This window comes from Coregonus clupeaformis, chromosome 24, assembly GCF_020615455.1.
Source record: "Coregonus clupeaformis isolate EN_2021a chromosome 24, ASM2061545v1, whole genome shotgun sequence".
Lineage (NCBI taxonomy): Eukaryota > Metazoa > Chordata > Actinopteri > Salmoniformes > Salmonidae > Coregonus > Coregonus clupeaformis.
The window spans coordinates 2,930,861-3,219,218 of record NC_059215.1 but is presented as its reverse complement, the minus strand read 5'-3'; the positions used below and the strand labels follow the sequence as shown (position 1 = coordinate 3,219,218).

Here is a 288,358-nt window from a genome sequence, read left to right as displayed (position 1 = left end):
GAGCCACTCCTTAGTTGCCCTGGCTGTGTGTTTCGGGTCGTTGTCATGCTGGAAGACCCAGCCACGACCCATCTTCAATGCTCTTACTGAGGGAAGGAGGTTGTTGGCCAAGATCTTGCGATACATGGCCCCATCCATCCTCCCCTCAATACGGTGCAGTCGTCCTGTCCCCTTTGCAGAAAAGCATCCCCAAAGAATGATGTTTCCACCTCCATGCTTCACGGTTGGGATGGTGTTCTTGGGGTTGTACTCATCCTTTTTCTTCCTCCAAACACAGCGAGTGGAGTTTAGACCAAAAAGCTCTATTTTTGCCTCATCAGACCACATGACCTTCTCCCATTCCTCCTCTGGATCATCCAGATGGTCATTGGCAAACTTCAGACGGGCCTGGACATGCGCTGGCTTGAGCAGGGGGACCTTGCGTGCGCTGCAGGATTTTAATCCATGACGGCGTAGTGTGTTACTAATGGTTTTCTTTGAGACTGTGGTCCCAGCTCTCTTCAGGTCATTGACCAGGTCCTGCCGTGTAGTTCTGGGCTGATCCCTCACCTTCCTCATGATCATTGATGCCCCATGAGGTGAGATCTTGCATGGAGCCCCAGACCGAGGGTGATTGACCGTCATCTTGAACTTCTTCCATTTTCTTATAATTGCGCCAACAGTTGTTGCCTTCTCACCAAGCTGCTTGCCTATTGTCCTGTAGCCCATCCCAGCCTTGTGCAGGTCTACAATTCTATCCCTGATGTCCTTACACAGCTCTCTGGTCTTGGCCATTGTGGAGAGGTTGGCGTCTGTTTGATTGAGTGCGTGGACAGGTGTCTTTTATACAGGTAAAGAGTTCAAACAGGTGCAGTTAATACAGGTAATGAGTAGAGAACAGGAGGGCTTCTTAAAGAAAAACTAACAGGTCTGTGAGAGACGGAATTCTTACTGGTTGGTTGGTGATCAAATACTTATGTCATGCAATAAAATGCAAATTAATTACTTAAAAATCATACAATATGATTTTCTGGATTTTTGTTTTAGATTCCGTCTCTCACAGTTGAAGTGTACCTATGATACAAATTACAGACCTCTACATGCTTTGTAAGTAGGAAAACCTGCAAAATCGGCAGTGTATCAAATACTTGTTCTCCCCACTGTATCTGTATTCCCAGTCATGTGAAATCCATAGATTAGGGCCTAATGAATCTATTTCCTTATATGAACTGTAACTCAGTAAAATTTGTGAAATTGTTGCATGTTGCATTTATATTTTTGTTTAGTGTATTATGGAGAACCAATGTGTAAATAAATAAATAAACTTTTTGTATTTGTTTAATCTTCTACTGGACATTTGATCTCTATTAGAGGAGAGAGAGCCCACTACTGAAGTCGAGCCCCTCTGTAGTGCACTTCACATCTCACTTTGTAATGACATCTCAAGCTGCTCAGCTCTACTTGTATTATTGTATTTTAGATAAATGTCAAGTCAACTAATAAAAGTCTTCAACCTTAACATGCCAACATTATTGTAGTGGGTACGACGTATCATTTCTGTTTTGAATACAATTTGGAAATGAGTTGAATTTGGAAGTAATCCAGACTAGAGACATTAATCACCAGAGCGGAATGGAAAGTACTTGTTTCCCTTCAGACATTGTGCGCTGCAGGACAAAACAAAATTCTCACATGTTTAGCTATCAAACCAAACTGATTAGGTCAAGTTTTGAAGTGGAGGGAGTACAGGGCTTATCATTTCCCTTGAGGAGGCTAAAAAGAGATTTCGACTTGGAAAAGTTAAATATTTTCAGCAGTCAGGTAATTGGTTAAGGGAAGAGGATTGGGAAAGAGAGGAGGTTGAAAAGACTGAGGGAGGCAGGGGATGGGTTTGTATCTGTTGAAGCTACCAATAACAAGGGAGAGAGTATGTTGAGGAAGATTGGTGACAAGTTCAAACCGAGTGAGCCGGACGCCAGTTAGAGGTCTGGAAGTGAAATGGAAGGGGTAGAAGGTGTTGTGAGGATATCGGAGCCCGAGCCTTGCATTGATGGACATGGTTATGATAAAGATATGTTTGGTCCAGTGGGAGTGAGATATTTGAAGAGGGTGGAACCAGGCCTTTTGGCTGATCCATGGGTGGTTTCAGGTTGGGTGGAAAGGATGGCGGGTGCTGTTGAGTCTGTGAAGCTAACCCGAAGTGGACTTCTGATGTTGGTATGTGTTTCTTCAGATCAGAGGGAGCAGGCGCTCCATGCGACGCAACTTGGGGAAAGACTTGTACCTTGCTTTGCGCTTAGGTACATGGCACCATTGAAGGGAGTGATTTCTGGGGTAGCGTTAAGTGTGGAGGTGGAGCAATTTTAAGTTGAAGATTCCTGGTGTTTGTGACGCCCGCCGTTTGGTGCGACGCAGACCCGGTGGGGAGCATGGTGAAACAGAGCTTTGATTCAGAGTCTTTACCTGACAAAGTAATGTTGGGAGATATGAGTTATGCTGTTAGAGCTTTTGTGTGAAAAGACTACAGTATAGGTATCACCTTTATGGGCATGTTGCAGCAGTGTGTAGGAGGGAGAATCCAAGATGTGGGAAGTGTGCAGGAGGACATGGGAAAGAGGAATGTGTAGTTTTGGTGGAAAAATGTGTGTGTGTGTCAACTGTAAGGGTGCTCATGTTGCTGGTGATCGGTGGTGTCCTGTGTGAGAGAGGCAGGTTGAGGTGGCCAGGGTCAGAGTAGTGCAGAAGATGTCTTCTCTATGCTGAGGCAGTGAAGAAAGTAGAGGAGGGTGGATCAAGGGTGAGGGATTCTGAGACGATCCCTGTGAATAGTAGATCTGTGCCAGAACAGAGGGCTAGGACAATGAGTGAAATATGTTTCAGTAAGGTTGGCTTCTTAGCGTTCATAGCAATGGTTATCAACTGTACCGCAGATATGGAACGTAAGTCATAGAAAATAGATGTTGTGGTGGCAGCTGCAGAGAAGTACTTGGGGGTACGAGATTTGGGGGGGGTAATACTTAAATATAATAATTATATTGAACAAAAATATAAACGCAACATGCAACAATTTCAATGATTTTATTGAGTTACAGTTCATATAAGGAAATCGGTCAATTGAAATAAATTAATTAGGCCCTAATCTATGGATTTCACATGACTGGGCAGGGGCACAGCCATGGGTGGGCCTGGGAGGGCATAGGCCCACCCACTTGGGAGCCAGGCCCACCCACTGGGTAGCCAGGCCCAGCAAATCAGTATTTGTCTTTCCCCACAAAAGGGCTTTATTACAGACAAAAATACTCCTGTTTCATCAGCTGTCCCAGTGGCTGGTGTCAGACGATCCCAGGACTACCCTTGTTATCTGATATATTTTGCACACACAATATTTTACAGTACATTTTTCCAAATGAACATGGCATCCAATGTACCTTGAATAATAAAAAGCAATAAATATAGAAAAAAATGACAAAACCAAGCAGCAACACCAACATTAACGTTACAGTTTGCATACGCTATTCCAACTGAAGAACTTTCCCACGGGCACTGCAGGATGTACATATCAAAATAGATTTAATTAAATAACAATCCAAAATGGAACATCAAAAACTGATCAAATAGTTAGCTAGCTAAAGATGCCCAAGAACGGAAGATGAGCAACAGCCAGAGATGACGAGGTCTCTCCCAAACAGGAAAATAGACTCCAATGCTGGTGTCCCTCTCCTTTCTGCTTCGACACCTCAGACACTGTCTTTCAGAGCCTTTTACAGTTAAATTACAAGCCTCAATAGAACCGCTAAAGCAGTCATTTGGACTGCTCATTAATTAAAACAATTTATTACTGGGCCTCCCGAGACCGTTGGGGAGTTGCAGCGTTGAGACAAGATCGAAATTGGGTGTAAAAAAAAATCATAATATTAATTTAAATAAAATAACAATAATCTGCCCTTTTTAAAGTCATGCCCCCTTCGTCCTTGACTTTTCCTAAATCAGTCTATAATACACACTGTCGTTGTTAGAATCTTAATATCACAAACAGAACTGGTGTTATATACAGTTTTACGAGGGCATGTCATTCTTTATATGGTTTTCCCCGTTGACCCTCCTCTCGACAGTAGGGCCTGCTTCCCTCTTTCTCCCGATAGTTGAAAATGCTGTGCCCAGTTGAAAATCACCCTGATAATTACCTCGAAAGTTAACCTAAACTATACCAAAACTAATTTCACACATATAATACAAATGAAATAAATGAAGTAGGCTAGAGTATGATGGGGGAGAATGGATGAGTTGATGAGCGAGGGGAAGCGAACAAGTCAGAATTATTTAATCACTAATTGTGAATGAAGAACAGGGCGGGCCATTCTATTGTTTTGATCTATTCTAATTATAATCTCAAAATGTTATGTACTCTATCAGTCTACTCTGGCCAACTTGGAGTACACATTGAGAGCGTGCTTAATTTACAATGGCAAGAAGACCAAGACGAATGGATGCACTCATTAGCGTTGCTACAAAATCTGAATGAAAACAACTCCGAATGTGGGGAAGAAATGAATCATTGTTGAAATCTCTGAGTATTCTTCTGATTCTGAGCCTCAACCTGAACCTACACCTCCGAGGCCTAAGTGCAAAAAAGCCAGAACTGTGCACACTGTGCCCATGAAATGGTGAGACAGGAGAGAGGATTGCACCCTTTGGAATAGAACAAGCCGGTGAGAATTATTCTGGCTTTTATCAGTACAAAATGTCATCCATGAGGATGCAGGCCCTACATCTCAAGCAAGAAATAAAATATGCAATGCACTCAACAGCTTTCGTTGTTTAGGCTATGTGACATGGACATGCTCCAACTGATAATTAACTTTTTGACTGCTGTCATATCAACACATATTCATAATGCCATTATTACTTTTGTGATGATTTTCACTATTATCAAGCACATTTATGTGTTTAGGCTACGAATGTTTTCGTCATTTGACCATGCATCTTGCTGACCGTGCCTCTTGGAGGTTGGGGTATTTATTTTTCTTTTGTATTTTATATTTGAGATTCTTCAAATAGCCACCCTTTGCCTTGATGACAGCTTTGCGCGCTCTTGGCATTCTCTCAACCAGCTTTATCTGGAATGCTTTTCCAACAGTTCCCACATATGATGAGCACTTGTTGGCTGCTTTTCCTTCACTCTGCGGTCCGACTCATCCCACACCATCTCAATTGGGTTGAGGTCGGGTGATTGTGGAGGCCAGGTCATCTGATGCAGCACTCCATCACTCTCCTTCTTGGTAAAATAGCCCTTACACAGCCTGGAGGTGTGTTGGGTCATTGTCCTGTTGAAAAACAAATGATAGTCCCACTATCCCAAACCAGATGGGATGGCGTATCGCTGCAGAATGCTATGGTAGCCATGCTGGTTAAGTGTGCCGTGAATTCTTAATAAATCACAGAGAGTGTCACCAGCAAAGCACCCCTACACCATAACACCTCCTCCTCCATGCGGAGATCATCTGTTCACCCACACTGCGTCTCACAAAGACACGGGGGTTGGAATCAAAAATCTCCAATTTGGACTCCAGACCAAAGGACAAATTTCCACCGGTCTAATGTCCATTGCTCGTGTTTCTTGGCTCAAGCAAGTCTCTTCTTCTTATTGGTGTCCTTTAGTAGTGGTTTCTTTGCAGCAATTCGACCATGAAGGCCTGATTCACACAGTCTCCTCTGAATAGTTGATGTTGAGATGTGTCTGTTACTTGAACTCGTGAATCATTTATTTGGGCTGCAATCTGAGGTGCCGTTACCTCTAATGAACTTATCCTCTGCAGCAGAGGTAACTCTGGGCCTTCCATGCCTGTGGCGGTCCTCATGAGAGCCAGTTTAATCATAGTTTTTGCAGCTGCAATTGAAGAAACTTAAAAAATTATTGACATTTTCCGTATTGTCATGTGTTAAAGTAATGATGGACTGTCGTTTCTCTTTGCTTATTTGAGCTGTTTTTCCATAACATGGACTTGGTCTTTTACCAAATAGGGCTACAGTGGGGGAAAAAAGTATTTAGTCAGCCACCAATTGTGCAAGTTCTCCCACTTAAAAAGATGAGGGAGGCCTGTAATTTTAATCATAGGTACACGTCAACTATGACAGACAAATTGAGGAAAAAAATCCAGAAAATCACATTGTAGGATTTTTAATGAATTTATTTGCAAATTATGGTGGAAAATAAGTATTTGGTCACCTACAAACAAGCACGATTTCTGGCTCTCACAGACCTGTAACTTCTTCTTTAAGAGGCTCCTCTGTCCTCCACTCGTTACCTGTATTAATGGCACCTGTTTGAACTTGTTATCAGTATAAAAGACACCTGTCCACAACCTCAAACAGTCACACTCCAAACTCCACTATGGCCAAGACCAAAGAGCTGTCAAAGGACACCAGAAACAAAATTGTAGACCTGCACCAGGCTGGAAAGACTGAATCTGCAATAGGTAAGCAGCTTGGTTTGAAGAAATGAACTGTGGGAGCATTTATTAGGAAATGGAAGACTTACAAGACCACTGATAATCTCCCTAGATCTGGGGCTCCACGCAAGATCTCACCCCGTGGGGTCAAAATGATCACAAGAACGGTGAGCAAAAATCCCAGAACCACACGGGGGGACCTAGTGAATGACCTGCAGAGAGCTGGGACCAAAGTAACAAAGCCTACCATCAGTAACACACTACGCCGCCAGGGACTCAAATCCTGCAGTGCCAGACGTGTCCCCCTGCTTAAGCCAGTACATGTCCAGGCCCGTCTGAAGTTTGCTAGAGTGCATTTGGATGATCCAGAAGAGGATTGGGAGAATGTCATATGGTCAGATGAAACCAAAATAGAACTTTTTGGTAAAAACTCAACTCGTCGTGTTTGGAGGACAAATAATGCTGAGTTGCATCCAAAGAACACCATACCTACTGTGAAGCATGGGGGTGGAAACATCATGCTTTGGGGCTGTTTTTCTGCAAAGGGACCAGGACGACTGATCCGTGTAAAGGAAAGAATGAATGGGGCCATGTATCGTGAGATTTTGAGTGAAAACCTCCTTCCATCAGCAAGGGCATTGAAGATGAAACGTGGCTGGGTCTTTCAGCATGACAATGATCCCAAACACACCGCCCGGGCAACGAAGGAGTGGCTTCGCAAGAAGCATTTCAAGGTCCTGGAGTGGCCTAGCCAGTCTCCAGATCTCAACCCCATAGAACATCTTTGGAGGGAGTTGAAAGTCCGTGTTGCCCAGCGACAGCCCCAAAACATCACTGCTCTAGAGGAGATTTGCATGGAGGAATGGGCCAAAATACCAGCAACAGTGTGTGAAAACCTTGTGAAGACTTACAGAAAACGTTTGACCTGTGTCATTGCCAACAAAGGGTATATAACAAAGTATTGAGGAACTTTTGTTATTGACCAAATACTTATTTTCCACCATAATTTGCAAATAAATTCATTAAAAATCCTACAATGTGATTTTCTAGATTTTTTTTTTTCTCATTTTGTCTGTCATAGTTGACTCGTACCTATGATGAAAATTACAGGCCTCTCTCATCTTTTTAAGTGGGAGAACTTGCACAATTGGTGGCTGACTAAATACTTTTTTCCCCCACTGTATCTTCTGTATACCTCATCAATCTACACACAATACCCCCTAATGACAAAGCAAAAATTATAAATATATATATATATATATATATATCATATTTACATAAGTATTCAGACCCTTTATATATATAGATACTTCTTACGGATGTCCTGGGTTCGGGCGGCTCGCCATCCTTGGTGGAACTGAATCCTACTCAAAAAACCTGACCTGTTTTACAAACAGGATCACACAATATATATACCATGAGTACCTTTCATATAAACATTAATATAGCTCTTAGCTTTAATCTCTTACAGGAATAAGAAATAAAACTTTGTCAAAATGCTTTACACTTTAACTACAGCACCAGGCTCACGTGGACTGAACAATAGACTAGCCTGGGCAAACGGAAAGTACTAGTGCTTACACCTATACACCATTTCTTATAAAGGAATCTAAAACATAAATGTTAACGGCTTGTGCATATGCTTGGTTCAGTATGAACACGCACAAAATGCTAGCAATAGCTTACTAGCCTAATCGCTAGCAGCTCGTTCTCTTTATGGAAACTCACCAAATCCTGGCGTCAATCTTTCCCTCAACCCCTTCACAGCACGTTCGGATAGATAAGTGAGTGTTAATATCCGGTTTTCTCTTTTTAGTTCAGTTTTATACAACTTCTCACGACGATTTGAAACTTAGTTTTTCTTTCATAGAATGGCGGTAGCTCTTCACATTCCGTTCTAGCTCCTTTTCCACATGTTGGCACACACTGGAGTAGAACGTGAAGTTAGGAGAGGGACTAAGATAGAATATTGAGCTTCTGACAGCTGATTTGTAATATCTGTCAACTTTTAAACATATCACAATATAATATAATATGATTGGTTACTGGAATCTCACTAGTAACGATAAGTATTCAACATTAGTTGACCTGCGTTACACTTAGTGTCGTTGTCCTGTTGGAAGGTGAACCTTCGCCACAGTCTGAGGTCCTGAGTGCTGTGGAGCAGGTTTTCACAAGGATCTCTCTGTACTTTGCTCCGTTCATCTTTCTCTCGATCCTGACTAGTCTTCCAGTCCCTGCCGCTGAAAAACATCCCCACAGCATGATGCTGCCACCACCATGCTTCACCGTAGGGATGGTGCCAGGTTTCCTCCAGACGTGACGCTTGGCATTCAGGTCAAAGAGTTCAATCTTGGTTTCATCAGACCAGAGAATCTTGTTTCTTATGGTCTGAGAGTCCTTTAGGTGCGTTCTGGCAAACTCCATGCGGGCTGTCATGTGCCTTTTACTGAGCAGTAGCTTCCGTCTGGCCACTCTACCATAAAGGCCTGATTGGTGGATTCCTGCAGAGATGGTTGTCCTTCTGGAAGGTACTCCCATATCCACAGAGGAACTCTGGAGCTCTGTCAGAGTGACCATCGGGTTCTTGGTCACCTCCCTGACCAAGGCCCTTCTCCCCCGATTGCTCAGTTTGACCGGGCGGCCAGCTCTAGCAAGAGTCTTGGTGGTTCCAAACTTCTTCCATTTAAGAATGATGGAGGCCACTGTGTTCTTGGGGACCTTCAATGCTGCAGACATTTTTTGGTACCCTTCCCCAGATCTGTGCCTCGTCACAATCCTGTCTCGGAGCTCTACGGACAATTCCTTCGACCCCATGGCTTGGTTTTTGCTCTGACATGCACTGTCAACTTTGGGACCTTATATAGACAGGTGTGTGCCTTTCCAAATCATGTCCAATCATTTGAATTTACCACATGTGGACTCCAATCAAGTTGTAGAAACATCTCAAGGATGATCAATGGAAACAGGATGCACCTGAGCTCAATTTTGAGTCTCATACCAAAGGGTCTGAATGCTTATGTAAATAAGGTATTTCTGTTTAATACATTTTATAAGAAGGCTGTAACGTAACAAAAATGAGGAAAAAGTCAAGGGGTCTGAATACTTTCTGAAGGCACATCTCCTTCGCATTTTCAGCTTCCAGGAATCCTTGCGACATGGGGCCGTGCATTATCATGCTGAAACATAAGGTGATGGCGCGGATGAATGGCGCGGATGAATGGAACGACAATGGGCCTCAGGATCTCGTCACAGTATGTCTGTGCATTCAAATTGCTATCAATAAAATGAAATTGCATTCATTGTCCTTAGCTTATGCCTGCCCATACCATAACCCCACAGCCACCATGGGCAATCTGTTCACAACTTTGACATCAGCTAACCATGTCTCCTGAGTGGCGCAGTGGTCTAAGGCACTGCATCGCAGTGCTAACTGTGCCACTAGAGATCCTGGTTCGAATCCAGGCTCTGTCGCAGCCGGCCGCGACCGGGAGACTCATGGGCGGCGCACAATTGGCCCAGCGTCGTCCAGGGTAGGGGAGGGAATGGCCGGCAGGGATGTAGCTCAGTTGATAGAGCATGGCGTTTGCAATGCCAGGGTTGTGGGTTCAATTCCCACGGGGGGCCAGTATAAAAAAAATATGTATTCACTAACTGTAAGTCGCTCTGGATAAGAGCGTCTGCTAAATGACTAAAAATGTAAATGTAAAAATGTCTAACCGCTCGACCACACGACGCCATTCATGCTGTCTGCCATCTGCCTGGTACAGTTGAAATCGCGATTCATCCGTGAAGAGCACACTTCTCCACTGTGCCAGTGGCCATCGAAGGTGAGCATTTGCCCACTGAAGTCATTTATGAAGCCGAACTGCAGTCAGCACGCAGATGAGCTCCCCTGAGACTGTTTCTGACAGTTTGTGCAGAAATTCTTCAGTGGTGTAAACCCACAGTTTCATCAGCTGTCCGGGTGGCTGGTCTCCGACGATCCCGCAGGTGAAGAAGCCGGAGGTGGAGGTCCTGGGCTGGCGTGGTTACATGTGGTCTGCTGTTGTGAAATCGGTTGGACGTACAGCCAAATTCTCTAAATTACGTTGGAGGCGGTAGAGAAATTAACATTCAATTCTCTGGCAACAGCTCTGGTGGACATTCCTGCAATCAGCATGCCAATTGCACGCTCCCTCAAAACTTGAGATATCTGTGGCATTGTGTTGTGTGACAAAACTGCACATTTTAGAGCTGCCTTTTGTTGTCCCCAGTAAAAGTTGCACCTGTGTAATGATCATGCTATTTAATCAGCTTCTTGATATGCCACACCTGTCAGGTGGATGGATTATTTTGGCAAAGGAGAAATGCTCACTAACAGGGATGTAAAGAAATTTGTGCACAAAATGTTTGAGAAATAAGATTTTTTAAATATTTTATTTCAACTCATGAAACATGAGACCAACACTTTACATTTTTGTTCAGTTTAGATACATGGGCTCCGATACGATGCATAGTTTGAAGCGATTCGGTTTGATTAGAGAATGAATCAATGCAGTTCGGTGCGATACGATACGGTTCGATGCACTAAAATGTGCTGCATAATCACATTCATTTTCCATTCTAAATTAAAATTGCTGCTGATGGAGTGTAACAGAGTTAAAAATGTTGTCTTAGTTATATGTGATTTTCACCAAAATCAAGTAGTCTTCCAGTGTTGATGGAGCCTCCTAGTGGTTAATGGCGTCACTGCAGATCTGGTATAACTTGTGTTGCTGTATTCCTAAACTGGAGGTACGTATTCTGAAACATGATGTCTGCAATATTTACGTTTTACAAGAAATAATGTGTTCTAAGTTGAAAACACTAATGCATTATAATTATTATCCATGTTGGCATGTTATGTGATGGTTGATGTACAGTTTAGCTTTCTAACGATAATTTTATGGACTTTCTGCTATGCACCACGTTGTTGTAAGCTAGATAGCAAGCTAGATAGCAAGCTAGCTAGCGAGTGTTCGACCTCGTCACATTTCTGATGCTAGCTGCATATGTATGATGATTGTGTATTAAGTGATTTATGAAAAGTGAAGGTTTTATTTTATTTTACAAATCCAGATCCTGTCATGTTTGCAGTGACCTTTGTGCATGTGTGAAGACATTCATACGTTGTGTCTGTCTTCCAGGTATGTTTTTAATATGTGTTATTCAGTGTGTTGTGCATGCTTGTTGGTTCTCCTGCAGAACTCACGATGACTTGCTCGCTCCCAATGCAAAGCAATGCAGTCATTCTGATTTGGAATTCTGGTTGAATGTAATTGAATTGTTTATAATGAGAAAATGTAGAAAATGCTTTTGACTTGAATTGGATTGAATTTAATTGGATTTAGATTGTACTAAAACTATACGATCACTTGTTTACATTTGTGAATTGTGCTTATAATTGTATATTGAAAAGAAAGAGGGGGGAAAAAAAGTAGACGAGGCTATTCCTATGCTGGAGATCCTGTCATGTTTGCAGTGACCCTTGTGCATGTGTGAAGACATTCATACGTTGTGGCTGTCTTCCAGGAATAAATAAGACCCAAAAGCAGGTCCTGTGTCTGTCATCCATCTGGCAAGCCAAGAGCTAGGCCTCTCTGAGCTAGATTTGTCTGAGCTAACTGTGTGTGTGTGTAAATGATTTACAGTTGAAGTCGGAGGTTTACATACACCTTAGTCAAATACATTTAAACTCAGTTTTTCATCATTCCTGACATTTAATCCTTGTAAAAATTCCCTGTCTTAGGTCAGTTAAGATCACCACTTTTTTTTAAGAATGTGAAATGTCAGAGTAATAGTAGAGAGAATGATTTATTTCAGCTTTTATTTCTTTCATCACATTCCCAGTGGGTCAGAAGTTTACATACACTCAATTAGTATTTGGTAGCATTGCATTTAAATTGTTTAATTTGGGTCAAACATTTCGGGTAGCCTTCCACAAGCTTCCCACAATAAATTGGGTGAATTTTGGCCCATTCCTCCTGACAGAGCTGGTGTAACTGAGTCAGGTTGTAGGCCTCCTTGCTCGCACACGTTTTTTCAGTTCTGCCCACAAATGTTCTATAGGATTGAGGTCAGGGCTTTGTGATGGCCACTCCAATACCTTGACTTTGTTATCCTTAAGCCATTTTCCACGACTTTGGAAGTATGCTTGGAGTCATTGTCCATTTGGAAGACCCATTTGCGACCAAGCTTTAACTTCCTGACTGATGTATTGAGATGTTGCTTCAATATATCCACATAATTTTCCTTCCTCATGATGCCATCTATTTTGTGAAGTGCACCAGTCCCTCCTGCAGCAAATGTACCCCCACAGCATGATGCTGCCACCCATGTGTTTCACGGTTGGGACGGTGTTCTTCGGCTTGGAAGCCGCCCCCCTTTTTCCTCCAAACATAACGATGGTCATTATGGCCAAACAGTTCTATTTTTGTTTCATCAGACCAGAGGACATTTCTCCAAAAAGGATGATCTTTGTCCCCATGTGCAGTTGCAAACCGTAGTTTGGCTTTTCTATTGCGGTTTTGGAGCAGTGGAAAACTTACTTGTGTCATGGACAAAGTAGATGTCCTAACTGACTTGCCAAAACTATAGTTTGTTAACAAGAAATTTGTGGAGTGGTTGAAAAAAGTTTTAATGACTCCAACCTAAGTGTATGTAAACTTCCGACTTCAACTGTAGATTGTCACTCAACTAATAAAGCCTAATATCACGCAAGCCATTTTAGCATTTGAATGATGAAGGTGCTGCGCAGATGTGCAAGAACAGGCCGCCTACCTCACGTTGGTCAGTGCGCGAAGCTGGGCACAGCGTGCAGAACAGTGATCACTAACCTCAATTTGGATGAGGATTTCTACTTCAATGATTTGGAGGTGAATGACACACTGCTCATCCCGAACGAGTGGATAAACCGTCTATACCCGACGTTCTATTGGCGAACATGCAATCAATGGAGAATAAACTGGATGAGCTCTGTTCGAGACTGTCCTATCAAAGTGATCTGAAGAACTGTAATATCCTGTGAGTCATGGCTGAACAAGGACATGGAAAATATGAATCTATGTTATTGTTATTGAAATACAAATAGTTTGTATTGAAACGGTTCACAGGGTGAATATTTGTATTAGGTAGAGAGGATGTTATAGTTTTGATTTCTCTTAGAAAAGGGGAGAGGTAGTGATGTCTGATAGATATCGCCGTAATTTATTGGTTATGCTTGTCATCGTCATAACCGGATATGACTAACCTAGCAATGAGGACTAGCAGATAGTAGCTCGGTGGACTGCATGTTCATTGTCTGATTTAAGAGTTATTAAAAATAACTAAACCGGATAATTCACTGCCTGGTCTCCATCATGACAGTAGGCTTATGCCATTGCAAAATGGAATGCTTCTAACCAAAAGAGTAAACTATAGGCCTACTGGCATTAATGTTGGATGGCTTGGTTGTGCATTGGTGTCTAGCTGTAGGCTAGTTGATATTATGATATTGGCGACCATCATCAGCTGATCAAGGAAAGAAAACAAATATTGATAGAAAATAATAAAGCTAAATAAATCAAATAAAAAATAAAAAAGTATTTGTCACATGCACCGAATACAACAGGTGTAGACCTTAAAGTGAAATGCTTACTTATAAGTCCTTACCAACAATGCAGTTTTAAGAAAAATAAGTGTTAAGTAAAAAATAGATAACTAAAAAATAAAATTAAAAAATAATTAAAGAGCAGCAGTAAAATAACATTAGCGAGGCTATGTACAGGGGGTACCGGTACAGAGTCAATGTGCGGGGGCACAGGTTAGTCGAGGTAATTGAGGTAATATGTACATGTAGGTAGAGTTAAAGTGACTATGGATAGATAATAAACAGAGAGTCGCAGCAGCATAAAAGAGGGGGTGGGGGGGGGGGGGAACAATGCAAATAGTCTGGGTAGCCATTTGATTAGCTGTTCAGGAGTCTTATGGCTTGGACATAGACTTGGCACTCAGGTACCGCTTGCCGTGCGGTAGCAGAGAGAACAGTCTATGACTAGTGTGGCTGGAGTCTTTGACAATTTTTTGGGCCTTCCTCTGACACCGCCTGATATAGAGGTCCTGGATGGCAGGAAGCTTGGCCCCAGTGATGTACTGGGCCGTACACACTATCCTCTGTAGTGCCTTGCGGTCGGAGGCTGAGCAGTTGCAATATCAGGCATTGATGCAACCAGTCAGGATGCTCTCGATGGTGCAGCTGTAGAACTCTTTGAGGATCTGAGGACCCATGCCAAATCCTTTCAGTCTCCTGAGGGGGAATAGGCTTTGTTGTGCCCTCTTTACGACTGTCTTAGTGTGTTTGGACCATGATAGTTTGTTGGTGATGTGGACACCAAGGAACTGGGCGGTATACAAATTGGAGTGGGTCTAGTGTTTCTGGGATAATGATGTTGATGTGAGCCATGACCAGCCTTTCAAAGCACTCCATGGCTACACACGTGAGTGCTACGGGTCTGTAGTCATTTAGGCAGGTTACCTTTGTGTTTTTGGGCACAGGGACTATGGTGGTCTGCTTGAAACATGTTGGTATTACAGACTCAGTCAGGGACAGGTTGAAAATGTCAGTGAATACACTTGCCAGTTGGTCAGCGCGTGCTCCGAGTACACGCCCTGGTAATCCGTCTGGCCCTGCGGCCTTGTGAATGTTGACCTGTTCAAAGGTCTTACTCACATCGGCTACGGAGAGCGTGATCACACAGTTGTCTGGAACAGCTGATGCTCTCATGCATGCTTCTGTTGAATGTTGACCTGTTCAAAGGTCTTACTCACATCGGCTACGGAGAGCGTGATCACACAGTTGTCTGGAACAGCTGATGCTCTCATGCATGCTTCTGTGTTGCTTGCCTCGAAGCGAGCATAGAAGGGATTTAGCTCATCTGTGTGTCGGAGCCGGTGTCGGAGCCGGTGTAGTACGATTAAATCTTAGTCCTGTATTGATGCTTTGCCTGTTTGATGGTTCGAAGGAGGGCATAACTTCAGTCTAGAGAATATAAAACAATTCCAAATATATCATAAAGAGTAAGATAAACCCCATTTTACTTGAATGGGATTTTCACAAGTAAAGTAAGCAAAACAATGTCAGTATTTTTAAGCTTGTCTGGTATAAGCGTCCGGGTTGGAGTCCCGCTCCTAAAAGCGGCAGCTCTACCCTTTAGCTCAGTGCAGATGTTGCTTGTAATCCATGGCTTCTGATTGGGATATGTATGTATTGTCACGCTCTGGCTCCGGGACTCTGTATATTGAGCCAGGGTGTGTTCTTTCATTGGGTGTATTTCTATGTTGGTATTTCTGTTGGGTTCATTTCTATGTTTGAGATAATGACTCCCAATCAGGGGCAACGAGTGTCAGCTGTGGGCTGGTTGTCTCTGATTGGGAGCCATATTTAATCTGTATGTTTTCCTTTGGGTGTTGTGGGTTTTTGTTCCTTGTCAGTCATTGTTACTGTGGACTTTACGAACCGTCTATTGTTTTGGTTTTGGCACTTTATTAATAAAGTCAATCATGTTCGCTCAACACGCTGCGTATTGGTCTACTCCTTTGGAAGACGATCGTGACAGAAAAACCCACCATACAACGACCAAGCAGCGTGTCCAGGAACACACGCAGGAGGTGACTCTGGTGGATGTCCTCCTCGGTTGGGGGCAGATCACCGAGGAGGAGGCCGTCCGGTACCGGAGGGCTATGAAGGGGGAGACCCAGGCAGGAGAGGAGCAGCGGCGTCAGCAGTGCCATCGTCGGACGGACGAGAGGCACCCCCAAGGATTTTTTAGGGGGGGGGCACACGGCATGGGCGACTGGGCAGCAGGAGGCTGCCACAGGGCGTAATAGGAGAAGAGGAGAGAAGGCCACCGGGGTTTGGGGGCCAGAAGGCAGGTTGGCGGAGCCTGGATGGAGAGCAGAGCCAACTCCCCGTACTCAGGCATGGCAGCATGAGACTGGGCAGGTTCCGCGGAGTGCGGAGATAAGCACTGTGCCGCGAGTGGTCCGGCATAGTCCGGTACGTCCTGTGCGAGCACCCCGCACGTGTTGTGCGAAGGTGGGCATGCAGCCAGGACGGAGTGTGCCGGCTCAGCGCTCGCGGCCTCCAGTGCCTCTTCTCGGTCCCGGATATCCTGCGCCAGTGTCACGTGCTGTTATGCCAGTACGGGTACACAGCCCTGTACGTCCTGTGCTGATGCCTCACACAGAGTGTGTGAAGGTAGGTATTCAGCCAGGACGGGTTGTGGCAGCTCTTCACTCCAGGTCTCCTATCCGTCTCCATAGCCCAGTCCGGCCTGTCCCTGCTCCACGCACCAAGCCTACGGTGTGCGTCGCCAGCCCTGCCCGGCCTGTTCCTGCTCCTCGCACTAAGCCTACGGTGTGCGTCGCCAGCCCAGCCCGGCCTGTCCCTGCTCCACGCACCAAGTCGACGGTGTGCGTCGACAGCCCTGCCCGGCCTGTTCCTGCTCCACGCACCAAGTCTACGGTGTGCGTCGACAGCCCTGCCCGGCCTGTTCCGGCTCCACGCACCAAGTCGACGGTGTGCGTCGACAGCCCTGTCCGGCCTGTTCCTGCTCCACGTACCAAGTCTACGGTGTGCGTCGACAGCCCTGCTCGGCCTGTTCCTGCTCCACGCACCAAGTCTACGGTGTGCGTCGACAGCCCAGTCCGGCCCAGTCCCGCTCCCCGCACCAAGTCTGTGGTGCGTTTCGTCAGCCCTGTCCGGCCCAGGCCTGCTCCCCGCACCAAGTCTGTGGTGCGTTTCGTCAGCCCTGTCCGGCCCGTTCCTGCTCTCCGCACCAAGTCTGTGGTGCGCGTCGCCAGCCCAGTCCGGCCCATCCAAGCTTCCCGCACCAAGCCAGTGGTGTGCGTCGTCAGCCCTGTCCGGCCCGTTCCTGCTCTCCGCACCAAGTCAGGGGTGCGCTTCGTCAGCCCGGTCCGGCCTGTCCCTGCTCCACGCGCCAGGCCTACGGTGTGCGTCGTCAGCCTGGTAAGGCCTGTTCGTCCTCCATGCACCAAGCCAGGGGCGCGTGTCGTCAGTCCGGCTCCGGCCAACGGGGCTAGACAGGACCAGGGGTACTTTGGGGGGTTGGAAAGGAGGTGGGGATCAAGGCCGGAGCCAGAGCCACCGCCGAGGAGGTATGCCCACCCAGCCCTCCCTTGTTTGGCCCTTATTGAGGCGCGGTCGCAGTCCGCGCCTTTAGGGGGGGGTACTGTCACGCTCTGGCTCCGGGACTCTGTATATTGAGCCAGGGTGTGTTCTTTCATTGGGTGTATTTCTATGTTGGTATTTCTGTTTGGTTCATTTCTATGTTTGAGATAATGACTCCCAATCAGGGGCAACGAGTGTCAGCTGTGGGCTGGTTGTCTCTGATTGGGAGCCATATTTAATCTGTATGTTTTCCTTTGGGTGTTGTGGGTTTTTGTTCCTTGTCAGTCATTGTTACTGTGGACTTTACGAACCGTCTATTGTTTTGGTTTTGGCACTTTATTAATAAAGTCAATCATGTTCGCTCAACACGCTGCGTATTGGTCTACTCCTTTGGAAGACGATCGTGACATGTATGGTCACTGTGGGGACGCCGTTATCGATGCACTTATTGATGAAGCCAGTGACTGATGTGGTGTACTCCTCAATGCCATCGTAAAAATCCAGGGAACATATTCCAGTCTGTGCTAGCAAAACAGTCCTGTAGCTTAGCATCTGCGTCATCTGACCACTTCCTTTTTAACCGAGTCACTGATGCTTCCTGCTTTAGTTTTTGCTTATAAGCAGGAATCAGAAGGATAGAGTTATGGTCAGATTTGCCAAATGGAGGGCGAGGGAGAGCTTTGTACGCGTCTCTGTGTGTGGAGTAAAGGTGGTCTAGAGTTTTTTTCCCTCTTGTTGCACATTTAACATGCTGGTAGAAATGAGGTAGAACGGATTTAAGTTTCCCTGCATTAAAGTCCCCGGCCACTAGGAGCGCTGCCTCTGGATGAGCATTTTCCTGTTTACTTATGGTCTTAAACAGCTCATTGAGTGCAATCTTAGTGCCTGCATCGGTTTGTGGTGGTAAATAGACAGCTACGAAAAATATAGATGAAAACTCTCTTGGTAAATAGTGTGGTCTACAGCTTATCATGAGGTACTATTCCTCAGGTGAGCAAAACCTAGACTTCCTTAGTATTAGATTTACTTCTTCTGGCCACAGACGGCACAGAGAACACCTATACCCTCGCACACCTGAAAAACAAAGCAATGAGTGCTCTAAACCGCTGACTGACAAAAGCAAACAATGATAAATCAATGCATTGGAATAAAGGCATAGTCTATTTTTATCAAGGGTGCATGGCAAACAAATGACGAAAATTAGGTAGAACAAAGGAAAATCTATGCATTTAAAAGAGCTCAGCTGAGTCCGAAATTCAGCACTACTGAGTGTACAGGGTGACAGCTTGTGCAGCCACCTAGAAATTAATGATTTAAACCATAACAGAGAGGTGGGTGTGTGTGTTTCATTTGGAAGCTTTTATTTTAATATTTAATAATAATATAATATTAACATTTACCACTGTAAAACATATTTACCACTGCATTTTAAACAAATAGGAGAATTGTTTTTATTAGCATTATTTAGAGACCCCCCCCACCCAAAGTTAGATTTGTTTTGCATTTAAGGGAGCTAATTTCTCCTTCAGGGGAGCTGAGCCCCCCCTGGCTGCCCCGTAATTCACACTCTGAGTTACAGTGAATAACAAAAACGTGTCCGTTCTCAAACCCCCAAAAAGCAGACCTCACACATACAGTTGAGATGAGCACAGGTTCAAGCTGCAGTGCAGTGCCCCTGGATGGAGAGCATGTTGTGGGGTTAAGTGCCTTGCTCAAGGGCCCAACGGTAGGGGAATGTTTTGAGGATATGAACCCAGCTGCCCTCCAGTTGTCAGATCAATTCCGCCCGTTTTTTTCCAGTGCCCAGCCCAGGTTTCAAAACCGGCCTCCATTCGGCCACAGGTCCATCTCCAGCTACAGGTCCAACTCCTTAACCGCTGGTCTACCTACCACCAGTACAGTATGGATTGTTGCCTGTGGTTCCAGAGAAGCAGAAAAAATTAGCAAAAACATGAGGTGGCCCTTTCCTGCAGTCAATGACCAAAATCGCCCTCTTTGGCCTCATGGGTGGAATGTTATTAATATTTTTCATAGTTTCATCATTAAACAAAACGACAATCTGGTGTTTCTATGTCAAACAGTTGTATTATATTTCAGTCTTCTGTAATATATAGAAAGTGTAATGTTGGGATGCAAACTCAAAATTGAATAAATTTAAACTCTATATCTGACATGGTACTAGTGTCTTCTTCTTTTTAAGCCCATAACTGTGTGTGTGATGTGTATCCTTTTATTTCAAAGTTGATTTGTTTAAGACTACCATGAATCACTCAGTGTGACCCTGATTTAGCCCACTGCAGTAAAATGATAATCTTCAGAAATAAGTATGAGTTAATCTGCCAGGGTGCAACTCAATATTAGGAAGGTGTGCTTCATTTTTTGTATACTCAGTGTATATAGTGCATATAAACTCAGCAAAAAAAGAAACGTCCTCTCACTGTCAACTGCGTTTATTTTCAGCAAACTTAACATGTGTAAATATTTGTATGAACATAACAAGATTCAACAACTGAGACATAAACTGAACAAGTTCCACAGACATGTGACTAACAGAAATTGAATAATGTGTCCCTGAACAAAGGGGGGGTCAAAATCAAAAGTAACAGTCAGTATCTGGTGTGGCCACCAGCTGCATGAAGTACTGCAGTGCATCTCCTCCTCATGGACTGCACCAGATTTGCCTGTTCTTGCTGTGAGATGTTACCCCACTCTTTCACCAAGGCACCTGCAAGTTCCCAGACATTTCTGGGGGGAATGGCCCTAGCCCTCACCCTCCGATCCAACAGGTCCCAGACGTGCTCAATGGGATTGAGATCCAGGCTCTTCGCTGGCCATGGCAGAACACTGACATTCCTGTCTTGTAGGAAATCATGCACAGAACTTGCAGTATGGCGGGTGGCATTGTCATGCTGGAGGGTCATGTCAGGATGAGCCTGCAGGAAGGGTACCACATGAGGGAGGAGGATGTCGTCCCTGTAACGCATAGCGTTGAGATTGCCTGCAATGACAACAAGCTCAGTCCGATGATGCTGTGACACACTGCCCCAGACCATGACGGACCCTCCACCTCCAAATCGATCCCGCTCCAGAGTACAGGCCTCAGTGTAACGCTCATTCCTTCGACGATAAATGCGAATCCGACCATTACCCCTGGTGAGACAAAACTACGACTCGTCAGTGTAGAGCACTTTTTGCCAGTCCTGTCTGGTCCAGCGACGGTGGGTTTGTGCCCATAGGCGACGTTGTTGCCGGTGATGTCTGGTGAGGACCTGCCTTACAACAGGCCTACAAGCCCTCAGTCCAGCGTCTCTCAGTCTATTGCGGACAGTCTGAGCACTGATGTAATTTGGGCAGTTGTTGTTGCCATCCTGTACCTGTCCCGCAGGTGTGATGTTCGGATGTACCGATCCTGTGCAGGTGTTGTTACACATGGTCTGCCACTGCGAGGACAATCAGCTGTCCATCCTGTCTCCCTGTAGCGCTGTCTTAGGCGTCTCACAGTACAGACATTGCAATTTATTGCCCTGACCACATCTGCAGTCCTCATGCCTCCTTGCAGCATGCCTAAGGCACGTTCACGCAGATGAGCAGGGACCCTGGGCATCTTTCTTTTGGTGTTTTTCAGAGTCAGTAGAAAGGCCTCTTTAGTGTCCTACGTTTTCATAACTGCAACCTTAATTGCCTACCCTCTGTAAGCTGTTAGTGTCTTAACGACCGTTCCACAGGTGCATGTTCATTAATTGTTTATGGTTCATTGAACAAGCATGGGAAACAGTGTTTAAACCCTTTACAATGAAGATCTGTGAAGTTATTTTGATTTTTACAAATTATCTTTGGAAAGTTAACTGCTTATTCTTTGAAAGGACAAACATACAAAGCAATGAACTCAATATTAGGAAGGTGTTCCTAATGTTTGGTATACTCAGTGTATAATTATTATGATGTAGAATAACAACGCTGGACAATTGAGGAGTAGAAAAACATCACCTGGTCCGACGAATCCCGGTTCCTGTTGCGTCATGCTGATGGCAGAGTCAGGATTTGGCGTAATCAGCATGAGTCCATAGTCCCATCCTGCCTGGTGTCAACTGTACAGGCTGGTGGCGGTGGTGTAATGGTGTGGATGTTTTCCTGGCACACGTTACGTTCCTTGATACTAATTGAGGAATGTTAGGTCCGACCTGGTACTAGATGGGTGTACCTCATAAACTGGCCCTGAATGTATATATAACCTTTTTTAGTAAAGCGTTCTTTGATCTCGTACAAAGAACCAAAAGGAACCAAACATTTTTCTAAGAGTATAGACCTATACATTTATATATACAAATATGATTCATATTTTCTTCAACATACAAATGTACTATTGACAAAAGGTAGGATCTCATAAGATTCTTATAATACTTTTCCATATGGGTAAGCAATGCAGGCACTTGTAGCCTGGCATTTTATATAAAAGTGTACAGTACATCCAAACAATTCTGTGAGATGCTAGGCCGATGCCCTCTCACATTGAAGAGACAGAGATGGTGATCTTGCAATAAATAGCTTATTTTTATTAGCAACTTACAGACATCTCAGCCGCACCTTCCACACACTCTACAGAATCCTCAATTTAAACAAACTGAGCCCTTGAGGCAGGAGGCCACGAGTGTGAGCAATCGACTAATTAACAGTCAGTGCAAGCGATCAGTTTACAATTAAAGGGACATTCCACTCATTCTACATTCAAACACACAGGTAAAGGTTGAGCTGGTCAATAAAGATAAATTAACTAGATTTAGATTTGATGATGAATAGGCATTTTAGGATCCTTTAATATAAACACAATAGAATACATTCACACAAATGACAGTGAAGGCTACTCCTTCACAAATTCATAGGCAAGCTAATGTCTTAAAATGAAACTGTAATATCGACAAAGGCTTTTACCAAACAGAAATTATTTCTGATGTTAAATTCTAATGAAAAAGGTTCTATGTAGAACCTCCCACTGGGCAAAAACTGGTTGAATCAACGTTGTTTCCACTTCATTTCAACCAGAAAAATCTATGTGATGACGTTGAATCAACATGGAAAACTGATTGGATTTGCAAAGTCATCAACTTAAGGGCATTTCATCTTTTTTTTTACCCAACTTTTTACCTAAATGCAATGACATGGTGACATTTGTTATTGATTTCACGTTGAATTCACGTTAGTTGACGGTCCCATAATCACGAAAACCAATATGACCGAACAGCCATCCTGTTGAAAGTAAAATCAAAGATACTGAATTAAGAGCCATGAGAATAAACCATCATAGAGCACTGAGTCTATAACAGCAGTACAGGTAGATAGCAGTACAACCATAATTTTTCATGAGGCTTGTGGTTCCTCACCAGTAGATGTCATCCTGTAGGTCAGTCCAGCTGCTACAAAGACCACTCCCAGCAGCAGCCCACAGGCCCCGATCACTATCTTATTCTTCTCAGACTTAGGCAAGGAGGGGTCTGCAATTATACATTTAACAAAGATCATGGCCTCCAAACCACATGCAAAGAAAAATAGTATTTTAATCTCCCTATTCAACAGAGATATTGGGCTATACGACACAAACTGGTGAACATTTCAGAGACGAGTTGTGACTGTTCTACTCTTCAGCTGATGAGTTAAGAGTTGACTTTCCTTGTCCCCATGTTTATATTAGTGAGCCCTAAGATGAAATAGCCACTGTTCTGCAGTCCTGTTGGGGAGTCGGGTGAAGCCGTTCTCACTTATACAATTACTCCACTCACACACTCTTACTCCACACATACCCTTACCCCAGTCATAAAATTTGGGCTCAGTCTGGCTGATGTGCTCCACCATACAGGTGATTCTCTCTCCAATTGTGGGTGTGTACTTCAAATAGGACTGTATCTGGTAGCTCCAGTGTCCATTGGCCATTACGTCAGTGGAGGTCACATCTGAGGTCACTTCCTGGCCGTTCCTCAGCCACGTCACTCTGATGTGTTTGGGGTAGAAGAAGTGGACGCTACACACAAGGCTGGAGTCGCTGGACGGCCCCTCTAGCCTCAGTGTGACGTTGGGCTCCACTAGAGAAGGAGGTCAGTGAATCAATGATGATACGTTATAACTGGAAAAATAAGGTTTCGAGCAGAAATGTTGAGTGCTTGCTACAGAAATCTGTAGCCTAAAATGGTGGAAAAAACTAAGTTAATGTGCCTGACCAGCACTCCAATGTTGAATTTCCGAATTTGTTCAAATTAGGTTAAGGGTTTGGTTGGTAAAGGGTAAGTTTAACATTTTGGCTAGTCGGGCTGTCAATGGGATGCAAGTCAGAAAAGTCCCCTTAGTCTGTCCCTTCTGAGCACTAGCAGTTAAAGCCACAGTCAGTAAGATTTCCAGTTGTTCATTGTTCATTCCAACAACTCCTCTATTTAGAAGAATATGGCTTTGAAATACTATACCTTACTAGATTATTACAACTGACCTATTACTCCATGGTCTACGTTTTGTTGTAATACAATATCATTGAGAAAATAATGTGACATGTTATCAAGTCCTACAGAGCATATGCTATAGACATAAAACAAATCAAGTGAGGGATAACTTCCAGTTGTTAGTGAATTGTTATAATCACCCATATACATATCTGTTGTGTTGTAGATCCGATTAGCATATGGCTTGCATAACACCTCCATATCTGTTCTCCTCCTGGGGATCTCATCTGGGTCCTCATTCCACTTTTCTGCAGATATCACTCCCCATGCTGTGTATCCTGTCCACCTCTCTGTGGTGCTGTTGTACTGAGCCACCATGATCTTGTTAAAATGATGCTCTATAATATACTCCATATCATGTAAGTCTCTGGATCTAAACCCACACCAAGCATCATCGTGTGCAAAATCTTCATCTGAGGAATCAACTATAATAACAGAAAAGGGACATGTAAAAGTGATGTTTGGATTTGAAGAGTTCTGCACACTTCAGAAATATAATTGTATGGATATATCTGGTCCGCCAGCCCATTAAAAAAGAAGGATATAGCAATGACAATGGAAATAACTGACCCTTTTTTTGGCTGCAAATTGATATAAACGAACAAATCGTTCAAAAAAATAATTTGTGCTGCCCTCCATTGAATTTCAAAATCCCTATGTGGCTTTCGAGACAGAATTATTGCCTATCCTTGTCTTATACTGTGTAAATTACTAGTTTATAACTTGCCATACAAATCTGTATTTCATTGCAAGAATATGGGACAATTGTAAAACACTTAGGTCTAGATTCAGTCAGATCATTGTCAAGAAGGCACACCTGCCCCACTCGCGTTAGAAGTTCAGAACGAGAAAGCTATCGAAATAATTACGCTCAAAGTGAAAAATCATTAAACGAAATAATGAGGATTTCTATCATCCTAATCGAGCTGTAGATTACATCTCACATTCCAGTGTTCGAATTTGTAAACAAGCCTGCATGGGATTTCTGTTAATGCGACTCAGTGCAGCCAATCGCAATGTCCACTTTCTTTCACTGTTAAAAAGCAATAAAATCTCATTTGGATTATGATTGTTTGTACTCACCCACTTCAGATAGAGAGGAGAAGAGGAGCAGCAGGTGGATGGAGAAGCAATTCAGCACATACATGATCAAGTCTCAGAGTTAGAACATTTCAACTGTGAAACAACACTGAGGAAACTAAAGCTATGTTTCAAGAACCACCCTCTTAAACAGCTGGGAAAGTTCAGCTTTGAACTCAGGAGGACCGTTACCAACCTGGACTCAGGGGTAGATGTAACATAGTAAAAGTAAATCCATAGTGAATGTATATCCAGGACACTCCAATTAATATGATATGTATGGTATGTATTAATTTGTGGATGTCCATCATCCATTTCGTATGATATTTTATGGATTACAATTCCTTTGATATGTTACTAATTGCAATTCGTACAATATGTTATGAATTGCAATTCATACAATATGTTACAGATTAGCAAAACCTGTTATATGTTACCAATTCCAATTAGTTGTGGCTAACGTTTGCTATGTGGCTAGGTGACTAACGCTAACGTTAGCTAGGTGGCTAACATTAGCTAGGCTAAGGGTTAAGGTTAGGGTTAAGGTTAGCGTTAGGAGTTAGGTTAAAGGGTTAATGTTAGTGTTAGGGCAGTGTTTCCCAAACTAGGGGTCAAGCATAGCCGCAGGAAGTAAGGGTGCTGAGTGTGCTTCAGCACCCCCTGAAAAATCGGAATAAAAAAGAAATATTTACAGTGAGGGAAAAAAGTATTTGATCCCCTGCTGATTTTGTATGTTTGCCCACTGACAAAGAAATGATCAGTCTATAATTTTAATGGTAGGCTTATTTGAACAGTGAGAGACAGAATAACAATTAAAGAATCCAGAAAAACGCATGTCAAAAATGTTATAAATTGATTTGCATTTTAATGAGGGAAATAAGTATTTGACCCCTCTGCAAAACATGATTTAGTACTTGGTGGCAAAACCCTTGTTGGCAATCACAGAGGTCAGACATTTTCTTGTAGTTGGCTACTAGGTTTGCACACATCACAGGAGGGATTTTGTCGCACTCCTCTTTGCAGATCTTCTCCGAGTCATTAAGGTTTCGAGGATGACGTTTGGCAACTCGAACATTCAGCTCCCTCCACAGATTTTCTATGGGATTAAGGTCTGGAGACTGGCTAGGCCACTCCAGGACCTTAATGTGCTTCTTCTTGAGACACTCCTTTGTTGCCTTGGCCATGTGTTTTGGGTCATTGTCATGCTGGAATACCCATCCACGACCCATTTTCAATGCCCTGGCTGAGGGAAGGAGGTTCTCACCCAAGATTTGATGGTACATGGCCCCGTCCATCATCCCTTTGATGCAGTGAAGTTGTCCTGTCCCCTTAGCAGAAAAACACCCCCAAAGCATAATGTTTCCACCTCCATGTTTGACGGTGGGGATGGTGTTCTTGGGGTCATAGGCAGCATTCCTCCTCCTCCAAACACGGTGAGTTGAGTTGATGCCAAAGAGCTCCATTTTGGTCACATCTGACCACAACACTTTCACCCAGTTCTCCTCTGAATCATTCAGATGTTCATTGGCAAACTTCAGACGGGCATGTATATGTGCTTTCTTGAGCAGGGGGACCTTGCGGGCGCTGCAGGATTTCCATCCTTCACAGCGTTGTGTGTTACCAATTGTTTTCTTGGTGACTATGGTCCCAGCTGCCTTGAGATCATTGACAAGATCCTCCCGTTTAGTCCTGGGCTGATTCCTCACCGTTCTCATGATCATTGCAACTCCACGAGGTGAGATCTTGCATGGAGCCCCAGGACAAGGGAGATTGACAGTTATTTTGTGTTTCTTCCATTTGCGAATAATCGCACCAACTGTTGTCACCTTCTCACCAAGCTGCTTGGCGATGGTCTTGTAGCCCATTCCAGCCTTGTGTAGGTCTACAATCTTGTCCCTGACATCCTTGTAGAGCTCTTTGGTCTTGACCATGATGGAGAGTTTGGAATCTGATTGATTGATTGCTTCTGTGGACAGGTGTCTTTTATACAGGTAACAAACTGAGATTAGGAGCACTCCCTTTAAGAGTGTGCTCCTAATCTCAGCTCGTTACCTGTATAAAAGACACCTGGGAGCCAGAAATATTTCTGATTGAGAAGGGGTCAAATACTTATTTCCCTCATTAAAATGCAAATCAATTTATAACATTTTTGACATGTGTTTTTCTGGATTTTTTTGTTGTTATTCTGTCTCTCACTGTTCAGATAAACCTACCATAAAAATTATAGACTGATCATTTCTTTGTCAGTGGGCAAACGTAGAAATAAGAAATAAAATAATAAGTAGTGCGCTGGGCCTTTGCTAGTATTAGCGGACAGATATAGACTTCTGTAGCGTGCAAAAAAAGGTAGTTACAGTGGGGAAAAAAAGTATTTAGTCAGCCACCAATTGTGCAAGTTCTCCCACTTAAAAAGATGAGAGAGGCCTGTAATTTTCATCATAGGTACACGTCAACTATGACAGACAAATTGAGAAAAGAAAATCCAGAAAATCACATTGTAGGATTTTTAATGAATTTATTTGCAAATTATGGTGGAAAATAAGTATTTGGTCACCTACAAACAAGCAAGATTTCTGGCTCTCACAGACCTGTAACTTCTTCTTTAAGAGGCTCCTCTGTCCTCCACTCGTTACCTGTATTAATGGCACCTGTTTGAACTTGTTATCAGTATAAAAGACACCTGTCCACAACCTCAAACAGTCACACTCCAAACTCCACTATGGCCAAGACCAAAGAGCTGTCAAAGGACACCAGAAACAAAATTGTAGACCTGCGCCAGGCTGGGAAGACTGAATCTGCAATAGGTAAGCAGCTTGGTTTGAAGAAATCAACTGTGGGAGCAATTATTAGGAAATGGAAGACATACAAGACCACTGATAATCTCCCTCGATCTGGGGCTCCACGCAAGATCTCACCCCGTGGGGTCAAAATGATCACAAGAACGGTGAGCAAAAATCCCAGAACCCCTCGGGGGGACCTAGTGAATGACCTGCAGAGAGCTGGGACCAAAGTAACAAAGCCTACCATCAGTAACACACTACGCCGCCAGGGACTCAAATCCTGCAGTGCTAGAGCGTGTCCCCCAGCTTAAGCCAGTACATGTCCAGGCCCGTCTGAAGTTTGCTAGAGTGCATCCAGAAGAGGATTGGGAGAATGTCATATGGTCAGATGAAACCAAATATAACTTTTTGGTAAAAACTCAACTCGTCGTGTTTGGAGGACAAAGAATGCTGAGTTGCATCCAAAGAACACCATACCTACTGTGAAGCATGGGAGTGAAAACATCATACTTTGGGGCTGTTTTTCTGCAAAGGGACCAGGACGACTGATCCGTGTAAAGGAAAGAATGAATGGGGCCATGTATCGTGAGATTTTGAGTGAAAACCTCCTTCCATCAGCAAGGGCATTGAAGATGAAACGTGGCTGGGTCTTTCAGCATGACAATGATCCCAAACACACCGCCCGGGCAACGAAGGAGTGGCTTCGTAAGAAGCATTTCAAGGTCCTGGAGTCTCCAGATCTCAACCCCATAGAAAATCTTTGGAGGGAGTTGAAAGTCCGTATTGCCCAGCGACAGCCCCAAAACATCACTGCTCTAGAGGAGATCTTTATGGAGGAATGGGCCAAAATACCAGCAACAGTGTGTGAAAACATTGTGAAGACTTACAGAAAACGTTTGACCTGTGTCATTGCCAACAAAGGGTATTTAACAAAGTATTGAGAAACTTTTGTTATTGACCAAATACTTATTTTCCACCATAATTTGCAAATAAATTCATAAAAAATCCTACAATGTGATTTTCTGGATTTTTTTCCCTCATTTTGTCTGTCATAGTTGACGTGTACCTATGATGGAAATTACAGGCCTCTCTCATCTTTTTAAGTGGGAGAACTTGCACAATTGGTGGCTGACTAAATACTTTTTTCCCCCACTGTATATAGTAGTATTGCCGCAGGATTCAATAGTTGGAATTGTAAGTTTTTGCCCTGTCCCTTTCTCTTACATTTGTATTTACATTTACGTCATTTAGCAGATGCTCTTATCCAGAGCGACTTACAAATTGGTGCATTCACCTTATGATAGCCAGTGGGACAATCACTTTACAATTTTTTTGGGACATATTTTTCTAATTTGGTAATTTTTAGAGTATATTTAAAATGTTCATTTGTTATACAGTGGGGAGAACAAGTATTTGATACACTGCCGATTTTGCAGGTTTTCCTACTTACAAAGCATGTAGAGGTCTGTAATTTTTATCATAGGTACACTTCAACTGTGAGAGACGGAATCTAAAACAAAAATCCAGAAAATCACGTTGTATGATTTTTAAGTAATTAATTTGCATTTTATTGCATGACATAAGTATTTGATACATCAGAAAAGCAGAACTTAATATTTGGTACAGAAACCTTTGTTTGCAATTACAGAGATCATACGTTTCCTGTAGGTCTTGACCAGGTTTGCACACACTGCAGCAGGAATTTTGGCCCACTCCTCCATACAGACCTCCAGATCCTTCAGGTTTCGGGGCTGTCGTTGGGCAATATGGACTTTCAGCTCCCTCCAAAGATTTTCTATTGGGTTCAGGTCTGGAGACTGGCTAGGCCACTCCAGGACCTTGAGATGCTTCTTACGGAGCCACTCCTTAGTTGCCCTGGCTGTGTGTTTCAGGTCGTTGTCATGCTGGAAGACCCAGCCACGACCCATCTTCAATGCTCTTACTGAGGAAGGAGGTTGTTGGCCAAGATCTCGCGATACATGGCCCCATCCATCCTCCCCTCAATACGGTACAGTCGTCCTGTCCCCTTTGCAGAAAAGCATCCCCAAAGAATGATGTTTCCACCTCCATGCTTCACGGTTGGGATGGTATTCTTGGGGTTGTACTCATCCTTCTTCTTCCTCCATACACGGCGAGTGTAGTTTAGACCAAAAATCTCTATTTTTGTCTCATCAGACCACATGACCTTCTCCCATTCCTCCTCTGGATCATCCAGATGGTCATTGGCAAACTTCAGACGGGCCTGGACATGCGCTGGCTTGAGCAGGGGGACCTTGCGTGCGCTGCAGGATTTTAATCCATGACGGCGTAGTGTGTTACTAATGGTTTTCTTTGAGACTGTGGTCCCAGCTCTCTTCAGGTCATTGACCAGGTCCTGCCGTGTAGTTCTGGGCTGATCCCTCACCTTCCTCATGATCATTGATGCCCCACGAGATGAGATCTTGCATGGAGCCCCAGACCGAGGGTGATTGACCGTCATCTTGAACTTCTTCCATTTTCTAATAATTGCGCCAACAGTTGTTGCCTTCTCACCAAGCTGCTTGCCTATTGTCCTGTAGCCCATCCCAGCCTTTTGCAGGTCTACAATTTTATCCCTGATGTCCTTACACAGCTCTCTGGTCTTGGCCATTGTGGAGAGGTTGGAGTCTGTTTGATTGAGTGTGTGGACAGGTGTCTTTTATACAGGTAACGAGTTCAAACAGGTGCAGTTAATACAAGTAATGAGTGGAGAACAGGAGGGCTTCTTAAAGAAAAACTAACAGGTCTGTGAGAGCCGGAATTCGTACTGGTTGGTAATTGATCAAATACTTATGTCATGCAATAAAATGCAAAATAATTACTTAAAAATCATTCAATGTGATTTTCAGGATTTTTGTTTTAGATTCCGTCTCTCACAGTTGAAGTGTACCTATGATAAAAATTACAGACCTCTACATGCTTTGTAAGTAGGAAAATCTGCAAAATCGTATTTGTATTTGTATTTATTTTTAATATATATATTTTTTTTTTAATGTGTGCTTCCGCAGAGGTAGGGGTTTGATTCCCATGGGGGAGCAGTACGAAAAAGTATGCAAATGTTGGCACTCACTACTGTACGTAAGTTGCTTTGGATAACAAAAGTAGTGCACTGGGCCTTTACTAGTTCTGCATTAGCGGACCTATATAGACCTCTTTACTTCATTCATTTCAAGAACCATACTCTTTCACTTCCTAAAACCTTCCTTTTAGGTGAATCCCCATGGCCACTGCTAGTACATACTGTATTTTCGATTCAGAGATAGCGGACAAAATGAGGGTTAGGCTTCTGTTGTAAGAACAGTGTAAATATGTGCTTAAAGGGACATCACACTCCAAAATCAAAACTTGTCCTCTGCCAAAATCCAAAAGTAAGGAAAAAATTGGCAATGCAATCTCTAGACATGCAGCGCTTATCTTTTCCATTCATTTTGGATTTCTGGCATAGGACAAGCTTTTTTAGCACCTTTTTACCCAAATGTATGCACTCATGACTGTAAGTCGCTTTGGATAATTCATCTAATTTTGACATTAGACTAATTGTGGATGTCTGAAAACATTGGAGTGCAATGTTCCTGTGATTAAATGGTGATAAGAACAATATAAAGTAAGGTATTACTTAGTCCTGTTTCAAACGGATGGGGAGAGTAAATCTGTGGATGGGGAGAGAATCAACATAAACATGTTTACTTCTCAGAGTTAGTTCCACTTCTCTGAGCTTTGGAGGACAGTGCATCTGCAAGGGGAAGCACCAGTCATGTGCAGGTGGAGGAGATAGTATCATGAGATTTCGGGAAGCCTTATGTCCTCAAGTGTCGCTAAAAATCCCCTACTGTACAAAACTATGGTAAATCTGTGGATGGGGAGAGAATCAACATAAACATGTTTACTTCTCAGAGTTAGTTCCACTTCTCTGAGCTTTGGAGGACAGTGCATCTGCAAGGGGAAGCACCAGTCATGTGCAGGTGGAGGAGATAGTATCATGAGATTTCGGGAAGCCTTATGTCCTCAAATGTCGCTAAAAATCCCCTACTGTACAAAACTTAATTCAGGAACATACTTTTAACTCACTGTACACCACAAAAAGAGAATCCTGTTTGTTCACAAGATAGATTTCTCAGAAAGGAAGCCACCAATGGGCCCATTGAAATCCAGAAAGTCTCCATGAGGCCAAATCTAATCCTAACAAATAAATTACAATGTAATCTAGGCCGAATATTATTATATTGATACATGGAGGACAGCACTTGCAACAGTCGCCATCAATGACTTTGGTTCGAATTGAGACAGAAAAAAAATCATAGAAATGGGAAAAGAGAACAAACAAACACTCCACAGCAAAATACTGGATGGCCCAGCACACACAGTGGGACTGCAGTTTTGTCATTAACACCCTCATCCAGGACACACTGCTGTGCAAATGTAATGCACTATTGAAAGTGCAGTACTTTCAAACCTCACTCACACAAAAAGCCAGACATGTAATACAATTAATTCCAGAAAAAAACATAGCAGTGGTCCAATGTTTATTGTAGGTCAGAACATGTATCTCCTAATGTATTTATTTGTTATTGTAAAAAGAATACTTGATTTACAAAATACAACTCACCTTCTACACTTTTTCAAATAGACAGAAATCAAACAGTGAGTAATGGCTTATCAATATCATCAATATCATCAATATTATCAATATTATCAATATGCACAGAATGTAATGTGATGATAATGACACTTAATGGCTTAAATCGTAATGGCTAGATCTCTCTAATCCAGTGCCTCACTTCCCATCTTTATTCCTGAGACTCAGTGGCTCTCTTTTCCTTTGTAGAGGAATATTCCAGTAGCCACCCCCAGCAGCCCAAGAGTGAGGCCCACTCCACAGAATACAGCAGGACCAGGACCAGCACTGGACCCACTGACCTTATACTCTGGAAGACAAGAGATGTCACCAGAATCAGCACAATACACATTCACTCATCACACACTGCCTTGGAATGGTTTGTTTCAGGTCTCAATTTCAGAGTTTTTAATGTTTGAGCTCCTTCTTAAGGTTTAATATTAAAGTAAATATACTGAACAAAAATAGACCACATGTAACCATGCCAGCCCAGGACTTCCACATCCGGCTTCTTCCCCTGCGGGATCGTCTAAGACCAGCCACCCGGACAGCTGATGAAACTGAGGAGTAGTTCTGTCTCTAATAAAGCCCTTTTGTGGGAAAGAAAACTAATTCTGATTGGCTGGGCCTGGCTCCCCAGTGGGTAGGCCTATGCCCTCCCAAGCCCACCCATGGCTGCGCCCCTGCCCAGTCATGTGAAATCCATAGATTAGAGCCTAATGAATTTATTTCAATTGACTAATTTCCTTATATGAACTGTAACTCGTTGAAATTGTTGCATGTTACATTTATATTTTTGTTCAGTATAGAACCATATACAAAAAAAGAATGTCCTCTCTCACCCCTGGTTTTGGGGTCCTTCAGGGCCGTGTGCGCCACAGCACAGACGTAGACGTCCTCCTTTTGTGGGGTGAAACTCAGGCTGGAGAACTGGTGGAATGTTCCATCTTTATTAGGATAATAACGACTGAGAGACAATCCCTCAGTCACCTCCATTCCATTCTTAGTCCAGTTGACTTTGACAGGCGGGGGAAAGAAACCATTCACAAAGCAGATGAGGGTGTTCTCCACCCCCAGTTCCACCTCATCCCTGGGGTAGATGATGCTCTCAGGGGCATCTAGAGGGCAACAACAGTCTGAAACTGTAAAGTATTCACTCAAAAATATACGTTTTTCAGATTTTTCAAATGTCATTACCTATAAATGTCCCATTCATTTGGGATTAAGGCAGATACTGTACATAGACCTACTCAAAAAATAGCATATTTTGTATTTTATTAGGATCCCCATTAGCTGTTGCGAAAGCAGCAGCTACTTCCTGGGGTCCACACAAAACATGAAACATTATATAATAAAGAACATTAATAGACAAAAACAGATCAAGGACAGAACTACATCAATTTAAAAAGGCACACGTAGCCTACATATCAATACATACTGTGTACACACAAACTATCTAGGTCAAATAGGGGAGAGGCGTTGTGCCGTGAGGTGTTGCTTTCTCTGTTTTTTTAAACCAGGTTTGCTGTTCATTTCATCAATATGAGATGGAACAGAGTTCCATGCAAAATGGCTCTATATAACACTGTTCGCTTTCTTGAATTTGTTCTGGATTTAGGGACTGTGAAAAGACCTCTGGTGGCATGTGTGGTGGGATAAGTGTGTGTGTCAGAGCTGTGTATAAGTTGACTGTGCAAACAATTTGGGATTTTTAACTCATTCATGTTTCTTATAAAAAGAAAAAGTGATGCAGTCAGTCTCTCCTCAACTCTTTGCCAAGAGAGACTGGCATGCATAGTATATGACGTTAACTCCGCTCGACTTAGACTACTCTGACAAAGGTTGATTTTGGAGAAGCACAAATCATATTGAATCACTGATTATTTATCAGTTTATGTGGGACATTCCCATCAATAATCTTCACTTACCTTTGATTTTTGGTATTTTCGGTTCGGACTGTTTGCCCCATGCGATGCCGTCTTTGCACCTCGGTCTGCTAATGGTAGCGTATTCACAAGCCCTTTCTTTATCCTCTGGTGTAATATATATGGATTTAGGTAATGTAAACACTACATCTACTGTTAGACATGTATTACTGTTTTTATTGAAGTCACCATAGAAGATTTCATCTCCATCAATCTCAACTCCCACCGCAGGATCACTTGACTCAAAGCATCCGTAGATAAAGTGAATTTCATGATGAACTGAAATGGGGGGAAAACACATTACTTCAAATTAATCAACTGAGGTTTATATCATTTTTCCAGGATGATAATATCTATATCAAACACGAACAAATGCATTTACACTAGTACAGTATCGAACATAAATCAAACTCTTACTTTCAGCAGCGGTGCAAACGGCTCCAGTGATAATCAGTATAATCACAGAGTAGTTCATCTCAAAGCTCATTTGTGTGTTGGAGAGATTGCTGCAGAATCTAACTCTTTCAATCTCTGATAGGAAGCTCTGAAAAGGAGGAAACCACAAATGTGTTGTTTCTGCTATGCAGCCAATATGGAAATTCCTTTAATTCTTACGTGACCACACATCAAACTTCTACCCGCAAGACAATGATCTAAGTTGTATTTTTATTTTGGGTTAAGTTATTACATATACTGTTGTGGAAATTCACCACTAAGGACTCAAACTCAAAGTAAATGAAGCAATCTTTATTAACGAGTGGAGAGGTTCACAAACTCAATAGCGGAGGTTCCCAGTCAGTCCTTTTATACTGCTACACAAAAAAGTTATAATTATGGTTGGTTTCTGTATGTGACTGACTGATACCACATGAAGGCTTCTTACCTTGAAACTGAGATATTTTATCACTCCCTATAGTTGTCATGACTTCGGCCGAGGCTGCCTCCCCTCCTTGTTCGGGCAGGCTTCGGCGTTCGTCGTCACCGGCTTACTAACCACTGCCGCCTCAATCATCATCACAATTGTCTCGTCTTGTCAATCACACACACCTGGTTCCTATCCCCTAATTAGTCTGTGTATAAGTGTTCCCTCTGCCCCCTTGTCCTTGTGGGTGATTGTTAATTGTGAGAGTATGTAGCTCGGTGAGCTACTCATAACATTGTGTTGCCAGGGTAGATTTTCCCCCTGTGCCTACAGTGGGGAAAAAAAGTATTTAGTCAGCCACCAATTGTGCAAGTTCTCCCACTTAAAAAGATGAGAGAGGCCTGTAATTTTCATCATAGGTACATGTCAACTATGACAGACAAATTGAGAATTTTTTTCTCCAGAAAATCACATTGTAGGATTTTTAATGAATTTATTTGAAAATTATGGTGGAAAATAAGTATTTGGTCACCTACAAACAAGCAAGATTTCTGGCTCTCACAGACCTGTAACTTCTTCTTTAAGAGGCTCCTCTGTCCTCCACTCGTTACCTGTATTAATGGCACCTGTTTGAACTTGTTATCAGTATAAAAGACACCTGTCCACAACCTCAAACAGTCACACTCCAAACTCCACTATGGCCAAGACCAAAGAGCTGTCAAAGGACACCAGAAACAAAATTGTAGACCTGCACCAGGCTGGGAAGACTGAATCTGCAATAGGTAAGCAGCTTGGTATGAAGATATCAACTGTGGGAGAAATTATTAGGAAATGGAAGACATACAAGACCACTGATAATCTCCCTCGATCTGGGGCTCCACGCAAGATCTCACCCCGTGGGGTCAAAATGATCACAAGAACGGTGAGCAAAAATCCCAGAACCACACGGGGGGACCTAGTGAATGACCTGCAGAGAGCTGGGACCAAAGAAACAAAGCTTACCATCAGTAACACACTATGCCGCCAGGGACTCAAATCCTGCAGTGCCAGACGTGTCCCCCTGCTTAAGCCAGTACATGTCCAGGCCCGTCTGAAGTTTGCTAGAGTGCATTTAGATGATCCAGAAGAGGATTGGGAGAATGTCATATGGTCAGATGAAACCAAAATATAACTTTTTGGTAAAAACTCAACCCGTCGTGTTTGGAGGACAAAGAATGCTGAGTTGCATCCAAAGAACACCATACCTACTGTGAAGCATGGGGGTGGAAACATCATGCTTTGGGGCTGTTTTTCTGCAAAGGGACCAGGATGACTGATCCGTGTAAAGGAAAGAATGAATGGGGCCATGTATCGTGAGATTTTGAGTGAAAACCTCCTTCCATCAGCAAGGGCATTGAAGATGAAACGTGGCTGGGTCTTTCAGCATGACAATGATCCCAAACACACCGCCCGGGCAACGAAGGAGTGGCTTTGTAAGAAGCATTTCAAGGTCCTGGAGTGGCCTAGCTAGTCTCCAGATCTCAACCCCATAGAAAATCTTTGGAGGGAGTTGAAAGTCTGTGTTGCCCAGCGACAGCCCCAAAACATCACTGCTCTAGAGGAGATCTGCATGGAGGAATGGGCCAAAATACCAGCAACAGTGTGTGAAAACCTTGTGAAGACTTACAGAAAACGTTTGACCTGTGTCATTGCCAACAAAGGGTAAATAACAAAGTATTGAGAAACTTCTGTTATTGACCAAATACTTATTTTCCACCATAATTTGCAAATAAATTAATTAAAAATCCTACAATGTGATTTTCTGGATTTCTTTTCCTCATTTTGTCTGTCATAGTTGACGTGTACCTATGATGAAAATTACAGGCCTCTCTCATCTCTTTAAGTGGGAGAACTTGCACAATTGGTGGCTGACTAAATACTTTTTTTCCCCACTGTTTGTCATGCAATGAAATGCAAATTAATTACTTAAAAATCATACAACGTGATTTTCTGGATTTTTGATTCCGTCTCTCACAGTTGAAGTGTACCTATGATAAAAATTACAGACCTCTACATGCTTTGTAAGTAGAAAAACCTGCAAAATCGGCAGTGTATCAAATATTTGTTCTCCCCACTGTATATATCTGTGGGACCTTATATAGACAGGTGTGTGCCTTTCCAAATCATGGCCAATCAATTGAATTTACCACAGGTGGACTCCAATCAAGCTGTAGAAACATCTCAAGGATGATCAATGGAAACAGGATGCACCTGAGCTCAATTTCGAGTCTCATAGCGAAGGGTCTGAATACTTGTGTAAATAATGTATATCTGTTTTTAATTATTTATACATTTGCAAGTATTTCTAAAAGTAAACATCAGATTATTACCATGGTTACTCCATTTATTTTTATTTTTTTATTTTATTTCACCTTTATTTAACCAGGTAAGCCAGTTGAGAACAAGTTCTCATTTACAACTGCGACCTGGCCAAGATAAAGCAAAGCAGTGCGATAAAAACAACAACACAGAGTTACATAAGGGGTAAAACAAAACATAAAGTCAAAAATACAACAGAAAATATACACTGCTCAAAAAATAAAGGGAACACTAAAATAACACATCCTAGATCTGAATGAATGAAATAATCTTATTAAATACTTTTTTCTTTACATAGTTGAATGTGCTGACAACAAAATCACACAAAAATTATCAATGGAAATCAAATTTATCAACCCATGGAGGTCTGGATTTGGAGTCACCCTCAAAATTAAAGTGGAAAACCACACTACAGGCTGATCCAACTTTGATGTAATGTCCTTAAAACAAGTCAAAATGAGGCTCAGTAGTGTGTGTGGCCTCCACGTGCCTGTATGACCTCCCTACAACGCCTGGGCATGCTCCTGATGAGGTGGCGGATGGTCTCCTGAGGGATCTCCTCCCAGACCTGGACTAAAGCATCCGCCAACTCCTGGACAGTCTGTGGTGCAATGTGGCGTTGGTGGATGGAGTGAGACATGATGTCCCAGATGTGCTCAATTGGATTCAGGTCTGGGAACGGGCGGGCCAGTCCATAGCATCAATGCCTTCCTCTTGCAGGAACTGCTGACACACTCCAGCCACATGAGGTCTAGCATTGTCTTGCATTAGGAGGAACCCAGGGCCAACCGCACCAGCATATGGTCTCACAAGGGGTCTGAAGATCTCATCTCGGTACCTAATGGCAGTCAGGCTACCTCTGGCGAGCACATGGAGGGCTGTGCGGCCCCCCAAAGAAATGCCACCCCACACCATGACTGACCCACCGCCAAACCGGTCATGCTGGAGGATGTTGCAGGCAGCAGAACGTTCTCCACGGCGTCTCCAGACTCTGTCACGTCTGTCACGTGCTCAGTGTGAACCTGCTTTCATCTGAGAAGAGCACAGGGCGCCAGTGGCGAATTTGCCAATCTTGGTGTTCTCTGGCAAATGCCAAACGTCCTGCACGGTGTTGGGCTGTAAGCACAACCCCCACCTGTGGACGTCGGGCCCTCATACCACCCTCATGGAGTCTGATTCTGACCATTTGAGCAGACACATGCACATTTGTGGCCTGCTGGAGGTCATTTTGCAGGGCTCTGGCAATGCTCCTCCTGCTCCTCCTTGCACAAAGGCGGAGGTAGCAGTCCTGCTGCTGGGTTGATGCCCTCCTACGGCCTCCTCCACGTCTCCTGATGTACTGGCCTGTCTCCTGGTAGCGCCTCCATGCTCTGGACACTACGCTGACAGACACAGCAAACCTTCTTGCCACAGCTCGCATTGATGTGCCATCCTGAGCCACTTGTGTGGGTTGTAGACTCCGTCTCATGCTACCACTAGAGTGAAAGCACCGCCAGCATTCAAAAGTGACCAAAACATCAGCCAGGAAGCATAGGAACTGAGAAGTGGTCTGTGGTCACCACCTGCAAAACCAGTCCTTTATTGGGGGTGTCTTGCTAATTGCCTATAATTTCCACCTGTTGTCTATTCCATTTGCACAACAGCATGTGAAATGTATTGTCAATTAGTGTTACTTCCTAAGTGGACAGTTTGATTTCACAGAAGTGTGATTGACTTGGAGTTACATTGGGTTGTTTAAGTGTTCCCTTTATTTTTTTGAGCAGTGTATATACACTGTGTGCAAATGTGGCAAGTTATGGAGGTAAGGCAATAAATAGGCCATAGTGCAAAATAATTACAATTAGTATTAACACTGGAATGATAGATGTGCAAGAGATGATGTTCAAATAGAGGTACTGGGGTGCAAATGTGCAAAGTAAATAACAATATGGTGATGAGGTAGTTGGGTGGGCTAATTTCAGATAGGCTGTGTACAGGTGCAGTGATCGATAAGGTGCTCTGACAACTGATGCTTAAAGTTAGTGAGGGAGATTAGAGTCTCCAGCTTCAGAGATTTTGGCAATTCGTTCCAGTCATTTGCAGCAGAGAACTGGAAGGAATGGCGGCCAAAGGAGGTGTTGGCTTTGGGGATGACCTGTGAGATATACCTGCTGGAGCACATACTACGGGTGGGTGTTGCTATGGTGACCAATGAGCTAAGATAAGGCGGGGATTTGCCTAGCAGTGATTTATAGATGGCCTGGAGCCAGTGGGTTTGGCGACGAATATGTAGTGAGGACCAGCCAACAAGAGCGTACAGGTCACAGTGGTGGGTAGTATATGGGGCTTTGGTGACGAAACGGATGGCACTGTGATAGACTACATCCAATTTGCTGAGTAGAGTGTTGGAGGCTATTTTGTAAATGACATCGCCGAAGTCAAGGATCGGTAGGATAGTCCGTTTTTTACAAGGGCATGTTTGGCAGCATGAGTGAAGGAGGCTTTGTTGTGAAATAGGAAGCCGATTCTTGATTTAACTTTGGATTGGAGATGCTTAATGTGAGTCTGGAAGGAGAGTTTACAGTCCAACCAGACACCTAGGTATTTGTAGTTGTCCACATACTCTAGGTCAGACCCGTCGAGAGTAGTGATTCTAGTCGGGTGGGCGGGTGCCAGCAGCGTTCGATTGAAGAGCATGCATTTAGTTTTACTAGTGTTTAAGAGCAGTTGGAGGCTACTGAAGGAGTGTTGTATGGCATTGAAGCTCGTTTGGAGGTTTGTTAACACAGTGTCCAATGAAGGGCCAGATGTATACAAAATGGTGTCAGTCTGCGTAGAGGTGGATCTGAGAGTCACCAGCAGCAAGAGCGACATCATTGATATACACAGAGAAAAGAGTCGGCCCAAGAATTGAACCCTGTGGCACCCCCATAGAGACTGCCATAGGTCCAGACAACAGGCCCTCCGATTTGACACATTGAACTCTATCTGAGAAGTAGTTGGTGAACCAGGCGAGGCAGTCATTTGAGAAACCAAGGCTATTTAGTCTGCCAATAAGAATGCGGTGGTTGACAGAGTCGAAAGCCTTGGCCAGGTCGATGAAGACGGCTGCACAGTACTGTCTATTATCGATCGCGGTTATAATATCGTTTAGGACCTTGACCATGGCTGAGGTGCACCCGTGACCAGCTCGGAAACTGGATTGCATAGCGGAGAAGGTACGGTGGGATTCGAAATGGTCGTGATCTGTTTGTTAACTTGGCTTTCAAAAACTTTCGAAAGGCAGGGCAGGATGGATATAGGTCTGTAACAGTTTGGATCTAGAGTGTCACCCCCTTTGAAGACAGCTTTCCAATCTCTGGGGATCTCAGACGTTACGAAAGAGAGGTTGAACAGGCTAGTAATAGGGGTTGCGACAATTTCGGCGGCTAGTTTTAGAAAGAAAGGGTCCAGATTGTCTAGCCCAGATGATTTGTAGGGGTCCAGATTTTGCAGCTCTTTCAGAACATCAGCTGTCTGAATTTGTGTGAAGGAGAAGCGGGGGGGTGCATGGGCAAGTTGCAGCGGAGGGTGCAGAGCTGGTGGCCAGGGTAGTGGTATCCAGGTGGAAAGCATGGCCAGCCGTATCAAAATGCTTGTTGAAATTCTTGATTATTGTAGATTTATCGGTGGTGATAGTGTTTCCTAGCCTCAGTGCAGTGGGCAGCTGGGAGGAGGTGCTCTTATTCTCCATGGACTTTACAGTGTCCCAAAACTTTTTGGAGTTAGTGCTACAGGATGCAAATTTCTGTTTGAAAAAGCTAGCTTTTGCTTTCCTAACTGCTTGTGTATATTGGTTCCTAACTTCCCTGAAAAGTTGCATATCACGGGGGCTATTTGATGCTAATGCAGTACGCCACAGGATGTTTTTGTGCTGGTCAAGGGCAGTCAAGTCTGAGGAGAACCAGGGGCTATATCTGTTCTTAGTTCTGTATTTTTTTAATGGGGCATGTTTATTTAAGATTGAGAGGAAATTACTTTTAAAGAACAACCAGGCATCCTCTACTGACGGAATGAGATCGATATCCATCCAGGATACCTGGGCCAGGTCAATTAGGAAGGCCTGCTCGCTAAAGTGTTGTAGGGAGAGTTTGACAGTGATGAGGGGTGGTCGTTTGACCGCGGACCGTTACAGACACAGGCAATAAGGCAGTGATCGCTGAGATCCTGGTTGAAGACAGCGGAGGTGTATTTAGAGGGTAAGTTAGTCAGGATGATATCTATGAGGGTACCCATGTTTACGGATTTAGGGTTGTACCTGGTAGGTTCGTTGATAATTTGTGTGAGATTGAGGGCATCTAGTTTGGATTGTAGGATGGCCGGGGTGTTAAGCATATCCCAATTTAGGTCACCAAGCAATACGAACTCTGAGGATAAATGGGGGGCTATCAATTCACATATGGTGTCCAGGGCACAGCTGGGGGCTGAGGGGCGTCTGTAGCAAGCGGCAACTGTGAGAGACTTATTTCTGGAAAGGTGGATTTTTAGAAGTAGAAGCTCAAACTGTTTGGGCACAGACCTGGATAGTATGATAGAGCTCTGCAGGCTATCTCTACAGTAGATTGCAACTCCACCCCCTTTGGCAGTTCTATCTAGATGGAAAATGTTGAGTTGGGGGTGGAAATTTCAGAATTTTTGGTGGCCTTCCTAAGCCAGGATTCAGACACTGCTAGAACATCAGGCTTGGCGAAGTGTGCTAACACAGTGATTAACTCAAATTTAGGAAGGAGGCTTCTGATGTTAACATGCAGAAAACCAAGGCTTTTACGGTTACAGAAGTCAACAAATGATAGCTCCTGGGGAGTAGGAGTGATACTGGGGGCTGCAGGGCCTGGGTTAGCCTCTACATCACCAGAGGAACAGAGGAGGACAAGAATAAGGATACGGCTAAAGGCTTTAAGAACTGGTCTTCTATTTACACTTACTTTACCGGTTGTACATGCTGTTGGTCCTTTTGACTGTAGGAGGTGGAGAAAGGGTATTCATAGGAAAGTGTTGTTTACCCACCTTTTTGTGGGTTGTAGGTTGTATTTTCAATCTGTTGACGCATTGCACGTTATGCACAATATGCCAACTGTGACCGAATGTAACCAAATGTAGTCTACCAAACTCAGTTAGGCTCGGCCAAATTGTGCAAGTGTTTGTCACGTGTGAATTGCATCAGCATTGAAAATAAAAACTGGAAATACAAACGATATACAGACCAGCGTACTGAAGGTCAGGTTGATAACACTTCCCTGTGTATACAGTGGGGGAAAAAAGTATTTAGTCAGCCACCAATTGTGCAAGTTCTCCCACTTAAAAAGATGAGAGAGGCCTGTAATTTTCATCATAGGTACACGTCAACTATGACAGACAAAATGAGAAAAAAAAATCCAGAAAATCACATTGTAGGATTTTTAATGAATTTATTTGCAAATTATGGTGGAAAATAAGTATTTGGTCAATAACAAAAGTTTCTCAATACTTTGTTATATACCCTTTGTTGGCAATGACACAGGTCAAACGTTTTCTGTAAGTCTTCACAAGGTTTTCACACACTGTTGCTGGTATTTTGGCCCATTCCTCCATGCAGATCTCCTCTAGAGCAGTGATGTTTTGGGGCTGTCGCTGGGCAAACCGGACTTTCAACTCCCTCCAAAGATTTTCTATGGGGTTGAGATCTGGAGACTGGCTAGGCCACTCCAGGACCTTGAAATGCTTCTTACGAAGCCACTCCTTCGTTGCCCGGGCGGTGTGTTTGGGATCATTGTCATGCTGAAAGACCCAGCCACGTTTCATCTTCAATGCCCTTGCTGATGGAAGGAGGTTTTCACTCAAAATCTCACGATACATGGCCCCATTCATTCTTTCCTTTACACGGATCAGTCGTCCTGGTCCCTTTGCAGAAAAACAGCCCCAAAGCATGATGTTTCCAGCCCCATGCTTCACAGTAGGTATGGTGTTCTTTGGATGCAACTCAGCATTCTTTGTCCTCCAAACACGACGAGTTGAGTTTTTTACCAAAAAGTTCTATTTTGGTTTCATCTGACCATATGACATTCTCCCAATCCTCTTCTGGATCATCCAAATGCACTCTAGCAAACTTCAGACGGGCCTAGACATGTACTGGCTTAAGCAGGGGGACACGTCTGGCACTGCAGGATTTGAGTCCCTGGCGGCGTAGTGTGTTACTGATGGTAGGCTTTGTTACTTTGGTCAAAGCTCTCTGCAGGTCATTCACTAGGTCCCCCACGTGTGGTTCTGGGATTTTTGCTCCCGTTCTTGTGATCATTTTGACCCCACGGGGTGAGATCTTGCGTGGAGCCCCAGATCGAGGGAGATTATCAGTGGTCTTGTATGTCTTCCATTTCCTAATAATTGCTCCCACAGTTGATTTCTTCAAACCAAGCTGCTTACCTATTGCAGATGCAGTCTTCCCAGCCTGGTGCAGGTCTACAATTTTGTTTCTGGTGTCCTTTGACAGCTCTTTGGTCTTGGCCATAGTGGAGTTTGGAGTGTGACTGTTTGAGGTTGTGGACAGGTGTCTTTTATACTGATAACAAGTTCAAACAGGTGCCATTAATACAGGTAACGAGTGGAGGACAGAGGAGCCTCTTAAAGAAGAAGTTACAGGTCTGTGAGAGCCAGAAATCTTGCTTGTTTGTAGGTGACCAAATACTTATTTTCCACCATAATTTGCAAATAAATTCATAAAAAATCCTACAATGTGATTTTCTGGATTTCTTTTTCTCATTTTGTCTGCCATAGTTGACGTGTACCTATGATGAAAATTACAGGCCTCTCTCATCTTTTTAAGTGGGAGAACTTTGCTGGCTGACTAAATACTTTTTTTCCCCACTGTATTTTGTATTACAAAATGACATAGGGACAAAATCGGCGGACAACAGGTAAAGTAAGTTGAAATGAGGTTTGTTCAACATTCTGACTTGTAATAGGACTGTTCAGGAATCCTGAGGCTCAATGTTAGAGAGGAGTGTGTAAGTATTTCACTCTCAGATTCTAAAAAGAGGCTACACGCAAATCTGCTTGTTTTACTATTTAATTTTTTTACTCTGCATTGTTGGGAAGGCCTCGTAAGCAAGCATTTCACTGTAAAGTCTACACCAGTTGTATTCGGCGCATGTGACTTGTAATATTTTTCACCATAGTTATTGTGGGACTTTTATTTTGAAGGAAAATTGCGAGGTCATGGCCTTATTCTTGCTTGGTCTTGCATTGGTACACTCAAATACCCTCCCCCTTCGTTGAGGAAGTGATGCAATTGAGGAGGCAAATAAAATAAAATTGTATTCGCCTCCTCATTGGCTAGAATGGTCCCACTTGATATCGCCTCCTTCCATCTTTGAGGACATGTATTTCCATTGTTAGAGCGGTCACTTGACTATCTTGTCAGTATAATAGATCATCTTTGACTTGCTTAAAAAAATAAAAATGTGATTGATTGACTGTTCTTTTAAATTGCATCACTTCCTCAACGAAGGGGGAGGGTCTTTGAGTGTACCAATGCAAGACCAAGCAAGAATAAGGCCATGACCTCGCAATTTTCCTTCAAAATAAAAGTTCCACAATAACTATGGTGAAAAATATTACAAATGGTCGAAATTCGTAAAACATTTTGTGGGGAAATGTTAGCAGACTTAGAATTTTGTTTAACAATATTTAAAAAGGAAAACAGTTACTCACCTTTAGCACAGATAATATTATATCATTGACATTATTGTTAACAGCATTAAAAAGAATGATTACTAGATAGTTATCATGGTAACAACAGTAATACAAATAACAAAACATAATTAATATTAATAATAATAGTAATAACAATATTAATAATGTTATTATTATAAAAGTCAAAACACTTTTAAATCGCATTGTTAATTAGCCCATTCATATTGCCCATTCAGTACGCTTTTCATATTGGACATAATGCACTGTAGTACACAATTTCCTGTACATTGTTTTACAGTAAAGGGGTGTCCATTCTACTCAGGAACACCTCTAGTTTCAAATCCACAGAGTGTACATCCCAAGGAGCGCCACTGCTCATTTTGCGGCCCTTAAATAATAGCCTAACAGCTGAAATCCAATCAGTTTTTCATATTGGACATACACTGAACCAAAATATAAACGCAACATGTAAAGTGTTGGTCCCATGTTTCATGAGTTGAAATAAAAGATCCCAGAAATGTTCCATACACACAAAAGCTTATTTCTCTCAAATGTTGTGCACACATTTGTTTACAACCCTGTTAGTGAGCATTTCCCCTTTGCCAAGATTATCCATCCACCTGACTGGTGTGCCATATCAAGAAGCTGATTAAACAGCGTGATTACACAGGCGCACCTTGTGCTGGGGACAATAAAAGGCCCCTCTAAAATGTGCAGTTTTGTCACACAACACAATGCCACAGATGTCTCAAATTTTGAGGGAGTGTGCAATTGCTGACTGCAGGAATGTCCACCAGAGCTGTTGCCAGAGAATCTACCATAAGCCACCTCCAATGTCAATTTAGAGAATTTGGCAATACGTCCAACCGGCCTCACAACCACAGACCACATGTAACCACGCCAGCCCAGGACCTCCACATCCGGCTTCTTCACCTGTGGGATCGTCTGAGACCAGCCACCCGGACAGCTGATGAAACTGTGGATTTGCACAACCAAAGAGCTTCTGCACAAACTATCAGAAACCGTCTCAGGGAAACTCATCTGCATGCTCGTCATCCTCACCAGGGTCTTGACCTGACTGCAGTTCGGCGTCATAACTGACATCAGTGGGCAAATGCTCACCTTCGATGGCCACTGGCATGCTGGAGAAGTGTGCTCTTCATGGATTAATCCCGGTTTCAACTGTACCGGGCATATGGCAGACACGTGTATGGCGTCGTGTGGGCGAGCAGTTTGCTGATGTCAACGTTGTGAACAGAATGCTCCATGGTGGCAGTAGGGTTATGGTATGGGCAGGCATAAGCTATGGACAATGAACACAATTGCATTTTATCGATGGCACAGAGTTACCGTGACGAGGTGCTGAGGCCCATTGTCTTTCCATTCATCTGCCGCCATCACCTCATGTTTCAGCATGATAATGCACAGCCCCATGTCGCAAGGATCTGGACACAATTCTTGGAAGCTGAAAATGTCCCAGTCGAAGTGTATGACAGCTTGTGCCAGTTCCCGTCAATATCCAGACAATTCGCACAGCCATTGAAGAGGAGTGAGACAACATTCCACAGGCCACAATCAACAGCCTGATCAACTCTATGCGAAGGAGATGTGTCGTGTTGCATGAGGCAAATGGTGGTCACACCAGATACTGACTACTTTTCTGATCCAAGCCCCTACCTTTTTTTAAAGATAGCTGTGACCAACAGATGCATACACCGCTTGACCAAAAGTATGTGGACACTTGCTCGTCGAACATCTCATTCCAAAATCATGGGCATTAATATGGAGTTGTTCCCCCCTTTGCTTCTATAACAGCCTCCACTCTTCTTTGAAGACTTTCCACTAGATGTTGGACTTGCTTCCATTCAGCCACAATAGCATTAGTGAGGTTGTGCACTGATGTTGGCCGATTAGGCCTGGGTCGCAGTCGGCTCCAATTAATCCCAAAGGTGTTCGATGGGGTTGAGGTTCAGGGCTCTGTGCAGGCCAGTCAAGTTCTTCCACAGCGATCTCGACAAACCATTTCTGTATGGACCTCGCTTTGTGCATGGGGGCCTTCCCCAAACTGTTGCCCAAAAGTTGGAAGCACAGAATCTTCTAGAATGTCATTGTACACTGTAGCGTTAAGCTTTCCCTTCAATGGAACTAAGGGGCCTAGCTCGAACCATGAAAAACAGCCCCAGACCATTATTCCTCCTCCACCAAACTTTACAGTTGGCACTATGCATTCGGGCAAGTAGGGTTCTCCTGGCATCCGCCAAACCTAGATTTGTCCGTCGGACTGCCAGATGGTGAAGCGTGATTCATCACTCCAGAGAACGCGTTTCCACTGCTCCAGAGTCCAATGGCGGCGAGCATTATTCCACTCCAGCTGATGCTTGGTATTGCGCATGTTGATCTTAGGCTTGTGTGTGGCTGCTCGGCCATGGAAACCCATTTCATGAAGATCCCGAAGAACAGTTATTGTGCTGACGTTGCTTCCAGAGGCAGTTTGTAACTCGGTAATGAGTGTTGCAACCGAGTACAGACGATTTTTACATGCTACGCACTTCATCACTCGGCGGCCCCGTTCTGTGAGCTTGTGTGGCCTACCACTTCGCGGCTGAGCCGTTGTTGCTCCTATACGTCTCCACTTCACAATAACAGCACTTACAGTTGACCGGGGTGCTCTAGCAGGGCAGAAATGTGACAAACTGACTTGTTGGAAAGGTGGCATCCTATGACGCTGCCACGTTGAAAGTCACTGAGCACTTCAGTAAGGCCATTCTACTGCCAATGTTTGGCTATGGAGATTGCATGGCTGTGTGCTCGATTTTATACACCTGTCAGCAACGGGTCTGGCTGAAATAGCAGAATCCACTCATTTGAAGGGCTGTCCACATACTTTTGTATATATAGTGTATCTGTATTTACAGTAATGTGAAATCCATAGTTTAGGGCCTAATTTATTTATTTCAATTGACTGATTTCCTTATATGAACTGTAACTCACTAAAAGCATTGACATTGTTGCATGTTGTGTTTATATTTTTGTTCAGTGTACATATTGCACCGTACAGAATTATCTGTACATTGTGTCGCAGTAAAAGCGGGTCCATTCTACTCAGGAGTACTTCTAGTTTCCAGATCCACAGAGTTTACAACCAGAGGAGCGTCGCTGCTCATTTGGCGGCCCTTATAGAGTGGCCCATCAACTTCAATCCAATAGGATTTGGAAACAAGAAGTGCTCCGGAGTAGAATGGACTCACCTTTTATTATGACACAACGTACAGATAATTTTGTACGGTGCAATATATATGTCCGGTATAAAAAACATTTAGGGTTACCAAGATTTCTTTTTGAAAAAATATTGTTATTTATCTTTTATTGTATTTAGCAATACAGTCAATGGGTGAAAAGTAGGTGAAAAACATAGTTGTGACATCAGGTTGTCCACAACAGAGGACATTTCTTGATAAGCTCTTGTCAAGGTCACACCCACACATGTGATATTATTGAAAACGCCAGAATGTCCTCTTAAAGGGATAACAGGACTTAATACAGTGGCTTGTATGGCCTCAGAGATACAGACCAAGAACTGATGTCCACTAGAGCTGACAAAAATGAATTGCTGGGTCTCAGGAGGATAAATGACATGAGTACACAAAAATATATCTCATAGATATTCTTTAAATCATTCTTTGTATGATAACTAGTATAAAATATATCGATAATCTTGCACATTTTGCACTAATTATTCATTTACAAAGTATACAGGACGTGACTTTTATTCTGAAGGACTTAAAAATCCGTGACGCGGAAGTACTTATTTATTCTTGCCTTCGTCACACCGGTTTTAACAACAATAACAAACATTCGAAGGAAACGACAGAGAAAGGTAACTGGTATCGAATGTTTTCTCAATGCCTATTCGAAAGAGATGTAGGCATATTTTCGGATTATTATTGTTATGAACCATTGATTGAGGTTACAATATGTGCCTTAAAACATAGCTAGCTATGTTTTAAGGCACATATTAAAAAAACTACATAGCTAGCTACAGTAAATGAGCATTTCTTTACCCGTCCATGTACTGTTTTGGGAACATGTTTCTCAATTCAAAAAACAACCAACCAGTTCAGAATACAGAAACGGATACAATATGCCATTGTTTATAACAAATCCACTGCAAGACGTCACATTACAGAATGATTAAATAACTAATTGTTACATCTATATTTGACATTTTAGTCATTTAGCAGACGCTCTTATCCAGAGCGACTTACAATTAGTGAGTGCATACATTTTTCATACTGGCCCCCCGTGGGAAGCGAACCCACAACCCTTGCTCTACCAACTGAGCTACAGGAGGGTTATATATAATACTTGTTCTATCGTAGATTGCCTTCTACCCGGGAGAGGCTGTATGGACACACCTGGTGCCCAAACCATAGCCTATGCCTATCAATAGGCATAGGCTACTGACTAAAATCTGGGTTTATAATTTAATTCAATTTTGCCATGGTTTGCTGCGCTAGATGCGGGTAGCCAATAGCCCCTGATAGACCAACATCTAATTTCAGGGAAAAGTCCACAATGAAACTGACATTAAATGTGGAGAATGATACATTGCGATAGAGCTGTGACCATGATCAGAATTGATAACTTCCAATGTAATTATCTAAAGATGGCCATTAACAATGGCATAATAACACAACGCTACGACAACAAACGGAGTTATCGACAATTTATTAAATCCGTTTGCCAGCTCCAGCTCAAGTGGCACAAATTGATTTGCAATTACTCCAGTAATATCGTCATTTCAACATATTTATTGTACTGTATCAAATGGTAGGCTACCGTAGCCTACAATGGCATAGAAATGAATAGCCTACTTGATGGCCAACAGATGCAAATGTAGCCGATCATTCTCCACATTAAATGTCAGTTTCATTGTGGACTTTTTCCCCATAACAGAAGCATGCGAGGGAGTTCCATAACTTCCATTTAAAATTTCCACTCGCGCAGCGCTCCAGACCCTAGAACTGAGCATGAGTAAAACCCTTCGCTTGATACGGTTTTCCATAAGAAAAGTCCACATTAGAGTGCAGTTTACTTGAAACCACCTCTGAGCGAAGTTATCTAAAGAGCCTAAAGTCATTTTCCAATGCTTTGTCACCGTTATATAAGTTATAGTAGTTCAAATAATGTTTTATGGAAAAAGGGTGTCTCCATAATGACCAATCTAAATAGCCTTACAACGTGCGCGCGTGCTGCTCTGTCTCCGTGACCTCTGCTCCAGCACTCTCTCAACCAGTGCTCTCAATGCACACACACCCATCTGGCCCTCCCCACCATTCACTCACTCACTAACATTTTACATTTTAGTCATTTAGCAGACGCTCTTATCCAGAGCGACTTACAGTTAGTGAGTGCATACATTATTTTGTTTTATTATTATTTTTATTTTTTTCATACCGGCCCCCCGTGGGAATCGAACCCACAACCCTGGCATTGCAAACGCCATGCTCTACCAACTGAGCTACAGTAACAGCCTGCTCACTGCCTGATAGCAGCAGGTCACAATGAAATATATATATATTAAGAGAAATGCCATGGCGGCCGCGGTGCAATTTAGAAGTAGCCCAAAAACCTGCCACCTGCGACCAATACATTTTCACCCGCAACATCGTTTTGAAAGTAGCCTAATTTGACAGGAAAACTGTGAACATGGCAACCCTGGTCAGGCTGCAGAGTCTGAACAGCACAGCTAAAGACTGAGCTGTTCAGAAAAGCTTTCAAGGGCCTATGTCAATTCTGTTCTCCTGTCCACCTGAAAGGTGGCATCCTATGACGCTGCCACGTTGAAAGTCACTGAGCTCTTCAGTAAGGCCATTCTACTGCCAGTGTTTGTCTATTGAGATTGCATGGCTGTGTGCTCGATTTTATACACCTGTCAGCAACGGGTCTGGCTGAAATAGCAGAATCCACTCATTTGAAGGGCTGTCCACATACTTTTGTACATAAAGTGTATCTGTATTTAAAGTAATGTGAAATCCATAGTTTAGGGCCTAATTTATTTACTTATATTGACTGATTTCCTTATCTGAACTGTAACTCACTAAAAGCTTTGAAATTGTTGCATGTTGTGTTTATATTTTTGTTCAGTGTACATATTGCACCGTACAGAATTATCTGTACATTGTGTCGCAGTAAAAGCGGGTCCATTCTAGCTACTCAGAAATACTTATAGTTTCCAGATCCACAGAGTTTACAACCAGAGGAGCGTCGCTGCTCATTTGGCGGCCCTTATAGAGTGGCCCATCAACTTCAATCCAATAGGATTTGGAAATTACAGGTGCTCTGGAGTAGAATGGACTCACCTTTTACTATGACACAACGTACAGATAATTTTGTACGGTGCAATATATATGTCCGGTATAAAAAAACATTTAGGGTTACCAAGATTTCTTTTTGAAAAAATATCGTTATTTATCTTTTATTGTATTTAACTTTTTTTTTTTTTTTTTTTACCTTTATTTAACCAGGTAAGCCAGTTGAGAACAAGTTCTCATTTACAACTGCGACCTGGCCAACATAAAGCAAAGCAGTGCGATAAAAACAACAACACAGAGTTACATATGGGGTAAAACAAAACATAAAGTCAAAAAATACAACAGAAAATATATATACAGTGTGTGCAAATGTAGCAAGTTATGGAGGTAAGGCAATAAATAGGCTATAGTGCAAAATAATTACAATTAGTATTAACACTGGAATGATAGATGTGCAAGAGATTATGTGCAAATAGAGGTACTGGGGTGCAAATGAGCAAAATAAATAACAATATAGGGATGAGGTAGTTGGGTGGGCTAATATCAGATGGGCTGTGTACAGGTGCAGTGATCGGTAAGGTGCTCTGACAACTGATGCTTAAAGTTAGTGAGGGAGATAAGAGTCTCCAGCTTCAGAGATTTTTGCAATTCGTTCCAGTCATTGGCAGCAGAGAACTGGAAGGAATGGCGGCCAAAGGAGTTGTTGGCTTTGGGGATGACCAGTGAGATATACCTGCTGGAGCGCATACTACGGGTGGGTGTTGCTATGGTGACCAATGAGCTAAGATAAGGCAGGGATTTGCCTAGCAGTGATTTATAGATGGCCTGGAGCCAGTGGGTTTGACGACGAACATGTAATGAGGACCAGCCAACAAGAGCGTACAGGTCACAGTGGTGGGTAGTGTATGGGGCTTTGGAGACAAAACGGATGGCACTGTGATAGACTACATCCAATTTGCTGAGTAGAGTGTTGGAGGCTATTTTGTAAATGACATCGCCGAAGTCAAGGATCGGTAGGATAGTCAGTTTTACGAGGGCATGTTTGGCAGCATGAGTGAAGGAGGCTTTGTTGCGAAATAGGAAGCCGATTCTGGATTTAACTTTGGATTGGAGATTCTTAATGTGAGTCTGGAAGGAGAGTTTACAGTCTAACCAGACACCTAGGTATTTGTAGTTGTCCACATACTCTAGGTCAGACCCACGAGAGTAGTGATTCTAGTCGGGTGAGCGGGTGCCAGCAGCGTTCGATTGAAGAGCATGCATTTAGTTTTACTAGTGTTTAAGAGCAGTTGGAGGCTACTGAAGGAGTGTTGTATGGCATTGAAGCTCGTTTGGAGGTTTGTTAACACAGTGTCCAATGAAGGGCCAGATGTATACAAAATGGTGTCGTCTGCGTAGAGGTGGATCTGAGAGTCACCAGCAGCAAGAGCGACATCATTGATATACACGGAGAAAAGAGTCGGCCCAAGAATTGAACCCTGTGGCACCCCCATAGAGACTGCCATAGGTCCAGACAACAGGCCCTCCGATTTGACACATTGAACATTACAGTCAATGGGTGAAAAGTAGGTGAAAAGCATAGTTGTGACATCAGGGTGTCCACAACAGAGGACATTTCTTGATAAGCTCTCTTGTCAAGGTCACACCCCCACACGTGATATTATTGAAAACGCCAGAATGTCCTCTCAAAGGGATAACAGGACTTAATACAGTGGCTTGTATGGCCTCAGAGATACAGACCAAGAACTGATGTCCACTAGAGATGACAAAAATGAATTGCTGGGTCTCAGGAGGATAAATGACATTAGTACACAAAAATATATCTCATAAACATTCTTTAAATCATTCTTTGTATGATAACTAGTATAAAATATATCGATAATCTTGCACATTTTGCCTTAATTACTCATTTACATAGTATACAGGACGTGACTTTTATTCTGAAGGATAAAAAAATCAGTGACGCGGAAGTACTTATTTATTCTTGCCTGCGTCACACCGGTTTTAACAACAATAACTAACATTCGAAGGAAACGACAGAGAAAGGTAACTGGTATCCAATGTTTTCTCAATGCCTATTCGAAAGAGATGTAGGCATATTTTCCGATTATTATTGTTATGAACCATTGATTGAGGTTACACTATATGCCTTAAAAACATAGCTAGCTAGATAGCTAGCTACAGTAAATGAGCATTTCTTTACCCGTCCATGTAATGTTTTGGGAACATGTTTCTCAATTCAAACAATTGCCGGTCGCACAGTAACAAAAAACAACCAACCAGTTCAGAATACAGAAACGGATACAATATGCCATTGTTTATAACAATGTAACAAATCCACTGCAATGACGTCACATTACCCACATTCTAGAATGATTAAATAACTAATTGTTACATCTATATAATACTTGTTCTATCGTAGATTGCCTTCGACCCGGGAGAGGCTATATGGACACACCTGGTGCCCAAACTGACAAATTGATTACGTTTGTTGAGCAGCGATTGTCGAGTGGAGACGAACAGATTCGGTTCAGTCAGTCTTGATGATGAGCCCTTTCCAGTTTGCTAGTTTATGGCCGTGTTCGAGAGCATCAAAACGACTGCCAACTGACTGATCTATAATTATCAATTATACTTACGCATTGACTTTAAAATCCTGGTTCACAGATACCAAGCTATGCACAACTCTGGAACCAAGTATCTGTCTGACCTCATCCCCCATGGGCACCCCACACGCACCATTTGCCATTCCATCTACCTTCAGCAGCCCCACAGCAGACTAAAAACTATCGGTGACAGGGCTTTTGGTTGTATGGCTCCTCGGCTGTGGAACACATTTTCAGTCACTGTCAGGACCAGGGTTGCCAGGTTTAGCTAAAATGTATAGCCCAATGACCTCTGAAAACCCGCCCACAAGGCCTGAAAACTAGCCCCAATTTTTTTTTTTTGCAGCAAGAGAGGTGTTGCCACATTTACCCATGAAACCCATTTTCCATAACGTTATCGAGCAAATTTAGAAGGAATATCGACGTCATTTTTAACGAGGTAGGCTAAGAAGCAAAATTCAGTTTCCCATTAAAATAATAATTATTGCTAGTTTAAGAAAATGTCACAAGAGAAAATATAAATCTCCCTTTTTTGAACTCTCCAGATCATTTTCCATCAATGGATGTCGCTTTAACTTGTTTTGACAGCTATGATTAAACAATAAGGCCAGAGGAGGTGTGGTATATGGCCAATATACCACAGCTAAGGGCTGTTCTTTGGACATATCCCTTAGCTGTGGTATATTGGCCATATACCACACACCCCTGAGATGCCTTATTGCTATTATAAACTGGTTAACAATGTAATTAGAATAGTAAAAAGTAAGGTTTTGTCATTCCCATGGTACACAGTCTGATATACCATGTCTTTCAACCAATCAGCATTTTGTGCTGAATGCTGTTTGGCTGACAGCCGTATACCACGGGTATGACAAAACATTTATTTTTACTGCTCTAATGACTATGGTAACCAGTTTATAATAGCAATAAGGCACTTCGGGGGTTTGTGGTATATAGCCAATATACCACGGCTAAGGGCTGTGTCCAGGCACTCCGCGTTGCGTCGTGCATATGAACAGTCCTTAGCCGTGGTATATTGGTCATATGCCACACCCCCTCGGGCCTTATTGCTTAAATAAATCCTGTTTGCGTATGTGCATAACTATAGATAAATCCGGCAGGAGGGTTTTTGTGATGAAAGTTGAACAGAGGATCTCAATCTCTGTGCAAGAAACACTTGGACGAACTTCAAAAAATGAATGTTGGGCTATTTTCTGGCAATTGTGCCATTATTATGTGCCAGATGTTAAGACTACAAACCGTTATAAATGGCCTATTTGCGAGATTTACTGGTTATTTCAATAGGCATAGGCTACTGACTAAAATCTGGGTTAAAAATTAAATTCAACTTTTCCATGGTTTGCTGAGCTAGATGCAGGTAGCCAATAGCCCCTGATAGACCAACATCTAATTTCAGGGAAAAGTCCACAATGAAACTGACATTAAATGTGGAGAATGATACATTGCGATAGAGCTGTGACCATGATCAGAATTGATAACTTCCAATGTAATTATCTAAAGATGGCCATTAACAATTGCATAATAACACAACGCTACGACAACAAACAGAGTTCTCAACAATTTATTAAATCCGTTTGCCAGCTCCAGCTCAAGTGGCACAAATTGATATGCAATGACTCCTGTGATATCGTCATTTCAACATATTTATTGTACTGTATCAAATGGTAGGCTACAGTAGCCTATGAAATGAATAGCCTACTTGATGGCCAACTGATGCAAATGTAGCCGATCATTCTCCACATTAAATGTCAGTTTCATTGTGGACTTTTTCCCCATAACAGAAGCATGCGAGGGAGTTCCATAACTTCCATTTAAAATTTCCACTCGCGCAGCGCTCCAGACCCTAGAACTGAGCATGAGTAAAACCCTTCACTTGATACGGTTTTCCATAAGAAAAGTCCACATTAGAATGCAGTTTACTTTAAACTACCTCTGAGCGAATTTATCTAAAGAGCTCTAGAGCGTCTATAGTCCTTTTCCAATGCTTTGTCACCGTTATATAAGTTCTAGTAGTTCTAGCGCGTTAATGTTTTATGGAAAAAGGGTGTCTCCATAATGACCAATCTAAATAGCCTTACAACGTGCTGCTCTGTCTCCGTGACTCAGTTACCTCTGCTCCAGCACTCTCTCAACCAGTGCTCTCAACACACCCCTTTTTTTTTTTTCTTGAGAAATGCCATGGCGGCCGCGGTGCAATTTAGAAGTAGCCCAAAAACCTGCCACCTGCGACCAATACATTTTCACCCGCAACATCGTTTTGAAAGTAGCCTAATTTGACAGGAAAACTGTGAACATGGCAACCCTGGTCAGGCTGCAGAGTCTATGGTCTTGTTTAATCCTTATTAAGGCACAGCTAAAGACTGAGCTGTTCAGAAAAGCTTTCAAGGGCCTATGTCAATTCTGTTCTCCTGTCCACCGGATCTGACGACAGCTCTGATTGTTGTCTGCTTAAGATGTTCTGTGTTTTGGATTGTTTTTATTATTTTTATAAAATGTTTTCTTTTCTTCAGCGCCTTGGGTGTAGGAAAGTGCTTTACAAATTAAATTAATAATAATAATTATTATCTACAAATCACCTTTCATCATAAATAACCACTCATTATTTGTAGGTCAGTCGGTCACAATTTACCCATGATACATTGCAGTTTTGATCCTCTCGAACATGGCCTATGCTTGTGTGGGCCACGGTTTCGACTGCTCCTACAGGTTTGCTTTGGTACTGCAGTTTAACTGACGCCCGGCCCAGGAAGCCAATTTTCATAGATGGCCACAAAGAGAAGTCAGATTTGAAAATATCTAATAAGACACTTAAGGCATCACGTTTGTGCACAAAACATTAATTGAATTATTCATAAAATTGTCGCTTAGGCCCCAAAAAATGTTCATCACTCACAGCCAAAGATATTACAATTGTATATTAATTCAATGTCTGCAATGATGTCGTCGTTGCTCGTGCTGCTCCCTGCGCGTCCGGTCCGTGCTATCCTGGATCTTTTGCACGTCCCTACCCCATTTTAAGTTAAAATGTTATAGAAACTTAATCGAGAATTTGAAATTTGTCTGCCGAAGTTGGGGATTGGGAGTGTTCAGATTCATTCCGTTTTGTGAGTAATTTTTTTTTTTTTTACAAAAATGTAACGTTAGACTTTAATGCCGTAGTTGTACATTTCCATCTAATGAAAATGTATGCACTCACTAAGTCTGCTAAATGACTAAAATGTAAATGTAATGGTCGCGTCAGGGACAACAGTTGTTGACAACTGTAACATTGTAGCTAAGCCTACATTTTTTTTCAATTCCTCATCAATCCACGTGGATTTAACTGTTTTTACAGTCATTTTCTTAATGGGTGCATGCTTATTATTAACTGGAATAAGCAATGTCATAAATGTGTTAAGTGCAGCATCTGGTTGCTCCTCATTATTAGTAAAAATCACTACAATAAATGTGCTTTAGCCATCACCCTGGCCTGATATTGGCTACACTATCTAATTACTTCCATTTCCTTACTGCGGGAAGCAGGAGTAAAGGACACTGTGCCCTGTGTTGTTGTGTTGCTGATGTGGTGATACTGATGATTTGTCAGCACAGATGGTTTGTTTACATAGCAGGTTAGGATAATTTATGTGGCAGGTTAGGATAGTTCTCGCCGAAAGTTAGGTGAATTAACGTGGCAGGTTAGGAGAACTAACACCAGGTTAGGAGAATTAGGTTAAGGTTAGGAAAAGGGTTATGCTTAGGAAAAGGGTTATGCTTAGCTACAATGTTACAGTTGTCAACAGCTGTTGTCCCCGACGCGACCATTAGATGGAGCTGTAGGCCTACTCCATCTAGCCATAACGGTAGAAACGTAAACAAACCATCTGTGGCTACAAATCATCAGTATCATAACATTGGCTTGCAGCGCAAACTCTCCCCATTGAGCAGTGTAGACTGTATCACGGTGACATCCAGACCAATATTACAAGTTATTTATTGTGTATAGGCTGCTATCCCATATGAACAGTCCTTAGCCGTGGTATATTGGTCATATGCCACACCCCCTTGGGCCTTATTGCTTAAATAAATCCTGTTTGCGTATGTGCATAACTATAGATAAATCCGACAGGAGAGTTTGAGTGATGAAAGTTGGACAGAGGATCTCAATCTCTGTGCAAGAAACACTTGGACGAACTTCAAAAAACGAATGTTGGCTATTTTCTGGCAATTGTGCCATTATTATGTGCCAGATGTTAAGACTCCAAACCGTTATAAATGGCCTATTTGCGAGATTTACTTGTTATTTCAATAGGCATAGGCTACTGACTAAAATCTGGGTTTATAATTTAATAAAACTTTTCCATGGTTTGCTGAGCTAGATGCAGGTAGCCAATAGCCCCTAATAGGCCTACAACCCAAAACATCACATTGCTGTAGGGCAGGCTATTTTATTAGACATAATTAACAATTCTAGCCAAGATTGTTTGGTAACATAACTATGAACTAATGTTGCACCTGTAGTACCACTGTCACTCTCCTAATGAGCTAAGATAGATACCCAAAAGTATATCAGGGCTAATCTTCATGTGTTCATACTCAAACACACAGTTCTCTCAAAGTGTTCATCCCAGTCTGTTAGGAGACACTTCTTTGATCCCAGGTGTATCAGGGCTAGAAACCATAGGGTCTCTGTTATGGGAAGCCTTCTCTGACTGGACTTCACACAGAACCCTGTCTGTATGGTGTCATCGTGTTGTCTCTCAGAAGGTTCGGGGCTGGGAACAACCACTTCAGATGGTGGTTTAGTGCCCTTTTTACACAACTGAGCCAAGCTGAACTGCACTGGTCTGGTTATGCATCATCATAGTGCTGGAAAGGACAACGCAAAAAAATAAATAATGTGAGTTAGGCTAGTTTTGTACGGGTCAGCATGATACAGTGTATTGTGAGTTCAGATGGGTCCAGGCCAGATAATCAGTTTGCAGACAGACAGAACTTAACCCATCCAGATAGTGAAACCGATCGGTCTGATAATTTAGGAAGCACTGTAGGAATTAGACACCTGTGTCCTTATAGCAGGGATGAGAGATCTCTAACTCCATACCTGGAGAGCCACTGAGTATGTAGGCTTTTGTTCCAGCTCAACAGAAACACACCAGGCCCTGATTCAACTAATTGTGGTTCAGAGTCAGACTGAAGACCATGATTCGTTGTTTATTTGAAATTGAAACAGTGCTGGGCTGTCACTAAAGCCTGCGCACCCAGTAGCACTCCATTACAGTTGGAGTTGGAGAGAGTGCATGGGCTTTTCTTTTGCCCCACCAAATAGACTTGCGCAAACTTTATGCAGGTTAAGTGAAACACAAATATTAGAGATCGATGATCTCAGTCAGACTCGTATTAAATCAAACAAGAGAGTCGGAACAGGATAGGTTGAAGAACATTAGAGTAGAGTGAATCGTTGTTACTTCCATTGAAATAGGCCATTCTATTTATATGGTTACTTCATTGAGATCATGTCACAATGTGGAAGGATAATTGGGTCACTATTTTAGCTCATGTAACACAGGCTCTCTTTTTCTTTCTCGTCCACCAGGCCTGGCCTGAGCCAGAGAGAGAGAGAGACGGCACCTCCTCACCACACTACAGCCCAGAGCTGTCTGTCTGTGGTCCACACCAACTTTGACCCCTAGAGGAGCCATATTTGTAAGTCTCCGCTAACCTCAAATCAATGTTTTGGAGCATGAACAAGATTTGACTTGTTAGTATGTAGGCTAGCGGCAGACAAGTCAGCAGAAAATACATACTACTAAAGCCATGCACTTTAACATATTTACAAATAATTTGTAGACTGGAAATGGACCGCAAGAAGCCCAAACAGATATAATATTTGACTAAAACATAATCATTTCAAACCTAGCTTACATTTGTATACGATCACATATTTCTCTATTATGCATGGCAATACTTTGGAACAGATTTCCAAAATATAAAGCCAATATAGCCTCATTATTTTGTGTTACTATTTCCTTTTTTTATTTAGCAAATTATTCGTACTTTTAAAAGTCTACACCTGTTGTATTCGGTGCATGTGACATAATATTTGATTTGAAGTACAGTAACCAAAAAACAAATCAAAACATATTTTATATTTGAGATTCTTTAAATAGCCACCCTTTGCCTTGATGACAGCTTTGCACACTCTTGGCATTCTCTCAACCAGCTTCACCTGGAATGCTTTTCCAACAGTCTTGAAGGAGTTCCCACATATGCTGAGCACTTGTTGGCTGCTTTTCCTTCACTCTGCCGTCTGACCCAAACCATCTCAATTGGGTTGAGGTCGGGGGATTGTGGAGGCCAGGTCATCTGATGCAGCACTCCATTACTCTCCTTCTTGGTAAAATAGCCCTTACACAGCCTGGAGGTGTGTTGGGTCATTGTCCTGTTGAAAAACAAATGATAGTCCCACTAAGCCCAAACCAGATGGGATGGCGTATCGCTGCAGAATGCTGTGGTAGCCATGCTGGTTAAGTATTACTTGAATTCTAAATAAATCACAGACAGTGTCACCAGCAAAGCACCCCCACACCATAACACCTCCTCCTCCATGATTTACGGTGGAAACTACACATGCAGAGATCATCCGTTCACCCACACTGGGTCTGGTTGGAACCAAAAATCTCACATTTGGACCCTAGACCAAAGGACACATTTCCACCGGTCTAATGTTTCTTGGCCCAAGCAGGTCTCTTCTTCTTATTGGTGTCCTTTAGTAGTGGTTTCTTTTCAGCAATTCGACCATGAAGGCCTGATTCACACAGTCTCCTCTGAACAGTTGATGTTGAGATGTGTTTGTGACTTGAACTCTGTGAAGCATTTATTTGGGCTGCAATTTCTGAGGCTGGTAACTAATGAACTTATCCTCTGCAGCAGAGGTAACTCTGGGTCTTCCATTCCTCTGGCGGTCTTCATGAGAGCCAGTTTCATCATAGCTCTTGATGGTTTTTGTGACTGCACTTGAAGAAACTTTCAAAGTTCTTGAAATGTTCCATATTGACTGACCTTAATGTCTTAAAGTAATGATGGACTGTCGTTTCTCTTTGCTTATTTGAGCTGTTCTTGCCATAATATGGACTTGGTCTTTTACCAAATAGGGCTATCTTCTGTATACCCCCACTACCTTGTTACAACACAACTGATTGGCTAAAACGCATTAAGAAGGAAAGAAATTCCACAAATTAACTTTTAAGAAGGCACACCTGTTAATTGAAATGCATAAAAAATAAAGAAAAACCCTTGAATGAGTAGGTGTGTCCAAACTTCTGACAGGTAGTGTATGTCTTCCTCTCATTTCCTTCTCGCTCTCTCATCGGACAGCTGTGGCCATGGAGTCCTCTGATGAAGAGGAGGGGCGCACCTTCGTCCAGGTGGTCAGTGAGAAGTACAACCCAGAGAATTTCCCATACTGCCGTGGGAACGGCATGGGCGTCGTGGTGCTTTCCAGTCCACAGGGGTTGCCCATTAAAGGTCAGAGGTCAAGGCGCTATAGATCAGTAGCTTATGCTGCCTTCAAATGCTCACCGGAAGTGGGAAATACGTGGTTCCGACTGGGCAACAACCACTTGAACGGCCCTCCGAAGTTGGACTGCCGAGTGGGAATGTTGGAGATAATTTTACCAGAGTTGTGACGTTTTGTCACTGACCTTTCACCTTTTCAATCAAAGGATGATAAAGCATGATTTTTGGCATTGTTAAACTTATCAATGTGGATAATGTAGCTAGTTTGACCATATTGTCAACGTTAAGCAAGCTAGCTAACTTTATCATTAGCAACATTAGCCAGCTCATCTAGTTAGATTTAATCTCATTGGATGAGGAATTATTCCGTCTTCAAAACCAGTTCCAACGAGCATTTGAAGGCCGCATTAGCACAGTGATTGAGTAATAACTTTGTGATTAGGTGGCCTATGCATCTTTTCTCTCTAGCATTGCTAAACTGTGTTGGTGCATGCAAGATGATTTATAGTCTGATGAACATGTCTGAAAAAGTGGTTATTCCTCAAAGCAGAAGAGTCAAGGGCCACTCTACAGCCTACTTACCTTTTTACTCAGAAAAACATAATTAACACGTAAGAACTCTATGTAGGCCTACTCATATGCATTATACAAGGTAATCACACAAGTTATCTTCTAGTTACCCAGGAATACTGAGAACTGCATGTAGGCCTACTTGTATCCCTTATATATGGTATTCACACACATGAGTCATTCTCTCATGCCTTAGCTTATCCCCAAGGATACTGCCTATGACGTGATGTAAATAAGTAATAACAATAAGTGATACCAGGCTGTTGTCCATCATATATTGTGAATGTGATTCTTATTGACTGTGCAGTTTATGTGATTCAATAAAGAACAATTATTCACTAGAAAGATTGTTGTCTCTCTCCAGATCGTCTGAATCTGCCGAGTGTGCTGGTGCTGGACGGCTGTGGCATCAGTAAAGCTGGGGATGAAACTGAGGTGGCCACCTTTTGTGCCCATGTGGTGGAGCTGGACCTGTCCCACAACCAGCTGCAAGACTGGGGGGAGGTGGGTACTGTAGTTCTCCTCATCCTCCTAACCCTGGCTGTCATGTTATGCACCATTAATTTAGCAGCAGCTAGCTATTAGCAGGAAGGCTGGCACTACACAGTTAATGTTACACACTTTTGTCCACTTTTTTGGTGAAAGTTTGCCTTATTTTCTACACATCTAGGGTGTTGTTGTTTTATCCATACAGTTTTTTAAAGTCCAATAGCTGGTTATTTTGTAATGTCCAGCATCTCCTGGCTAGCATTAAATAAGCATGTAGCAATGCTAATGGAAACGGACTGTATCCACTAGCGGTTACCTACCACATCACCCAAAACAATTGCCCAGAGACATCATTCAACAAACAAATTCAACAAACAAGACCTTCATCTGTCAGTCAGTACCAATTGCACCAATCTGTCTTTGGGTTGCCAGATCTGCAGCATTGTGTATACTGTCTACAATAGGGTTGCCAGTATAGTCCGTAAGTGTGATAGCTCCAATCTGTTTTTTTGGGGTTGTGAGATCTGCACGATCGTGTCTAACATCCCCAACCTGGACTTCCTTAACCTGAGTATGAACCCTCTGAGTGGGATTGAGCTGGAGCCAGGCCTGGCTGAGGTGTTCTTCCGGGTCCGCCGCCTGGTTCTCATCAACACACGTGTCACCTGGGACACGGTACACACACTCACACGCCAGACCCCTGAGTAAGTCATGACAGACACTGGACTGCGAATCACAAGGCACACGTGAATACATGAATGTGTATGTTTGTATTTAGCTATTTGTCTTAGGTATTTTGTGTGTTTTTGCCCTTAGACCTTTGACCTTCTCAAGTTCAGGCATGTCCAGGCATGTAGTATATTTACTTGTATCCATATCTAACATGTACAGTACCAGTCAAAAGTTTGGACACACTTACACACCTATTTGACCAAGAAGGAGAGTGAAGGAGTGCTGCATCAGATGACCTGGCCTCCACAATCACCCGACCTCAACCCAATTGAGATGGTTTGGGATGAGTTGGACCGCAGCGTGAAGGAAAAGCAGCCAACAAGTGCTGAGCATATGTGGGAACTCCTTCAAGACTGTTGGAAAAGCATTCCAGGTGAAGCTGGTTGAGGGAATGCCAAGAGTGTGCAAAGCTGTCATCAAGGCAAAGGGTGGCTATTTGAAGAATCTCAAATATAAATATATTTTGATTTGTTGAACACTTTTTTGGTTACTACATGATTCCATACAGTGAGGGAAAAAAGTATTTGATCCCCTGCTGATTTTGTACGTTTGCCCACTGACAAAGACATGATCAGTCTATAATTTTAATGGTAGGTTTATTTGAACAGTGAGAGACAGAATAACAACAAAAAAATACAGAAAAACGCATGTCAAAAATGTTATAAATGTTTTTGCATTTTAATGAGGGAAATAAGTATTTGACCCCTCTGCAAAACATGACTTAGTACTTGGTAGCTAAAACCCTTGTTGGCAATCACAGAGGTCAGACGTTTCTTGTAGTTGCCCACCAGGTTTGCACACATCTCAGGAGGGATTTTGTCCCACTCCTCTTTGCAGATCTTCCCCAAGTCATTAAGGTTTCGAGGCTGACGTTTGGCAACTCGAACCTTCAGCTCCCTCCACAGATTTTCTATGGGATTAAGGTCTGGAGACTGGCTAGGCCACTCCAGGACCTTAATGTGCATCTTCTTGAGCCACTCCTTTGTTGCCTTGGCCGTGTGTTTTGGGTCATTGTCATGCTGGAATACCCATCCACGACCATTTTCAATGCCCTGGCTGAGGGAAGGAGGTTCTCACCCAAGATTTGACGGTACATGGCCCCGTCCATCGTCCCTTTGATGCGGTGAAGTTGTCCTGTCCCCTTAGCAGAAAAACAGCCCCAAAGCATAATGTTTCCACCTCCATGTTTGACGGTGGGGATGATGTCCTTGGGGTCATAGGCAGCATTCCTCCTCCTCCAAACACGCGAGATGAGTTGATGCCAAAGAGCTCGATTTTGGTCTCATCTGACCACAACACTTTCACCCAGTTCTCCTCTGAATCATTCAGATGTTCATTGGCAAACTTCAGACGGCCCTGTATATGTGCTTTCTTGAGCAGGGGGACCTTGCGGGCACTGCAGGATTTCAGTCCTTCACGGCGTAGTGTGTTACCAATTGTTTTCTTGGTGACTATGGTCCCAGCTGCCTTGAGATCATTGACTAGATCCTCCCGTGTAGTTCTGGGCTGATTCCTCACTGTTCTCATGATCATTGCAACTCCACGAGGTGAGATCTTGCATGGAGCCCCAGGCCGAGGGAGATTGACAGTTATTTTGTGTTTCTTCCATTTGCGAATAATCGCACCAACTGTTGTCACCTTCTCACCAAGCTGCTTGGTGATGGTCTTGTAGCCCATTCCAGCCTTGTGTAGGTCTACAATCTTGTCCCTGACATCCTTGGAGAGCTCTTTGGTCTTGGCCATGGTGGAGAGTTTGGAATCTGATTGATTGATTGCTTCTGTGGACAGGTGTCTTTTATACAGGTAACAAACTGAGATTAGGAGCACTCCCTTGCTCCTAATCTCAGCTCGTTACCTGTATAAAAGACACCTGGGAGCCAGAAATATTTCTGATTGAGAGGGGGTCAAATACTTATTTCCCTAATTAAAATGCAAATCAATTTATAAAATTTTTGACATGCATTTTTCTGGATTTTTGTTGTTGTTATTCTGTCTCTCACTGTTCAAATAAACCTACCATTAAAATTATAGACTGATCATTTCTTTGTCAGTGGGCAAACGTACAAAATCAGCAGGGGATCAAATTATTTTTTCCCTCACTGTATGTGTTATTTCATAGTTTTGATGTCTTCACTATTATTCTACAATGTAGAAAATAGTAAAAAATAAAGGAAAACCCTTGAATGAGTAGGTGTGTCCAAACTTTTGACCGGTAGTGTATGTCCTGGATACTGTACGGTGGCTTGCGAAAGTATTCACCCCCCTTGGCATTTGTCCTATTTTGTTGCCTTACAACCTGGAATTAAAATTGATTTTTTGGGGGTTTGTATCATTTCATTTACACAACATGCCTACCACTTTGAAGATGCAAAGTATTTTTTATTGTGAAACAAACAATAAATAAGACCAAAAAACTGAACTTGAGCATGCATACCTATTCACCCCCCCAAAGTCAATACTTTGTATAGCCACCTTTTGCAGCAATTACAGCTGCAAGTCTCTTGGGGTATGTCTCTATGAGCTTGGCACATCTAGCCACTGGGATTTTTGCCCATTCTTCAAGGCAAAACTGCTCCAGCTCCTTCAAGTTGGATGGGTTCCGCTGGTGTACAGCAATATTTAAGTCATACCACAGATTCTCAATTAAATTGAGGTCTGGGCTTTGACTAGGCCATTCCAAGACATTTAAATGTTTCCCCTTAAACCACTCAAGTGTTGCTTTAGCAGTATGCTTAGGGTCATTGTCCTGCTGGAAGGTGAACCTCCGTCCCAGTCTCAAATCTCTGGAAGACTGAAACAGGTTTCCCTCAAGAATTTCCCTGTATTTAGCGCCATCCATCATTCCTTCAATTCTGACCAGTTTCCCAGTCCCTACCGATGGAAAGACATCCCCACAGCATGATGCTGCCACCACCATGCTTCACTGTGGGGATGGTGTTCTCAGGGTGATGAGAGGTGTTGGATTTGCCCCAGACATTGCGTTTTCCTTGATGACCAGAGTACCTTCTTCCATATGTTTGGGGAGTCTCCCACATGGCTTTTGACGAACACCAAACGTGTTTGCTTATTTTTTTCTTTAAGCAATGGCTTTTTTCTGGCCACTCTTCCATAAAGCCCAGCTCTGTGGAGTGTATGGCTTAAAGTGGTCCTATGGACAGATACTCCAATCTCTGCTGTGGAGCTTTGCAGCTCCTTCAGGGTTATCTTTGGTCTCTTTGTTAACTCTCAGATTAATGCCCTCCTTGCCTGGTCCGTGAGTTTTGGTGGGCGGCCCTCTCTTCGCAGGTATGTTGTGGTGCCGTATTCTTTCCATTTTTTAATAATGGATTTAATGTTGCTCCGTGGGATGTTCGAAGTTTCGGATATTTTTTTATAACCCAACCCTGATCTGTACTTCTCCACAACTTTGTCCCTGACCTGTTTGGAGAGCTCCTTGGTCTTCATGGTGCCGCTTGCTTAGTGGTTCCCCTTGCTTAGTGGTGTTGCAGACTCTGGGGCCTTTCAGAACAGGTGTATATATATACTGAGATCATGTGACAGATCATGTGACACTTAGATTGCACACAGGTGGACTTTATTTAACTAATTATGTGACTTCTGAAGGTAATTGGTTGCACCAGATCTTATTTAGGGGCTTCATAGCAAAGGGTGTGAATACATATGCACGCACCACTTTTCCGTTATTATTTTTCTAAATTTTTTTGAAACAAGTTATTTTTTTCATTTCACTTCACCAATTTGGACTATTTTGTGTATCTCCATTACATGAAATCCAAATAAAAATCCATTTAAATTACAGGTTGTAATGCAACAAAATAGGAAAAACGCCAAGGGGGATGAATAGGCACTGTATTTCCATGTATCTCTTAGCTCCGGGGATCAGCTTCCCCTCCCCCAATCCTAACCTTAACCATTATTGGGGAAAATGCGAAACTGACCAAAGATCAGCATGTAGGGGCAACTTCACCCTACTCATATCTCATACCTTGTATTTGAATGCCATTTAAACATAGCTACCTCTCTGATGCTCACACTATCGCCCCCTGCAGGTTGGAGGAGCTCTTCCTTTGTCTGAACGAGTACGACCAAGTAGCCGAATCCCAGGTTCCCTGCCCCTCCCTGCGCCTGCTTCAGATCACAGACAACCAGCTACAGGAGTGGGGCGAGGTGCGTAAGTTTGGGCCCATGTACCCGGGCCTGCACAACCTGGTATTGTCCAACAACAAACTGGGCTCTGTGGAGGAGGACACACCTCGGGACACACTGCAGCACCTGTTTCCTAACCTGCGCAGCATCAACCTCAACAACTCAGGTATGCGAAGGGAGGGTCACGCGCTCGCATGCGCACACATACACAAGCATGCTCATACAGCATGAACACACACACATACACAGCATGAGGATACACGTCGCAAACACACACATGCACACAGCATGAAGATTCGCACACATACAGTGGGGAAAAAAAGTATTTAGTCAGCCACCAATTGTGCAAGTTCTCCCACTTAAAAAGATGAGAGAGGCCTGTAATTTTCATCATAGGTACACGTCAACTATGACAGACAAAATGAGGGGAAAAAATCCAGAAAATCACATTGTAGGATTTTTAATGAATTTATTGGCATATGATGGTGGAAAATAAGTATTTGGTCAATAACAAAAGTTTCTCAATACTTTGTTATATACCCTTTGTTGGCAATGACACAGGTCAAACGTTTTCTGTAAGTCTTCACAAGGTTTTCACACATTGTTGCTGGTATTTTAGCCCATTCCTCCATGCAGATCTCCTCTAGAGCAGTGATGTTTTGGGGCTGTCGCTGGGCAACACAGACTTTCAACTCCCTCCAAAGATTTTCTATGGGGTTGAGATCTGGAGACTGGCTAGGCCACTCCAGGACCTTGAAATGCTTCTTACGAAGCCACTCCTTCGTTGCCCGGGCGGTGTGTTTGGGATCATTGTCATGCTGAAAGACCCAGCCACGTTTCATCTTCAATGCCCTTGCTGATGGAAGGAGGGTTTCACTCAAAATCTCACGATACATGGCCCCATTCATTCTTTCCTTTACACGGATCAGTCGTCCTGGTCCCTTTGCAGAAAAACAGCCCCAAAGCATGATGTTTCCAACCCCATGCTTCACAGTAGGTATGGTGTTCTTTGGATGCAACTCAGCATTCTTTGTCCTCCAAACATGACGAGTTGAGTTTTTACCAAAAAGTTATATTTTGGTTTCATCTGACCATATGACATTCTCCCAATCCTCTTCTGGATCATCCAAATGCACTTCAGACGGGCCTGGACATGTACTGGCTTAAGCAGGGGGACACGTCTCGCACTGCAGGATTTGAGTCCCTGGCGGTGTAGTGTGTTACTGATGGTTGGCTTTGTTACTTTGGTCCCAGCTCTCTGCAGGTCATTCACTAGGTCCCCCCGTGTGGTTCTGGGATTTTTGCTCACCGTTCTTGTGATCATTTTGACCCCACGGGGTGAGATCTTGCGTGGAGCCCCAGATCGAGGGAGATTATCAGTGGTCTTGTATGTCTTCCATTTCCTAATAATTGCTCCCACAGTTGATTTCTTCAAACCAAGCTGCTTACCTATTGCAGATTCAGTCTTCCCAGCCTGGTGCAGGTCTACAATTTTGTTTTTGGTGTCCTTTGACAGCTCTTTGGTCTTGGCCATTGTGAAGTTTGGAGTGTGACTGTTTGAGGTTGTGGACAGGTGTATTTTATACTGATAACAAGTTCAAACAGGTGCCATTAATACAGGTAACGAGTGGAGGACAGAGGAGCCTCTGAAAGAAGAAGTTACAGGTCTGTGAGAGCCAGAAATCTTGCTTGTTTGTAGGTGACCAAATACTTATTTTCCACCATAATTTGCAAATAAATTCATTAAAAATCCTACAATGGGATTTTCTGGATTTTTTTTCCTCAATTTGTCTGTCATAGTTGACGTGTACCTATGAGGAAAATTACAGGCCTCTCTCATCCTTTTAAGTGGGAGAACTTGCACAATTGGTGGCTGACTAAATACTTTTTTTCCCCACTGTACACACACACACAGCATGAGCATACAGAAAAATATCCCTCTTTCCTCTACCCGATTATACTCTTTTCATCCACTATTCCAGTTTTCCTTCCCTTTTCTCCGGTTCTTACTACTCCTCTGCTTCTGTACCTCTCTCTTTCCCCTCTGCCGGACAGGGAACCCTTTGAAAATCAGTAGGTCTACTTAGAAGGGCTCAAGTTCTTTTACATTCCAATGTATTTTAAATGTACATTTGGTATTTCAAGTCTTTTTCCCCTCATTTATGCTAAATAAATGAAATTAATGTACACACATTCCATCACAGAAAAGAGCCCTCTATGAGCCGTCTGATGTGAAAATAGATATATTGTATTGTACTACTTCCATACACCATATTCAATACTGTATCCTGGGATTCCATAGAGAATGAGTGCTGATAGTTTCCATATCCTAACTCGTGTGTGCGTGTGTGTGTGTGTGTGTCTTAAAGGGCTGAACCGATGGGAGGACATAGAAAGGCTGAATTTCTTCCCTAAGCTGGAGGAGGTGAGGCTGATGGGGATTCCATTACTGCAGCCCTACACCAACAAAGAGAGACGCAGCCTCACTCTTGCACAGTGAGTACACACACACATTTTACATTTTAGTAATTTAGCAGACACTCTTATCCAAAGTGACATAGTGCTTTAATCTTAAGGTAGCTAGGTAAGACAACCACATTGCACAGTCATAGTAAGTCAAACCTTTCCTCAATAAAATAAAGCAGCTATCTGCAAAGTCAGTGTTAGTAAGAAAGAACAAGTGTTAGTGTTAGTGCAAGAAAGGTGCAAGTACAACGGTAGGGTGTGATTTATTTATTGGTTTTTTAATCGGGTTGGTGGTGTGCTGTGGGATTATTGAAGATACCTTTTGAAGAGGCACACACACAATTGAATACACACCTGTTTGATTTGTGTGATTTGTGTAAACATGACACACGTCACACGCACTTCTTTGTCCTTTTTGCAGGTTGCCATCTGTGTCTGTGTTGAATGGGAGTGTGGTGACGGAAGGGGAGAGAGAAGACGCTGAGAGGTTCTTCATCAGACACTACCTGGACATTCCAGAAGAGATGCTGCCTCATAGGTACTGTTGACACACACACTAGTTTGTTGAGGTGGAGCTTTGTCAGAGGAACTGTAAAACATGCGCATACACACACACATTTTTCTTCTGATAAGAACAACTTAATGTAAAACTTATCTCTGGTTCATAATAGCAAGAGCCCTCCTCTGAGACACCTACTGTACATTAACAACGGCCGGGAATCACTTTGAGTACCTCTCAACTACCTCCTACCTCTCTCTGCTTATGTTAACTCCCCCCAGTGTTCTAACACACCTGACATCCTGTAACATATTGTCATCTCAGGACTTCCCATGATGGGAATTTAGGTGGGGTAGGTTTGGTTTGGTTTGGGCCCATGCTGGAAAACTGATTGGCCCACGCTTTTCGCCAGCCGCATTACACTTAACCCTCGTAGAATGCAACGGAGGGATTCGCGGGGGGAAAGTGTGGTCCCTGACTGGGGGAAAGTAACCTTTGCGAGACAATGGCGCTAGTCTCTGCCCACTCAATGACTTCTTTGTGCCTTGGAATACTCAGATCGGAAAACCGATACACAAGGTGGCAGGTAGATTTTTTTTAGACCTCCTCCTCCTTCGCTCGTTTACGCTCTCTTTTCTTTCTTAAGGGGGGATTGAGAGGTTGACTCATTTCCCTGTGTAACCGGAGCTGATGTAGCCCAAAACATGACTCCAAACCTACACAGCGCCCCCACAGTGTCTCAGATTAATCAGGGTACTGCAATGGAAGTGTCTCAAAGCCTCCAACCATTCTCTTTAGGTTTTCTTTTGCTCTTTGCTTTCTCTCTCTCCTTGCTTTTAAACTGCATTTACTTGCTCTTGGGTCTAAGCCAGTTTCTTTGAGTGTGCGCATGTGTGTTTGTGTGTGTGGGTACACGTGCACGTGTGTAAGAGTGTGTTGGATGCGGTCAGTGAGCACTGGAAAGGACTTAGGCGGCCTTTCGGCGGAGGGGCTATGAGAGAGGAGGGGCTATGAGAGGGGTGGGTAAGGATAGAAGGGAGAGGGAGAGGATTGGGCTTGAGATAAGGAGAGTGAAAGAAAAGAGCCGTTAAATTATATAACCACTTAAAAGGAAGCGATTCCCAAACCTTCCATAACAAAGCGATCACCTACAGAGAGATGAACTTGGAGAAAAGTCCCCTAAGCAAGCTGGTCCTTGGGCTCTGTTCACAAACACAAACAGACCCCACAGAGCCCCAGGACAACAACACATTTAGACCCAACCAAATCATGAGAAAACAAAAAGAGCAAACTAGAATGCTATTTGGCCCTAAACAGAGAGTACACAGTGGCAGAATACCTGACCACTGTGACTGACCCAAACTTAAGGAAAGCTTTGACTATGTACAGACTCAGTGAGCATAGCCTTGCTACTGAGAAAGGCCACCGTAGGCAGACCTGGCTCTCAAGAGAAGACAGGCTATGTGCACACTGCCCACAAAATGAGGTGGAAACTGAGCTGCACTTCCTAACCTCCTGCCAAATGTATGACCATATTAGAGACACATATTTCCCTCAGATTACACAGATCCACAAAGAATTCGAAAACAAACCCAATTTTGATAAACTCCCATATCTACTGGGTGAAATACCACAGTGTGCCATCACAGCAGCAAGATGTGTGACCTGTTGCCACAAGAAAAGGGCAACCATTGAAGAACAAACACCATTGTAAATACAACCCATATTTATGTTTATTTATTTTCCCATTTGTACTTTAACTATTTGCACATTGTTACAACACTGTATATATACATAATATGACATTTGAAATGTATTTATTCTTTTGGAACTTCTGATGATTACTGTTCATTTTATTGTTTATTTCACTTTTGTTTACTATCTACTTCACTTGCTTTGGCAATGTTAACATATGTTTCCCATGCCAATAAAATTATATAGACAGGTGTGTGCCTTTCCAAATAATTTCCAATCAATTGAATTTACCACAGTTGTAGAAACATGGCAGGGATTGTCAATGGAAACAGGATGCACCTAAGCTCAATTTCAAGCAAAGGGTCTGAATACTTATGTAAATAAGGTATTTCTGTTATTTATTTATTTTTAGCAAAGATTTCTAAAAACCTGTTTTCGCTTTGTCATTATGGGGTATTGTGTGTGGATTGGTGGGGATTTTTATTTATTTAATCAATTTTAGAATAAGGCTGTAACGTAACAAAATGTGGAAAAAGTGAAGGGGTCAGAATTCTTTCTGAATGCGGGGGATTGATCCGGTGACCAACAAAGGCTGTAATAAACTGTCATAGCACCAATTAAAAAAGTAAGCATTGGCCGTTTATTACATCACTTTTTTCACATGGTGGGGTCGCAAATTTCTTTTTAAATAAAAATTGGGTCATGGGCCAAAAAAGTTTGGAATCCCTGCCATAATGTGTGTACAAGAGAGCATGCCAAATGACCAATCACCACCGTTCTCTCTACCAAATGACAAATCCCAACCTCCCGTCCATTCTGTCTCGTCTCCACAGGTACCATGTCCTGGTGTCCAAGTACGGACGGCTTGCCCCACTGGCCGAGGTGGACTTGCGTCCACGCTGCATGGCCATGCTGGATGTGCGCTGGGGTGAGCGGAAGGAGACTCTAAGCTTGCGGTTGGAGCAGACGGTCGGAGAGCTCAAGAAGGAGCTCAGGGCCCTGGTGGGGCTGCCAGCCAATGGCATGCGGCTGTACTACATCGCCCGTGAGCTAGGCTCTGCGCTGGGACCTGAGGAGATGAAGTACGGCAGTCGGGCACTCCACTCGTACATGATCCAAGACGGGGACGAGATCCTGGTGGTGCCCAAGACTAAGAGCCGCACCATCTCGTCCACCTCCTTGGACTCCTAAGAAGAGGGGTAGTGTGTGTGTGGAGGACTCTTCTGGACAGCCAACTTTCAATGCTGTCTTTTTTTTTTTTTTTACCAAATGACATTGATTGTAAAGATGTTTATTGGCAAAGCCCCTTACTGTATATAAATACATACACACACACACACACACACACACACACACACACACACACACTATTACTTACACATGTATGCTACACGCATACTATCACACTGAGGGTTCTATTTTTGGCTTGGTGCAAAGCACCGTTATTGTGAAACGCAAGTGGCACGTGACACCACTGAGATTTTCCATTGAATTTGGTTTGTCAAAATAAAGCCCAGAATAGTATTTTATCAGAAATATTAGTTTTTAATTAATGTTAGTACAATTAACATACCCTCCCTCTCTCACCCCAGTCTTAAATCATGTGCTGCAGATATCACGAGATAACCCCTGAGTCAGAATCCCAGAGGGTGGTGCGCTGACCCCAACTCACACAGGCAAGGATGATAGAGCTTGTGACACACAGAGACCACACGGAACATCACTGACCCCAACTCACACAGGCGACCTGGCGGAAAGAGACAAGACAAGGCCGAGACGAAGGGGTTGGGTTGGTGGGCAGTGACTGTTAAAGGTGGAGAGAGAGGAGGATCTGGAGAAGGGGAGCTGCGCTCAGGTTGCTGCAGGTCTTCCTGCTGTCTGTTTCCCATGAAGGGAGCAGCTCTCTCCTCTGCCGTGGGGAGGGGGAGGGGGTGTTAAAGGGAGATTCGGTGAACCTCAGGCCAGCCTCACAGAGTAACCACACACCGGCCGCTGTTTCACGGTCACTTCCTCTGTGCTTGGATTACAATGGGTTCACCCAACGGGCTGTGGCCTTCCTCACCTCTTGCTCTCTCGCTCTCTCTCTCTCCATCTTCCTCTCCCCGTCATCCACACCTCACATCCGTCTCACACACCCAACACCTCTTACTGGATCCAGTGTCCATTGTTTTAGTACACCCTGGGTCAACAATGTGCCCCCAGAATTTGTGTTCTCCCATTGGTCCATGTTGTCCAATCGGTGTCTTCAGATTCAGACACCTTGGTGGAAAGATGTGAGAAATACCCAATGGGAAATTATATCTTGTTGCTGCCCAGTCCTAGAGTCAATTTCACTCTGCTTTTGCATGAGGTTAGCTACTCTTCTTATACATGGTAGAAATCAGTAAACCAAGGTGACGATGAAACTGGGTTTATTTACCAATCACTCTACCAATTATATTTCCCTTTTTAATCTAAATTCCTCTTTTTGATCTTTTTACTTTACGTATTATGCGGAAAAACCTAAGGAAACAAAGTTTGCACTGGTGCAAAAGCTAAATTAACGTTACCCTCAGTCTGTCAGAGCTAGGCTGTGTTTAGAAAAGTAGATGAATCTTGACCTTTGGGAATTACTTTAGGCACATCACAGGTGCTTCTTGATCCGTTAATATTGTGTTCGCTTGGTTGGTAATGGTAAAGTATGTAATATAGTTTATGTGGGCTGGGATCATGGTTACATTCTTTAACAGTGGGCCGTCATTTACTATGGAGGATTGCATGGACTTGTAACTTAAATTTGAGGGACCTACGATAAGAGTGTATGCTATAGTACATAGTGTATATACTATGTTTTTATGTTAAATTTTTTGGAAGATGATCAGATCGATATTTATTGTTAAGTGATTCAGATTTTTTCCGAAAGCTTCAATGCTTCCAGTTTCAAGAATTTATTTTCCCTTTTATCTTTGCTTAAAATCTAACTTACTGTACACACATAGATCATTTATGGACATATGTTTACCTGCAGACTGTTGTTAAATCGGACTTTATGCGTACCACTGTAATACACGTCTGTCTAAGACCCTGTAAAATCACCTTGCTATATGTAAATACATTTATCAGATAAATCTATTTTATGATGTCATTTTGCTTTATTGTGGTGATATTGTAAGGTTTTCTTTACTTTATGTTGGTAATGTTTTATTTTATAGCGCTATTTCAGATGGTATTTACCTACGGGATAACAATGGGTATTTTCTGCTACTCACTGTACACATACAGTACTTCAAAGAATTCAACATAGTTGGTAACTTCCACCAGGTGGTAAGTAGTTGTGTTTGTATCAATGAAACCAGGATGAAATTGGTATACAATATAATTAGGATTGTATCATATTATTTCCAAGTAAATATCGGACTAAAGAGTAATAAAGCGTTACTTTTTTAGTTTACTTTTTTTATGTACATGCTGTGTTCATAACCAAGTGGGAAGGTGGTATTTACCACATACGACTGGGGAAGAATCCACTTGAACGCCCCTCCAACTGGTAATTACTAGTATGAAACTCGTCTCATCCTGAGCTCCCAAATGCTGACCTCTGGCATCACCTACTAAGGAAATGACCTCAATAACAGCATTTTCGCCAGTTAAATGCAACAACAAAACATTATTATAAAGAGCAATGCGCTCAAAGAGCTTTATTTTCATGTAATCTGACCAAAGCCCCGTTCCAATCCAATTGCCAATGCTGTTTATTAAACTCCAGGCATTTACATTTGTTGGATGACATGAAAATAGAGCTCTTTGTCCACGCACACCAGTGGTGGGTTTGGCGTCGAAATGAGAATGCATTAGCAGAAAATAACCCCATACTGTAAAATATGGTGATGGATATTTGATGTTATGGGGCTATTTTGCTTCCACTGGTCCGGGGCCCTTGTTAAGGTCAACAGCATAATGAACTTTACAAAGTAACAGAATATTTTTGGGTTAAATCTGATTGCCTCTGCCAGGAGGCTGAAACTTGGCCGCAAGTGGGTCTTCCAGCAAGACAATAACCCCAAGCACACATCCAAATCCACAAAGAAATGGTTAATTGGCTACAAACTCAGCATTCTGCAATGGCCATCTCAGTCTCCGGACTTGAAAACCTGTGGTTTGAATTGAAGAGGGCAGTCCATAAGCGCAGACTAATGATATCAAGGATTTGGAAGGATTCTGTATGGAGGAATGGTTTAAGATCCCTCCTAATGTGTTCTCCAACTTCTAAAACATTTTAGAAAAAGGCTCAGTGCCATTAACCTCGCAAGGTGGCAGGTAGCCTAGCGTTTAGAGACTCGAGCCAGCAACTGAAGGGTTTCCAGTTCGAATCCTGGGTCCAACTGGAAAAATCTGGCGGGAAGTGAGCTGGCAACCGGAGGGTTGCTGGTATCATGTCCTAGATGCCATTGCCTGCCGTTGTGCCCTTGAGCAAGGCACTTAACCCCCCACAACAACAGCTACCTGGGTGCCCAGAGTGGCAGGCCGCCGCACCTCTCCAAAAAAAAACTGTATGTTTGGGTCTTTCAGAGGATTTGGGTTAAAAGCGTAAGTACAATTTCGGTGTGACCTTAATCTTAAAATGTATTGAAAATAATTTTGACCCCTACCTTTTTGAGAAAAAAATATGAGTACTTGTTAAACAAAATCTCTTTCTCTGAGCAATTGTATTAGTATAAAATAATATAATTTCCCAATTTGATTGAGCATACAATATAGCTCAGTATTTGAATTATTTATTTTATACAGTCATTTTTGCTCATCTTTATCAATTGCGTCTGTAATTTTGGACACCACTCTATACAATGTCACGTCATGCCTTATTTCCTTCCATCGAAATGGGAAACCTTCCTCAGGTGCATTCTCGTTGGCCTCTCACCTTTGTAAATTGAGTTATCTATTGCCCGATGCAGATGTCTGTACTCCTACACTCTAAAATGTAGGGGTTCAACAAGGGTTCTTCTAAGATCCTCAAAGTTCTTCTAAGAACCTTAGGGTTCTTGGCACTGAAAATTTCCCCCAAAAGGTTCTTCAAAGAACCCCATAGGAGGTGAGGTTAATGGAGGAACCTCCTTAGTTGGTCGGGGTTCTTGCAGGAACCTAACTGCCCAACTGAAACATTTCAATTTGAAAGGACAGCAGGTGCAGGCACTTAACTGAAAAATGTCAAGATCTCCTCAATTTAAGGTAAGGTTTGTCCCTTATATGATCTAAATTGATATTGTTTTATGATGTTACCATCTATCTTTTCATTTTTGTGCAACCTTTCTAAAACAGAAAATGGACACAATTCAATGGATATCCATCAACAAAGAGGTAAGACTATGTAGGCTATAAGAATATGTTGAAGGCTAGCTGTATTGGGTGCAGATGACTGAACTGCTCACTTTTGTGTCTGTATCTGCAGGTATACAGTCGAGGAGGCATACAATGGTATGTCAATTGGTATTGGTATGTTATGCTGATCACATTTACCATCCTCCTCCCTTACCTCTTCAATGAATATCCCATAGGCCTCTACATTATGGACAACGTATGTTTATGAAAACCATTATCAAAACAGTTTTATTCATTTACATTCACCACAAAAACCAAGATATGAATTCTGTCTTGTGCATGTTTTGTTAATCATCTGTATAATTACTATTTTGGGAATTCACAGACTTCACCCTCCCTACACCTCTGATGAATATAACAGGAAACCTGCTCGATCACAATGCACTGCAAAATCATTCTGGCTATGGATACGGAGAATATCAACACATTAACATAAACGCCAGAGGATATACCCATTGGACTTGGGGCTCTGCTGGGAGTTTACCTCATATTTAGATTTTTTAATTCTGCTTTGCCACTAAAATCATAATAAACACTGAGAACTAAAATATTGTTGTTATTGTTATGCATATTATAATTATTAATAATAATAATATTAATAGGGGAGGAAAATGAACCCCAAAAGGTTCTTCAAAAGGTTATTTGAGGAGCCATTAAAAGGGGTTCTTTGAATAACCCTTTTAAAGTGTTCTTCGAATAACTTATAGGGGTTCCCCCACAGTTTCAATTTGAAGAACCCCTAAAGGATACTCCAGGAACCTTTTCTTTTTTAGAGTGTATGGTTGGCTGGTGTCCTTCTGAGAGTCTAACTATACTCGTTTGCCCCAAGATATATGGTCCACTGGCTTTAGTTAAGTCATCATTTATAGTTTTAACTGATCTGAGTTATTGCCCTCCTGACCTACAAAGTTTTGTGGGAAAACTGAAAAAGCCACCTACGTACTGCAGTCACCACCATGGAGCATAAGTCTTCCAACTGGAGCTGAGCCAGTCCAGTCTCACAACCGCCCGGAACACTGCAACAACTTGGCTGCAAGATAATCAGGCTTAATTGTGTTCACCGAGCCTGGAGGTGCCGAAAGCTCCTCCTCCCCTCTCTCCCCATCCTCCAGGCATGGTGTGAGCCACACAAGACACATTTGGCTGATGCCATCAGCGCCACACTCAGCCAATTCTGGATGTTTGCTTAAAGCACCCAGCCCGCCGGCTCCAAATCCCAACCTCCAGCCCCAGCAGAGGCTCTGTCACTACGCAGCAGATGGGGCTGAGGTCCCCTTGGCCTGGGCCTTCTCTGACTGGAGCACCAGGGTCGCCAGTTGAAGTTCCTCCACAGAGGAAAGACCGGGCTGCGATGTGGTTACCAGGCCGTGACAACAGGGCTGTCCCGCTAATGCAGGGTCACGCCGAGGTTGGGAGGTGTTGGGGGGCGAGTTGTTGCGTTACCTCTTCACGCCCTTGTCCCGTACCCAAGGCCTGGCCGGGCAGGCTGTATCCTGATCTCCCACATTGCATTTTGGAGCAGAAGCAAGGGCAGTGAGAGCTGAACGGAGCCCATTGTGTGCCCAGGAGAAGGAGTCATTTGGGAAGGCGAGGTTTAGGTTACCACAAGGAGGTTCTACATTGTGGAGGAAAGAACAGGAGAGGAGGGCAGGGCATAGGGGGAGGTTAGAGGGTTGATATGGAGTGGCCCACTCTGGGGATTGAATGACTGTTGCACTGAGCTCACCCGGAATCCAGTCCAGGACCTTTTTTTGGAAGGTCAAGCTTGATGGGCTCTCCAGAACTTCTGATGTTCAATGCACCAGACTTTGTTCCCACAAAATACCCTCACCTGTCACTGTGGTCCCACAGAAACTGTTGATGTAATGCTTTTTGACTTATTGAAGTAACTGGATCAGTCCGTTTCAACCATGACTATTTTATTTTCTCAGACCATTTAGAAGTAAACCTCCTTGTCAGCAAGACTGTGTTCCTGGAAATATCTCCGTCATCCTGTCCTTCATTGAGGCATAGATGTGTGCTACCTTACATGGGGCAAATATGCAATGTCACCTTCGCTGAGCTCAGTATGAAAAAAACGATTATACAACACTGTCCCTATTCCCAGTGAGCTAAATGGAGGGAAAGTGAAAGACCTTTATCCGCTCACTATCATGTCCTTGTTGGCTAATGAATTGTGTGTGGGCGGGTGAGTGTGTGTGTGTGTGAGTGAATACATGCGAGAGTGGGAGTTCAAGTGAGAAAATCAGGCCTATTGTCCCCATCTCAATGTCTCCCACTTCTCCTCGTCCTCGACATTTCCCAAAACACCGTCCGTTAGCACAGGAGGATCCCGGTCCCGGCAGGCCCACTGGGATCATGTTGTTTTTTTCTCCCCTTTTGTGTGTCACTCTCTTTTCACAAGTTGATAAAGAGTATGTGCATTTACACAACAACATGGGAGGAGTAAAATAATCCACCACAGAGAGCCCCTATACTGGTCAATGGGAGCCCCGGGTCAGCCCTCAGTCCTGCAGCCTTTCAAATCAAATTGTATTTGTCACATGCGCCGAATACAACAGGTACCTTACAGTGAAATGCTTACTTACAAGCCCTTCACCAACAATGCAGTTTTAAGAAAGAATACCAAAAAAATGCAAATAGTCTGGGTAGCCATTTGATTAGATGTTCAGGAGTCTTATGGCTTGGGGGTAGAAGCTGTTTAGAAGCCTCTTGGACCAAGACTTGGCGCTCCGGTACCGCTTGCTGTGCGGTAGCAGAGAGAACAGTCTATGACTAGGGTGGCTGGAGTCTTTGTAAATTTTTAGGGCCTTCCTCTGACAGCGCCTGGTATAGAGGTCTTGGATGGCAGGAAGCTTGGCCCCAGTGATGTACTGGGCCATACGCACTACCTTCTGTAGTGCCTTGCGGTCGGAGACCGAGCAGTTGCCATACAAGGCAGTGATGCAACCAGTCAGGATGGTGCAGCTGTAGAACCTTTTGAGGATCTGTGGACCCATGCCAAATCTTTTCAGTCTCCTTAGGGGGAATAGGTTTTGTCATGCCCTCTTCACGACTGTCTTGGTGTGTTTGGACCATGTTAGTTTGTTGGTGATGTGGACACCAAGGAACTTGAAGCTCTCAACCTGCTCCACCACAGCCCCGTCGATGAGAATGGGGGCGTGCTCGGTCCTCTTCTTTTTCCTGTAGTCCACAATCATCTCCTTTGTCTTGATCAAGTCATGAGTGAACAGGGAGTACAGGAGGGGACTGAGCACGCACCCCTGAGGGGCCCCCGTGTTGAGGATCAGCGTAGCAGATGTGTTGTCACCTATCCTTAACTACTGGGGGCGGCCGTCAGGAAGTCCAGGATCCAGTTGCAGAGGGAGGTGTTTAGTCCCAGGGTCCTTAGCTTAGTGATGAGCTTTGAGGGCACCATGGTGTTGAACGCTGAGCGGTAGTCAATGAATAGCATTCTCACATACAGTGGGGAGAACAAGTATTTGATACACTGCCGATTTTGCAGGTTTTCCTACTTACAAAGCATGTAGAGGTCTATAATTTTTATCATAGGTACACTTCAACTGTGAGAGACGGAATCTAAAACAAAAATCCAGAAAATCACATTGTATGATTTTTAAGTAATTAATTTGCATTTTATTGCATGACATAAGTATTTGATCACCTACCAACCAGTAAGAATTCCGTCTCTCACAGACCTGTTAGTTTTTCTTTAAGAAGCCCTCCTGTTCTCCACTCATTACCTGTATTAACTGCACCTGTTTGAACTCGTTACCTGTATAAAAGACACCTGTCCACACACTCAATCAAACAGACTCCAATCTCTCCACAATGGCCAAGACCAGAGAGCTGTGTAAGGACATCAGAGATAAAATTGTAGACCTGCACAAGGCTGGGATGGGCTACAGGAAAATAGGCAAGCAGCTTCGTGAGAAGGCAACAGCTGTTGGCGCAATTATTAGAAAATGGAAGAAGTTCAAGATGACGGTCAATCACCCTCGGTCTGGGGCTCCATGCAAGATCTCACCTCGTGGGGCATCAATGATCATGAGGAAGGTGAGGGATCAGCCCAGAACTACACGTCAGGACCTGGTCAATGACCTGAAGAGAGCTGGGACCACAGTCTCAAAGAAAACCATTAGTAACACACTACGCCGTCTTGGATTAAAATCCTGCAGCACACGCAAGGTCCCCCTGCTCAAGCCAGCGCATGTCCAGGCCAGTCTGAAGTTTGCCAATGACCATCTGGATGATCCAGAGGAGGAATGGGAGAAGGTCATGTGGTCTGATGAGACAAAAATAGAGCTTTTTGGTCTAAACTCACCTCGCCGTGTTTGGAGGAAGAAGAAGGATGAGTACAACCCCAAGAACACCATCCCAACCGTGAAGAATGGAGGTGGAAACATCATTCTTTGGGGATGCTTTTCTGCAAAGGGGACAGGACAACTGCACCGTATTGAGGGGAGGATGGAGGGGGCATGTATCGCGAGATCTTGGCCAACAACCTCCTTCCCTCAGTAAGAGCATTGAAGATGGGTCGTGGCTGGGTCTTCCAGCATGATAACGACCCGAAACACACAGCCAGGGCAACTAAGGAGTGGCTCCGTAAGAAGCATCTCAATGTCCTGGAGTGGCCTAGCCAGTCTCCAGACCTGAACCCAATAGAAAATCTTTGGAGGGAGCTGAAAGTCTGTATTGCCCAGCGACAGCCCTGAAACCTGAAGGATCTGAAGAAGGTCTGTATGGAGGAGTGGGCCAAAATCCCTTGCTGCAGTGTGTGCAAACCTGGTCAAGACCTACAGGAAACGTATGATCTCTGTAATTGCAAACAAAGGTTTCTGTACCAAATATTAAGTTCTGCTTGTCTGATGTATCAAATACTTATGTCATGCAATAAAATGCAAATTAATTACTTAAAAATCATACAATGTGATTTTCTAAATTTTTGTTTTAGATTCCGTCTCTCACAGTTTAAGTGTACCTATGATAAATTACAGACCTCTACATGCTTTGTAAGTAGGAAAACCTGCAAAATCGGCAGTGTATCAAATACTTGTTCTCCCCACTGTAGGTGTTCCTTTTGTCCAGGTGTGAAAGGGCGGTGTGGAGCGCAATAGAGATTGCATCATCTGTGGATCTGTTGGGGCGGTATGCAAATTGGAGTGGGTCTAGGGTTTCTGGGATAATGGTGTTGATGTGAGCCATTGCCAGCCTTTCAAAGCTCTTCATGGCTACATATGTGAGTGGTACGGTCGGTAGTCATTTAGGCAGGTTACCTTAGTGTTCTTGGGCACAGGGACTATGTTGGTCTGCTTGAAACATGTTGGTATTACAGACTGAGACAGGGAGAGGTTGAAAATGTCAGTGAAGACACCTGCCAGTTGGTCAGCGCATGCTCGGAGTACACGTCCTGGTAGTCCGTCTGGCCCTATGGCCTTGTGAATGTTGACCTGTTTAAAGGTCTTACTCACATCGGCTACGAAGAGCGTGATCACACAGTCGTCCGGAACAGCTGATGCTCTCATGATGTCAGGAAGCAACATTACACATTCAGTGGGAGAAATGGAATTTAGAGCATGGCAATAGCCACCCTATTTTGCCAGTATGTAATCTAGAGCCAGTTCATGCCTAGCAGTTACTGCCTTCAAATTCTGGACATCAGCTGAGAGGAGGGCGAAACCAGTAATGGTCAGATTCAGATGTGCCTGCATGGAGTAGGAAATGTTATTAATCCAATCCCCAAAAACGTTAATCCCAACCCCAGGGAAAAGAGATAAGCCAAAGAGCTCACCATTACTCAGGGAGAAACCATCAGCCAAATTATTATGGGCCATAACTTTCTTAACTCTCCCTGATGATTTCCTAGTAGTATTGCGTTTAGCATCCAATAGCATTAGTAGGGGAATAGTGGCCAGCTGTAATTGGGTCTGGCCAAGGTAACAACAGCCATTCCATGCACTAGGCAACTGCAAAAAACCTCTATCTCCACAAATCCACATGAAACCATTTGGGGCTCCCAATCCGGATTCAACAGCAGATATACAGTGAGGGAAAAAAGTATTTGATCCCCTGCTGATTTTGTACGTTTGCCCACTGACAAAGAAATGATCAGTCTATAATTTTAATGGTAGGTTTATTTGAACAGTGAGAGACAGAATAACAACAAAAAAATCCAGCAAAACGCATGTCACAAATGTTACAAATTGTTTTGCATTTTAATGAGGGAAATAAGTATTTGACCCCCTCTCAATCAGAAAGATTTCTGGCTCCCAGGTGTCTTTTATACAGGTAACGAGCTGAGATTAGGAGCACACTCTTAAATGGAGTGCTCCTAATCTCAGTTTGTTACCTGTATAAAAGACACCTGTCCACAGAAGCAATCAATCAATCAGATTCCAAACTCTCCACCATGGCCAAGACCAAAGAGCTCTCCAAGGATGTCAGGGACAAGATTGTAGACCTACACAAGGCTGGAATGGGATACTAGACCATCGCCAAGCAGCTTGGTGAGAAGGTGACAACAGTTGGTGCGATTATTCGCAAATGGAAGAAACACAAAATAACTGTCAATCTCCCTCGGCCTGGGGCTCCATGCAAGATCTTACCTCGTGGAGTTGCAATGATCATGAGAACGGTGAGGAATCAGCCCAGAACTACACGGGAGGATCTTGTCAATGATCTCAAGGCAGCTGGGACCATAGTCACCAAGAAAACAATTGGTAACACACTACGCCGTGAAGGACTGAAATCTTGTTGCGCCCGCAAGGTCCATCTGCTCAAGAAAGCACATATACAGGCCCGTCTGAAGTTTGCCAATGAACATCTGAATGATTCAGAGGAGAACTGGGTGAAAGTGTTGTGGTCAGATGAGACCAAAATCGAGCTCTTTGGCATCAACTCAACTCACCGTGTTTGGAGGAGGAGGAATGCTGCCTATGACCCCAAGAACACCATCCCCACCATCAAACATAGAGGTGGAAACATTATGCTTTGGGGGTGTTTTTCTGCTAAGGGGACAGGACAACTTCACCACATCAAAGGGACGATGGATGGGGCCATGTACCGTCAAATCTTGGGTGAGAACCTCCTTCCCTCAGCCAGGCCATTGAAAATGGGTCGTGGATGGGTATTCCAGCATGACAATGACCCAAAACACACGGCCAAGGCAACAAAGGAGTGGCTCAAGAAGAAGCACATTAAGGTCCTGGAGTGGCCTAGCCAGTCTCCAGACCTTAATCCCATAGAAAATCTGTGGAGGGAGCTGCAGGTTCGAGTTGCCAAACGTCAGCCTCGTAACCTTAATGACTTGGAGAAGATCTGCAGAGAGGAGTGGGACAAAATCCCTCCAGAGATGTGTGCAAACCTTTGTGGCCAACTACAAGAAACGTCTGACCTCTGTGATTGCCAACAAGGGTTTTGCCACCAAGTACTAAATCATGTTTTGCAGAGGGGTCAAATACTTATTTCCCTCATTAAAATGCAAATCAATTTATAACGTTTTTGACATGCGTTTTTCTGGATTTTGTTGTTGTTATTCTGTCTCTCACTGTTCAAATAAACCTACCATTAAAATGATAGACTGATCATGTCTTTGTCAGTGGGCAAACGTACAAAATCAGCAGGGGATCAAATAATTTTTTCCCTCACTGTAGGTATTCTGGTGATTGACTCAGAATAGGTGAGTGCATGGTGGACATCAAGCGAGCATCTATCAGTAGGTGGCAGGCCTGCATATCTTTTACAAGTTTCTGAGAACCCAACAGAGACATTCCCATCACTACAGAGGCAGAGTGGAGGCCTATAGGTAGGGTGAAAGTTAGTAAGTAAAGGTTCTATTTTATTTTTTCCAATGGTTAGGGGCAATGGGTAAGGGGGATGCATAGAACACTCAATAGCTGATGAGACGTTATAGATCCTTGATGTATATCTCATCCCCTTGAGGCAGACCTCTGGACCTGTTCTAAGGCTGAGTCATCACTGGGGAGTATATTTTTTTAACACCAATGGTGCGGTTGGATAGTCTGGAGTATTCTTGTGCTACATAGAGCTGCAGGCATTGGGGCTGGTTGTTAGTACCCCTCACACTTTGGTGGAGGTAGGAAAGAACAGCACACAACGTTTGCTGGTCTGAGAGTGGAATTTCACTCTGGCTCTGGGGATTCTTTAACACTATAACATAGGAACCATTTGGTGCTGCCTGCCTGCTCAAATTTTTGACCATATTAACCCATTGGTTGCTGGTCTTTAGTTGGTTTCCCTGTATTTCTATCCCCGCTATATAAGGCATTTGGCTCAGGGTAAGAAGTAACATCAGTGCAAATCCTACTGGTTTAACAAAGCCCATAGTTCTAGCAATGTTGCCATCATGGTCATGGGTAATAACCTTAACCTCCACGAGGTCTTACTTATCTGCTAAGGTCTTGGCGTCGTCTTCTGGCAGTGGGACAGGTGGTGCCATCCCTGACGTTACTGGACCTTCACTGCCGATAGGGTTGCAGCGATGACTTGGTAATGTCCCATCCATCTTGGTTGGCTCCACTTCCTCTTGTGGATCTTCAGCTTGATCTATTCTCCGATATCTACCGGGAGTTCATCTGGTGGGCCCTGTTCCGGAGTCTCCTGAGTTTTCCTGTGTTGAGAGTGAAGAAATCTAACAGCATGGGTCAGTTCTTTCATGTACTTACACAAATCATCATCCAGTGTTGTCAAGTCAGTCTGTCGTGGTGTCATAGGCCTATGTATAGGGACGTTCATTGGTCGGCCAGTTAAGAGCTCGTGTGGGCTAAGCCCTGTACCATGGTCAATGCTGCTACGCATTTTCATCAAGACTAAGGGAAGGCATTCCACCCAAGATCTCCCTGTGGAGTGGCATGCCTTAGCAAGCCCCCCTTTGATCGTTTGGTTAGCCCTTTCGGTAATCCCGTTACTCTGTGGGTGATAGATGCAAACAAACTTTTGATCTATCCCTAGCTGGGTGGCCACCTGAGCAACCACATCTACAGTGAAATGGGTGCCATTGTCTGCAGATAAAGTTTCTGGTATTCCAAATCTGGGAATCACTTCCCTTACCAGAATATTTGCTACAGTTTTAGCATCACAATGTATAGTGGGAAAAGCTTCAACCCACCTGGTGAAGCGGTCAATTATCACCAGGCAGTATCTTTTCCTCTCCTTTCGTTCAGCCATGTCTATGAAATCCGTAGTCAAATGGGTGAACGGGCCAGCGCTGGAAATTTCCCTGGTTTCAGGGGGGTACCTTTACCAATGTTGTATTGCGTGGTATCCACTGGCCCCTACCCCTTTGATGGAATGTTTGTTGTGGGGGTAGGAGGGGACACGTGGTCTTTGTGTGACCAGGTGTCCCACAATGCCAGCAGACGATTGGCTGCCGTTGTTGAGGCATATAGAGTTGTGGATTTCCAAATGCTTGAGGAGGGAACTGCTGAGTTGCTGGTGGTTGTTAAAACTGTTGGCCAGCCGGCTGGTAGGGTGGTGTTACAGGTCCTGAAGGAGGGACAGGTGGCAGAACGGGTACTGGAGGTGCAGCCACCATCAGGTTACTTGGTTTACTTTTATCCAGCTGAGCTAGTTGAGCCTTTTTCAGTCGCAAGTCAATACCACTTTCTTCCTTCTTCATCTTTCTCCAGGCTCTACAATGGTGTCTGATGTGGTCTTCCTTCCCTGGGCCATCAAGCCTGTCCCACCCTACAGTGTTTGACAGTTTGTCTCTCACCCATTTAGGTAGGTTTCGGCATGCTCTGTCATAGAATACGTTTTCAGTAGTTTCAGTAGAATCAAATCTCTCTGTGGTTTCTCCATGCCACTCAGTCTTCATCCTGTCCATCCAGTCCAAGATTTCATCGTCTTCGGTATATATTATCTCACCCAGTCTAGAGACGTCTCTGGTGGTGGGAACATTTCCCTCAATTGTTGATAGAGAGCCTGCCTGATGTGGGTTAAGGGCAATTCCACTTGGCCTCCTACCAGGTTAACACTATGCCATACAGTATCACATTGGCCTGGGGTCAAGACCTTTGATATGAGAGCTTTAAGATCTCCCATGCACAACTGATGGTGTGATGCTATCACGGTCTCAATGGTGTGTATCTATCTGTCAGCCCCTTTCGATACACGAGGTAGTTGTTTTGCAGCCTCCAAATCTCCATGGTTTATAGTCGTAATATGGTGTACCTGTCCCTGAGGTCTTTATCACCAAAGGGTAAGAGGTCTGCGGTGCGATTTCATCTTCTTCTGCAATATAGTCTTGTAGGGCAAATCCCACTGGGTCCTTTCCTTGCAATCTCAAAGAGGAGCGAGCTGGAGTTGTTCGAAACTCTTCTCTGATAGAGCCTCTGCATTCAGCCACCACTTTGGTTGGTGCCTTTAGCTGTTCACTTGATCTGTTCAGCTTGTCCCTTAGAGTTGAGTCATCATGTTCACTCTGATACTCAGCTGCTCCTGACTGTGAGGACTTCCATCTTTCCTTAGTCTCTTCTCTTGTTTCACCTACGCCATCATACTTGCTTTCTCTTTCTCTATCACGTTCTTTGTCTCTTCTTTTTTTCTTTCTCTTTTGCACTTCTGTCCTTTTCTTTTCTCTCCTTTTCTCTTTTTCTTTCTTTGAGACATCTCTCCTCTTCTCCTCTCTCTCTCTCTCTCTCCTCTCTTCTTCCTCATCCTCGTCTTTATAACGTAGCTTTTTCATGGCAATTGCTCTGTTGGCGTTTGTTCTGATTCTTTTGTCTTCAGCTTCCATTAGGTCTCGGGCAGTAGTGACTTTAGGATAGAGGGAAGTGGTGATTGGTGTTGAATGACTTCTCGTATCCTTCATTATGTCCCCCAGCTCCTGATACATCTCACCGTTTTGTGGGGGTGGAAAATCGCTGTCATCACGTCTTGACAGTGAATCAGAGCCCTGATCTTCACTGTCCATCAGAGTAATTTCTCCCCGAATAACAACTCTCAATCCTCCACCTGCGCTGCTCTCAGAGGCTGTTCCTTCAATGCCAACGGACACTCCTTCTCTTGGGCCCTAATCACGAGGCAGAATCGTTAATCAGCGGATAGGTCCCTTTAAACTCATCTCCATTGTATGGGGGTGGAGGAGCATATGGTGGAGTGCTACACTCCAGTGGAGCCTCTCTACTTTGAGAGAGGTCACTTCTTTCTTCAGGCAGGTTGCTTTCTGCTGGCACCAGAATAGGTTGCCCTCAGTCTTCAATATGGATAGTGCCGTTACAGAGAACAATGTGGATTTCTTCTTTCCTTTCTTCTTATCACTCTGTCTTCTAGTCACAATATCTAAGACATGTTGATATTTAGTTTTATTAAATTACCCGTCTATGGGCCATCTGTAGTCCAGGGCATTTTGGTCCAATCATGCCATTTCTTAAAAACCCAGATAAAGTCTTTTTCCATGGTTGGGTATTTTCCTGCCAGAAATTGCAAAGGAGTGGAGGGCTTCATAGCAATGGGGTCCTCAGGTAGACTTGAGATCCCTTCTGTCATATCTCAAAAACCCTTTTTTATTTAGGTTCTGCGTTTAATAAAACTAAACAATGTGTATAATATCTCCTATATAAGTAAGTAATATGCAACTTGTCCTCTAAGTCGTGTAAGTCTGTTCAAAGCAGGGTGGTAATTAAACTTTAACTGTATCCCATGCAATATATGGGAAGTGGAAAACAAACCCCCTCCGTCAAGCAACCACGGTATAGTAAAAGGCTCAAGGGGACTCAAAAATGGGCACAAATCTTGGCGTGACCTCTACTATTATTCGGGTATAATCAGGATAATTCTCTTCCTCCAGAGGGGAAACTATCACTTCAAAACTACACTACCGGTCAAAAGTTTTAGAACACCTATACTCATTCAAGGGTTTTAACACATATGGAATCATGTAGTAACCCAAAAAGTGTTAAACAAATCAAAATATATTTTATATTTGAGATTCTTCAAATAGCCACCGTTTTGCCTTGATGACAGTTTAGCACACTCTTGGCATTCTGTCAACCAGCTTAACCTGAAATTATTTTCCATCAATCTTGAAGGAGTTCCCACATATGCTGAGCACTTGTTGGCTGCTTTTCCTTCACTCTGCGGTCCGACTCATTCCAAACCATCTCAATTTGGTTGAGGTCGGGGGATTGTGGAGGCCAGATCATCTGATGCAGCACTCCATCACTCTCCTTCTTGGTAAAATAGCCCTTACACAGCCTGGAGGTGTGTTGGGTCATTGTCCTGTTGAAAAACAAATGATAGTCCCACTATGCCCAAACCAGATGGGATGGTGTATCGCTGCAGAATGCTGTGGTAGCCATGCTGGTTAAGTGTGCCTTGAATTCTAAATAAATCACAGACAGCGTCACCAGCAAAGCACCCCCACACCATAACAACTCCTCCTCCATGCTTTACGGTGGGAAATACACATGTCTGTTACTTGAACTCTGTGAAGCATTTATTTGGGCTGCAATTTCTGAGGCTGGTAGCTCTAATGAACTTATCCTCTGCAGCAGAGGTAACTCTGGGTCTTCCATTCCTGTGGCGGTCCTCATGCGAGCCAGTTTTATCATAGCGCTTGATGGTTTTTGCGACTGCACTTTCAAAGTTCTTGAAATGTTCCGTTTTGACTGACCTTCATGTCTTAAAGTAATGATGGACTGTCATTGCTCTTTGCTTATTTGAGCTATTCTTGCAATAATATGGACTTGGTCTTTTACCAAATAGGGCTATCTTTTGTATACCCCCCTACCTTGTCACAACACAACTGATTGGCTCAAACGCATTAAGAAGGAAAGAAATTCCATACATTTACTTTTAAGAAGGCACACCTGTTTATTGAAATGCATTCCAGGTGACTTCCTCATGAAGCTGGTTGAGAGAATGCCAAGAGAGTGCAAAGCTGTCATCAAGGCAAATGTGGCTATTTGAAGAATCTCAAATATAAAATATATTTTGATTTGTTTAACACTTTTTTGGTTACTACATGATTACATTTGTGTTATTTCATAGTTTTGATGTCTTCACTATTATTCTACAATGTAGAAAATAGTAAAAATAAAGAAAAACCCTTGAATGAGTAGGTGTTCTAAAACTTTTGACCAGTAGTGTACGTCTCCTCAAAATGGCATAAGTAAGTAACACACGGGTAGTTCTATTTCCTAATACAGCAATGGTGTATGCACTAAGGTTTATTCCCCCACAGGCAATCCTTCTAGCATCAGAATCAAATAACCACTCGGTCAATTCCACCACACGGACTTGATACACAGTATGATTAACTCCTGATCTAATATCCCACCATCTATCCATAACACACAAAATACATCATAAATAAAACATGAATAGTTCTATACTTTCCCAAAACGATCCTCAAAATCATTCAACTCTTAAAATACATGGAGTTTTATACTTGGAATTTATGCCCTAAATCCTATCAACAAGTCTCATCAAATGGCTTTTATACTCTGAATTTATGCCCTAAGTCCTATCACCGAGTCTCATCACTCTCTCAGAGTCATAACCATACACTCATTGTTATGTGGGCAGCTTGTCTCTCCCTTTTCTGTTTCCCTTCCTCCTTGTTTTGTCCCCTCTGTGTCTGTTGTATCTGTATGTGTGTTTGTCCCCTTTATGTGGGTGTGTCTGGAGTGGATCAGGGGGCGTGCTCAGGATCTGCCTCTCCTGTGCAGCTGCGGGTTGTTTCCAGTGATTCCTGCCTACGCAGCTGCATCCTATTCTCTAATCAACCTGCACTACTAATTCCGGGGCATGGCTCTCCACCGGCGCCAGATCGTTGTTCTTACCAGAGCGTTTCGGACATACCTCCCAACCTGCCTGCCTTCCTGCCGGTCGGCCTGCCTGCCTGCCTGCCTGCCTGCCTGCCTCAGCCTCTCCTTCCTCCGGAGCCGACTAGCCCACTCTGTTCCTTTACTTCAGTTGTTTTTGGACTAAGACAATTTTAACTTTTATTAAATATTTTTGTTTCTTCCACTCCCTTTGTCGTGTTTGTTTCTCTGAGTGCTGGGTTGAACCATAGCCTAACAGAACGATCTGGCCATGGACCCAACAGAGAGACAGCACGGGCAAACGAAGACAGCTTCCAACAAGCTATCCAGGCTCAAGGAACGTTGCTAGGACAGCATGACCAACTGATTCGGACTCTTTTGGAAAATAATCATCAACTGCTGAACCAGGTGACTCAGTTAACTACACAAGTCTCTAAATTGTCTGTTATCAGTTCTCCATCTCTCTCTGACCCCCAGTTTGATGCACCCCAAGTTGGTTCCTCGGACATGATGCAGGCTTCGTTCCATCGGGAACCCCCTGTCACGTCGCCCTGAACCGTTCAATGGAGAATTGGACAAGTGCCGGGATTTTTGCTTCAGTGTGACTTGATTTTTCGGCAGAGACCACTGTCATTTTCTACTGATTCCTCTAAGGTACATTATGTTCTGGGGCTGTTAAGAGGGAGAGCTCTGGTTTGGGCTGAGGCTGTGTGCTCAAATCAAACTTTGACTGGATTGACTTTCGCTGATTTTTCTGCTAAATTGAAGACTGTTTTTGACCATCCTGACCATGTGGGTAATTCCTCCAAGATACTTTTTAATTTGAGGCAGGGTTCTAACAGTGTGGCTGAGTACTCTATTGAGTTCTGGACTTTGGCAGCGGACTCCAAGTGGAACAATGTGGCACTTCAAGGAGCATTTCTAAACGGTTTGAATGAAGCCATTAAGGATGAACTGGCTGCTCGTGACGAGCCACATGATTTACATTCTCTCGTTTCCCTGTCCATTAAGCTAGACAACCGGTTGCGGGAGAGGCGTCGGGAGAGAGGCGGTCGGCCGCATCTAGGAGGACGAGTTCCCCAGCCTTCAACCACTCGAGTCTCGCCTCCCCGGAGCCGGCAGCTTCTTATTCCTGATTCCATCCCGAGCACAGAGGAGGAACCTATGCAAGTGGGTCGAGCTCGACTACCTCCAGCAGAACGGCAACGGCGCCTCCAGGCGGGTGAGTGCCTGTACTGTGGAGACGCCACACACATTCTGGCTACATGCCCTAAGCGGCCAAAAGACAAGGCTCGCTCGTAACGGTGGGTCTACTTGCGAGCCCAGAGTTAGATCCTGAACCCATCATTCCCCGATTACAAGTACCTGTAACCTTACGTTTCCAGAGTCATTCCCTGCCACTCTCAGCTCTCATAGACTCAGGTGCAGAAGACAACTTTATTAGCCACCAGTTCGTTACACAAGCTCGTATCCCCATGGAGCCACTACCTACCCCCATTCGGGTCACAGCCCTTGATGGGCGCCTCCTCGCGGAGATAACTCATCAAACTACCCCCGTTTCCCTAGTGATTTCTGGCAATCATTGTGAAAGCATTCAGCTAAGAGTTATGTCTGGCTCAGCTACCTCCCTAATCCTTGGCTTCCCCTGGTTGGCTCTTCACAACCCACAAATTGATTGGACACGTCACACCATTCTCAGTTGGAGCACTAACTGCCATTCAGAGTGCCTTAGGTCAGCGGTTCCCCCCACTAAGTGTAACCCAACTCATCCCTCAGCTCCTCTTGATCTGTCATCTGTCCCCAAAGAATACCATGACTTAGCGGAGGTTTTCAGTAAGGACAAGGCTCTGTCTCTACCACCACATAGGCCTTATGATTGCCCTATTGAACTGCTTCCTGGTGCTCCCTTGCCCTCTAGTCGCTTATACAATCTGTCCCGACCGGAAAGAGAGGCAATGGAGCAGTACATTGGTGATTCTCTGGTCTCGGGCATAATCCGTCCCTCGTCGTCTCCTTTGGGTGCAGGTTTCTTTTTCGTGGAAAAGAAGGACAAGTCGTTACGCCCCTGTATCGATTTCAGGGGTTTAAACAACATAACTGTTAAAAACAAGTATCCCCTTCCACTCATCAACTCTGCTTTTGAACCTCTGCATGGCGCCACAGTTTTCTCCAAGCTCGACCTCAGGAACGCTTATCACCTTGTCCGGATCCGTAAGGGAGATGAGTGGAAAACCGCTTTCAACACTCCACTGGGACATTTTGAGTATTTGGTCATGCCCTTTGGGCTCTCAAACGCCCCTGCTGTTTTCCAAGCCATGGTGAACGATGTTCTTAGGGATTTTTTGAACCGTTTTGTCTTTGTATACCTGGATGATATTCTTGTTTTTTCCAAGTCACCCGAGGAGCATGAGTCACACGTCCGTCAAGTCCTTCAACGGCTCTTGGAAAACAAGCTGTATGTCAAAGCAGAGAAGTGTGAGTTCCACAAACAGTCTACATCGTTCCTTGGTTTCATCATTGAGAGCGGGCAGGTGAAGGCGGACCCCGAGAAGATCCGGGCAGTGACGGAATGGCCCATACCCACCACCCGTAAGCAACTTCAACGATTTTTGGGCTTTGCTAACTTCTACCGTAGGTTCATTAAGGGTTTTAGTAAAGTGGTGGCACCCCTTACTAGACTCACATCCCCAAAAGTCCCTTTTCTGTGGTCCCCTGAGGCGGAGCAGGCGGTAGGGGTTTTGAAGGAACTGTTTTCCACCTCCCCTGTGTTGATACACCCCAATACCTCTCTGCAGTTTGTTGTGGAGGTGGACGCGTCGGACTCAGGTGTGGGAGCCGTCCTCTCCCAGCGCTCCCCCACTGACCAAAAGCTTCACCCCTGTGCTTTTTTCTCCAAAAAATTGTCACCCACAGAACGGAATTACGACGTTGGAAACCGAGAACTGCTGGCGGTCAAGCTAGCACTGGAAGAATGGCGGCACTGGCTGGATGGAGCTGAACTGCCGTTTGTGGTCTGGACAGACCACAAGAACTTGGCTTACATCCAAGCCACTAAGAGACTCAACTCACGCCAAGCCAGATGGGCCCTGTTTTTTAGTAGGTTTAACTTTATTCTTACATACAGACCGGGGTCAAGAAATGTTAAACCAGATGCTTTGTCCCGCCAGTTTGCTGACCCCTTCGGAGACCAGCGAGCCTGAGGCAGTCCTGCCTTCCTCATGCGTCGTGGCGGCTGTTCGGTGGGAGATCGAGTCTCTTGTGAAGACTGCACTTGCCACGGACCCGGGACCGGGTGATGGACCTCCCAACCTACTCTTTGTTCCCGAGACGGTCCGGTCTCAGGTGTTGCAGTGGATTCACACCTCCCGTTTTGCTGGTCACCCTGGGATGAGACGCACGTTGACGCTGCTTAGGAGACATTTTTGGTGGCCTTCAATGGAAACTGACGTTCGGGCTTTTGTGGCAGCCTGTTCAACCTGTGCTCGGGGCAAAGCCTCCCATCAGTCCCCTTCGGGGCTGCTGCTACCCCTCCCAGTTCCCAGCCGTCCCTGGTCCCACATAGCCATGGATTTTGTCACCGGCCTACCCAAGTCTGAAGGTAATGATACTATACTTACCATTGTGGACAGATTCTCTAAATCTGTTCACTATATAGCATTACCAAAATTACCGTCTGCCAGTGAGACAGCGGACCTCCTAGTCCAACATGTATTCCGTCCCCATGGAATACCTGTGGACATCGTATCTGATAGAGGCCCACAGTTTACTTCCCGTGTTTGGAAGGTTTTCTGTTCTGCTTTGGGTGCTTCCGTTAGTCTGTCCTCAGGGTTTCATCCCCAGACCAACGGTCAAACAGAAAGAGCCAATCAAGACCTCGAAGCAACCCTTTGTTGTGTGGCTGCTCAACATCCATCATCCTGGGCCAAACATCTGCCTTGGATAGAGTACGCCCACAACTCCCTCACCACCTCTGCCACTGGTCTTTCACCCTTCGAGTTACCATGGGTTATCAACCCCCTCTGTTTCCTGCTCAGGAGAAGGAATTGGCTGTTCCTTCGGTTCAGGAGAACCTCCGCCGCTGCCAGAGAGTGTGGCGCGACGCTCGGGAAGCGTTGCCGGACCACCGACAGGAACAAGATGACAGCGGATAGGAGCAGGACTCCCGCACCTGTGTTTCATCCTGGTCAAGAGGTTTGGCTGTCGTCTAAGAACGTACCTCTTCGTACCAAATCACGCAAGCTGTCTCCTCGGTACCTGGGTCCGTTTGTGGTGGAGTCCATTATTAACCCCGCTGCGGTTCGTTTGAAGTTGCCTTCAGCCATGAAGATACACCCTACTTTCCACGTCTCCCAACTGAAACCTGTGTCCTCCAGCCTTTTGTGTCCGCCGGCTGTTCCACCTCCACCTGTTCGTCTCATTGACGACCATCCGGCCTACACCGTCAGTAGGCTACTGGACTCTCGGAGGCGGGGTAGGGGTCTCCAATACCTAGTCGATTGGGAAGGTTATGGACCAGAGGAGAGGTCTTGGGTCCCTAAGCGTTTTGTGTTGGATCCTCAGTTGATCACGGACTTCCATCACGACAACCCTGACAGGCCTGGTGGGTCGCCAGGTGGCGACCATTGAGGGGGGGTACTGTTATGTGGGCAGCTTGTCTCTCCCTTTTCTGTTTCCCTTCCTCCTTGTTTTGTCCCCTCTGTGTCTGTTGTATCTGTATGTGTGTTTGTCCCCTTTATGTGGGTGTGTCTGGAGTGGATCAGGGGCGTGCTCAGGATCTGCCTCTCCTGTGCAGCTGCGGGTTGTTTCCAGTGATTCCTGCCTACGCAGCTGCATCCTATTCTCTAATCAACCTGCACTACTAATTCCGGGGCATGGCTCTCCACCGGCGCCAGATCGTTGTTCTTACCAGAGCGTTTCGGACATACCTCCCAACCTGCCTGCCTTCCTGCCGGTCGGCCTGCCTGCCTGCCTGCCTGCCTGCCTGCCTCAGCCTCTCCTTCCTCCGGAGCCGACTAGCCCACTCTGTTCCTTTACTTCAGTTGTTTTTGGACTAAGACAATTTTAACTTTTATTAAATATTTTTGTTTCTTCCACTCCCTTTGTCGTGTTTGTTTCTCTGAGTGCTGGGTTGAACCATAGCCTAACACTCATACACTATTGGCCCTCCTGTAGCTCAGTTGGTAGAGCATGGCGCTTGCAACGCAAGGGTTGTGGGTTCGTTTCCCACAACCGGGGGGCCAGTATGAAAAATGTATGCACTCACTAATTGTAAGTCGCTCTGGATAAGAGCGTTTGCTAAATGACTAAAATGTCAATTGGATCACAAAAAAATAAAATAAAACTCTAACAGACGTAACGTAGGAATTTCTACCCTATTTCCACCTAGGCGGTCTGTGGTTCCTTCTATGTGGTGAGAACAAATTCACTGTCACTCTCAGTCATATAATATTCAGAATTTAGGTTCGTATAAATTTATCAGCGAAGCGCCACTTACTTGCCAGAATGACTCATTAACCACAACGTGCAATACCAAATTACAGACTTTAGATACAGTGGGGGAAAAAAGTATTTAGTCAGCCACCAATTGTGCATGTTCTCCCACTTAAAAAGATGAGAGGGGCCTGTAATTTTCATCATAGGTACACGTCAACTATGACAGACAAAATGAGAATATTTTTTCCAGAAAGTCACATTGTAGGATTTTTAATGAATTTATTTGCAAATTATGGTGGAAAATAAGTATTTGGTCAATAACAAAACTTTTTCAATACTTTGTTATATAACCTTTGTTGGCAATGACACAGGTCAAACGTTTTCTGTAAGTCTTCACAAGGTTTTCACACACTGTTGCTGGTATTTTGGCCCATTCCTCCATGCAGATATCCTCTAGAGCAGTGATGTTTTGGGGCTGTCGCTGGGCAACACGGACTTTCAACTCCCTCCAAAGATTTCTATGGGGTTGAGATCTGGAGACTGGCTAGGCCACTCCAGGACCTTGAAATGCTTCTTACGAAGCCACTCCTTCGTTGCCCGGGCAGTGTGTTTGGGATCATTGTCATGCTGAAAGACCCAGCCACGTTTCATCTTCAATGCCCTTGCTGATGGAAGGAGGTTTTCACTCAAAATCTCACGATACATGGCCCCATTCATTCTTTCCTTTACACGGATCAGTCGTCCTGGTCCCTTTGCAGAAAAACAGCACCAAAGCATGATGTTTCCACCCCCATGCTTCACAGTAGGTATGGTGTTCTTTGGATGCAACTCAGCATTCTTTGTCCTCCAAACACGACGAGTTTAGTTTTTACCAAAAAATTATATTTTGGTTTCATCTGACCATATGACATTCTCCCAATCCTCTTCTGGATGATCCAAATGCACTCTAGCAAACTTCAGACGGGCCTGGACATGTACTGGCTTAAGCAGGGGGACACATCTTGTACTGCAGGATTTGAGTCCCTGGCGGCGTAGAGTGTTACTGATGGTAGGCTTTGTTACTTTGGTCCCAGCTCTCTGCAGGTCATTCACTAGGTCCCCCCGTGTGGTTCTGGGATTTTTGCTCACCGTTCTTGTGATCATTTTGAGCCCACGGGGTGAGATCTTGCAGATCGAGGGAGATTATCAGTGGTCTTGTATGTCTTCCATTTCCTAATAATTGCTCCCACAGTTGATTTCTTCAAACCAAGCTGCTTACCTATTGCAGATTCAGTCTTCCCAGCCTGGTGCAGGTCTACAATTTTGTTTCTGGTGTCCTTTGACAGCTCTTTGGTCTTGGCCATAGTGGAGTTTGGAGTGTGACTGTTTGAGGTTGTGGACAGGTGTCTTTTATACTGATAACAAGTTCAAACAGGTGCCATTAATACAGGTAACGCAGTGGAGGACAGAGGAGCCTCTTAAAGAAGAAGATACAGGTCTGTGAGAGCCAGAAATCTTGCTTGTTTGTAGGTGACCAAATACTTATTTTCCACCATAATTTGCAAATAAATTCATAAAAAATCCTACAATGTGATTTTCTGGATTTTTTTCTTCTCATTTTGTCTGTCATAGTTGACGTGTACCTATGATGAAAATTACAGGCCTCTCTCATCTTTTTAAGTGGGAGAACTTGCACAATTGGTGGCTGACTAAATACTTTTTTTCCCCACTGTATAACAGGCATCTGCTTACCTTGTAATTTGTAGGCCTGGCACGTGGATCAATGGTCACTCCAATGGTCACTCCAGCGAAGTGGTCACTCGCTCCTGGCAAGCTCGCCAAAGTGTTCAACTGATGATCAGGTGTAATAATGCTCAAATCAATATATGGTGGAAAGAAGGAAACACAGACACTTCGTCAAAGTATTCAGATTATTCTTTAATTAATGCAATTGCAGGCAGAACTTAGTACAGAGTACAATATTGATAGCTCTCCCCAAGTTCTGCGAGGTGTCTAAGACATCCTGTAACTTATAAAGCCTCCCCAACCCTTCCTAGTGTGACTTCCCCTAACAACAACAGCTTAATACATCTACCTATCCCTGACAGCGCCAATCATCTTGTCAGTATTTTATAGCTTCAAAAACATGGGCTTGACCGATTCTTGACTTCTCATACAGAAACTTAACAATATAATCTTGTGACATTTAACATTTCATAAAGGAGAAGTAAGAGGCTTCTAGCGCGAGGGGATATTTTTGTGATTAGGCGCAGCGTCCTCTTTTCACAGAACCAGACAGCTTGGGTGTTTCATTGATTGTAAGAAGCTGATAGCAAGAAGTTAAACCCCTTCACTATGCTAGCAAAACAGTCCTGTAGCTTAGTATCTGCTTCATCTGACCACTTTTTTTATTGACCGAGTCACTGGTGCTTCCTGCTTTAGTTTTTGCTTGTAAGCAGGAATCAGGAGGATATAATCATGCTTAGATTTGCCAAATGGAGGACAAGGGAGAGCTTTGTACGCATCTCTGTGTGTGGAGTAAAGGTGGTCCAGAGTTTTTTCCCCTCTGGTTGCACATTTAACATGCTGGTAGAAATTAGGATATAGATGAAAATTCTCTTGGTTGATAGTGTGGTCCACAGCTTACCATGAGATACTCTACCTCAGGCGAGCAAAATATAGTTTTCATTTATATTCTTCGTAGCTGTCTATTTACCACCACAAACCGATGCTGGCACTAAGACCGCTCTCAATTAACTGTATACGGCCATAAGCAAACAGGAAAACACTCATCCAGAGACGGCGCTCCTAGTGTCCGGGGACTTTAATGAAGGTAAATTTAAATCAGTTTTACCTCACTGGGCTTGCAAACTATTACAGACTACAAAGGGAAGCACAGCCGCAAGCTGCCCAGTGACACGAGCCTACCAGACGAGCTAAATTACTTCTATGCTCGCTTCGAGGCAAGTAACACTGAAACATGCATGAGAGCATCAGCTGTTCCGGACGACTGTGTGATCACGCTCTCCGTTGCTGATGTGAGTAAGACCTTTAAACAGGTCAACATTCACAAGGCCGCAGGGCCAGATGGATTACCAGGATGTGTACTCCGAGCATGCTCTGACCAACTGGCAGGTGTCTTCACTGACATTTTCAACCTCTCCCTGTCTCAGTCTGTAATACTAACATGTTTCAAGCAGACCACTATAGTCCCTGTGCCCAAGAACACTAAGGTAACCTGCCTAAATGACTACCGACCTGTACCACTCACATCTGTAGCAATGAAGTGCTTTGAAAGGCTGGCCATGGCTCACATCAACACCATTATCCCAGAAACCCTAGACCCACTCCAATTTGCATACCGCCCCAACAGATCCACAGATGATGCAATCTCTATTGTGCTCCACACTGCCCTTTCACACCTGGACAGAAGGAACACCTATGTGAGAATGCTATTCATTGACTACAGCTCAGCGTTCAACACCATAGTGCCCTCAAAGCTCATCACTAAGCTAAGGACCCTGGGACTAAACACCTCCCTCTGCAACTGGATCCTGGACTTCCTGACAGGCCGCCCCCAGGTGGTAAGGGTAGGTAACAACACATCTGCCACGCTGATCTTCAACACGGGGGCCCCTCAGGGGTGCGCACTCAGTCCCCTCCTGTACTCCCTGTTCACTCATGACTGCATGGCCAGGCACGACTCCAATACCATCATGCAGTTTGCCGATGACACAACAGTGGTGGCCTGATCACCGACAACGATGAGACAGCCTATAGGGAGGAGGTCAGAGACCTGGCCGTGTGGTGCCAGGACAACAACCTTTCCCTCAACGTGATCAAGACAAAGGAGATGATTGTGGACTACAGGAAAAAGAAGAACGACCCCATGCTCATCGACGGGGCTGTAGTGGAGCAGGTTGAGCGCTTCAAGTTCCTTGGTGTCCACATCGCCAACAAATTAACATGGTCCGAGCACACCAAGACAGTCGTGAAGAGGGCACGACAAAACCTATTCCCCCTAAGGAGACTGAAAAGATTTGGCATGGGTCCTCAGATCCTCAAAAGGTTCTACAGCTGCACCATCGAGAGCATCCTGACTGGTTGCATCACTGCCTGGTATGGCAACTGCTCAGCCTCCGACCGCAAGGCACTACAGAGGGTAGTACGTACGGCCCAGTACATCACTGGGGCCAAGCTTCCTGCCATCCAGGACCTCTATACCAGGCAGTGTCAGAAGAAGGCCCTAAAAATTGACACAGACTCCAGCCACCCTAGTCATAGACTGTTCACTCTGCTACCGCACGGCAAGTGGTACCGAATCGCCAAGTCTAGGTCCAAGAGGCTTCTAAACAGCTTCTACCCCCAAGCCATAAGACTCCTGAACATCTAATCAAATGGCTACCGTGACTATTTGCATTGCCCCCCATTGTTATTTTTATTGCTGCTCTTTAATTATTTGTTACTTTTATTTCGTTATTTTTTATTTTTTTGTGTTCTTTCTTAAAATTGCATTGTTGGTTAAGGGCTTGTAAGTAAGCATTTCACTGTAAGGTCTACACCTTTTGTATTCGGTGCATGTGACAAATAAAATTTGATTTCATTTCATTCCATGATTGGAGGGAAATAAGGTTTGGTTTCAATATTTTGCCTTTGCTTGTGTAGTCTTTCCTCCCTCATTTCCAGGATACCTCATTTGCTCTCTCCCTCACTTTCCCTCTCCCTTTCTGTGCCCACTCAAAGTCCCCCTCACCTCCCACCTACTACTTTACCCAAACACTGATCTCAGATTAAGTTGAACACTATCCCCGGTAAAGTTTGCACCTGCCTCTTTTAGTATTGTTCCTTCCAGAGCTTTGGCAGGGGCTTACACTTTCTCTGCTCCTCTCATCCAAGGAATCTCTTTCTCCCTGCTCCTTTCGATATCCACTGGATGCCCTAGGCAAGGATTTTGGCTGTTTTCTAGGACTCCCGTCATAACAGTACCGATAATCCTGCTGGAAGTGAACGAGAAGCGCCCCTCTGTTTGGACGTCCACCCCCCCTCCTCCCCTCCCATCATCACCACAACAACCGCCACCCCTCCGTCTTTCTCCAGTCCTCTCTTCACTTCTTTTAAACTGGATGGTTCCCAGTTGGATGGAACACATCTGTGTACTGGAGGAAACTTGGTTAGAGTGGTGAGGAGTTACATGTCAGTCTTCTGAAGGCAGGTGAGTGGTCCATCTATCTACCTCTTCCTCTAGCTCTCTCTTGCTCTCTTTCCCTCCAACACGTGCATCACCAATTGGTGGACAGGTGAGCTGCACCTGAATTTGACTCCTGGACAGGTGTGTGTTCATACTTGTTTATCCTTGGCATCTCATAGTTTTTTGAAGATCATACAGAATGGTCTAACATGGTGGAGAATCCCTGTTACTGGTAGCCATGGTGTATTTAAGGTTTCATGACAGTTTATAGCCTCACCCATTACAGCTCTTAGGAAATCAGGACATGAGAGCATTGAGGACTTCATACTGCTTTATGAACATGTGTATGGTGATGTCTCATAGGGAAGGTGACAGTGCCATCCTTGGCATTTGGTTTTAGAACAATGAAATCTCTGTGTTATTAGTTAATACTGTATTAGGATTATATGTTCCATGTTATAACAATACCTACTGCTGAGCATCTGGCACTGTAGTTTTTGACTTGACAACATATATGTGCTAATGAAGATGTTGTGATTTAGAAGTGAATCAGTTTGTCATTTAGTTTTCAGTAGCATTAGCCAACAGTCCCTAATCTATTTATGTCTTGAGATACATGGCAATAATGATGCATTATTTGAATGTTCTGCTAGCTGTAATTGGCATGAATTGGATACTTTTCTACAATTGTTTTCTGTTCTTTTAGTTGTAGCTAGAGTAGACTCCTCTTGATACAGTCAGAGGTTTAGGGCACTGGAGTGTGACCCCAGAGGGGTTGTGTTTACACCATTAGAAGAGCCCTTTTTTGTTACAACCCTGAGTGCAGTCCCCAGGCGTTATCTCAATTGTTCTGTTGAAACATTATGGAGTAAATGCTTGTCAGATAACGTGTTGGGGAACTGAAGGAGTGAAAATAGGGGTTGTTGTAATCTCTATGTTGACAAAGCATGATGACAGGGCGATGACTGAACAATGATCCCCTCTCACCAGGGTCCACTAACCTTGGCACACCTGAACACAATTTACCAACAGGCTGAATACTGTCCACGCATTAAAGAGATGACAGTGTAGATTTGGGAGAGATACTTAATTCACATCACATTCCTCAGAGATCACTTTGAGGATAATGTTACACTATCTCCTAACGCTAAACCTAATTCTAACCCTAACACTAATTATATCTTAACCCTAAACCCCCTAGAAATAGCATTTGACCTTGCGGGGACTAACAAAATGTCCCCACAAGGTCACATTTTTATTAGATTACTATTCTTGTGGGGACTTCTGGTCCCCACAAGTATAGTTAAACTTGTCCACACACACACACACACACAGACACACAGACAGACAGACAGATTATTATAATAAATTACAACCATCACAAGAAATGTAGTAAGCTATCATACTGAAATTCACTCTTGCTGAAGGACCCTAGTCTCTCCTGTGAAATACATCTTTCTTGTCATTTAGAATATAACCGTGTTTGGTGTCCTTTTAACACAAATGTCTCCGGTTACAAATAAAATAACAATGATTGGCATAATTTAAATTCACATAATAAAACAACATTTTAAACTTAAAAAAGGTTTCTGAACAGACCACAACCCACCCATCAAACCGGTTATACCATGGCCCACCACCCCTCCTAACCAATCCACAAAACGAATCAAAGTCACAATAGGTATTTTGTACCCCAAATTGCAATGGCCATTTCCCCCAAGTCTCACAGACACACACAAACACACACACACACACACACACACACACACACACACACACACACACACACACACACACATCACCCCCTTACAGATCAAAGTACTCAGATCAAAGGTGTTTACATACATCTCGCTTAAACGATTTAAGCTATAAACACAAAACCAACTTTACAAAATACAGACTGCCCCAACTCGGATTGCTTGAGAAAATATTTTTGAAAGCATTTTGAACTATAGCAATATTTAAATGAGCTCCCAATGCATTTCAATGGCAAAGAAAGGCCCATAGACTCGAATGGTAAAGAAAATACAAATTCTAGACCTATCTCCTTCTACACCGTTTAAGCTATCAACACCAAACCAACGTTGAGATGTTCAGACTAGCCCAACTTAGATTGCTTGTCAAAGGATGTTTGATTCTATGTATACTTTTTGAACTATAACCATTTTAATTAACATTAAATTAATATGGGTTTGAATGAGAACCATTGGATTACAGTGGTTATGTCACGACTTCCTCCGAAGCTGCCTCCTCTCCTGGTTCGGGTAGGCTTCGGCGTTCGTCGTCACCGGCCTTCTAGCCACTGCCGCTCCTCATCTCATCATTCCATTTGTTTTGTCTTGTTTATTACACACACGTGGTTCATATCCCCTCATCAGTACCTGTATAAGTGTTCCCTCTGCCCCCTTGTCTTTGTGTGTGATTGTTTATTGTGAGAAGAGTGAAGCTCGGTTGAGCTCCTTGTATTGCCGGGTTATTTTCCCTGTGTGCCTTGTTGGTTCCAGTGCGCCTGTTTTGCGCACTGGACTGTTTTGACGCATTACTGTGTAACTCTGTATTCCGGAATAAATCCTGTTATTCTGTGAATTACCGTCCTGCGCCTGACTCCTTCAAATCACCTATCACAGAATCACACACCCGAAATGGAGTCAGCGATCCGGGAGAGCGGAGGACGACAGCGCCAGTGTCACTCTAGTGGCACGAGAGGACATTTCACTGCACAATGTTGTCAGTGTTCTTTTGGGTCTGGAGGCGGTAGGCAGGGTACTCTCGCGTCACCCCAGGTATCGAACACCCACACTCGTTCGAGGCCTCTGCTGCGCACTGTACCCTATCCATCCACTTTCCTGATCACATTGTAGTTCCTGAGTGTAAGGTGCTGGTCGATTCAGGCGCAGCAGGGAACTTTATGGACAGGTCATTTTCACATAGTCTAGGCATTACATTGGTTCCCCTATCCATTCCACTCCCCATCAGAGCAGTTGACAGTCGACCATAAGGGTCCGGGTTCGTTAGGGAGAGTACAGCACCAGTCACTATGGTTACACACGAGACTCATCGAGAGCAAGTCACTTTTTTTTATTATTGTGTCTCCTGATTTCCCTGTTGTGTTAGGTCTTCCCTGGTTAGCACTCCACAACCCCACCTTTTCATGGCCACAGAGGGTTCTCACAGGGTGGTCGCGAGAGTGTCAGGGAAGGTGTTTAGGTGTTTCCGTTGGTGCAACCATGGTGGAAAGACCAGACAGTACCTCCACCTTGCGCATTCCCCCCGAATACCTCGATTTGGCGGACGTGTTTTCCAAAACGCAGGCGACCAAATTACCACCTCAGCGGGCGGGGGATTGCGTGATAAACCTCCAGGTAGATGCTGTGCCTCCCATGAGTCATGTGTATCCCCTGTCACAGGCTGAAACATACGTCTCCAAGTCCCTGCGCCAGGGGTTTATACGTCCCTCCACTTCGCCCGCCTCCTCAAGTTTATTTTTTGTAAAGAAGAAAGACAAAGGTCTGTGCCCTTGCATTGATTACCGACCACTGAACAAGGGGACGATACGATTTAGTTATCCTCTACCCCTCGTTCCATCTGTGATCGAGTCAATGCATTGGGCGCGCTTCTTCACAAAATTAGCTCTCCGGAGTGCGTACAACCTGGTGCGTGTCCGAGAGGGGGACGAGTGGAAGACAGCATTCAGCACAACCACAGGGCATTACGAATACCTGGTGATGCCTTACGGTTTGATGAACGCTCCATTCGTCTTCCAGTCCTTTGTGAACGAGATGTTTCGGGTGTAGTGGTCTACATCGATGACATTCTGGTGTATTCTGCTACGCGCGCCAGGCATGTGCCCCTGGTTCGCAAAGTGCTGGCCCGACTGTTGGAAAATGACCTTTATGCCAAGGCAGAGAAGTGTCTGTTTTTCCAGCAGTCCGTCTCCTTCCTCGGATACCGCATTACCACCTCAGGTGTGGAGATGGAGGGAGATCGCATTTCAGCTGTGCGTAATTGGCCGACTCCAACCACGGTAAAGGAGGTGCAGCCCTTTATTGGCTTTGCCAACTACCATCGGAGGTTTATCCGGGGCTTTGGCAAGGTCGCAGCTCCCATCACATCTCTGTTGAAGGGTGGGCCGTCCCGGCTCCGCTGGTCTGCTGAAGATGACAGGGCCTTTAGTAACCTGAGGGGTCTGTTCACCTCAGCCCCGGTACTGGCCCACCCCAATCCATCACTACCGTTCGTAGTGGAGGTGGATGCGTCCGAGGTAGGGATAGGCGCGGTCCTATCTCAACGCTCGGGCACGCCACCCAAGCAGAACTACGACGTTGGTGATCGGGAGCTGTTGGCTGTTGTCCGAGCCCTGACCGTGTGGAGGCACTGGCTTGAGGGGGCGAAACACCCTTTCCTCGTCTGGACGGACCACCGTAACCTGGAGTACAGCCGAGCAGCGAGGAGGCTGAACCCTCGCCAGGCCAGGTGGGCCCTATTCTTCACCCAGTTTGATTTTACACTGTCTTACATCCCGGGTACGAAGAACGTGAAGGCAGACGCACTGTCACGGCTGTCCGACACAGAGGAGAGGCCCAGAGACAACACTCCCATACTCCCAGGCCTCCTGCAATGTGGCGGTGGTAGTATGGGTGATGGACACGGATATAGAACAGGCGTTTCGCACAGAGCCATCTCCACCTCATTGTCCAGCTGGGCTGCAGTACGTTCCTGCTCTTGTCCGTGACCATCTGATCTATTGGGCACACACGTCCCCCTCCTCTGGTCACCCAGGTATCAGTCGTACAGTGCGCTGCCTGACCGGAAAGTACTGGTGGCCTACCTTGGCTAAGGACGTGAGGGTATATGTCTCCTCCTGCTCGGTGTGCGCCCAGAGTAAGGCACCTAGGCACCTCCCAGCGGGTAAGTTACAGCCTTTACCAGTTCCACAATGGCCATGGTCCCACTTGAGTATTGATTTCCTTACTGATCTTCCCCTCTCTCAAGGTAACACCACCATCCTGGTCGTTGTGGACCGCTTTTCCAAAGCCTGCCGCCTCCTTCCTCTGCCCGGTCTCCCCACGGCCCTGCAGACTGCGGAGGCCCTGTTTACACATGTCTTCAGGCACTACAGGGTACCAGAGGACATGGTGTCTGACCGGGATCCCCAGTTCACATCCAAGGTCTGGAAGGCGTTCATGGAACGTCTGGGGGTCTCGGTCAGCCTGACCTCTGGTTTTCACCCCGAGTCTAATGGGCAGGTGGAACGGGTGAATCAGGATGTGGGTAGGTTCCTGCGGTCCTACTGCCAGGACTGGCCGGGGCAGTGGTCGGTGTTCTTGCCATGGGCCGAATATGCCCAGAACTCTCTCCGTCACTCCTCCACTAACCTAACGCCATTCCAATGTGTTTTAGGTTATCAACTGGTTCTGGCACCGTGGCATCAGAGCCAGACCGAGGCTCCTGCGGTACCGGCCTTCTAGCCACTGCCGCTCCTCATCTCATCATTCCATTTGTTTTGTCTTGTTTATTACACACACCTGGTTCATATCCCCTCATCAGTACCTGTATAAGTGTTCCCTCTGCCCCCTTGTCTTTGTGTGTGGTTGTTTATTGTGAGGAGAGTGAAGCTTGGTTGAGCTCCTTGTATTGCCGGGTTATTTTGTGAATAACCCTCCTGCGCCTGACTCCTTCAATTCACCTATCACAGGTTCCTATTCAAAATGGTCCTGTTCCTTAGTCTATTAAGCTACAAGACCAACTTTAAAACGTTCAGGCTATCCTAACTTCAAATTCTCTAAAACCTTTATAAACTATAAACTATTTTAATTAGCACACATTAGCATAAAACAACTCACCAACAGTAACTTTTGAACTGTTCAAGCTAGAGGCACCAAACCAACTTTCTTATGTTCAGGCTCAACTAACTTCAAATTCTTAAAAACTTTTATCAACTATAACAAGCAATTTGGATAAAGTAGCATAATAAAACCCACTTACAGTAACTTTTGAACTGTTCAAGCTAGAGACACCAAACCAACTTTTACATGTTCAGGCTATCCTATCCAATCAATCAATCAGCCAATCAATCAATCAATAAATGTTTACATCTACCACATTGTTCAACTATAACCAGTCACTACCACTATTATAACTTATTTCAAAAACCATAAATACTTTAAAATACGCTAGAAAGCACACCGCCTTTCCTTCAGGAAATGTGCTTTTCTAGTTATAAATGTATCTGTAAGCCATCACAAGAAATGTGGTTGTTTATTTAAGTTTTTACAAGTAAGCTATCATCCTGAAATTCACTCATGCTGAAGGCCTAAAACTAGCTGTCTGATACAAGAGGTCAAGAGCCACATGAACTAATACTCACTGATGACTAATCTACATACATCTAGTTTTATAAATGAATGTCTTTTAAACTATATCTACAAACTTTTCATTTGGATTATGTAGAATAATGGGCATGGATATCAACTTACATTGTCCATTATGAATAAAAAATTACATTCTCTGTGATTATGCAAAGAAAATACCTTGAGTTTCAGTTCTCCAAATCAGTAATGGAGTAATCCCTTAACCATTGAAACCCTTTGGGACTCTCTCCAAGCATCTTACATACACAAATCAGAGAGGACCAGGGCTGTAAAGTGTGACCATTTTGGTGACATATGCTGCAACATATTTTGCAGTGCGACCTGACATTTTATTTTGGGAGCACCAGTGCGTTCAGGAAAAAGATCACCAGATAATAATTGTTGTGATGATAGGCTTCCCTGTGCAGTTGTTTCCGAGTGCCTTAGAGGAAAAAGTGAGCGCATGTAAAGAATATTAAAGAATGCATCAGTGATTTGTATTTCTTGCAACTTTCTGAAGACATAATGCATGGGAATGCCTTAGCCCAAGATGTGCTCTTATGGAGCCTAACGTTACTGTTACTCCTTATATGCTATTTTCATAGGTAGATTGGCTCTGGCAAACAAAACAGCCAAATACTCCATCTAAACGTGAATCGATTCTCAATTGCGTTACAGTTCTAGAAACATAAAGCCCTCTACTTTCATATCACAATCAAAATAATTTCACAAATGCAAAATACACACTTAATGTACACTGTTTTAACCGGCTTTATCACAGTTGCTGCCGATAGTATTTTTCAGTGACAACACCTTTCTGGCAGCCTTCTTCCGTTACACACAGGTGTTCGGAGCATGCTAGATAGCTAATTAGCAAAGGTGGTCCATCTGTCTCCCGTAAACACGTGCTGTAATATGGAAATATGGCCATGTGATGCCATGATGACTTGTATCAATCGGGTGAACTCTGCTATTGCGCATGCAGTACATAAACACCACCAGCCATACACCAGTCTCTTGAGGTGCACAATTGAAATTAAAGGGCAACTTAAAGGGCAATGAATTCACAGCCCTTTGCTATGACGCTCCAAATTGAGCTCATGTGTATCCAATTTTCTTTGATCATCATTGAGATGTCACTACAACTTGATTGGTGACCAATTCAATTGTTTGGACATGATTTAGAAAGAAACACACCTGTCTATATAAGGTCCCACATTTGACAGTGCATGTCAGAGCAGAAGGTATACCATGAAGTCCAAGGAACTGTCCGTAGATCTCCGAGATAGGATTGTGATGAGGCATACAGTACCACTAAAAAGTTTGGACACACCTACTCATTCAAGTTTTTTTTTTGATTTTTACTATTTTCTACATTGTAGAATAATAGTGAAGACATCAAAACTATTAAATAACACTTATGGAATCATGTAGTAAGCAAAAACAAATCAAAATATTATTACAGAAGGGGGTCGCAGTTCCGGAGCGACCCACTAGGTGTCCTCCTCCAACAACCTTAGGCACCTCCTCACTCACAGTCTGGACTAATCATGATCCTATTGGTGTCACCTGTGTCTAACTGTTCACCTGTGTATTTATGCCCTCACTTCCCTGTGTTCCCTTGCTTAATTTACTCTGCTAGTTTCTCGATGCCAAGCAGTACGAATCAGTGTCTGATTGTGAGACGTATGTAGAGGTACTTGAGAAGTGTTCTCCCTGTTTCATTGTTGTTTCAGTCGTAGTTAGTATTTCGTATTTTTGCTGTCAGCCTGTTTTTGGAGACCAATTTGCTCCTCCTTTATTTTATTGTGAGAAGTCCGTTATTTTGTATCCTGGCTTTGGGACCACCAGTAAAGATCCTTGTTTCACCATCTCTGCCTACTGCCTACTGTCTATCCCGCACCGCACCTGGGTTCCAGCTCACACCAACCCTTACAGAAAACTGAGCCAATATGGAACCAGCGGAGGCAGCACAGTATCGTAGCGCAATGGCAACGCAGGGAGCTACGCTGAACCAGCACGCCCGCAGCCTGCAGCAGATCACCGAGAATCTCTGCCAGCTGACAATCGCCATGCAGAGCCGGGTGGACACCTGACCAGCCCCAGCAGCCGGCTGAGCGGAATCTGCGGCAGCGGTGTTTCCAGTCTCGCCTGCGACATCGCGGGAACCCAGCCTACCACCTCCGGGGAGGCACGACAGACATCCAGAGGGCTGCAGGGAATTCCTCACCCAGTGTTCCCTGGTATTCAGCCTACAACCCTCTTCCTTCCCGAAGGAGCAGGGCCGGGTGGCCTACATTATCACTTTGTTGATGGGTCGGGCCCTTTCCTAGGCTACCGCAGAGTGGGAGAGCCAAACTCCAGCGTGCTCCGACTCCTACCAATTCACCCGGGAGCTACGCAAGGTGTTCGACACCTCTCAGCCTGTCGGCAGGGTGACCGTTCGGTGGCGGACTACTCCGTGGAGTTCCGGACCCGGGCTCGAGAGGCAGGATGGGAGGAGACCGCCCTGGTCGTCCTTTACGCGCAGGGGCTATCGGAGGGGATGAAGGACGAACTCTCCTACAGGGAGATGCCTGAGTGACTGGACGGCCTCGATGACCTCTCAGTGCGGGTAGACAATTGGCGTCGTGAAAGGGCGCAGGAAAGAGGGATGACGCAAGGCGCGCCTCTGCGTCCCCCTATCAGCCCGGAGACATTCCGCTGATTCAGGGAGGAGACGCCTCAGGAGGAGTCTATGCAGCTGGGTGTGGCGCGCTTGTCCAGGATGGAGAAGCAGAGGCGTCTGCGCCAGGGACATTGCCTGTATTGCGGCCAAGCAGGCCACCACTGCGACTCATGCCCGGAGTAGACGGGAAACGGGAGGGCTCGCTAATATCGGGAGGGATGCGAAAACACATGCTTAAAGTACTTTGCTTCCTCCTTCAAAATATAATTTGGTGAATCATGGGTGACTCCGTCATTTGTAACCAGTTTCAGTAAATTATTTTTGGTCGCATTTCTATGTTGAAGATAAAAAATTTGCAAAAAAAGCTGCATTTTTCCCCATATTCCATCCAGTTTGTTTATTTTTATAATATATTACACTTGATCTTTCTTGACATTTCTTTTTGTTTTTCCTGTAATTTATTGACGTGTCTGTTACTTGAACTCTGTGAAGCATTTATTTGGGCTGCAATTTCTGAGGCTGGTAACTCTAATTAACTTATCCACTGCAGCAGAGGTAACTCTGGGTCTTCCATTCCTGTGGCGGTCCTCATGAGAGCAAGTTTCATCATAGCGCTTGATGAATTTTGCAACTGCACTTGAAGAAACTTTCAAAGTTCTTGAAATGTTCCATATTGACTGACCTTCATGTCATAAAGTAATGATGGACTGTTGTTTCTCTTTGCTTATTTGAGCTGTTCTTGCCATAATATGGACTTGGTCTTTTACCAAATAGGGCTATCTTATGTATACCCCCCCTACCTTGTCACAACACAACTGATTGGCTCAAACACATTAAGAAGGAAAGAAATTCCACAAATTAACTTTTAACAAGGCACACCTGTTAATTGAAATGCATTCCAGGCGACTATCTCATGAAGCTGGTTGAGAGAATGCCAAGAGTATGCAAAGGTGTCATCAAGGCGAGGGTGGCTATTTGAATAATTTGTTGAACACTTTTTTGGTTGCTACATGATTCCATATGTGTTTTTTCATAGTTTTGATGTCTTCACTATTATTCTACAATGTAAAAAATAGTCAAAAATAAAGAAAAACCCTTGAATGAGTAGGTGTGTCCAAACTTTTGACTGGTAGTGTATATTTGGGGAAGGCTATAAAATAATTTCTAAAGTGTTGAAATGTTTCCAAGAGTGCAGTGGTCTCCATCATTGGGAAATGGAAAAAATATGGAACTACCCAGACTCTGCCTAGAGCTGGCCATCTAACCAAACTGAGCAACCGAGCAAGAAGGACCTTGGTCAGGGAGGTGACCCAATGACCACTCTGACAGAACTGCAGAGTTAATTGGCTGAGATGGGAGAACCTGCCAGAAGGACAACAGTCTCTACAGCACTTTACCAATCTGGGCTTTATGGGGGAGTGGCCAGATGGAAGCCACTCCTGAGAAAAAGGCACATGACAGCACACCTGGATTTTGCAAAAAGGCACGTGAAAGACTCTGAGAGCATAAGGCAAAAGATTCTGTCGTCTGATGAGACAAAAATTGAACCTCTTTGGCCTGAATGCAAAGCGCTATGTCAGGAGAAAACCAGGCACAGCTCATCACCCGTCTAACACCATCTCTACCGTGAAGCATGGTGGTGGCAGCATCATGCTACGGGGATGCTTTTCAGCGGCAGGGACTGGGAGACTGCTAAGGATAGAGGGAACAATGAATGAAGACAAATACAAGATGAGAACCTGCTTCAGAGTGCAAACAACCTTAGATTGGGGCAAATATTTACGTTCCAACAGGACAATGATCCCAAGCATACAGCCAAAGCAATGCTGGAATGGCTTCAGAACAAGAATGTGAAAGTCCTTGAGTGGCCCAGCCAAAGCCCAGACTGGAATCCCATTGAAAATCTGTGGAAAGACTTGAAGATTGCTGTTCACCGCCACTCCCCATCTAATTTAACAGAGTTTGAGACAATCTGCAAGGAAGAATGGGAGAAAATCCCCAAATCCAGATGTGCAAAGCTGATACAGACATATCCAAGACGACCCAAAGCTGTAAAAGTATTGACTTAGGGGTGTGAATACTTATGTAAATTAGATATATCTGTATTTCATTTCCAATACATTTGCAAAAACATTTTACAAATATTTTCACTTTGTCATTATGTGTAGATGGGTGAGAAAAAAATCAATTTAATCAATTTTTAATTCAGGCTGTAACACAACAAAATGTTGAAAAAGTCACGGGGTATGAATACTTTCTGAAGGTACTGTATCTAAACATTTGGGGCACAGAAATAAAAGAAAAGAGATAGCTTCTTTAGAAGATCAATGATCATAGCAATGGATGAATGACTTATCTCTTGCATGTGGTCACTCACAACTTGATGCTCTTAAAGAGACCGTGTAGAATTTTCAATGTAATTAATCTCAATAGGGATTGCTTTTACACAATGTAGAAACCTAATATTACACAAATGACTTTGTAATTTCAATGACAGGTTTTTGTATCAACATTTTAGCTTTTTATAATAAATACATGTCTTTACAGGGTTAAATATTAGTTAGAGAGCACAACATGTGCTTCAAAAGTAGCTAGAATTCATATAGGCTCAATATGCTACATCTCAATCAATAAAACATTTAAATTATTCTGGTGCTCCTAGATTTTATGTTGTGCTCCTAACTTTTTAAAGTTGGGAGCACCAGTGCCATCAATGTTTTTATTTATTTTAGAGCCCTGGAGAGGACGCAAATTTAAACTTTATTTTTTACTTTCAATTTATGACAACCATTAATTTAACATTCTACTACCATTCAATCAAATGCTGCTTTGAATTAGGTCAGGTCTTGTCCCTTGGATCGACTTGGCTGTGCATTCTACACTGAACAAATACAAAAATGCAACATGTAAAGTGTTGGTCCCATTTTTCATGAGCTGAAATAAAAGATTGCAGAAATTTTCCATACGCACAAAAAGCTTCTTCCTCTCACATTTGTGCACACATTTGTTTACATCCCTGTTAGTGAGCATTTCTCCTTTTCCAAGATAATCCATCCACCTGACAGGTGTGGCATATCAAGAAGCTGATTAAACAGCATGATCATTACACAGGTGCACCTTGTGCTGGGGACAATAAAAGGCCACTCTAAAATGTGCAGTTTTGTCACACAACACAATGCCACAGATATCTCAAGTTTTGAGGAAGCATTCAACTGGCATGTTGACTGCAGGAATGTCCACCAGAGATGATGCCAGAGAATTGAATGTTCATTTCTCTACCATAAGCTGCCTCCAATGTTGTTTTAGAGAATTTGGGAGTACATCCAACCGGCCTCACAACTGCAGACCACGTGTATGGCGTCGTGTGGGCAAACGATTTGCTGATGTCAATGATGTGAACAGTGTCCCATGATGGCGGTGGGGTTATGGAATGGGCAGGCATAAGCTACGGACAACAAACACAATTGCATTTTATCGATGGCATTTTGAATGCACAGAGATACCGTGATGAGATCCTGATGCCCATTGTCATGCCATTCATCCGCCGCTGTCACCTCATGTTTCAGCATGATAATGCAAGGTCCCATGTCGCAAGGATCTGTACACAGTTCCTGGAAGCTGAAAATGTCCCAGTTCTTCCATGGCCTGCATACTCAGCAGACATGTCACCCATTTGTATTTGTATTTGTATTTATTAGGGATCCCCATTAGCTGCTGCCAAGGATTTGGGGATTGTGAAGATACCTCTGGTGGCATGTCTTGTTGGGTATGCATGGGTGTCCGAGCTGTGTGCTAGTAGTTTAAACAGACAGCTTGGTACATTCTGCTTGTCAACACTTCTTACAAAAACAAGTAGGTATGAAGTCAATCTCTCCTCTACTTTGAGCCATGAGAGATTGACATGCATATTATTAATGTTAGCTCTACATGTACATTTAAGGGCCAGCGGTGCTGCCCTGTTTTGAGCCAGTTGTAATTTTCCCAAGTCCCTCTTTGTGGCACCTGACCACACTACTGAACAGTAGTCCAGGTGCAACAAAACTAGGGCCTGTAGTACCTGCCTTGTTGATAGTGTTGTTAAGAAGGCAGAGCAGTACTTTATTATGGACAGACTTCTCCCCATCTTAGCTACTGTTGTATTAATATGTTTTGACCATGACAGTTTACAATCCAGGGTTACTCCAAGCAATTTAGTCACCTCAATTTGCTCAATTTCCACATTATTCATTACAAGATTTAGTTGAGGTGTAGGGTTTAGTGAATGATTTGTCCCAAATACAATGCTTTTACTTTTTGAAATATTTAGGACTAACTTATTCCTTGCCACCCATTCTGAAACTAACTGCAGCTCTTTGTTAAGTGTTGCAGTCATTTCAGTTGCTGTAGTAGCTGACGTGTATAGTATTGAGTCATCCTCATACATAGACACACTGGCCAGTGGCATGTTGTTAGTAAAGATTGAAAAAAGTGAAGGGCCTAAACAGCTGCCCTGGGGAATTCCTGATTCTACCTAAATTATGTTGGAGAGGCTTCCATTAAAGAATACCCTCTGTGTTCTGTTAGACAGGTAACTCTTTATCCACAATATAGCAGGGGGTGTAAAGCCATGACACATAGGTTTTTCCAGCAGCAGACTATGATCGATAATGTCAAAAGCCGCACTGAAGTCTAACAGAACAGCCCCATTGAGCATGTTTGGGATGCTCTAGATCGAAGTGTACGACAGCGTGTTCCAGTTCCTGCCAATATCTAGGAACTTCACACAGCCATCGAAGAGGAGTGGGACAAAATTCCACAGGTCACAATCAACAGCCTGATCAACTCTATGCAAAGGAGATGTTGCGCTGCATGAGGAAAATGGTTGTCACATCAGATACTGACTTGTTTTCTGATCCACGCCCCTACCTTTTCTTTAAGGTATCTGTGACCAATAGATGCATATCTGTATTACCAGTCATGTGAAATCCATAGATTAGAGCCTAATGAATTTAAATTGACTGATTTCCTTATTTGTATTTGTATTTATTATGGATCCCCAAGGCAACAGCTACTCTTCCTGGGGTCCGGCAAAATTAAGGCAGTTGTACAATTTTAAAAACATTACAATACATTCATAACAGATTTCACGACACACTAAGTGTGTGCCCTCAGGACCCTACTCCACTACCACATATCTACAACACAAAATCCATGTGTACGTGTGTGTATAGTGCGTATTCTATCGTGTGTGTGTATGCATGTGTCTGTGCCTATGTTTGTATTGCTTCACAGTGCCCACTGTTCCATAAGGTGTATTTTTATTATTTTTTAAAATCTGATTATTCTGCTTGCATCAGTTACCTGATGTGGAATAGAGTTCCATGTAGTCATTGCTCTATGTGGTACTGTGCATCTCCCATAGTCTGTGCTGGACTTGGGGACTGTGAAGAGACCTCTGGTGGCATGTCTTGTGGGGTATGCATGGGTGTCCGAGCTGTGTGCTAGTCGTTTAAACAGACAGCTCGGTGCTTTCAATATGTTAATACCTCTCACAAATACAAGTAGCGATGAAGTCAATATCTCCTCCACTTTGAGCCAGGAGAGATTGCCATGCATATTATTAATGTTTGCTCTCTGTGTTCACCTAAGGGCCAGTCCCTCTTTGTGGCACCTGACCACACGACTGAACAGTAGTCCAGGTGCGACAAAACTAGAGCCTGTAGGCCCTGCCTTGTTGACAGTGCTGTTTAGAAGGTAGAGCAGCGCTTTATTATGGACAGACTTCTCCCCATCTTAGCTACTGTTGTATCAATATGTTTTGACCATGACAGAGAATGTAACTCAGTAAAATCATAGAAATATTTGCACGTTACGTTTATATATTTTTCAGTATAGTTTGGCAGTAGAAAGCCTGCCAAGCCAGGCACCAACGCGACCGCCAACTCAATTAAAGCCATTAGTGCTCCACTGTTTACGCTCCCTTCTCTTTAGCCAACAAGGCATGGCTCCCAAACAGACGTGGTAATGAGGTCCCAGGCCTAGCTTCCTTACTCAGACAAGGAGACGCTGGAGCGGAGCAGGTCAGCTTGGGTTGGGCTGCAGGGTCCCTGGCTTGGTCCACTCACACGGGACCGCAAGGCGAACGTGATCCTGACACATTGTTCCTGAACCCATAATGGGGCCTTTTCAGGGCTCCTCTAATGGGCCACCATGGCAGAGAGAAGGGGGCGGGGGGTACCCCCAAGGTAGACCTGGGAGACTGATCTTAAAGAAGTTACGTGTCATCGTCGACCGGCTGGCCGGTTGTCCCTTGCTCCCCAGTGCTCTTGTTAAATGCTTGTGTTTATGAGAAGGTGTCTCTATGAGTCACTCTTTACCCATCTTTGGTATCAGCCTCCTAGAAGTTTAATGGTTCAAATTGCTGGTGATGTGGTTCGTGAGGTTTTGGGGGTTATGGCTATGGAACAATCAGAAAACTTAATCAACACTGACTTCCTGAATCACTCTCATTAAATGCCTTGTCTCACTCTCATTGTCCCCAGTGGTCTTACTTCAATCCCTTCTCTGTCTATTTCCTCCATCTAGGATGATCAGACCAGGCACTCCAGTCATGCTCTTCCACCTCTTCAGCTTCTTTACTCAGAGAGAAGGTGAGTGACATGGCTCCCATTCTGATTCACATGTTTTCTGTATCTTATCTAGAGATATCAGATCAGAGCAAATTACTCAAGGAACATTGTGTTATAGACCGTTACGAAAGAGGGAAAGTTGTGTATGTTTGTGTATGTTTTCCCTTTCTTTCTGGTTAAATGCACAACTTTATTCTTATCTTGATTGAAATCACCAAAATGTCTCAGATTACATGAGTAGTCTCTCTATATGTCTATGAACAGTTGTTCCCCATTCTTTGCTAGATCTGTTACGACTATTGTCTCCACCCTTTTTCATTCAGCTCTTTCTGAGGAGATCATGTACCCCTATGGGCCTACCCACCAAGATCTGGAGACACCCAAGATGGATGATGGGAGTTCCACTGAAATAATTATACTCATGCCATTCATTTTTTTCAATAACCCCTACCGCTCCATCTATGTAAGCTCCCATTTACCCCTTATTTCCTTCAATACCAGCAAATATCCCCAACTCATAAGAGAGAAATGTTCACCATATCATCCATCTAACCATTAATTGTTCTATCAATCTGTTCATCAACAAATCAATTGGGACCGTGCCTCCCTTTCTCTCTCTATCTCTGCAGGTCAACAACAATGGTGTGATTTCCTTCAACGTACAAGTGAGCCAGTTCACCCCTGAGGCCTTCCCACTGAGTGATAGCAGATCCTTCATTGCACCATTATGGGCAGACGTGCACAACGGCATCCGCGGAGACGTGTACTATCGTGAGAGCACAGACCCAGAGTTACTGGAGCAGGCCACACAAGACATCCGCAAGTACTTTAAGAACATGCCCACCTTCACAGCCACCTGGATCTTCATCACAACCTGGCACCAGGTCACCTTCTACGGAGGCAGTCAGACCACCCCGGTAAAATAACCACAATCACGAATCACAGGGATTACTATATGCTCCACACACAAAACACCTGAACGCACGCAGACGATGGCCACTGATGGTACCATTTATCCTACAATACATTTTACAAATCATTTGTCTCTGTGTGATGCTTACGCAGAACTGAGAGTAACGTTTCATATGTAGTTGCCTCAAATTGAAATATCTTTGAACTTCTGGGTAAGTATTTGTTTAGTCTAATAGGGGTTGTTTGTTTAGGTTCAAAGGTCGATTCTGCCAGGTGGTGAATTTTGATTTTGTCTCACTCAGTGTTTTTCTTTTCTCTCTCTTTGATCTGTCTTTGATTTCATATTGAACTTAACATATGCTTGCACATTCTCACCTCTCTATAGGTGAACACATTTCAGGTTGTGTTGATATCAGATGGTCTGTCATGCTTTTCCATGTTCAACTATGGAGAGATCAACTGGAGCACAGGCACAGCCAGTGGAGGAGACCCTCTGACTGGTTTGGGTGGTACCACAGCACAGGTAGTCCAATCATGATAGCCTACATATAACGAACCCCTGGCACACATCAAACCAATGAAGGGATTTGATTAATGCCTCTGGCATGCCACGGGTGAACCGGGTTAGCGTTGATTACATTTGATTTGGAACCGGACTGCCTCCCGGGCGTGAGCCAGGTGCCCCGTTCACAAAACAAAAGTGATGTAGGTTAAGCATGTGGAGTAATGAGTAGGATTCTGTGTTTTCACATGCAAAAGTGATTGCTTTTGATAAAAATGGTTTATCTACCTTCCCAATGATAACTAGTTTGAAAATTCAAATCTATATTTTATGCGAAATAGATGTTGGACAATGCACCATTCTCCATTGTTGACAATATGACAGAGCGGCGCAGATTACCGTTCGATTTGTGCAGGGCGCACCGGCCTCACCCCAAAAACACATCAGACCAATCACAACCTCCCAGATAAAGCTAAAATACAGCAGACCAATCTTGACGCCTCCCACCTCTATGAAAGTGATAACCTCCTCATTTGCCGTTTCCCCATCTCTCCCCTCTCCAGTCAGGTTTTAATGGAGGAGAAATCGGTAACTTCCTCAACCTGCCTGGGTCCCGTTCCAATGCCGTGGTTGAAATCGAGCAGACGACCAACGTAAACCTGCCTGGCCGCTGGGTCTTCCATATAGACACTGCCCTGATAGACCCTGCCAATGGCTGCAGTTACAATGGTGGGTAAAAGGTAGAACATAACAAAGACTTGACACATTGGTCAAATGTCTAGGTTCGATACTAGTCAAGTACATGTAGACAGTTTCTGTAAACTTGAATTACTCTCCTCATAACACAGCATGAGTCCCCTTAATAAAAACATCATGGCTGAGGAGACCCATAGACATGAATGTCCATATCTTCTCCTAGGGCGGTTCTATCGGCGTGGTGAGATCTTCTGGCTGTCCAACCAGTGCTCCCAGCGGTGCCGCTGCCTGGACATGGACAATGAGGTGCTCTGCCAGGAGGCGCCTTGTAGCCAGCTGGAAACGTGTGAGCAGAAGGAGGGTGCCTTCTACTGCCGGTCCACGCGCACCAGCACCTGCGTGGTTTTCGGCGACCCTCACTACCACACCTTTGATGGCTTCCTCTACCACTTCCAAGGCACCTGCTCCTACCTGTTAGCCCGGCCCTGCTGGGAGGTGGCTGGCCTGCCCTTCTTCAGAGTGGAGGCCAAGAATGAGAACCGCGGCGTGGCCTCTGTGTCCTGGCTGAGGGATGTCACTGTGGAGGTGTACGACCACCGAGTCACCCTGCCTAAGGGCAGCCAGGGCAAAATACAGGTGAGCAGAGCAGCACTTCCAAGGAAGACAAATATGTAGGGATGTCTAGGTTTTAGCTCAGCGGGCTAACACAGTCTTGTCAATTTGCCATAGGTCAGATGGTTATCAGTCAGATGTCGTACCTTTGGGAGGCTAGGTACATAACAGTAGTCTGATCATGTAGTTTGACAGGTAAGACCAGCAGATGCTGTGTACCGCTCTCCCAGAGACTAATTAGGTCATTACCTAACGTTTTCATAGGAATATTCCATCAACGTCCCACCAAACATACACAGAACATGGTTGCCATGTTCTCAGAATATAAGACATTAATGTTCTAGACACTTTTCATGAACATTCCTGTGTATCAGTCGTCAGGACGTTGCTTGATGGTCCCAAAGAAACCCAATTGTTTCATTATTACACTGCACCCTTTGTTACTGTGGCCGAGCCAATCAAGGCTCTGATTGGTGAACCACTGATCCATTCAAAGCTCTTTGTCTGTTGACAATGTTCGGGACACACACAGTGCTTTCAACTTACATATTTGACACACTTTGAAAAACATGATTACATTGTGCATGTTCATTTATACATTAATGTTGTGACAAGGTAGGGGGGTATACAGAAGATTGCCCTATTTGGTAAAAGACCAAGTCCATATTATGACAAGAACAGCTCAAATAAGCAAAGAGAAACGACAGTCCATCATTACTTTAAGACATGAAGGTCAGTCAATCCAGAACATTTCAAGAACTTTGAAAGTTTCTTCAAGTGCAGTCGCAAAAACCATCAAGCGCTATGATGACACTGGCTCTCATGAGGACCATAAGTTAATTAGAGTTACCAGCCTCAGAAATTGCAGCCCCAATAAAGACTTCACAGAGTTCAAGTAACAGACACATCTCAACATCAACTGTTCAGAGGGGACTATGTGAATCAGGCCTTCATGGTCGAATTGCTGCAAAGAAACCACTACTTAAGGACACTAATAATAAGAAGAGACCTGTTTGGGCCAACAAACACGAGCAATGGACATTAGACAGGTGGAAATGTGTCCTTCTGTCTGGAGTCCAAATTTGAGATTTTTGGTTCCAACCGCTGTGTCTTTGTGAGACGCGGTGTGGGTGGACGGATGATCTCTGCATGTGTAGTTCCCACTGCATGTGTAGTTCCCACTGGAGGAGGAGGTGTTATGGTGTGGGGGTGATTTGCTGGTGACACTGTCTGTGATGTATTTAGAATTCAAGGCACACTTAACCAGCATTTCAACCACAGCATTCTGCAGCGATACGCCATCCCATCTGGTATGGGCTTAGTGGGAATATCATTTGTTTTTCAACAGGACAATGACCCAACACACCTCCAGGCTGTGTAAGGTCCTTTTTTACCAAGAAGGAGAGTGACGGAGTTCTGCATCAGATGACCTGGCCTCCACAATCCCCCAACCTCAACCCAATTGAGATGGTTTGGGATGAGTCGGACGGCAGAGTGAAGGAAAAGCAGCCAACAAGTGCTCAGCATATGTGGGAACTCCTTCAAGACTGTTGGAAAAGCATTCCATGTGAAGCTGGTTGAGAGAATGCCAAGAGTGTGCAATGCTGTCATCAAGGCAAAGGGTGGCTATTTGAAGAATCTCAAATATAAAATATATTTATATTTGTTTAACACTTATTTGGTTACTACATGATTACATTTGTATTATTTCATAGTTTTGATATCTTCACTATTATTCTACAATGTAGAAAATAGTTAAAATAAAGAAAAACTCTTGAATGAGTAGGTGTGTCCAAACCTTTGACTGGTACTGTATTTCAGAAATGTTAGGGCTTTTTGTATAGTTTTCTAATGTTGGTGGGGCATATAACCTTGTTTTAATGTTACTCTTGAATCACAATTATCAATAAAATTGTTTTTCTTGAGTGTACCTTTAACAGAGCTGAGATTTACCTCAAAGTGCATTCACCCTATTGCTTGCACCTATCCAGTTGTTTCAGATCTACACAAGTGCCTAGGAAGACCATGTTAGGATTTGCTTCTGGCCCAATAAGCACCTGGGATATCCCTTATTGGGACGGTGGTTAGGGCATTCGTCATTGGTGCTTGTGGCCTGGGTTCGTGACCTGCTAGGGGAGTCACACTACTCTCACATTATTAACAATATATGTTAATGTCATTATTTGGCAACATTTACAACACCCGTAACTGATCTAATAAAAATGTGTTTCTCAATGAAAGATGGGAATCTGTAGGATTACCCCTTGACCACAAATTATGACCACATTTCTATTACCTCTCATAAATTATCAGTATTTATTAATTCTATATAGCTGAGTGAAACCGACGTCAAAGTGCTGCTAACAGTTTAGCTTCCTCCACTGTCCGACAGCTCCATACTGGGCTCGAATCAGTGATCCTCTGATCGCAAACACACCTGACCGGCCTCCTTGACAACGTGCCAACGGTTTGAGCCGCCCAAAAGGTACCTCATGGATGGCTCCATCCGCAACTTTTCAAGCTAGCTGTGGAATAAGCTTAAGGCACGTTCTTAACTCCGTCCGTTACATGAGCATCTCTCCATCGTCTTCTTGAAATGCACTTTGAAGTAAATCTCAGCTCTATTTAAAGTGCACTCAAGAAAAACTGTTTCATTGATCATAGTGATTCAGGAGTAACATTAAAACCGGGTAAAATGCCCCACCAACATTAGACCCCTATATAGAAAGCCCTAACATTGCTGAAATAAGTACATCAAATCAATTATGAGAGAATATTCAGATTAACTGATAACTGACACAGACATGGTGGCGTAGCAGAAACATCAGAATGCCGTGAACCAAGAGGTTGGGAGTTCAAATCCGAGGTGAGGACATGCTGAATAATAATGACTGTATAATTGAAAATGCTCAATATAATCAGTATGTCAAATAAGTAAGTTGAAAGCACTGTGTGTCCCGAACATTGTCTACAGTCGTGGTCAAAAGTTTTGAGAATGACACAAGTATTGGTCTTCACAAAGTTTGCTGCTTCAGTGTTTTTAGATATTTTTGTCAGATGTTGTATAATTACAAGCATTCCATAAGTGTCTTTTATTAAGGCTTTTATTGACAATTACATTAAGTTTATGCAAAGAGTCAATATTTGCAGTGTTCACCCTTCTTTTTCAAGACCTCTGCAATCCGCCCTGGCATGCTGTCAATTAACTTCTGGGCCACATCCTGACTGATGGCAGCCCATTCTTGCATAATCAATGCTTGGAGTTTGTCAGAATTTGTGGGTTTTTGTTTGTCCACCCGCCTCTTGAGGATTGACCACAAGTTCTCAATGGGATTAAGGTCTGTGGAGTTTCCTGGCCATGGACCCAAAATGTCAATGTTTTGTTCCCTGAGCCACTTAGTTATCACTTTTGCCTTATGGCAAGGTGCTCCATCATGCTGGAAAAGGCATTGTTCGTCACCAAACTGTTTTTGGATGTTTGGGAGAAGTTGCTCTCGGAGGATGTGTTGGTACCATTCTTTATTCATTGCTGTGTTCTTAGGCAAAACTGTGAGTGAGCCCACTCCCTTGTCTGAGAAGCAACCCCACACATGAATGGTCTCAGGATGCTTTACTGTTGGCATGACACAGGACTGATGGTAGCGTTCACCTTGTCCTCTCCGGACTAACTTTTTTCCGGATGCCCCAAACAATCGGAAAGGGGATTCATCAGAGAAAATGACTTTACCCCAGTCCTCAGCTGTCCAATCCCTGTACCTACTGCAGAATATTAGTCTGTCCCTGATGTTTTTCCTGGAGAGAAGTGGCTTCCTCGCTGCCCTTCTTGACACCAGGCCATCCTCCAAAAGTATTCGCCTCACTGCGCTTGCAGATGCACTCACACCTGCCTGCTACCATTCCTGAGCAAGCTCTGCACTGGTGGTGCCCCAATCCTGCAGCTGAATCAACATTAGGAGAGAGTCCTAGCGCTTGCTGGACTTTCTTGGGCGCCCTGATGCCTTCTTCACGTCAACTGAACCTCTCTCCTTGAAGTTCTTGATGATCCGATAAATGGTTGATTTAGGTGCAATCATACTAGCAGCAATATCCTTGCCTGTGAAGCCCTTTTTGTGCAACGCAATGATGACGGCACGTGTTTCCTTGCAGGTAACCATGGTTAACAGAGGAAGAACAATGATTTCAAGCACCACCCTCCTTTTAAAGCTTCCAGTCTGTTATTCTAACTCAATCAGCATGACAGAGTGATCTCTAGCCTTGTCCTCGTCAACACTCTCACCTGTGTTAATGAAATAATCACTGACATGATGTCAGCTGGTCCTTTTGTGGCAGGGCTGAAATGCAGTGGAAATGTTTTATTGGGGATTAAGTTAATTTTCATGGCAAAGAGGGACTTTGCAATTAATTGCAATTCATCTGATCACTCTTCATAACATTCTGGAGTATATGCAAATTGCCATCATAAAAACTGAGGCAGCAGACTTCGTGAAAATTAATATTTGTGTCATTCTCAAAACGTTTGACCACGACTATACAGAAAAATTGCTGTGAATGGATCAGTGGTTCACCAATCAGGGCCTTGATGGGCTCAGCAACAGTAACAAGGCGAGTTGTGTAATAAAACATTTTTGGGTGGTGAATGTTTCTTTGGGATCATCAGGTGATGTCCTGACAACTGACAACTGTTCCCATGAAACGTGTCTAGAACATTAATATAATATGTTCTGAGAACATTGCATCCATGTTCTGTGTAAATTATGTTTGACATGTAGGGAATGTTCGCCAAAACATGCTAAATAGGTTCTCAGGAGGTTTTTGCTAACATACATAAAATTTTCCCCTAACTAACGGAAAACTGGACACTCAAACATCTGAGGAACATTACAGGTAACATTACAAAAAAGTTATCTTTCTCTAGAATTTTAGCTGGGCTATCTCATCTAATATGGTGTTTACGTGGTACTGTACTCCATAATCCGCCCTGAATCTCCTACCTCTCCTTTTCCAGGTGGATGGACTGATGAAGACACTGCCAGTCCAACTCCAGCTAGGTGCAGTCAGGGTGTACCAGTCGGGCATGGCCGTCGCCCTGGAGACTGACTTCGGCCTCCTGGTGACCTATGATGGGCAGCACTACGCCTCCATTTCCCTGCCCAGCTCCTACTTCAACAACACATGCGGCCTGTGCGGTAACTATAACGACGACCCTGCCGATGACCCTGTGCTGCCCGACGGCTCGCTGGCCGAGAGCGTGGTGGAGCTGGGTGGCAGCTGGCGGGCGGAGGACGCTGACTGGCGCTGCACAGACGGCTGCGCCCAGAACTGCAGTATCTGTGACCCGTTGACCGAGGCATTCTACTTCCGCCCGGACTACTGTGGACTCATCAACAAGACGGACGGGCCTTTCAGGGACTGCAGGGCAGTGGTGGACCCAGCGGCCTTCGTCTATAGTTGTGTCTACGACATGTGCAGCAACAGGGACAACAATACCACCCTCTGTCAGGCCATCCAGGCCTACGCCTTAGCCTGCCAAGCCCTGGGGGTCACCATACGAACCTGGAGGTCACGCACCTTCTGTGGTGGGTGTTCTTCTGTCCCGATATGTATCTATATGTCGGGTAGAAATTGTTTTGTTTGGACATTTAAAGGGACTCATAGCTACCTATTCTTAAAATAAATATGTTACTTACTGTTTCTGTTAGGGATAGATCTAAATGTACCGGGGGGGAAGGGCTGGTCCAACTCAATGTGTCATAAAAATAAAATGCACCCCCCTCCCCAAAGTTGCAAATATTTTCACATGACCCTCCCCTTTTACCGTAAAATAAATTGAACACTCCCTCATAGAATTAACTCAAAATAATGTTTATGACCACAAAAACAATAACTTTGTTTATTAAAGTGGATATCAACTTTGCCACTTCAGCATGCTTTTGTGGCACAGTCGATGCCACGCAGGGCTACGGGCCAGAAAGTTGAGGGTTGGCCAACCACCACAGACGAGCTCACTCTCCCCGCCTGTTTCATTACACTACGATCAGAGCCGGCTGCAGACACTAATCAGCTAGGGGGAAATCTAATTTTCAACATTTTGATGCCATATTTATAGTTATATAAAATATATGCAATGAATTTTCCACCAACAGGCTTCTGTGCCAATGCACCACACAACCAATAAACAAAGCATACCGACTTTGGGCACTTCAATATCATGGTTTGCGTTTTTAACACCACAATAAATAGACTATGTCAATCTCGACAAACAGAAAATATATCCCTCCCTACCTTGTAGGCTTACCCAGTATTGAAGGCTTGGCTTGACAATCTCCGGATGCCATTAAACTTTTTGGTGTTTTGTAACAGATGTCTCTTTCCATTCATCAATTGGCCACTGCATTGATTGATTGATTTTATTTGTCAGTTAAAAAAATACATATATATGTAACAGTGTTGCTTCCGTCACTCTCCTCGCCCCTACCTGGGCTTGAACCAGGGACCCTCTGCACACATCGACAACAGTCACCCTCGAAGCACCGTTACCCGTCGCTCCACAAAAGCCGCAGCCCTTGCAGAGCAAGGGAAACAACTACTTCAAGGTCTCAGAGCGAGTGACGTCACCGATTGAAACGCTACTAGTGCGCACCGCTAACTAGCTAGCCATTTCACACCGGTTACATATACACAAAGATTTTTTTAAGTGACCGGGATTGCACAATAAAGTCGGGGACTTATTTCCATTGCGGTACCTATTTTTTTTACATAATTACATTTACAATTATACATAAATACAGAGATAGAGATGAATAAATGCTCAACCTCCAGATGAGTATGACGGGGGATTTTAAGGACAATTCTTACAACTTTGTTTGGCTGGTACCTTATTCTTTAGATGTTTGGGGCTGCTGGTGAACCATGATGTGCAGGCATAATCAAAGTGACACTGGACTAGCAAACTTGCCAGAGTCTTTAGGGTGTCTATTGCTAGGTTTCCATCCAATTGGCGACAGATTTTCATGCGAATATTCAAAAATCTTCATTAAAAAAAATGCAATTTCAGAGTTAGGAAAATTTGGCACCGGACAATATGACACGGACGATTTTAATATACTGTCACGCTCGTCGACAGATGTGGACCAAGGCGCAGCGTGATAGGCGTACATACTTTATTAAGTGTACACAACAAGAACCAAAACAACAAAACGATACGTGAAGTCCTAGGTCATAACACAAACCTTACGTGACAGAAGATCCCACCACGACTGGATCAAGCAGCGTGAAGAGGAGAGAGGATGGACTTGGGAGGAGAGGAGAGAGAGTCTGGCGAGAGGCATGGAGGCCATGTTCACGGGGGAGAGACAAGCCCCAAAAAAAATTAGGGGGGGGCTCACGCCGTGGACGACGAGGCAGCAGGAGGCCGCGATAGAGCGGTTCAGCCGGTTAGCAGAGGAGGCCGCCAGGTTACGGAGGCTATTGGTCACAAGGGAGAAGGAGAGTGTGGAGGCACGACGAGAGGAACTGGTTAGGCAGCAGAGGGAGCGGAGGTTTATGAGGAAACCCAGTCCCGCTCCTCGCACCAAGCAAGTGGTGTGTGTCACCAGTCCGGTCCGGCCCGTTCCTGATTCCCGCACAAGGCCAGTGGTGTGTGTTCCCAGCACAGTCAGGCCCGTTCCTGCTCCACGCACTAAGCCTGTGGTGCGCGTCGCCAGCCCGGTCCGGCCTGTTCCTGCTCCCCGCACCAAGCCAATGGTGCGCGTCGTCAGCCCGGTCCGGCCCGTTCCTGCTCCCCGCACCCAAGCCAGTGGTGCGGCGTCGTCAGCCCGGTCCGGCCCGTTCCTGCTCCCCGCACCCAAGCCAGTGGTGCGCGTCGTCAGCCCGGGTCTGGCCCGTTCCTGCTCCCCGCACCAAGCCAGTGGTGCGCGTCGTCAGCCCGGTCCGCCCGTTCCTGCTCCCCGCACCAAGCCAGTGGTGCGCGGCTCGTCAGTCCGCACGGTCCGTGCCTGTTCCACCGGTGCCTGGTCCGGCATCGGTCAGCTGCTCCACGCCGGAGCCAGAGCAATCCGCTCCACCGGTGTTCAGTCCAGCTCCGGCCAGCGGGGCCAGACCAGACCAGGGGCGCAACGGGGGGGTAGAGAGAGTGTGGTGGTCATGCCCGGAGCCGGATCTGCCTCCGAGGCGGAATGCCCACCCGGCCCCTACCCTCTTGTGTTTGGTTGGCGCGGTCGCAGTCCGCGCCTTTGGGTGGGGGGGTAGTGTCACGCCCTGGCTCTGGCGACTCTTAATTGTTGAGCAAGGGTGTGGATTTTCTATGTTTTGTTTGCTATGGTTTTCGTTCTAGATCGGTTAGATCTATGTTGGCCAGGGTGGTTCCCAATCAGAGGCTGTAGCTCGTTGTCTCTGATTGGGAACCATACTTAGGCAGCCTGTTTTCACTAGTCATTGTGGGATCTTGTTCCGAAAGGTTTGTGTTAACCTCGTTTGTTGTTTTGTTCGTGTGGTGTACTTCAATAAAATATGTACGTTTATCACGCTGCGCCTTGGTCCGCTTCATCTTATAACGATCGTGACATATACCTGACATTTGAGAACTGTTATGGACATCCATTTACATTCAGAGCCAACCTGGTGCAGCCAGCGCCATCAATAAACAAGGGATGTTGGCCAAATAAGCCACATTTACGTGTCCTTAAAAACAGCCTTTAACAAATTACAAAAACACTATTCCTTGTGTTTCGATGTGTAGCATATGCAAACCTTTATAGCTACTTTCCTAAAACAATAATTGTCCACCTCATGGTTCAGCTGTCAGAGATTTTAGGACTAAATGTATCAGGGCATTGCATGCAAAGGCCTATAAGCTTAGGTGTCCACTGTATGATAGTCATATTTTAATAAATATACATATATACAGTACCAGTGAAAAGTTTGGACACACCTACTCATTCAAGAGTTTTTTCTTTATTTTTACTATTTTCTACATTGTAAAATAATAGTGAAGACATCAAAACTAGGAAATAACACATATGGAAACATGTAGTAACCAAAAAAGTGTTAAACAAATCAAAATATATTTTATATTTGAGATTCTTCAAATAGCCACCCTTTGCCTCGATGACAGCTTTGCACACTCTTGGCATTCTCTCAGCTTCACCTGGAATGCTTTCCCAACAGTCTTGAAGGAGTTCCCACATATGCTGAGCACTTGTTGGCTGCTTTTTCTTCACTCTGCCATCTGACTCATCCCAAACCATCTCAATTGGGTTGAGGTCGGGGGATTGTGGAGGCCAGGTCATCTGATGCAGTACTCTATCACTCTCCTTCTTGGTAAAATAGCCCTTACACAGCCTCGAGGTGTGTTGGGTCATTGTCCTGTTGAAAAACAAATGATAGTCCCACTACGCCCAAACCAGATGAGATGGAGTATCGCTGCAGAATGCTGTGGTAGCCATGCTGGTTAAGTGTGCCTTGAATTCTAAATTAATCACAGACAGTGTCACCAGCAAAGCACCCCCACACCATAACACCTCCTCCTCCATGCTTTACGGTGGGAAATACACATGCAGAGATCATCCGTTCACCCACACCGCGTCTCACAAAGCCACGGCGGTTGGAACCAAAAATCTCAAATTTGGACTCCAGACCAAAGGACAGATTTCCACCAGTCTAATGTCCATTGCTAGTGGTTCTTGGCCCAAGCAAGTGTCTTCTTCTTATTGGTGTCCTTTAGTAATGGTTTGTTTGCAGCAATTTGACCATGAAGACCTGATTCACACAGTCTCCTCTGAACAGTTGATGTTGAGATGTGTCTGTTACTTGAACTCTGTGAATCATTTATTTGGGCTACAATTTCTGCAGCAGCAGTAACTCTGGGTCTTCCATTCCTGTGAAGGTCCTCATGAAGGAGAGTCATTTGTAAATTTTCGATCCAAATATTTTATACAAAGATAAGCACTATATTGTTAGATTATAGGAATAACTCTGGTAGGCCTGAAACAGTCTTCCTCACCTCAAGTTCAATTGTCAGTTGGAGCGCCGGGGCGTACTGCCTTCATAGTGTAGGCCTGCAGTAGCTAAAGCTTAATAATAGCCACACCATACCAAATCTTCACAAACATTTCTAAACTTTATTAGGGTAATATCAAAAATAAGTCAAGCCATTGTTTATAGGGAAAAAACGAGCAGAAGAGGGGAAAAACGCACTACCCCCCCCCCACCCGAAATACACACAACCCTATGCAAAAACAAAATAATGTTTGACAACCCTCCCACCATTAAATGTCTATCTGTCCCTAAGAGGTGGTTAATATTGCTTACTCCAAAAGCTGTTTTTATCTCTCGTCCCCCCCCACTACTATATCATAATGTAATGGCTATCCTAAGTTGAATGCACCAATTTGTAAGTCGCTCTGGATAAGAGCATCTTCTAAATGACTTAAATGTAAATTTATTATGATTTGTTATATACTGTAACATCCTCTTTCTCCTTTGATTGGCTGCCAGCCCTGACATGCCCTGAGTCCAGCCACTACCAGGTGTGCACCAGTGCCTGCGCCGCCTCGTGCTCGGACCTCACCTCCCACCTGTACTGCACCCACCCCTGCACAGAAGGCTGCAAGTGCGAACCGGGCTACGTGCTGAGTGGCAACCGCTGCGTCCGGCGCCAGGACTGCGGCTGCGAGCGTGAAGGCCTCTACTACCCACTCAACGACACTTTCTGGGCGGGCACCACTGGCGAGGACGGAGAGTGCACCCTGCGCTGCGTCTGTGGGCCCAACGGCAAAGTCTCCTGCTTCAACGATTCGTGTATAGAAGGCGAGGTGTGTGTGGCAGAGTTCGGCCTGTTGGGCTGTTACCCCCGCAGGGAGGGGGTGTGTTCTCTGGGCCAGAATGTTGTGACGGCCTCTTTCGACGGGGCCTCCATGCCCTTCCCGGACGACAGCTCCTACTACCTGCTGAGGTCATGTGGGCCAGCGCCGGCCAACGTGTCGGCTGTGGAGGTGAAGATGGGCCGGCGGCTGGTAAACAAGGGTCCGTCCTGGATGCGGCCCGTGGTGGTCAGGGTGGCCAACCTGGAGGTCCAGATGGGTGGATCGGACTTTGACATAGTGAAGGTCAGTATTATAGCCTGGTGCTCCAGGCACAGGAGGTTAGTGGCACCTTAATTGGGGAGGACGGGCTCATGGTAATGGCTGTAGTGGAATAAGTGGAATAGTATCAAACGCATGGTTTCCATTTTTTGTATGCCATTCCATTCGCTCCGTTACAGCCATTATTATGAGCAGTCCTCCCCTCAGCAGCCTCCACTGGACCCAGGGTAACTTCTGGACTAATAATCACTTTCAGTGGAGAAATTTCATTTAGCATTCTTTTACACCAGGAGTAGGCTAAATATGAGTCTGGGAAACTGGCCCTGAAAGTCTGTCATCATGAGATGAATACCTTTCTCATTGGGGGAAAGGAGTTCCAATGATGGGTCTTAAGGTTATTATGCTGGTGGTGGTGGGGAGATAGAAGGTCATTGGACAACTGTTGCTGCAAAACAACAAGTGGAAGACACAAGATTTGAGTTGACATATAAATACTCCCCTAGATTCATGCCAATTGGTTGATAGGAAGGCTAGTGATTATTGTAGGTTAATCAGCAACAGTGGTGGAATTGCCTTAGTGTGCCATGCTCATAGGCTGAACTTAATAGGTGAATGACATTCCACACGCTTGCTAATGGGAAAGGAGGAAGAGACGTGATGCTAAACTGATGAGGTAACATTACAACACTACCCTATAAATACCTGCTATGCTGACAAGGTATCATTATAACTACTACCATTTAAATACCTGCTATGCTGATGAGTGAGATAGGAAGCAATGTGAATTATGAGTTTACTAGATGAATGAAAAGATCCATTCAGACCAGCCTTACTTATTGAACTTTCGTAACTACATAACAGAGATAGCACTGCACTACATTACAGTGATTGAATGTTGCTGCTACTACCTCTCTATGAGATAATGTTATGATGTGTCTAAATCCCAGCTGAACGGTGAGCTGGTACTGTTGCCTTATGTCCACCCACTGGAGACCCTTATGATCTACCGCGCCCCGGGCAACGCTACCATTGTGGAGTCCAGCGGATTGGTCTCAGTCCGCTACACCCGCCAGGGCCTCCTCAACATCTCTCTCTCTACCCTCTTTTACAACGCCACCTGCGGACTGTGTGGCCTCTTCAACGGAAACGCCAGCGATGATCTCCGTCTGCCTGACGGCCGGCTGGCCGAATCTCCCGAACTTTTCACTGACGGCTGGCGGGCCATCGCCGACGACCTGACGTGCAATGGCGATTGCGACAACCTGTACCGCATGTGCGCGGACCTGCGGCTCTACCAGAGCCCATGGATGTGCGGCAACATCAACGACCCGGGGAACAGCTCCTTCCTGGCGTGCCATGGCGCCGTCAACCCCTCGCCGTTCTTCCGGAACTGCCTGTACAACATGTGCGTGCGGGAGGGAAACCGCTCAGTGCTCTGCTCTTCGCTGCAGGCGTATGCCTCGGCCTGTCAAGATGCCCAGATGGGCCTTGCTGCCTGGAGGAGTGCTACCAATTGCTGTGAGTTAGTCCACCGCCACCACCTTGGAGTGATGTTGAGTGATGGACTGATTATGTATTTTTCCTTTATGAACCAAACCTTGGCTCTGCTAATTCTGAATATCCCTTTCTCTTGTTTCTGTCTCTGTCTGTCCCGACCTCTCTCTCATTTTCTCTCACTCTCTTTTATTTTCTGTCACTGTCCCACTCTCTCTCTCTATATATTTGTATTTTACCCCAATCTCATCTCTCTCCCCCACACCTCTCTCTCCTTCTCGCAGCCTTGCCCTGTCCGGAGAACAGTCACTTCAACGAGTGCACCAGCGCTTGCCCGCTGACCTGCGCTGGCCTGGACGAGCCCAACGAGCTGTGCCCACTGCCCTGCCAGGAAGGCTGCCAGTGTGTGGAGGGCTTTGCGCTGCGTGACGGCCAGTGCGTGGCACGCAGCGACTGCGGCTGCATCAGCTCTGCAGGCCGGCAGCTGGCCACCAACCAGACCTTCTGGACCGACTGGGAGTGCCAGGAGCGCTGCTACTGCAACGGCTCAGACAACAGCATCTACTGCACGCTGGCGCCGTGCCCGAAGGATGAGTACTGCCAGGAGGGCCTTGAGGGCCTCTACTTCTGCCAGCCGCGCACCGAGGCGCTGTGCATTGCCGCTGGTTACAGCCACTTCCTGCCATTCGGCGGTGTGCCCTTCGAGCTGCAGAGTAGCTGTACCTTGAGGCTGGCTACAACGAGGTGCAACGGCGGGGTGGCGGGAGAGGAGGATATGGACCAGAGTGCCGCCACCCGACCCAGGATGAGCACCAGCGCCGACCTCCCTCTCTTCAAGCTGTCAGCCCGGAACGAGGAGCGGGACACGGGGCAAGCCATCTGGGTGAGGGGGTTCATCTTGGAAGTCTATGGCTATGAGATTGAGGTGTCTCGGAGCTACAAACACACCATCACGGTGAGTGTATTATGCACTTTTCACCTTTCCATCCTGAATTATACTGTACTGGCTCTGATATTTTCATCTCCCATTGTCCTTTTTAAGCACGATTCCAGAAACTATGGTGGATGCGCAACTAGGACAGCTCAGTAAAGTTTGGTTTGACTCGGCTCAGTTTGACTCAGTAGGGTGTAAAGGCTGGGGCACAGTCAGTCTTGTTAGACTTTATTAGGAAGAAACACCTGTGGTAACTAATGAAAACAGGCCAAGAATCTTACCAATGCTTTTCAGAGATTCCAATTGAAAAATGACAGGAGAAATGTGTTTTTACTATGTCTTGACACTTTTCATTTCAATGCATATTCATCCTTCCAGTGTGACTGATGTGTTGTGAATGTCACACAGACGTGTGAGGGAGAGTTATTTGTTAATCAAGCCAATAGAATAGCAGAGCAAAGAGTAAATTCCTCTTTGATTGGCTCAGGGCGGATCTTATTTAAATCGGCAACTTTTATCAGGCTGGATTGGGCTCAGAGGAACGGCTGACCTGAGCGACATTTGGAAAAGAATCATAAACCAACCCAAAGATCTGAGGAGAACCATAATACACACACTCGATCCTATACACTCACACTCGCTAGATATCACACACACACACACACACACACACACACACACACACACACACACACACACACACACACACACACACACAACAGCCAATACTCACTCTCCCATGCTCTCTCCCAGGTGAATAAGGAGCGTCTGTACCTGCCTCTGAAGCTGGGGCCGGGGAAGGTCCACATCTTCACCTTCGGCATGCAGCTGGTGGTGGAGACGGACTTTGGCCTGAAGGTTGCCTTCGACTGGAACACGCTGCTCCTGCTCACGCTGCCTCGACACCTCTACAACGCCACCTGCGGCCTGTGCCAGGGCATGCCACTTTCCTCTCCACCTGCCCTTACCACCAGCAACTGGGGCATGGCCTGGGCTGAGCGGGACACCTTCTGCCAGGTGGGATGCGGCGACTCGTGCCCACGTTGCGGGTTGGTAGAGAGAGGCCTCGGTGCCATCGACGCCCCTCTACTCGTCACAGACGCCTACGTGGAAGGCGGGGCCCACGATGGTGAGGGAGGAGGCATCAATGTTGATGGCGGGGGTTACACGGGAATCCGATTCCACCTGGGCGATGGGCTGTTTGTGGAGCCCGAGGCGGTGCGTCTGTGCGGGCTGATCAAGGACCGCGGCGGTGTGTTTGCGCGCTGCCACAGCAAGGTGGCGCCGGTGTTCTTCTACCAGAGCTGCCTGCAGGACACGTGCCTGGACAAGGGTGCCCCTGAGACCATTTGCAACTGGCTGCAGATCTACACCAGCACATGCCAGACCCAGGGGGTGCGCGTGTTAGGCTGGAGGAGTGACACACCCTGTGGTGAGTACAATAATAATTGAGGCATGAATCAAGTTGATTGAGTAGAGTAGAGTTGAGTTGAGTTTAATTCTCTCCAGCCCAGCTGGAGACTTATCTTACATGGGACTGCTCCTCAATAGTAATAATCTATTAGATAATAACAACTGATACTTTCACCAAGTTCTCAGTCATATTAGTAAAGGAGAGATGAATCACAAAGCAGCAGCTTTATGTTACACTCCTACACAATGACATACACTTTCACATGAATAACTAACTGATATTTTCATGTTTGTTCTTATCTATTCTGCATCTATTATTCCACTTTGCACCCAAACTGTAATCTGTCCAGAGAACCAATGCCAGGTAAATGAAAACATGTAATCATCATGTCTGTGTCTCAATCAAAGGCATCATATTCCCTATATAATGCTAGGGCACTACATAAGGAATAGGGTGCCATTTTAGACGCAACCCATATTTTCGTTACCCATTTTCTCCTTCACCAGTGCTGACGTGCCCAGCCAACAGCCACTACTCTGGCTGCATGTCCGTGTGCCAGCCGCAGTGCACCCCAGCCCACGGCCAGAGGGAGTGCACCCAGGACTGTGTGGAGGGCTGCCAGTGTGACCAGGGCTACGTCCTCAATGGCAAAGGTTGCATCCTGCCCCAGAACTGTGGCTGCTACAACGACGGCAAGTACTATGAGGTGAGTCAGTCACACAGACAGTAGTCTCTCTCCACAGACATTTATATACACGTGACAAGCTAGTTAGCTCGAGATTTCAATTATGTCTTGTGAAAGTACACAGACAGTTAAAGACGCACCACAGCTATTTTAGAACTTTTTCAGTTGAAAAGTAGGCCATTCAAGGAGTTGGTCTGATGGTGCCCTCTGATGTCATCGCCCCCCTTTGCTTGCGGGAACAATAGAGGAGCAATAGAGAACAAAATAGGAAATTAGGTGATATATGAGGTGAAAAGGAGACTGGGGTGCAACTAAACTAATAAATTGTCTGTTGGGTGAACTAAACACTATGGAGTGATATTCGGCATTTGAAATCCTCTCCTAGAGGTTTAAATATTGTAACATTGAACCGGCACACACTGTATATTTGAGTTAAGTGTAATAATTTTTTGTGGCAGTTGTTGCATCATATGCCATTACAGTTAGCACAACGTTCTGAGAACCATATGTTTCTTAGAGCTTGTGAGAGCGTGGTTGTCCTATGGTTATTTTGCATACATCCTTCCCATAACTTTCTGGGAATGGTTCAGGATAGTTGCTTGGCTTTTAAACATTCTCAGCGCATTTAAGGAACTTGACAAAAAAACATTATTGCCGTTTCATTACTTTAACAGAAAGTTTCCTAAAAGTTCAAACATTGTCACATTTTGACATTGGGAATAGTTGACATTGGGAATGTTCTCAAATTCTTCCAAGAACGTTAACAAAACAATGTTCTTCTGTGGGAATTTCAGTACTTCAGTGTAGAGTTTCCTACAGGTTTCCTCATGGTTCTATTTAAAGTAATGTTCTCAAATTGTTCCCGAGAACATTAAGAAAACTTTCCATAAAAACCACAAGAAAACCTTTGTAACGTTCAGAGAACGTTGAAAGAACATATACATTCCGTTCTCAGCATGTCCAGGCCCGTCTGAAGTTTGCCAATGACCATCTGGATGTAACTTAATGATGGTGTTGGAATCGTGCTTGGCCATGCAGTCATGAGTGAACAGGGAGTACAGGAGGGGACTGAGCACGCACCCCTGAGGGGCCCCCGTGTTGACGATCAGCGTGGCAGATGTGTTGTTACCGACCCTTACCACCTGAGGGCGGCCCGTCAGGAAGTCCAGGATCCAGTTGCAGAGGGAGGTGTTTAGTCCCAGGGTCCTTAGCTTAGTGATGAGCATTGAGGGCACTATGGTGTTGAACGCTAAGCTGTAGTCAATGAATAGCATTCTCACTTACGTGTTCCTTTTGTCCAGGTGGGAAAGGGCAGTGTGGAGTGCAATAGAGATTGCATAATCTGTGGATCTGTTGGGGCGGAATGCAAATTGGAGTGGGTCTAGGGTTTCTGGGATAATGGTGTTGATGTGAGCCATGACCAGCCTTTCAAAGCACTTCATGGCTACAGACGTGAGTGATATGGGTCTGTAGTCATTTAGGCAGGTTACCTTCGTGTTCTTGGGCACAGGGACTATGGTGGTCTGCTTGAAACATGTTGGTATTACAGACTCAGTCAGGGACAGGTTTAAAATGTCAGTGAAGACATTTGCCAGTTGGTCAGCGCATGCTCGGAAGAATCCCGGGAACATATTCAAGTCTGTGCTAGCAAAACAGTCCTGTAGCTTAGCATCTGCGTCATCTGACCACTTCTGTATTGAGCGAGTCACTGGTACTTCATGCTTTAGTTTTTCCCTAGTAAGCAGGAATCAGGAGGATAGAATTATGATCAGATTTGCCAAATGGAGGGCAAGGGAGAGCTTTGTACGTGTCTCTGTGTATTGTTTTGTTTTTATTATTATTATAATATTTTTTTTTTTTACTTAACACTTATTTTTCTTAAAACTGCATTGTTGGCTAAGGGCTTGTAAGTTAACATTTTACTGTTGTATTCGGCGCATGTGACAAATACAATTGATTTGATAATTTCCATTCTCAGAGGGTTAATAAAACCTCCCAGGAAACATAGCCACAGGATGTAGGGGTGCTGAGGGTGCTACAGCACCCCCTGAATAATCGTAATAAAAAAAAAGAATAATAGCGAAGACATCAAAACTATGAAATAACACATATGGAATCATGTAGTAACCAAAAAAGTGTTAAACAAATCAACATATTTGAGATTCTTCAAATAGCCAACCTTTGCCTTGATGACAGCTTTGCACACTCTTGATTTGTTTATCACCTTTTTGGTTACTACATGATTCCATATGTGTTATTTCATAGTTTTGATGTCTTCACTATTATTCTACAATGTAGAAAATAGTAAAAATAAAGAAAAACCCTTGAATGAGTAGGTGTTCTAAAACTTTTGATAGGTAGTGTATGTTGTGGAAAAAATATATTTTCACTAAAGTAGTGCCCTGGGCCTTTACTGGTCCTGTATTATCGGAGCAATATAGCCATCTGTAGCACAGGTTTATACAGGTAAAATCCCATTGTGATTGTAATCTATTTTGTGATCAAGGTAAGGCATTTAAAAAATATATTCTCAAAGGAGTTCATTAAGTTTGTTTCCTTCCCCTCCCCCTCACTCTCCCTCCTCCAGCCCAAACAACTGTTCTGGAACAGCGACTGCACCAAGCGCTGCCAGTGCATCGGCCGTAATCTCATCCAGTGTGACCCGCGCCGCTGCAAGGCCGAGGAGGAGTGCGCCCTGCGCCATGGTGTGCGCGGCTGCTTTCCCTTGCGCTCGCAGCACTGTGTGGCGTCCGGCGGCGGTGTCTTCAGGACCTTTGACGGTGCGTCCCTCCGCCTGCCTGCCTCCTGCTCCTTTGTGCTGTCCACCAACTGCCACAAGCTACCTGACCTCTCCTTTCAGCTCATCGCAAACTTCGACAAGTGGAGCACGCCCAACCTCACCACCATCTCCCATGCGTACCTCTATATTAACGAGGAGAATATCCTGATCTCCAGGAGCACCGTGAAGGTGATGGGGAGGGAGATTAATGGATTAATTAAAGGGTGGTTCGATGGATGGATGGATGGATGGATGGATGGATGGATGGATGGATGGATGAGTGCATGGCCGCAGGAAGATGTTTTGGGGTGGGGGTGCTGTCAATGGGGGAATTGTATGTTTGCATCACTTTAGCATCTGTTTATTTTGGAGAAAATACATTTGAAATGTGGGTGTTTTAATTAGTTTGAGGTTAGATGGTGAGTCATGTGTGTAGTTATATCATACAATTATTTGTGTGTGTACTTAAAAAGTCTGACCATGTGTGCATGAATCTCACAGCCTGTCCTCCCCCCAACCAGGTGAACGGCACGCCCGTGTCAGTGCCTTTCGTCACGGGCCTGACGCACGTCTCCACGTCGGAGGGCTTCCTGGTCATCGACACGCTGCAGGACATCCAGGTGCGCTACAACCGCTTCAACACGCTCAGCATCACTATGGGCCAGCGGCTGCAAGACAAGGTTTGTTGTTGTTTTCCCTTATGGTTGGAGAGCATTATGTAAGCATTATGTAGCACATTATATGGTTACTGTAAAGCATCTTTGGGTTTTAGAAAATAACTATGAGAGCTATAAAAGAGCATGTATTATTATTATTAAGGTGTGCGGCCTTTGCGGCAACTTCAACGGAGACCCCACTGACGACTACATCACCTCCCGCGGGAAGCCAGCTGTCAGCGCCCTGGAGCTGGCCCAGAGCTGGAAGACCAATGGCATGCAGAACAGGTGAGGGGGAGAGGAGCCATGGGGAAGGGGGGGCATGGGAGAGATAGACAGTTAGTGGATAAAGTGATAGTTCTATTTATATATAAATATATATATATATATATATATATATATATATACAGTGGGGCGGGCAAAAATTTAGTCAGCCACCAATTGTGCAAGTTCTCCCACTTAAAAAGATGAGAGAGGCCTGTAATTTTCATCATAGGTACGTCAACTATGACAGACAAATTGAGGAAAAAATCCAGAAAATCCCATTGTAGGATTTTTAATGAATTTATTTGCAAATTATGGTGGAAAATAAGTATTTGGTCACCTACAAAAAAGCAAGATTTCTGGCTCTCACAGACCTGTAACTTCTTCTTTAAGAGGCTCCTCTGTCCTCCACTCGTACCTGTATTAATGGCACCTGTTTGAACTTGTTATCAGTATAAAAGACACCTGTCCACAACCTCAAACAGTCACACTCCAAACTTCACAATGGCCAAGACCAAAGAGCTGTCAAAGGACACCAAAAACAAAATTGTAGACCTGCACCAGGCTGGGAAGACTGAAACTGCAACAGGTAAGCAGCTTGGTTTGAAGAAACCGAAATCAACTTGGGAGCAATTATTAGGAAATGGAAGACATACAAGACCACTGATAATCTCCCTCGATCTGGGGCTCCATGCAAGATCTCACCCCGTGGGGTCAAATTGATCAAAAGAACGGTGAACAAAAATCCCAGAACCACACGGGGGGACCTAGTGAATGACCCTGAGAGCTGGGACCACAAGTAACAAAGCCAACCATCAGTAACACACTACGCCGCCAGGGACTCAAATCCTGCAGTGCGAGACTGTGTCCCCCTGCTTAAGCCAGTACATGTCCAGGCCCGTCTGAAGTGCATTTGGATGATCCAGAAGAGGATTGGGAGAATGTCATATGGTCAGATGAAACCAAAATATAACTATTTTGGTAAAAACTCAACTTCGTCATGTTTGGAGGACAAAGAATGCTGAGTTGCATCCAAAGAACACCATACCTACTGTGAAGCATGGGGTTGGAAACATCATGCTTTGGGGCTTTTTTTCTGCAAAGGGACCAGGACGACTGATCCGTGTAAAGGAAAGAATGAATGGGGCCATGTATCGTGAGATTTTGAGTGAAACCCTCCTTCCATCAGCAAGGGCATTGAAATAAACGTGGCTGGGTCTTTCAGCATGACAATGATCCCAAACACACCGCCGGGCAACGAAGGAGTGGCTTCGTAGGCAGCATTTCAAGGTCCTGGAGTGGCCTAGCCAGTCTCCAGATCTCAACCCCATAGAAAATATTTGGAGGGAGTTGAAAGTCTTTGTTGCCCAGCGACAGCCCCAAAACATCACTGCTCTAGAGGAGATCTGCATGGAGGAATGGGCCAAAATACCAGCAACAGTGTGTGAAAACCTTGTGAAGACTTACAGAAAACGTTTGACCTGTGTCATTGCCAACAAAGGGTATATAACAAAGTATTGAGAAACTTTTATTATTGACCAAATACTTATTTTCCACCATCATATGCCAATAAATTCATAAAAATCCTACAATGTGATTTTCTGGATTTTTTTTTCTAATTTTGTCTGTCATAGTTGACGTGTACCTATGATGAAAATTACAGGCCTCTCTCATCTTATTAAGTGGGAGAACTTGCACAATTGGTGGCTGACTAAATACTTTTTTTCCCCACTGTATATATATATATATATATATATACACTGCTCAAAAAAATAAAGGGAACACTTAAACAACACAATGTAACTCCAAGTCAATCACACTTCTGTGAAATCAAACTGTCCACTTAGGAAGCAACACTGATTGACAATAAATTTCACATGCTGTTGTGCAAATGGAATAGACAACAGGTGGAAATTATAGGCAATTAGCAAGACACCCCCAATAAAGAAGTGGTTCTGCAGGTGGTGACCACAGACCACTTCTCAGTTCCTATGCTTCCTGGCTGATGTTTTGGTCACTTTTGAATGCTGGCGGTGCTTTCACTCTAGTGGTAGCATGAGACAGAGTCTACAACCCACACAAGTGGCTCAGGTAGTGCAGCTCATCCAGGATGGCACATCAATGCGAGCTGTGGCAAGAAGGTTTGCTGTGTCTGTCAGCGTAGTGTCCAGAGCATGGAGGCGCTTCCAGGAGACAGGCCAGTACATCAGGAAACGTGGAGGAGGCCGTAGGAGGGGGCAACAACCCAGCAGCAGGACCTCTACCTCCGCCTTTGTGCAAGGAGGAGCAGGAGGAGCACTGCCAGAGCCCTGCAAAATGACCTCCAGCAGGCCACAAATGTGCATGTGTCTGCTCAAACGGTCAGAAACAGACTCCATGAGGGTGGTATGAGGGCCCGACGTCCACAGGTGGGGGTTGTGCTTACAGCCCAACACCGTGCAGGACGTTTAGCATTTGCCAGAGAACACCAAGATTGGCAAATTCGCCACTGGCGCCCTGTGCTCTCGCAGGTTCACACTGAGCACAGGTGACAGACGTGACAGAGTCTGGAGACGCCGTGGAGAACGTTCTGCTGCCTGCAACATCCTCCAGCATGACCGGTTTGGCGGTGGGTCAGTCATGGTGTGGGGTGGCATTTCTTTGGGGGGCCGCACAGCCCTCCATGTGCTCGCCAGAGGTAGCCTGACTGCCATTAGGTACTGAGATGAGATCCTCAGACCCCTTGTGAGACCATATGCTGGTGCGGTTGGCCCTGGGTTCCTCCTAATGCAAGACAATGCTAGACCTCATGTGGCTGGAGTGTGTCAGCAGTTCCTGCAAGAGGAAGGCATTGATGCTATGGACTGGCCCGCCCGTTCCCCAGACCTGAATCCAATTGAGCACATCTGTGACATCATGTCTCGCTCCATCCACCAACGCCACGTTGCACCACAGACTGTCCAGGAGTTGGCGGATGCTTTAGTCCAGGTCTGGGAGGAGATCCCTCAGGAGACCATCCGCCACCTCATCAGGAGCATGCCCAGGCATTGTAGGGAGGTCATACAGGCACGTGGAGGCCACACACACTACTGAGCCTCATTTTGACTTGTTTTAAGGACATTACATCAAAGTTGGATCAGCCTGTAGTGTGGTTTTCCACTTTAATTTTGAGGGTGAATCCAAATCCAGACCTCCATGGTTTGATAAATTTGATTTCCATTGATAATTTTTGTGTGATTTTGTTGTCAGCACATTCAACTATGTAAAGAAAAAAGTATTTAATAAGATTATTTCATTCATTCAGATCTAGGATGTGTTGTTTAAGTGTTCCCTTTATTTTTTTGAGCAGTGTATATATGTATATATATATATATATATATACAGTGAAGGAAAACAGTATTTGATCCCCTGCTGATTTTGTACGTTTGCCCACTGACAAAGACATGATCAGTCTATAATTTTAATGGTAGGTTTATTTGAACAGTGAGAGACAGAATAACAACAAAAAAATCCAGAAGAACGCATGTAAAAATGTTATAAATTGATTTGCATTTTAATGAGGGAAATAAGTATTTGACCCCCTCTCAATCAGAAAGATTTTTGGCTCCCAGGTGTCTTTTATACAGGTAACGAGCTGAGATTAGGAGCACACTCTTAAAGGGAGTGCTCCTAATCTCAGCTTGTTACCTGTATAAAAGACACCTGTCCAAGAAGCAATCAATCAATCAGATTCCAAACTCTCCATCATGGCCAAGACCAAAGAGCTCTCCACAGATGTCAGGGACAAGATTGTAGACCTACACAAGGCTGGAATGGGCTACAAGACCATCGGCAGGGGATCAAATACTTTTTTCCCTCACTGTACATGTATATATATATACAGTACCAGTCAAAAGTTTGGACACACCTACTCATTCAAGGGTTTTTCTTTATTTTTCACTATTTTCTACATTGTAGAATAATAGTGAAGACATCAAAACTATGAAATAACACATATGGAATCATGTAGTAACCAACATTTTTTAAAACAAATCAAAATATATGTTATATTTGAGATTCTTCAAATAGCCACTCTTTGCACTGATGACAGCTTTGCACACTCTTGGCATTCTCTCAACCAGCTTCACCTGGAATGCTTTCCCAACAGTGTTGAAGGAGTTCCCACATATGCTGAGCACTTGTTGGCTGCTTTTCCTTCACTATGCTGTCTGACTCATTCCAAACCATCTCAATTGGGTTGAGGTTGTGGGATTTTGGAGGCCAGGTCATCTGATGCAGCACTCCATCACTCTCCTTCTTGGTAAAATAGCCCTTACACAGCCTAGAGGTTTGTTGAGTCATTGTCCTATTGAAAAACAAATGATAGTCCCACTAAGCCCAAACCAGATGCGATGGCGTATCACAGCAGAATGCTGTGGTAGCCATGCTGGTTAAGGTTGCCTTGAATTCTAAATTAATCACAGACAGTGTCACCAGCAAAGCACCCCCACACCATAACACCTACTCCTCCATGCTTTACGGTGGGAAATACACATGCGGAGATCATCCGTTCACCCACACCGTGTCTAACAAAGCCACGGCGGTTGGAACCAAAAATCTCAAATTTGGACTCCAGACCAAAGGACAAATGTCCATTGCTCGTGTTTCTTGGCCCAAGCAAGTCTCTTCTTCTTATTGGTGTCCTTTAGTAGTGGTTTCTTTGCAGCAATTTAACCATGAAGGCCTGATTCACACGGTCTCTATCTGAACATTAGATAGTGAGATGTGTCTGTTACTTGAACTCTGTGAAGCATTTATTTGGGCCGCAAATTCTGAGGCTGATAACTATAATGAACTTATCCTCTGCAGCAGAGGTAACTCTGGGTCTTCCATTCCTGTGGCGGTCCTCATGAGAGCCAGTTTCATCATAGCGCTTGATGGTTTTTGCGACTGCACTTGAAGAAACTTTAAAAGTTCTTGACATTTTCCAAATTGACTCACCTTCATGTTTTAATGTAATGATGGACTGTCGTTTCTCTTTGCTTATTTGAGCTGTTCTTGCCATAATATGGACTTGGTATTTTATCAAATACGTCTATCTTCTGTATACCCCCCTTACCTTGTCACAACACAACGGATTGGCTCAAACGCATTAAGAAGGAAAGAAATAACACAAATGTACTTTTAAGAAGGCAAACCTGTTAATTGAAATGCATTCCAGGTGACTACCTCATGAAGCTGGTTGAGAGAATGCCAAGAGTGTGCAAAGCTGTCATCAAGGCAAAGGATGGCTATTTGAAGAATCTCAAATATAAAATATATTTAGATTTGTTTGACACTTTTTTGGTTACTACATGATTACATATGTGTTATTTCATAGTTTTGATATCTTCACTGTTATTTCTACAATGTTGAAAAGAGTAAAAATAAAGAAAATCCCTTGAATGAGCAGGTGTTCTAAAACTTTTGACCGGTAGTGTATATATATTTTTACAAATATGGTGGTTTTGCTTCCTCCAAGCCATTAAAAAATGTGTTTGCTGGTTATTTAGTAACGTCCAGAATCTCCTAGGATTAATGGAGAATGTAGTGGTGCTAGTTGAAACATATTGTATCGTTGGTGCACTCAAAGCATGGATTGATCTGGCCAACTCTACCTCTACCTCCCATCTCTTCGCCCTCCCACACTACAGCTGTGATGAGACCCAGTATGTGGCACTGGCGCAGTCGTGTGAGAACACAGCCGTAATGGGCCTCCAGGTCGAGGAGGGGTGCCAGAAGCTCACCCAGATGAAGGGCTTCTTCCAGCCCTGCCACGGCCTGCTGGACCCTAGGCCCTTCTACCAGTCCTGCTACCTGGACGGTTGCTACAATCACCACAAGGCCCAGGTGTGCGGCTCGCTGGCTGCCTACGCCGAAGCCTGCCGCTCCCTGGGCAGGCTCACCACCAAGTGGATTGCCCAGGAAAATTGCTGTAAGGGCACGGTCATTGGGACAGTCATGGGGGCATGGCACCACTGGCAGGAGATAATTAATATGGAATATTCTGAGAACATGGTAACCACGTTCTGGGCAAGTTCTGTTTGAGGGAATGGTCTCTTGGAAACAGTCCTTACACATCACTGGAACATTCGCATGAAAAGATTAGGTAATGACCTAATGAGACTATAAATGGAACGTTCTCCAAAGTTGTGGGAATGTTTTTTTGTTAGCTGGGAGGTTTATGCAATTAAATTATCAGGTAGGACAGAAAACCAGCAGTACTCTGGATCTTGTAGGGTACGATTTGAAAACCCCTACTTTAAGGTAACATACAGTGGTCTGCAGGTCCTTGGAACATTATTGTTCTTACTACACATGCTACCAATGGGGGATGTAAAACACAAAACACTTTGTGCAATGGTTATGGCTTTCATTGTTACGCAGATGATACACAGTTAACTGAGGTGTAGCTGAGGGGTCAATTAATTACTTGGGTGTAGAGCCAAACTTGAGATACGTATGGGTAACTTGAGCTTAGAGGGAAATTTCAGGAAAATTTGAGTTACATTTCTCTAAAACATAGCATCAGGCTATTCAAGAATGACAGTTAGTTCAGTTGGGTTCTCATGGGTGAGTGTTAGTGGTGTGACAGCTAACATTGTTCCTGGATCTGTCTTTAGCAGAATGGATCTATGACCCTTGCGCAGGAGAGATCTGCACCAACAACACGTGTGAGCAGGAGAACGGGGGAGACATGTGTGGCTGCCCCGAGCTGCCCAACAACGCTGGTGGTGAGTGCGAGGGGGTGTGGAGTGGGGGAGTTGAGGGAAGGGGGATGAGCGAGGGGGGGAAGGTGTTGATTGTTAGGGCTAGACAAGCATAGAGAAAAATGTGTCCATCTCTACTGTATGTAGAAATGTAATTTTTTTTTATCTCAATCATTTATTTATCCTGCTCAGTCTCATTTTGATCAAACCTCTTACAATAAATAACTGTGTTGTGTTCACTAGGCATGAAATGGGAGTTAAACGTTTGAACACACACGACTTAAGCCCAAGTCTAGCAACTGTATACAAGGTAGCTACCGTATTCTTATGATTCTCAAGGTCTGTGTTTCCCCGCTAGGCGAGGATGACATCATCCAGGCGGAGGTGACGTGTAAGCACGCCCAGATGGAGGTGTCCATCTCCAAGTGTAAGCTCTTCCAGCTGGGTTTCGAGCGTGAGGACGTGAGGATTAACGACCAGTACTGCCCTGGCATTGAGGGAGAGGACTTCATCTCTTTTCACATCAACAACACCAAGGGCCATTGCGGCTCCATTGTACAGGTAATTAACCACAGATCTAAGGTCAGTGAATCATTTTTCAATTCGAACATTAATCATCAGCGCTGTGATAATATATCTGTCCCTGTATGAGTGGTCTCCTTCTCATAACGGACAGTGTGGCTCAATCGGATAGGTAGCCACAGATCTATAGTCAGATTATTATACCGTTAATCATAACTCTAATCATTAGGGGATGGAAAAATATCTGATCCTGGATCAGTGGTTAGAGTGCTACTTCCACCTACGGGTGGCGAACACATGCCTTAGGCTTGTGACTCATCCCCAAGGGCTGATAGGGCTCCATTTTCCTGGTGAGAAACTGCTATAATCCGTATAGCCAATAGGGTAGACCTGTCCTCCTACACTGCAAAAAGTGAAATCTAAGAAAGCCTAAATACACTACCGGTCAAAAGTTATAGAAAACCAACCTATATTGTAAAATAATAGCGAAGACATCAAAACTATGAAATAACACATTTGGAATCATGTAGTAACCAAAAAAGTGCTAAACAAATCAAACTATATTTTATATTTGAGATTCTTCAAATAGCCACCCTTTGCCTTGATGACAGCTTTGCACACTCTTGGCATTCTCTCATCCAGCTTCATGAGGTAGTCACTTCGAATGCATTTCAATTAACAGGTGTGCCTTCTTAAAAGTAAATTTGTAGAATTTATTTCCTTCTTAATGCGTTTGAGCCAATCAGTTGTGTTGTGACAAGGTAGGGTGGTACACAGAAGATAGCCCTATTTGGTAAAAGACCAGATCCATATTATGGCAAGAACAGCTCAAATAAGCAAAGAAAAACGACAGTCCATCATTACTTTAAGACATGAAGTTCAGTCAATACGGAACATTTCAAGAACTTTGAAAGTTTCTTAAAGTGCAGTCGCATGAGGCTGGCTCTCATGAGGACCGCCACAGGAATGGAAGACCCAGAGTTACCTCTGCTGCAGAGGATAAGTTCATTAGAGTTACCAGCCTCAGAAATTGCAGCCCAAATAAATGCTTCACAGTGTTCAAGTAACACATCTCAACATCAAATGTTCAGAGGAGATCGTGTGAATCAGGACTTCGTGGTCGAATTGCTGCAAAGAAACCACTAATTAAGGACACCAATAAGAAGAAAATAGACTTGCTTGGGCCAAGAAACACGAGCCATGGACATTAGACCGGTGGAAATGTGTCCTTTGGTCTGGAGTCCAAATTGAAGATTTTTGGTTCCAACCGCCGTATCTTTGTGAGACACGGTGTGGGTGAACGGATAATCTCCGCATGTGTATTTACCACCGCAAAGCATGGAGGAGGAGGTGTTATGGTGTGGGGGTCTGATTTATTTAGAATTTAAGGCATTCTGCAGCGAAACGCCATCCCATCTGGTTTGGGTATAGTGGGACCACCATTTGTTTTTCATCAGGACAATCACCTCCAGGCTGTGTAAGGGCTATTTTACCAAGAAGGAGAGTGATGGAGTGCTGCTTCATATGATCTGGCCTCCACAATCCCCCGACCTCATCCAAATTGAGATGGTTTGGGATGAGTCTCATCGCAGAGTGAAGGAAAAGCAGCCAACAAGTGTTCAGCATATGTGGGAACTCCTTCAAGACTGTTGGAAAAGCGTTCCTGGTGAAGCTGGTTGAGAGCATGCCAAGAGTGTGCAAAGCTGTCATCAAGGCTAAGGGTGGCTAAGGGTAAATATTAAGAAAAACCCTTGAATGAGTAGGTGTTCTAAAACCTTTATAATGAGTGATAATTCTCTTAAAATTAGTGGTTTTTTTCTAGTTTTTTCATACAAAGCTAAATTGTCTTAACGTCATTGGCAGATAGTTTTGCTTATTTTAACCTAAAAAAGTCTTAATACAGGTAATGAATCTTATTTCAAAATATTTTACCTTAATACGAGGTAAAATATTGTGAAAAATATATTGAAATAAGATAAATGACTTGTATTAAGCCTTTAGTTTAAAATAGGCAAAATTACCTGCCAATGACATTAGATAATTTACTTGATAAAATTAAAAAAACGATATATATTTTTATCAGTCAATATAAGATACGCTACATGACCAATAGTATGCGGACACCTTCTCGTTGAACATCTCATTCCAAAATCATGGGCATTAATATGGAGTCCACCCTTTCCTGCTATAACAGCCTCCACTCTTCTGGGAAGGCTTTCCACTAGATGTTGGAACATTGCTGCGTGGACTTGCTTCCATTCAGCCACTAATTTGAAGGGGTGTCCACATACTTACGTATATATAGTTTATTTAGGTTTGCTTAGATTTAACTTTTTGCGGTGTATCCAAATGGCCAGTAGGGCTCCATGTTACTGGTGAAATCTCTTCCCAGATCAATAGGCATACTATACCTACTGTAATGACGGTTATTGTCTGGCATTTCTATCTTCAAAATGTGACAATTTTATTTTCTACCAGTCCAACGGCACACACATCATGTACAAGAACACGGTGTGGATCGAGAGCTTGAATAACACGGGCAACATCATCACCAGGGACAAGACAATCAACATGGAGTTTTCCTGCGCCTACGAGCTAGACCTCAAGATATCATTGGAGACAGTGCTCAAGCCCATGCTCAGGTTAGAGGACCTACTTTTTCTCAACAGTAGAGCTGTAAACTTTCCCAAAATTACCAGGTTTTCCAGAAATCTCAATTGTAAGATTCCCGGAATCAGAAGAGAATAAGCAGGAAATCTGGAATCCTTTAATCAGAATTTATGGAAAACCTGGGAAATTTGGGAAAGTTAAGAGAATTTTGCAACTCTACATGATGAAATGTAGTCTGAAATATGCATTTATTTTGGTTTTATATCTATACATTTATGTGAATGATAGAGATACAGTATGTGCCATGTCACATTGGACAAGGAGACAAGAGATTGCACACAAGACCAATGTTTTCCATCGCCTGACTTCCCTCTCTCTATTCCCCCCCCACTTATCTCTCTCTCTCTCCCAAACTCCCTCTCGCTCTCTCTCTCTCCCCCTCTCTCCAGTGTTATCAACCTCACCCTTCCCACCCAGGAAGGTAACTTCATCACCAAGATGGCGCTGTACAAGAACTCCTCGTACCGCCAACCTTACCACGAGGGCGAGGTGGTGCTGAGCACGCGGGACGTCCTCTACGTGGGGGTGTTTGTGGAGGGGGCCGATGAGGACCAGCTCATCCTCATCGTCAACGTGTGCTGGGCCACGCCGTCCCGCTACAGCAGCGACCGGCTCCGCTACATCATCATAGAGAGAGGGTAGGCGCAACATAAAGTACAAAATGTCTACGGCCAAAATAGCAAAATAGCACCCTATCCATTATTAGGACCACACCAACTTCTCCTTCTCTGTTTCCTAAGTTGTCCCAACATCAAGGACAACACCGTCGGCATGGCTGAGAACGGGGTGTCCCTCACCTGCCGCTTCCACGTCACCGTCTTCAAGTTCATCGGGGACTACGACGAGGTCCACCTCCACTGTGACGTGTCGCTGTGTGACCACGAGACCAATGCCTGCAAAGTGGTGAGGAGACCCTGAACACTGCACACTGAGCATGGTGGTGACCACTGAACACAGGTTCATATTACATCCGGAACCAGTTTAATCTGTCCAGCAAACCATCCCAAAGTGTTAATATGCGGCAAATGATAACAAATCTAACATATTGTGAAGCATGCATACAATGGCTAAGCTTACAATGGCTACGTTATGCCACCTTATCACAAGTGTGTATGTCTGTGTGTGTGTGTGTGTAGAACTGTCCCCACAACAGGAGAATGTACTCAGACTACAGCGATCACAAGGAGAAGATTCTCACTGTAGGACCCATCAGAAGGAGAGGTACACATCAGTGTTGCCCTAGTGTGTGTGCGTGTACTGTATGCGTGTATGTAATACAGACACGTCGCCTTAGTGTGTGAGTGTGTGTGTGTGAATAGTCTGTGTCTGTTGTCCAAGTGCTACATCTGCATGCATTATGTGTGAGTTTGTGTAAATACCAGTATGAGTGTGATTCACAATTTTGTGTTTATATCAGAGTCGGACTGGTGTGAGGTGGGTAACGGAGGCTGTGAGCAGATCTGCACCAGTAAAAGGATGGGAGCTATGTGTAGCTGTGTGACTGGGATGCTGCAGCGGGACGGCAAGAGCTGTCAAGGTATACACACATCATCCTCTCACATCTATACAGTGCTAATAAATAATATGGGTCATTCTACGAATAGAGTGCCTTTAAGGTAGTGTAATTTTGTTAAAAATACATTTATTTCACCTAATTTTAACATTCTGTCATAAAGAGCAACTTCATAAAAACATGTTTCCCATCTCAAGAGGTTCAATTAAGAAAAATGACTATAAAAGTGACTAGGGTTGCACATTTCCAGAAATCCCGGTTGGAATATTCTCGGAATCAGAAGGGAATAAGCAAGAAAAATGGAATCCTCAAATCAGGATTTCTGCATAACCTGGGAATTTTGCAAAAGAAAAAGGAAGTACACTGTACCAGAGTTGGGGTCAATTCCATTTCAATTGACTGAGGTGAAAAGGAATTGATCCCACGCACTGTATAGTAGGCACATACTGTGTCTTAATTTTGAAGGTATTTAAAGTTCCTTCAGAAAGTATTCACACCCCTTGACTTTTTCCTAATTTTGTTGTGTTACAGCCTTAATTTTACATGTGTTAAATTGAGAGTTTGTGTCATTGAGCATGGTGAAGTTATTAATTACATTTTGGATGGTGTATCAATACACCCAGTCACTACAAAGATGCAGGCGTCCTTCCTAACCTGGTTGCCGGAGAGGAAGGGAACCAACCATTCTGGGAGTTCACCATGAGGCCATTGGTGACTTTAAAACAGTTTAATGTCTGTGATAGGAGAAAACTGACTGAACAACATTGTAGTTACTCCACAATACTAACCTAATTGACAGAGTGAAAAGAAGGAAGCCTGTACAGAATAAAATATTCCAAAACAACCATCCTGTTTGCAACAAGGCACTAAAGTAATACTGCAAATAATGTGGCAAAGTAATTTACTTTTTGTCCTGAATACAAAGTGTTATGTTTGGGGCAAATCCAATACAACACATTACTGAGTACCATTCTCCATATTTTCAAGCATAGTGGTGGCTGTATCATGTTATGGGTGTGCTTGTAATCATTAAGGACTGGGGAGTTTTTTCAGGATTAAAAAGAAACAGAATGGAGCTAAGCACAGGCAAAATTCTACAGGAAAACCTGGTTCAGTCTGCTTTGGTATTTGGTATATTTTGTTATTTTATTAGCTGCAGCTACTCTTCCTGGGGTCCACACAGAACATGAAACATGACATAATATATAACATTAATAGACAAGAACAGCTCCCCAACACTGGGAGATGAATTCACCTTTCAGCAGGACAATAGCCTAAAACACAAGGCCAAATATACACTGGAGTTGCTTACCAAGACGACATTGAATGTTCCTGAGTGGCCTAGTTGCAGTTTTGACTTAAATCAGCTTGAAAATCTATGGCAAAACTTGAAAATGGCTGTCTAGCACTGATCAAAAACCAACTTGAAGAATTTAAAAGAATGATGTGCAAATATTGTACAATCCAGGTGTGCAAAGCTCTTAGAGACTTACCCAGAAAAGCTCACAGCTGTAATCGCTGCCAAAGGTGATTCTAACATGTATTGATTCAGGGGTGTGAATACTTATGTAAATGAGATATTTCTGTATTTAATTTCCAAAACATTTGCAAAACATATTTTCACTTTGTCATTGTGGGGTATTGGGTGAGATTCCCTTTTGAATTCAGGCTGTAACACAACAAAATGTAAAATAAGTCAAGGGGTGTGAATACTTTCAGAAGGCACTGTACAAGTAAGTGATGTGTGGCGCGTGACAAGCACAACACAGTTTGCATGTGACTTCCTCCTCGTTGCACCTCAGTGCTCCCCTTTTGTGAAACCCTAAACCGTCATGATGCACACGTATAGTCTTCATGTGGCCCATGCTGCCCATCTCACGGTTTACAACTCAGTAAACCCTAGCTGCAAGGCAAGTAGGGGACAGTATTACCTCCTAACTATAGCATAGAGATGCCCTGTTACAAAGACAACCAGATCACGACTTGGAGGAGTATTCCCATTCTGATCAGAGATGCGCTAGAAAGTTACATTTTACAGTATTTTACAATATTGTTTTACAGTATTTACAGTACTTTTCCCACTGGTATTAACTTGGTATTTACTAGGAAATTATGTGGTATCAATGGTACTTTCTTGTTCTTGTGTCATTCCACAAAATGATTGCCTTTTGCGTCCCTTTGATATTTTAAGTAGAACTTGCGCACCAATATTTAATTTTAAAAGCCTGTTATATTCAATTAAGTGCCCTTTTAATATAGACCACATGGATAATTCAATAAATACATTTTTAATATGGATAAAGACTTCCTAAAGTGCCAAAATCCAGCATTTCCTCAGTGCACTCTCTGTGACATCCAGGAAGATTTTAACCCACTTAACCCTTACATTTCTCAAAATTGTCACCATGATTGTAAAGCCCTAGTTATTTTGTTGCTTTAGCAAAGTCATTTCTGAAAATGTGATTAGTAATTCATTTGAAGGTTAAAAAAAACCTGCCCCTTATTTTAAGGTCAACCCTGTTACATGAACTGTACTCTTGTTTTAATATAGTGAAACTATTCCTTCAAAGTGAACATCTAATAGTCAAATCATAGTATAAAAGCAGGTGAGATGGTTCTACTCTTTTTGGCCATTTTGTGGTAGAAAACCGAGTGGGTCGAGCATAACACATCAACCCTGTGGATAGATGGACAGGCTAGAAATGTTTTAACAATTCATTTTTTTAATGAAGCTTGCATTCAATTGCCCCTCTCTGTTGCACACAACAAGAGTCCACTTCCGCTGTCAGAAGGGGATTTATATGGTTGATTAAATTGTCAACCCTGTTACGGTCAACCCTGTTACTTTATTTGGCACTTAATTGGCACTTACTGTACTATAGTCTTTTTGTGTGTTTTTTATTAAGTTGAACATTTGCTCTTTATTAAAGAATGTTAACATTTGGTGAAATCAAAAGTAATTTTTCACCAAGTTACAGAACTCAAAAGGCACCAAATTGGTGGAACCACCCACTTACAGTGAGGGAAAAAAGTATTTAGTCAGCCACCAATTGTGCAAGTTCTCCCACTTAAAAAGATGAGAGAGGCCTGTAATTTTCATCATAGGTACACGTCAACTATGACAGACAAAATGAGAAAATTCCATACAAAAATCCAGAAAATCACATTGTAGGATTTGTTATGAATTTATTTGCAAATTATGGTGGAAAATAAGTATTTGGTCAATAACAAAAGTTTCTCAATACTTTGTTATATACCCTTTGTTGGCAATGACACAGGTCAAATGTTTTCTGTAAGTCTTCGCAAGGTTTTCACACACTGTTGCTGGTATTTTGGCCCATTCCTCCATGCAGATCTCCTCTAGAGCAGAGATGTTTTGGGGCTGTCGCTGGGCAACACAGACTTTCAACTCCCTCCAAAGATGTTCTATGGGGTTGAGATCTGGAGACTGGCTAGGCCACTCCAGGACCTTGAAATGCTTCTACGAGCGACTCCTTCGTTGCCCGGGCGGTGTGTTTGGGATCATTGTCATGCTGAAAGACCCAGCCACGTTTCATCTTCAATGCCCTTGCTGATGGAAGGAGGTTTTCACTCAAAATCTCACGATACATGGCTCCATTCATTCTTTCCTTTACACGGATCAGTCGTCCTGGTCCCTTTGCAGAAAAACAGCCCCAAAGCATGATGTTTCCACCCCCATGCTTCACAGTAGGTATGGTGTTCTTTGGATGCAACTCAGCATTCTTTGTCCTCCAAACACGACGAGTTGAGTTTTTACCAAAAAGTTTCATTTTGGTTTCATCTGACCATATGACATTCTCCCAATCCTCTTCTGGATCATCCAAATGCACTCTAGCAAACTTCAGACGGGCCTGGACATGTACTGGCTTAAGCAGGGGGACACGTCTGGCACTGCAGGATTTGAGTCCCTGGCGGCGTAGTGTGTTACTGATGGTAGGCTTTGTTACTTTGGTCCCAGCTCTCTGCAGGTCATTCACTAGGTTCCCCCCGTGTGGTTCTGGGATTTTTGCTCACCGTTCTTGTGATCATTTTGACCCCACGGGGTGAGATCTTGCGTGGAGCCCCAGATCGAGGGAGATTATCAGTGGTCTTGTATGTCTTCCATTTCCTAATAATTGCTCCCACAGTTGATTTCTTCAAACCAAGCTGCTTACCTATTGCAGATTCAGTCTTCCCAGCCTGGTGCAGGTCTACAATTTTGTTTCTGGTGTCCATTGACAGCTCTTTGGTCTTGGCCATAGTGGAGTTTGGAGTGTGACTGTTTGAGGTTATGGACAGGTGTCTTTTATACTGATAACAAGTTAAAACAGGTGCCATTAATACAGGTAACGAGTGGAGGACAGAGGAGCCTCTTAAAGAATAAGTTACAGGTCTGTGAGAGCCAGAAATCTTGCTTGTTTGTAGGTGACCAAATACTTATTTTCCACCATAATTTGCAAATAAATTCATTAAAAATCCTACAATGTGATTTTCTGGATTTTTCTTCCTCAATTTGTCTGTCATAGTTGATGTGTACCTATGATGAAAATTACAGGCCTCTCTCATCTTTTTAAGTGGGAGAACTTGCACAATTGGTGGCTGACTAAATACTTTTTTCCCCCCACTGTATACAACACAATTGGTAACTACTTGTTACCAAATCAATCTTCATGAAACAAGCACGTAAATCATTAATACTGTATTGTTACCATTTTACCGTCTACCTTTTAAGTAATGCCTGGTTATTTCGGTACCATAAAGTAAAATACTACCAAAAAAATCATGTTTGCTCCCAAAACCACCGGGGTTCTCTTCTATCTCATCTGACCTTTTATTCTACCCTTCATAAGACATTCTATTTTTTTATTCCCGCCATGCAGCTGTCAGCTCCAGCGTTGACCTACGACCCCTTGTTCTCCCTCTGGCTCTTAGCACTGTGGTCTCCATGCTCCTCACTCACACACACAATTCCCTCTTCTCCTAATCCTGGGCGGACAGTCAGAGAGAGCGAGGAGGGAGAGAGAGACAGATAAAAAGAGAAGAGGAGAGCAGTATTACACGAAAAACAGCAAACCAGAGGAGAGCAGATATCTATACTTTCTACTCACTGTCACAGAGACTGCCACAGAAACCAATCACAGAGCAGAGAGGCACTTCCCTCCGAATGCACTAAACAAAAACAACAACAACTCACAAGACTGGGGCACTGGATCACAATGGAAAAAGCCCTCCAAACTACTCGTTCTATTCATGTAAACTTTAGCTAGACAGCAGAAAGTCGGTATATTTCATTTAACAAACAGTTTAGTGAGTTAGTACTAGATAGTGTTTTTTTTTTTATGAGAGGTGATGGCATAGTTTGCCCTACATTTATCTTTGATGGCAAAGCTTGGTTGACAAAATGTTTTTAAAATAATTGTATCATTATTTATGTGTGAAGTCAGAGGCTGTGTATGTGAATCGATTACCTGTTCCCTTCTCATCCCCTAATCATAAATTACAGTATGAGTCTCAAAAACATACAAAGTAATGCTCTGGTGGATGTGCCTTGACTACCAAAGTGTTTGGTCATGTCCCACTGACATTTTACGTGCCTCCTTCATGGCCTACCTTAATCAGAAACAGTTCTAAAATTACTCTCAGAAACATTTGATTGAAGAAAATGAATATTGTGAAGGTGAAATTAAGTCTCAAAAATGTATTTTTGTTTATTTTTTGCACAACATACATTTTGTAAAGACTGATGTAGAACCAGTTCTCCAGACCAATATCATTCTGTGCCTACCTATACTGTTCTCAGCATGTGAACAGGTAATGTTTTTGTACAATGAATGACACAGAAGGAAGCTCACCCCACTCCATATAGCTAGCAATAACAATTTCATTTTAGAAAATATTGGAGTATCTCATAACATTTTCATTATGTACAAATATACATATTGTTAATACAGGCTTTTTTATGTGATATTGTATGAATTTCAAATGAACTTTAAATATCAAGTTTGGATAATTAAGTGACCAAAAAAGGCAGTAAGACGAGAGGCAACCATCGCATTTTAGAGAAGTAATACAATTTCCAGAATAAACTGAATGGTTCTCATAATGACCATTTTGTCTCTGTTATGTGAATGTTTCTTAAGAAGTTGCACCTACATGCATTCATGCTTCAATGATTTTATAAAACCCATAAACTCAGTTAATTATGTGGTAAACATTTGTAAAAGAGCTACAAATGTTAACATGCTTTCCGGTAATTTGACGTTGTACAGGTGTGTACAACCCATGGTGCTGGAGATCAGAAGTGACAGGTGAGTGAGAAAGGTAGGTCAATATTGCCAGGATCAGAGTACGGACCGGGCACGTCCCGGGCACCCTGACCTCCAGGTGGCCCTCATTGATTTTGTTAGTCACTCTCACTCAGATATAATTAACATGGCATAAGTCAGGCAAAGTGGGTAGAATGGCAGGAAATTAGCTTTACAACTGCAAACATTTATCTCTGCCCCATAGCAAAATGAATAGAATTGCACATTCGTTATAACATTGCAAAATGTTCTTTCCTCCCCATGGCAAAATGTGTACAATTGCAGGAAATTAACTTTTAAACGTTTTCTTCCCCTTGGTGGGGGGGCCCCCAACCAAATCTCGCTTAGGGCCCCCAAAAGGCTAAAGACGGTTGTGCATATCATACTAATTTAAGTGTCCTGGATTTACGTTTACTATGTTAGGTCGAGTCTATGAGATCAGGCTGGAATAACATGTGTTTCAGTAAGGTTGGCTTCTTAGCGTTCATAGCCTGTACCGCAGAAATGGAGCGTAAATCACAGAAAATAGATTTTGTGGTGGCAGCTGCAGAGAAGTACTTGGGTGTACAAGATTTTACTGCAGAGGGCTTATAAGGTGTGTTGAACAATAGTGTCCCGTCCTCCCAGACTGCCTGCCTGGTTTAGGATCAGATAGGACCAAGTAGTGGAATAGTGGTGAGGTTTTAATGGGTGTAGCGTTAGTTGGTAGGGCAATTTTTCTTCCCTTTTCCCCATCCTTTTCCCCTTCCCTTTTGTGCCATAAAGTGTATTGAATTCACACTCCAGGTCCCGGTTTCCCAAAAGCATCTTAACACTAAGTTCATCGTTAGAACCTTCGTAGGAGCATCGTTAAATCTCTGAGCTGTTTCCCAAAACCATCGTCATTAATGTTGCAGTTAAAAACGCTAGTAGGCCTAAACTAACGCCTGCCTCCAGGGATGGGCAAAAATTACAAAATACAATTACAAAATACAGGCACAAAATACCATAAAGATCAATGTATCAAAAGTAACTAATGTATTTAATTAAAATACATGTATTTTGTATTGTAAAATTCAAAAATACATTTGCAAGTAGCCAGCACGAACATCAACAACATTCTCAGTAATGGTTAAGTCTCCTAAATGACCAAAATATAAATGTATATGTGAAAATGAACATACCAAAATAAACATCAAAGCACACTGGGTTATTGGCCTTGTTTCGGGTCAGAGCTCATTAGAGTAATACTCAGCATGCTTTGCAATTGCTCATTTTTACATTTACGCTGAACAAAAATATCAATGCAACATGTAAAGTGTTGGTCCCATGTTTCATGAGCTGAAATAAAAGATCCCAGAAATCTTCCATAGGCACAAAAAGCTTATTTCTCTCAATTTGTTTGCAAAAATGTGTTTACATTCCTTTTAGTGAGCATTTCTCTTTTGTCAAGATAATCCATCCACCTGACAGGTGTGGCATATCAAGAAGCTGATTAAACAGCCTGATCATTACACAGTGCTGGGGCCAATAAAAGGCCACTCAAAAATGTGCAGTTTTGTCACACAACACAATGCCACAGATGTCTTAAGTTTTGAGGCAGCGTGCAATTGGCATGCTGACTGCAGGGATGTCCACCAGAGCTGTTGACAGATAATTAAATGTTAATTTTTCTACCATAAGCCGCCTCCAACGTCGTTTTAGAAAATTTGGCAGTACGTCCAACCGGCCTCACAACCACAGACCATGTGTATGGCGTTGTGTGGGCGAACGGTTTGCTGATGTCAACGTTGTGAACAGAGTGCCCCATGGTGGCAGTTGGGTTATGATATGGGCAAGCATAAGCTACAGACAATGAACACAATTGCATTTTATCGATGGCAATTTGAATGCACAGAGATACCGTGACATTCATCCGCCGCAATCACCTCGTGTTTCAGCATGATAATGCACGGCCCCGTGTCACAAGGATCTGTACACGATTCCTGGAAGCGGAAAATGTCCCAGTTCTTCCATGGCCTGCATACTCAACAGACATGTTACCCATTGAGCATATTTGGTATGCTCTGGATCAACGTGTACGACAACGTGTTCCAGTTCCCGCCAATATCCAGCAACTTTGCACTGGAATTGAAGAGGAGTGGGACAACATTCCACAGGCAATAATCAACAGCCTGATCAACTCTATGCGAATTAGATTTTGTCGTGCTGCATGAGGCAAATGGTGGTCACATCAGATACTGACTGGTTTTCTGATCCACGCCCCTACCTTTTTTTCAAGGTATCTGTGACCAACAGACCAACAGATGCATAGCAGATGCTCTTATCACACCGTAGTGCTATCAGACTTCTGATACCAATGCAGGGTGAAAGGGGGGCCACAAAATGTGAACAGCTATAAAAAATAAAAAATTAACTTGTATAGAAAAGTATTTTGTATTAAGAAAATACAAATTACAGTATTTTGAAAATACTAAATAAAGTGTAGTTCAACCCAGTGTCAAATTACAAAATGCTGCCCATCTCTGCCTGCCTCTGACCACTGGTGGAACAGCTAAGTGGGTCGTTAGATGCTTTTTTGCCCTCCTGCATAATTTTATAAACAGAAGATCTCCAATAAACAAAGAATCACATGGTTTATCCGCCTCTCTGTTACCACAGATAACTTCAGAACGATGTTGACTACAAACACAAAGATACAAACAAGAGACATATTAAAAAAATGCTTCAAATTAAAACCGAGATGACTGCATTAAAATATAAATACAGTAGGCGATAGGCCTATTTCAATCATATTGAAATACATTTAATGTTCAATCAATTGAGTTCCATTTTGCTACATGTAAAGGTTACTGTCTGTAATTTGTCTCAATATATTTCATGTGTAGCCTAACAAGTGCGCAATGATGTGCCAAATCTTGATTTAGTGCATTATTACATGGGGTGTAAGCATTAGAATTAGCCGCCTCAATATTTGCAGCCATAGGTGATATCTTTCTAGGAGCTGATCCTTTGTCAGTTTTGTGGAATAATTCTAATGTTAAGGTAAGATTTGAATGGAGAAAGCTGATACAAGAGCAGCTGTGTTTTGGGAAACGCATGTTACAGTGGCTTGTGAAAGAATTCACCCCCCTTGGCATTTTTTCTATTTTGTTGCCTTACAACCTGGAATTAAAATGGATTTTTTGGGGGGTTTGTATCATTTGATTTATACAACATGCCTACCACTTTGACGATGCAAAATATTTTTTTATTGTGAAACAAACAAGAAATAAGACCAAAAAACTGAACTTGAGCGTGCATAACTATTCACCCCCCCAAAGTCAAAACTTTGTAGAGCCACCTTTTGCAGCAATTACAGCTGCAAGTCTCTTGGGGTATGTCTATAAGCTTGGCACATCTAGCCACTGGGATTTTTGCCCATTCTTCAAGGCAAAACTGCTCCAGCTTCTTCAAGTTGGATGGGTTCCGCTGGTGTACAGCAATCTTTAAGTCATACCACAGATTCTCAATTGGATTGAGGTCTGGGCTTTGACTAGGCCATTCCAATACATTTAAATGTTTCCCCTTAAACCACTCAAGTGTTGCTTTAGCAGTATGCTTAGGGTCATTGTCCTGCTGGAAGGTGAACCTCCGTCCCAGTCTCAAATCTCTGGAAGACTGAAACAGGTTTCCCTTAGGAATTTCCCTGTATTTAGCGCCATCCATTATTCCTTAAATTCCCAGTTTCTGCCGATGAAAAACATGTTCTCGGGGTGATGAGAGGTGTTGGGTTTGCGCCAGACATAGCGTTTTCCTTGATGGCCATAAAGCTCAATTTTAGTCTAATCTGACCAGAGTACCTTCTTCCATATGTTTGGGGAGTCTCCCACATGCCTTTTGGCGAACACCAAACGTGTTTGCTTATTTTTTTCTTTAAGCAATGGCTTTTTTCTGGCCACTCTTCCGTAAAGCCCAGCTCTGTGAAGTGTACGGCTTAAAGTGGTCCTATGGACAGATACTCCAATCTCCGCTGTGGAGCTTTGCATCTCCTTCAGGGTTATCTTTGGTATCTTTGTTGCCTCTCTGATTAATGCCCTCCTTGACTGGTCTGTGAGTTTTGGTGGGCAGCCCTCTCTTGGCAGGTTTGTTGTGGTGCCATATTCTTTCCATTTTTTAATAATGGATTTAATGGTGCTCCGTGGGATGTTCAAAGTTTCTGATATTTTTTTATAACCCAATCCTGATCTGTACTTCTCCAAAACTTTGACCCTGACCTGTTTGGAGAGCTCCTTGGTCTTCATGGTGCCGCTTGCTTGGTGGTGCCCCTTGCTTAGCGGTGTTGCAGACTCTGGGGCCTTTCAGAACAGGTGTGTACATATACTGAGATCATGTGACAGATCATGTGACACTTAGATTGCACACAGGTGGACTTTATTAAACTAATTATGTGACTTCTGAAGGTAATTGGTTGCACCAGATCTTATTCAGGGGCTTCATAGCAAAGCGGGTGAATACATATGCACGCACCACTTTTCCGTTATTTATATTTTATAATTTTTTGAAACAAGTTATTATTTTAATTTCACTTCACCAATTTGGACTATTTTGTGTATGTCCATTACATGAAATCCAAATAAAAATCCATTTAAATTACAGGTTGTAATGCAACAAAATAGGAAAAACGCAAGGGGGATGAATACTTTTGCAAGGCACTGTACATCTTAGGCCGTTGTAGGAAAATAGGGTGCTTGCCACAGTGCTGCTGTAACACAGTGTCGCTAGCGGTAGCTTGTAAAGTGGCAAATGTTTTCCCTCCCAGGATTATATTTAAAGTAGGACAGCTGCCTACACAATAAATAACTAATATTGGTAGCCATCTAGATGTCACCGTGATACAGTCTACTCAATAGGGAGAGCATGAATGGCAACAAAACCGGGACACAGTGTCCTCCTTAGCTGGCACAACCCTGTGTTAAAACACTCGTAAACCTAAATTCAATCGCTATCGGGAAACCGGGCCCAGAACAGTGTCAGAAACAGTAGGCTTGATAAGAGAAGTCGATGAATAGGGCCACACTGTACAGTAGGTGGCGATGTATGCACCTTAAAGGTTGGTTGCGATCTGCCAATACAAATTTGAAGAAGAAGAAGAAGAAGAAGAAGAAGAAGAGAATAAATAGAAATAGACCTACCTGTTACATGCATGCATGCGCGGTACACAGTGCGCAAGGATATTGCAACTTTATCGCTATCTGGATTGAAAGTGGAGTACAGAATATATAATGTGCAGATATAGTTAAGGGCAAAATAAATGTTGCTTTGACATCGACACAGAACATAAATGTTTTGGACACTCCAGAAAAGTGCCTTCGAAGGTGAGAGATTACATAATTCTATGTAGCCTACTGTACAGTAATAGTTTATTGCAATGATGTAACTGGTTTAGAGTGAATCGAACGTTGGTTACCGACTGGATTTAATCCTGGTTCCATGTAAAAGGACATAGGTGGACAAGACAAAACTACTGTTGCTATGATACTTTTTACCCCCTCCAATTTAGTCTTTCTTCCTTGTCTTTCAGATTATGTTTATAGCAACGACATGACTATAGCAACATATGTTTGTTTGAGTTTATTTGATTTATGCATTAGCAACATTCACATTGGCTGTCAGTGGATTTCCTTGTCAGCCTTGTAGTTATGTAGCCAATCAACATTTGTGCCTCCCAACATGACAAGGTTCTCATACCATTGCATTGGTTGTCTTGAATATCATAACCAGAGGGGTGACACTGAGACTTTCATATAGTGTGTGTGTTTGCGCAATGCATGCATGCATCTGTAATGCATCAATGTGTGTGTGTGCCCGTGATCTGTACGACTTACAGTTAGTGAGTGCATACATTCACTAACTGTAAATAACACATATGGAATCATGTAGTAACTAAAAAAGTGTTAAACAAATCAAAATATATTTTATATTTGAGATTCTTCAAATAGCCACCCTTTGCCTTAATGACAGCTTTGCACACTCTTGGCATTCTCTCAACCAGCTTCATGAGGTAGTCACCTGGAATGCATTTCAATTAACAGGTGTGCCTTCTTAAAAGTTAATTTGTGGAATTTCTTTCCTTCTTAATGCGTTTGAGCCAATCAGTTATGTTGTGACAAGATAGGGGTGGTATACAGAAGATAGCCCTATTTGGTAAAAGACCAGGTCCATATTATGGCAAGAACAGCTCAAATAAGCAAAGAGAAACGACAGTCCATCATTACTTTAACACATGAAGGTCAGTCAATACGGAACATTTCAAGAACTTTTAAAGTTTCTTCAAGTGCAGTCGCAAAAACCATCAAGCGCTATGATGACACTGGCTCTCATGAGGACCGCCACAGGAATGGAAGACCCAGAATTACCTCTGCTGCAGAGGATAAGTTCATTAGAGTTACCAGCCTCAGAAATTGCAGGCCAAATAAATGCTTCACGGAGTTCAAGTCACAGACACATCTCAACATCAACTGTTCAGTGGGGACTGTGTGAATCAGGCCTTCATGGTCGAATTGCTGCAAAGAAACCACTACTAAAGGACACCAATAAGAAGAAGAGACCTGCTTGGGGCAAGAAACACGAGCAATGGACATTAGACCGGTGGAAATGTGTCCTTTGGTCTGGAGTCCAAATTTGAGATTTTTGGTTCCAACCACCATGTCTTTGTAAGACGGACAATGACCCAACACACCTCCAGGCTGTGTAAGGGCTATTTTACCAAGAAGGAGAGTGATGGAGTGCTGCATCAGATGACCTGGCCTCCACAATCCCCCGACCTCAACCCAATTGAGATGATTTGGGATGAGTCGGACAGCAGAGTAAAAGAAAAGCAGCCAACAAGTGCTCAGCATATGTGGGAACTCCTTCAAGACTGTTGGAAAAGCATTCCATGTGAAGCTGGTTGAGAGAATGTCAAGAGTGTGCAAAGCTATCATTAAGGCAAAGGGTGGCTATTTGAAGAATCTCAAATATAAAATATATTTTGATTAGTTCAAAAAAAAATCCATATGTGTTATTTCATAGTTTTGATGTCTTCACTATTATTCTACAATGTAGAAAATAGTAAAAATAAAGAAAAACCCTTGACCAATACTTGATGCTCTTCCTTCCTTGCTCTCTTCCAGTCTGCGTATCCATCCCTGCTGTATCATTCCCTGTGGCTGACCTCTCCGCTCCAGCATGTCTCGAGTGTCCTCCAACCCCAGGTACAGCAACAGCTCCAACCCCCTGGGCCACTACAGCGCTTACGAGCCCACCGTGAGCTACCCCCGACGGGGACCAGAGCTTCTCCAGCTCCCCTCCCCCTCTTCCTCAAGGTACTCCGTCTCCACCTCCAGGAACCTTTGCCTCACCAGCCCCAGCCACAACCACAGACGGCCAGAGAGGGGGAGAGCCCAGCTAGCCCTCCCCAGGATCGAGGTCCCCCAGGCAGGTCGGCGCAGTGAAAGCTTCAGCCGTGCCCTGGGGGCTACCAGTAAATGGCGGCCGGTGGGGGAGTGTGTTAACACCAACGGGGGTAGTAGGGGTCTCTCGCCGACTCGTCCGGCGTACCTCACGGTGTCCACCTCGCCCCTGTCCCGCCGGCATCGCTCGGTCAGCCAGTCGGCCCTCACCCAGGACCTGGCCTCCATGGGGCTGTCGGACCAGCAGCCCTCCCCTGACATCAGAGGACGGAGTCCAGCCAGAGCTGACCACTATAGCTTCCCCTACTGGGTCTCTGAGGTGAGTTAGTGGGGCGGAAGTACTGTATATGTTCTATGCATAGTAGCTAGGTGGGTGAAGTGGAGTGAGTGAAAGATACTGATACCATTATTCATTTTTAAAAAACGGTTATGTACTGTGAGAGGCTGAGCTGATCTGAGGTTGATTCATAGTGCCTTCAAAGGTAGACTCAGCGATATGACGTAGATGCAGAAAGTAAACAGCAATAACTGTTATAACTAACTAAGAGCGTTGAAGCGCGAGGCTCAACTTTTCAGCTGTTTTGGTTCTGTGACTACCACGCTGTAACAGCGTGAAGCGAACCCGTGCACATGCACAGATACTGTGTGTGACTGTGTGAGGGCGAAGTCTTGCATCTCGCCCAGCTCAATATCTGCGGTGCTGCTCGTGGCAACGTTATTTAGCTGAGTCTACATTTAAAGGTGCACATCAGCTGCAGGTAAAGATAGCTATACGACTTGGATGTTCTATGGTTACATAGGTTACTAGCTTTGCTTGCCAGGTCTCTAGGGCCGTGTCTAGACTTGACAGTATATGCAGCTTTAGTATTCTGATCATGGAGTTCTGTTAATGGAATTCCGAACGCATCATGCATCTACACCTACATTTAAATGTGTCTACTGTGTCCACAGTGTGTCCGGATTCCCAATTCCCACGCTATATTAAAATGCCAGTATGCATTTTACAAACTGTGGAATAGGCTAAATATGTTGATAACACAACAACAACTGATGGCAGTAGCTAACTAGCTAACCTCTGTAGCTAGTAAGGAATGCTAAAGTGATTGCAAATGGGTTAGCATAACTCTAGCCAAACAAACATTTAAAAAATAATGATAATAGCTAGCTGACTAGCATTTATGAGTCCAGCAAACACGTTCCTCACACGCTAGGAATGTATTTCCTCCAACGTTATAATGAAAAGGTGTCTCTCGTTCCCAAGTTTTCTGGAGACTTATGGGAGGAGTCCTGATGACGTCACCCACTCTATGCGCTTTCGGTAGCCTGATTGCGTCCAGGCTGAGGAGAAATCTGCACACAGTGCATCCCTGACCACCCTTCTGAAGTGGTCAGCCAGATCTGAACACAATCAGACCACAAAGTGACTTTTGTGTGTCAAGACCCGTCTTTTCAATGCAATCTTCGTATTCTGATAGCAGAAGTCGCATGTAAGTGTCAAGTGTAGACATGACCTAGGCTCTCAAGACACTGGGCTGGTGGTGAAAGCGCACAAGGACACTGGGGTGAAATAATTGAGGTATTTGTTCAATACTCACTGTAGACCACTTGATGGCATCCTTGCCTATGTCCAACAGAGAGGGCAAAGAAATACTATCTTTGACAATATAGTACCAAAGTGGTAGAGACTAGAGAGCACTGAACAACTTGAAACCTTCACACAAAACTTCCATTTACACCAACATATGATTTCCGCAACACTTTGAGTTATGTGCAATTGTGCATGACTCTCAAGTTAGGATTCAACTCTGCATTCTAAGAATCTTGGCAGGTTTGGATGACTGTTCAGCCACACATTTAAAAATGTCCTGAAAATAATTAGTCAATTGCATTTTTATTCACCTCACTGTCAGCAATTGTACTCACAGTGTGACCTGGGGAGGGGCCACTACTTCAGAATGACAACAAGACTGAGATCCATATGTAGACATTCAGCCATAACCAAACGCACTTATTAGTCATAATAGATTGTATTTATTCAGGGTTTTGACCATTATGTCCCAAGTAAGTTTAGTTGGTTTCAAATAACTTTACATTTGGAAGGGAGGACTGGCCTTATTATAGTAGTGAAGGGGGAAAAATCGATATTTACATATTGGGATATTATTTTTGATGATGTATCGTTTTGACAATATCGCAATATTTTTCCTTCATAGCTTGTTCTCCATCTTCTTTTGAAAAATAGATAGCCAATTTGTTTTCAGCAATTTTATTTCCATGACTGATCAAAACTCAGCCTGGAATCGAACCAGGGTCTGTAGTGACGCCTCAAGCACTGAGATGCAGTGCCTTAGACCGCTGCCCCCCTCGGGAGCCCGGGAGCACGTATGTCCTGAATGGCACCCTACTCCCTATACAGCACACTACTTTTCACCAGGGCTCTGGTCAAAAGAAGTGCACTATAAAAGGAATAGGTTGCCATTTGGGACACAGACCATGTGATGTATGGAGTAATACCAGGAATATTATTCATGACTTTGGTGCTCTTTGGTCTCCCAAGTGGCGCAGTGGTCTAAGGCACTGCATCTCAGTGCTAGAGGCGTCACTACAGACCCTGGTTTGATTCCAGGCTGTATCACAATCTGGCCGTGATTGGGAGTCCCATAGGGCAGCGCACAATTGGTCCAGGTTTGGCCGGGGTAGGCAGTCATTGTAAATAAGGATTTGTTCTTAACTGACTTGCCTAGTTAAATAAAGGTTAAATAAAACTATATATATGTGAGCAGAGAGAGAGTGGGTGTGATATTTCAGATTGTGTGCCTGTGGGTGAGAATGACTTTTCAATTCTGTGAATGAATTCTAATGTATACGTAGGTGTGCTTGTGTCAATATTATTGTGTGAGTGTGGAAGTTTGCATTTCAGTGTTATGGCTTTCATAACATGTATGTGTGGTCAGTTGAGTTGTTTTTAATGCATTTCTGTAATGTTTCTGATTTTACAACCATTCTTGGAAACCTTATTAGTAATAAGACCCATCCTAGTTTTACTGTTTCCAGAGAGACACAGCTCCTCTTCCTTTTCCTTCACAGAGAAGTACTGGTCATTAGGCACCAAATGGAAGAAACAGACTGAAACAAACGTTCATATTTTAAAAAGTTTTCCATTGTTTGCCCTAATGAATACGACCCAGGATTTGGTAGGTAATGTAATTGTCCCCAAAATAAATACAGTTTCCATGCTAACTTTGAACAGAAATCTATTCAGTTCCCACTGCTGGCTCTAAAATATCCTTGTTAAATTGATCTTGAATGGAACTCTGCCATTTGACTCTTTAGCCTTCCTTACCCAGAGAGCTCTTTCCTTGAGTGACACAGTGATTGTGGAATGCGGTCAGGCTTAAATTGTCCTGGTATAGTATATTTACAAGGTGAGGTGACACCAGAAGGGAGAGAACCAGCAGGTTAAATTTTGTGCCTTGAATCACATCCAGGTTTATCCGTGATTGTTGGTGTGACAAAGGGTGGGTGTGTGTGTGTGTGAGTGTGATCAAGGACCTCTCACTTACGACAGATATCATCTACCATCCACCCATCCAATCATACCTGATTCATCAGCAAAGTACATTATGGAGTTACGTGGCTGTGGCATTGGACTCTGCCCAGCGCACACTTAATGGCTCTGGGCCACCCAGCTATAAGCTGTAAACTTTACCTGTCTCCCTAATGGTTTGTACAGAGCTGTAAGGTTTACAAGGACACTATCAAATCAAGGCTACAATTGCTGCTGTCCTCTATGATTTTCTGTGTCACGCTAGCTATATAGATTGATGTCAGGGCCAATGAGTCCTCCTAGGATGACTGCTTCTAGTCTAACCAGCAGGGCTCATTCATTGTTCCTGTGTGAGTGTGTGTCCGTGTGTGTCCGTGTGTGTCCGAGTGTGCGTGCGCGTGACCATTTACCTGCTCTTTGATGTAAATGTCCACCTCTGACAGAACCCAGAGAGACCAGAGACTGGTGAGGTCCATGTGGGTTCTAGCACGTATACAAGGAACTGCCCAGACACCTCAGTCCTCTCGCTGGCCGTCTTTCCTTCTTACAAGGAACCATTTGTGTTTACCTGCACTCTTAGAAATAAGGGTACGGTTAGGGTACAAAATTGTTCCCGGTGTAGAAAAAGATAGATCAAAATACACAATGTACCTTCAGAGGGACAAATAATGATCTCACATGGTACTGTTCAGTACCTTTTTTATGTGTGGATAATCTAGTATAATGGTACATTTTTGTACCCAATATTTTTTATGTAAAAGGTACAGTCATGACATTCTACGGTGAAGGTACATTTCTGTTTTCCAGGGTACAAACATATTTTGTGAACCCTTAATACTCTCAATACCCACCATAAGGTACAATCATGCATTTTTGACACTTGAAATTAACTAACGGCTTTGTCACTGTGGTAGTATGCTAAAAATAAAATGTGTACTATAATCATGATCATATTTCCCAGCATGATTTTTAGAATTGTTTTGAATATCTGTGTTTTTGCATGTACATTGATTGATTGATTAATCTTATGCTACACAAAGATAAATAACATACATTTTTCTAAACTAATCCAATCAGTTAGTTGGATTTTTTGCACCCGTTACTGAAATGGTTGTTCCAGTTTAAATGGCTTAGGTAGTCTCCTCATAATGTTCCTAACTCTGGCAGTCATTCTGAATGCAGGTTGCGGGCGAATAAAAATTCTAACTGTTGGATATCCTAGATAGGGTTGCAACTTTCCCCAAATTCCCAGGTTTGCTAGAAATCCCGGTTGGAAGATTCTTGGAAATCAAATCAAATTAAATTTGATTTGTCACATGCGCCGAATACAAATGCTTACTTACAAGCCCTTAACCAACAATGCAGTTCAAGAAATAGAGTTAAGAAAATATTTATTAAATAAACTGAAAAATAAAATAAAAAGTAACACAATAAAATAACAATACCGAGGGGTGGGAGGGAATAAGCAGGAAATCCGTAAAGTTACAGGAATTTTGCAACCCTACTTGCAGGCCTGATGTGGCCTGTAAACCATGAGTTTCATGGCTACTGTATTAGGGTAAAATTTGTCCTCAAAATAAGGCCTTATGAGATGTGTAATTTATTGTCATAAAGATTTTAATGATAGACCGAAAACCAACGAATTTAACAACCATGTCATGGGTGGTAACTCTACAATTTACTCAAAGGCAAGGCACACTGGGAAATTATATTGGCGGCGTGGCTTAGTGGGGGAGTTGCTTTCAGTTAGTTATTTTTGGACACCCGTGAGTGGAGGTGTTGTACCAGTTTTTAACTGGCCTATGGTAGAGGTACATTTTTGCCACTTACAAGGAACAAATGGCTCTGTCACTGTGATGGTACTCTATAAAGGCTAAATGTACTTTATCTAAAGGCACGCTTTTGTACTTGTGGATTATACGTTAGAAAGGTACTATCTGAGGTATGAACTGGGGTGCAATTATGTTCCTATAAATAAAGGTACAAAGGACATATCTTACAGGGTACCACTACAGTGACAAGCGTTTATACCCCTTTAAGAACACATTTAAACCTTTGTTTCTAAGAGTGTAGTGTTTACTTGGAAATTATTTGGTAACCGCTTTATTGCCTCATTATTACCTGCTTAAATTCCTCGTAAATTGCGGTGGGATTCAGTGAAACAACTAGGAAATAAACCACTTGGTTTCAGGTAGTTCAACGTTTTCTCAATAAGCACCAGAAAGTCTTTCCCTCTATCGCCTCTCTCTGTTTCACACTCTCTCTCTCTCTTATCTCTCTCGCTCTCTCTCTCTCTATCTCTCTCTCTTTCTCTCTCTCTCTCTGTTACTCCATAAGAAATGATATGAAGCAGAAAGATCATATCAGCAGAGACTATGTATTGCCATGTTCTCTAAGTTGAACATTATGTCATAAAGTCAAAATGAATAGTTTCGATGCATGAGACGCCCTAAAGCCGCCCTATTGGCTGGTAGCAACTACACTGACACTCATCAACCAATCAGAACCCCAGGACCACAACTAGCTAGTTCCAACTTAAAGTGTGGTATTGTGGGAGATTACTTAGTAGCGATAGCAGTCATTGACAGCTGGCTGGGAGCGGAGAGCAGAGTGTGGGTGGTGGTGATGATGTCAGAAGACTAAAGACCTTGTCAGGAACTCTGGGGCTGCGTCTCAAATGGAACCGTATTCCATATATATATATTTTTTCAATGTTATTTTTATTTTCATTGTTGGACATATAAGACTGTAAAAACACCAGGAAATCAGCTCCAAGTGATTTTAATTTTGGAAATAGAGAGACATATAGTGCCTTTAGAAAGTATTTACACCCCTTGACATTTTCCACATTTTGTTGTGTTACAGCCTGAATTTAAAATGGATTACATTTAAATTTTGGGGGGGGGGCTGGCCTACACACAATACCCAAAAATGTCAAAGTGGAATCATGTTTCTTTTTATTAATTAAAAATGAACATCTTATGGCAAGCCTAAATAAGTTCAGGAGTAAAAATGTACTTAACAAGTCACATAATAAACTGCATGGACTCACTCTGTGTGCAATAATAGTGTTATAGCCTCATAATAGCCTCAATAATAATAGCCTCATCTCTGTACTCTGTACTTCAACCACAAAGACCAGGGAGGTTTTCCAATGCCTCGCAAAGAAGGGCAGCTATTGGTAGATGGGTAAAAAAAAAGCAGACATTAAATATTCCTTTGAGCATGGTGAAGTTAATCATTACACTTTGGATGGTGTATCAATACACCCAGTCACTACAAAGATACAGGCGTCCTTCCTAACTCAGTTGCCGGAGAAGAAGGAAACCGCTCAGGGATTTCACCATGAGGCCAATGGTGACTTTAAAACAGAGTTTAATGGCTGTGATAGGTGAACTGAAGATGGATCAACTTTGTAGTTACTCCACAGTACTAACCTAAATGACAGAGTGAAACGAAGGAAGTCTGTACAGAATGCAAATATTACAAAACATGCATCCTGTTTGCAATAAGGCACTAAAGTAATACTTCAAAAAATTTGGCAAAGCTGTTAACACTTTGTATTCAGGACAAATTATGTTTGGGGCAAATCCAACAAAACACATTACTGAGTACCACTCTCTTTATTTTCAAGCATAGTGGTGGCTGTATCATGTTATGGGTATGCTTGTAGTCGATAAGGACTGGGGAGTTTTTCAGGATAAAAAAGAAACGGAATGGAGCTAAGGACAGGCAAAATCCTAGAGGAAAACCTGGTTCAGTCTGCTTTCCACCAGACACTGCGAGATGAATTCACCTTTCAGCAGGACAATAACCTAAAACATAAGGCCACATCTACACTGGAATTGTTTACCAAGAAGACACTGAATATTCCTGAGTGGCTGAGTTAAAGCTTTGACTTAAATCTGCTTGAGAATCTATGGCGAGACCTGAAAATGGTTGTCTAGCAATGATCAATTTGGGAGAGCTTTAAGAATTTTGACAAGAATAATGGGCAAATGTTGAACAATCCAGGTGTAGAAAGCTCCTAGAGATTACCCAGGAAGACTCACAGCTGTAATTGCTGCCAAAGGTGATTCTACAAAGTATTGACTATGAAATAACACATATTGAATCACGTAGTAACCAAAAAAGTGTTAAACAAAACAAAATAAATACTATATTTTAGATTCTTTAGATTTTAGTAGCCACCCTTTGCCTTGATGACAGCTTTGCACAATCTTGGCATTCTCTCAACCAGCTTCATGAGGAATGCTTTTCCAACAGTCTTGAAGGAGTTCCCACATATGCTGAGCACTTGTTGGCTGCTTTTCCTTCACTCGGCTGTCCAACTCATCCCAAACCATCTCAATTTGGTTGAGGTCGGGTGATTGTGGAGGCCAGATCATCTGATGCAGCACTCCATCACTCTCCTTCTTGGTCAAATAGCCCTTACACAGCCTGGAGGTGTGTTTTGGGTCATTATCCTGTTGAAAAACAAATGATAGTCCCACTAAGCCCAAACCAGATGGGATGGCATATCGCTGCAGAATTGCTGTGGTAGCCATGCTGGTTAAGTGTGCCTTGAATTCTAAATAAATCACAGACAGTGTCACCAGCAAAGCACCATCACACCTCCTCCTCAATGCTTCACGGTGGGAACCACACATGCGGAGATCTTCCGTTCACCTACTCTGCGTCTCACAAAGACACGGCGGTTGGAACCCAAAATCTCAAATTTGCACTCATCAGACCAAAGGACAGATTTCCACCGGTCTAATGTCCATTGCTCGTGTTTCTTGGGCCAAGCAAATGTCTTCTTCTTATTGGTGTCCTTTAGTAGTGGTTTCTTTGCAGCAATTCGATCATGAAGCCCTGATTCACACAGTCTCCTCTGAACAGTTGATGTTGAGATGTGTCTGTTACTTGAATTCTGTGAAGCATTTATTTGGGCTGCAATCTGTTAACGCTAATGAATTTATCCTCTGTGTCTACCTTTCCTGTGGCGGTCCTCATGAGAGCCAGTTTCAACATAGCGCTTGATAGTTTTTGCAACTGCACTTGAAGAAACTTTCAAAGTTCTTGAAATGTTCCACATTGACTGACCTTCATGTCTTAAAGTAATGATGGACTGTCGTTTCTCTTTGCTTATTTGAGCTGTTCTTGCCATAATATGGACTTGGTCTTTTACCAAATAGGGCTATCTTCTGTATACCACCCCTACCTTGTCACAACACAACTGATTGGCTCAAACGCATTAAGAAGGAAAGAAATTCCACAAATTAACTTTTAAGAAGGTACACCTGTTAATTGAAATGCATTCCAGGTGACTACCTCATGAAGCTGGTTGAGAGAATGCCAAGAGTGTGCAAAGCTGTCATCAAGGCAAAGGGTGGCTACTTTGAAGAATCTCAAATATAACATATATTTTGATTTGTTTACCACTTTTCTGGTTACTACATGATTCCATATGTGTTATTTAATCGTTTTGATGTCTTCACTATTATTCTACAATGTAGAAAATAGTAAAAAATAAAGAAAAACCCTTGAATGAGTAGGTGTGTTCAAACTTTTGACTGGTACTGTATGTAAATTAGATATTTCTGTATTTCATTTTCAATACATTTGCTAAAATGTCTAAAAACATATTTTCACTTACTCATTATAGGGTATTGTGTGTAAATGAGTGAGAAAAAAGTCAATTCATACAATTTTGAATTCAGGCTGTAACACAACAAAATGTGGAATAAGTAATGGGGTATGAATACTTTCGGAAGGCACTGTATGTGATCATATACAAATGTAAGCAAGGTTTTAAATGATTAGGTTTTTGTCAAATATTATATCTGTTTGGGCTTCTAAATATATTTATTTATTATGTTCCGGCGTCCCGATCAACCGCTCAAGAAAAGAATTGGCCTGCAGCTGAATCTAGTTGATGATCCCTGCCCTATATAGTGCACTACTTTTGACCACGGCCCATAGGGCTCTGGTCAAAAGTAGTGCACTATATGGGTGATTCTACAGAAGTGATGCAAATTGCGGTCCTTCTAGGCAGAGTTGCAAAGAAAAAGCCATATCTCAGACTGGCCAATAAAAAGAAAAGATTAAGATGGGCAGTCTGAGATATGGCTTTTTCTTTGCAACTCTGCCTAGAAAGTCAGCATCCCGGAGTCGCCTCTTCACTGTTGACGTTGAGACTGGTGTTTTGCGGGTACTATTTAATGAAGCTGCCAGTTGAGGACCTGTGAGGTGTCTGTTTCTCAAACTAGACACTCTAATGTATTTGTCCTCTTGCTCAGTTGTGCACCGGGGCCTCCCACTCCTCTTTCTATTCTGGTTAGAGCCAGTTTGCGTTGTTCTGTGAAGGGAGTAGTACACAGCGTTGTACAAGAGCTTCAGTTTCTTGGCAATTTCTCGCATAGAATAGCCTTCATTTCTCAGAACAAGAATAGACTGACGAGTTTCAGAAGAAAGTTCTTTGTTTCTGGCCATTTTGAGCCTGTAATCGAACCCACAATTGCTGATGCTCCAGATACTCAACTAGTCTCAAGAAGGCCAGTTTTATTGCTGCTTTAATCAGCACAACAGTTTTCAGCTGTGCTAACATAATTGCAAAAGGGTTTTCTAATGATCAATTAGCCTTTTAAAATGATAAACTTGGATTAGCAAACACAACGTGCCATTGGAACACAGGACTGATGGTTGCTGATAATGGGCCTCTGTACGCCTATGTAGATATTCCATTAAAAATCAGCTGTTTCCAGCTACAATAGCCATTTACAACATTAACAATGTCTACACTGTATTTCTGATCAATTTGATGTTCTTTTAATGGACAAAAAAATTGCTTTTCTTTCGAAAACAAGGACATTTCTAAGTGACCCCAAACATTTTAACCGTAGTGTACAGTGGGGGGAACAAGTATTTGATACACTGCCGATTTTGCAGGTTTTCCTACTTACAAAGCATGTAGAGGTCTGTAATTTTTTATCATAGGTACACTTCAACTGTGAGAGACGGAATCTAAAACAAAAATCCAGAAAATCACATTGTATGATTTTTAAGTAATTAATTTGCATTTTATTGCATGACATAAGTATTTGTTCACCTACCAAACAGTAAGAATTCCGGCTCTCACAGACCTGTTAGTTTTTCTTTAAGAAGCCCTCCTGTTCTCCACTCATTACCTGTATTAACTGCACCTGTTTGAACTCGTTACCTGTATAAAAGACACCTGTCCACACACTCAATCAAACAGACTCCAACCTCTCCACAATGGCCAAGACCAGAAAGCTGTGTAAGGACATCAGGGATAAAATTGTAGACCTGCACAAGGCTGGGATGGGCTACAGGACAATAGGCAAGCAGCTTGGTGAGAAGGCAACAACTGTTGGCGCAATTATTAGAAAATAGAAGAAGTTCAAGATGACGGTCAATCACCCTCAGTCTGGGGCTCCATGCAAGATCTCACCTCGTGGGGCATCAATGATCATGAGGAAGATGAGGGATCAGCCCAGAACTACACGGCAGGACCTGGTCAATGACCTGAAGAGAGCTGGGACCACAGTCTCAAAGAAAACCATTAGTAACACACTTTGCCGTCATGGATTAAAATCTTGCAGCGCACGCAAGGTCCCCCTGCTCAAGCCAGCGCATGTCCAGGCCAGTCTGAAGTTTGCCAATGACCATCTGGATGATCCAGAGGAGGAATGGGAGAAGGTCATGTGGTCTGATGAGACAAAAATAGAGCTTTTTGGTCTAAACTCCACTTGCCGTGTTTGGAGGAAGAAGAAGGATGAGTACAACCCCAAGAACACATGGAGGTGGAAACATCATTCTTTGGGGATGCTTTTCTGCAAAGGGGACAGGACGACTGCACCGTATTGAGGGGAGGATGGATGGGGCCATGTATCGCTAGATCTTGGCCAACAACCTCCTTCCCTCAGTAAGAGCATTGAAGATGGGTCATGGCTGGGTCTTCCAGCATGACAACGACCCTAAACACACAGCCAGGGCAACTAAGGAGTGGCTCCGTAAGAAGCATTTCAAGGTCCTGGAGTGGCCTAGCCAGTCTCCAGACCTGAACCGAATAGAACATCTTTGGAGGGAGCTGAAAGTCTGTATTACCCAGCGACAGCCCCGAAACCTGAAGAATCTGGAGAAGGTCTGTATGGAGGAGTGGGCCAAAATCCCTGCTGCAGTGTGTGCAAACCTGGTCAAGACCTACAGGAAACGTATGATCTCTGTAATTGCAAACAAAGGTTTCTGTACCAAATATTAAGTTCTGCTTTTCTGATGTATCAAATACTTATGTCATGCAATAAAATGCAAATTAATTACTTAAAAATCATACAATGTGATTTTCTGGATTTTTGTTTTAGATTCCGTCTCTCACAGTTGAAGTGTATCTATGATAAAAATTACAGACCTCTACATGCTTTGTAAGTAGGAAAACCTGCAAAATTGGCAGTGTATCAAATACTTGTTCTCCCCACTGTATGTCTTGGTATAAATCTTGGTGAAGGCTCCTGGATATTACCTTCGTCTTTGGTGAAGTCTATACATTGTTTTTGCTGTTTTGTAAATTTGGTATGCAAATATTTTTTTTAAAAATGAATCTGTAATAGAAGTTTAACTACTGTGCATGGTTCTCCCTTTATTGCAACTTTTTCACTATGTTTCGCTAGTGACAAATTTAGTGGGGTGGTAAGGAATTCAAGTAAATATTTCAAATATTTAATACAAACAAGGTGTGTGAGTAGTATATATATCTACCTGACATATGTTGGAAGACATCTGTGCTGAAAGTTTGGGAAAAATAGGATATGCATTTGCATTTTCTTCTAACCCTCAATTTGCACCAATGACTATAGAGAATGATAGAGGCCTCTAGTGGTCAAAAGACCGTTTTAGCATGGGGCAGAGCCATTGAGGGCTTCCACCATTTTAATGTAGTTAACTGCGTGGGACTTCCAACTTCATTGGCTGCTCCCTCCTGTCATTTTGAAGAAAATGGACTACTTCAAAATGGAGATTGCCTCAATGGCGCTGCCCATGCTTTCACAAATACTATAATGACACAGATACAAAGATGAGTCCTCTATCTCTATGAGAATGACCCATATATGCAATAGGGTGCCATTTGGGGATATTATCACATGCATTCTTTACAGTTTACCACAGGCCAGGCTCTGGGTTAATGTTGCAAAGCACAGAGGCCAAAACAGTACTTTTACACGCTTATCCATTAAACATATGCCTTCAGCAAATGTCTATTTTTATGAAGAGGAGCTGGAAAGACATCTCTTCAAGGTCTCTCCAGGGCATCTGTGATTCTTGATGTTTAAGATACGTTTGATTGGGTGGAAGCTGTGGTTATCGTGTGTGTGCGTGTGTGTGTGTGTGTGTGTGAAAACCAGGCAGACTTGTCGTTGTCTAAATCAGAGGAACTGCACAGTCCAATGATGTCATGAAAGAAATGGCTAGAGAGAACAGAGATGTTCAGGTGAAACCTTTCTCCGTTGCGTCTGACCTTGTAACTTTTCTGCCACTGATACACTGCAATGCAATATTGCAAATGTATTTTCTGGTTCAGCACAAAGATTTGACAGGTTGGCTTTGTAGGAATGTAGAAGTGTTTTACATGCACACACACACACACTACTTGAAAAAAATATACTCAGTAACCACAACCCCACTTTACTTAGTCAGCCCTTGATTTACAATTGTCTAATATAGTACAACTCCTGGCAGCAGAAAACAAGCCCTCTCACCCTCCTCTGTGCTCTGTTTTCTTTACATAACTGTTCATATCATACTGTTCAGTGCAACGTAATCACAGCGCACATCGACATATTTTTCACCTAGTCAGCTCTGGGATTTGAACCAGTGACCTTTTTAGTTACTGTCCCAACGCTCTTAACCGCTAGGCTACCTGCTGCTAGTAGTGCACGATGTAGGGTATAGGGTGCCATTGTGGACGCACCCTCTCTATACCTGTGAGTGGAGGTGGAGGATAGGTGACTCAAATACAATGTAGGTATAATAATATAATTTTCATTTTTTTGAGCATGTAATATATACTGAACAAGAATATAGTGGGAAAATGCTCACCTTCGATGGCCACTGGCACGCTGGATGAATCTCGATTTCAACTGTACTGGGTGTGTATGGCGTTGTGTGGGTGAGCGGTTTGCTGATGTCAACGTTGTGAACAGAGTGCCCCATGGTGGCGGTGGGGTTATGGTATGGGCAGGCATAAGCTACGGACAACGAACACAATTGCATTTTATCTATGGCAATTTGAATGCACAGAGATGCCGTGATGAGATCCTGAGGCTCATTGTTGTGTCATTCATCCGCCGCCATCACCTCATGTTTCAGCATGATAATGCACGGCCCCATGTCGCAAGGATCTGGACATAATTCCTGGAAGCTGAAAATGTCCCAGTTCTTCCATATTCTGCATACTCACCAGACATGTCACCCATTGAGCATACTTGGGATGCTCTGGATCGACGTGTACGACAGCATGTTCCAGTTCCCGCCAATATCCAGCAACTTCGCACAGCCATTGAAGAGGAGTGGGACAACTTTCCACAGGCCACAATCAACAGCCTGATCAACTCTATGCGAAGGAGATGTGTCGCGCTGCATGAAGCAAATGGTGGTCACACCAGATACTGAATGGTTTTCTGATCCACGCCCCTACTTTTTTTAAGGTATCTGTGACCAACAGATGCATATATGTATTCCCAGTCATGTGAAATCCATAGATTAGGGCCTAATGAAGTTATTTCAACTGACTGATTTCCTTATATGAACTGTAACTCAGTAAAATCTTTGAAATTGTTGCATGTGGCGTTTATATACAGTGGGGGAAAAAAGTATTTAGTCAGCCACCAATTGTGCAAGTTCTCCCACTTAAAAGATGAGAGAGGCCTGTAATTTTCATCATAGGTACACGTCAACTATGACAGACAAATTGAGAGAAAAGAAATCCAGAAAATCACATTGTAGGATTTTTAATGAATTTATTTGCAAATTATGGTGGAAAATAAGTATTTGGTCACCTACAAACAAGCAAGATTTCTGGCTCTCACAGACCTGTAACTTCTTCTTTAAGAGGCTCCTCTGTCCTCCGCTCGTTACCTGTATTAATGGCACCTGTTTGAACTTGTTATCAGTATAAAAGACACCTGTCCACAACCTCAAACAGTCACACTCCAAACTCCACTATGGCCAAGACCAAAGAGCTGTCAAAGGACACCAGAAACAAAATTGTAGACCTGCACCAGGCTGGGAAGACTGAATCTGCAATAGGTAAGCAGCTTGGTTTGAAGAAATCAACTGTGGGAGCAATTATTAGGAAATGGAAGACATACAAGACCACTGATAATCTCCCTCGATCTGGGGCTCCACGCAAGATCTCACCCCGTGGGGTCAAAATGATCACAAGAACGGTGAGCAAAAATCCCAGAACCACATGGGGGGACCTAGTGAATGACCTGCAGAGAGCTGGGACCAAAGTAACAAAGCCTACCATCAGTAACACACTACGCCGCCAGGGACTCAAATCCTGCAGTGCCAGACGTGTCCCCCTGCTTAAGCCAGTACATGTCCAGGCCCGTCTGAAGTTTGCTAGAGTGCATTTGGATGATCCAGAAGAGGATTGGGAGAATGTCATATGGTCAGATGAAACCAAAATATAACTTTTTGGTAAAAACTCAACTCGTCGTGTTTGGAGGACAAAGAATGCTGAGTTGCATCCAAAGAACACCATACCTACTGTGAAGCATGGGGGTGGAAACATCATGCTTTGGGGCTGTTTTTCTGCAAAGGGACCAGGACGACTGATCCGTGTAAAGGAAAGAATGAATGGGGCCATGTATCGTGAGATTTTGAGTGAATACCTCCTTCCATCAGCAAGGGCATTGAAGATGAAACGTGGCTGGGTCTTTCAGCATGACAATGATCCCAAACACACCGCCCGGGCAACGAAGGAGTGGCTTCGTAAGAAGCATTTCAAGGTCCTGGAGTGGCCTAGCCAGTCTCCAGATCTCAACCCCATAGAAAATCTTTGGAGGGAGTTGAAAGTCCGTGTTGCCCAGCGACAGCCCCAAAACATCACTGCTCTAGAGGAGATCTGCATGGAGGAATGGGCCAAAATACCAGCAACAGTGTGTGAAAACTCTCCCGAGTGGCGCAGTGGTCTAAGGCACTGCATTGCAGTGCTAGCTGTGCCACTAGAGATCCTGGTTCGTATCCAGGCTCTGTCGTAGCCGGCCGTGACCGGGAGACCCATGGGGCGGCGCACAATTGGCCCAGCGTCGTCCAGGGTAGGGGAGGGAATGGCCAGCAGGGGATGTAGCTCAGTTGGTAGAGCATGGCGTTTGCAACGCCAGGGTTGTGGGTTCGATAAAATAATGTATGCGCTAACTGTAAGTCGCTCAGGATAAGAGCGTCTGCTAAATGACAAAAATGTAAATGTAAATGTAAAACCTTGTGAAGACTTACAGAAAACGTTTGACCTGTGTCATTGCCAACAAAGGGTATATAACAAAGTATTGAGAAACTTTTGTTATTGACCAAATACTTATTTTCCACCATAATATGCAAATAAATTCATTAAAAATCCTACAATGTGATTTTCTGGATTTCTTTTCCTCATTTTGTCTGTCATAGTTGACGTGTACCTATGATGAAAATTACAGGCCTCTCTCATCTTTTTAAGTGGGAGAACTTGCACAATTGGTGGCTGATTAAATACTTTTTTCCCCCACTGTATTTGTTCAGTGTAGCTCAGTATTTGAATGATTTATTTCATACAGTATTTTTTGCTCTTTATCAAGGGTGCTAATCATTTTTTAGGTGACTTTACATACATGTACTTATTATACAGTATAATGATGTACTGTACCTGTTGATTATTGAAGAATATCTCTTAGAAATGCCTCATGAACTACATTTCTCCATTAAAAAAATACAATAAAATGTTTTACAGTGTGGGCCTTTTTCCGCTCCTGTCTGTCGGTAGAGGAATTAGCCTGCAGCTGGTGTCCTTAGAGTCCAATGCTCTATTTTACTTTCCTATTGGTACTTTACTGAAGTCAGGTTCATAAATGATGAAGTGGATGGCTCCTAGTTAATGTTTCAGCCAGGGAACAGGGAGGGACAGTTTGGCTTTTATACTGTAATTTGAGGCTCATTCCAAGGTCATTCTTGCTGTGGCGACTGCATAGACTCAGACTTAATGAGTGCTCTGTATGTCTGTCCTGAAAACAAAGTAACTGTGAGAGACCCTCTATACTCTGGTTTACCTTAGCAATGGTAATTGAGGTGTCTGGTTATGTGTGTGTGTGTGTGCGTCTGTGTCGTACTTGGTTTGTCAGTGTTGACTCTGGGATAGGCCCCTTGGCTACAGTAGGGGGTAGGCTCAGGGTAAGGGGTAAAGGGTTAGGGTTAGGACCTATCACCCACTGCAGGTGTGTGGGATTAGCTTTTGCCCTGTTTTCCTCTTCAGATGCTACAGAATATGACAACTTCCTTACATAAGGGAGCGTGTGTATGTTTGTGTACGTGTGTGTTTTGGGAGCTATTGTAGGGTCCCAGAGCAGTCTGAGTCACTGCAGTGGTCCCAGTGACATCACTCTGTCGGTCTAGGGCTTATTTTATAGAGCCTCTTCTCCAGTCACCCTGACACTATATAGTACTGACACTTTATACTGGAGGCAGAGAGGTGAAGCCATGCTATTTCTCTGTTTCTCCCTCTCTCTCCTCTCCCTCCTCTCCCTCTTTCTCTCTCTTTGTTTCTCTCTCTTCCTCCCCTTTCATCTCTCTCTCTCTCTCTCTCTCTCTCTCTCTCTCTCTCTCTCTCTCTCTCTCTCTCTCTCTCTCTCTCTCTCTCTCTCTCTCTCTCTCTCTCTCTCTCTCTCTCTCTCTCTCTCTCTCTCTCTCTCTCTCTCTCCCTCCCTCTTTCTCTCTGAGCTAGTACGCAGCATATTCTTTGGAGATGTGTCAAGAAAGACTATCAGTGCATGTTTCTCTGTTGTTGTGGTCTTTGATAGTGCTCCGAAACAAGCCAGCAATAGATTTCAGTGAAGGAAATTAAGCTGCCGTCCTGAACCTTCTTTCTCAATAGCAGTTTTACATTTCTAGGACTGAGTAGCCTACACCTTCAGCAGTCCAGACAATTTTTTAAATCTTGGTTAGAGCACCAGCACACCACAACAATCATTGATAAGTAGATGTACTGCATGTATACAGTTAATTATAGTGGTAGGGATGAGGGAGGACGATAAACATTTTTATGAGCATGGCCTTATTTCTATTACAGCATATTCATATTCCATTCACCCAGCTCAATGTAACATCGATAGGTTTAGGCTACTACATGATACTCAAATTTTCCCTGTACCCATCATGAGGTTGCTACAACCTAGTCTATGAATGAAAGTTTACAATGTACAGTAGGCACACAGTCAAGAGAAAAATTGTAGTAATCAAGGTGACAGACAGTGACACAATACCACCTTGAACACTCTTGCCTGCATCTAGTTGATCTAGGGTGTAATCATTAGTCCAACCGTTGCAAACAAGAGTTTCAATTGGACAAATTCAGGTCTGTTTATCCCGTTTGTTCCGTTTGCTTCCATTTAAGAAACACAAGCCAAACCTTCATATCATAACTGCTAACCGCTACACACAGCCTACATCGTTGTCACCATATTAGCTGACGTCATAGACAACATAGCTACTAGAACTAACGCGTTAGTAAACCCCCTACAATCGTGCAGTACAGTCAGCAAGCAGTTTAGCAGTTACACTGGCGGGCCCCGGTGGCAATAAATTAATAAAACCAAAATCTTACCTTGACTTGGTAGAGTTCCAGTGTTGGATAGCCATAGCCAGATAGCTAACATAGCACCCCTCTCTGTTTGAGCCGGGTGTTTGAGTAGGCTAAACTAGCTAGCTGCATTTGCTAACTAAGTGAAAACAATACAACAAAATATAGCTATCTCTCTCTCTTGCTTCTCCTTCATTTGTAAAGAAATTAATTTGTTTAAAACTGTTCAACTATTGTCTTTCTCTCTCTTTGAGTCAAGTACTCACCACATTTTATGCACTGCAGTGCTAGCTAGCTAGCTGTAGCTTATGCTTTCAGTACTAGATTATTTCTCTGATCCTTTGATTGGATGGACAACATGTCAGTTCATGCTGCAAGAGCTCTGACAGGTTGGAGGACATCCTCCGGAATTTGCTATAATTACTGTGGAAAGACGGCTACTAGCTCCACTCTGTTGATCTTCGTGCGTGCGTGCGTGCACGTGGGTGGAGTCTGGTTTTTTGGGGCAGCGGACTCTTTTTGTTGCATTCCACCCAGAGAGGAAGTATGCCTTGTGTAGTGTATATCCACTATGGGGCTTGGGGAGCCAGAGTAGCTTACCAACCAAGAGGGGCCGAGGCAGTCTTTTTGACTAGCTAGCGATGACATTTGAACTTCCGGATCCGGTGTTATATGCCTGTTTACAAAAGCTAGCTACATGTCAGGCTAGTCTGGTGTTCTATGGTTTACAACACTACTTTTTAGCCACAGAAGCAAACATGTATCTTTTTGAATTCCAATTGCTAGAGCTTGAACAGCAAGAGCTTGAACTGCTATTACTACTCAGGAGGGAAAAAAAGACTGAGAAAATGGCAAATTCCTCCACGGAACACTACAAGAATACACGTCTCTTGTCCAACCTATGCAAAGCATTGACGAAGAAAGACATTTTCAATACTTTCGGATGTCGTTTGCCAGATTTGACGAGTTGCGGCTTGCCCCTCACATCTCGCACGAGAGAACTCGTGCTGCAGAAAGGCTGTCTGTGACCCATCGGTTTTTGACGAGTGGCAGCACACAGCAAAGCATCGCAATGAGTTATAACTTATAAGCTAGGCATCTCGATAGTTTGTGTCATCGTCACTGAAGTGTGCCAGGCTATTTGGCATGTCCTGAAGGAGGATTTTGTTGCTTATCCCTCCGTGGCACAATGGCCAGAAATCACTGGATATTTTGGGGATCATTGGAATGATCAGTTTTGTTCAGATCTGAGATCCGGCAAACTCCAGCAGCGATTACTACAACTACAAGGGCTTTTTCTTTTTTTTGGTCCTGATGGCAGTCTTCGATGCAAGGTACCGACCATGTCCAGGTAAGATATGCTAAATACATGTGAATATATACATATGATGTGAAAACTATACCAATATGTTGTAATGATATGCCTAGGGCTGTTACGGTGACCGTATTACCGCCACACCGGCAGTCAGGAGTCATGACCGCAGTCAAATTCCATGTGACCGTTGAGTCACAGTAACTAACTAGGCTTCTCCAAGCTCTGATGCCGCTGATGGTCATTAGTAGCCTACCAAACTTGCCAATGGTTGGTATTCAGTGCTCTATTGTCCCTCTAATCACTCTGACATGAGTGCAAATGCTATCAAAAATCAAATGAGAGCCCTGGCATTCAGAGTTTGAGCGGAATAGGATCACCTGTTGCGCAGCGAGAACCAGCTCCTCATAGAAATAAAATAAGTGTTCCTGTTGCGCAACATTTCTATAGGCTATGTAATTGCATGAGAAAACAGAGTTTTGTTGGCCTCTATTAAAAAGAGGAGGATCCTGTCAGCTTTCTAGGCCTACAATATTTATTTCTCAACATTCCATATATTAAGCACATTGCTTCGCTTTACAACCAGAGTAGCCAACCTGGCTGGCATGAAAATGAACCGCGGAAAAAGTGTCCTCCATTTGCTATTCAAGTGCATATGGATGACGTCTTTTTTTTCTTCCCTGCCCCTGTTCTGAAAGGTGCATGATAATGGCCCATTCTAAATCAAAACAAATGTCACACATATTATTTAGTATATGTAAAGACCAGTGCTTCATTTGTAATTCGGGAAGTGCCATAACAAAAAGTGAGCTCGAGAGGGGGATGACCTGAGGGACTGGAACGCATGAGAAAAAAATCACCTTTATAATAAAGCATTGCATTCATATCATCACATTTGCGTAATGGCATAGAGCAGTAGAGTTGAGGCACTTACAGAAGTTGCACACATGGGGGAAAAAATCCTGGATCCCGGAAAAATGTGTCCTTTTATAAACGCATTTCATGCAATTCTAAGTCATTTTACATGACTGGAGACTGGCAGATTATTTTTTAATACCGCACAAATTATCTAAATGACAGGCTAATTTGACACAGACAAATTGAGAATATGAGATCAATAAAAACAACCTTGTCTTGAATCCATCAATAGCCTAGGTGCTACAATATGAGGAGGAAATTATAGTCCTAAAAGTTATTTGCATTTTCACTGACTCACCCAATGATGTGCAGCTCACTCGCCGGTGATGGCTGATGCTTTCGTGCCAAAAGCCTATCTCTCTCTTAAAACAATATTTGGAAGTTGATCAAATATTTAGGTAGCATAGGAATTAGACTCTTCTCTTTTCAGAGCCATTTGCTTTCCAACCTGTGTTTTCCCGCGATTTGTATTTGAAATATTGCGAAAGGCCTGTTTTTGTCTGCATGCTGTTCACTGACAGATTTGCTGCGCGTTCCCGACTGTAGGCTATGTCTTGTTATTGGGCTATTTTTAAAAGAAGCTATTGATCTTCTGCGGCTAAATTATAGGCCTTCTCATGGTGTAGTAGGCTATTCTAAATTATTTCATTTCTTTCTGAACAGACCGCAGTAATTCTAACTTTGGAAAATGTATTAACATTTATTTGCCCTGTCATTGCACAATCGCGTGTGAAAACCGAGTTTTGACTGGCCACTATATAATAAAAGTGGATCCCAGTTTTTTCATGCTACTATATTTATTAATCAATTCTTAAAAATTAAGCACATTTATCCGCTTTACAGGTTCCATTAATACAGGTAACGAGTGGAGGACAGAGGAGCCTCTTAAAGAAGAAGTTACAGGTCTGTGAGAGCCAGAAATCTTGCTTGTTTGTAGGTGACCAAATACTTATTTTCCACCATAATTTGCAAATAAATTCATAAAAAATCCTACAATGTGATTTTCTGGAGAAAAAAAACCTCAATTTGTCTGTCATAGTTGACGTGTACCTATGATGAAAATTACAGGCCTCTCATCTTTTTAAGTGGGAGAACTTGCACAATTGGTGGCTGACTAAATACTTTTTTTCCCCACTGTACATTTTCCACACACATACTCATTCAAGGGTTTTTCTTCATTTTTACTATTTTCTACATTGTAGAATAATAGTGAAGACATCAAAACTATGAAATAACACATATGGAATCATGTAGTAACCAAAAAAGTGTTCAACAAATCAAAATATATTTTATATTTGCGATTCTTCAAAGTAGCTACACTTTGCCTTGATGACAGCTTTGCACACTCTTGGCATTCTCTCAACCAGCTTCATGAGGAATGTTTTTCCAACAGTCATGAAGGAGTTCCCACATGTGCTGAGCACTTGTTGGTTGCTTTTCCTTCACTCTGCGGTCCGACTCATCCCAAACCATCTCAATTGGGTTGAGGTCGGGGGATTGTGGAGGCCAGGTCATCTGATGCAGCACTACATCACTATCCCTTACATAGCCTGGAGGTGTGTTGGGTCATTGTCCTGTTGAAAATCAAATGATAGTCCCACTAAGGCCAAACCAGATGGGATGGCATATCGCTGCAGAATGCAGTGGTAGCCATGCTGGTTAAGTGTGCCTTGAATTCTAAATAAACAGTGTCACCAGCAAAGCACCCCCACACCATAACACCTCCTTCTCCATGCTTTACGATGGGAACTGCACATGCGGAGATCATCCGTTCACCCACACCGCGTCTCACAAAGACACCGCGGTTGGAACCAAAAATCTCAAATTTGGACAGATTTCCACCGGTCTAATGTCTATTGCTCATGTTTCTTGGCCCAAGCAGGCCTCTTCTTCTTATTGGTGTCCTTTAGCAGTGGTTTCTTTGCAGCAATTTGACCATGAAGGCCTGATTCACACAGTCCCCTTTGAACAGTTGATGTCTGTGACTTGAACTCTGTGAAGCACTTATTTGGCTGCAATTTCTGAGGCTGGTAACTCTAATGAACCTATCCTCTGCAGCAGAGGTAACTCTGGGTCTTCCATTCCTGTGGCGGTCATCATGAGAGCCAGTTTCATCATAGCGCTTGATGGTTTTTGCGACTGCACTTGAAGAAACTTTCAAAGTTCTATAAATGTTCCTTATTGACTGACCATATCTTAAAGTAATGATGGACTGTCGTTTCTCTTTGCTTATTTGAGCTGTTCTTGCCATAATATGGACTTGGTCTTTTACCAAATAGGGCTATCTTCTGTATACCCCCCCTACCTTGTCACAACACAACTGATTTGCTCAAACACATTAAGAAGGAAAGAAATTCCACAAATTAACTTTTAAGAAGGCACACCTGTTAATTGAAATGCACTACAGGTGACTACCTCATGAAGCTAGTTGAGAGAATGCCAAGAGTGTGCAAAGATGTCATCAAGGTAAAGGGTGGCTATTTGAAGAATCTCAAATATAAAATATATTTTGATTTGTTTAACACTTTTTTGGTTACTACATGATTCCATATGTGTTATTTCATAGTTTTGATGTCTTCACTATTATTCTACAATGTAAAAAATAGTAAAAAACCCTTGAATGAGTAGGTGTGTCCAAACTTTTGACTGGTAGTGTATATTAGTAGGCTATATGTAAAGACTAGATTAAATTGAGAATACTGCTTGAGCATATTATCAAGTGCTTGTCAAATTGTGAATGAGAGACTGATGAAGAAACAGAGCAGAGGGCTTCCCTTTCTTGCAACTTTTTTCAAATCATTGTTTGTCGCATCATGCAGCCTTAGTATGTATTAGAAATCAAAACATATAGCCTAACATTCTATCATAACTAAAGTTGCATAAATAACTCTAAATTAAGCATATAGGAGGACCTGTTTCTTTGTTAACTGCTCAACACAGAATAGCCATGTGCGCACTCCCTCAAATCTTTTGGGGAAAAATATCCTTTCTATTTTATTCAGCTATGTTCAATTGTATTGTTCTCACTATAAAATTATATAAAATAATGCCATGGAAATTATAAGCAATTCTTGCCTGCTAAATTAACTAGTGTAGCCCACAGCCATATGGCATAGCCAGTTCAGGGCCTTTAGACCTGCCTAAAATAAATAAATACTTTATTGTGATGGTGTAGGCTATATTAAATGGATTTATTAGACTTTTTAAAATGTAAATGTTCCAAAGGTCTGCATCAGTGGCTTGTAGGCTATGCGTGAAAACCAGAGATGCTAAACGTGTTTGTTAATTAACGGTCATTTACAGTGAGACCGGCAATTATTTGAATGACAGTCACCGGCTGACAAAATGTCATGACCGCCACAGCCCTAGATATGCCTCGCATAAAAGTGGTCTGGCATCCCAATAAGAGGATAGGGGCCTATGTCCAAAGCATAAGCTACACAGTTGTTACAGTACACATGTGACAGCCTTCATGTTCCTGTTCAATACTAATGGAAAACACTTATTTTATTCAAAGGTTCTTCTGGCCTTGATGATGCCAAGAAGATCTACTACCGCCACTCAAGAGCCAGAAGAATTTTCAGAGAACTGCTTTGGGATCCTTGCTGCAAGATGGAGGATCCTGGGATGAGCCCTTCAGGTTGCCCCAGAGAAAGCTGAGACCATTGTGAAAGCCTGTGTGCCTCTCTACCTTTGCACCACAGACACTGACAACACAGATTCATCAACGCGGTACATCCATCCCACGTTTGTTGACCACTGCACAACCACTGGGGACCTGCTTCCAGGAGAGTGGAGAAGGGTGGTACAAGGGGACACCAGCTTCCTGGACCCAAGAAACATGTCGGAAGACAGGGCAACCAGAGTTGCTATAGACGTGCGCAACAAGGACTACTTCCTCACACCAGCAGGTCAAGTGTCTTTCCAGGATGCTTCAATCACACGTGGCACCCCACAGTAAATGTTGGAGTGTGATTTGGAAAACATGTACACACGTACATTCTCTTCTTCTGGTTGATAATAATAATATGCCATTTAGCAGACGCTTTTATCCAAAGCGACTTACAGTCATGCGTGCATACATTTTTTGTGTATGGGTGGTCCCGGGGATCGAACCCACTACCTTGGCGTTACAAGCGCCGTGCTCTACCAGCTGAGCTACAGAGGACCACGTTGATGACTGTTTAAGTTTCATGTTGTGAGCTACACACTTGGTTTTGCTGTTTGGATTTTGCACACTTTCCAAAATCACAATAAAGAGTACTGTAATTACAGTCACTTGTTTTAGTTGTTCATATATTTTTTGGGAGGCTAGACCCTCAAGACATTTACCTAACCTTGTGTTATGTGTAGTGGCCTTTCAATGAGATCTTTCCTGCTATGGTAAATGGGTGAAAATGGCTGTCCAGCTGTAGACCATAAGGCTAGACCCTCGAGACATTTACCTCGTCTACTTAACACAAGGTTGAACATGGTCATGTGTAGTGGCCTTTCAATGTAGACCTTCCTGCTTTGGCACATGGATGAGTGTCCAGCTGTAGACAATAAGGAGAGACCCCCCAAGACATTAACCTCATCCTCATAGCTCATGTACAAAGCAGTACAAGTTTACTGACTGACTGGTTCAAAACAGTAATCTTTTCTGCCACAAGTACAAATAACCAGACATTTACATTTAAGTCATTTAGCAGACGCTCTTATCCAGAGCGACTTACAAATTGGACAAATACATTTGCAGACCTTTTAGATATTTACTATCACGAGGAAAATAGTGCAATGTAATACACAGGTGAAAAGTGTGATGGAAGGGGAAATAAGTATTAAAAAAACAACAGTAAATGAGTGTATGAATAAGAAAATAAAAAGCACACAACAGTTTTTTGGGTGAGATAAATGGGAGATGTTGATCAGCAGGAATAGACAGCATCCATGGTACCATGACGTCGTAGATGCCTTTGCTGGACACTGCTGCTGTTTCTGTTACTCCTGATGCCGTTTCTTTAAGTCATCCATCTGCTGCATAATGTCAGTGTCCAAAGGATCCTCAGCTGTCTTCCTCTTCCGGCCATTGGAGCTGGGTTGGAGATTGAGTTGAGGTTGATGGAGTTACAGGGCAGAGAGCACGGGTGAGCCTAGACGGTGGATTGGGTGTTGGTGAGAAGGGCCTAGACATTGGGGAGAGGGGCTGGAAAGATGATGAATCAAGGGGCGATGAACCACCTGTAGATGGGCCCTCGGGTCTCAGCTCCATCTCTGGTCTGTCCAAAACACCACCACCCTCCAACACCTACAAGCTGATGGCAAATACATTACAATGCAAGCAATCTTAAAACATCTCCATGGGCTCCTTTGAGTTAAACTGTTTAACCAAAATAACTGATTTCATCAACATCTCAATCTAATTAACACACACAACACACTGTCTATTTTCTGATGTTTGAACTAGCCCTGCTAATCTTATAACATAGGCACTGAATATTTCCCACTCACAATTTCTCCCATCCAGAAAAGAGCTGATTTCACATGTTCTAACTAGGTCTGCTAAACATACAGTTGTAGTCGGAAGTTTACATACACCTTAGCCAAATACATTTAAACTCAGTTTTTCACAATTCCTGACATTTAATCCTAGTAAAAATTCCCTGTCTAAGGTCAGTTAGGAGTGCCACTTTATTTTAAGAATGTGAAATGTCCAAATAATTGTACAGGTACCCTCTGTAGCTCAGTTGGTAGAGCATGGCGTGTGCAACGCCAGGGTTCTGGGTTCGATTCCCACGGGGGGCCAGTATGAAAATGTATGCACTCACTAACTGTAAGTCGCTCTGGATACGAGCGTCTGCTAAATGACTAATATGTACAAATGTAGAGAGAATGATTTATTTCAGCTTTTATTTCTTTCATCACATTCCCTGTGGGTCAGAAGTTTACATTCACTCAATTAGTATTTGGTAGCATTGCCTTTAAATTGTTTAACTTCGGTCAAACATTTCGGATAGCCTTCCACAAGCTTCCCACAATAAGTTGGGTGAATTTTGGTCCATTCCTCCTGACAGAGCTGGTGTAACTGAGTCAGGTTTGTAGGCCTCCTTGCTTGCACACGCTTTTTCAGTTCTGCCCACACATTTTCTATAGGATTGAGGTCAGGGCTTTGTGATGACCACTCCAACACCTTGACTTTGTTGTCCTTAAGCCATTTTGCCACAACTTTGGAAGTATGCTTGGGGTCATTGTCCATTTGGAAGACCCATTTGCGACCAAGCTTTAACTTCCCGACTGATGTCTTGAGATGTTGCTTCAATATATCCACATAATTTTCCTTCCTCATGATGCCATCTACTTTGAGAAGTGCACCAGTCCCTCCTGCAGCAAAGCACCCCCACAGCATGATGCTGCCACCCCCGTGCTTCACGGTTGGGATGGTGTTCTTCGACTTGCAAGCGTCCCCCTTTTTCCTCCAAACTTAACGATGGTCATTATGGCCAAACAGTTCTATTTTTGTTTCATCAGACCAGAGGACATTTCTCCAAAAAGTACGATCTTTATCTTTATGTGCAGTTGCAAACCGTAGTCTGGCTTTTTTATGGCGGTTTTGGAGCAGTGGCTTCTTCCTTGCTGAGCAGCCTTTCAGGTTATGTCGATATAGGACTTGTTTTACTGTGGATATAGATACTTTTGTACCTGTTTCCTCCAGCATCTTCACAAGGTCATTTGCCGTTGTTCTGGGATTGATTTTCACTTTCCGCACCAAAGTACGTTAATCTCTAGGAGACAGAACGCGTCTCCTTCCTGAGCGGTATGATGGCTGCGTGGTCCCATGGTGTTTATACTTGCGTACTATGGTTTGAACAGATGAACGTGGTACCTTCAGGCGTTTGGAAATTGCTCCCAAGGATGAACCAGACTTGTGGAGGTCTACAATTGTTTTTCTGAGGCCTTGGCTGATTTCTTTTGATTTTCCCATGATGTCAAGCAAAGAGTTTGAAGGTAGGCCTTGAAATACATCCACAGGTACACCTCCAATTGACTCAAATGATGTCAATTAGCCTATCAGAAGCTTCTACAGCCATGACATCATTTTCTGGAATTTTCCAAGCTGTTTAAAGGCACAGTCAACTTAGAATTGTGATACAGTGTAAACAGTGTAAACAGTCTGTAAACAATTGTTGGAAAAATTACTTGTCATGCACAAAGTAGATGTCCTAACCGAATTTGTGGAGTGGTTGAAAAATGAGTTTTAATGACTCCAACCTAAGTGTATGTAAACTTCCGACTTCAACTGTAAGATCACTAACACACACACACTGACTGTACAAAAAGGACTCGGCTGCATGACGAGTACATACCGTATCTGGCAAATTGGTGTCTGACTGATGATGTAAAAAAACTGTGTTAAATGACGGAGCGTATTACAAGAATTCGCCCCTTTTGATGTAGCTCAGTTGGTAGAGCATGGCGTTTGCAACGCCAGGGTTGTGGGTTCGGTTCCCACGGGGGGCCAGTCTGAAAAATAATAATAATGTAAGTAGCTCTGGATAAGAGCGTCTGTTAAATGACTAAAATGTAAATGTAAATGTTACAAAAAACGACATTGCAACACTGCGCTACGCTCCGTCGTCCCTGTTTGCGTATTGTCTGTAGACCCCTTAAGTCTATGGAAGGGGGTGAGAACCATGAGCCTCCTAGGTTTTGTATTGAAATAGGTGTACCCAAAGGAGGACGGAAACTATCTGTCCTCCGGCTACACCATGGTGCTACCCTACAGAGTGCTGTTGAGGCTACTGGGACCAAAAATCGGCCCTGGCATTTCTAACACACAGGAGATCATTTTCCTTGAGGCCTCCACACTGGCCCATTATTTTCCTTGAGGTCCCCATTATTAGCCAGATAGTGATCATTTTGCGCAAAAATGAACCAGATGGCCAGAACGCCCCGGCTTTTGCTTCTCTTCACGAAGTTTGAATGGTTATGGTTTGAATAAATAACTGTTATAGCCATCGCGCGTTCTCTCTCTTCTTTCAAACTCATAGCGAGTGATTTTGGCTGCTGTATTTAACATTCAGCAAACAAGAGCTTGCATCCCTCTAAGAATAGTCTGTTAGTATAAGAACAAAATGTTCAACAAGCTATTCTAGTCTAGCTTTTCCTGGGACTCCACAAGATCTAAAAGAACAGGCTGGTCTTATAGACGTAACATAGTAAACAAAAAAAATCCAGGACACTCAAATGAGTATGATATTTTAAGTTTGGTATGGTTACATAAGAGAGGGTTACTTAAGGCAAAAAACGAATAATAATGTGAACGTCTAGCAACCAAAAGGTTGCGTGTTCGAATCTCATCACGGACAACTTTAGCATTTTAGCTAATAAGCAACTTTGTAACTACTTTTGAGCTACTTTGCAACTATACTGAACCAAAATATGAACGCAACATGCAACAATTTCAATGATTTTACTGAGTTACAGTTCATATAAAGAAATCAGTAAATTGAAATAAATAAATGAGGCCCTAATCTATAGATTTCACATGATTGAGCAGGGGCGCAGCCATGGGTGGGCCTGGGAGGGCATAGGCCTACCCACTTGGGAGGCAGGCCCACCCAATGGGGAGCCAGGCCCAGCCAATCAGAATGAGTTTTTCCCCACAAAAGGACTTTATTACAGACAGAAAGGACTCTCAGACCATGAGAAACAAGATTCTCTGTTAAGATGAAACCAAGATTGAACTCTTTGGCCTGAATGCCAAGCGTCATTTCTGGAGGAAACCTGGCACCATCCCTACTGTGAAGCATGGTGGTGGCAGCATTATGCTGTGGGGATGTTTTTCAGCGGCAGGGACTGGGAGACTAGTCAGGATCGAGGGAAAGATGAACGGAGCAAAGAACAAAGAGATCCTTGATGAAAACCCGCTCCAGAGCGCTCAGAACCTCAGACTGGGGTGAAGGTTCACCTTCCAACAGGACAACGACCCTAAGCACACAGCCAAGACAACGCAGAAGTGGCTTCGGGACAAGTCTCTGAATGTCCTTGAGTGGCCCAGCCAGAGCCCAGACTTGAACCCGATCGAACATCTCTGGAGAGACCTGCAAATAGCTGTGCAGCGATGCTCCTCGTCCAACCTGACAGAGCTTGAGAGGATCTGCAGAGAAGAATGAGAGAAACTCCCCAAATACAGGTGTGCCAAGAAGACTCGAGGCTGTAATCGCTGCCAAAGGTGCTTCAACAAAGGACTGAGTAAACAGCCTAAATACTTATGTAAATGTCATATTTGCAAGAATGTATACAAAGGTCATATATCACAAACCCCTGAGGTGCCTTATTGCTATTATAAACTGGTTACCAACATAATTAGAGCAGTAAAAATAAATGTTTTGTCTTACCCGTGGTATACGGTCTGATATACCATGTCTGTCAGCCAATCAGCATTCAGTGCTTGAACCACCCAGTTTGGGCCTTATTGCTTAATTAGATAATGCTTAGAAAGTTGTGTATGTGTGCACTGCAGGTGCACCACACAGTGCAGCCCTTTCACACTCAATCACTGTCACTCAACAGTGTTAAGATATCTACTTCCATACTGTGCCAGGCTGTTGAGTTCAGACAGTACGTTATTGATGATGATGGTAATAACATCTGATATCTCAATATCTAACCCCTATTACATCTGTATCTGGAGCAGGTGCTGTATGTCATAATATGACCCCGCTTTCTTGACTGCTAGTAAACACCGTTTTTCCTAGTTCTTATAAAACGCTTGAGTGTAGGGCTGGGCGATATATCGAATTAATTTTAATGTGTGTTATTGTGCAATGTTCCAAATGCCTGTATTGCATGAATCAAGTTTTATTTCTGTGCTGTGTCAGAGAGGAAGAGGCGAAGCGAGAGGTTTCATTCTCACCAAACTGTCCAAAATAAGCCCAATGCGTTTCTATGTGCTTATTTTGGACCTATACTTGTCGCCTGCCTTCCCGCCTTTGGGACGACGCCTCCCATTGTTAGGGCGGAGACATGAGCATCTCCTCATTATATACAGGTCTCTGTCCGTGTGCACTTTTCCATTAACACACACACACACACCAAGCCCTTCCTCCTGCCACTCACAACAACCAAGATGAGAGATCACTTCTTCCTCTCTGACAAGCGGTTTCAATTTACTAATTGCATTTGAAGTTTGGTCCAACAGAATCAGTCATATGGACTCCGAAACACATTGAGACTCAAATTGCGCGCGGAGCAGAACCTACTAAAACGGGAGTATCAATGAACATTGATTCTGGAAAATGTATGCTCAGTTTGTTGCATGCGGAATTGCGGTAAAGCGCACCGCTAGCAGCATTTTAGCCAACAACTGTTATACTAAGTTAGCTGTCTAGTCTGTGTTTATTATTTTTTTGCAATAAGCATAAAACACAATTATTTAACTAATTGGCAAGTCGTTCTCATTCTGAGAAATACGGTTGGCCACTTGACATTTCAACATCTGAACCAAGTGGACAGGCTAGCATTCTGTTCAAACTGTTGGAGACGGACAGAAGGGTATGTTTATAACAATTCAACTATTCAACCTTGTTAGCTACCAAATAGATCCAAGTTGGCTAAAAAGATTACAGAGCTGCCAACTCTCACGCGTTGGCCGTGAGACACGCATTTTACAGTCTTCTCACACTTACACGCCACACCTCTTATATTTACATTTAACATTTAAGTCATTTAGCAGACGCTCTTATCCAGAGCGACTTACAAATTGGTGCATTCAACTTAGGATAGCCAGTGGGACAAACACTCCCTTTTTTTTTTCTTTTTTTATGGGGGGTGGGTAGAAGGATTACTGTTATACTATTCCAGGTATTCCTTAAAGAGGTAGGGTTTCAAGTGTCTCCGGAAGGTGGTCAGTGAATCCGCTGTCCTGGCGTCGTGGGGGAGCTTGCTCCACCATTGGTGTGCCAGAGTAGCGAATAGCTTTGACTGGGCTGAGTGGGTACTGTGCTTCCGTAGAGGTAGGGGGGCTAGCAGGCCAGAGGTGGATGAACGCAGTGCCCTCATTTGGGTGTAGGGTCTGATCAGAGCCTGAAGGTAAGGAGGTGCTGTTCCCCTCACAGCTCCGTAGGCAAGCACCATGGTTTTGTAGTATATGCGAGCTTCAACTGGAAGCCATTGGAGTATGCGGAGGAGCAGGGTGACATGAGAGAACTTGGGAAGGTTGAACACCAGACGGGCTGCAGCGTTCTGGATAAGTTGTAGGGTTTTTTTTTTTTTTTTTTTTTTATTTTTTATTTTTTCACCTTTATTTAACCAGGTAAGCCAGTTGAGAACAGGTTCTCATTTACAACTGCGACCTGGCCAAGACAAAGCAAAGTAGTGCAACAAAAACAACACAGAGTTACATATGGGGTAAAAAAAACATAAAGTCAGAGATACAACAGAAAATATATATACAGTGTGTGCAAATGTAGCAAGTTATGGAGGTAAGGCAATAAATAGGCTATAGTGCAGAATAATTACAATAGTATTAACACTGGGTTTAATGGCACAGGCAGGGAGCCCAGCCAACAGCGAGTTGCAGTAATCCAGACAGGAGATGACAAGTGCCTGGATTAGGACCTGTGCCGCTTTCTGTGCAAGGTAGGGTCGTACTCTCCGAATGTTGTAGAGCATGAACCTGCAGGATCGGGTCACCGCTTTGATGTTAGCGGAGAACGACAGGGTGTTGTCCAGGGTCACGCCAAGGTTCTTTGCACTCTGGGAGGAGGACACAATGGAGTTGTCAACCGTGATGGCAAGATCATGGAGCGGGCCGTCCTTCCCCGGTAGGAAGAGCAGCTCCGTCTTGCCGAGGTTCAGCTTGAGGTGGTGATCCAACATCCACACTGATATGTCTGCCAGACATGCAGAGATGCGATTCGCCACCTGGTTATCAGAAGGGGGAAAGGAGAAAATTAATTGTGTCATCTGCGTAGCAATGATAGGAGAGACCATGTGAGGATATGACAGAGCCAAGTGACTTGGTGTATAGAGAGAATAGGAGAGGGCCTAGAACTGAGCCCTGGGGGACACCAGTGGTGAGAGCATGTGGTGCGGAGACAGATTCTCGCCACGCCACCTGGTAGGAGCGACCTGTCAGGTAGGATGCAATCCAAGAGTGAGCAGCGCCGGAGATGCCCAACTCGGAGAGAGTGGAGAGGAGGATCTGATGGTTCACAGTATCAAAGGCAGCGGATATGTCTAGAAGGATAAGAGCAGAGGAGAGAGAGTTAGCTTTAGCAGTGCGGAGAGCCTCACGCATCGAAAGTTACTGCTTTTATTTTTCTAATGAGTCCATTGTGTAGTGTGTTAACCTTTCAACAATCGTTTTGAAATCGTAGCATCTGCGACTGCAATTTCACATCAAGAGCGGAACCTCTATCATTGTCCTGTCTTACCACAGCACTGTGAACCGTGGCACATTTAAGCATATGATTGGTCTTGTTAAGTAAGGGCTCAAGGGGATGCGCGTTTTAAAGAAACGCCCCTCAAGATTAGAGTGGTGCTGAATGGAAAGAGAGAACGTTCTCCGTTGACTTTATAAAACTGTAAAAAGAGCAGCACGGTAGCGCTGTTTTATGTACAATGTTGTCAACAAAATTAGGTTGCTGTTACTCCCGGCCCTATTGCAGAATGCAGCCTTTTGACCGCATGTGCTAAAGTCGATTTAATCCACACTTGCATTAGTCCCCTTGTTTGATGATTGGCAGGCTGTGACAGCGAAAAGGCAGCAGACAGACCTACAGTATGTTGTAGCAGGGAAGTTTGCTAGGGTGATCTGATTTTGTAACTATGAACATAATTTTGTCAAAGTTATTGTGGACCCAGAAGTGTAAGTTTGATTCTAGAGGGGAGATAATGAAAAGAAAAATAATTTGGTTTGGGTGTAGGGGAAGATTTAGGTCATCTTGTCTTTGGGAGATTTTATTATCAATTTACTTTATTTAGTCTGATCAGTGGAACAATTCTCATTCTTAACAATGGGCTAAAATAAAGGGTAATTAATGTGCTTGTCAGCAAGAACACTACTGTTATTCCCCACACTGACATTATTTTATTATTCCACTTCTTCTCAATTTTGCCAGTGTAATCACATATTTGAAATCTGATATGCCTACTCTTTGAAAATGAATTATATGAGGCTATCTATTTTTGCAGCCATTCATGGACAGTATTGAATAAGTCTTACAAATAAGCATTGGATATTAAATGTTCCAGACCTCTAATATATTTTTTGACATTTTAGTATTGTGCAGATGGTAGGGGGACTCACAACTCATAAACGCATCATATTTGGTCTATGTAGAGTAAGATGATGATGAGGATCTTCAACTAGTTGGCATAAACCACTTGAATATTGATATTCATTCGATTTGTCTTCAAGGTTGGGTGATTTTGAGAAATGTATTGTTATAACAAATCTAAATCGAAAGTCAAATCGCAATTGCAACATTTGGTTAAAAATAAGGCCTCGATTTGTTGCCCATATTGTGCATCCTATGTGGCAGTGTGCAAATTATCTCAAATGAGTGCAGGAAATGCAGACATTTATGAAAATGCAGGAATTTTGGGGGGGTTGCATTGAACAGTATAAAACAATCAGAATGGAGAAAGACCCATTGAAATCACTTTAGGGTCACGCACTACTCATGAAGAAAATGTAGAACTTTTATTATTCAAAAACATAAAATACCGTCAAATACTGTGAAACATTTTTTAAATACCATGATATTATATTTTGGCTATTTCCCTCATGTGCATTATGCATGGTTCTGGTAAAAAATTAAAATAAAAAAGGGCATTTTAATAGAGAGACTTGAATGCCAGATCAATGATTGTTGAAAAAAAACCAGGTTAATCTATTTTGATAAAATAATTACATTATTATTGGGTCTTATGGTTGTGGAAGGCTTATGTTTAACTTAGGTATAATTTCACAAGCCCTGAATGTATTATATTATTGCTGACTGTTTGAAATGCAGTGTATTGTACCTTTAAATGTACAAAAAGCTTATTTAGAGAACACTTAAATCGAGATATATATCGTGAATCGCACATAAGTTTGAAAAAATCAAAATGTGATTTTTAGGCAATATCGTCCAACCCTACTTGAGTGGCGTTTCATAAGAGGAATGCACTAATTCACATGGAACGGGCCAATTCCACGCTGTTTACGTAATGACACGTCAAAAAGCGACACTGTCGTAAGATTAGTGAGCTGTGTTTAGGTGGTTTTTGGGTTTCCTGTTATGTTTTGAGAGTGGATGTATTATTTTTTCTTAACAGCCCCTCTAGCTGGTCTTATTCTGCGTACAGATTGACAGTGATGATGGGCCAACGAGGGGTAGGATCGAGTTCATTGGACCCCAAACGGAAGAAACCGGGGAAGGGACAAGCGTTTCTTTCTTATTGGTCAGATTTAGGTAGGTCCCTCCCTGTTCGCCCTGTTAGCTTCTTAATGAATGCGACCCAGTTTTGTCATTCATTCACAATATTCTACAGAAACGCATGGCAATGCTTGAGCTGGGACCAACGTTAGTTTGCTAAATTTGCAAGCAACAAACGTTGGACGTTATTGACTTTTGATTGACATAATGCCATAGGCATGACATAATGCTTGTCATACCATGTTATAGGTTTTACTTATGTCATTATACTGCTATTATGCATTATATTGTCAAGCTAAATTCACCTGTCAAGGTGCTGTAAGGCAAAGTATAAAAATATATGGATGGATAAATTGATCTATATCCTACAGACAGACAGACAGACGTAAAATGTAGGCATGACTGTAAGTAGCTTTGGATACAAGTGTCAGCTAAATGGAATATATATTATTATATTAGACAGACGGATAGATCATGCTTTTCCACCCCCATCCTCTCAGTCCTAATACTTTCCGCCACATCCACTCCCCTTTCATCCTCCTCTGTGAATGGGGAGAAGGTCTCGTCCTCTGCTGTTTGACGTCTCGACAAGCATGAGACACTTCGTGACGTCTACCGAGTACTCGGGGGCGTGTGCTGTGTAGTAAAACGAAAGGGCACTGCACACCGACTCTCGTTTATTCAACCCACACTGAGAGAGGTGGAACCATATAAAACCGAATCAGCCTCAGTCTGCAGGCAGTGATATTCCAGATTGAGTTTGGGGTCTAATGTTATTCTGGTAGGCAAGGTGACCGTTAGGGCCTATATGTTATTATTTATAAATGAAGGCTTGTGTATAGTCTAGACTACCTGGTCTATCGGGTTGTCTCACTTTTGACGGACTGCAAATCGCGACAATTGACGATCAACTCCTGTTTTATTTGATAATTAAAGTGTTTCTAGGGATTCGAATTGAACACCTTGTCCTCGATGAGAAGAACATTTTCCTTGCCAAGTGCAACCACGTCACACAGGGACCAGCTACTGTTGCACCCGCGGTAGACAACTTTTCAGCATCGCCACCGCAAATTGATTGTATCGTCTGCTGTATAGATCGTAGTCTACACCACCATCATGCCAAGTATGCGACAGTCGTACACCGTGACCGTGCCGGAGGAGCCGCCGCCGGTCACTACTTTCCTCTTCCTAAAGACTGACCAGCGCAGGAAGAGTCCTCCAATGTCGCGCTCAATGTTGGTGTCCACATTTGTGGGTCTGCTTATTAATCAAGCCAAGGTGAGTGCGCCTATTCGGAATGCAAGCAATGCATATTCAGGTAGCCGGTGCCCAAATTGTGACTGAGCGAATACATTGTTAGACGATTTTGGATATTAGGCTTATGGCATATTTCATATTTACATTTAACATGGGATAGATTTGTTTTAGTTACAGGCGACATTTCCATCAACAACATAAACCGCAGGAAAGGATCATGTTGGCAGCTATAGTCTACCTACTTACATAATAATATCACTTACCCTGTCAGCAACAGATTAAATGTGTAATGAAATTGCTTTTAGAGCTTGAGCCCTTTAAACTACACTTTCCATGTCGGAACTTGGAATCTTGTCGGGTCGGTGGCTTAGTTATTGATTTGCCAAAGCAAAAATGAAGTAAGGGTAACTTAAATTATGCACCTGTAGGTCGAACATCCTCTCCAAAAAGTTAGAGGTTATTTCAACACCCGTGATAATATAAAATAATAGAATTACACTTTTGTGTGGTGGAATGATGTCTTCCTACACAGGCCAATTTAGGCTCAGGGTTGTTGTTGCTTTGTTAACAAATGTGGATCCAAATAGGGTATGACAGCATCCAATAGCAATAGCAATCGTTTCAATCCAATAGGAATAGTTTCACATTATGTTCACGCAAACAGGCATCTGAAAACAGCTGACTGCTTGAGCCAGCTGCCTGCCTGTAACCGTACTGTAACCTCGTGCAGTTGATTTGGTTACATAATCTGCCGTTTAGCAGTTAGTACAGAGCTCGGAGCGTCCTCTATGCAAGTGTTTCTCAACCAGGACCCCTGGGGGTACTCTGGGAAGAGCATAATTAATGTACTTGGTGGTACAGTAACAGCATAATGTTGGGAACCACTGCTCTAAGCTGAGTAGGAGTGTGTGCACCGCTGGCCATAATGCACATAATATAGGCCTACTTTCTTCCGTTCCAGCTGTTAGTTTCTGGCCCTGAATGTAGGCTACACTGTACAGTACAGAGAATTAGTGACAAGACAAATGCGTGCCTTTACCTTCTGAAGCTCCAATGCAACATGCACTATAGTCTACTGAAAGGAGAAGAACTAGGCCTAAAGAAAAAATATAGTCTGTGCCACATCAGATGATGTTAACACTACACAATAATTTAAAATCGTTCTTGAAATAATATGTATTTTTAAATAGCCTATATGTAGGCCTACAGGCCTGTATAATATATGCCATTTAGCAGACGCTTTTATCCAAAGCGACTTACAGTCATGTGCGCAAACAATTTTACGTATGGGTGGTCCCGGGGATCGAACCCACTACCCTGGCGTTACAAGCGCCATGCTCTACCAATTGAGCTACAGAGGACCATCCAATATACCACAACATAGACAGGGGCCGTATGTCTCCGAGTACGATTTTGATTTAGAATTAGTTTTGCTTTTAAGATCATACTGAATAAGATTACATGGACATGGGGGAACTGATCCTAGATCAGCACTCCTACTCCGAGACGCTTTATGAATACGACCCATTAATCCTTACATGAATAACCCTGAGGAAACGACAGGGTGAACCCTAGTGGACAAACCAAAGGCTCACCGTGCCCTATAGCACCCTGTCTATCATCAGTCAAGTTATCTGAACACAAAACCTCACAATGATACACCAAACAAACCACAATTCATAATCATTGCCCTCAGTGACTGCTGCTTAGCCCTTGAAAGTCAAACGTACCGCAGTATATACTTGACAAAGAAAACTCTTTTACCTCACTGTGTTCCCTAGTTGATAGAGGAAAGCCCTATCAGCACTTGTGGGTGAAAATAACCTGATTTGCCTATTGTTACATAACCGCAACACACGTTTGGCCTGTGTCACAATTACGGTGTGACATTGTGTAACGACGTTGAACAAACACCAAAAGATAAGGAATGTCAGCCTATGTCTCCAAGAATGTCTCGCCTTATCTCATGTACAGTAAGCTGTGGGTGATTGGGTGCATGGATTCTCAGAATGGGCTGAGGGCCTAAAGATATGGATGTCCTTTACGGGCACATCTAGAGAGCAAAATGTTCCTCAGTCAGCACCGTCACAGTGAAAGCCATCGCATAACTGTAATGCAACATTATTGCTGCTTTGACAACATTATCAATGGTTCTAATACGTTATCAATGCTTTATCCACCACAGTTTTAGTCTTATTGGTATGAGCAGTACAGTCCGCCTACGGTGTGGCTGCTGGGTGGTGCACCGTAAGCCAACTTTATGTGTGTATGAGAGAGCTATGAAGCGGGTTTTGTGTGTGTGCGTGTGCGCCCAGTCACAAGTTGTTTGGCTGTGACTAGTCCCGCACAGTAAGGTTGGAGAACACAACGTTCTCCCCACTCATACTTTCAACCTGTGCCAACCAATGGAATGACTGCCTCCTCAGAACAGATGGGCCGTCAGCCAATCAGGGCCCTTATTGTTGGACCCCCCCTCCATGTTCTGAGTGAGCCACATGCCGATAGAGCCCATTCTCTACAGGCCTTTCCTCAGTAATCACTGTACCAGTGTCCCTGGCTCTGGTGCTATTTCTACCCAGGGTGTGAGAAACTCACCTGTGCATGCGGCTCAAGCCATATGGTCCGTCTCAGCGCTAACGATGCAGAGTGGGCCCAGACACGCTCTCTGAAGGGCCATGTAAAGCAGCACTGTCTCTACTCAGTACTCACACTTCAGCTCAATGAGTTTGACCTCTAGTCAATGTCTGCACTGCTCTACCAGTGGAAAGTGAACTATGAGAAAGAAGTATGAGGAATTTGGTACCTGTCTGGGTGTGAGAAGTGGCATTGTGGCGCTACATACTGTACAGTATGTGGAGTGGTTTGGGGTGGGACAGGAGATAGTCACTGACTCACATGTATCCGAATGCCGTTTCTACTTAATTCACAGTGTGTGTGTCTATGGTGTGTTTGTGTGCACGTTCCTTTTAGGCCTGTGTGTGCCTGACTATTTGTGTATTTGTACTGTACCCACATGCACGTGTGATGCCACCCCAGTCCTGTCAGCTGTGGCGTCAGGCGGGTGCTGCCTACCGTAAGCCAGTTTAGGTGTTTCATTCGTCAGCAGATGTACCGATGCGTAGCATCACTCCCCACGTTACTCTTTCATCAAACCCTCCACTTCAATCTGGACTAGCCTTGCTAGAACACTAGATGAATATGTAACTTCCAATAATTTCCGATACCCGGAAATGTCCCTCTAATACGGCAATGTGTATTATGGGGACACTGTATACAGTAGGTTACATATAACAGTTAACTTGGGAAAGCAACATTATCCATTAATCCTGCTTAACCCAGAACTGGTGTAACCCAGTATTCAGGGAAGACTACGTTAACACATTATGGCTGGTGGTGGGGGGTATATGTAGCTTACTACGACTGTGATGTGTGGTTGTCTCACCTAGCTATTTTAAGATTAATGCACTAACTTAAAGCTACAGCATAGATGACATTCTAGACGATTCTGTGCTTCCAACTTCGTGGCAAGAGTTTGGGGAAGGCCCTTTCCTGTTTCAACATGACAATGCCCCTGTGCACAAAACGAGGTCCATATAGAAATGGTTTGTCGAGATCGGTGTGGAAGAACTTGACTGGCCTGCACAGAGCCCTGACCTCAACCCCATCGAACACCTTTGGGATGAATTGGAACACCGACTGCGAGCAAGGCCTAATCACCCAACATCAGTGCCCGACCTCACTAATGCTCTTGTGGCTAAATGGAAGCAAGTCCCTGCAGCAATGTTTTAACATCTAGTGGAAAGTCTTCCCAGAAGAGTGGAGGCTGTAATAGCAGCAAAGGGGGGCCCAACTCCATATTAATGCCCATGATTTTGGAATGAGATGTTCGACGAGCAACTTTTGGCCATGTAGTGTAGCTGGGAGGAAGCCCTTTCTAATCCATGTAAAACATCTAACCTTAGACTAACCTTACAGGAACCCACTAGACAGATCAGGTCTGCCTTGAATACTGGGTTAAGCCATAAGCATATAGTCACTATACTGTATAATATAATTTTACATGACATTACTCAATCAATCAATCAAATGTATTTTTAAAGCCCTTTTTCCATCAGCAGATGTCACAAAGTGCTATACAGAAACATTACATTTTAATAATTTAGCTGACGCTCTTATCCGAGCGACTTACAGTTTCTTTCAGTATTCACTGGATAGTTGAGGGTTCTATTTTCCTACTGACAAGAGCAGGCTTAAACTGGTGCCCCCGTGTTTGGTCCCTTGTTCCTGTAAGTTGTCATGTATCCCGGTGTGACTGGTATGACACACAGACATGTATCATGGTGTGACTGAGTGAAGAATGATTTCTGATGTCTCTCTTTCTTTGTCTCAAAAGAACTCCAAGAGTCCTCAAGGCCTGGTGGGACTGAGAAACCTCGGCAACACAGTGAGTAAACCATTACCTCAGCCACTAACACGAGTCTGTTTTTGCACTGTGTTTATGTCTGGTCTGGTTTGTAGTGGATCTGATGTCCACTTTTTGGAACATATATCCCTGTCACTGAAACGTGTACTTCTAGTCTAATACATCTCTCTCTCTCTCTCTGTTCTTGTGTAGTGTTTCATGAACTCGATCCTGCAGTGTCTGAGCAACACTCCTGACCTGAGGGACTACTGTCTGAGGAACACGCACCGCACCGACCTCAACAACAACCGCAGGGCCGCTCTCATGGAGGGTAAGGCACACTACTGATCCAACTGGTAGCACTTTACTTAAGCCTGAATGTAAAGTGCATTATTAGAATAACATTAGAAGGACGTTACCAGCTGTCAAATTCTGGAAAGGTTGGGAGTGGGCCAGTGCGGACTATTTGGTAATAAAACATCATAATAATCCATTATTTCCCTTAGGACAAAATGGTGCAGCATAATTATCATCCTAAGAATATTTCCAGAACCACCTGAGGGACACTATAATACTGACCTCTAATGTGTAACATAACCTGTATGCTTAATATTTATACAGATTGTGTCTTAAGTTGATTTGAAACTAATAGGAGCTATTCTGTGCAAACACACACACACACACACACACACATACACTGATCCACAGACAGGGTTTGGAAATGGTTAACATTTGAGCAGTAGCTAAGGTCTGTCTACTACCTGATTGTTATTCTTCACATAGCTCCTCTCCCCTGCAATGTGACCTCTGCTTCAGTACAAGGGCTCTAAAAGTGGTCTCATTTTCTTTCCCCTGTCTCCCTCTCTCTCTCTCTCTCTCTCTCTCTTTCACATGCACACACACACACAGAGTTTGCCAAACTCACTCAGACCCTATGGACGTCAGTCAGCAGCGAGGCCATCAGTCCCTCAGACTTCAAGACCCAGATCCAGAGATACGCACCCAAATTTGTGGGATACAAGTAGGTTAATTCAGAAAAGGGCTGTGGTCTGTTCTATTAATTATATTTTTATGGTCATACGTGTGCTGTGAGAAAGCGAGTTCATAAATTAGTGTTAGCTATTAAAAACTGCATCTTTCTCCCCTCCCCCTATCTCTCTGTCTCCATCTCCCAGTGAGTCATTAATGTACACACATCTTTCATTTTCATTTCTTAATTTGTGGTTGAAATAACAAGCTTTTGAAATGAAATGTCGCTCTCTCTCTCCTCCAGTCAGCAGGACGCTCAGGAGTTCCTGCGTTTCCTATTGGACGGCCTCCACAACGAGGTCAACAGGGTCACAGTGCGGCCCAGGCTCCCGGCCGAGGACATTGACCACCTTTCGTAAGTCTCACCTCCTGTAGCAACAACCCAGGAGCATGTTGAGTAGTTTTAACAGTTTTGAAAAGGAAAAGCAGTGTTTCTTAGTGGACAAGCATGGGTGGTCCCTCCCCGTTTCAGTCCGTTTTCTTCTGTTTGGTGCCTACCCACTGGGCACAGACATTAATTTATGTCTATTTGAAGTTGGTTCTACGTAATTTCATTGAAATGACGTGGAAACAATGTTGATTCAACCAGTGTGTGCCCAGTGGGTAATGAACCTGACCTGTTCTCCTAGGATTAGACATGCCTAGACATGCCTCATGATATTCAGGCAGTTAACTGCCTTTGTAATGAGTCATGTTTTATTGGTTAAATATATTCTCTGGTACTTTTGTATACTTTTTAGCCAGTAGTTCTGAAAGTAGTGCCAAAGTGCCAAAAGTGGTCCCCGAAAAGTGCACACTACTTCACAAATGTGTGGATATGTGCACCACGTCATTGCTCTCTCTCTCTCTCGCTCTACTGTGTATGCATCTTGCTAGCTCTCACTCAAATGGCAAGAGGCTGAAACTCGAATTGCTAGGGGGCTGGCCCACGTGGGGGTAAATGTATGGAAAATGGTGCAGCACAGCTTCCAGAAAACAGTTGCATTCAAACTAGGGATTTTGTGGCTAATTGAAGTAAGTCAGTAATTCTGTTAATAGATTATGCATGAATGAACTACGCATTGACACATCCAGCCCAAAGCTGCAGGTTTCAAAAAGACTTACTAGTCACCAAAGTACCGGAGCATATCTTTAAGTGCTTTTTTACCAACACTGGGTGCCCCAGTTGAAACTGACCTGGGATCTGTATTAAAGAGGAGTGTGTCTTTTGTAGAGGACAGCTTGTTTGATTGTAAACTCACTTGGGATCTGTGTTAGAGAGGACCCAGCTAGCACATTTGGTTCCTTGGAAGTTGTGGGAACGTATGTTTTTGGTTTCCAATTGGTTCTGTGAACGAAGCCATATGTTTCCTAACCTGCATTTTTTAAAGTTAAAATTTAGTCTGTTCTGGGAACATCCATTTTTAGGTTGCAGAATGTTTTACTATGGTTCCCTGAAAGTTTTCCTGGGAGGTTTTATTAACGTTCTGAGAATGGAAATTATAGGTTATTTGAAGGTAATTCAATTAATGTTCTGAGAACATGTTTCAATAAGACTTTTAATAACACTGCTAGCTTAGTTTGGGTTAGCGGTTTTGAGCTCCAAGCACTGATAGGACACATGGAAATTAATTTGCTTAGGCATTAACCTATGAACATGACTTTAAATAGAACCATGAGGAAACCTGTAGGAAACATGCTGAAGTACTGAAATTCCCACAGAAGAACATTCCCACTGGGCACAGATGTCAATTCAATGTCTATTCCATGTTGGTTCAATGTAATTTCAATGAAATGACATGGAAACAACGTTGATTTAACCAGTGTGTGCACAGTGGGTTGTATCTTAACGTTCTCTGAACTATTTGAGAACATTCACAATGTCGAACCAGTTGGAGAACGTTCCTAGAACATTACCAAAATTGAAATGAAATGTAAACATGTTTGAACTTATGGGAAACGTTCTGTTAAAGTAATGAAATACCAAGAAAATACAGTTTAGAAAAGGTTAAAGTTAATGTGCTGAGAATGTTCCAAAGCCAAGCAACTATCCTGCACCATTCTCAGAAGGTTGTGGGAAGGTTGTATGCAAAATAACCATATGACAACCACGCTCTCACCAAGCTCTAAGAAACATATGGTTCTCAGACCGTTATGTGCTAGCTGGGGAATTTATATGTTCTAGAGGACAGCTTGCTTGACCATAAACTGACCTGGGATCTGTATTCGAGAAGAATGTGTCTGTTCTAGGGGACAGCTTGTTTAACATAAACTGACCCAGGATCTACAGTACCAGTCAAAAGTTTGACTTTTCTACATTGTAGAATGATAGTGAAGGCATCAAAACTATGAAATAACACATATGGAATCATGGAGTAACCTAAAAAGTGTTAAACAAATCAAAATATATTTTATATTTGAGATTCTTCAAATAGCCACCCTAACAGGACAATGACCCAACACACCTCCAGGCTGTGTAAGGGCTATTTTACCAAGGAGGAGAGTGATGGAGTGCTGCATCAGATGACCTGGCCTCCACAATCCCCCGACCTCAACTCAATTGAGATGGTTTGGGATGAGTTGGACAGCAGAGTGAAGGAAAATCAGCCAACAAGTGCTCAGCATATGTGGGAACTCCTTCAAGACTGTTGGAAAAGCATTCCAGGTGAAGCTGGTTGAGAGAATGCCAAGAGTGTGCAAAGCTGTCATCAAGGCAAAGGGTGGCTATTTGAAGAATCTCAAATATAAAATATATTTTGATTTGTTTAACACTTTTTTGGTTACTACATGATTCCATATGTGTTATTTCATAGTTTTGATGTCTTCACTATTATTCTACAATGTAGAAAATAGTAAAAATAAAGAAAAACCCTTGAATGAGTAGGTGTGTCCAAACTTTTGACTGTTAGTGTATGTTAGAGAGGAGTGTGTCTGTTCTAGAGGACAACTTGTTTGACTGTAAACTCATCTGGAATCTGTGTTTGTCTCCTCCACAGTGACAATGAGAAAGGGAAGAGAATGTGGAACAAATACGTAGAGAGAGAGGACAGCAAAGTGGTCGGTAAGTGTCTGAGTGACTGAGAAAAAGTGTGTGTATTACAAGTGTGTGTGTGTGTGTGTGTGATGTTCAATGTGTGTAATAGTTTGTGTGTGTTTGTTTCTCTGTGTAGATCTGTTTGTGGGCCAGCTGAAGAGCTCTCTGACCTGCAGTGAGTGTGGCTACTGCTCCACTGTGTTCGATCCATTCTGGGACCTGTCACTACCCATCGCTAAGGTCAGTGTACACACTCAGACATGCAAGCACGCATGGACGCAGGCACGGACGTGCGCACGCATGGACGCAGGCACGGACGCGCGCACGCACACACACATGCACGCACGCACACACACACACACACACAAAGAAACAGTGAGAGCTGTGTCTAACTGAGGGTGTTTGTGTCCTCAGAAAGGTTCAGGGGAGGTGAGTCTGACAGACTGCATGCGATTCTTCACCAAAGAAGATGTACTGGATGGAGATGAAAAACCGGTAAGGGACAACTGCTCTTGGTGTGTGTGTGGCACTGTGAGTTTCTACATGTAATGACCAAACCCACTCTCCCTCTACTCCTCCAGACATGCTACAGGTGTAAAGCCAGAAGGAAATGCACTAAAAAGTTTACCATCCAGAAGTTCCCCCAGATCCTTGTGCTTCGTATCCTTTATACTACTTCATATTGGCTTCCCCAACATTGGTTCCCCCAACAATTAAGTTACTCTCAATCTAGTAGTAGTAGTAGTAGTAGTAGTAGTAGTAGTAGTAGTAGTAGTAGTAGTAGTAGTAGTAGTAGTAGTAGTAGTATAACTTTATAGGATGTAGAAGAGTAGCAACAACACAGTATAACCAGAGCTAGAATGAACTGTTTCTAATTAACTAATTCTAGGAACAGCCCAAATCGTTGTAATGTTATGTTTCAAACAGAGTGTATTGAAAGTCTATGGTTCTGGGGTTACAAAGTAGCCAGCTGAGCTATGAAACCCAGGTATAGCTCAACGCTACTTCAATATCTATATATGCTACTATGCTATCATTAACTATCTATTCTACCATGCTATCTATAGCTCTCAATATCTAGCTATGGTACTATGCTATCAATAGCTATGCTACTATGCTATCAATATCTATAGATGCTACTTTGCTATCAATAGCTACTGTATCTACGCTACTATGCTCGAGCTGTACATGTGCTCGTCCTTGACTCAGCCCCTCTCCCAGACCTCAAGCGCTTCTCAGAGAACCGTGTCCGAACCAGTAAACTCAACACCTATGTCAACTTCCCCCTCAAAGAGCTGGACATGAGGGAATTTGCCTCCGAGAACAGCAGTAAGTAGTACCCACCCACACACACACACACACACAAACACACACAACAAGATCTGTAAATAGGCTAGCACTCTGTCTCCCGCTACTTTTATATCTTTAGAAGAGCTTTTAGGGCCATTTCTTGAAGATTATTGAGTGGTCTAATATAAGTACTGGCTAGCAGTGGCGGCTCCTGAAAAAATTCTCAGGGGGGGCAATTTTTCTGATGATTTAGGTGACCTACACACATTTTTAAAAAGATATGTCCAGCAACAACATGAAGACAGGGGCAGCATATAAGTCAATACCAGAAGCATTTATTGACTGATCTCAAAAGTGTTGGCTTACAAAATCAAAATAAGTTATCACAGTAAAAATAATCAAGGGTGTTCTTTCACATTCCTCAACACTGCATAAACAATATGCATTTCCATAAACAAATGAAATATCAGCTGAAAATACAGCATCTTGGTATTTGTTCAGATTGCAGGATCAACAAGAGCTTTTACCACATTTTTTGCCTCATGGTTGAATTGGAAATATGTGCACCTGAGCATAATTCACAACAAGCAAGCAGGAGCTTTTGATAGAGGCTACTGAAAACATTGATGCAAGTTATTGGTAATAAGACATTTTTATAGACTTCCATATTCTGCCCTCTTGTATAGATTTGTGAAAATGAACAGTGATAGACATTTTGCTTGAAAACAGAATTTGAAAGTAATTTCTAGAAAAGGTAAACACAGCTATCTGTATGGCTTTGTAAAAATGAACAACCATATTCTGGCCAATTGTATAGATTTGTAAATATGAACAACCATATTCTGGCCAATTGTATAGATTTGTAAAAATATTTTTTTTTGTTTTACTTTTTTAAAATGAAAAATAACTATTTTAAACAACATCAACTGTGAACTGATTTGGGCGTGTGTGTGTTAAAGAGACAGGGAGGGAGGGACAAAGAGAGAGAGAGGCTACATTACTTGTACTGAAACTGTTCTCTTCTCTGTTTCAATACAGCAAAGCGTTCAATGACTTTCTCATTGAAATCAGGCATGCTGAGGACTAGTTCCCTCTCCATGGAAAGCATGGCCAGTGCATTCAGACGTTCCTGGCCCATTGAATTTCGCAGGAATGTCTTAACTCGTGTCAAAGTTGAGAAACATCTCTCAGCTTCAGCTGTTGTCATGGGAGTAGTTATGAGGATGTTCAACAGAGTCACAGTCTCAGAGAACGTCTCCTGGAGGTTGTAGCTCATGAGAACCTGGTACAGTGCCAGTGCACCACAGCCTCCCTTGAATTCAGGATTCTCATAGATCAGAGATAGTTCTGTCTTGAGCTTTGCCTTGCTCAGCATGGGGTATGCATTCACAGTGGCATTCAGAGCCTCATCAGGAAATGAATGGCAGTACCTTTCAAACATGTCTGCTTGCAGTAAGGTAGCACTCACAAGGTGGCCAGAGAAAGAGAACCTTTCTTTGATGTGATCCAGGATGGTGTTGCAGACCTCTTCAGACAGCCTCTGCTTCTCCTCTTCTCTCAAAGCTGTTCTGGGTCTTTTGGCTCCTGTTGCTTCTTGCAGCTGCTGTTGAGAGGAGTCCCTGAAGGCAAACAGACCAATGTGTTTGTTGGCTTTGTACAGTATTGTTGTCTATGTGATGCACAGGTATATGCAATGTATCCATGATGTATAGTACAAATACTTCAGTTCCACTTAAAATGGGCAGGGATGCATAAAGTCTTTAGTGTTTAAGTTAGCCTTTGTGTCTCACATAGCCTGGATGTTCAGCACAGTATACAGTGGTGCTCATAAGCTTATGATCCCATGCTAAAGTTGACTAAAAAGAGGAATAAAAAAGAAAAGAAAATTGGTGTCCATAAAGGTTGGATTTTCCAACTTTTTTAATTAAGTCATTAAGATAAATTTCCAAAAGATTATTTTTTTATTTTTTTATTCCTCTTTTTAGTCAACTTTAGAATGTGTTCATACACTTATGAGCACCACTGCACAGTACACATAGTATATAAAATAAAATAGATTACACCACTGGCCATATATAATGAGAATAATGTAATTTCAAACACAAATGCAGTCTCCTTTCATGCATACATTTTCAAATAAAGCTCTGCTTTGAGAAAGATCGAATGATATTGTTTAATCTTACCTTATGGCCTGCACACTGCTTGTGAAGCTGTCGAGGGCACTTTTGATAAAGACAGCATCGATGTCCTTCTTCTGTAGCTTCTGGTACAGAATGTCGACGTGGGGGCATGATTTTGTGAAAAAGCCGCAGGAAAAAAATAAAATCTTCATCATGCAGCATCCTCACGTAGCCAGATGCCTCTCTCACTGTGCCCTGGTCAAATGAACCCAATGAACCCGTCCGGATGGCTTCAAAACATTCTATTAGGTCGTCTCGATTCTCGTAGACAGTGTTCACGACTCTGCTGTTGAAGTTCCACCGTGTGGATGAAGGTCTGGGCAGTCTTCGTGCAACAGTCTGGTCAAGAATGCTGGTGCGTTTGGGTGACCGGGAAAAAAAGTTGTAATCCCGCTCAGATCGGAAAAGAAAATGTTCACTTTTTTGATGCGAGAAGTAGCTTGCTGCATGATCAAATTCAGCTCATGCGCATAGCAATGCACGTAATGGGCATTCTTGAAATGCTCACGCACCTTTTTCTGCACACCAGCCTTCTCCCCCTCATCACACTGGCTCCATCGTAAGCTTGCGCAATGAGTTTGACTTTCTCGTCATCGGCAAAAAGACCGTTCAGTCTCTCCAAAAGTACACTGGCGATTGAGACTGAGGTTGATTCCGAGATGGGAAGGAACTCAAAAAATCGCTCCTGCACTTTGTGCTTGCTATCTATGTACCTCAGCACAAGCACCAACTGTGTCTGTGTAGAAACGTCCGTGGTCTCGTCAGCTTGGATAGCTACGAAGTTCGCAGACTTCACCTCCTCCACAATATGTTCCCTCGTGACCGCTAGCATACACTCCAGTAGCTCGTTTTGAATGGTCTTTGATGTGCCCTTGAAAACTTTAGCATTTTTAAGATGGTCATCAAACACCTCATCTAATTGTGCCACAAAGTTGACAAGTCCAAGAAAAATACCAGGGTTGGTGGAGCCCTCAGTTTCATCTTTGCCTCGCAAAGCTAACTCAAACACGCCGCAAAACTTCACACACTGGATTAGCCGGCTGAGGATATGGCGGTTCTTGCTAACCTCATCGTTGTGGCGGCGGACAGCTAGCCTGTATCCCTCATCCAGTTGAGTGGCAATATTCACTCTCCCCAAAGCAGAAATTCTCAAACAGCTATCCATGTGGGTCTTTGACAGCTCATGTTTCTTAATCTTTTCTGAAAGATGGTGCATGTCGGTTACACCAGTCGCTGTCCAAGCGGTGCTGTCTGCCGTGCCGCCTTCAGGGTGAATGAGTAAGCAGGGGTAGCAGAAAACTGCATTAGCTACATCGCAGCCTGCTAGCCAGGTTTTTCGTTCATACCAATTTTTGGAAAATCCTCGGGTGTAGGACTTCCCCCCTTTAGTAGAAACCTGTTGAATTATTAAATTTGGTCTGGGAGGTCCTAATTGTTTCGTTGCCAATTTATCTTCATTTGTTCGCCGACAAAAAGGAAATTCTTTGAAAGACACAACCGAGTTGCACTGAAGCCTAGCCATGTTGATAGTAGTAGTGAATTGATTGACGCTGCTACCCTCTCTTTTCTTAGTTACGTTCATGTGACGAAGCGCGTAAGTGCAAGCCCACAGACACCCATTGAGATTGTATTGAAGGCTCTGAAATTTGAAAAAAATAGATTTTACATGGGAGTCTATGACAGAAGTTCTGGGCGATTTTCAATCTGACTGAAATCGCCCCAAAAGGGGGTGGAGCCATTTGAAGCACGACTTTAGCCTGATTCGACATTTAGTGGCAGTGTGGCACTGTGGCAGATCAGACGTATAGATTACAACACTGATAACTACTGTTGCCGTGATATAATTGATTAGAAAAAAAATCCCTTCCTTTTCCCGTTTGGCAGTGCGTCGCCCATATCGCCCTATTGAACAGGCCGTCCCTGCTGGCTAGACTGACTAGATCAACTGTCTTCATTGAACTCAGGACACACACATACGCACACGCGCACACACAGTTCAACTGACTTGCTTTATACAGTCTATGGATACGCCATCCTCTTTGTAAATCAGGCATTAAACAGGCATTGTTTTTCAATAATGATAGGGGTCTGTTGAAACTGAATGAAGGCCTCAGTGATGTCAATGACATAACACTAATCTCTCTCTCTGTCTGTCTCTGTCTCTCTGTGTATGTAGTGAATGCAGTGTATAATCTCTATGCGGTGTCCAACCACTCTGGGAACACGCTGGGTGGCCACTACACAGCTTACTGTAGGAACCCAGTCCTGGGGGAGTGGTACAGCTACAATGACTCCAGGTATCTAATGACGCCATGATGTCCCCTCCACCCTATATAACCTCCTACATTATCATACTACCACTAGGTGTACATTTTACGACTCGGAGTCAATGGCTCTGTTTTCTGTGTGTTTGTGTCTGTGTGTGTATCTATCTATATTTCTATATATGTGTGTGTGCGTGTATCTCTGTGTCTATAACAATGCTCTGACTAACACACACTTCTTCTCTGTGTCCTCCTTACAGGGTGAGCCCCATGTCGTCCAGCCAGGTCCGCAGCAGTGACGCCTACGTGCTCTTCTACGAGCTGGCCTCCTCCTCTCATTCACGCCTGTGAAGCTACATATCATGGACATATAGGCTACATAAAGCCTGGCAGCCTGGTCATATGGACTACACAGCACCTGGATACTATGGAATGAGCCTAATAGGCCTGTGTCTGGTCTGATAGTTGATTTCTGAGCCTTGCTCTGTATATATGTATACAGTAGCCTTTGGCACTATGGATTTAGCTACAGCACATAGGCTGCACTGTACTGCCAGGATACGGATATTGAGTTGAGGTTCAACCATAGCAGTTCTTCCGGGGACGTTGGGAAGAACATAGGGACAATGGAAAGACCCCTCCCAGCTAAAATAAAATATCCCCTGAATATCACACATGAACGTGTGAGCGAGCAGGATAGAGGGTGTGTGTGTGCGTAGTCGCCATGCCGACGGTGAAGATGTCTCTTTATGCACTACAACGAGGACTCTATGACCCTAAGCCGGAGTTTCGTCATTCACTTCAAGGTCACCACTGAGACATGAAAGACTTTATCACATGACCTTCCGTTCTGTAAATTATTCTATTTAAACAATTGTCACCATATTTGTGACTTTAGAGATTGATGGATGACTCTCTAGCACCATCTGTAGCTCAGTTGGGAGAGCATGGCGCTTGCAACGCCAGGGTTGTGGGTTCGATTCCCACGGGGGGCCAGTATGAAAAAATTTATGCACTCATTAACTGTAAGTCGCTCTGGATAAGAGCGTCTGCTAAATGACTAAAATGTAAATGTAAAATCTGGCGGCGTGGTAGTGTTACACACACTCCTTTGTAGAATGAGGTCAGTGTTTTTCAATGTGTGTATGTACAGTTGTAAAAGGCTTAAAAATAACTAGGAATTACTTCAAACAGTATTTGACCTGGGTTCCAATACTATTTGAACTCTTTCAAATACTTTGAGCTTTTGCTTAAGCCTGCCTGTGGTGTCAGGTGTGCAGGGTTTGCAGAGCACGTTTGGGACTTCCATTTGTTCCATTGCAACAGGAGAGCTTAATCAAGCACAGCTAAAGTATTTGTAATGATTTTAAATCGTTTTTGAACCCAGGGTCGTATTTATTAGTGTAAATAATAAAACTGGGTTTTTTTGCAACGGAAAACGTTTTACAACAAAAAAGAGAGTTTGTTATTGGACAATTTCAGCTAATCCCTAACCCATTTGGTCCGTATTCGTCCGTTTGGTGTCTACGACCCTGGTCTGTTCAAAACAAGGACTCACAATTGTGTAATTTTCTATCTAATATTCAAATAGCTTACCACTCTCCATTTCAGAGATGGAGATGTGGGTGTCTAATCAGATTGCATTTTTTCAGCAAAATTATATGGCAATAATTAATTTTACAAGTTGGATGTCCTCATTGCCTGGCTTAAAGGGGGGTGGGCCACAAAAGCTCATGTAACCCAATATAGCAAGCTCTGATATTGCTACAATTTGGAATACAAGTAGTCAATTGTCTTCACTACAGTGGGGAAAAAAAGTATTTAGTCAGCCACCAATTGTGCAAGTTCTCCCACTTAAAAAGATGAGAGAGGCCTGTAATTTTCATCATAGGTACACGTCAACTATGACAGACAAATTAGAATTTTTTTTCCAGAAAAGCACATTGTAGGATTTTTAATGAATTTATTTGCAAATTATGGTGGAAAATAAGTATTTGGTCACCTACAAACAAGCAAGATTTCTGGCTCTCACAGACCTGTAACTTCTTCTTTAAGAGGCTCCTCTGTCCTCCACTCGTTACCTGTATTAATGGCACCTGTTTGAACTTATCTGTATAAAAGACACCTGTCCACAACCTCAAACAGTCACACTCCAAACTCCACTATGGCCAAGACCAAAGAGCTGTCAAAGGACACCAGAAACAAAATTGTAGACCTGCACCAGGCTGGGAAGACTGAATCTGCAATAGGTAAGCAGCTTGGTTTGAAGAAATCAACTGTGGGAGCAATTATTAGGAAATGGAAGACATACAAGACCACTGATAATCTCCCCTTGATCTGGGGCTCCACGCAAGATCTCACCCCGTGGGGTCAAAATGATCACAAGAACGGTGAGCAAAAATCCCAGAACCACACGGGGGACCTAGTGAATGACCTGCAGAGAGCTGGGACCAAAGTAACAAAGCCTACCATCAGTAACACACTACGCCGCCAGGGACTCAAATCCTGCAGTGCCAGACGTGTCCCCCTGCTTAAGCCAGTACATGTCCAGGCCCGTCTGAAGTTTGCTAGAGTGCATTTGGATGATCCAGAAGAGGATTGGGAGAATGTCATATGGTCAGATGAAACCAAAATATAACTTTTTGGTAAAAACTCAACTCGTCGTGTTTGGAGGACAAAGAATGCTGAGTTGCATCCAAAGAACACCATACTTACTGTGAAGCATGGGGGTGGAAACATCATGCTTTGGGGCTGTTTTTCTGCAAAGGGACCAGGACGACTGATCCGTGTAAAGGAAAGAATGAATGGGGCCATGTATTGTGAGATTTTGAGTGAAAACCTCCTTCCATCAGCAAGGGCATTGAAGATGAAACGTGGCTGGGTCTTTCAGCATGACAATGATCCCAAACACACCGCCCGGGCAACGAAGGAGTGGCTTCGTAAGAAGCATTTCAAGGTCCTGGAGTGGCCTAGCCAGTCTCCAGATCTCAACCCCATAGAAAATCTTTGGAGGGAGTTGAAAGTCTGTGTTGCCCAGCGACAGCCCCAAAACATCACTGCTCTAGAGGAGATCTGCATGGAGGAATAGGGCCAAAATACCAGCAACAGTGTGTGAAAACCTTGTAAAGACTTACAGAAAATGTTTGACCTGTGTCATTGCCAACAAAGGGTATATAACAAAGTATTGAGAAACTTTTGTTATTGACCAAATACTTATTTTCCACCATAATTTGCAAATAAATTCATAAAAAATCCTACAATGTGATTTTCTGGATAATTTTTTCTCATTTTGTCTGTCATAGTTGACGTGTACCTATGATTAAAATTACAGGCCTCTCTCATCTTTTTAAGTGGGAGAACTTGCACAACTGGTGGCTGACTAAATACTTTTTTCCCCCACTGTATATACACAAATAAACAGCATTAGGATATCTTAATGCATCTAGGAAATATAGACCTTTAAACACAGAGATACAATAGGAAAAAATATAAACTATGAATATTTATGATGAATGGTAGCTGATTAATTGACAACTTTCCAAGTCAAATTCATTCAGTGCTGTATAGTCATGACTGACAAAATTACAAGTTACAAGTTTTTTGATGTTGTGTCTATTGTAATCTAATCGGCTCTAAGGAAAACAAGTGGTCTGAGATGGTGAAAACTGTCATTTATTTTCAGTCAAAGGTTCCCCTGTATATTATATATTTTTATATTTATTTAACCTTTATATGCCGTATAATTTTATATGTTCAGCCTCTTGCAATTACATTAGGGGGCGCACCTAGATTTTACTCCAAATCAGAGGAGGCTGGTGGGAGGAGCTATAGGAACATATGGAAACCATGTTTGACTCCGTTTCATTTATTACATTACAGCCATTACAATGAGCCATCCTCCTATAGCTCCTCCCACCAGCCTCCTCTGCTCCAAATCCATTATGGAATGGATTGGCAACACCAAGCATTCCAAGTCACAAGCATCAATGAGGATTAATGAGACAGCACGGAGGCTGAACCCTGGACACTCTTTCCCTAGCTCTACAACTTGCGGTATATAACTTGTGCCTCCAGGATTGGACTCTTAAGTCACCTCCTTATTATTAATAAGTAAGCTTTGATTCATTGCTAGTCCAATACATCTGCTGGCTCACTGCATTTGCATTGGGATGTTCCAGTGTACAGTCCACCATCCCGGCTGTCTGCCCTGGAGTCGCCGTATACAGTGCCTTCAGAAAGTATTCACACCCCTTTACTTTTTTCACATTTTGTTGTGTTACAGCCTGAATTTAAAATAGATTAAATTGTGATTTTGTGTCAATGGGCTACATTTCCATTTGACATTTTAGTCATTTAGCAGATGCTCTTATCCAGAGCGACTTACAGTTAGTGCATTGTAGAGGAGGCTGGTAGGAGGAGCTATAGGAGGACAGGCTCATTGTAATGGCTGGAATGGAATTAATGGAATGGTACCAACCACATGGAAACAATGTGTTTGGTTCCGTTCCATTGATTCCATTCCAGCCATTACAATGATCCCGTTCTCCTATAGCTCCTCCCACCAGCCTCCTCTGGTGCATTCATCTTAAGATAGCTAGGTGGGACAACCACATATCACAGTCATAGTAAGTACATTTTTCTTCAATAAAGTAGCTATCAGCCTAGTCAGAGCTACATTAGTAAGGGGGTAAATAGTCAAGTCCCAGTGTTAGTTCACAATACCCCATAATGTCAAAGTGGAATTATGTTTTTAGAAATGTTTACCAATTAATTAAAAATGAAAAGCTGAAATGTCTTCAGTCAGTAAGTATTCAACCCCTTTGTTATGCCAAGCCTAAATAAGTTCAGGGGTAAAAATGTGCTTAACAAGCCACATAATAAGTATTAAATAGATATTACTTGTTAGGTATTACTGCACTGTCAGAGCTAGAAACACAAGCATTTCGCTACATCCGCAATAACATCTGCTAAACACGTGTATGTGACCAATAGAATGTGATTTGGATTTAATGAACTCATTCTGTGTGGAGTAATAGTGTTTAATAAAAAGCATGAGCTGGCGCACACCAAGATACAATTATTTAGTGTAGGGGTGCTGACTAACGGTGAATAAACTGTAAACTATAAAAACAAAGAGAGTCGCACACTCCATATGTAGAACCTCCCAGTCATTTATTGGTTAAAAAACCATCAATGTTTCAGCATCACTGTGCTTTGTTGTTGTTTTATTCTTACTTTTTTTGTTTAAAATAAATGCACTGTTGGTTAAGGGCTGTAAGTAAGCATTTCACTGCAATGTCTGCACCTGTTGTATTCGGCGCATGTGACCAATAAAATTTGATTTGATTTGATTTGATTTGATGAATGCTTGAACCAGGTTATGGAGACAAACAGTGCAATTAGTGCAACCAATGACAATAGTGAGGGGTGTGTCGTAATTGCTAGGTTGATCAGAATGAATTGAGCGAAATTGTTAAAAGACAATAGCCTACAGCATATTGAATATATTATGCCATTGTTATTATTAGCATTAGCATCAACACACATTATTGTTTCATTTAATTTCACCTATATATTTAAATATTTCCAATTTTTTTGTTACATGTAATCTTTTGGTTCAACCATAATGCATAATAAGCATCCTCTGTAGTAGGATCTCAATGTTACCTCCTCTCCATGGTAGAGCAACATGCTCATTGCCTGTATATTTGAGGGAGGAGATGGGATGGTTAGCTTCAACAAAGTGAGCTGCTACTGGATAGTCAGTGTTCTTACACCTGATTAAGCTTCGGTGTTCAGCTATGCGTTGTTTTAATTGTCTTTTCGTTTGTCCTACGTAGGCTTTCCCACATGTACAGGTGATGAGATAGATTACTCCCTTTCTCTTTCATGAGATGAGGTGTCTGAAGAAGGATGTTTTTGTAGTGCTATTGCACTGTGCGCATGAGCAACATTTGTAGTTCCCATTTGGAATGGGTGTCAAGAGTGTCTGAGTTGGCTCAGGGGGCAGGTCAGATCTCACCAAGATATCCCCAATATTGCGACCACACTTATAGACCTCCAGGGGGGCTCCTTGAAGAGGTGTGCAATTATTTTTGTCTGATTGCAGAATATGCCAGTGCTTTTTCAGGATTGCTTTCATTTTCTCCGAACACTTGGTGTACTGTTGCGTCGTTTTTCTTCTTTGGTTGAGTTTTTAGCAATTCCTCTCTTGGTTTTTGAGATTTTTTCATCATTGCAGCATTGAGTTTTGTCCTTGTAGCCTCTCATTTTGAATTTATCTGTCATTTTCTTAGCATTGCTGTCAAAATCTGACTGGTGGCCACAGATTCGTTTAACCCTGCATAACTGGCTATATGGTAGACTATTTCGGTCCGTGGGCTTTGTGTATAAGTCTGTGTGTAATGCATCATTCTCTTTGATTATCCATAAGTCCAGGTAGTTTATTTTTCTCTCATCAGTCTGCATGGTGAATTTGAGATATTCAGAGCTCTCGTTTAACAGTGTTTGGAATTCATGTAGTTCCTGCTGACTTCCTTCCCAGAGCACAAAGACATCATCTATGTATCTCTTCCATAGGAGGATTTTAGAAAGTAGGGGGTGTGTCTCTGTTTTGTAAATGAGTGCTTCCTCAAAATGTCCCACATACAGGTTCGCATAGTTGGGGGCAAAAGGGGAGCCCATGGCTACACCCCGAATTTGAAGGAAAAAGTCTGACTCAAAGATTAAGTAGTTATTGGATAATACCAGTTCAGCGAGTTGCAAGATGCAATCATTGGATGGAGCAAGGGTAGGGTCTCTCTGCTGAAGGAAGTGTTGCAGTGCCTGCAAGCCTCCAGTGTGTGGGATGATCCTACTACTACAGAGGGAGGCCTACTGGATATCCTATTTAAAAACATTGACCCCTAGTGGTCTGAATGTTGACTTTGATCTCAGGCCCTTCTTATGACCAATTATATTTTCTGTGAACAGGTCTTGTAAATTAATGTATTCTTTCTACAGTTTATCAGCGTACACCCAATATGTTCCCCCTGTTGATGATGCTTATTATGTATTATGGTTGAACCAAAAGATTACATGTAACAAAAAAAATAGAAATATTTAAATATATAGGTGAAATTAAGTGAAACAATTATATATATTGATGCTAATGTTATGCTAATGCTAATAATAACGATGGCATAATATATTCAATATGCTGTGGGCTATTGTCTTTTAACAGTTTCGCTCAATTCATTCTGATCAACCTAGCAATTACAACACACCCTCACTATTGTCATTGGTTGCACTAATTGCACTGTTTGTCTACATAACCAGGTTCAAGCATTCATGACATTACCCTGAAGAAGGCACAATGATGGCGAAACGTTGATGTTTTTTTACCCAATAAATTACTGGGAGGTTATACATATCGAGTGTGCGACGCTCTTTGTTTTTATAGTTTACAATAATAGTGTTTAACATGATTTTTGAATGACTACCTCATCTCTGTACCCCACACATAAAATTATCTGTAAGGTCCCTCAGTCGAGCCGTGATTTTCAAACACAGATTCAACCACAAAGACCAGGGAGGTTTTCCAATGCTTCGCAAAGAAGGGCACCTATTGGTGGGCCTCTGTAGCTCAATTGATAGAGCATGGCGCTTGTAACGCCAGGGTAGTGGGTTTGATCCCCGGGACCACCCATACGTAAAAATGTATGCACACATGACTCTAAGTCACTTTGGATAAAAGTGTCTGCTAAATGGCATATTATTATTATTATTATTATTATTGGTAAATGGGGTAAAAAAAAAGTTTAAAAAAGACATTGAATAGACATTTGAGCATGGTGAAGTTATTAATTACACTTTATATGATGTACCAATACACCCAGGCACTACAAAGATAGAGGCGTCCTTCCTAACTCAGTTGCCGTAAAAGAAGGAAACTGCTCAGGGATTTCACCATGAGGCCAATGGTGACTTTAAAACAGTTACAGAGTTTAATGGCTGTAATGGGAGAACACTGAGGATGGATCAACAACATTTTAGTTACTCCACAATACTAGCCTAATTGACAGAGTGAAAAGGATGCCTGTACAGAATAAAATATTCTAAAACACGCATCCTGTTTGCAACAAGTAACTGCAAAAAATGTGGCAAACAATTCACTTTTTGTCCTGAATACAAAGTGTTATGTTTGGGGCAAATCCAGTACAACACATAATTGAGTACCACTCAACATATTTTCAAGCATAGTGGTGGCTGCATCATGTTATGGATATGCTTGTAATCGTTACTAGACTGGGGAGTTGTTCAGGATAAAAAATAAATGGAATGGAGCAAAGCACAGGCAAAATCCTAGAGAAAAACTTGGTTCAGCCTGCTTTCCACCAGAAACGGGGAGATGAATTCACCTTTCAGCAAGACAATAACCTAAAACACAAGGCCAAATCTAAACTGGAGTTGCATACCAAGAAGACAGTGAATGTTCCTGAGTGGCCGAGTTACAGTTTTGACTTAAATCTGCTTGAAAATCTATGGCAAGACCTGAAAATGGTTGTCTAGCAATGATCAAGAACCAATTTGACAGAGCTTGAAGAATTTTGAAAAGAATAATGGGCAAATGTTGCACAATCCAGGTGTGGAAAGCTCTTAGAGACTTACCCAGAAAGACTCACAGCTGTAATTGCTGCCAAAGGTGATTCTAACATGTATTGACTCAGGGGGTTGAATACTTATCTAATCAAGAGATATTAGTGTTTAATTTTTTTCTTCCACTTTGACATTACAGAGTATTTTGTGTAGATCGTTGATAAAAATGACAATTATATCCATTTTAATCCCACTTTGTAACACAACAGAATGTGGAAAAAATCTAAGGGTGTGAATACTTTCTGAAGGCACTGTATGTGTGCACATGTTAATTGCCCTTATATGATTTGATATGCCCTGGTATTATTTTACTTGTAAAATGAGTGTCTGATGCGTGAAACCTGCTAATTCTTTGATCAGTTGTGTTTGTGCATTTTAGTATATATCACTTTTAAAAAATTATGTTGGACCTTCTCTTAAAATGACACTCCTTTAAATTAACACAAAGGCCACGCTCTATCTTCACCATGACAATGTTGTCATTGAACCAGTATTATTTAGTCCTTTATTATGCCAACTAATGCAGATTTTCATGTTTTTATCCCATTTCCTATAAATGGGGGAAGACACAGGGGAAGGAGGCTGCTTCTTCTCCCGAGTGGCGCAGTGGTCTAAGGCACTGTATTGCAGTGTTAGCTGTGCCACTAGACATCCTGGTTCGAATCCAGTCTTTGCCGGCCGCGACCGGGAGACCCATGGGGCGGCGCACAATTGGCCCAGCGTCGTCCAGGATAGGGGAGGGAATGGCCGGCAGGGATGTAGCTCAGTTGGTTGAGCATGGCGTTTGCAACGCCAGGGTTGTGGGTTCGATTCCCACGGGGGGCCAGTAAAAATAAATAAATAAATATATATATATAACAAAAAAAAGAATAATGTATGCACTCCCTAACTGTAAGTCGCTCTGGATAAGAGCGTCTGCTAAATGACTAAAAATGTAAATGTAAAATGTGTGGAATGGTTGGCGAGCTGCAGTCACGCCTACCAGTTCCAGTCCCTGTATTAGCCATCACAGCTACAGCTTCCAAGGCTACAAGGAAGAGCATAATGAAGCACTGGGGCATGCAGCAATGTGTTGAGGTGGTGAAAAGTCCTGACAGGGACAACATCAGACTGGCAGTGAAGAAGGTGAGAGATGTTTTCATGGTTGCTCACAGAGTTGGAGTCAAAGGGGCCTGAGACCCCAGGGACTGTCATACAGTATACTGTAAGATAATTGAAGACTGTTCTTTGTTGTATAACCAGGTTTTTCAGTATTTCCTTGGGGAGAAATCTGTGCATCCAGCAGGAGCGGAGGACACACTGGAAAACAGTTTTTTCGACATGTACCACTCAGACACCTGAGCACATAAAACTGCACATCATCGCAGCCTTGAAAGATGAGTAATCTTATCTCAGAGTTGTGATGGCTACTTCAGCACTGGGAATGGGGGTAGACTTTAAGTGACCATATGTGAACTGATTGCCCCCCATCTATCCTCAGAGTTCGTACTGCTTGGTGAGCTAAACTGGGATATGCTTAACACCCCGGCCAACCTACAATCTAAACTAGATGCCCTCAATCTCACACAAATTATCAACAAACCTACCAGGTACAACCCTAAATCTGTAAATATGGGCACCCTCATAGATATCATCCTGACAAATTTACCCTCTAAATACACCTCCGTTGTCTTCAACCAGGATCTCAGCGATCACTGCCTTATTGCCTGCGTCCGTAATGGGTCCGCGATCAAACGACCACCCCTCATCACTGTCAAACGCTCCCTAAAACACTTTAGCGAGCAGGCCTTTCTAATTGACCTGGCCCGGGTATCCTGGATGGATATTGACCTCATTCCGTCAGTAGAGGATGCCTGGTTGTTCTTTAAAAGTGCTTTCCTCTCGATCTTAAATAAGCATGCCCCATTCAAAAAATTCAGAACTAAGAACAGATATAGCCCCATATACTACCCACCATTGTGACCTGTACACTCTTGTTGGCTGGCCATCACTACATATTCGTCGCCAAATCCACTGGCTCCAGGTCATCTATAAATCACTGCTAGGCAAATCCCTGTCTTATCTTAGCTCACTGGTCACCATAGCAACACCCACCCATAGTCTGCGCTCCAGCAGGTATATCTCACTGGTCATCCCCAAAGCCAACACCTCCTTTGGCCGCCATTCCTTCTAGTTCTCTGCTGCCAATGACTGGAACGAACTGCAAAAATCTCTGAAGCTGGAGACTCTTATCTCCCTCACTAACTTTAAGCGTCAGTTGTCAGAGCAGCTTACCGATCACTGCCCCTGTACACAGCCTTTCTGAAATTAGCCCACCCAACTACCTCATCCCCACATTGTTATTTATTTTGCTAATTTGCACCCCAGTATCTCTATTTGCACATCATCTTTTGCACATCTATCATTCCAGTGTTATACGAAATTGTAACTATTTTGCACTATGGCCTATTTATTGCCTTACCTCCATAACTTACTACATTCGCACACACTGTATATATATTTTCTGTTGTATTTTTGACTTTATGTTTTGTTTACCCCATATGTAACTCTGTGTTGTTGTTTTTATCGCACTGCTTTGCTTTATCTTGGCCAGGTCGCAGTTGTAAATGAGAACTTGTTCTCAACTGGCTTACCTGGTTAAATAAAGGTTAAATAAAATAAATTAAGGGTGTCCATCATGTAGTCAACTATGGACCACCTCAAGACCTTGAGTCCTACATCCAGGCACATGGAAGAGCGGGGAGGGACGGCACAAGCTCACATTCACTTATCCTGTACCATGGAAGACAGCAAGTTGGAATTTCAGATTAGATGAGACTGTATGTGTCAAACAGCACCAGCTGCTGCCGGGTGAAACTGTTACAGCTCTTTGATGAGGTCATGCAACCAATATCACCCAAACATGACTGCTGTGACAATTGTGCTACCTCATGCAACTGCAAGGACGTATGTGAGGGCATTTCAAGGATTTTGGAGAGGCAATCAGGACAACAATGAAGAGTGAAGAGCATAGACAATACCTGAGAGAGAAATGACATGACCTTGTACTTGAGATGGTGCACACAGGTGTTCATGGTAGCGTCTCTGTTTATTGCGCATCAGCCAATGAGGGTAACCCTGACAAAATCATCGACAACATTCTGAGCACAATTCCCTTACTTTTCTGAATTGAGGACATTTTTTTCTGCTCTGCCCATTACCGACATGAGACATGCAATAGCCCTACTGTCTATCATCACTGAGGTTTCTGGGGATGATGAACACTTGAGTGATGATGAATATGATGATGATTCAGTGTTGGGACAACTTGGGGCTTTTGCAAACATGACTGTGTATACATGAGGACTTTTACATGCTGTGTTGATTAATACTGTGGGTATTGTCTCATCTGCTTAACACTTCAAAATACTTCTGTTGACCAGGATATTATTATTGTATTTTAATATTGAGCTGTATGGAATAGTAGAATGTATGCCATACACACACTGTAAATAAATAATTTATCTTAAAGATTTGTGGGCCAAGATGTGACCTGTCACCCAGAGCATTTTTTTATCTTTCACTTTTCTCCTTCACTTGACTTTAATCAATATTCTAGATTTGGAAACATCAATGACTTTATTGTAAATTAACTTGTAGTTGGCTTATTTGGATGAAATAAGTAACAAAGTATACTACTATAAACTTTACACTACTTTCAAAGTTGAAAAAAGTGTGGGCTTTCCCCCCAGTGTTGGCCCAGAGAATTGTGAAAAGGCTATAGAAGTTGTTACTGCTCTTGCATCGTGTACACATCACAGCCCATAAAACGCATTCCCATATAAAGTTTCAGACAGCAACAACAGGAAGAATGTTAACAGTACATAACATTGTAAATAAAAGTAATTACACAAGTAAATGGTAAGAAAAGGTACATAGAATATTTTCAGTTAAAATAATTACACAAATAAATGCAACAAAGAATGTAACGTTATAAAAGTAAATACACATTTTGTGAGTCTACATTGTCATTGGTTACAGTACTATGTCTTATTTCCTCTCCTTTTTTTTAAACCTTTATTTAACTAGGCAAGTCAGTTAAGAACAAATTCTTATTTACAATGATGGCCTACACCGGCCAAACCCGGACGACGCTAGGCCAATTGTGCGCCACCCTATGGGACTCCCAATGACGGCCGGTTGTGATACAGCCTGGAATCGAACCAGGGGGTCTGTAGTGACGCCTCAAGCACTGAGATGCAGTGCCTTAGACCACTGCGCCACTCGAGAGCTCTTACATTACTTCTCTGTGACATTTCAGATAATTTCCATTCTAGGGTCTCAGCACTACAGCTGAAATCAATTGGCAACGTTTGTGCCTCTGTCTGCGTGTCAAACGAGCAGACAATTTGTTATTCTCACGGATTATGTTCCGTTTGTGGTTGCTGATCCACAACACTAGGTCCTCATAGTCCAATTTGTGCAACAGGTTTATTTGCAAGTTCTGGAAGCTTGGGTAGAACCTACCATTGGTCAAAGCAAACGCCTTCTGATTAAGAAGCACACTTACTATATGGTTGATGTCCTCAGATCTACTTGAGATTGAGTGCTTTCCAGACTGACTTCAGCTCACAGTCTTTATCAAATCGCTGCATGAGGTCTGTCTGCTCTCCAATGGTCCTGCTGACTTTCTGTGCAATGTCAAACTGGACATGGGCCCTTGATGTTGGATGAAGTATTTTGTGAGGCGTACATGGTATTCGCAGTTCTTGCATCAAATACTTTGATATTTCTCTGGGCCGATTACCTTGAAGACATATACCAATTCTTTCCAAAGGACCTCTAAGTATCCATGACTTTGTACCAGAAGTAGTTGTAAACAAGCAGGTCACCCGTGATAGAAGTCAATATTAGACATCCATCCATGTGTGAGGGAGATGATGTGGAAACCGGCCACTAGGAGCAACAGTGAGCGCTGTTACCTTCAAGTAGGTTTCGGTTTTGCTAAGGCATTGTGGATGGGCGTAAGCATCTGCCTCTGATTCCAAAGGTTGCATGTTCAAATCCATTAATGGAAAGTTGTTTTTGATATTTTTGTTAAGCCTATACCAAACCTTAACCCTTACCTTAACCATTCGGAGATAATGCCTAACCTTAAGAATTTGGAGTCAATGCGTAAACATAAGCCTAACCGTAATAAACAAAGAAACAAACAATCAAACAAAAGTTCACCTGTAGCTGCATGGCCTATTGCATTGACAAAAGTTAGCTGTATATAACTGTTATAGTGTGGACACTATATACAGTCGTGGTCAAACGTTTTGAGAAGGACACAAGTATTGATCTTCACAAAGTTTGCTGCTTCAGTGTTTTTAGATATTTTTGTCAGATGTTACTATGGTATACTGAAGTATAATTACAAGCATCCCATAAGTGTCAAAGGCTTTTATTGAATATTACATTAAGTTTATGCAATGAGTCATTATTTGCAGTGTTGACCCTTCTTTTTCAAGACCTCTGCAATCCGCCCTGGCATGCTGATGGCAGCCCATTCTTGCATAATCAATGCTTGGAGTTTGTCAGAATTTGTGGGGTTTTTGTTTGTCCACCCGCCTCTTGAGGATTAACCACAAATTCTCAATGGGATTAAGGTCTGGGGAGTTTCCTGGCCATGGACCCAAAATGTCGATGTGTTGTTCCCCGAGCCACTTAGTTATCACTTTTGCCTTATGGCAAGGTACTCCATCATGCTGGAAAAGGCATTGTTCGTCACCAAACTGTTCTTGGATGGTTGGGAGAAGTTGCTCTCTGAGGATGTGTTGGCACCATTCTTTATTCATGGCTGTGTTCTTAGGCAAAATTGTGAGTGAGCCCACTCCCTTGGCTGAGAAGCAACCCCACAAATGAATGGTCTCAGGATGCTTTAGTGTTGGCATGACCCAGGACTGATGGTAGCGCTCACCTTGTCTTCTCCGGACAAACTTTTTTACGGATGCCCCAAACAATCGGAAAGGAGATTCATCAGAGAAAATAACTTTACCCCAGTCCTCAGCAGTCCAATCCCTGTACCTTTTGTAGAATATCAGTCTGTCCCTGATGTTTTTCCTGGAGAGATGTGGCTTCCTCGCTGCCCTTCTTGACACCAGGCCATCCTCCAAAAGTCTTCGCCTCACTGTGCGTGCAGATGCACTCACACCTGCCTGCTGCCATTCCTGAGCAAGCTCTGCACTGTTGGTGCCCCGATCCCACAGCTGAATCAACTTTAGGAGACGGTCCTGGCGCTTGCTGGACTTTCTTGGGCACCCTGAAGCCTTCTTCACAACAATTGAACCTCTCTCCTTGAAGTTCTTGATGATCCGATAAATGGTTGATTTAGGTGCAATCTTACTAGCAGCATTATCCTTGCCTGTGAAGCCCTTTTTGTGCAAAGCAATGATGACGGCATGTGTTTCCTTGCAGGTAACCATGGTTAACAGAGGAAGAACAATGATTTCAAGCACCACCCTCCTTTTAAAGCTTCCAGTCTGTTATTCTAACTCAATCAACATGACAGAGTGATCTCCAGCCTTGTCCTCGTCAACAGTCTCACCTGTGTTAACGAGAGAATCACTGACATGATGTCAGCTGGTCCTTTTGTGGCAGGGCTGAAATGCAGTGGAAATGTTTTTTTGGGATTAAGTTCATTTTCATGGCAAAGAGGGACTTTGCAATTAATTGCAATTCATCTGATCACTCTTCATAACATTCTGGAGCATATGCAAATTGCCATCATAAAAACTGAGGCAGCAGACTTTGTGAAAATTAATATTTGTGTAATTCTCAAAACGTTTGACCACAACTGTAAATAATTACATTGACTATGTATTGTACTTACCTGCAGTATAGTATGATTACTATTCATGTGTGCATGGTTATTATTGGCATTGACCGTGACCTTTCCCCTTTAATGATGTCATCACCCAGAGTCGGATCTTTATAATGCGACTCTACCACATGTTGAGTGGGATGTATCGTGTTGCTGTATTTGTACTGTTTGTACATGGCTGTAAACCTTTTATTTCTTAGGTTGAAAGTGAAGGAAAGTAATATTGAAATGCGTGTGGGCTACCTTGTCAAGTTACTACATCTTTTTGGCGACGAGGATGAAACTTGATCAGCATGTACAGGGCGATGTGCTATCTAGCTAAGAAACAGTGGAGGTAGTCAGTTAGCTAGCTTAATGAGTGACGGAGAGCAGCCGCCATTTTTCGGAAAACAGGTCAGTCTGTTGCTAACTTTGTTGCTGAATTACGTGAACTCTCTAAACATTGTGAGTTTGGGGCTATGTTAGAGGATATGCTCTGTGACAGATTAGTCTGTGGCATTAATGAGGACAGCCTACAGCGCTGTTTGCTGGGGGAAGCCACACTGACTTTCAAGAGAGCATTGGAACTATTTCAAGTGATGGAGATCGCCGCTAGTAATGCTAGAAATATTCAAAAGGCCAACAGCGGAAGTTGTGCAGTGCATCAGGTGACAAAAGAGGCGGCAGGAAAAAGGGGAAAAGCAGTGGAATGTTTCAGATGTGGGGGAACACATTATGCAAACAACTGTAAGTTCAAGGATAGTGTCTGTCACAATCGCAACAAAAAGGGACATTTAGCTAAAAAATGCAGGGGTCCTAGGAGCAAGCCAGAGGGTGGGCAGACTGGGCAGGGCAAGTTCACAGCAACGAAGCCACAGTCAGCAACGAAGCCGCAGTCAGCAGCGCACCACCTAGAGAGCACAGAGGAGGAGGAAGAGCATTGTTCCTACAACATATTTAATGTGAGTGAGCTGCACGCAGAGCCTATCTATGCTACAGTGGAGGTAGATGAAAAGCAGATGAGGATGGAGGTTGATGCGGGGGCCTCTGCCTCTGTCATCAGTGACGAGACCTACAAACAAATGTGGGGCTCAAAACAGGCTTCCGCCCTCACACCAGCAGGGATCAGACTGCGTACGTACACCGGGGAGACCATACCATTGCTGGGGGCTCTAGAGGTGGACATTGCATACAACAGCCAGGAAGCGAGAGCACGGCTCCTGGTGGTGAAAGGGAATGGGCCTAGTTTACTAGGGCGTGACTGGCTCACCAAAATACAACTGAACTGGGATGAGATGAGATAAAACATACATGAGTGACTGAGGATGTCATTCAAAAGTACCCTGAGATTTTCAAAGATGAACTGGGCACAATGCAGGCCACTGCAGTTAAGCTGTTTGTGGATCCTCAGGCCGAGCCTTGCTTTTTCATGCCCGGGACAGTGCCTTACGCCATGAAAAAGAAAGTGGAGGATGAGTTGGAGCGGCTGCAGGAAACAAACATCATTACTCCCATTCAGTTCTCCCGCTGGGCAGCTCCAATCGTTCCCATTCTGAAAAGTGATGGCATGGTGCGTATATGTGGGGACTACAAACTCACCATCAACAGGGCCTCTAAGCTGGACGCTTACCCACTGCCGCGGGTGGAGGACCTGTTCGCAATGCTTGCAGGAGGCAAGACGTTCTCAAAGCTTGACATGAGTCACGCCTACCAACAGCTCCTCCTGGATGAGGACTCAAAAGAGTGTGTCACAGTCAACACGCACAAAGGCTTGTTCAGGTACAACCGCTTGGTTTTCGGAGAACCGTCCAGTCCAGCCATTTTCCAGAGGACAATGGACAATCTGCTGTAGGGGATCCCTCATGTACCAGAGTACCTGGACGACATCCTGGTTACAGGGGAGACGGAGAAGGAGCACCTTCACCATCTGGACCAGGTGTTAAAGAGATTATCTGAGGCAGGACTGCGCCTGAAGCGTAGCAAGTGCACATTCCAAGCACAGAGTGTGACATACCTAGGTCACAAGATCACAGCGCAGGGTCTATGTCCTGTGGAGCACAAAGTCAGGGCAATCAAGGATGCTCCAAACCCCAAGAACGTGTCCGAACTCAGGTCGTTCCTGGGCATGGTGAACTACTATGGTAAGTTCCTCTCTGAGCTGTCAACAGTGTTGGCTTCACTTTATCAGCTGCTCCACAAAGACTGTAAATGGAAGTGGGGGCCAGCACAAGAGAAAGCTTTCAAGGAAGTGAAAGCACTACTACAATCAGCACAACTGCTGGTTCATTTTGACCAAGACAAAGAGATCATCCTGTCATGTGATGCCTCGCCCTATAGCGTCGGGGCAGTACTCTCTCATCAGATGGAGGACGGGTCAGAGAAACCCATTGGATTCGCATCACGCACGCTGACGAGTGCTGAGAAGGGTTATTCACAGTTAGACAAGGAAGGTCTGGCCATAGTCTTTGCTGTGAAACGCTTTCATCAGTACCTCTATGGTCGTCATCTATGGTCGTCATTTCACCATATGCACTGACCACAATCCACTGAGGGCCTTTTCAGTGAATCAAGATGCATTCCTCCCATGGCTTCAGCAAGGATACAGCGCTGGGCCCTCACACTGCCAGCTTACCAGTACACTATCGTGTACAGAGCAGGGAAGGACAATGTAAACGCAGAAGGGCTCAGCCGTCTCCCGCTACCAGAGATGCCCGCCACAACTTTGGTGCCTCCCGAGACAATTTTCCTAATGGAGAGATTGTCAAATTCACCTGTGAATGCCAAACAGATCAAACAGTGGACAGACTGGTATCCTATCCTGGCCCAAGTGAAAATATTCCTTATGCAGAGTTGGCCTCCTGTCATAGAGGATGATGGACTGAGACCTTATGCAAAGCACAAAACTGAGCTGAGTGTGCAGGATGGCTGCACACTCTTGGGGTCCAGAGTGGTTGTTCTGCCCCCTGGCCGTGCACAAGTCATGGATGAGGTCCATGAAGCTCACCCGGGTGCCTCCCGGAAGAAAAGTTTAGCCAGATCTTACATCTGGTGGCCTAACATGGATCAGGACGTAGACAACAAAGTGAAATCATGCCAGATCAACCAGAAGATGGCGCCGCCCGCACCACATCATCTGTGGGAGTGGCCTGACCGCCCATGGTCCAGTCTGTACATAAACTTTTCAGGCCCTTTCGTGGGCCACATGTTCCTTGTCATGGTGGATGCACACTCCAAGTGGCTGGAGGCTCACATCATGAGCAACATCACAGCGACCACAACCATCGAAAAGCTTCGGCAGGTGTTTGCAAACCATGGCCTGCCTGACTCTCTTGTGTCCGACAACGCAACAACCTTTACCTGTGACTTGTTCCAAGAATTCATGAGAAACTGGATTCGCCATGTCCGTTTCACCCGGCCTCAAACCACACAGACACTGAAAGTGGGGCTCAAAAGGATGACTGGGGGAACCATCACAACTAAGCTCTCTCGGTTCTTGTTCCAGTACTGCATCACGCCACAAACAACAACAGGACAGGCTCCAGCTGAGATGTTGATGGGCAGGAAGCCAAAAGCTCACCTGGATCTACTGCATCCGGACATCAAAGCACGAGTGGAACGAAAGCAGGAGAAACAAAAATGAGCGAGATGACCACCACGCGAGGAAGAGACTGATGGTCGAGTCATGAGCAGACACCAGGACCACATCCACCTGCGCTATGACAAAGAAAATACCATGTTTTCAGACAGAACAGCTGAGGTTGGTAGTATACAAGTTGAAACCCAACAGGAAACAGTATCTGAGGAACAGGGGCATTCAGTGGTTCCAGCAGAGGGTGATGGACTTTCTCTCACAAACACCCAACCCGCTACTGTGTGCTCAGACCCAGCTCCACTGGGACACGCCGTACCTCTGTCTCGTGGCACACCAAGAGTACTGTGCAGATCACAGTGTAGTCACAAGCCTCCTTTAAGACTAACTCTAGAGTTGAGACTGAGAGACTTGTGGTGTTAGTGTTTGATTGGAACAGCAGACCTAGTTGAAAATAAATAAGGACTGTCATTTTGTTGTTTGCTTACATTTACAGTAACACTAGCAGAAGTTCTAAAGTGTTGTGAAGAAAAGAAAAGAAAACACTGATGTGGTTAACTTGTTATGTTCTTTCCTTACAAGGGGGATTGAAATGAAGGGGGGAGAAGTGTTATAGTGTGGACACTATATAAATAATTACATTGAATATGTATGGTACTTACCTGCAGTATAGTATGATTACTATTAATGTGTGCATGGTTATTATTGGCATTGACCGTGATCTTTCCCCTTTAATGATGTCATCACCCAGAGTCGGATCTGCATAATGCGACTCTACCACATGTTGAGTGGACTGTATTGTGTTGCTGTATTTGTACCGTTTGTACATGGCTGTACACCTTATTTCTTAGGTTGAAAGTGAAGGAAAGTACTATTGAAATGCATGTGGGCATTCCTTGTCAAGTTACTACAATAACTATGTTGTTCGTAGGTAGAACACTTACTTTAACTCTGCGGTGATCACTTTCGTTGTTATCACTTACAGCCAATGATGCACCAAAAACCGGTGCTTGCAGCGAATTAATTCCTATATCTGGTGGCTGGTCATCTGTCGCTGGGGCTGGGTCCCCTGAAATAGGCCTTGTCTCGGTGGACTCTCAGTGCTTTCCTGAACAGACACTCTTTTGGTTCTTCTGGGGGTCGAGACAGCCGTGGCACATCTTTTCGTTCTAACTCTAGAATTTGCTCTTTCCCTCACAAAACAGCCGATTCTTTCCATGTCATTGGCACTTATTTTATATTTGAGTAGAAGATTGCGACAGGAGCCACATACTGCTTTGAAAACCCATCACTCAGCGTGACAGGTCCCGTTATCTCTTCTAAAGCCAATGTGTAGTCCAGTCAGTCGCAATGAAGACGATTTACTTGCAAAAGGTTATGTTTGTTCCTGTAGTACGGTTCATCACAAACACTTTGTGTGCCTCCTCATGGGTCTCCCGGTTACGGCCAGCTATGACACAGCCTGGGATCGAACCTGGGTCTGTAGCGACACCTCAAGCACTGCAGTGCCTTAGACCGCTGCACCACTCGGGAGGCCCAAGGTGTCACTGATTTAGACTGGGTTCTCACCCTTTTTAGCAGATTTTGTGCCATGGCCTTCCCCAGGCTTCACGTTTAGGGAAGCCTGGTTCTCGACAAGGCTAGCATAAAGCTAGTGAACTGTTAAATGCTATTTTCCTACAAATATAAACACTTTCAACACATTCTATCGTCACATTGCATATGTACATATACAGTATTATCTGAAGTAAACTGAGCCTTTATTCATATAATTTAAACCAAATAGGAGCTAAAAACATTGTTGAAAGAGTACAAAAAGTTTGGATGCCATCTTGTTCGCTTTGCTTACATGTAAACCATTAGCGACCTAGCAAACCTCCATTACTTATAATGGGGAAAATATCAACCAGTTTTTCACTCTGTTAAAACTCCCTTAAATTACCTTCACTAAACTCATGGACTATGTAGTTAACCATGTTATCTCAATATTTCGTAAGTGATATTGTACTTTTGCACATTACATACCTGAATTAACATGGTGGAATGATGAGACGGAGAAAAGTTAGTAGTGGTCTCTATCAGGAATTCTCCAAGATTAAAGAAGAAACATCCAAGGCCTCACGATCCCACTAACACTCCCCGTTGACGTCACAGCTCCCCTAGCGGCAGTAAGCATATACATTACTTTCAATGCAAATAACTGAGAGGCCTAGAAAATGATACAAGGGATGGCTCCATAAAATATATTATCAGCAGTTGGAAGTAGTATTTTATCTGGACTGAGCACAGTATAACATTCCCTAGTTTGGCCCATAGTAATGCAATCTGCATTCCTGTTTAGTTGTAAATTATGGTTCTCAGTGTGTTGTTTGGCAGTGGTTTCAGATAGAGGAAGGTGGGAGGGTTCTGGTTCTTTTCTACAGTGGTTGTGCAGCAGGTTGAGTCTTGGACTGGTCTCAGGCCAATAGAATCTCCCCTTATCATCTCACCCAGCCTAGCCCAGCCCTGTCTGGTCTGGCAACACTAACCCCTACCCAAACCCCCCAGCTTCCCACTAAACTTCAGACCAACAAAGATCCCTCCCACCTAGAGGAGAGAGAGAGAGAGACTACCGTTTGATATGCGTCAACAGCAACCTTGGGGAAATCCTCTGCATTATCATTAACAGCAGACTCGTACATTTCCTCAGTGAGAACAATGTACTTAGCAAATGTCAAATTGGCTTTTTACCAAATTACCGTACGACAGACCACGTATTCACCCTGCACACCCTAATTGACAAATAAACAAAACAAAACAAAGACAAAGTGTTCTCATGCTTTGTTGATTTCAAAAAAGCTTTTGACTCAATTTGGCATGAGGGTCTGCTATACAAATTGATGGAAAGTGGTGTCAGGGGACCTGTTTTTGCTTTGTCATTATTGGCCATTGTGTGTAGATTGATGGGGGGGTAAACAATTGAATCCATTTCAGAATAAGGCTGTAACATAACAAAGTGTGGAAAAAGTCAAGGGGTCTGAATACTTTCCAAATGCACTGTACCTACATCCAGGTCAAATTAATTAAGAACCAAATGGAAGAAAACGGACTGAAAGAGGGAGGACTACTTGGACTTGTCCAATAACAAATACAAATGTTCTGTTTGTTTCAAAACAAAAACAAAAAAATTTGCCTTAATAAACAGATTGCAGTTGCCAGAGTAGCCTGGAGCAGGCATTTTCATTGACAGATGTATGTCTCCTTGTTCGTCTGTTTTGTTTGTACTTTTATTTAGTTTTTACGTCATCTTGTATCTGTTTGCCTACTTTGTTCTCTGATTTGGCAGTTGGGGCTGCTGCTCCCGCCTAATAGAGTGATTTGAATAGTAGCATTTAAATTAATTTGGTTACACAGGAACAGGATGAGACCATGATGGACAATAAACCAGCGTGGTATCACTTTCATCATTCAATATTGGGTTTCCCCTTCCTCTGTTCTGTTAATGAATAGATACGGTGTGTGTGTGTGTGTCCGCTTGTGTGTGTCTGTGTCTGTTTTACACTCACCAATAACCGCCACCCCAGCAATGCTGCCAACAGCGATACTGGCTATCTGCCCAGTTGACAATACTGGCTCTGGGGCTCCCTCGTTGGCCTGGGTGGACGTAGGGGTGGCCTCTGTGGGGTCAGATATGGGGCCGGTCACTGGAGTAGAGGTGTAAGTATCAGCAGTGGAAGATGCAAATGTTGACACATCGGTAGTAGTAGCCTCTGGGTTTGTAGGTGGTGCTGTTGGGGTGGGTGTGTTTTCTGCCGGTACAGGATAAATCTATGCATAGAGAATGGCTGACATTAAAAGAAGCGGAAAGAGTTAACAGTCACCACTGTTCATACCTACTGTATGAGCACCTTCAAATAAATCACTACTTTTAGTTTTTTTAAATGCATTACTTCATGGCAGGTTCCCTTCGCTTTCTTGGGCACAGGGACTATGGTGGTCTGCTTGAAACATGTAGGTATTACAGACTCTGTCAGGGAGAGGTTGAAAATGTAAGTGAAGACACTTGCCAGTTGGTCCGCGCATGCTCGGAGTACACGTCCTGGTAATCCGTCTGGCCTTGTGAATGTTGACCTGTTTAAAGATCTTGCTCACATCGGCTACAGAGAGCGTGATCACACAGTTGTCCGGAACAGCTGGTTCCGGAACTTTACTTTCGGCCGTGGGGATCAACACCAACACCCTGTCTCCCACCTGGAATTCTCGGGGCTGGGCTCCCCGATTGTAGACCTGGGCTTGGGCGCGTTGGGCCTTCTCCATATGTTCCCTCACGACTGGCCATATGGCTGCGTAAGGGGGTCGGTTGGGCTTCCCACACCTCCTTGGCGAGGTCCAGTATGCCACGTGGCCTCCTCCCGTAGAGGAGTTAAAACGGGGAAAACCCAGTGGAGGATTGGGGTACTTCTCGAATTGAGAACATTAGGTGGGGTAGCAGCTGGTCCCAGTTCTTCCCGTCCTGCTCGATGACCTTCCGCAGCATCTGTTTGAGCGTTTTGTTAAAGCGCTCGACGAGCCCATCCATCTGTGGGTGAAAAACGGAGGTCCGGATCTGCTTGATCTGCATGAGGGCACACAACTCTTTCATGAGGCGGGACATAAACTCTGTACCTTGGTCTGTCAGGATCTCGTTTGGGATGCCCACCTGGCTAAAGAGGTGGAACAGCTCCTGGGCGATTCCCTTGGATACCGCCGCCCGTAGGGGAATGGCCTCGGGATACCGGGTGGCATAGTCTACTATTACCAAGATGTACCTGTGTCCTTGTGCAGTCTTTACCAGGGGTCCCACTATGTCCATGGCGATGTGTTCAAAGGGCACCCCGATAATCGGCAGGTGGACCAGAGGGTTTCGGAAGTGTGCTTTCGGGGCAGTGAGTTGACACTCCGGGCAGCCGCAACAGTAGTCTTCCACGGCCCTCCTCATCCCGGGCCAGTGGAACCGGGCGGCAACCCGTTCCCGGGTCTTCTCCATTCCCAGGTGCGCCCCCAACAGGTGGGTGTGGGCCAGCTGAAGAACGGTTCCTACGTACCGTCGGGGAAGCAACAATACCTCTCGAAGTTCACCCTGTTAGCGAGACACCTGATACAAAAGGTTATTCTTAATTTGGAAATGGGGGTATCGCCAGTCACTCACCCCTGGAAGTAGCTGTCCATCCACCACTATCACTTGGGCTGCGGCAGCTTTCATATTCGGATCCTCCCACTGGGCCATCCCAAATTGTCCCCTCAGTTGGCCCCCAATGGGGGTCTCGACTGGCCCCTCGAAATCGAGAAGGGGAAGGCTGGGCTCCTCCTCCAGTGGTTCCCCAGGAGGTTCGGGTTCCGGCTCCCCCTCTGACTCTGACTCCGGACCGTCCTGGCCGCACAGGCGAGGGGTCGTCCCCGCTCTCTTCTTCGGCCGTCTCGTATCTTTTTTTTCAACTCGTGCCCCCATAGGGCCGCAAACAGCGGACATTCCCGTCCCACTAGGATAGGTACTGGCAGCTCTGGTACTGCACCCACCATCATCTGGCAGCTCCCTTGTGGTGTCACGATGTTGGTCCATACGGCGGGATACCGCTTTGTGTCACCGTGAACACAGGAAATTGACATCTCCCTACCCCGTTCGGTCTCCAGGTTCAGCAGGCTCGTGGTTACGAGCGTAACCATGCTTCCGGAGTCTAATAGCGCTTCCGTGTCGTGTCCGTCAACCTTCACCGGGACCATGGGTGCAGTTGATTCATGATGCGCCCAACAGGAGGTGACATAGTTCACGGCGTGACCCACCTGGCCTCCGGTGCTAGCTGATGGCCTCGACTCTTCTCGAGCAGGGTAATTCCAGGCAATGTGCCCCCGGCTGCCACACTCAAAACACCTCCGTTGGTCTCCATCTACCTGGGGTCGTTGGTGGCGGGTCGGCCCTTCCCCAGCCATCTCTCCACGGGTTTGCGGTCCCTTGGCCCTGCCGACTGTCGGTTCAGGGTACACCGCGGTGGGGTTGTCCTTCCGTCCCCTCGCACAGGTCGTCGACTCGTCCCGGCTCCCCCTCAGTAGGCCCACCAAGGAGGGCCTACAGCAGCACCTAGATCTTCTGCACAGATTCTGTCAGACCTGGGCCCTGATAGTAAATCTCAGTAAGACAAAAATAATGGTATTCCAGTAAAGGTCCAGTTGCCAGGACCACAAATACAAATTCGATCTAGACATCGTTGCCCTGGAGCACACAAAAAAACGATACATACCTCGGCCTAAACAACAGGCAACTTCCACAAAGCTGTGAACGATCTGAGAGACAAGGCAAGAAGGGCCTTCTATGCCATCACAAGGAACATAAAAATCTAATTTTGATAATCTCCCATATCTATTGGGTGAAATACCACAGTGTGCAATCACAGCAGCAAGATGTGTGACCTGTTGCCACAAGAAAAGGGCAACCAGTGAAGAAAAAACACCATTGTTAATACAACACATATTTATGTTTATTTATTTTCCCTTTTGTACTTTAACTATTTGCACATTGTTACAACACTGTATATATACATAATACATTTATTATTTTGGAACTTTTGTGAGTGTAATGTTAACTGTTCATTTTTTATTGTTTATTTCACTTTTGTTTATTATCTATTTGACTTGCTTGACATGTTTCCCATGCCAATAAGGCCCCTTAAATTGAAATTAAATTGAATTGAATTGAGAGAGAGAGAGAGAGAGAGCGAGAGAGAGAGAGAGAGAGAGAGAGAGAGAGATTATCAAAATCCAGAAAAGAGCCGTTAAATTCTATAACCACTTAAAAGGAAGCGATTCCCAAATCTTCCATAACAAAGCCATCACGTACAGAGAGATGAACTTGGAGAAGAGTCCCCTAAGTAAGCTTGTCCTGGGGCTCTGTTCACAAACACAAACAGACCCCACACAGCCCCAGGACAACAACAACAACAACACAATTAGACCCAACCAAATCATGAGAAAACAAAAAGAGAATTACTTGACACATTGGAAAGAACAAACAAAAAAACAGAGCAAACTAGAATGCTATTTGGCCCTAAACAGAGAGTACACAGTGGCAGAATACCTGATCACTGTGACTGACGCAAACTTAAGGAAAGCTTTGACTATGTACAGACACAGTGAGCATAGCCTTGCTATTGAGAAAGGCCACCGTAGGCAGACCTGGCTCTCAAGAGAAGACAGGCTATGTGCACACTGCCCACAAAATGAGGTGGAAATTGAGCTGCACTTCCTAACCTCCTGTCAAATGTATGACCATATTAGAGACACATATTTCCCTCAGATTACAGCGATCCACAAAGAATTCGAAAACAAACCCAATTTTGATAAACTCCCTTATCTACTGGGTGAAAAACCACAGTGTGGCATCACAGCTGCAATATTTGTGACCTGTTGCCACAAAAAAAAGGGCAACCAGTGAAGAACAAACACCATTGTAAATACAACCCATATTTATGTTTATTTATTTTCCCATTTGTACTTTAACTATTTGCACATTGTTACAACACTGTATATATACATAATATGACATTTGAAATGTCTTTATTCTTTTGAAACTTCTGAGTGTAATGTTTATGTTAATATTTATTGTTTATTTCACTTTTGTTTACTATCTACTTCACTTGCTTTGGCAATGTTAACACACGTTTCCCATTCCAATAAAGCCCTTAAATTGAAATTGAATTGAATTGAGAGAGAGAGAGAGAGAGAGAGAGAGAGAGAGAGAGAGAGAGAGAGAGAGAGAGAGAGAGAGAGAGAGAGAGAGAGAGAGAGAGAGAGAGAGAGAGAGAGAGAGAGAGAGAGAGAGAGAGAGACAGAGAGAGCAGTAACACCAACAGGATATCCCCCTCCCTCATATGTGTGTGTGTGTATGCCTGTTTGTTTGTTTGTGTGTGTGTGTGTGTGTGTGTGTGTGTGTGTGTGTGTGTGTGTGTGTGTGTGTGTGTGTGTGTGTGTGTGTGTGTGTGTGTGTGTGTGTGTGTGTGTGTGTGTGTGTGTGTGTGTGTGTGAACTCAGTAGGGATAAGTGGGCGATGCTGGCCTGTGGAGCGAGTGGGGCAGGGGCAGGATTAGGGCCTGTGACATGCCAAGCATTGCAGACTGGCAAACAAAGGGGATCCTGTGTGGACTCAGCAGCACTGGGTGACCTGTGGGTCACTAAGCCCTCACACCATGAGCCCTTCACCACTCAGTGAGCTCCACAGCCGGAGCACCACTAACGCCACCCTGCCCTCTCCTCTCCTCTCCCCACCCCACCATACCCCACCCCCTCGGCATGCAAACCTTCACTCACTACTGCCCCTCATCGCATGCAGGAAGGTGAGCAAGTATTAATATTGACAAAGCTCTTTTGATACATATATCATGTTTTATACAGTCTCAAATGTGATTAGAAATATTGTGCACATTACATCAATAAATATTCTGAAAATACATAAAAAGAAGGGAGCATGTGAATATTTTTATTTTCTAATTCCGTTTTGTGATATATGAATAGTGTGTTTTTGCAACAATGCATACCCTAATTCAGTGTACAGTAAGAGTAGGCTTCTAAAACAGATAATTAGAGGGGCGGCAGGTAGTTTAGTGGTTAAGAGTGGTTAAGAGGTCGCTGGTTCTAATCCCCGAGTCGACTAGGTGAAAAATCTGTCGATGTGCCCTTGAGCAAGGCACTTAACCCTAATTGAAATCCTGTGTGAAATGAAAAAATATGGCTGTATGGGCAGCACAGGTCCGCTGCTGCCTAGATGGCGCTGTCTTGCGGAATGCGCCTTGTCCACAGTGTTTATAGGGTCTCTGCACCATTAGGAATAAGAGCACAGATGGAACAATGAGACAGATATTTCACCGGATGTATAAATGTGAAGCATCCGCTTGGAGTTCCCACTCACTACCAAATATGTTAGTGAGGGGAAGCCCAGTGGCCGGCAGTGGGAGAACATTGAACGAGAAGGATTTTGGCCGACATTGCACATTTTATCATTGATGAAACCTTTGTTCTCAATACAGTTTTCTGTTCCCAAAACTATAATATGTTACGAACAGAGTGGACTAAGTTTTCTAGACTTTACCCTTTGCTAAAGTTTCTAAATGTTTTGTTTAGAAGTGCAAAGGCGAATTGAGTTATTGCACACGGAAATATGCAAATTTATGCTAAAATACGCCAATAGGATCTCGCTAGCTCGTGCTTGGCTCTGCCCACCTCCTTGCTTGTTCGGGCCCACTATGACTCATTTGTGGCCATTTGAAACGACAGGTTGTGGTCTATCTTGTTTAAGTTATACAAATATTTGATAAGAGCGCTTGTCGAGTGGTTAGCATAGCGAGGTACCCCAACTCGGAGAAACCGAAGCGTAGGTCGAACCTTGCCTCGTTTTAATTCACATATGTATTCATTTTTGGCCCGTTTTTTTTTTTCTGGTAGAATATTCTCAAACCTCGTTATTAAATTGTATTCCGCGGCATGTAGTTAACGTGCTGTCGAACGTTACCGGCTTTGCGCCAGGAGTGAAGACCAATCAATCACCGGTTACCTTCTCCGCTAGCTAGTTTTGTGTACAGTGTGGTGTTGCTGAGGCAAGGGAAAAAACGCAGCGGTCACCAAGTGACTGGATCTTGTGGCGTGAGCACTAATGCTGTCTAGCAAACACGGCGAATCCCAGTCGCCGGTGTAAAGCGCGGTGTGTAAAATACATCTTGCAGCCCTCGACCCAGATAATAATAATAATAATAATAGTAATAATAGATAGGTCGATATCGGGAGAAGCGCAACGCAAGGATGTTGCAAATACTGGCTTGCGGCGTCGTAATTTTTCCCGGTCTCTTCTTCATCTTTCGGAGGGTACTCCCGTCCATTTTCAAACAGTGGACCGATGCCGACGTTGTACTGGTCAGCGAGAGGTAATTCTTATTTTATTTTATTCACATGGTAAATGTTTAATCCTGGACATAGCTGGTCAAGCAGTAACTGGCCCTAAGAGGCTATGCTAGCTAGCACGGCCATGCAAATTGATAAAATAAATAGCTGAGTCTCGAACTTGGCATGGGTTTTAACCGAATTAGCCACAGTCGCTATTATAACGGTGGCTAGCCCAGTGAATTACAACATAGTAACACCATGGGAATATTGCTGCATCTTGGTCTTAATGAAACGATCACACGCGCAGGGGTCAGTTAGATGCTCACTTTGAACCCTGTCACTCTCTCTAGCTAATTGATAATCCCCCTTCAAACTCGAGCGCTGTGGTGGCTACTGAGTTATGCAATGTAAAGTGCTGAACTACAGTATACTGAGCGGATCGCTTGGCCTTAATCACGCTCCTATTAATTCGCTAATGTTCATCTAACAGAAAATGCATTTCTTAGATGCATGTGTTGATGCCTCGGGAGGATACATTGCTAACTAGCTAGCTCCGTATCCCGGTCAAGTCAGCCTTGAATGCCTCACCAGTTTGCTAATGTCACATAGCCCGATAGCGGGAGAAGCTATCGGGCATTATCTGGCTGCAATAACGTAGGCTATAGGCTAGGTTACAAAAAAAGACAACGATCACGTTGAATGCCCATCAGCAACGTAATTAATAGTTAATTAATAACTTTATACGTTTGTTTTACGATCTCTTGGCCTGCTACTGTATGTGTTGTATTTATTTTACCTGCCTGTTAAAGTGCCAGTGGGTCAGTGCGCGTTTGGATAAGCTGCAGTGTGTTCTGCTCGAGCTTTTCTACCTCTGGCGGTATTTCAGGCAGTGACATTTTTTTTACAGGTTCTATAACAAGATAAGACAAGACCCTATCTCGTGCCACATACACTATATATACAAAAGTATGTGGACACCCCTTCAAATTATTGGATTCGTCTATTTCAGCCACACCCGTTGCTGACAGGTGTATAAAATCGAGCACACAGCCATGCAATCATTGGCAGTCGAATGGCCTTACTGAAGAGCCCAGTGACTTTCAACGTGGCACGGTCATAGGATGCCACCTTTCCAACAAGTCAATTCGTCAAATTTCTGCCCTGCTAGAGCTGCCCGGTCAACTGTAAGTGCAGTTATTGTGAAGTGTAAACGTCTAAGAGCAACAATGGCTCAGCAAGAAGTGGTAGGCTGCACAAGCTCACAGAACGGGAGTGCTGAAGCGCATAGCGCGTTAAAATCGCTGTCCTCCATGTGATCATACTTCTTAACTCTTGCGTTGTGTTTTTTAAAGAAAGGAATGCTCAGCCAGCGATCCCAGTTGATTGGTATTTATTTGCTTGCATATAATTATCACACTGGGCTTTTGTAATCAAAGATAACAATTACAAAAATAGTATAACATACAATAGGTGCAAATACCTGAAAATAGACAAAGAACATTAACAGTGGAGGACAGATGTAGCATGGAAACATGCTACATCTATTACACCCTATCTGCAAGCAAGACCAATGGCATAACACCTTATTGATATGTAAATTCAATTAACCAATAGAAATACATAAACATTTAAATACATTTATGTAGTGCAAGTGGAAGCATAACCAACCTTGTTACTCTCTCTTGTCTCTCTACAGCAGACATATACACTGAACAAAAATATAAACACAACATGCAACAAAATATTTTACTGAGTTACAGTTCATACAAGGAAATCAGTCAATTGAAATAAATGTATTAGGCCCTAATCTATGGATTTCACATGACTGGGAATGGGTGCGCCATGGGTAGGCCTGGGAGGGCATATGCCCACCCACTTGGCAGCCAGGCTCACCCACTGGGGAGCCAGGCTCAGCAAATCAGAATGAGTTTTTCCCCACAAAAGGGCTTTATTACAGAAATACTCCTCAGATGATCCCGCAGGTGAAGAAGCCTGATGTGGAGGTCCTGGGCTGGCGTGGTTACTTGTGGTCTGTGGTTTTGAGGCCGGTTGGACATACTGCCAAATTCTCTAAAACGACGTTGGAGGCAGCTTATTTACATTTAGTCATTTAGCAGACGCTCTTATCCAGAGCGACTTACAGTTAGTGAGTGCATACATTTTTGTAAAAAAAAAAAAATCATACTGGCCCCCCGTGGGAATCGAACCCACAACCCTGGCGTTGCAAGCGCCATGCTCTACCAACTGAGCTACACAGGGCCAATAAATTGCAATGTCCGTACTATGAGACGCTTAAGACAGTGCTACAGGGAGACAGGACGGACAGATGATCGTCCTCGCAGTGGCAGACCACATGTAACAACACCTGCACAGGATCGGTACATACGAACATCACACCTGCGAGACAGGTACAGGATGGCAACAACAACTGCCCGAGTTACACCAGGAACGCACAATCCCTCCATCAGTGCTCAGACTGTCCGCAATAGGCTGAGAGAGGCTGGACTGGGGCTTCTAGGCCTGTTGTAAGGCAGGTCCTCACCAGACACTACGGGCAACAACGTCGCCTATGGGCACAAACCCACCGTCGCTGGACCAGACAGGACTGGCAAAAAGTGCTCTTCACTGACGAGTCGCGGTTTTGTCTCACCAGGGGTGATGGTCGGATTCGCGTTTATCGTCGAAGGAATGAGCGTTACACAGAGGCCTGTACTCTAGAGCGGGATCGATTTGGAGGTGGAGGGTCCGTCATGGTCTGGGTCGGTGTGTCACTGCATCATCGGACTGAGCTTGTCATTGCAGGCAATCTCCACGCTGTGCGTTACAGGGAAGACATCCTCCTCCCTCATGTGGTAGCCTTCCTGCAGGCTCATCCTGACATGACCCTCCAGCATGACAATGCCACCAGCCATACTGCTCGTTCTGTGCGTGATTTCCTGCAAGACAGGAATGTCAATGTTCTGCCATGGCCAGCGAAGAGCCCGGATCTCAATCCCATTGAGCACATCTGGAACCTGTTGGATCGGAGGGTCAGGGCTAGGGCCATTCCCCCCAGAAATGTCCGGGAACATGCAGGTGCCTTGGTGGAAGAGTGGGGTAACATCTCACAGCAAGAACAGGCAAATCTGGTGCAGTCCATGAGGAGGAGATGCACTGCAGTACTTAATGCAGCTGGTGGCCACACCAGATACTGACTGTTACTTTTGATTTTGACCCCCCCTTTGTTCAGGGACACATTGTTCCATTTCTGTTAGTCACATGTCTGTGGAACTTGTTCAGTTTATGTCTCAGTTGTTGAATCTTGTTATGTTCAAACAAATACTTACACATGTTAAGTTTGCTGAAAATAAACGCAGTTGACAGTGAGAGGACGTTTCTTTTTTTGTTGAGTTTAGAATCGTGAGAATCGCAATACGTATCGAATCGACACCTAAATATCGTGATAATATCATATCGTGAGGTCCCTGGCACAGAACGAGTCTTTCGGAGAAGTGTCCTCTGGTCTGATTAAACAAAAATAGAACTGGTTGGCCATAATGACCATCGTTATGTTTGGAGGAAAAAGGGGGTGCTTGCAAGCCGACGAACACCATCCCAACCGTGAAGCACGGGGGTGGCAGCATCATGCTGTGGGGGTGCTTTGCTGCAGGAGGGACTTGTGCACTTCACAAAATAATGGCATCTTGAGGAAGGAAAATTATGTGGGTATATTGAAGCAACATCTCAAGACATCAGTCAGGAAGTTAAAGCTTGGTCGCAAATGGGTCTTCCAAATGGACAATGACCTCAAGCATACTTCCAAAGTTGTGGCAAAATGGCTTAAGGACAACAAAGTCAAGGTATTGGAGTGGTCATCACAAAGCCCTGACCTCAAATCCTATAGCACATTTGTGGGCAGAACTGAAAAAGCGTGTGCGAGCAAGGAGGCCTACAAACCTGACTCGGTTACACCAGCTCTGTCAGGAGGAATGGGCCAAAATTCACCCAACTTATTGTGGGAAGCTTGTGGAAGGCTACCCGAAACGATTGACCCAAGTTATACAATTTAAAGGCAATGCTACCAAATACTAATTGAGTGTATGTAAACTTCTGACCCACTGGGAATGTGATGAAATAAATAAAAGCTGAAATAAATAATTCTCTCTACTATTATTCGGACATTTCACATTCTTAAAATAAAGTGGTGATCCTAACTAACCTAAGACAGGGAATTTTTACTAGGATTAAATGTCAGGAATTGTGAAACTGAGTTTAAATGAATTTGGCTAAGGTATATGTAAACTTCTGACTTCAACTGTATCTATTATTACTTTTTACGTGTTTTACTTTCAATTTCTCTATTTTCTTTCTCTCTGCATTGTTGGGAAGGGCCTGTAAGTAAGTATTTCACTGTGTTTACGAAGCATGTAACAAATACAATTATATTTGAAATTGGGCAAATACAACAACTAATTCTCAAACCCACAGCTCTGTTATTCCAAACCCTATGCTCCTCCAACCAATTGAAAATCATACTCTCTTGGGCCATTTCCACATTTGTTTAAAAAGCACTGTGTTGATCGGGGTTTTGGGGATTGTTCCCTCCACAGTGATTGAGAGAGCCATGGTCACAGCGTTGCACCAGAAGGTGTTTAGCTTGGTTGCCTCAGCTGACCCATTTATGCTATTAGGCTTATGTGAATGGCAGTTCTCTTAGAAAAAAAATATAAACTATTGGAACCAATGTTTATAAAGAACTGATGTTGACACAAGATGGAGGGAAAGTTGGAGCATAACCATCGAAATTACAGTTAACAAAAATGTACGCTTAATCCAGTATAAACTAATGTACTGAATGTATTATACAAGAGACAAAGTTAATATCTTAAGTGTAAAACTAATAATGACTCAATAATCCATGCTTTCTGGGATTGCTATAAAGTGCAGAAGTTGTGGGCAAAGCTAGAAAGTTGTCTCAGAAATATTACAATGTACATTTACTTTTAATCCGTCTGTCTGCACATTTCAAGACATGGCATATGGTGGTGTAGTGAGATACCCAATGGGCTGGACGATTCTCTTCTCATCTTGAAAAAACATACACTACCGTTCAAAAGTTTGGGGTTACTTAGAAATGTCCTTGTTTTCGAAAGAAAAGCAATTTTTTTTGTCCATTTTTAAAATAACATCAAATTGATAATAAATACAGTGTAGACATTGTTAATATTGTAAATGGCTATTGTAGCTGGAAACGGCAGATTTTTTATGGAATACATATGTGTACAGAGGCCCATTATCAGCAACCATCAGTCCTGTGTTCCAATGGCACGTTGTGTTTGTTAATCCAAGTTGATCATTTTAAAAGGCTAATTGATCATTTAGAAAACCCTTTTGCAATTAGAAATGTGAGATAATGTCTAGATGCTGTTTATAGTGGAGATCAAGTTTACAACTTGCCTGGGATGATGAGACAGTGGATTGCGCAGTCAGATGGAACAGAGTAAATAGGCATTTTAACGTCATAGATTTAGCCGGTGGTAACTTGTGGAATAGACACCGGCTGGAAAGCGTTCAGCATTCAGGATTAGACCCACCCGTTGTATGAATGTATATGTGTGTGTATATTTGCTTCCTTAAGCCACAACCATTATTGAGGTCGGGCACTGATGTTGGGCGATTAGGCTCGCAGTTGGCGTTCCAATTCATCCCAAAGGTGTGCGATGGGGTTGAGGTCAGGGCTCTGTGCAGGCCAGTCAAGTTCTTCCACACCGATCTCGACACACCATTTCTGTATGGACCTCGTTTTGTGCACGGAGGCATTGTCATGCTGAAATAGGAAAGGGCCTTCCCCAAACTGTTGCCACAAAGTTGGAAGCACTGAATAGTCTAGTATGTCATTGTATGCTGTAGCTTTAAGATTTCCCTTCACTGGAACTCTCGGGCCTAGCCCGAGCCATGGAAAACAGCCCCAGACCATTATTCCTCATCCACCAAACTTTACAGTTGGCACTATGTATTGGGGCAGGTAGCGTTCTCCTGGCATCTACCAAACTCAGATTTGTCAGTCGGACTGCCAGATGTTAAAGCGTGGTTCATAACTCCAGAGAACGCATTTCCACTGCTCCAGAGTCCAATTGCGGCGAGCTTTACACCACTCCAGCCGACGCCTGGCATTGCGCATGGTGATCTTAGGCTTGTTTGTGGCTGCTCGGCCATGGAAACCCATTTCATTAAGCTCTAGACAAACAGTTCTTATGCTGACGTTGCTTCCAGAGGCAGTTTGGAACTCAGTAGTGAGTGATGCAACCGAGGACGGATGATTTTACCCGCTTTCAGCACTCGGCTGTCCCGTTCTGTGAGCTTGTGTGGCCTACCACTTCGCGGCTGAACCATTGTTGCTCCTAGCTGTTTCCACTTCACAATAACAGCACTTACAGTTGATCAGGGCTACTCTAGCAGGGCAAACATTTGATGAACTGACTGGTTAGAAAGGTGGCATCCTATGACAGTGCCACGTTGAAAGTCACTTAGCTCTACTGTAAGGCCATTCTACTGCCAATGTTTGTCTATGGAGATTGCATGGCTGTGTGCTGGATTGTATACACCTGACAGCAATGGGTGTGGCTGAAATAGCCAAATCCACTAATTTGATGGGGTGTCCACATATTTTTGTGTGTATATATTGTGCGTGTCGGTGTGTAATATATATATATACACTGCTCAAAAAAATTAAGGGAACACTTAAACAACACAATGTAACTCCAAGTCAATTACACTTCTGTGAAATCAAACTGTCCACTTAGGAAGCAACACTGATTGACAATACATTTCACATGCTGTTGTGCAAATGGAATGGACAACAGGTGGAAATTATAGGCAATTAGCAAGACACCCCCAATAAAGGACTGGTTTTGCAAGTGGTGACCACAGACCACTTCTCAGTTCCTATGCTTCCTGGCTGATGTTTTGGTCACTTTTGAATGCTGGCGGTGCTTTCACTCTAGTGGTAGCATGAGACGGAGTCTACAACCCACACAAGTGGCTCAGGTAGTGCAGCTCATCCAGGATGGCACATCAATGCGAACTGTGGCAAGAAGGTTTGCTGTGTCTGTCAGCATAGTGTCCAGAGCATGGAGGCGCTACCAGGAGACAGGCCAGTACATCAGGAGACGTGGAGGAGGCCGTAGGAGGGCAACAACCCAGCAGCAGGACTGCTACCTCCGCCTTTGTGCAAGGAGGAGCAGGAGGAGCACTGCCAGAGCCCTGCAAAATGACCTCCAGCAGGCCACAAATGTGCATGTGTCTGCTTAAACGGTCAGAAACAGACTCCATGAGGGTGGTATGAGGGCCCGACGTCCACAGGTGGGGGTTGTGCTTACAGCCCAACACCGTGCAGGACATTTGGCATTTGCCAGAGAACACCAAGATTGGCAAATTCACCACTGGTGCCCTGTGCTCTTCACAGATGAAAGCATGTTCACACTGAGCACGTGACAGAGTCTGGAGACGCCGTGGAGAACGTTCTGCTGCCTGCAACATCCTCCAGCATGACCGGTTTGGCGGTGGGTCAGTCATGGTGTGGGGTGGCATTTCTTTGGGGGGGCCGCACAGCCCTCCATGTGCTCGCCAGAGGTAGCCTGACTGCCATTAGGTACCGAGATGAGATCCTCAGACCCCTTGTGAGACCATATGCTGGTGCGGTTGGCCCTGGGTTCCTCCTAATGCAAGACAATGATAGACCTCATGTGGCTGGAGTGTCAGCAGTTCCTGCAAGAGGAAGGCATTGATGCTATGGACTGGCCCGCCCGTTCCCCAGACCTGAATCCAATTGAGCACATCTGGGACATCATGTCTCGCTCCATCCACCAACGCCACGTTGCACCACAGACTGTCCAGGAGTTGGCGGATGCTTTATTCCAGGTCTCGGAGGAGATCCCTCAGGAGACCATCCGCCACCTCATCAGGAGCATGCCCAGGCGTTGTAGGGAGGTCATACAGGCACATGGAGGCCACACACACTACTGAGCCTCATTTTTACTTGTTTTAAGGACATTACATCAAAGTTGGATCAGCCTGTAGTGTGGTTTTCCACTTTCATTTTGAGGGTGACTCCAAATCCAGACCTCCATGGGTTGATAAATTTGATTTCCATTGATAATTTTTGTGTGATTTTGTTGTCAGCACATTCAACTATGTAAAGAAAAAAGTATTTAATAAGATTATTTCATTCATTCAGATCTAGGATGTGTTATTTTAGTGTTCCCTTTATTTTTCTGAGCAGTGTGTGTGTGTATATATATATATATATATATATATATATATATATATATATATATATATATAATCAGGTAAAAGTCAGTAAATTAGAATATTTTGAAAAACTTGATTAATTTCAGTAATTGCATTCAAAAGGTGTAACTTGTACATTATATTTATTCATTGCACACAGACTGATGCATTCAAATGTTTATTTCATTTAATTTTGATGATTTGAAGTGGCAACAAATGAAAATCCAAAATTCCGTGTGTCACAAAATTAGAATATTACTTAAGGCTAATACAAAAAAGGGATTTTTTAGAAATGTTGGCCAACTGAAAAGTATGAAAATGAAAAATATGAGCATGTACAATACTCAATACTTGGTTGGAGCTCCTTTTGCCTCAATTACTGCATTAATGCGGCGTGGCATGGAGTCGATGAGTTTCTGGCACTGCTCAGGTGTTATGAGAGCCCAGGTTGCTCTGATAGTGGCCTTCAACTCTTCTGCGTTGTTGGGTCTGGCATTCTGCATCTTCCTTTTTCACAATACCCCACAGATTTTCTATGGGGCTAAGGTCAGGGGAGTTGGCTGGCCAATTTAGAACAGAAATACCATGGTCCGTAAACCAGGCACGGGTAGATTTTGCGCTGTGTGCAGGCGCCAAGTCCTGTTGGAACCTGAAATCTCCATCTCCATAGAGCAGGTCAGCAGCAGGAAGCATGAAGTGCTCTAAAAGTTGCTGGTAGACGGCTGCGTTGACCCTGGATCTCAGGAAACAGAGTGGACCGACACCAGCAGATGACATGGCACCCCAAACCATCACTGATGGTGGAAACTTTACACTAGACTTCAGGCAACGTGGATCCTGTGCCTCTCCTGTCTTCCTCCAGACTCTGGGACCTCGATTTCCAAAGGAAATGCAAAATTTGCTTTCGTCAGAAAACATGACTTTAGACCACTCAGCAGCAGTCCAGCTCTTTTTTTCCTTAGCCCAGGTGAGACGCTTTTCGCGCTGTTTCTTGGTCAACAGTGGCTTGACACGAGGTATGCGGCAGTTGAAACCCATGTCTTTCAAGCGTCTCTTGGTGGTGGATCTTGAAGCCCTGACTCCAGCAGCTGTCCACTCCTTGTGAATCTCCCCCACATTTTTGAATGGGTTTTTTTTCACAATCTTGACTAGGGCGCGGTGATCCCTATCGCTTGTACACTTTTTCTGACCACAGTTTTTCCTTCCCTTTGCCTCTCTATTAATGTGTTTGGACACAGAGCTCTGAGAACAGCCAGCCTCTTCTGCAATAACCTTTTGTGTCTTTCCCTCCTTGTGCAATGTGTCGATGGTCGCCTTTTGGACAGCTGTCAAATCTGAAGTCTTCCCCATGTTTGTGTAGGCTTCAGAACTGGACTGAGAGACCATTTAAAGCCCTTTGCAGGTGTTTTGAGTTAATCAGCTGATTAGTTTGTGGCACCAGGTGTCTTCAAAATGTAACCCTTACACAATATTCTAATTTTGTGACACACGGAATTTTGGATTTTCATTTGTTGCCACTTCAAATCATCAAAATTAAATGAAATAAACATTTGAATGCATCAGTCTGTGTGCAATGAATAAATATAATGTACAAGTTACACCTTTTGAATGCAATTACTGAAATTAATCAAGTTTTTCAAAATATTCTAATTTACTGACTTTTACCTGTATATATATATATATATATATATATATATATATATCTGAACAAAAATATAAACGCAAGTTGTAAAGTGTTGATCCCATGTTTCATGAGCTGAATTTTTTTCCCCTGAAATGTTACATGCGCACAAAAAGCTTATCTCGCTGAAATTCTGTGCACAAATTTGTTTACCTGTCAGGTGGATGGATTATCTTGGCAAAGGCGAAATGGTCACTAACAGGGAGGGACAGTAAAAGGCCACTCTAAAATGTGCCGTTTTGACACACAACACAATACCACAGACGTCTCAAGTTTTGAGGAAGCGTGCAATTGGCATGCTGACTGCAGGAATGTCCACCAGAGCTGTTGCCAGAGAATTGAAATTATTCAGACCCCTTGACTTTTTCCACATTTTGTTACGTTACAGACTAATTCTAACATGGATTAAATAAAACAATTTCCTCAGCAATCTACACACAATACCCTATAATGACAAAGCGAAAACAGGTTTTTGGACATTTTTGCAAACATTAAAAACAAAAAAGGATACATTATTTACCTAAGTATTCAGACCCTTTGCTATGAGACTCGAAATTGAGCTCGGGTGCTTCCTGTTCCCATTGATCATCCTTGAGCTGTTTCTACAACTTGATAGGAGTCCACCTGGGATAAATTAAATTGATTGGACATGATTTGGAAAGGGACACACCTGTCTAATGTAAGGTCCCACAGTTGACAGTGCATGTCAGAGAAGAAACCAAGCCATGAGGTCGAAGGAATTGTCCGTGGAGCTCCGAGACAGGATTGTGTCGAGGCACAGATTTGGGGAAGGGTACTACAACATTTTTGCATCATTGAAGGTCCCCAAGAACACAGTTGCCTCCATCATTCTTAAATTGAAGAAGTTTGGATCCACCAAGACTCTTCCTAGAGCTGGCCGCCCGGCCAAACTGAGCAATCGGCGTAGAAGGGCCTTGGTCAGGGAGGTGACCAAGAACCCGATGGTCACTCTGACAGAGTGCTGGAGTTCCTCTGTGGAGATGGGAGAACCTTCCAGAAGGACAACCATCTCTGCAGCACTCCACCAACTAGGCCTTTATGGTCTAGTGGCCAGACGGAAGCCACTCCTCAGTAAAAGGCACCTAAAGACTCTCAGACCATGAGAAACAAGATTCCCTGGTCTGATGAAACCAAGATTTAGCTCTTTGGCTTGAGTGCCAAGCGTCACATCTGGAGGAAACCTGGCACCATTCCTACGGTGAAGCATGGTGGTGGCAGCATCATGCTGTGGGGATGTTTTTCAGCGGCAGGGACTGGGAGACTTGTCAGAGAGGTCCTTGATGAAAACCTGCTCAGGACCTCAGACTGGGGCGAAGGTTCACCTTCAAATAGGACAATGACCCTAAGCACACAGCCAAGACAACGCAGGAGTGGCTTCGGGACAAGTCTCTGAATGTCCTTGAGTGGCCCAGCCAGAGCCTGGACTTGAACCCGATCGAACATGTCTGAAGAGACCTGAAAATAGTTGTGCAGCGACGCTCCCCATCCAACCTGACAGAGCTTGAGATGATCCGCAGAGAAGAATACCCGAGGCTGTAATCGCTGCCAAAGGTGCTTCAACAAAGTACTGAGTAAAGTGTCTGAATACTTATGTAAACGTGATATTTCCGTTTTTTTGTATACATTTGCTAAAATTTCTAAACCAGTTTTTGCTTTGTCATTATGGGGTATTTTGTGTAGATTGATGAGGGGGAAAAATATTTAATCAATTTTAGAATATGGCTGTAACGTAACAAAATGTGGAAAAATTCAAGGGGTCTGAATACTTTCCGAAGGCACTGTATATACTGAACGAAATATAGAGTTGATCTCAGTTCTCTCCCATCACAGCCATTAAACTCCAGCTGTTTAAAAGTCACCATTGGCCACAGAATATTCCAAGATTAGATACTAGGTTAGGTTTGCTCCTAGCAGAACTCGGCTAGGCGACATGCACAATGCAGAAATCGCTCCGCCATTTCCTGGTTGCAAAAGTTCTAATAGTTTCTGAAATTTCAGTTTGTGACATTAGAAGCAAGTATACTCTTGAGCAACCAAAAATATTGTATTTTCAGTTTTAAGCTGGTGTACAAAACCGAAAGTAAATGACGCAAAAACAAAATTTAAGAACAGTAAGCATAGAAAGAGCACACACAGAACAGATCTACCGCTTCTTAAACTTGCTCTCAATGAGTGACAGATCTATGACTCACATTTCTATGTAAATTTTTTCGGGTCGCCAAAAAAGATACATTTTGCAGCTTTAAAAGACCTTCCCTTGAAAAATTTGAAAAAAGTGGCAATGGTACTGTTTATCCCTCTTGAGACGCCGTAGCCAGTAATGAACACTTACTCAAAATAGTACGATTTAATCTATAACTCAAGAAATCTGTAATTAATTTTTACCTTTTTGCCGAGGAGGTCTTAGTCGTTAACAAAGATGTTTTGTGCAGTATTTCTCAATTGAAAAAAATTGCATTAAAACGAATAGTCTCTCGTTGAATGACAACAAACACATCATTGAAGAATCCCTACTGTTGATCAATCACCGACGAGGGGCGTAGACGTCGGGCTACCAAACTTCGGCTTGTCTCAGTTAAACATTTTGTGTGCACCAACAGCCTAAAAAGCCCTTGCTTAAAACCAAAACGATCAAAAACGTCACAAAATGTCGTCATAATACACTGCTCAAAAAAATAAAGGGAACACTTAAACAACACAATGTAACTCCAAATCAATCACACTTCTGTGAAATCAAACTGTCCACTTAGGAAGCAACACTGATTGACAATACATTTCACATGCTGTTGTGCAAATGGAATAGACAACAGGTGGAAATTATAGGCAATTAGCAAGACACCCCCAAAAAAGAAGTGGTTTTGCAGGTGGTGACCACAGATCACTTCTCAGTTCCTATGCTTCCTGGCTGATGTTTTGGTCACTTTTGAATGCTGGCGGTGCTTTCACTCTAGTGGTAGCATGAAACGGAGTCTACAACCCACACAAGTGGCTCAGGTAGAGCAGCTCATCCAGGATGGCACATCAATGCGAGCTGTGGCAAGAAGGTTTGCTGTGTCTGTCAGCGTAGTGTCCAGAGCATGGAGGCACTACCAGGAGACCGGCCAGTACATCAGGAGACGTGGAGGAGGCCGTAGGAGGGCAACAACCCAGCAGCAGGACCGCTACCTCCGCCTTTGTGCAAGGAGGAGCAGGAGGAGCACTGCCAGAGCCCTGCAAAATGACCTCCAGCAGGCCACAAATGTGCATGCGTCTGCTCAAACGGTCAGAAACAGACTCCATGAGGGTGGTATGAGGGCCCGACGTCCACAGGTGGGGGTTGTGCTTACAGCCCAACACCGTGCAGGACGTTTGGCATTTGCCAGAGAACACCAAGATTGGCAAATTCGCCACTGGCGCCCTGTGCTCTTCACAGATGAAAGCAGGTTCACACTGAGCACATGTGACAGACGTGACAGAGTCTGGAGATGCCGTGGAGAACGTTCTGCTGCCTGCAACATCCTCCAGCATGACCGGTTTGGCGGTGGGTCAGTCATGGTGTGGGGTGGCATTTCTTTGGGGGGCCGCACAGCCCTCCATGTGCTCGCCAGAGGTAGCCTGACTGCCATTAGGTACCGAGATGAGATCCTCAGACCCATTGTGAGACCATATGCTGGTGCGGTTGGCCCTGGGTTCCTCCTAATGCAAGACAATGCTAGACCTCATGTGGCTGGAGTGTGTCAGCAGTTCCTGCAAGAGGAAGGCATTGATGCTATAGACTGGCCCGCCCGTTCTCCAGACCTGAATCCAATTGAGCACATCTGGGACATCATGTCTCGCTCCATCCACTAACGCCACGTTGCACCACAGACTGTCCAGGAGTTGGCGGATGCTTTAGTCCAGGTCTGGGAGGAGATCCCTCAGGAGACCATCCGCCACCTCATCAGGAGCATGCCCAGGCGTTGTAGGGAGGTCATACAGGCACGTGGAGGCCACACACACTACTGAGCCTCATTTTGACTTGTTTTATGGACATTACATCAAAGTTGGATCAGCCTGTAGTGTGGTTTTCCACTTTAATTTTGAGGGTGACTCCAAATTCAGACCTCCATGGGTTGATCAATTTGATTTCCATTGATCATTTTTGTGTGATTTTGTTGTCAGCACATTCAACTAGGTAACAAAAAAAGTATTTAATAAGATTATTTCATTCATTCAGATCTAGGATGTGTTGTTTAAGTGTTCCCTTTATTTTTTTGAGCAGTGTATATTGAACTTTTTTGGATGGGACGCATGCGGGCGCCTTCATGCTGCACAGAAGTTAACACACTTGAATAACGCAGCATGTAGAAATGGTGAAACTGTTAATTACTGTTCGCAAAACAATGTCCATACAAGCGAGAACACTTTTTACAATGCAAGAAGATACCGGTAGCTTCCAGCTTTGTAAGCTTACTTTCCTTGCTAGCTGACAGCTAAAGCTAACATCAATTCACTAGCCTAGTACTTTGTTTATAATAATATGCTAACCATAACACAAAATATGCTGATTGTAAAGCTGATTGCCACCAAAAACTTTATTCATGAACTTATTCTCTCTCATGACTCTCCCAAAGACGATCTATTGCCTCAGCGAACTGACTGATCAGACGGGCCGCCTCCCGAATTACATCATTAACGGTTGGAGACAGCGCACAATTTTATAAAATAATCTAGTCTAATCTAATCTTTGCAAATGTTTTTGATCTGTACAGTAAAATAAGTCCCAAATAGAAGGGAAACAGATTGTTTGTTTGTCTTCTGTAGCCCCATGAAATTAGCCAAAACAAGCTCAATAACTCCATGCGTGCACACACTCCCATTGAATATGTATTCACCTGTGTATTGTGGGTAGGCCTAAACTACATTTTGATTTACCCAGTTTATCAATAGTATATATTACCATTGTTGTGTAGTTAGAATGGTAAAAACAAAGTCAAATTGATTGTATAATTGATTCGTTAATGCATACATGGCTGTCTTTTGAAAAAAGTTTACGTAAAATAATTATAATGTAATGAAATTGAACTCAAAAGATGCCCAACGATTGAACAGAGCAGTAGCTGAGTTTCTGTCTGTTATCGTTCTGGTATCGAGTATTGTGATGGTATTGAAGTCAAAATTCTGGTATCGTGACAACACTAATAAATAGATAGATGGATAGATTAGATACTTTATTGTCCTTGGGAAAGAAATGATAGGCCTATAAAGCTGCAATATGTAACGAAGGCCTGTGGAGAAGGGGGCGGGCCTCCGGAGCAGCAGGTCTCAACAGGAAATGGCTCTGTGTGTGCCTTCTCCCTCCCTCTGACCTAGCCTGGAGTGAGAGACTACTGTACTGCTAAATACAATCACCTTTAATCATTTGGAAATTGAGCGATTCATAAAAGGCGTGAATAGCGAGTGGCTGTGGTAAGGGTGAATTAATGAGATTTCTGTGATTTCAGAGCTGCCAACATCTGTCAAACTAAGCCGGGAAATTGAGTGCCTGGTTGAACAAGCCCTTCGTCCATATTGAACTCCTTGGCTGTGTCTGAAATAGCACCCTATTCCCTTTAGTGTACTACTTTTGACCAGGGCCCATAGTGGTGACATTTTGGTCGCAGCCCATATGAAATATAATTATTTGGTGTTTTGGTCCCTGAATCTGTGCAGAATGAATGGCGGTTAGATTTGTGATGGGCGATCCATATAAAGTCTCTGCAGTGCCTGTCAATCAAACATGTCCGTTATGTTTCCATGTGACTTAGTCTGGAGTCTAAACTGAATGTCGCTATGTTGTACTAGCATTTTATTTCCTTCACTTTAAGGATTTAGTATTGAGCTGCTCCAATAGAGGGGCACTTGGACAGTCTAGAAAGTAGCCGGTCCAGTCGTTGTCCTCTAAGAAACGATCTGCTGGTTTAGCTTTGGTCGAAAAGGCAGGGTTGGGGTCTATTCGAATTAAGGTCACACAATTCAGTAATTCATTTAAATGTATAATTTCAAAATTTTGGAAAAACGTTTGAAATAAATAACTTCTCCTTTTCAGTTTATTGAGAAGTCATTGAAAAGTAAATGCCTCTTTTTTTTACAATTATTTAATTCAAATTTTTGTTTACTTTCCTGAATTCCAGTGGAAGACACATTTCAGTTGAATGCATTCATTGACTAGGTGTCCCCCTGTCCCTGACTGAATTGACTGACTCATTATTATTATTATTATTATTATTAACCCCAACCCTGGTTAAAGCAGAGGTCGCATTAGCTTTCAGAAATATGCATTTTCAAAATGCCGACCATAAAATAAATCTGTGTTTTTAAACCTTTTCACCTGCGTTTTATATTGAAATTATTATTAAATTTTTGCTGATTCTAGTGGAGAAGTGCAATTACATTCATGATTTGGAGTGAACTGTGAGTGAAACCAAGCAGAAAATACAATAAGAAGAATTTTAGATCTGAGTTGACAAAATGCAGTAAGATATTGTTTCTGTTTTTTCTTTCCTTTCCTGCGTGAAAAACGCTGAATTCTGTGTTATTGCAACTTCTGTGAAGGTGATCCAATCTCTGACAGTTTGCACAACATCGCACAATACAGATATGGGGTGTAAATGTTTTCAATGAAGGCAGGCCCCGAATGAAAGGGAGAAGTGAAACTACGGTGAAACGAAGTATTCCATTCTGTTATTTGTGAATCACACCTCTCAGTAATATAGTTAATAGAAGTTTTCAGACCAAGACCAAATGGAACGGCAAACTGATGAAATGGGCTATCTATTAGCCTGCCACAATTGCTTGTGAGGCAGGATGCGGAGTAGGCTACCCTGGGTAAAATGCTTACATCCTTAATTTCCCTGAAGAAAAACGATACTGCATTTGCAACTTGTGTAGTGACATCCTTACTTTAGAAAACGGAGAGTATGAAGATGCTGTTCTCCCTATGATTTGTCTCTCATCGGAATCTAACATACATTGGCAAAGTTGACAGCTTTTCATTTGACTGTATTGCCTGGAAATACTGTTTCTGTTTAACATAATTCTACTTAAACTGGTATTATTAATGCAACAAGCTGTTAATTACGGGAGTGAACCGAAAGTTTCTCCTGAAACTTCAACTTTCTTGTTTGAAACATTTCTTATCCTTCTCTTTCTCAGGCTGGTGTCCTCCATCCACGCCATCATGGCCACCACGGCAGGAGTCATCGTGGTGTCGGAGTGCAGCGGTAACATCATGACCGACAGGTAGGTCAGCCACTAACAGACGGGGACGAGTTCCTTGACCCGGGTGGCCCAATCAGTGCAGCTGAAGAACTCATGTCTTCTTCCTGTCTGCATATTTTTTTTAACGCTACATGGCAATGCTTCATGCAAGCTGTTTCAGGACCACAAAAGCAAGAGCTTCTTATTGGACAAGTGCCTAATGAACACAACCCTGACCACCCTCTCTTACCACCTAGCCGTTTCCTCATACCTAATGACAGCGGTTAGTTGTGGTCTGAACAAATCACCTCGGTTTTCCGCTGAGAGTATAGTGGGCTTAATTGGCGCCCCCTATCAGTTGTTGAGTGAACACACACAGGCTCTACCTTGGGTGGTATGTGTCTGTTAACAACAACTGGTGCGCGATCTCTAATATTAAAGAAGTCTCTAGGTTCTGCTCACCTGAGTTAGAATATCTCATGATATCTGTAGAACATACTATTTACCAAGAGTTTTCATTTATATTTTTCGTAGCTCTCTATTTACCACCACAAACCAATGCTGGCACTAAGACCGCTCTCAACAAGCTTTATAGGGCCGTAAGCAAACAAGAAAATGTTCGTCCAGAGGCGGCACACCTAATGGCCGGTGATTGTAAGCTCTCCATTTGTCAAATATGACCATAACTCTATCCTGATTACAAGCAAAAACCCAAACAGAAAGTACCAGTGACGCAAACAGCACGGAAGTGGTCCGATGAGGCTGATGCTAAACTATAGGACTATTTCGCTAACACAGACTGGAATATGTTCCGGGACTCATCTGATGGCATTGAGGAATTTACCACATCAGTCACCGGCTTCATTAATAAGTGCATTGACGGCGTCGTCCCCACAGTGACCATACGTACATATACCAAAAACCATAAGCCATGGATTACAGGAAGCATCCGCACTGAGCTAAAGGCTAGAGCTTCCGCTTTCAAGGAGTGGGACTCTATTCCAGACGCTTATAAGAAATCTCCCTATGACCTCCGACGCCATCAAACAGGCAAAGCGTCAATACAGGAGTAAGATGGAATCCTACTACACTGGCTCTGACGCTCTTTGAATGTGGCAGGGCTTGCAAACTATCATGGATTACAAAGGGAAACCCAGCCGCGAGCTTCCCAGTGATGCAAGCCTACCAGACGAGCTAAATGCATTCTATGCTCGCTTCGAGGCAAGCAACACTGAACCATGCGTGAGAGCACCAGCTGTTCTGATCGACTGCGATCACGCTCTCCTTAGCCGATGTGAGTAAGACCTTTAAACAGGTTAACATTCACAAGTCCGCAGGGCCAGGTGGATTACCAGGACGTGTACTCAAGAGCATGCGCTGACCAGCTGGCAAGTGTCTTCACTGACATTTTCAAATTCTCCCTGCCAGCTGGCAAGTGTCTTCACTGACATTTTCAAATTCTCCCTGACCCAGTCTGTAATACCTACATGTTTCAAGCAGACCCCCATAGTCCATGTGCCCAAGAACGCCAAGGTAACCTGTCTAAATGACTGTCGCCCCATAGCACTCACATCTGTAGCCATGAAATGCTTTGAAAGGCTGGTCATGGCTCACATCAACACTATCATCCCAGACAGCCTGGACCCACTCCAATTCTCATGCCGCCCCAACAGATCCACAGATTTCGCCATTTCTATTGCTCTCCACATTTATGTGAGAATGCTGTTCATTGACTACAGCTCAGCGTTCAAAACCATAGTGCCCTCCAAGCTCATCACTAAGCTAAGGACCCTGGGACTGAACACCACCTTCTGCAACTGGGTCCTGGACTTTGACGGGACACCCCCAGGTGGTGAGGGTAGGCAATAACACATCCGCCACGCTGACCCTCAACACAGGGGCCCCTCAGGGGTGAGTGCTTAGTTCCCCTCGTGTACTCCCTGTTCACCCACGACTGCGTGGCCGCGCATGGTTTCAACACCACCATTACGTTTGCTGACGGTGGTAGGCCTGATCACAGACGACAATGAGACCGCCTATAGGGAAGGAGGTCCGAGACTTGGAAGTGTGGTGTCAGGACAACAACCTCTCCCTCAATGTCAGCAAGACAAAGGAGCTGATCGTTCCTTGGTGTTCACATCACTAAAGATCTATCATGGTCCAAACACACCAACACAGTCGTGAAGAGGGCACGACAACGCCTCTTCCCCCTCAGGAGGCTGAAAAGATTTGGCATGGGACCTCAGATCCTTAAGTTCTACAGCTGCACCATTGAAAGCATCTTGACTGGTTGCATCACCGCTTGTTAGACGAAGGCCCTAAAAATTGTCCGACTCCAGCCACCCTAGTCATAGACTGTTCTCTTTGCTACCGCAAGACAAGCGGTACCGGAGCGCCAAGTCTAATGATTCTGTCTCTTCGCAGCAAAATCTGCAGAGCTGGGCGAGGGAGAACTTTGTACGCGTCTCTGTGTGTGGAGTAAAGGTGGTCTAGAGTTTTTTCCTCTAGTTGCACATTTAACATGCTGGTAGAAATTAGGTAAAACGGATTTAAGTTTCCCTGCATTGAAATCCCCGGCCACTAGGAGCGCTGCCTCTGGATGAGCGTTTTCCTGTTTGCTTATGGCCCTATACAGCTCATTGAGTGTGGTCTTAGTGCCAGCATCGGTTTGTGGTGGTAAATAGACAGCTACGAAAAATATAGATGAACACTTTCTTGGTAAATAGAGTGGTCTACAGCTTATCATGAGATACTCTACCTCAGGCGAGCAAAACCTAGAGACTTCCTTAATATTAGATTTCGTTGTTTACAAATATACACAGACCGCCACCCCTTGTCTTACCGGAGGCAGCTGTTCTATTTTGCCAATGCAGTGTAAACTCCGCCAGCTGTATGTTATTCATGTCATCGTTCAGCCATGACTCTGTGAAACATAAGATAATACTGTTTTTAATATCCCGTTGGTAGGATATTTGTGATCGTAGCACGTCTATTGTGTTATCCAATGATTGATTGTACGTTGGCTAATAGGACTGATGGTAGAGGCAGATTACCCACTCGCCGCCGGATCCTTACAAGGCACCCCGACCTACGTCCCCGATATCTCTGTCTCTTTCTCCTTCGAATGACGGGGATTTTGGCCTTGTCGGGTGTATGAAGTAAATCCTTCGCGCCCGACTCGTTAAAGAAATAATCTTTGTCCAGTAAGAGGTGAGTAATCGCTGTCCTGATATCCAGAAGCTCTTTTCTTTTCAATATCAATTATTACTTTTATTATTAATTATTAATTAATTATTTACTTTTCTATAATTTAGTTTATTTCTCTCTGCATTGTTTGGAAGGGCCCATAAGTAAGCATTTCACTGTTATTTCACACCTGTTGTTTATGAAGCATGTGACAATTAAAATGTGATTTGATCAGATTTTGTACTTGAGGCGAACCCACTGCCACCTGCCCGAAGATCCATACCGACCCGGTCAGTGAGGGAAAGTACGGGGCAAACCTGTCTGTCTAGCTAGATGCAGGCCAGTGGCTAGCTTCCAATCCCATTCCCAAGCCACAGCTATTGACCCCGGGTCCTGGCCCTCGAGGACAGCCAGCCCACCCGTCTGTCTATCGGCTCTAGCCCCAGTGGGACAGGTGTTCTGGGTCCCGTCCCAGCCCAATATCCCATCCCTATGCTCAGTCACCATGGCCACCTGCTCAGTCAGTCCGGTACCAGCAAAAATATATATAACAAACCCAAGATTCATCTGTGTCGTTTTCAATGGGAGCAAATTAAGCATAGTGGAAAACAAGCAGGGAGGTGGGCAGAGCCAAGCACGAGCTAGTGAGATCCTATTGTCGCGTTCTAGCATGTATTTGCATATTTCCGTTGTGGAACGCCTTCTCTGTGAAGTGTGCGTGTGCTGTAACTCAATTCGGCCTTGCACTCCTTGTAAACAACACAATTATTTGCAAATTTGGCAAAGGGTAAGTCTACAAAACTTAGTGCACTCTGTTCGTAACAGATTAGTGCTGAGCGATTAGTGCTTTATGAGGGTGGTTCGGTTTTGGTTTCAAATTTTTTTTCTGGGACATTAAATGCACTATGCATTATGTGGGTTGAATGATGTAACAACACCGAATACAACAATAAAAGTCCCATGATGATGGTGACAGCCCATTTACTGCTTATCACTTATTAACCATAATAATCACTTTACTTTAAATATTTCAGTTTTGTGTATATTACATTTTTTTAGGCCTATTTGAAGTCATCTCATCTCATCTCTAGAGCTGCTGCCTATGCAGTCTGACAAAATCACTATTTTAGTAGTTCTTCAAAGTAAATAAGGCATACTTTTATGACTGCTGAATACCAACTATCAATCCCTTAGACCATGTATTTTCAAGTAGAGATACCTCACGAAGCAACTGCTCTCTCCCTCTCGATCGCGCATTCTTCTCTCCGTTTCTGCCCCACACAGACTGGACAAGTAGATGTGCAATGGATTATGTGCATTGTAGTTAATAACCACGTTTTGTGGGCTAAACTACGTAGAATATTGGCCTGTTGGAAACTACTACATCGCACAGTTCGGGCTGAATCTGATTTATCTCTAGAGAAACTGTGCATTGCACTCACAGAAAAAAACGGAACGAAATGGAATTCAAATAACTGAACGGAAAAATAACAGAAATGTTGGTTAATTGCTCAGGCCAGTGCTGCTTAGCTGATGCTAATGTTAATAGCATCCCCTCTATTCCTAGCCAGATGGCAACCTGCTCAGTCAGCCAGTAGCAGGCTCCTGTGTGGTTAAAGTGCGACTGCACTTGCTGATTTTTCCTTGCTCATTAAGAAATGCTTGCGGCCATGACTACAGGGGAACGAGTTGTTTTGGGTGCGTGGTTTGATGTGGGTGTGTCTTTGTCATTTAATCATAACGAATAAGGACAGTAGTGAGTACAATGAGGTAAGCTAAATAGCTTTGCTATGGAGATAACGAAGTTTTGAAGTTGATGACTTCTTCCCTCCTGACTGACTCGTCATCTCAAGATGGTCAGCTAATTCAGCTAAAAAGCCTGCACTGACTTTGTGTTTAGCCAAGCTGACAGCAGCTAGCTAGCATAGCTTGGTGTAGCTGGCCATCTTATCTAGCTGATATTTCTCTGTCAAATCAGTTATGGCAAGAGCCAGTGTCTGGAATGTGTTTCGTAAGACACTTGTTCTACAACGCCTTGCTATGAAAGTAGCTTGCAAGTTTCAACGTTTCATCACGTCATGTAAATACATGTTACCGTGGAAACGGTGTCAACTGTGAGTTGAATGCCCGGTCTTGAGTCAGCTCAGCTGTCCTACAACACAATATTTTATAACTTGCTAGTTTTGTCTCGTCTCTCGTTATGTCCGCTATTTCCCGGGGAAAAAACCCCAGAACTACTAATATCCCTACAACAGATGTAGGCTACATGTGGACATTGCACAAACATCGCCCAGCTTGAGTGTAGATACATTTATCAACAAAAAATCAGTGTGTTTGTGGTACAAAGACACATTTTATGCTGTAACTATCATATTAATGTGCTTATAAAGACCGTATGCCTACACTTACCTAGCAAATAAAAATACGTTGTGTGTGTGTGTTTAGAGCACACACTGTCTAACCAGAACTAAAATGGCATTCTATTAGTCTAGTTGGCCGACTCTAAGGATTTGGCTGTCTAACCACACACTGACATGCACAGCTCTCTGGGTGAGGTTCTGTCTTCAAGTGTCCAGTGGGTGATGAAGTCCCTTCCATCTATGTAATGTATTACAGGCTATGGACATGTGCAGTCAGGTGGCAGGAGGGTTGGAGTGCACTTAACCCTAATTTCTCCTGTAAGTCGCGCTGGATAAGAGCGTCTGCTAAATGACTAAAATGTAAAATGTAATGACACTCCAACTCTCTCTCTCTACCGCACCTGCTATTTCAACCTCTAAATGCCCGGCTATGAAAAGCCAAGTGACATTTACTCCTGATGTACTGACCTGTTGCAACCTCTACAACCACTGTGATTATTATTTGACCCTGCTGGTCATCTATGAACATTTAAACATCTTGGAGAAAAATCTGGCTAAATGGCCAGGTACTGTTATAATCTCCACCCGGCACAGCCAGAAGGGGACTGGTCACCCCTCAGAGCCTGGTTCCTCTCTAGGTTTCTTCCTAGGTTTCTGCCTTTCTAGGGAGTTTTTCCTAGCCACCGTGCTTCTACATCTGCATTTCTTGCTGTTTGGGGTTTTAGGCTGTGTTTCTGTACAGCACTTTGTGACATCTGCTGCTGTAAAAAGGGCTTTATAAATACAATTTGATTGATTGATTGATATGACAGAGTTTGCCTCAACCCATGGGTCCAGCAGCCAGAGTTCAATAACTACAAGTAGATGTGAGATGCAAGAGGATGGCACTCTTCTCATACCACACAGGAGGAAGCTTTGCATCGGTCAGTGGCCTAAAGAGTCATTTGAGACAAGTGCAATTGCTGACTAATGTAGATATTCTAAACTAAGTGTTTTGATAACTCAAGTGGAACAGTTCTATGTAGAATAAAGCATACTTCACATAATACTGTAGAAGCAGTGTTATGCTAATATAACAATGTGCAAATACGGTGACCTCTGTTCAGTCCACACTGTGAACCCGAATGAATACATAAATTAATCAAACTATCAAATGTTATTTGTCACATGCGCCGAATACAACAGGTGTAGACTTTACCGTGAAATACTTACGAGCCCTTTCCCAACAGTGCAGAGTTAAGTAAGAAAAATTAGCAAAATAAATGGTAACACAATAAAATAACAATAACGAGGCTATATGCAAGGAGCACCGGTACCGAGTCAATGTGCAGGGGTACGAGGTAGTTGAGGTAATATGTACATGTAAGTAGGGGTAAAAGTGACTAGGCAATCAGGATAGATAATAAACAGAGTAGAAACGGCATATGTGAAGAGTGTGTATGTGTGTGTTGCAGTGTCAGTGTAGTATGTGTGAGGTACAGTGCCTTCAGAAAGTATTCACATCCTTTTACTTTTTCCCCAATTTGTTGTGTTAGCCTAAATTTAAAATGGATTAAATAGAGATGTTGTGTCACTGGCCTACACACAATAAATCCCCCATAATGTTAAACTGGAATTATGTTTTTGACAAATGTAAAAAATGATTAGCTGAAATGTCTATAGAGTTAATAAGAATTCAATCCCTTTGTTTTGGCAAATAAGTTCAGGAGTAAGAATTGCTGAACAAGTCACATAATAAGTTGCATGGACTCACTCTGTGTGCAATAATGGTGTTTAACATGATTTCGAATGACTACCTCATCTCTGTACCCCACGAATACAATTATCTGTAAGGTCCCTCAGTCGAGCAGTGAATTTCAAACACAGATTCAACCACAGACAAGGGAGGTTTTCCAATGCCTCTCAAATAAGGGCATCTATTGGTAGATTATTAAAACAAGCAGACATTGAATATCCCTTTGAGCATGGTTATTAATTACACTTTGGATGGTGTATCAATACACCCAGTCACTAAAAACACAGGCATCCTTCCTAACTCCGTCGCTGGAGAGGAAAGAAACCGCTCAGGGATTTCACCATGAGGCCAATGATGACTTTAAAACAGTTCGTTTAATTGTTGTGATGGGAGAACTGAGGATGGATCAACAACATTGTAGGTACTCCACAATACTAACCTAAATTACAGCGTGAAAAGAAGGAAGCATGTACAGAATGTTTTTACTCAAACATTCATCCTGTTTGCAATAAGGCACTAAAGTAAAACTGCAAAAAATGTGGCAAAGAAATTAACTTTACAGTGAGGGGGAAAAAGTATTTGATCCCCTGCTGATTTTGTACGTTTGCCCACTGACAAAGAAATGATCAGTCTATAATTTTAATGGTAGGTTTATTTGAACAGTGAGAGACAGAATAACAACAAAAAAATCCAGAAAAACGTATGTCAAAAATGTTATAAATTGATTTGCATTTTAATGAGGGAAATAAGTATTTGACCCCCTCTCAATCAGAAAGATTTCTGGCTCCCAGGTGTCTTATATACAGGTAACGAGCTGAGATTAGGAGCACACTCTTAAATGGAGTGTTCCTAATCTGTTTGTTACCTGTATAAAAAGACACCTGTACACAGAAGCAATCAATCAATCAGATTCCAAACTCTCCACCATGGCCAAGACCAAAGAGCTCTCCAAGGATGTCAGGGACAAGATTGTAGACCTACACAAGGCTGGAATGGGCTACAAGACCATCGCCAAGCAGCTTGGTGAGAAGGTGACAAGTTGGTGCGATTATTCGCAAATGGAATAAACTGTGGGGCATCAATGATCATGAGGAAAGTGAGGGATCAGCCCAGAACTACACGGCAGGACCTGGTCAATGACCTGAAGAGAGCTGGGACCACAGTCTCAAAGAAAACCATTAGTAACACACTATGCCGTCATGGATTAAAATCCTGCAGCGCACGCAAGGTCCCCCTGCTCAAGCCAGCGCATGTCCAGGCCCGTCTGAAGTTTGCCAATGATCATCTGGATGATCCAGAGGAGGAATGGGAGAAGGTCATGTGGTCTGATGTGACAAAAATAGAGCTTTTTGGTATGAACTCCACTCGCCGTGTTTGGAGGAAGAAGAAGGATGAGTACAACCCCAAGAACACCATCCCAACCGTGAAGAATGGAGGTAGAAACATCATTCTTTGGGGATGCTTTTCTGCAAAGGGGACAGGACGACTGCACCGTATTGAGGGGAGGATGGATGGGGCCATGTATCGCAAGATCTTGGCCAACAACCTCCTTCCCTCAGTAAGAGCATTGAAGATGGGTCGTGGCTGGGTCTTCCAGCATGACAACGACCCGAAACACACAGCCAGGTCAACTAAGGAGTGGCTCCGTAAGAAGCATCTCAAGGTCCTGGAGTGGCCTAGCCAGTCTCCAGACCTGAACCCAATAGAAAATCTTTGGAGGGAACTGAAAGTCTGTATTGCCCAGCGACAGCCCTGAAACCTGAAGGATCTGGAGAAGGTCTGTATGGAGGAGTGGGCCAAAATCCCTGCTGCAGTGTGTGCAAACCTGGTCAAGACCTACAGGAAACGTATGATCTCTGTAATTGCAAACAAAGGTTTCTGTACCAAACATTAAGTTCTGCTTTTCTGATGTATCAAATACTTATGTCATGCAATAAAATGCAAATTAATTACTTAAAAATCATACAATGTGATTTTTTGGATTCCGTCTCTCACAGTTGAAGTGTACCTATGATAAAAATGACAGACCTCTACATGCTTTGTAAGTAGGAAAACCTGCAAAATCGGCAGTGTATCAAATACTTGTTCTCCCCACTGTACATGCCCGTCTGAAGTTTGCCAATGAACATCTGAATGATTCAGATGAGAACTGGGTGAAAGTGTTGTGGTCAGATGAGACCAAAATGGAGCTCTTTGGCATTAACTCAACTCGCCGTATTTGGAGGAGGAGGAATGCTGCCTATGAGCCCAAGAACACCATCCCCACCGTCAAACATGGAGGTGGAAACATTATGCTTTGGGGGTGTTTTTCTGTTAAGGGGACAGGACAACTTCACCGCATCAAAGGGACGATGGACGGGGCCATGTACCGTCAAATCTTGGGTGAGAACCTCCTTCCCTCAGCCAGGGCATAGAAAATGGGTCGTGGATGGGTATTCCAGCATGACAATAACCCAAAACACACGGCCAAGGCAACAAAGGAGTGGCTCAAGAAGAAGCACATTGAGGTCCTGGAGTGGCTTAGCCAGTCTCCAGACCTTAATTCCATAGAAAATCTGTGGAGGGAGCTGAAGGTTCGAGTTGCCAAACGTCAGCCTCGAAACCTTAATGACTTTGAGAAGATCTGCAAAGAGGAGTGGGACAAAATCCCTCCTGAGATGTGTGCAAACCTGGTGGCCAACTACAAGAAACATCTGACCTCTGTGATTGCCAACAAGGGTTTTGCCACCAACTACTAAGTCATGTGTTGCAGAGGGGTGAAATACTTATTTCCCTAATTTAAAATGCAAATCAATTTATAACATTTTTGACATGCGTTTTTCTGGATTTTTTTGTTTGTTATTCTGTCTCACTGTTCAAATAAACCTACCATTAAAATTATAGACTGATCATTTCTTTGTCAGTGGGCAAACGTACAAAATCAGCAGGGGTTCAAATACTTTTTTCCCTCACTATATGTCCTGAATACACAGCGTTACGTTTGGGGAAAATCCACCACAACCACACTATTTTCAAGCATGGTGGCTGCATCATGTTATGGGTATGCTTGTCATCGGCAAGGACTATGGAGTTTTTTGGGATAAAAAGAAATGGAATGGAGCTAAGCACAGGCAAAATCCTAGAGGAAAACCTGCTTCAGTCTTCTTTCCAACAGACACTGGGAGATAAATTCACCTTTCATACACTGGAGTTGCTTACCAAGATGACATTGAATGTTCCTGAGTGGCCTAGTTACAGTTTTGACTTAAATCGGCTTGAAAATATATGGCAAGACTTGAAAATGGCTGTCTAGCGATGATCAACAAACAACTTGACAGAGCTTGAAGAATTTGAAGAAGATTAATGTGCAAATATTGTACAATCCAGGTGTGGAAAGCACTTAGAGACTTACCTAGAAAGACTCTGCCAAAGGTGCTCCTACAAAGTATTGACACGGGTGTGAATACTTATGTAAATGAGATATTTCTGTCAATCATTTTCAATAAATGTGTTCATTATTTATAAAAACATGTTTTCTCTTTTTCATTATGGGGTATTGTGTGTAGATGGATGCAGAAAAACAAATATATTTAATCCATTTTGAATTGACTGTAACACAACAAAATGTGGAATAAGTCAAGGGGAATGAATACTTTCTGAAGACACTGTATGTACATGTAGGTAGGGATAAAAGTGACTAGGCAATCAGGATAGATAATAAACAGAGAATCAGCGTATGTGTGTGTTGGCGTGTCAGGTTAAATGTTAACTAGCTAACATTAGGCTATAACTAGCAATGCAAGTGGATTAGTGATTTGAATAATATTACTACACAGATCATACACGTAACGTTAGCTAGTGAGCCATCAAGTTAACGTTTGCTAGCTAACTAACAGTATGCTTTAACTTGCAATAAAAATTACTTTCTGACTAAATTAGAAACATATCTGGAAAATGTAGCTAGACTCTTACCCGTATACATGGATGAACGCTTCACGGCAGACTGGAACCATTTAACTCTGTTTTGTTTGTAGCTACGTCTTGTTTGGCCAGCTTTGTGTCATGTCACTCCGGTTCACACTGACCGTGGCGTGTGCAGAAAGTAGCCCATCACTTTTTCCTATTGATCTGTTGATAGCGCCTGCTAAATTCAGGGCATCAATGTTGTTGAGAAAAGTAGCAACTTTTGTAGTTCTCGATGGCTAACGTTATAGCTTTCCAAAATGGTGCGGTAGAAAGGACTGTCAACACATACTGAACAGCTCACGTTATAGACAGAAGCGTGCTACATGGCAGACCAATCCAAACTCCTCTCCCGACATGTCCAGCCCATACATTCTCAGCCAATCATGGCTAGTGGGAAGGTTCCTGTCTTTTTTCATGGCTAAACCAACTAGGCTCGTAATTTAACAATTTTATTCATATTTATGGATGGAATGCAAGTTTGTTATTAAGGCACATGAAAGTTTACATGTTCCAGAAGGCCTTTCTGCCAAAAAAACGAATTTTGATTAAAAAAAGACATGTTTACGTTCAAATGCTGCTCCTGTGAAGTAGTGACGTGCGACATACGCCTAGTTTCCTGAAACGAGTCACAAATGTGACCAACCTGATTCAAGTGTCCCCTATTACTCTGAAGCGGGACTTGTGTCTGGCCACTGCCTCAGCCTTCTGTAACAGCTCCTGATATGGAAGGGGGGTTCCCACGACGTTGCTGAATAAATAATACACCATGTTTTATATGTAGCCTGTGAATGGAATGAAATAAAATAAAATATTGTCACTCAATAAACATATAGCGAGAAATTACTGTCTTTAGTTTGGAAGTAATTTATGCTAATAGAGGGACTAACTACAGGATAGATTCAGGCCAGTGATGCTGACGCCATTACTATGCAACCAGCTGTGTACGTTGCTGAATGCTTGCTGATACGTTTTGCTATTTGCTGCCAGAGCCATAGCTATATTTGTAGTAGACAAGTACTATCCTTCTTTTCTTTTCTTTTTTATGAGAACATGTATGTTGTTTTGGGTTAGCATACGAAGCCCCCGTATGGTAGCTACCTAATTTGCAAATCCGGGATAGTTATCATATCTTTGTCAGAGTTAAAATGAGTTGGCTAACGTTAGCTAGCCAGTTTGAGTTGAAACATTATTGAAAGCAATCTGGCTACATCCTATGATTAGCAAGCTAGTATCCAAGTGCCTGCCCTGTATTGACCGTAAACGCCATTGGGCTACAGTTAGCTGTTGTTAGCAAGGTAGCTAGCTAACGTGAGCAATGCACATCTTCCTCTGACATGCTACATCACATTACACTTGATGTATTTAGCTAGCTACAGTATCATTACCCTTTCATCTGGTATCATAGCGAGCCTGACTCGCTAGCACTATCGAATAATGTTGTATAACCAAAAGCAGCTACTAGCTAGCTGGTACCAGCTATCTACTTAGCTAATGTACTCACCAACACCAGTGGTTTGACGGTTGACAGGCAGCAGACGTGACCATGTTGGATGTAATCCATTCCTGGCCATCTGGCAATATTGTTGAAATGCATTGGAAGTTTGCACCATCTTTATGGAAGCCCGTTTTCACTCATTTTTGCTGAGGGGGCTGGGGGCGGACCACAATGTGTTGTCTCTGGGCAATTGGGCATTATTCGCAATAGTAGCCATGTAAGTAATCCATACCCAAGTCATGACGAACTCGCTTACAAAACTTTGACACAAATTATCCTATTTACACTTTTGTAGTAAATTGTGACACTATTATTAATCTTTCTGACTCATATCGATGCCACATAGGCTGTTTTAAACCCGGAGAAGTTGGTTCTAAGCGGCAGTTGATTGTTAACAGCATAGTTTTAGATTAGCATCCCTATCCTTGTCCTGGCTCAGCCAGTGCCTAGCCTAGCAAAACCTAGCAGAGTTTAGCATCCTTATCCCTATCCCCGTATCTCTATCTCTATCTTGGCCAGTGCTGCTTGGCTAATACTAACGCAAATGCTAATAGTCTGTGTAATCCAGCCAGTCATTTGCCCGGGCAGCCTCCAACCCTGGCCCAGCCTCAGTCAGTGCAATGCCTTGCATTGCAATCCCCCCCAGGGTTTAATACCCCCAGAGCGCAGTGCAGAGCCGGAGTGCTTGAGTTACCACTCACCAGCCAGCTTGTAATATTGCAACACACACGTGCGAACGTGCATGCACACAATACAGGCAGACACGCACACAAGGCAGACACGCACACAATACACTGTTCTTCAACTGGGTATAATAATAATATGCCATTTAGCAGACGCTTTTATCCAAAGCGACTTACAGTCATGCGTGCATACATTTTTGTGTATGGGTGGTCCCGGGGATCGAACCCACTACCTTGGCGTTACAAGCGCCGTGCTCTACCAGCTGAGCTACAGAGGACCACATAGGTCTAACTGACTGTAATCTCAGGTGTAACTGATAGACTCACTGTCGTCATGGGCGGGACCAGCAGGGGGTTAGTGACAACTAATGTGCTCTAATCAACTGGGCTAATTGAACTAGGTGTGTGTGTGCGTGCGTGTTATGCGTTTCACCCTCTCCACATTTTTACATTCCCACATTTAGCTAAAGGTAATGTTATTAAATAATTTATGCCACAAACACTGGACACTTTTATTCGAAGTGACATACAGTACAATGAATGCACTGTATACATTTGGTGTATGTATGTGATCCCTGTGGGAATTGAACCCACGTCCTTGCCCACTTAGCTACTCACTGAACTTGTCCAATAAGAAACTCTTGTTTTCATTAGCAAACTTGTGTGGAATAATGAACAACCCCCCCGTTTCCCTCCCTTTCTCTCAGGTACTGGCTGGCCACCTACTTTGTCATCTGGTACGGCGTGCCCTACATGACATACGATATCTACGCCATGTACCTCAGCCACTACTACCGCTTCCGGGTCAAGGGCCACGAGGAGTATAAGGAGCACTCGTTGACCACGGTCAACTCGTTTGTCCGCCGCGAGTTCCTGCTGGTGCTCCACCACATCGCGCTGCTCACCATCCTGCTGCCCGTCACCCTGGTCAGTAACACACACACACACACACACACACACACACACACACACACACACTGACTCTCGCACCTCAGTCTCATGCCTCTCTTGTCCCTGCCTCTGCCCGTCACCCTGGTCAGTAGCAACGCACACACACTACCATGGGCTGACAGTACTTTTGACCAGGAAAAATTGGCAGGTTTTGGATGCCCTGCTGACCATTCTGCTGCCTGTCACCGATGAGAGGGAGAGGAAAGGGGGAGAGAAGAAGGGGAGAGTGATAGTGATATGGCCCTTCTGACCATTGTGCTGTCAATCACTGTGGTGAGAGAGAACAGAGAGGGAAAGGAAGGAGAGATGGAAGGGAGGGAGGAGGGAGATGCCCTGCTGACCATTCTGCTGCCTGACATTGAGAGGGAGGGAACGGGGGAGGGTGGATAGAGGGGAAGAGAAAAAGGATGAGTGGGGAGTGATAGAGAGGGAGGCGAGGCTAAGAGGGAGAGAGATTGCACTAACCCTATTTGGCAAGTGCTTTGAAAATGGAACGAGGCAGAGAGTGTGTGAAAGAGACCTGTGTGAAGACCGACTAGCTGAAATGTTCCTCTCCTATTAGTTTTCATTACATTGTCTTCCCGTCAACTGCATTTTCAGTCAAGAACACTAGCTAATATCCACATAATGACAGATGAGTGTATAATGACAATAATCGAGAGCGAACACACCTCACACCTACACCAGGGTTTCCGTTAGGAAAATGTGGCGCCAGACAATTATGGTAATATGACCGGGAAGATTTAAATTTACCGGCCATTTTAGAAATTTACCGGACCAATATGCATTGGGTGCATAACCCATGGTGCTCAGAATGACAGAAATCACAATTAGATTATGGTAATGCATCTTAACAGAACATTCAACTCATGTAATGAAGCAGCCAATAAAACGTCATTTTCAAACATTTGCCAAAATGCAATTTGCGGGAAAACACCATTCTAAACAGCACACCTGATAGCGGTTTCATATGTGATAGAGATGAAAATCTCTGTTAGAAACTTAGAAAGAGGGGGAATCTAAAGATGCAACAACTAGGAAACAGTGGGGGAAAAAAGTATTTAGTCAGCCACCAATTGTGCAAGTTCTCCCACTTAAAAAGATGAGAGAGGCCTGTAATTTTCATCATAGGTACACGTCAACTATGACAGACAAAATTAGGAAAAAAAATCCAGAAAATCACATTGTAGGATTTTTTATGAATTTATTTGCAAATTATGGTGGAAAATAAGTATTTGGTCAATAACAAAAGTTTCTCAATACTTTGTTATATACCCTTTGTTGGCAATGACACAGGTCAAACGTTTTCTGTAAGTCTTCACAAGGTTTTCACACACTGTTGCTGGTATTTTGGCCCATTCCTCCATGCAGATCTCCTCTAGAGCAGTGATGTTTTGGGGCTGTCGCTGGGCAACACAGACTTTCAACTCCCTCCAAAGATTTTCTATGGGGTTGAGATCTGGAGACTGGCTAGGCCACTCCAGGACCTTGAAATGCTTCTTACGAAGCCACTCCTTCGTTGCCCGGGTGGTGTGTTTGGGATCATTGTCATGCTGAAAGACCCAGCCACGTTTCATCTTCAATGCCCTTGCTGATGGAAGGAGGTTTTCACTCAAAATCTCACGATACATGGCCCCATTCATTCTTTCCTTTACACGGATCAGTCGTCCTGGTCCCTTTGCAGAAAAACAGCCCCAAAGCATGATGTTTCCACCCCCATGCTTCACAGTAGGTATGGTGTTCTTTGGATGCAACTCAGCATTCTTTGTCCTCCAAACACGACGAGTTGAGTTTTGACCAAAAAGTTCTATTTTGGTTTCATCTGACCATATGACATTCTCCCAATCCTCTTCTGGATCATCCAAATGCACTCTAGCAAACTTCAGACGAGCCTGGACATGTACTGGCTTAAGCAGGGGGACATGTCTGGCACTGCAGGATTTGAGTCCCTGGCGGCGTAGTGTGTTACTGATGGTAGGCTTTGTTACTTTGGTCCCAGCTCTCTGCAGGTCCTTCACTAGGTCCCCCCGTGTGGTTCTGGGATTTTTGCTCACCGTTCTTGTGATCATTTTGACCCCACGGGGTGAGATCTTGCGTGGAGCCCCAGATCAAGGGAGATTATCAGTGGTCTTGTATGTCTTCCATTTCCTAATAATTGCTCCCACAGTTGATTTCTTCAAACCAAGCTGCTTACCTATTGCAGATTCAGTCTTCCCAGCCTGGTGCAGGTCTACAATTTTGTTTCTGGTGTCCTTTGACAGCTCTTTGGTCTTGGCCATAGTGGAGTTTGGAGTGTGACTGTTTGAGGTTGTGGACAGGTGTCTTTTATACTGATAACAAGTTCAAACAGGTGCCATTAATACAGGTAACGAGTGGAGGACAGAGGAGCCTCTTAAAGAAGAAGTTACAGGTCTGTGAGAGACAGAAATCTTGCTTGTTTGTAGGTGACCAAATACTTATTTTCCACCATAATTCGCAAATAAATGCATTAAAAATCCTACAATGTGATTTTCTGGATTATTTTTTCTCAATTTGTCTGTCATAGTTGACGTGTACCTATGATGAAAATTACAGGCCTCTCTCATCTTTTTAAGTGGGAGAACTTGCACAATTGGTGGCTGACTAAATACTTTTTTTCCCCACTGTAGGTTGCTAATATGACTAGGATTTTGCCTTCGGCTTCTGGACATGAAATAAAGTTGATATGAAAACCAATAGAACAGGAGAGAAATGGCATAGTGGTGGGTCCAATAGGGAAGTATATAATTACTCCTGTCTATACAGAAATAAATAAATACATTCAAAATACTTCACCAGAAAGTATGACTTAGCCACAGAGGAATCGAGGATCATTAGCCCACAATTTGGGCAGCGTGCGTGGCAATAGGCCTAGCTGATTATTGAGTTGCGGCTGTCAGTGAAAAGCATCTAAAATATGTGTGAAGATAGTGTCTTGAGAATAATTTGAAATGTTGAGACAAGAAGGGGAGGGGTGTGTGGGGAAGATATAGGCTAGGCGAATCTCTCTCCAGAATGGCTGGGCTGTCTCCTGCCAATTCTTGCGCATTCATTGTTTCATTGTGTGAATTGTTTGCCCTTACATTTTTGATCAATTCCCCATTACATATGTCACCAGTAGTAAATGTAGCATTAATCTCCGTTATTTGGTTACATAAATTTCTGTTAATGCATGTAATAATTAGTCATTTACTGTTCTCATTCTCGGAGTGGAAACGTTGTTTGCAGAGTTTACAACCTGCTACACTTGTGAGAAACAAGTTTTTTGGTTTATTTCATAACCATCATTTACGAGATTTATTTTGTTTTGGAGTGCTCCATGTGAGCAATGAGCATGTGTCTGTTTTCCTCTGTCCTGATAATGTTGAGGGAGCGCGGAAATCTAATTAGCATAAGAAAATCCCCATGAGAATCTGTCAATTTAAGATAGAGATGTCTGTTTTTCTATGTTGCACTTCTGCATCTGCAGTGAAAGGTGACAGAGCTAGAGCGGTGTTTGTCAAACCATGAGACATCCCGAAAATCGGTCTTCTCACAAAATCATCTGTAGCGTCCAAATGGTTTGGCCTAAAAAAAATATGACCCCTCTATGGAAAGATTACTCTCACGAACACGATGGTGTTCTCCACAAATGTCAGAAGACTTGTCTGAAGTCGGTATTGCCAATCTGCCAACTTCTGTCTGTAGCGTCCTAACCGCTTGGGCCACTAATATGACCCCTCTGTGCAAAGGTGAGACTCTCACATACATGTTCATGTCGGTTGTTTTGCTCTAGGACGCCAACAGGCCTCTCAAGACTCGTCTGAAGATCCTCCGGTACCAGTTGAAAGAATGTATGGAAGTACAGTATATATGGAGACTGTTTAATAGGGTTAAATACATGTAAAATATATATATACACTACCGGTCAAAGGTTTTAGAACACCTACTCATTCAAGGGTTTTTCTTTATTTTTACAATTTTCTACATTGTAGAATAATAGTGAATACATAAAAACTATGAAATAACACATATCGAATCATGTAGTAACCAAAAAAGTGTTAAACAAATCAAAATATATTTGAGATTTGAGATTCTTCAAATAGCCACCCTTTGCCGTGATGACAGCTTTGCACAATCTTGGCATTCTCTCAACCAGCTTCATGAGGTAGTCACCTGGAATGCATTTCAATTAACAGGTGTGCCTTCTTAAAAGTTCATTTGTGGAATTTCTTTCCTTCTTAATGCATTTGAGAAAATCTGTTATGTGGGTATACAGAAGATAGCCCTATTTGGTAAAAGACCAAGTACATATTATGGCAAGAACAGCTCAAATAAGCAAAGAGAAATGACAGTCCATCATTACTTTAAGACAAGAAGGTCAGTCAATACGGAATATTTCACAAAAACCATCAAGCACTATGATGAAACTGGCTCTCACGAGGACCGCCACAGGAATGGAAGACCCAGAGTTACCTCTGCTGCAGAGGATAAGTTAGCCTCAGAAATTGCAGGCCAAATAAATGCTTCACAGAGTTCAAGTAACAGACACATCTCAACATCAACTGTTCAGAGGAGACTGCGTGAATCAGGCCTTCATGGTCGAATTGCTGCAAAGAAACCACTACTAAAGGACACCAATAAGAAGAGGAGACTTGCTTGGGCCAAGAAACACGAGTAATGGACATTAGACCGGTGGAAATTTGTCCTTTGGTCTGGAGTCCAAATTTGAGATTTTTGGTTCCAACAGCCGTGTGTTCAGTGTGGGTGAGCGGATGATCTCTGCATGTGTATTTCCCACCGTAAAGCATGGAGGAGGAGGTGTTATGCTGTGGGGGTGCTTTGCTGGTGACACTGTCTATGATTTATTTAGAGTTCAAGGCACACTTAACCAGCATGGCTACCACAGCATTCTGCAGCGATACGCCATCCCATCTGGTTTGGGCTTAGTGGGAATATCAATTGTTTTTCAACAGGACAATGACCCAACACACTTCCAGACTGTAAGGGCTATTTTACCAAGAAGGAGAGTGATAGAGTGCTGCATCAGATGACCTGGCCTCCACAATCCCCCGACCTCAACCAAATTGTGATGGTTTGGGATGAGTCGGACCGCAGAGTGAAGGAAAAGCAGCCAACAAGTGCTCAGCATATGTGGGAACTCCTTCAAGACTATTGGAAAAGCATTCCAGGTGAAGCTAGTTGAGAGAATGCCAAGAGTGTGCAAAGTTGTCATCAAGGCAAAGGGTGGCTACTTTGAAGAATCAAAAATCTATTTTGATTTGTTTAACACTGTTTTGGTTACTACATGATTCCATATGTGCTATTTCATAGTGTTGATGTCTTCACTACTATTCTACAATGTAGAAAATAGTAAGAATAAAGAAAAACCCTTGAATGAGTAGGTGTGTCCTAACTTTTGAATGGTAGAGTGTATGTATGTATGTTTCCTGATCTTTCGTATACCTCTCAGATACAGAAGTGACACTTCAGAACAAACTTCCTTTTGATATTTTTTGGGGACTATCTGTTGTTTTTTGTAGTGAATCTATTGTTCAATGCATTTGTATGGGCTAATAGCAGTAATGCCAAAAATGTTTTTTCATCAAATATTTTTTAAATATATTTTTTAATACTCAAAATCAAATAGCTAAATGATCCTTGGTATGACCTTCTTAAAACAATTCAATATAGCTTAGTAGAACCCCAGGGGCTTAGACTCTTATGGGTTAAGATCTATTGCGAATGATAATATTTAAACTATAATTCCTCATAGTAAACTATTTGAACAATCTTTCCAACAATCTCCCCCTCTAATCACCTATCCTCAATGTGAATAAGCAGTGGAAGTTCTAGGCCTACTGCTACATTGGCCTATAGGCTATGAGTTCCATGCGCTCATTTCTATAGCCGCCAATGGATGACGGTTTATCAATGTGTCCCTATGGCAGAGGCTGGTGATCTCGCATTAGTTGACTTTAAGATTTTTATCATTTTAATTACAAGCATAACTGTCACGCAGAATGAAAAGCATAACTGGCACGCAGAATGGTAGAAATGGTAGGATAAATTCTAATTTAAAAATTAAGTATGTTTTCAAATTGCATACTGCCTCCAGCTCACATTGTGAAGTGGTGGGTGACTCACTGATAGCCTGTTGCCTGCACTTGAATGGGAGGCTAGCTTTAATTACAAGTTGAGAAATAACAATAATAGCTCTTTTTAATTTTGCACCAAAACAGTTTTCAGCACGCAGTTGCATTTAGAATTGTTGCGTAATTAATGGGCTTTTAAAAGCACGTTTTACTCCAGCAGCAACCAGCTGAGGAGCTGCAGGAGAAATCCCGCTCAAAATATGCTGTGCTAGTGTGATAGTTGTTTAATAAATAAGATACATGATGACTAACGAAATGTAATTCCACTACATTATGCAAATTATATGTACCGATAAGCATGAAGGTCAAATGTATTTACATCAACTGGTATTTCCATCAATGAATAAAAAGCATTTGTTTGTTTGGGATTTATTTTCTGCCGGTCGTTCTGGCCGGCAACAGATTTATTTATAGGCTTTTCATTTTGTTATTGGCCAAAGGAAACCCTGACCTATACACACAAGTGTCGCATTAGCGTCCATTTCATGTAGAGAGGAGGCCAAGTGCATTGGAAACCTGGCATCTTAGTTTTCAGCGGCTTTCAATGGTGATATGAGATCACCTTACACTACACCTCCATTATTCAGGCTCCAGCTGCTGTGATCCTCCTCTCATCTCCTCCTCCCTTGCTCCCTGCTTCGTTCCCCTCCCACACAGTCAGGTAACACACACACAGAGGCCGGGTCCAGCAGCCAGGTACAGGGGGTAGGTAGGTGTAGTGTTACATGGCAGTAGTTTGTGCTGCCGGTAATTCTTCCATTGGGCAGATGGCAGAGCTGGTGTCTGGGCCCCACACACTACTGGTTTATTCATCATCACAACACACACAGAGCCCTCTCGGTTTGGCATCCTCCCTATTGCAGCTTACATCAATGATCCTCCATACATTTACTAATTTACTCATCGTGATCTATTCTCTTACATTACCTTAACGTCTGGGCTTATGGCATAAGTCTGGGTCGTGTTCATTAGTGCACGCAACGGAAAGCTTTTGCCACGAAATGTGAGTGTTTCTTGTTGGAAAAGTTCAGGTAGTTCCTCCCAGTTTCAGTTAATGTTCTTCTGTTTGGTGCCTGATGAACCTGACCCTGGGCCTGGTTTGTCCTCTGTTGGCCAAGTTGGTTTGTGGCCATGTTGGTGTTATTGAGCCGGGTCCTGACTCCTGTTTTTGTATGTGCAGACCTAGGGACAATCCATTTGCTTACACAGCCTTTCTGTACTAAAGTACTGAGGGTCGTTTTGGGTGGGTGGGTGTTCCTGTGTGTGTGACGGTTCTCTTTGTGTGGGTGTGTGGCGGTATGGTCTTGTTTCAGATTGTAGTAACTGTGTGCCGTCTCCCTCCCTGTGCCTTTCAGTTCTTCAGGAGGGACCAGGGCGATTACTTCATCGGATGCCTGTTCCTCACAGAGCTCAGCACGCCCTTCGTCTCCTTAGGGAAGATCCTCATCCAGGTGAGAGAGAGAGACACACACACACACACACATTAGAACACCCTAATCGCCACTTATAACAACCATGTATACACACCAAGGTTTCCGTTAGCCTGTAATAGCCGGCTTTTGGCCGATAATTCTTTTTAAAGAGAAAAGTCAACTAAATAACATTTGCACCGGCCAATTGTCTGGGAGAAGAAAAAATCCCATTGCGAAGTAATGCTTTATAGCCTATTCATTGATGGAAATACCAGTCGATGGAAATACATTTGACTGGTCATGCTTATCGGTCTATGGGTTAATTTGCATAATTGAGTGGAATGAATTAATTGAGTGGAAAATCGGTCAGACAGCGCGAGAGCTGCTGCTACAGCATCTCATAATGAAAATGCATAGGCTACGGAAGGCAGGCTTCATCAGCATGTCACACACCACTTTGCAATGAGCTGGAGGCAGTAAACATTTTGAAAACATGTATACATAATTGTTTGAAACCTGAACGTTTTACTACATATTGAGGCATGTCTTACCTTGCTTCAAAGTAGCCTAGCCAAAATCAGGCCATATCCGTGGACGCAAATATTTCATATCAACTTTCTTACATTGTCCAGTAGCCAAAGGCACAATCCTAGTCATATTAGCAACCCGTGCTAGTTGTTGCATATTAGCTCTCCCCTCTTAAAAAATTACAGATATTTCAATCTCTGTCAAATGAAACCGCTCGCATGTGCGATGCACTTTAGACAACAGTGTTTTCCCACTAATTACATTATGGAACAAACTTTCGGACGTAGCCTAATGCCTTGTGCACAGTGCTGAGCTTATAATGTGAAGAAATAATAGTTCATCAACATACAGTAGAAAGCTAAACATTCTGTTGCATCAGACTCATTTACATTTACATTTTAGTCATTTAGCAGACGCTCTTATCCAGAGCGACTTACAGTTAGTGAATACATATTTTTTTTATACTGGCCCCCCATGGGAATCGAACCCACAACCCTGGCGTTGCAAACGCCATGCTCTATCAACTGAGCTACATCCCTGCCGGCCATTCCCTCAACCTACCCTGGACGACGCTGGGCCAATTGTGCGCCGCCCATGAGTCTCCCGGTCGCGGCCGGCTGCGACAGAGCCTGGATTCGAACCAGGATCTCTAGTGGCACAGTTAGCACTGCGATGCAGTGCCTTAGACCACTGCGCCACTCATTGCTTAACAAATCATATTGTAGCCTACTGGTTGTATGAATCTGGGACCTATCATCCTACAACTGTCCCAGAGTGTTAGGAATAGGCTATTTCTTTATCGACAAGCTGACCAATAGAATAGGTAAACTTTTCTACTATTGGGGATAGTAGACTCTCATAGGCTAGTACTTTTGCTGTTCATTACTTGTCTTGTTGGCTGAGGAAAATATCTTCAAAGTGCACATCAGAATTAGGTAAGAATCGTTGCATCCCCAACTTGTATGTTCTGTTAATATGAATTACCATAATCTAAATGTGATTTCTGTCATTCTGAGCACCAATGGGTGGACGCCCTAATCAGGTTACGCACCCTATGCATATGGGTCCGGTAAATTAAAATGCTGCTGGTCAAATGTCCGGCGCCACATTTTCCTAACGGAAACCCTGATACCAATATCTCCACCTATCAATGTATATACAGGTAACTGCCAAAAATAAAGGAAACGCTTGAGTAAATGAGGGATACAAAGTATATTGAAAGGAGGTGCTTGCACACAGTTGTGGTTAATTAAGCAATTAAAACACACCATTATGCTTAGGGTCATGTATAGAAATTCCCAGTTGCCCATTATTTTGGCTACCAGGCTAGAAGTGATCTTAGTGACTTTGAAAGAGGGGTCCCAAAGGAGCGTAGGGGGTTCAAAGGGTGTGTGTCTGTCATCGGATCTCAACCCAATTGAGATTCAGCGGCGCCTGAGACAGCGTTTTCCACCACCATCAACAAAACACCTAATGATGGAATTTCTTGTGGTAGAATGGTGTTGCATCCCTCCAATAGAGTTCCAGATACTTGTAGAATCTATGCCAAGGCGTGTTGAAGCTGTTCTGGCAGCTTTGGTGGCTCATGGTGGCCCCACGCCCTCTTAAGACACTTTTATGTTGGTGTTTCCTTTATTTTCGCAGTTACCTGTATGTACTTGTATCCATACAGCTTCTCACTAAATAAACATTCCTGGTATAATGTGTATGTGTGTATCACTAAAAGAGCTAAGAGCAGTGAGCAGGCAGCCTGCTTGGTCTCCAGCTCACTTTCTGCTGACTTCTGGCTCTTTATTCAGTAGGGCCACGCTCTGCTCTCTTACTCAGTGTCCTCTGGTGGACTGGCCGGGTACTGCAGAGCCACTGTCACGCCACACAAGACCACACATGGGCACTGTTAGAATGCCTCTTTCCCTTCCTGTAATGGTGTATCTATCAACTAATCTACCATGATGCATGGGTACCACTTCATAGCTTTCACCAGTCCAGTCGTGTCAGATCAGTGATTGCATCATGGAAAGGAGGAAGGAAGGAAGAATGTATTTTCAAAGTAATCGAACAGGCCCAGGGATTCCAGCCCAGTTTTATGCTCACTTAGAATTTCAAGACTGTTCGACCATATAATGACCTGTTTTCTCCCTCTTTGTCTCCTTTCAATATTCTCCCAACACATCCCCCCCCCTCCCCCCATCCTCCTCTCCTCTTGTTTCTCACAGCTGGGTCTGCAGGACTGCTGGGTCCACAAGGCCAATGGGGGCATGGTGCTGCTCAGCTTCTTCCTGTGTCGAATCGCCCTCTTTCCCTACATGTACTGGGTGTATGGCCGCCACTACGGCATCCCCGTCTACGGCGTGCCCTTCCACCTGACACTGTTGGTCAACCTGGGCAACCTGTGCATCCTGGCACCACAGGTCTACTGGTTCGTGCTGCTCTGCCGCAAGGGCTGGCGGCTCTACCAGCGCCAGTGTCACTCCACCGCCGCCGCCAGCAGCCAGGACTCCTCCCCTCCTCCCTCACCTAGCCCCCCCTCCCTCACGGACAACCAACCCAAGGGAAATCATTAGAGCTGGAGAGCTCACTCTGTCACCATCGCACTCTCTCTGTTCTTTCTCGGTTCTCTCTACTCTATATGTGCTCGAGTCACACAAAAACGAACCACCATCGACTACTACTTACTACTACCACTGCAAAAGCACTACGGCTACTTACCACAGTCTCCCCAAAAATACTACTACTACTTCTACTACTACTATCGTTACTACTATGATTACACTAGTACTGCTACTGCTCCTCCTCCCCCTGAGCCCCCACCCCCTCCTCCCCTTTGCTTCAATACTACTGATCGCTCCACCCCATGCCCATCCAAGCTCTACTCTTTTAGCTCTTCATTGGGGTTTTTACCCCTACCCCCCACACCCCTCTGCTTGGATTAGAGGGATTGGACAGGGGTTATATTTGGAGTGCTACACTGGAGTTTCCCTAAAAGATATGAAGAAGACAGAGAATGGAGCTCCTGGCTTTTTTCGGAGGGGGGGGGGGTGGTGCTGAGACACTCCCCCGGCCCCTCCCCTTCATCTATTACTAGCTCTGCTGATTGGAGGATCGGTTACAGTGTAGATGAATGTGTCTGTAGAATTAGTTGAATTATTTTGTTTGTCAATGATTTTTATGTGTCAAGTTCTGAAGAGTCCCATTTTATGAAGTGTTTGTCCACCCACCCAGTCCTCATCTTTAAAAGACCGCCGGCGGGAGAGGAGGAGAAGCGGAGAAGGGGACTTGGCATTTCAGATAGAAATAGTGACAAGGCTGGGTGGTGGGACAAGGGCTGGAGGGATGGGAGGGGGTGTTTACAAACTAAGATAGGTACGGGTGTCACCTCATCTACATTTGAAGGAGAAAATGAAAAATAAATGTTTGCACCAGCATAGCTACACAAAAACCCATTTAATGTGATTGGATTTTGGAACTCCACCCTCCTTTATCCACCTCAGCGCCTCCCATTGTCCTGTTTCCTCATTCTCCGTGGCCGCCGCCGCTGGCCAATCGGCACGCCTGCAGCACTCCAGTCCTCCTCCTTTGTTGTTTACGGCCCAACAGGATTCCCAACAGCTATGCTGTGGCCCTCTGTAGCTCAGCTGGTAGAGCACGGCGCTTGTAACGCCAAGGTAGTGGGTTCGATCCCCGGGACCACCCATACACAAAAATGTATGCACGCATGACTGTAATTCGCTTTGGATAAAAGCATCTGCTAAATGGCATATTATTATTATTATTATTCTGTGTGCTGTACTGCTGCCCTGCTGCGTCTGTTTACATTAAGTCTTTAAGCCCCGCCCCTCAGTGTCACACAGGGTGGGGCATCACAAGCTAGGAGCCTCTCTCTATATTTTGTGCTGTGTCCTCCCTGCCTAAAGGGGGCGGCTTAGCAAAAGCTTTGTCCGTATGTTTACACACACAGGACTTCTCTGGGAGCGCTGCAGCAGCATTAGAAGGAATGGGATTGCTCGTTTAGTCCCGGGTTCAGCTCGATTGCCACAGCAACCGCTAAAGCTGCTTTTAATGGGTGGAGACAAGACTTTACGGTCACTCGAGGTCAAGTTTGCGGGGTGGGAGTGGTGGGGTGCTTCTGTTAGGTCAATGCTGCCCTCTGGCAACGGGGTCTGGGGGCCACGTGGGAGGGGCTTGTATACCACTGGGCATCCCTTTAAGGTCACATGGTGCCCGCCATGGACCGCCCACAAGGTGCCAGTTGGAGTAATAAAATGGACGGGGTTGAAAACGGCAAGGACAATTTAAAACCCCATGTAGTAGAGATTAACCTGATGTTTAGATATAAAAACAGTAAAGTTCCTAGCATGATGCTGGAGCAGGATGATTACACAGCTG

The 288,358-nt window shown here is 43.6% G+C and overlaps 4 protein-coding genes and 2 pseudogenes across 7 annotated transcripts; 4 read left to right on the top strand and 2 right to left on the bottom strand.

Moving 5' to 3' along the window:
- Positions 1–22,745: 22,745 nt before the first annotated feature.
- Positions 22,746–25,308, bottom strand: LOC121537602 (H-2 class II histocompatibility antigen, A-S beta chain). 2 transcript variants are annotated; one of them, XM_041845191.1, is made up of 5 exons: positions 25,182–25,308; positions 24,239–24,523; positions 23,418–23,690; positions 22,995–23,105; positions 22,746–22,860 (listed from the first exon to the last, which is right to left on the bottom strand). In XM_041845191.1, exons 1-5 carry the CDS (start codon positions 25,243–25,245, stop codon positions 22,811–22,813), a joined length of 783 nt encoding a protein of 260 aa, XP_041701125.1. In that variant the 5' UTR covers positions 25,246–25,308; the 3' UTR covers positions 22,746–22,810. The 2 variants fall into 2 exon arrangements, with proteins under 2 accessions (XP_041701125.1, XP_045062916.1); XM_045206981.1 differs by lacking the exon at positions 24,239–24,523.
- A 7,174-nt stretch (positions 25,309–32,482) lies between these two features.
- LOC121537333 lies at positions 32,483–35,491 on the bottom strand (annotated as a pseudogene).
- Positions 35,492–59,917: 24,426 nt separating this feature from the next.
- LOC121537603 (tubulin-specific chaperone cofactor E-like protein) lies at positions 59,918–157,369 on the top strand. Of its 2 annotated transcripts, XM_045206979.1 has the most exons (34): positions 59,918–60,048; positions 61,720–61,869; positions 62,795–62,934; positions 63,442–63,623; positions 67,701–67,963; positions 70,167–70,293; positions 70,685–70,806; positions 97,983–98,006; positions 111,710–111,739; positions 118,149–118,288; positions 118,455–118,742; positions 119,123–119,260; positions 119,803–119,968; positions 120,159–120,571; positions 125,553–126,129; positions 131,042–131,652; positions 132,576–133,146; positions 133,407–133,866; positions 133,927–134,077; positions 134,810–135,127; positions 135,272–135,488; positions 135,977–136,176; positions 138,743–139,123; positions 139,456–139,614; positions 139,754–139,878; positions 145,506–145,786; positions 146,475–146,585; positions 146,920–147,122; positions 149,562–149,725; positions 150,143–150,391; positions 150,494–150,656; positions 150,890–150,974; positions 151,171–151,290; positions 156,147–157,369. In XM_045206979.1, the coding sequence occupies exons 2-34, from the start codon at positions 61,728–61,730 to the stop codon at positions 156,248–156,250; spliced, it is 7,425 nt and encodes a 2,474-aa protein (XP_045062914.1). In that variant the 5' UTR covers positions 59,918–60,048; positions 61,720–61,727; the 3' UTR covers positions 156,251–157,369. The 2 variants fall into 2 exon arrangements, with proteins under 2 accessions (XP_045062914.1, XP_045062915.1); XM_045206980.1 differs by lacking the exons at positions 97,983–98,006; positions 111,710–111,739; positions 118,149–118,288; ... (22 more) ...; positions 151,171–151,290; positions 156,147–157,369 and adding an exon at positions 73,291–75,568 and having other exon boundaries at positions 59,922–60,048; positions 70,685–70,801.
- A 5,350-nt stretch (positions 157,370–162,719) lies between these two features.
- On the top strand, positions 162,720–216,428 carry LOC121537604 (ubiquitin carboxyl-terminal hydrolase 2-like). 2 transcript variants are annotated; one of them, XM_045206977.1, is made up of 13 exons: positions 162,720–162,907; positions 164,705–165,302; positions 205,643–205,693; positions 205,865–205,982; positions 206,561–206,672; positions 206,925–207,035; positions 209,656–209,720; positions 209,830–209,933; positions 210,108–210,188; positions 210,275–210,353; positions 210,915–211,022; positions 215,340–215,460; positions 215,688–216,428. In XM_045206977.1, the coding sequence occupies exons 2-13, from the start codon at positions 164,760–164,762 to the stop codon at positions 215,776–215,778; spliced, it is 1,584 nt and encodes a 527-aa protein (XP_045062912.1). In that variant the 5' UTR covers positions 162,720–162,907; positions 164,705–164,759; the 3' UTR covers positions 215,779–216,428. The 2 variants fall into 2 exon arrangements, with proteins under 2 accessions (XP_045062912.1, XP_045062913.1); XM_045206978.1 differs by lacking the exons at positions 162,720–162,907; positions 164,705–165,302 and adding an exon at positions 200,687–201,270.
- Positions 216,429–231,906: 15,478 nt separating this feature from the next.
- On the top strand, positions 231,907–234,527 carry LOC121537742 (annotated as a pseudogene).
- Positions 234,528–243,749: 9,222 nt separating this feature from the next.
- LOC121537758 (ceramide synthase-like) lies at positions 243,750–287,658 on the top strand. Its single transcript, XM_045206836.1, has 5 exons — positions 243,750–244,399; positions 261,481–261,567; positions 275,637–275,856; positions 283,388–283,483; positions 286,189–287,658. The coding sequence occupies exons 1-5, from the start codon at positions 244,278–244,280 to the stop codon at positions 286,534–286,536; spliced, it is 873 nt and encodes a 290-aa protein (XP_045062771.1). The 5' UTR covers positions 243,750–244,277; the 3' UTR covers positions 286,537–287,658.
- Positions 287,659–288,358: the final 700 nt, after the last annotated feature.

What these genes read in the sequence shown, in the direction of transcription:
- LOC121537602 (XM_041845191.1), bottom strand. Translation starts at nt 25,245, where the DNA reads ATGTATGTGCTGAATTGCTTCTCCATCCACCTGCTGCTCCTCTTCTCC. An exon ending in CACAACAGATATGTATATGG is followed by an intron (nt 23,691 to 24,238) that starts GTGATTATAACA and finishes CTCCTTCTCTAG; the next exon opens with TGGAGCCCAACGTCACACTG. An exon ending in CTACAGGATGACATCTACTG is followed by an intron (nt 22,861 to 22,994) that starts GTGAGGAACCAC and finishes TACTTTCAACAG; the next exon opens with GATGGCTGTTCGGTCATATT.
- LOC121537603 (XM_045206979.1), top strand. Translation starts at nt 61,728, where the DNA reads ATGGAGTCCTCTGATGAAGAGGAGGGGCGCACCTTCGTCCAGGTGGTC. An exon ending in TGGTAGAGAGAGGCCTCGGT is followed by an intron (nt 135,128 to 135,271) that starts GCCATCGACGCC and finishes GTGGAGCCCGAG; the next exon opens with GCGGTGCGTCTGTGCGGGCT. An exon ending in TACATCATCATAGAGAGAGG is followed by an intron (nt 150,392 to 150,493) that starts GTAGGCGCAACA and finishes CTGTTTCCTAAG; the next exon opens with TTGTCCCAACATCAAGGACA.
- LOC121537604 (XM_045206977.1), top strand. Translation starts at nt 164,760, where the DNA reads ATGTCTCGAGTGTCCTCCAACCCCAGGTACAGCAACAGCTCCAACCCC. An exon ending in TGTCACTACCCATCGCTAAG is followed by an intron (nt 209,934 to 210,107) that starts GTCAGTGTACAC and finishes TTGTGTCCTCAG; the next exon opens with AAAGGTTCAGGGGAGGTGAG. An exon ending in TACAGCTACAATGACTCCAG is followed by an intron (nt 215,461 to 215,687) that starts GTATCTAATGAC and finishes TCCTCCTTACAG; the next exon opens with GGTGAGCCCCATGTCGTCCA.
- LOC121537758 (XM_045206836.1), top strand. Translation starts at nt 244,278, where the DNA reads ATGTTGCAAATACTGGCTTGCGGCGTCGTAATTTTTCCCGGTCTCTTC. An exon ending in GTTGTACTGGTCAGCGAGAG is followed by an intron (nt 244,400 to 261,480) that starts GTAATTCTTATT and finishes TCTCTTTCTCAG; the next exon opens with GCTGGTGTCCTCCATCCACG. An exon ending in GGTAACATCATGACCGACAG is followed by an intron (nt 261,568 to 275,636) that starts GTAGGTCAGCCA and finishes CCTTTCTCTCAG; the next exon opens with GTACTGGCTGGCCACCTACT.